The sequence below is a fragment of the Ovis aries genome, chromosome 1 (genome assembly GCF_016772045.2).
Source record: "Ovis aries strain OAR_USU_Benz2616 breed Rambouillet chromosome 1, ARS-UI_Ramb_v3.0, whole genome shotgun sequence".
In the NCBI taxonomy this organism is placed as follows: domain Eukaryota; kingdom Metazoa; phylum Chordata; class Mammalia; order Artiodactyla; family Bovidae; genus Ovis; species Ovis aries.
This window is the reverse complement of record NC_056054.1, coordinates 186,931,150-187,193,429: the sequence shown is the minus strand read 5'-3', so window position 1 is coordinate 187,193,429 and position 262,280 is coordinate 186,931,150. Positions and strand designations below refer to the sequence as shown.

General features: G+C 38.6%; 6 protein-coding genes and 1 pseudogene across 26 annotated transcripts; 4 read left to right on the top strand and 3 right to left on the bottom strand.

Annotated features, from left to right (window-relative positions):
* Positions 1–1,763: 1,763 nt before the first annotated feature.
* Positions 1,764–54,255, bottom strand: EAF2 (ELL associated factor 2). Of its 2 annotated transcripts, XM_012095581.4 has the most exons (7): positions 54,081–54,255; positions 42,587–42,681; positions 34,289–34,425; positions 32,113–32,258; positions 22,550–22,807; positions 21,112–21,235; positions 1,764–2,191 (listed from the first exon to the last, which is right to left on the bottom strand). In XM_012095581.4, exons 1-6 carry the CDS (start codon positions 54,184–54,186, stop codon positions 21,129–21,131), a joined length of 849 nt encoding a protein of 282 aa, XP_011950971.1. In that variant the 5' UTR covers positions 54,187–54,255; the 3' UTR covers positions 1,764–2,191; positions 21,112–21,128. The 2 variants fall into 2 exon arrangements, with proteins under 2 accessions (XP_011950971.1, XP_004003014.1); XM_004002965.5 differs by lacking the exon at positions 21,112–21,235.
* A 148-nt stretch (positions 54,256–54,403) lies between these two features.
* IQCB1 (IQ motif containing B1) lies at positions 54,404–95,166 on the top strand. Of its 10 annotated transcripts, none has more exons than XM_012095481.5 (15): positions 54,404–54,447; positions 54,983–55,064; positions 59,839–59,950; positions 60,171–60,333; positions 62,176–62,305; positions 65,655–65,748; positions 70,941–71,040; positions 75,543–75,721; positions 78,382–78,491; positions 79,092–79,201; positions 82,888–83,030; positions 84,633–84,781; positions 91,832–91,963; positions 93,576–93,732; positions 94,576–95,166. In XM_012095481.5, exons 3-15 carry the CDS (start codon positions 59,851–59,853, stop codon positions 94,803–94,805), a joined length of 1,797 nt encoding a protein of 598 aa, XP_011950871.2. In that variant the 5' UTR covers positions 54,404–54,447; positions 54,983–55,064; positions 59,839–59,850; the 3' UTR covers positions 94,806–95,166. The 10 variants fall into 10 exon arrangements, with proteins under 10 accessions (XP_011950871.2, XP_004003013.2, XP_042088014.1 ...); XM_004002964.6 differs by having other exon boundaries at positions 54,404–54,499; XM_042232080.2 differs by having other exon boundaries at positions 54,404–54,579.
* On the top strand, positions 87,055–87,817 carry LOC105602171 (pirin-like; annotated as a pseudogene).
* An 18,275-nt stretch (positions 95,167–113,441) lies between the features above and the next one.
* On the top strand, positions 113,442–190,459 carry GOLGB1 (golgin B1). Of its 8 annotated transcripts, none has more exons than XM_042232010.1 (22): positions 113,442–113,553; positions 124,820–124,914; positions 126,097–126,249; positions 126,448–126,600; positions 127,704–127,832; positions 130,620–130,739; positions 133,192–133,314; positions 134,426–134,539; positions 136,176–136,578; positions 137,631–137,746; positions 148,800–148,914; positions 151,462–151,535; positions 154,553–159,750; positions 160,605–162,516; positions 170,369–170,547; positions 180,518–180,680; positions 180,867–181,004; positions 184,162–184,305; positions 185,192–185,289; positions 185,733–185,867; positions 188,690–188,795; positions 189,055–190,459. In XM_042232010.1, exons 2-22 carry the CDS (start codon positions 124,822–124,824, stop codon positions 189,187–189,189), a joined length of 9,801 nt encoding a protein of 3,266 aa, XP_042087944.1. In that variant the 5' UTR covers positions 113,442–113,553; positions 124,820–124,821; the 3' UTR covers positions 189,190–190,459. The 8 variants fall into 8 exon arrangements, with proteins under 8 accessions (XP_042087944.1, XP_004003011.3, XP_042087953.1 ...); XM_004002962.5 differs by having other exon boundaries at positions 184,162–184,317; XM_060418508.1 differs by lacking the exon at positions 113,442–113,553 and adding an exon at positions 114,020–114,170 and having other exon boundaries at positions 184,162–184,317.
* Positions 190,460–194,867: 4,408 nt separating this feature from the next.
* Positions 194,868–232,038, top strand: HCLS1 (hematopoietic cell-specific Lyn substrate 1). Its single transcript, XM_004002961.6, has 14 exons — positions 194,868–194,958; positions 197,969–198,052; positions 198,616–198,689; positions 205,440–205,569; positions 207,718–207,828; positions 209,656–209,710; positions 224,690–224,800; positions 225,653–225,708; positions 226,324–226,393; positions 226,985–227,196; positions 227,598–227,702; positions 228,217–228,448; positions 228,549–228,617; positions 228,817–232,038. Exons 2-14 carry the CDS (start codon positions 197,969–197,971, stop codon positions 228,951–228,953), a joined length of 1,446 nt encoding a protein of 481 aa, XP_004003010.1. The 5' UTR covers positions 194,868–194,958; the 3' UTR covers positions 228,954–232,038.
* FBXO40 (F-box protein 40) lies at positions 231,072–251,244 on the bottom strand. 4 transcript variants are annotated; one of them, XM_060418505.1, is made up of 7 exons: positions 251,020–251,244; positions 250,798–250,908; positions 247,108–247,224; positions 246,224–246,282; positions 241,318–241,355; positions 238,380–240,302; positions 231,072–234,369 (listed from the first exon to the last, which is right to left on the bottom strand). In XM_060418505.1, the coding sequence occupies exons 5-7, from the start codon at positions 241,318–241,320 to the stop codon at positions 234,151–234,153; spliced, it is 2,145 nt and encodes a 714-aa protein (XP_060274488.1). In that variant the 5' UTR covers positions 241,321–241,355; positions 246,224–246,282; positions 247,108–247,224; positions 250,798–250,908; positions 251,020–251,244; the 3' UTR covers positions 231,072–234,150. The 4 variants fall into 4 exon arrangements, with proteins under 4 accessions (XP_060274488.1, XP_060274489.1, XP_060274487.1 ...); XM_060418506.1 differs by having other exon boundaries at positions 250,798–251,244; XM_060418504.1 differs by lacking the exon at positions 246,224–246,282 and having other exon boundaries at positions 241,318–246,223.
* Positions 251,245–255,615: 4,371 nt separating this feature from the next.
* Positions 255,616–261,957, bottom strand: ARGFX (arginine-fifty homeobox). Its single transcript, XM_027962705.1, is given in 4 exon segments — positions 255,616–255,792; positions 255,795–256,200; positions 258,557–258,802; positions 261,922–261,957. Coding segments are annotated over 4 exon segments (849 nt in total). The 3' UTR covers positions 255,616–255,631.
* Between the last annotated feature and the right edge of the window lie 323 nt (positions 261,958–262,280).

Here is a 262,280-nt window from a genome sequence, read left to right as displayed (position 1 = left end):
GAGATAACTGAAGCAAAGGAGATATTATCTCATTCCTCTCTAAGCTACTCATTTTTAAATGAGTGGGGTATACAGAATGATATACTATGTATTCAATCCATCAAAATGATCTTTAAGAACATGTTTCATCTATGTAGGAAATAATAAAAGGGGGAAGAAATGAGTTATGGAGTCTAGAATGGCAGTGGCTAGAAGACAAGGAAGGGAAAAGCCCATGAAAATAGAACAAAGGAAAGTCCGAGGACCAGAGTGAGGGCCTCAGGTAGAACAAATAGCACTCCTGGCTAGCCCAATTTACACAGGGCAGGCCTGGGGGGAGGAGAAAACATACAAAAAAAGGAGCCAAAGGGCCGGAGGCCTCCCTTTCTCCTCTCCCACATGCGTGCTCATTCTCTCTCTCTCTCTTGTCCCCTCTCTTCTCTTCATGTCTTTGGGTCGGCATGCCCTCACGCCTCGAGGATGTATTTTCCTGCTATTTTCTAAATAAAATTGAGCTGTAACACAGAGCTGTAATACTGATCTGTCTAAGAGCTATAACATGGTCAGTTCGAGACCTGAGAGCTATAACATGGTCTGTCCAAGACCCAAGATCTATAGCATGGTCTGTCTGAGAGCTGTGACGCGCTGAAAGCTTTAACGTCCGTTGCTTCAAATTATTGTTGAGACGAGACAGAACCGAGGAGAATACACTCGCCTGGTATCTATCAGCTCAGTTCAGTATGTGTGTATATATATATGTATACACACACACATATATGTATATTTATATATACATATATATATATAGCTAGAAAACTTCCTATGGTAAGAGATAATGTTTAATAAAAATTTTTTTCATAATTTCCAAAACTTGGAAGTAACCAAGATTCCTTCAGTAAGTTAGTGGATACATAACATTACATCTACATAATGTAATATTATTTGTACTAAAAAGAGATGAATAAGACATGGAGGAAACTTAGGTGCATACCAAGCCATGAACAAGACATCAAGGAAACTAAGTACGTAGGTGAAAGAACCAATCTGAAAAGGCTGTATAATGTCTGGTTCCAATTATAAGATATTCTGGTAAAGGCAAAACTGAGAGAGTCAAAAGATCACTGATTGACAGGGGTTGGGATATGGAGCAATGAATTGGCAGAGCATAGGATTTTTAGGGCAGTGAAACCACCCTGTATGATACTACAATGGTGGACAAAGGTGATTATACATTTGTTAACACCCATAGAATATACAACACAAAGAGTGAACTCTAATGTAAAATACGGACTTTAGATGATGATGTGTGAATGTAGGTTCATCAATTATTTAAAAAAGGACCAATCTGGTGCAGGATGTTCATAGTAGGGGAGATTATGCATGTGTGGGAAGAGGAAGTATATGAGAAGTCTCTGTACTTTCTGCTCAATTTTACTGTGAAACTAAAACTGTTCTTAAAAATAAAGTTTATTAATTAAATAAAAAACTTGCTGTTCATTAGTGACTCTCAATCTGGTGTTTATTTCCCTCAAATTCAAAAATGTTACAGGTATAAAGATTAATTATTTATCTCATTAACACAACTGCTTATTTTTATCTCAAAAGCAAAATAAAAGGATTAAACAATATCAAAGAGATGATAAGAGAAAATGATAAACTATGTGAGAGATAACAATGTCATTAACAGTTTCATTAAAACAATTACTTAGCTTCATCTTTACCTTCAATTTTAGCTTAATTTTCAACCAAAATTTAAGGAATATCAGAAAGGTTCAGAGACATAATTAAAACCAGGACATTTATTACAAATCAAGTTTTGACATTTCACAATTGAAGACAGGAGTGTGGTAAAACAGAACACTGAACTTGAACTTTAGAACACCTGATCTGCCACTGGTTAACTAACAATACGTGGGCAAGTAACTTAGAGTCTGAGTTTGTTTTCTCATCTGTAAAACCTCATAAGAGTTTTGTTAAGATTAAATAAAACACATGAAAATGCTGGTACCCATAAAAGGTAAAAAATGTAACATCAACTGAAAATTCTGAATCAGATTAAATTTATTATCAAAGTTAGGATACATTTTCCTCAGTCTTAGAAATTTTTATTCCTAAGATTAAATTATCACATCTTGCAAATTTTATACTTATATCTGAATATTTCTTCAGTCATCACTGTCACTTCCTGATTCACTCAACTGCAAATCATTTCCTAAAATAAAAAAAGCAAAACTCTAGTAATTATTTAATATTTTAATGTTTTTTGATAACACAGATATTTTGCCATATATAACCCCAAGGTGATCCTGTTTAGCCAGCATTACATTCTTAAATTATAGAAATAAGCAATCTGATTATTAGTTACATCAGTAGCAACTCTAATTGATAATGCCTGTAAAGAAAAGATAAACCATTAATCTTCAGCACAGTTTTAGTATCACTTGGTATCTATTTTAGTCTTCTTTCACATACCAACATCACCCTTCTTTTATACCACTGACTTAATTACATGAGAAAATGAGAAAATGTAGCTTAGCATAGGGGTCCCCAACGCCCGGGCCAAGAACAGGTTCTGGTCCGTGGCCCATTAAGAGCTGGCCACACAACAGGAGGTGAGTGGCGGGTGAGGAAGTGAGCGAAGCTTTATTTCTGCCGCCACTCCTACCTTCACATTACCTCCTGAGTTCTGCCTCTTGTTACATCAGTGGTGGCAAAATAACTCTAATGTGTTGTGCTTGAATCATCCCAAACCATTCCCCTCACCCTTGCCACTGACTGTGGAAAAGCTGTCTTCCACAAAACTGGTCCCTAGTGTCAAAAAGCTTGGGGACCATTGATTTAGAAGATCAGACTATTTTGAAGAGTGAAAAAGAGCTGTATAATTGTTTGTTTCAAATTCAGTCAGTCATTAAGTAATATATGTTAAGAGTAACTCATCACTGAATCTTTCATAATTCATCCATGTGCTTACAGCATGGAACATATTCCAGTAGGGGAGACAAACAATAAACAAATATATTTTATAATATTTATCCTAAGTAGAGATAAATATTATGTAATTTAGATGGGTATGGGGGGAGGGTGGGAGGTAATATTTTAGACAGAGGAGTTAGGAAAGCCTCCTCAGGGTGGGACATTAGAACAGAGATCCAAATGTAGGCAGAGACGCATGAAAATACATGAGTATGGAGTAAACTGTCCAGGATCAGGAAAAAGCAAATATAAATGCCCCAAGGCGGAAGCATGCTTTTTGTGTTCTCAGACAGCAAGAATACCACTGTGGCTAGACTAGAAAGAATGAGGAAAAAAATGTTAGGAAATAGGTCATAAAGATATCCAGAAGACCACAGTGGGTAGGTCTGGAGAAGGATTGGTAACTCACTCCAGCATTCTTTCTCGGAAATCCCATGGATAGAGGGGTTTGGTGGACTACAGTTCATGGAGTTGCAAAAGAGTTGGACACGACTTAGTGACCTAACAACAAATCGTGTGTAGGTCATGATAGAACCTTTGAATTTTGTTTGAAATATAATGGGAACTCAATTCATTGTAGCTCAGCTGGTAAAAAATCTTCCTGCAATGCAGGAGACCCCGGTTCAATTCCTGGGTCAGGAAGATCTGCTGGAGAAGGGATAAGCTACCCACTTCAGTATTATTGGGTTTCCCTGGTGGCTCAGCTGGTAAAGAATCTGCCTGTGAAGAGGGAGACCTGTGTTTGAGTCCTGAGTTGGGAAGATCCCCTGGAGAAGGAAAAGGATACCCACTGCAGTATTTTGGCCTGGAGAATTCCATGGGCTGTATAGTCCATGGGGTCTCAAAGAGTCAGACACAACTAAGCAACTTTCACTTTCAATTCATTAGAAAATTTTTAAAAGGCAACTGACTTAAACACTGTATATCAGTGAACAGACTATAACGGTGTGGAAGAAATATGCAATCAGGGAGGACAGTTAGTTATGAGAGTATACAGTTTCTCATGTAAGATATTGTCTTTGAGAAAGACAAATACTGTATGATTTCACTTATATGTAGAAACTAAAGAACAAAACAAATGAACAAATATACAGAGAAACAGAGTGACAAGTACTGAAAACAAACAGGTGCGAAAGTGGAGGTGGGTAGAGTGAGGAGACAAATAGGTGAAGGAGATTAAGTTGTATAAACTTTTAGTTATAAAATATATGTTACAAGTATGAAATTCACAGTAGGAAGAATATAGTCAACAACTGTGTTACATCTTTCTATGGTGATGGATGACAACTAGACTTTTCATTGTGATCACATTTAAATGTATAGATTTAACATATATATTTAAAAAATATATTGTAACTCATACAAAAAAAAAAATCAGGTTTGTGGCCACTGAAGGTAGGGGGTGGAGGATGAGGGAATTAGCTAAAAGGCAATCAAAAGGCACAAACTTCCAGCTATAAGATAAATACTAGGGCTGTAATACATAACATGATAAAAATAATTAACACTATTGTGTGTCACAAAAGAAAACTGTTAAGAGAGTAAATCCTAAGAGTTCTCATCACAAAGAAAAAAAGTTTTTTTTCCTATTTCTTTGATGTTTTATCTATATGTGATGATGGATATTCACTAACACTATTGTGGTAATCATTTCAGGATATATGTAGTCAAACAGTTGTACACTTTAAGATTAAACAGTGCTGTATGTCAATTATATCTCAATAAAACTGGGAAAGAAGAAATAATACTGGCTTAGACTCAGGTGATTCAGGCAAAGGTGGTGACCAGTGGTCAGATTTATAATTTTCTCTGAAGATAGAGCTTACAGGCCTATCAACAGTATTAGACTTAGTGCAAGAGAAAGAGAAAAGTAAAGAATGACCCTCAAGTCTTCTGGTCTTACCAACTAGATATATTGTGGTATCATTTACTGAGATGAGAAGCAGCAGATTACAAGACTATGTAAGAAAAATCACAAGTTCAATTTTTAAAATGTACATTTCAAATACCTAGTTAATATTCAAGTATATATGGTATATACAAGTGTATATATAAATCTGAAGCTCAAGGTAGAGGCTAGACCTGAAAACTATCTGGGAGTCATTGATTATAGGGGGTTTATTTGGAGCTATAGGATTGGATAAATCTTTCGGGTAGTAAATTAAAATGGTTAAAAATTTTTTCTATTTTTAAACTACTCCACAATCAACAAAAGCTGATATATTCTGAAATTAATATCCAATTTAATAGAAATAGTTTTTAGGCTCTATATAACTTATTGTAAGACAACTTGGCCCATTGCATGAACTCCAGAACTAATTACATGATTTGATAAAGAAACCTGCTAAAGGTCTCACAGGACCATTTTGTCATTTTCAACGCTCAAGTTTCTACTTATTATACAACTATTGTATGGCATAAGATTGTTTAACTTTATGTGATATCGGTACAATGAGATTCTCAAGTGACAGAAACCCAAATGTCCTGAGTTCCACTTTTCTTAATAGACTTCATTCTACGGAGGTTATAAGCACAGTATTACCAATGCTGTTGGTTGAAATGTTCAGTTATGTAGATATGAGATTAGCCTTTGAATATGAGATGCTTAGTAAAGAAAACAGGTTTCAATTAAAATGGTAATTAAAACTTGGGAAAAAGAGTTTACCCATAGCAAATGCATTCTGACACCTAAACCAATGTTTCTCAATGAGAGCAATACTGCTCCTTTAGTAGATGTTACAGAAATGTATGTGAGAGATTGCTTGTCCCAGTGATTTGCAGATCGCTTTATAGATTGCTAGTGCCATACTGTGGAAGGGGAATTTTGGAAGCTTAAATATCTTGCAATGCAAGGCCCGTCATGTACAATAAACAACTCTTCTATATTCCGCAAAACTTTTGAAAGTCCAGTGGGATATTCATGTACTTGTAAGATCTGGTGGTAATTTTAGGGCCAGGATTAGTTGCATTCTTATACACTAAAAGTATTATTTTGTATAGATTTAAAATTCTCTAAAATTTACAAGGGCTTCTCTGGTGGCTCAGACTGTAAAGAATCTGCCTGCAATGCAGGAGACCAGAGTTCAGTCCCTGGGTCAGGAAGATCCCCTGGAGAAGGGAATGGCAACCCACTCCAGTATTCTGGCCTAGAGAATTCCTAGACAGAGAGCCCTGGTGGGCTATATAGTCCATGCAGTCACAAAGAGTTGGACATGACCGAGTGACTAACACAGACACACAAAATTTACAAGGATGTAACTATCATCCTTGATAGTTAAACTGAAAGAAAACTTTACTTTTTTCAGAATCTTACAAAGATTTTTTTTAATTGGTTTTGAAAACACAGCAATTATCTATGTTGCTCAATGTCTTTGGGTCAGCAATACAGCCCTTCAAAATGTGTCTGTGTATGCAATTCTATGAATATAATGTATATAGTTTTCCACTCCTTATTTTAACAAGTTAAATAAGAAATATTATTAACATATGAGTTGAATATTGTTTTGCTTCTCTTAATCCCACATATAATCATTAAAAGTAAGGGCAAACTTATAGCACTTTGTTACATCTTCTGGCCATGCCTGAACAAAGTAGAATATGTATTACCTTACTATAAATTTTTGTCTTAATATTATATTAATCATTTTCAAAGATGTATGTGTTTAGATGATATCAAACTATTAAATTCATTTCATGTTAGTAAAAGGGACTTAAAATACGTTATGAAAAAGGGTATTGAGTCTGCTAAGGTTGAAATGGGATGACTATTTTAACAGTAAAAAAGGGTTTATTTCCTCTTATTAGGAAACCTACAGTTTGGATAAATTATATCAAGAAAAGAAATTCACTATTTTTTAAAATTCCAATTAGTTATTACTGGTATAACAAAATTGCTGCTGACCTCTCCATATCATTTTTACATCCAAAATATTTCTAAAGTCTTTTATTATTTCTATAGTTTGTTGATTCCTTTGGATTTTCTATGTAGACAATTATGTTATCTACAAATAAGGGTGATTTTATTTCTTGTTTCCAATTCTTACTTTCATTTCTTTTACTTGTTTTATTGTATTTCTCCAGAACCTTCAGTACAACACTGAATAGACACAGGGTGGTCCTAAAATGGCGGAGGAATAGGATGGGGAAACCACTTTCTCCCCCACATATTCATCGAAAGAACATTTGAACGCTGAGCAAATTCCACAAAACAACTTCTGAATGCTGGCAGAGGACATCAGGCACCCAGAAAGGTAGCACATTGTCTTCGATAGGAGGTAGGACAAAATATAAAAGATAAAAAGAGAGACAAAAGAGGTAGGGATGGAGATCCATCTCGGGAAGGGAGTCTTTAAAAAGAGAGGTTTCCAAACACCAGGAAACCCTCTCACAGGCGGGTCTGTGGGGAGTTTTGGAATCTCAGAGGCAACATAACTGGGAGGAAAAATAAATAAATAATTAAACTCCACATATTACGTTGCTAACGGCAGCTGCCAGCAGAGAAGCAGCGCAAACACTCTATCCGCCACTAGTAAGCAGGGGCTGGACAGGGAGGCACAGGCTGCATTGCTTAGGGTAAGGAGGTAAGGATCAGGCCTGAATGCCCTGAGGGCAATCTGAGGGAACTAACTTGAGATAGCAACCCAGACTGTAGGATAGCCAGAGAGAGAAAGAAGAAAAAAAAGAGGGATAGAGAGAAAAAAAAAAACTATCCTGGGAAAAGCCCTAACCTAAGACACCGCCAGGCCTGCTCACAGAACAAAGGACTGAGCAGAGCTAGACGGCGGCGGACTGGCCCATCTCCCGCCGGAGACAGGCAGGCGAGGGTAGCCAGAGCCGGAAGGGGGCAATTGCGACCCCAGAGAGGCATCCTCTACCAAACTGCAAGCAGGCTTCATTGCTAACCAAGACTTCTTGGTATTTTGGACAGTTGACATCCACCAGGAGGGTCGCAGCCAGAGATCAGCTCCCAGAAGAGACACATGGCACACCTGAGAAGGCGCGTCCATTGTACACCCAGAAAACCGAGCGGCTGGGACAGGGGAGGTGATAAGATGCACCCACCACCTGGGGGTGACTGCTCTCACCAAGCACCTGGTCACCTGAGCTGCTCGGACCTTGGAAGGGCACAAAACGCAGGCCCAACCGAGTCTGCACCTTTGTGGAGTACCTGAGAACCTGAACCTGAGTGGCTTAGACCAGGGAAGTGTATGCAACCCAGGGCCTGCCTCAGACAGTTCCTGGCAGAGCAACCTAGAGCCTGAAAACTGTAGACCATGAAAGCACACACGCTGTGAGCAAACCCAGTGCAGCTAAAACACTGCAAGCACTCCCCACACACACCAGTGATACTTGTTTGCAGTGTTCCTCCCTCCCCAAAACAGGACTGAACAAGTGAGCCTAAAAAAGTGACTACCATCGCCCCCTAGTGTCAGGGCAGAAATTAGACACTGAAGAGACTAGCAAACAGAAGCTAAAATAAACAGAGGGAACCGCTTTGGAAGTGACATGTGCAACAGATTAAAACCCTGAAGTTAGCACTAACTACACCAACTAACATAGGAAGGGGCCTGTAGATGTTGAGAAGTATAAGCCAGATCAAGGAACTATCTGAAATGAACTGACCCCACACTGTCTCCAACAGCTCCAGAGAAAGACCTAGATATATTTTCACTACTATCATTTTTTAAATTAAAAAAATTTACATTTTAAGTCCTCTATTACTCCTTTAATTTTCATTTTTATAACCTACTGATGGTGTGATCACTCACCTAGAGCCAGACATCTTGGAATGTGAAGTCAAGTGGGCCTTAGAAAGCATCACTATGAACAAAGCTAGTGGAGGTGATGGAATTCCAGTTGAGCTGTTTCAAATCCTAAAAGATGATGCTGTGAAAGTGATGCACTCAATATGCCAGCAAATTTGGAAAACTCAGCAGTGGCCACAGGACTGGAAAGGTCAGTTTTCATTCATTCCAACCCCAAAGAAAGAAAATGCCAAAGAATGCTCAAACTACCGCACAATTGCACTCATCTCACACTCTAGTAAAGTAATGCGTAAAATTATCCAAGCCAGGCTTCAGCAATACGTGAACCGTGAACTTCCAGATGTTCAATCTGGTTTTAGAAAAGGCAGGAACCAGAGACCAAATTGTCAACATTGGCTGGATTATGGAAAAGGAAGAGAGCTCCAGAAAAACACCTATTTTTGCTTTACTGACTATGCCGAAGCCTTTGACTGCATGGATCACAATAAACTGTGGAAAATTCTGAAAGAGATGGGAATACCAGACCACCTGACCTGCCTCTTGAGAAACCTGTAAGCAGGTCAGGAAGCAACAGTTAGAACTGGACATGGAACAACAGACTGGTTCCAAATAGGAAAAGGAGTACGTCAAGGCTGTATATTGTCACCCTGCTTATTTAACTTTTATGCAAAGTACATCGTGAGAAATGCTGAGCTGGAAGAAGCACAAGCTGGAATCAAGATTGCCGGGAGAAATATGAATAACCTCAGATTTGCAGATGACACCACCCCTATGGCAGAAAGTGAAGAGGAACTAAAAAGCCTCTTGATGAAAGTGAAAGAGGAGAGTCAAAAAGTTGGCTTAAAGCTCAACATTCAGAAAACGAAGATCATGGCATCTGGTCCCATCACTTCATGGGAAGTAGATGGGGAAACAGTGTCAGACTTTATTTTTTGGGGCTCTAAAATCACTGCAGATGGTGACTGCAGGCATGAAATTAAAAGATGCTTACTCCTTGGAAGGAAAGTTATGACCAAGCTAGAGAGCATATTAAAAAGCAGAGACATTACTTTCCCAACAAAGGTCCATCTACTCAAGGCTATAGTTTTTCCAGTGGTCATGTATGGATGTGAGAATTGGACTGTGAAGAAAGCTGAGCCCTGAAGAATTGATGCTTTTGAACTGTGGTGTTGGAAAGGAGAGTCCCTTGGACTGCAAGGAGATCCAACCAGTCCATTCTAAAGGAGATCAGTCCTGGGTATTCTTTGGAAGGAATGATGCTGAAGCTGAAACTCCAATACTTTGGTCACCTCATGCAAAGAGTTGACTCATTGGAAAAGATTCTGATGCTGGGAAGGACTGGGGGCAAGAGGAGAAGGGGACGACAGTGGGTGAAATGGCTGGATGGCATCTCTGACTCGATGGATGTGAGTTTGAGTGAACTCCAGGATCTGGTTTTGGATAGGGAGGCCTGGAGTGCTGTAATTAATAGGGTCGCAAAGAGTCAGACACAACTGAGCGACTGAACTGAACACCTTGTAAAAAAAAAAAAATAGAGACTATTTTAAAGCAAACTTCATATATATATGTTATAATTTTGTGACTTTTTTTAAAATATTGTATTTTTGAGAATCTAACTTCTACTCTAGATTTTTAATCTCTGCTTTTTGGTACTTGTTATCAATTTTGTATCTTTAAGAACCCAATCTTCAGTACCCATTTTTATTTGGGAGTGAGATTACTGGCTTGATTGCTCTCTCCCCCTCTGGACTCTCCTGTTTTTCCATCTGGTCACCTCTATCATCTCCCTCCCCCTACTCTTCTCTACCCAACTCTGTGAATTTCTGTGTGTGTTCTGGGCTGTGGAGAATACTTAGGGAACTGATTACTGGCTGGATCTGTCTCTTCTGATTCCCCCTTTTCTCTTCCTGGCCATCTCTGTGTCCTTCCTCCCTCTTCTCTTCTCTGTGTAACTCTGCGAATATCTCTGAGGGGTCCAGACTCTGGAGAGCCCATAGGGAGTTGATTACTGGCTAGCTTGCTCCCTCCCTTTTGATTCTCCCTCTTCTCCTCCTGGTCACCTCTATCTCCCACCTCCCTCTTCTCTTCTCCATGTAACTCTGAGTGAACCTCTCCAGGTGTCCCTCACTGTGGAGAAACTTTTCATCATTAATCTAGATGTTTCATCACTGGTGCTGTATAGATGGAGAAGGCTTGAGGCCACTGTAAGGATAAGACTGAAAACCAGAGGCAGGAGGCTTAAGTCCAAGACCTGAGAACACCAGAGAACTCTGGACTCCAGGGAACATTAATTGATAAGAGCTCATCAAAAGCCTCCATACCTACATTGAAACCAAATACCACCCAAGAGCCAACAAGTCCCAGAGCAAGACATACCACACAAATTCTCCAGCAACACAGGAACATAGCTCTGAGCTTCAATACAGGCTTCCCAAAGTCACACCAAACCCACTGACATCTCAAAACTCACTACTGGACACTTCATTGCACTCCAGAGAGAAGAAATCCAGTTCCTCCCACCAGAACACAGACACAAGCTTCCCTAACCAGGAAACCTTGACAAGCCACCTGTCCAACCCCACCTACAGTGAGGAATCTCCACAATAAAGAGGAACCACAAACTGCCAGAATATGGAAAGGCCATCCCAAACACAGCAATATAAACAAGATGAAAAGGCAGAGAAATACCCAGCAGGTAAAGGAACAGGATAAATGCCCACAAAACCAAATAAAAGAGGAAGAGAAATCTACTTGATAAAGAATTCTGAATAATGATAGTGAAAATGATCCAAAATCTTGAAAACAAAACAAAGTTACAGATAAACAGCCTGGAGACAAGGAATGAGAAGATGCAAGAAATGTTTAACAAGGACCTAGTAGAAATAAAAGTCAATATATACTGAATAATGCAATAAATGAGATCAAAAACACTCTGGAGGGAACCAACAGTAGAATAATGAAGTCAGAAGATAGGATAAGTGAGGTAGAAGATAGAATGGTAGAAATAAATGAAGCAGAGAGGAAAAAAGAAAAAAGAATTAAAAGAAATGAGGACAACTTCAGAGACCTCTGGAACAATGTTAAATGCCCCAACATTCAAATCATAGGTGCCCCAGAAGAAGAAGACAAAAATAAAGACCATGAGAAAATACTTGAGGAGATAATATTTGAAAACTTCCTTAAAATGGGGAAGGAAATAGTCACCCAAGTCCAAGAAATCCAGAGAGTTCCAAACAGGATAAACCCAAGGCAAAACAGCCCAAGACACATATTAATCAAATTGATAAAGATCAAACACAGTTCAATTCAGTTCAGTTGCTCAGTCCTGTCTGACTCTTTGCGACCCCATGAATCGCAGCACACCAGGCCTCCCTGTCCATCACCATCTCCTGGAGTTCACTCAGACTCAGGTCCATCAAGTCCATGATGCCATCCAGCCATCTCATCCTCTGTCGTCCCCTTCTTCTCCTGCCCTCAATCCCTCCCAGCATCAGAGTCTTTTCCAGTGAGTCCACTCTTTGCATGAGGTGGCCAAAGTACCGGAGCTTCAGCTTTAGCATCATTCCTTCCAAAGAAATCCCAGGGCTGATCTCCTTCAGAATGGACTGGTTGGATCTCCTTGCAGTCCAAGGGACTCTCAAGAGTCTTCTCCAACACCACAGTTCAAAAGCATCAATTCTTCAGTGCTCAGCTTTCTTCACAGTCCAACTCTCACATCCATACATGACCACAGGAAAAACCATAGCCTTGACTAGATGGACCTTTGTCGGCAAAGTAATGTCTCTGCTTTTTAATATGCTATCTAGGTTGGTCATAACTTTTCTTCGAAGGAGTAAGCCTCTTTTAATTTCATGGCTGCAGTCACCATCTGCAGTGATTTTGGAGCCCCCCAAAATAAAGTCTGACACTGTTTCCACAGTTTCCCCATCTATTTCCCATGAAGTGATGGGACCAGATGCCATGATCTTCATTTTCTGAATGTTGAGCTTTAATCCAACTTTTTCGCTCTCCTCTTTCACTTTCATCAAGAGGCTTTTTAGCTCCTCTTCACTTTCTGCCATAAAGGTGGTGTCATCTGCATATCTGAGGTTATTAATATTTCTCCCGGCAATCTTGATTCAAGCTTGCGTTTCTTCTAGTCCAATGTTTCTCACGATGTACTCTGCATATAAGTTAAATAAGCAGAGTGACAATATACAGCCTTGATGTACTCCTTTTTCTATTTGGAACCAGTCTGTTGTTCCATGTCCAGTTCTAACTGTTGCTTCCTGACTGGCATACAGATTTCTCAAGAGGCAGGTTAGGTGGTCTGCTATTCCCATCTCTTTCAGAATTTTCCACAGTTTATTGTGATTCACACAGTCAAAGGCTTTGGCATAGTCAATAAAGCAAAAATACATGTTTTTCTGGAACTCTCTTGCTTTTTCCATGATCTAGCAGATGTTGGCAATTTGATCTCTGGTTCCTCTGCCTTTTCTAAAACCAGCTTGAACATCAGGGAGTTCATGGTTCACATATTGCTGAAGCCTGGCTTGGATAATTTTGAGCATTACTTTACTGGCATGTGAGATGAGTGCAATTGTGCAGTAGTTTGAGCATTCATTGGCATTGCCTTTCTTTGGGACTAGAATGAAAACTGACCTTTTCCAGTCCTGTGACCACTGCTGAGTTTTCCAAATTTGCTGGCATATTGAGTCCATCACTTTCATAGCATCATCGTTCAGGATTTGAAACAGCTCAACTGGAATTCCATCACCTCCACTAGCTTTGTTCGTAGTGATGCTTTCTAAGGCCCACTTGACTTCACATTCCAAGATCAAACACAAAGAACTAATATTAAAAGCAGCAAGGGGAAAACAACAAATAACACACAAGCGGGTTCCCATAAGGATAACAGCTATCTTTCAATAGAAACCCTTCAGGCCAGAAGGGAATGGCAGGACATATTTAAAGTGATGAAAGAGAGAAACCTACAACCCAAATTACTGTACTCAGCAAGAATCTCATTCAGATATGAAGGAGAAATCAAAAGCTTTACAGACAAGCAAAAGCTGTGAGAATTTAGCACCACCAAACCAGATCTCCAACAAATGCTAAAGGATCTTCTCCAGACAGGAAACACAGAAAGGGTATATAAACTCGAACCCAAAACAAAAAAGTAAATGGCAAAGGGATCATACTTATCAATAATTACCTTAAATGTAAATGGGCTGAATGCCCCAACCAAAAGACAAAGACTGGCTGAATGGATACAAAAACAAGACCCCTATATATGTTGTCTACAAGAGACCCACCTCAAAACAAGGGACACATACGGACTGAAAGTGAAGGGCTGGAAAAAGATATTCCATGCAAATAGAGACCAAAGGAAAGCAGGAGTAGCAATACTCAATTCAGATAAAATAGACTTTGAAAAAAAAAGGCTGTGAAAAGAGACAAAGAAGGACACTACATAATGATCAAAGGGTCAATCCAAGAAGAAGATATAACAGTTATAAATATATATACACCCTACATAGGAGCACCGTAATATGTAAGGCAAATGCTAACAAGTATGAAAGGGGAAATTAACAATAACACAATAATAGTGGGAGACTTTAATACCCCACTCAAACCTATGGATAGATCAACTAAACAGAAAATTAACAAGGAAACACAAACTTTAAATGATACAATAGACCAGGTAGACCTAATTGATATCTATAGGACATTTCATCCCAAAACAATGAATTTCACCTTTTTCTCAAGTGAACATGGAACCTTCTCCAGGATAGATCACATCTTGGGCCACAAATCTGGCCTTGGTAAACTCAAAAAAATTGTAATCATTCCAATCATCTTTTCTGACCACAATGCAGTAAGATTAGATGTCAGTTATGAATTGCACTCATCTCACACGCTAGTAAGGTACTGCTCAAAATTCTCCAAGCCAGGCTTCAGCAGTATGTGAACTTCCAGATGTTCAAGCTGGTTTTAGAAAAGGCAGAGGAACCAGAGATCAAATTGCCAACATCCGCTGGATCATGGAAAAAGCAAGAGAATTCCAGAAAAACATCTCTTTCTGCTTTATTGACTATGCCAAAGCCTTTGACTGTGTGGATCACAATAAACTGTGGAAAATTCTGAAAGAGATGGGAATACCAGACCACCTGAACTGCCTCTTGAGAAACCTATATGCAGGTCAGGAAGCAACAGTTAGAACTGGACATGGAACAACAGACTGGTTCCAAATAGGAAAAGGAGTACGTCAAGGCTGTATATTGTCAACCTGCTTATTTAACTTATATGCAGAGTACATTATGAGAAATGCTGGGCTGGATGAAGCACAAGCTGGAATCAAGATTGCCGGGAGAAATATTAATAACCTCAGATATGCAGATGACACCACCTTTATGGCAGAAAGTGAAGAGGAGCTAAAAAGCCTCTTGATGAAAGTGAAAGAGGAGAGTGAAAAAGTTGGCTTAAAGCTCAACATTCAGAAAACGAAGATCATGGCATCTGGTCCCATCACTTCACGGGAAATAGATGGGGAAACAGTGGAAACAGTGTCAGACTTTATTTTTGGGAGCTCCAAAATCACTGCAGATGGTGACTGCAGCCATGAAATTAAAAGAGGCTTACTCCTTCGAAGAAAAGTTATGACCAACCTAGATAGCATATTAAAAAGCAGAGACATTACTTTGCCGACAAAGGTCCATCTAGTCAAGGCTATGGTTTTTCCTGTGGTCATGTATGGATGTGAGAGTTGGACTGTGAAGAAAGCTGAGCACCGAAGAATTGATGCTTTTGAACTGTGGTGTTGGAGAAGACTTTTGAGAGTCCCTTGGACTGCAAGGAGATCCAACCAGTCCATTCTAAAGGAGATCAGTCCTGGGTGTTCTTTGGAAGGAATGATGCTAAAGCTGAAACTCCAGTACTTTGGCCATCTCATGCAAAGAGTTGACTCATTGGAAAAGACTCTGATGCTGGGAGGGATTGGGGGCAGGAGGAAAAGGGGACGACAGAGGATGAGATGGCTGGATGGCATCACCGACTTGATGGACGTGAGTTTGAATGAACTCCGGGAGATGGTAATGGACAGGGAGGCCTGGTGTGCTGTGATTCACGGGGTCACAAAGAGTTGGACATGACTGAGGGACTGAATTGAACTGAACAGAACTGAACAGGAGAAAAACTATTAAAAATTCCAACATATGTAGGTTGAACAACATGCTGCTGAATAACCAACAAAGAAGAAATCAAAAAACAAATCAAAATATGCATAGAAATGAATGAAAATCAAAACACAACAACCCCAAACCTATGGGACACTGTAAAAGCAGTGCTGGGGGAAAGTTCATAGCAATACAGGTTTACCTCAAGAAACAAGAAGAAAGTCAAATAAATAACCTAACTCTACACCTAAATCAACTAGAAAAGGAAGAAATGAAGAACCCCAGGCTTAGTAGAAGGAAAGAAATCTTAAAAATTAGGGCAGAAATAAATGCAAAAGAAACAAAAGAGACCATTGCAAAAATCAACAAAGCTAAAAGCTGGTTCTTTGAGAAGATAAATAAAATTGACAAACCGTTAGCCAGACTCATCAAGAAACAAAGGGAGAAGAATCAAGTCAACAAAATTAGAAATGAAGATGGAGAAATCACAGACAACACAGAAATACAAAGGATCATAAAAGACTACTATCAGCAACTATATGCCAATAAAATGGACAACTTGGAAGAAGTGGACAAATTCTTAGTAAAGTACAACTTTCCAAAACTGAACCAGGAAGAAATAGAAAATCTTAACAGACCCTTCACAAGCACAGAAATTGAAAGTGTAATCAGAAATCTTCCAGCAAACAAAAGCCCAGGACCAGACAGCTTCACAGCTGAATTCTACCAAAAATTTAGAGAAGAGCTAACGCCTATCCTACTCAAACTCTTCCCTGAAAACTGCAGAGGAAGGTAAACTTCCAAACTCATTCTATGAGGCCACCATCACCTAATACCAAAACCACAGAAAGATGCCACAAAAAAAGAAAACTACAGGCCAATAATCACTGAAGAACATAGATGCAAAAATCCTTAACAAAATTCTAGCAAACAGAATCCAATAACATATTAAAAAGATCATATATCATGACCAAGTGGGCTTTATCCAAGGGAGGCAAGGATTCTTCAATATCCACAAATCAATCAACATAATACACCACATTAACAAATTGAAAGATAAAAACCATATGATTATCTCAGTAGATGCAGAGAAAGCCTTTGACAAAATTCAACACCCATTTATGATAAAAAACCCTCCAGAAAGCAGGCATAGAGGGAACATACCTCAAGATAATAAAAGTCATAAATGACAAACCCACAGCAAACATCCTCAATGGTCAAAAATTGAAAGCATTTCCCCTAAAGTCAGAAACAAGACAAGGGTGCCCACTCTCACCACTACTATCAACATAGTTTTGGAAGTTTTGGCCACTGCAATCAGAGCAGAAAAAGAAATAAAATGAATCCAGATTGGAAAAGAAGAAGTAAAACTCTCACTGTTTGCAGATGACATGATTCTCGACATAGAAAACCCTAAAGACTCCACCAGAAAATTACTAGAACTAATCAATGAATGTAGTAAAGGTGCAGGATATAAAATTAACACACAGAAATCCCTTGCATTCCTATACACTAACAATGAGAAAACAAAAAGAGAAATTAAGGGAACAATCCCATTCACCATTGCAACAAAAAGAATAAAATACTTAGGAATATATCTACCTAAAGAAACAAAAGACCTATATATAGAAAACTATTAAACACTGATGAAAGAAATCAAAGAGAATGCAAACATATGGAGAAATATACCATGTTCATGGATTGGAAGACTCAATATAGTGAAAATGAGTATACTACCCAAAGAAATCTATACATTAAATGCAATCCCTATCAAGCTTCCAATGCTATTTTTCACAGAACTAGAACAAATAATTTCACAATTTGTATGGAAATACAAAAAACCTCAAATAGCCAAAACAATCTTGAGAAAGAAGAATGAAACTGGAGGAATCAACCTGCCTGACTTCAGGCTCTACTACAAAGCCACAGTCATCAAGACAGTATGGTACTGGCACAAAGACAGAAATATAGATCAATGGAACAAAATAGAAAGCCCAGAGATAAATCCACGCACCTATGGACATCTTATCTTTGACAAAGGAGGCAAGAATATACAATGGAGAAAAGACAATCTCTTTAACAAGTGGTACTGGGAAAATTGGTTAACCACTTGTAAAAGAATGAAACTAGAACACTTTCTAACACTATACACAAAAATAAACTCAAAATGGATTAAAGATCTAAACGTAAGACCAGAAACTATAAAACTCCTAGAGGAAAACATAGGCAAAACACTCTGACATAAATCACAGCAGGATCCTCTATGACCCACCTCCCAGAGTAATGGAAATAAAAGCAAAAATAGACAAATGGGACCTAATTAAACTTAAAAGCTTTTGCACAATGAAGGAAACTATAAGCAAGGTGAAAATACAGCCTTCAGAATGGGAGAAAATAATAGCAAACAAAGCAACCGACAAAGAATTAATCTCAAAAATATACAAGTAACTCCTTCAGCTGAATTTCAGAAAAATAAACGACCCAATCAAAAAATGGGCCAAACTAAACAGACGTTTCTCCAAAGACATACAGCTGGCTAACAAACACATGAAAAGATGCTCAACATCACTCATTATCAGAGAAATGCAAATCAAAACCACAATGAGGTATCACTTCATGCCAGTCAGAATGGCTGTTATCCAAAAGTCTACAAGCAACAAATGCTGGAGAGGGTGTGGAGAAAAGGCAACCTTCTTACACTGTTAGTGGGAATGCAAACTAGTACAGTGTGGAGATTCCTTGTGGAGATTCCTTAAAGAGGTTCCTCTTACACTGTTGGTGGGAATGCAAACTAGTATAGTGTGGAGAACAGTGTGGAGATTCCTTAAAAAACTGGAAATAGAACTGCCATATGACCCAGCAATCCTACTGCTGGGCATACACACTGAGGAAACCAGAGTTAAAGAGACACGTGTACCCCAATGTTCATCGTAGCACTGTTTATAATAGCCAGGACATGGAAGCAACCTAGATGTCTATTGGGCAGACAAATGAATAAGAACACTGTGGTACATATACACAATGGAATATTACTCAGCCAATAAAAAGAATACATTTGAATAGTTCTAATGAGGTGGATGAAACTGGGGCCTATTATACAGAGTAAAGTAAGCCAGAAAGAAAAAAACACCAATACAGTATATTGACACATATATATGGAATTTAGAAAGATGGTAATGATAACCCTACAGCAAGACAGCAAAAGAGACACAGATGTATAGAACAGTCTTTTGGACTCTGTGGGAGAGGCTGAGGGTGGGATGATTTGGGAGAATGGCATTGAAATATGTATATTATCATATGTGAAATGGATCGGTAGTCCAGGTTCGATGCATGAGACAGGGTGCTTGGGGCTGGTGCACTGGGATGACCCAGAGGGATGGGATGGGGAGGGAGGTAGGAGAGGGGTTCAGGATGGGGAATACATGTACACCCGTGGCAGATTCAGGTCAATGTATGGCAAAACCACTACAATATTGTAAAGTAATTTAGCCTCCAATTAAAATAAATAAATTTATATTAAAAAAAACACTGAATAGACATAATGATATTAGTTCTCCTACCTTCTTCCTGATTTTAATGGAAATGTTTCTGGAGTCTGTATTAGTATAATATTGGCAGTAGTTTTGCTTTTTGTAATGAACTTTTATAATATTAAGGAAATTCCCTTACATTCAATCTTAAGTAAAAGTTTTAAAATTAATAAATATTGGCTTTTGTCATTTTCAAATTTGTTGAAATGATTATATGGTTTTATTCCTATAATCTAGTAATATGGTAAATTATTATTATTAATATTATTTCAGATATTGAACATATATTACACTTCTGTGATGAGCTTTATTGGTTTGTGATTTAGCATGCTTGTTTTAATATCTTACTTAGTAATTTTACATTCCTGTTAAATGAAATTGGTCTATAATGCTTTTTGTCTTGTTTCTGTTCAGTTTTGGTATTGAGATTATCCTAAAATTATAAAAGAATTGAATTGCTTCGCCTAGTATTCTATTCTCTGAAATAGTTTGTCGAAGAATTGTTTGTTCTTTGAAGATTTGTTATAATTCATCTGTTAAATTATCTTCAGTTTTCTAACATCTTGGGGATATGGAGATAGGGTTAAGGAGAAAGAGACATTAATTGTTAATGGTTTCCTCAGATTTTCCACTCCTTTTTGAGTCATATTGGGTAAATTTTATTTTTTTTCCTAGAAAATCATCCATGTGTGTGTTAGTTACTCATTCATGTTCTGCTCTTTGCAACCCCATGGACTGCAGCCTGCCAGGCTCCTCTGTCTATGGAATTCTCCATGCAAGAATACTGGAGTGGGTTGCCATTTCCTCCTCCAGGGGATCTTCCTGACCCAGGGATTGAACCAGGGTCTCATGCATTGTAGGCAGATTCTTTACCATCTGAGTCACCAGAGAAGCCAAAATCATTCGTGTTTATGCCAAATTTACTGAGACAAATTTTTTGTAAAGTTCTCATAATTAAAAAAATAAAATATATAATTTTAACCACTTTTTCATTCCTAATATTGTGTTTTTTTCTTTTTCTTTCTTCATCAGCCTTAGTTAGAAGTTGGTCTTTTTTTAGTTTTCAAAGAAGGTAACTTCTAGCCTTGTGATCTTCTAATGTTTCTTTGTTATCTATTACACTAATTTCAATTCTGATATATAATATTTTCTTTCCCTGCTTTAAGATACTATTGTTCACCTCAAGATGAAACTCTCACTCATTTATTTTCAATTTTTTTATAAAAGAACATTTTGAGACTATAAAGTTCCCTATAAGTACCTTTTAGGTGGCACCCCAAAACTGCTGAGATTTTTTGATATTACTTAATTACAAATATTTTAAAATTTCATTGTAATTTCCTTTTAACATGTAAATCACTAGATACGTGCTCCAAAGTTTCTAAGCATGTATTTTGAACTATTTTTTATTTATTTATATTCTCATTGTCTATAGTCATATGATGATTAATAAAATATGATTTCTTTCAAATGTGTTCATTTGTCCTAGTAGAAATTAATTTCATAAATGTTTTACATTCATATTCTTGAAAGAACACCTGCTTTTTATTTTTATACTGTAATATTCTACATATTTACTATTAGAACAGGCATATTCAGTCTTTCAAGGCAAAAGAAATAAAACAAAAATAAACAAATGGGATATAATCAAACTTAAAGTTTTTGCACAGCAAAGGAAACCATAAACCAAATGAAAAGACAACTTACAGAATGAGAGAAAATATTCACAAATGATGCAACTGACAGGGCTTAATTTCCAATATATTAGTATTTTTAATGTTCCAAACCAAACAACCCAACTGAGAAATGGGCAGATGATCTAGAGGCATTTCTGCAAAGAAGAAATACAAATAGCCAATAGATACATTAAAAGATGCTAAACAAAGCTAATTATTAGAGAAATGCAAATCACCTCACATTAAACAGCCATCATTAAATGGTCTACAAATAAATGCTGGAGAGGGCGTGGAGAAAAAGGGACCCTCCTACACTGCTTGTAAGAATGTAAGCTGGTGCAACCACTGTGGAAACTTGTATGGAGGTTTTTTCAGAAAACTAAAAACAGAATTACAATATGATCCAGCAACCCCACTCCTGGGCACATATCCAGATGAAAACCATAATTCAAAAAGATATATGCACCCCTATGTTCACAGAAAGCATTATTCAAAATTGCCAAGTCATGGAAACAATCTAAATATCCATCAAGAGATCAATGGATAAAGAAGATGTAGTACATGTTTACAATGGAATACTACTCAGTCATGAAAAAGAACAAAATAATGCCATTTGTAGCAACACAGATGCAACTAGAGATTATCATACTAATTGAAATAAGTCAGAATAAAAGAGACAAATACCATACAATATCACTTACATGTGGAATCTAAAAGATGACGTGAATGGACCTATCTATGAAACAGAAACAGGTACTTTGTCAGTGCTAGTATTATGTGATAAGCAAAATAAACAAGATCATAGCCCTCTTGGAGCTTATAAGATAATAAATCAAACAACATATAAATTTCTAAATGACAATTGATATAAAGAAGATACTGCTCTGAAGATCTATAACAAGGGGGATTTGATCTTATCAGAAGAGTCAAGACTTTCTTGATCAAGTGAATCCTGGAATATAATCTAAAGAATAAATTATCTACATGAAAAGAAAGATATATTTCTAGCTGAATAGAGAGTTAGTGTAAGTCCCTGAGGTAGGTAGGTAGGTAGGTAGGACTTCTGTGTCTAGAGCTGAGAGGTGCAGGTGAGAGATGCAAATTTACAAGGTATATGTATACAAGTATTGATTGCAAGAGAAATATAGAACTTATCTGAGGAAAGAGTATAGAATAAAAAGAAAAAAGGACCTAGAATTAAGCTTTGAGAAACTTCAGCTGTAATAACTGAGTAGAAGATTATAAACCAGCAAAGAAAAGACAGAAAAGTATCTTGAAAGAAAGGGGAAAAGCCAGTAAGGCATTATGTCACAGAATCAAAAGAAAATGAATAACTTAATAAGAAGGTAATGGTGATTTCTGTTAAATTAATAAAAAAGAAGCAATTCTATTTAAATTTTAGGTTGTAATCAGTGTGATTCCATTGTGAATTCTTACTTTTCCAATCACTCATGCTTATGTATACTTACTTAAAGTATTCATCAGAAGGCCATTGTTATCATGATGTTTATTCTGACCAGCCACTATTTCAGGAATCCTGCACTGTGGCATGATAGACATGGTGGGATGTTCTGAGATATAGTTCCCTGGATCAGGAGAGGATTTGCACTCTTCATTTTCTGAATCACTGGAACTATCCTCACTGCTTGAAGATGAAGAACTTTTGGAATCTGATGAACTATCACAACTACTCATCTGGTCCATTAGACTAGCTTCTGCTTTCAGTTCTGAAAATTAAACAGAATTTAACAGTTAGGTCAAAATAATGTTAACTATGTATTTAAATATATAGTTAATAAATAATGTTAACTATAAATATTAAATAAACATAATAAAATTTGAATGTGTCAGTTTCTAATGAACTTGATGAGGAATAAATAATGTATACATTCACAGCATTTTATGATTTTATTTAAAAAGCTCCTCTACTAGTACAAAATGAAAAGTAAAACCCCACTTCCTACCCCATCCTCAAATTCTTTTAATCCTACTCTCCAGGAATAATCACTCCTAACAGTTTCTTATCACCATATATGTTTTAAAATTCTGCTTGGAAAATGGCATTTTAGATTTTGACACCCAATTCACCTGTTGTTAGAGCTTGAGTGTGGTCTTTGTTATCACCCAACCAAGAATTATTTTCTGAAGGGGCAGGTTATAAGACGTCCTGACTATGCTATTCCTCCTCTCGTCCTTTCGGAGGTCTCTAACCAGATTACCTTCCTCTTTTCATCTTTCAGAGTTCTCCTTTTGCATTGTTTCCTGGGTGTATAGTTTTACTTTGTGGGAAGAAGCAGAAACAGATTAAGTCTATGTCATCTTGTCCCACAATACATTTTAAAAGACAGAATTTATACAGAGTGTTTTTTACCAAAACAAAATAAAATTTATAATTTATAAATGGAACCTAGATAATCTTCAAATATTTGAGAAGTAAATGCTCTTCTGGAAAACCCATGGATCAAGGAAGAAATAAAAAAGATTTTAGAAAATACTTCTAATTGAAAGAAAATGAAACCACAATTTATCAAAATCTGTGGAGTAAAAATAAAGTACATTTTGGAGAAAATTTTTAAAACATTAAATGATTATGTTGGGGGAAAAAGAGGTTTCAATTAAATGAACTAAGATGTATTTAAGAAGCTAGAGAAAGAAGAGCAAAATTAAACTTAAACAAGCAGAAGGAAAAAAAATTAAGAGCAAAAAAACAAGAAAGAACCAAAAGAGTGAAAAAATGAAATGAAATTGATTGCTTTAGATAAATAATGTTGATAAAACTCAGCTGGGTTTATCAAGAAAAAAAGATACTAAACATGAATTAGAGAAGGAAATGGCAACCTCCTCCAGTATTCTTGGCTGAAAAATCTCATGGACAGTTGGTGACTAAACCACCACCACCAAACATGAATTACTAATATAAGGAGTCAACGAAGTGACAGCACCACGGATCTTACAGCATTAAAAGAATAGGAAGGAATATTGCAAACTACTTCACGCCCATAAACACAGTAAATTAGATGAAATGGATCAATTCCTTGAAAGGCACAAACTACTAAGGTTCACTCAAGAAGAAACAGCCTGAATAGCCCTAAAAATTAGGTTGTAGTTATAATCTTCCCCACACCCTGCACACAAATCTCCAGTGACAGAAGACTTTACCAGTGAATTATACCAGTTATTTAAGGGAGAAATAATACGAGCTTGATGCAAATTCTTCTGTATAATTAAGAAGGAAGGAATACTTTCCAATTCATTCCATACAGCCAGAATTACTGATACAGAAATTCAACAGAGACATTACAAAAACAAACCAAACCAAACACCTAATATCCTTTATGAACCTGGTCACAAAACTTTTAAGCAAAATTTTAGTAAATCAAATTTAATAATATATACCAATGGTTTTCAACCAGCTACGATTTTCTCTCCTAGGAAGAAATCTAGCAATGTTTAAAAACATTTTTGGTTGTCACAATGGGGGGCAAGTGGTGATACCAGCATCTACTGGGTAGAAGCTAGAGAGGCTGCCAAGTACTTTACAATATACAAGTCAGCCCCTGACCAAGAACCATCCAATTCCAAATGCCAATATTGCTGAGGTTGAGAAGTGCTAGTATTAAAAGGACAATATATAATGACTAAGTTGGATTTTCCAAGGAATACAAACTTTTAAAAATCAATCCATATAGTTCACTATGTTAAAAACTGAAAAATAAAAGCCATCGCAAAACAGCAGAATTTTCAACAGTAGTTCTTGACCAAAAAAAGGAAAAAAACTTTCAGCATCATAGAAATAGAAGTTAACCTGATGAAGGATGTCTAGAAAGAACTTACTGCTGAAATCATACATTAATTGTAAAAAACTGAAATCATATGTAACTCTAAAGGACTGAATATTTTCTAGCATCAGAAACAAGAGGTTTTCCACTTTGACCACCTCTAGTCAATGCTGAATTGAAGGTCCTCCTTGGTACAATAAGTTATGAAAAAGAAACAAGAACCAACAGATTGGAAAGGGAGAGGTAAAATTGTCATTATTCACAATAACATGACTGTAAATGTAGAAAATCTTAAGGTACCTTCAAAAAAGGCTCAAGAATGAGTTTAGCAAGGTTAAATATAACAAGGACCATATACAAAAATCAGTTTCATTCCAATCCCAAAGAAAGGCATGCCAAAGAATGTTTAAACTAACACAGAATTGCCCTCATTTCACATGCTAGCAAAGTAATGCTCAAAATTCTCCAAGCTAGGCTTCAACAGTACATGAACCAAGAACTTCCAGATATTCAAGCTGGATTTAGAAGAGGCAGAGGAACCAGAGACCAACCTTCCAACATTTGTTGGATCATAGAAAAAGCAACAGAATTCCAAAAAAATGTCTACTTTTGTTTCACTGACTACGCTAAAGCCTTTGAATGTGTGGATCACGACAAACTGAGGAAGATTCTTCAAGAGGTGAGAATACCAGGCCACTTTACCTGCCACCTAAGAAACCTGTTTGCAGGTCAAGAAGCAACAGTTAGAACTGGAAATAGAACAACAGACTGGTTCCAAATTGGGAAAGGAGTATGTCAAGGCTGTATATTGTCACCCTGCTTATTTAACTTATATGCAGAGTACATCATGCAAAATGCTGAGCTGGATGAAGAAGCAGCTGGCATCAAGACTGCAAGGAGAAATATAAATAACCTCAAATACGCAGATGACACCACCCTCATGGCAGAAAGCAAAGAGGCACTAAAGAGCCTCTTGATGAAAGTGAAACAGAAGAGTGAAAAAGCTGGCTTAAAACTCAACATTAAAAAAACTAAGATCATGGCATCTGGTCCCATCACTTCACAGCAAATAGAGGGGGAAACAATGGAAATAGTGGGAGAGACTTTATTTTGGGGGCTCCAAAATCACTGCAGATGGTGACTGCAGCCATGAAATTAAAAAACAGTGGCTCCTTGGAAGAAAAGCTATGAAAAACCTAGACAGCATATTAAAAAGCAGAGACATCACTTTGCCAACAAAGGTCCATCTAGTCAAAGGTATGATTTTTCCAGGAGTCATGAATGGATGTGAGTGTTGGACCATAAAGAAGGCTGAGTGTTGAAGAATTGATGCTTTTGAACCATGGTGTTGGAGAAGACTCTTGAAAGTCTCTTGGACTGCAAGGAGATCCAACTAGTCCATCCTAAAGGAAATCAATCCTGAATATTCACTGGAAAGACTGGTGCTAAAGCTGAAACTGCAATACTTTGGCCACCTAATGTGAAGAGCCAACTCATTAGAAAAGACCCTGATGCTGGGAAAGATTGAAAGCAGGAGAAGGGGATGACAGAGGATGAGATGGTTGGATGGCATTGCCAACTCAATGGACGTGAGTTTGTGCAAGCTCCAAGAGATGGTAAAACACAGGGAAGCCTAGAGTGCCGTAGTCCATGGGGTCACAGTCAGACATGACTGAGTGACTGCACAACAACAACATAGATAATTTTGACAAAATATTTGAAGGACCTGTATGCTGAAAACCATAAAACATTTGTAAGAGAAATTAAATATATAAATAAATGGAGAGAGACACTGTGAGGAAAAAAAAAACTGTCCATATACACATGGGTCTATTTCTGAACTTTTATTCTAACACATAGATCTATTTGTTTATATTTATGCCAACACCATATTGTCTTGTTCAGTTCAGTTCAGTTCAGTTCAGTCACTCAGTCGTGTCTGACTCTTTGTGACCCCATGAATCACAGCACGCCAGGCCTCCCTGTCCATTACCAACTCCCGGAGTTCACTCAGACTCATGTCCATCGAGTCAGGGATGTCATCCAGCCATCTCATTGTGTCGTCCCCTTCTCCTCTTGCCCCCAATCCCTCCCAGCATCAGAGTCTTTTTCAATGAGTCAACTCTTCGCATGAGGTGGCCAAAGTATTGGAGTTTCAGCATCATTCCTTCCAAAGAACACCCAGGGCTGATCTTTAGAATGGACTGGTTGGATCTCCTTGCAGTCCAAGGGACTCTCAAGAATCTTCTCCAACACCACAGTTCAAAAGCATCAATTCTTCGGTGCTCAGCTTTCTTCACAGTCCAACTCTCACATCCATACATGACCACTGGAAAAACCATAGCCTTGACTAGACGGACCTTTGCTGGCAAAGTAATGTGTCTGCTTTTCAATATGCTATCTAGGTTGGTCATAACTTTTCTTCCAAGGAGTAAGTGTCTTTTAATTTCATGGCTGCAGTCACCATCTGCAGTGATTTTGAAGCCTAGAAAAATAAAGTCTGATACTGTTTCCACTGTTTCCCCATCTATTTGCCATGAAGTGATGGGACCAGATGCCATGATCTTCGTTTTCTGAAAGTTGAGTGTTAAGTCAACTTTTCACTCTCCACTTTCACTTTCATCAAAAGGCTTTTGAGTTCCTCTTCACTTTCTACCATAAGGGTGGTGTCATCTGCATTGTTTTGTTAGCTATATAATAATTTTGAAATCAGAAAGTTTTAGTCTTACATCTTTGTTCTTCTCTTACAAAGTTGTTTTGGGTATTCTAGGACTCTTCCATTTTGCACAAGAATTTTAGAATTAGCTTCTCAATTTCTTACAAAGCTTGTTGAAATTTGTATTGGGATTGCACTGAGTTGTTTGCCATTTCCTTCTCCAGGGAATCTTCCCAATCCAGGGATCAAACCCACGTCTCTACATTGACAGGTGGACTCTTTACCACTGAGCCACTAGGCTCAATAATATATCTATATATTATATGTATACATCATGCATATTATCTAAATATATATTATATATATTATATATACATGTACATACATTATATATTATGTAGATAACAATATGTATATATCTATATGTATATTATACATCTATATATAGATATGTATATATTAATGGAATATTACTTATCTATTAAAAAAAGAATGAAATAATGCCATATGCAGCGATATGGATGGACCTAGTGAATTAAGTTAGAAAGAAAAAGACAAATACCATATTATATCATTACACATGGAATATAAAATATGATACAAATGAGCTTACCTATAAAACAGATACAGACTCAAAGAGAACAGACTTGTTGCCAAGGTAGAGTGTGGGAGAGGGATAGATTGGGAGTTTGGGACTACCAAATGCAAACTATTATATATCATATATATATGTGTAACTGAATTGCTTTGCTGTACACCAGAAACTAACACAACACTGTAAATCAACTATATTTCAATCAAATAAATTTTTAAAAGAGACCCAATGAGATACCACTACACATCTTATTAAAATGAATTCAAGCATTGATATAGATTAGAAAAATGTAAAATCATAGAACCACTTTGGAAAATAATTTGGTAGTTGCTTAAAGAGTTAAATATACACCTACCGTATGATCCAGCTATTTCACTTGTTGTTGTTGCTGTTGTTCAGTCGCCCAGTCGTGTCTGACTCTTTGCAACCCTGTGAACTGCAACACGCCAGGTCTCCCTGCCCCTCACCATCTCCTGAAGTTTGCCCAAGTTCATGCCCATTGCATTGGTGATGCTTACCAGCCACGTCATCCTATGAAGCCCTCTTCTCCTTCCCCTCAATTTTTCCCAGTATCAGGGACTTCTCCAATGAGTCAGCTGTTCCTATCAGATGACCAAAATACTGGAGTTTCAGCTTCAGCATCAGTCCTTCCAATGAGTATTCAGGTCTGATTTCCCTCAAGATTGACTGCTTTGATATCCTTGCAATCCAAGGAGCTCTTAGGAGTCTTCTCTAGCACCATAGTTTGAAGGCATCAATTCTTTGGCCTTCTTTACGGTCCAAATCTCACAACTGTACATGACCACCAGGAAGATTATAGCCTTGACTATACAGACTTTTGTTGGCAGAGTACTGTCTCTGCTTTTCAACATACTGTCTAGGTTTGTCATAGCCTTCCAGCCAAGAAGAAACTGTCCTCTGATTTAATGGCTGCAGTCACCATCCGCAGTGATTTTAGAGCCCAACAAGAGGAAATCTGTTGTGATGCGTCCACCTTTTCCACTTCTATTTGCCATGAAGTAATGGGGCCAGATGCCATGATCTTTTTTTTAATATTTAGTTTTAAGCTGGCTCTGTCACTCTCCTTCTTCACCCTCATCAAGAGGCTCTTTAGTTCCTCTTTGCTTTCTGCCATTAGAGTGGTATCATCTGCATATCTGAAGTTGTTGATGTTTCTCCCACCTATCTTGATTCCAGCTTGTAACTCATCCAGCCCAGATGTTGTGCTCAGTGTATAGGTTAAACAAACAGGTGACAGCAGACAGCCCTGTTGTACTCCCTTCTCAATCTTTAACCAGTCAGTTGCTCCATATGAAGTTGCTCAATCATGTCCGACTATTTGTGACCCCATGGACTGTAGCCTACCAGGCTCCTCTGTCCATGGGATTTCCCAGGCAATAGTACTGGAGCGGATTGCCATTTCCTTCTCCAGGGGATCTTCCCAACCCAGGAACTGAACCCGGGTCTCCCACATTGTAGCCAGATGCTTTACCGTCTGAGCCACCAAGGAAGCCCAGTTGTTTCATACAGGGTTCTAACTGTTGCTTCTTGACCCACATACAGGTTTCTTAGGAGACAGGTAAGATTGTCTGGTATTTCCCATCTCTTTAAGAGCTTTCCATAGTTTATAATGATCCACACAGTCAAAGGCTTTAGCGTAGTCCATGAAACAGAGATAGATGTTTTTCTGGAATCTCCTTGCTTTCTCTATGACCCGGCAAATGTTGACAATTTGATCTCTGGTTCCTCTGCCATTTCTAAACCCAACTTGGACATCTGGAAGTTCTTGGTTCATGTAATTCTGAAGCATAGCATGCAAGACTTTAAGCATGACTTTACTAGCATGGGAGATGAGTGCAACTATCCACTGGTTAGCACATTCTTTAGTACTACCCTTCTTCGGAATTGGAATGAGGACTGACCTTTTCCAGTCCTGTGGCCACTGTGTGGTCTTCCAGATTTACTGACATATTGGATGCAACACCCTGATGGCATCATCCTTTAGGGTTTTAAATAGCTCTACTGGAATTCCATCACACCCACGAGCTTTATTAACAGTAATGCTTCATAAGGTTCACTTGACTTTGCACTCTAGAATGTCTGGCTCTGGGTGATTGACCACACCGTCATAGTAATCCAGTTCTTTAAGATATCTTTTGTACAGTTCCTCATGCATTCTTTCCATCTCTTCTTGATCTCTTCAGTGTCTACTAGCCTTCTACCATTTCTGTCCTTATTGTGCCCATAAAGCCTTCTTGTCTCTCCGTGCAATTCTTTGGAACTCTGTGTTTAGTTGGATGTACCTTTTCCTTTCTCCCTTGCCTTTTGTTTCTCTTCTTTCTTCAGCTATTTGTAAAGATATCCTCAGATAACCACTTTGCCTTCTTGCTTTTCTTTTTCTTTAGAATGGTTTTGTTTGCTGCCTCCTGTACAATATTACAGACCTCTGTCCATAGTTCTTCAGGCATAGTTAACTAGATTGAATCCCTTGAATCTATTCATTACTTCCAGTGCATATTTCACTTCTACATATTTAGTCAAGATAAAACATTTGTCTTTTCAAAGATTAATATGTGATGTTCATAAGAGTTTTATTTGTAAAAACCAAAAACTGGAAACAACTCAAATGTCCATCTTCAAGTTGAGCAGATAAGCAATTGTTGTCTGTCCATAAAGAAGATCCTTTTACTCAGCAGTAAAAAAGGATTGAACTATTTATACATGCTTCAATAATGGATGATTATCAAAATAATTATGCTTAGTGCAAAAATCTAGACATAAAAAAAGAGGACATACTATATGATTCCACTGATATAAATGTCTAAAATAAACAAACTAATGATAGTGACATAAAGCAGATCAGTACTTACCTAGGAATGGATGGGGTGGGGAGGACTGGCAGAGCGGTATTACAAATGACCAGGCAGAAACTTTTTAGAGTGATAAATAAGTTCATTATCGTGGTTGTGGTTGTAACTTCAGGATGTACAAATATCAAAACCTAATAGACTGTAGTTTAAATACCTGAAGATTTTGTATCAGATATACCTCAATAGAGCTGTTAAAACATGTACAAACACATGCACAAGTGATACTACATGGCTTCTGAGCCTGTGTAATTAAAAAGATAAAGATTTCACCTCCACGCTGTCCTTTCTCCTTTCACTCTCTGTCTCTTGACACTTATTTTTAGAACCTAGCCACTAGGTTGTGAGGAAACCTAGGCCACCTGGAAAGGCTACGTGTACTCTAACCATTATGGCAACAAGAGTTCTGAGATTATATTTTCTTACTGTTTGTAAAGTGAACACTAATATATTAGGGATCTAATACTATACTGGGCTTAGAAGGGGGCAAGAGGAAACAGAACATGATATATAAGTTATGAAGGCTAAGTGTAGAAGCAAATAAACTTCGGTGATCAGGATCTTGCTCCTACCACATTTAATTACAATAACACAGACACCCAAACTGCAGCTAGAAAAGAAATAGATATATAAGTTTCCTTACTTTCAAAGGGACTGTGCTTTCCTAGAAACACCTTCCTGCTGAGAAGTGAGCAGCACTTCAGAAGAACTTGCCTGCTGCTTTGGCTTCCTACATCTCCTCACTTCACTATTGGTTTGGCGACATCTTAGACATCTATATATAGTCTGGCTATACATAAAAAAGCTTCAACAGGAAGATGCTGTGAAGACCTGAATTTGAATCATCATAACTGTCAAAGAGGAGAAAACTCCAATTACACGTATTTAAACTTGTTCCTCTGAATAATAAATAATAAATACTTGTTCCTCTGAATAATAAAAATGTAAATTCTGTTATATATAGGCTCATGTACATAAAATTACTAAACTATGTTCTTCCCCTAGAAAAACCCATAATTAAAAACATGCTTTTAGAATTTTATGGTTAGTTTGCTTGTCAATTAAAATGAAAGATTTCACTTAACATTTATTAATAATTTCTTGTAAAGGGACATTACATACACATAGACTTTACCTCTTTCAATATCATCCATCGGAGATGCTGGGGACATCTTGTCTTCGGATGGAGAATGTTTTATCAGATTGGGAGTCCTAGCTGAATTTCGCATTTGTTGCTGCTGCTGTTCTATTCGATACTGAATTTTACTGCTTCCTTCAAACCTGCCATTAAGAATAGCAAAAGGTCAAAACCAGTATGATGATTGCAATATAACAACAATTTCAACTTACAAAGCTGCTAAAACTGACAGCTTGTTCTTTATTCTAGAGCTCTTTAAAATGACATTCAAAGATTAAAGCATTAATTAATTCATTATATAACAAATGTTTATTGAGCCCTGCTATATACATGGCATACACACAGGCTCATTGAAGGATACAAATGTGAACAAAAACAAAACCACTGCTCTAAATTGAAGAGATAAGACATACACAAATGACTGAAATAAAATGAAATTATACATAAGTATACAAGAGATAATATATTCCCTAAATTCTGAAACTTTCATCCTGTTAAAATTAAATCACTCCCACATTTTTCATTTAAAACATTAAGCTGCTAAGTCGCTTCAGTCATGCCTGACTCTGTGCGACCCCATAGACAGCAGCCCACCAGGCTGCTCCGTCCCTGGGATTCTCCAGGCAAGAACACTGGAGTGGGTTGCCATTTCCTTCTCCAATGCAGGAAAGTGAAAAGTGAAAGTGAAGCTGCCCAGTCATGTCTGACCCTCAGTGACCCCATGGACTGCAGCCTTCTAGGCTCCTCCATCCATGGGATTTTCCAGGCAAGAGTATTGGAATGCGGTGCCATTGCCTTCTCCTAAAACATTAAGACATTTTACTAAAGAAGATTCGTATACTCTCCTTTCAATACTTTTAAGAAAAGAGTATGTATAAATAACACAGTTATGCTTGACTTTGCTGCTCCCATTTCCAGTCACCAAATCCTGCTAGTTCTTCCTTCACAAAGTATTTGGGACTTTGCTTTAATCTTCATTCCTACTCTCAAGAATCATGGTTTATGCATTTTTCTGTTTCCCACATGGTTTCATTTAAATTGATTTGCTTGGGATATTTACATTTCAAAACAAGAATGTAAGCATGTCTATCCCTGGTTAAAAAAACTTTAATGCAGTATATAACCACCGCCAATAAGACACTGTACTAATTTCATGGTTAATATCGAAAGCATTAGCTCACCTAACTCTAGCTTCTTCCAGCCTCATTCCCCATTTCTAATATTGGTATACAAGCAAAGAAACAAATTTCTGCTCTATTCAAGCAAGTCTTATTCATAGGTTCCAAATAAGTCAGATAAATTCCTACCTTGTTTATGTCCACATGTTCTCTCTGATAATTAAATCAGTATCTTCTAAACTTTTCTATCAATAAAAATCATCTGAGAGGAGAGGATAATTAAAAAAAAAAAGCTTCCTAGGCTCCTTCCCTGATCAGTTGAATTTGGGAACTCATATGTTTAACAAAACACACAAAGGTAATTCTTATCACCAAATATGTTTGGGTAAAACAGTTCTAAATCTTATCTTCCTTTTAAGGTACATCAATAAGAGCTCCCTTAATGCTCTGGTGAACCATAACTTCTCCCTTCTTTTAATTCCTAGAACAAGTTTTGTCTATACTATTAATATTTTTATGGCTTTTAGAGCACAGCCCTTTATGCTACATGTTAATTATTCTACTGCCTATCCCCCTTCCCCAAAATCTGAGATGGCTATACTCTCTTACTGACTTTTTTAGTGCAATTATATGTTAACCCAATTAAAATGTAGAAGTTTTGAGGTACTATTTGTATTGGAAATTCTCCCTTTTCTTGCTTCACGTTTTCTAGGTGCTTGATAAAATTTTACCAACAATAATGATATTATTTGGAGAGCGCATAATGACTCCTTTCAGTCCAGTTCTACAAACATATCTACAACAGAATAAAGATATAACTACATATAAGAAAACATTTAGAAACAAAAGAAGCTTTTATGTATCATAGGGAGAGATGGTAAAAGCTTCTGGCTAAAGGATCTTCATCAAATTTAAACTTGCAAAAAAATGAAAACATCTTGCACCACATAGAAAAATCCTTATATAATAATGTGACTTAATCCAATAACTTTTTTCATTGACATTTTCTTAGCAATTTATGTGTTGATAAAATATTTATTTCATTAACCACATACCTTGTTTTTTTTACAGTGATGTTGCTGCTGAGTTTTTCTAGACGACATTCCCCAGTATCATGGTTAATAATCAAAATGCATTCTTTTAAGTAAGGTTTCTTTGAACCTTTGAAAACAGTTACTGGTGCAGTTGAACCCTGTTTAAAAAGTTTATTGTTATTAAAATTTTTCATGAAAATTCAGTTGAAAGAGACTGAGATCGTCACTTCTCTGGTACCTAAGCTAGTAAAGAATCCGCCTGCAATGCAGAAGACCTAGGTTTGATCCCTAGGTTGGGAAGATCCCCTGGAAAAGGGAACAGCCCCACTTCAGTATTCTGGCCTGGAGAATTCCATGGACTCTATAGTCCATGGGGTTGCAGAGCCAGACACGACTGAGCGACTTTCACTTGAGATCTTCTGTGTTTCTCAATCTATTTTGTACTTCAAGTCACCTAAGTTAACTACCTAAATTTACTACTCTGGCTTTAAGGACTATAGTAAAAAAACACAGATGAAGAGAGATTGAGATCTCAAAATTGCTGTCATTAGGAAAGAGACTAGAGGAAGTAGTTGCGTTAAGCCAGTAAAGATTTGTTTCATAAATCTTTGTAGATTTGGTCTACAACAGGCAATTGGTATTCAATTCTAATACAGCTAATATACTTTACAATAAGGGGACAAAAGTTCTGAATTATATTTCCTACCCCTCCTCTTCTTCCTTCTTTAATTTGTCAAATCTTAAATCTTATTAAAGGGGTGCTCCCCTATGCAGATTAAGTAAAATGAATGTATCAAGAAACATGTTACATTAAACCAACTGATTAAAAGTGGGCCAAGCAGACATTATATGCTTCATGATGTAATATAAAAGAAAGTACAAGGCACCATCTACAAAGCATTCTTGCCTGAAAACAAAACAAAACAAACAAAACCTTACAAAGAATCTAACTCTCATCAAGCCTTTAAAAATAACTACCAGCTTATAGGAAACATGAGGAGAGAGAAACAAGTTACATAATACCAGACAGAAGTTATTTGAAATCCAGAATGTGGGTATATCCTCTAGGACAATTAATCTGGTTTCTCCAGCAAACTGATGTCATAATAGAGGTCAGGGAATTTTACAGAATAAAAGAGACATAAGAAACATAATATCAGAATGCAATATAGGAATATAAAATAGGTAAACAATAAGGACCTACTCTATAGCAAAGGGAAATATGCTCAATATCTTATAATAACTTATAATGGAAAATAATCTGAAAATATAGATAGATATGTATAATTGAATCACTTTGATATATACTTGAACTAACACAACCTTATAAATTAATGATACCTCAATAAAAAATAAATGAATACATAAATATGCTATATAAGGATTTTACATGGATTCCTAGGGAGAAAAGTTGAAAAAAGACATTTTTGAAAACATCATGAAAACATAAATATGGACCAGGTCTTATAATTAATTTTATGGTAAGTGATGGTTAGCATGGTCCTTAAGTGAAAGTAAAAATATCCTTATCAGTTAAGGATGTATACATAAGCATTTGTGAATATCTGGGATTGCTTTTAAAATATGACAGGAAAAAGAAGTGGTAGGAGACTATATTAAAAACAGCAAAATGGTGATAATTCTTGAAACTCAATAAGTACATAGGAGTTCATTATACTATTCTATTTTCCATAATAAACGGTTAAAGAACCCTGGCTCACTCCTAATAACCCACATTTACCGACATGCTCCTCTTCTATCCTTTGTTCCCACTTTCCTCAACCCTGAAGGAATTTTATGTTTCTCATTCTCTTATTTTATCCCACATATATGTATCCCTAAACAATATATTGTTATAATTGCTTGGTTTTGAACTTTATAGAAGTACATTTAATTTTTACAGCACTAATTATAATAATTTTGTCAAACACGATAGTAATATTAGATCAAGTTAGAACAAGGTGATTTCTAAAACTCTGCAGCCCCACGGACTGTAGCCCACCAGGCTCCTCTGTCTATGGAATTTTCCAGGCAAGAATACTGGAGCAGGTTGCCATTTTCTACTCCAGGGGATCTTCTCCACCCAGGGATTGAACTCCTGCATTGTAGGTGGATTCTTTACCACCAGAGCCACCTGGAAAGCCCCCATAAAAGACTAAAGTGAAGTGCTGCTCAGTCCTGTCAGACTCTTTGGGACCCCATGGACTGTAGCCTGCCAGGCCCCTCTGTCAATGGGATTCTTCAGGGAAGAATACTGGTGTGGGTAGCCATTCCCTTCTGCAGGGGACCTTTCTGACCTAGGAATCAAACCCAGGTCTCCTGCATGAAGGCAGACTCTTTACCATCTGAGCCACCAGAAAGGTTAAAAAGGCATATCATATTTTAAAAGTTAACAATTATTAGAGATTGTACACATGACCACAAGGAGGAGTATGAGATAAATTTTGTAATTGAGGCTGCCAAACAGAAGGGCTAGATTAGAGACATCTGAAAGGTTGGGAGAGAACATGATGAAGCCAAAAGAAAGAGAAATTTTTCCAAGACAAAATGATCTATAGGAAGTTAAGCATCCACAGCATAGAAGAGGACACATCTGGAGTGGCCTATAAGAAAGAGTGAGATGGGGATCACTCAGGAGAAGCCCTGGTAAGGTACAGAGCCAGAAGCATGATCTTAACAAATATACTTGCTTGGCTGGTAAATATATTTTTCAGATGTCTTCACTGAAAATAAGTAAGATACCCCCAAATAGCAACCCAAGGGCTCCATGTTACATTTAAGAGATTCACGTAATATATCCTCCTTAAAAATACTTGTATTCTTACTTAGAAAACATTTTAAAATATAATACTTTATTGTTGCTCTGAGTTTCTGAAGAAGGAATACTGATTAGAATTTTTTTTTATTGCTCCAATTATTTACAGTAACAAGATCTGAACAGATACTCAATGAATGCTCATATGAATAATATGAACATTTTTTATTATAAATAAAAGTTAAACAGGTTGTTCACAATCCCTATGCCTGCCTTCTATACTCTGAACAATTTTTTAAAAAATATTTATTTATTTATTTGGCTGTGTTGGGCCTTAGTTGTGGCATGCAGGTTCAGTTACCCAGTAACATCTGGGATCCTAGATCCCCAGCCAGGGATCAAACCCATGTCCCCTGCATTGCAAGGTAGATTCTCAACCATCAGATCACTAGGAAGACTACAAACAAGTTTTTTAATTAAACTTTTTTACTCACTAAACTGAGCACCACTCTTATTTTAAACTTCAATTTCTGAACTTACTTCAGGTCCCAAGAAAGGGGTATTAAACAACTAAGGTGCCAGGAAACTCCTAAGCATATGAACTCTCTTTGCTTCTGAATCACTGCTGAACACATCCTGCCACCTCATGTTTCCTGCTATAACCCGACTTCAGAATGCAATTATCAGCTCACCTAGATTACTGCTATCCTCCTTCCTTCTTTCCTTCTAGTTTTGTTTTCCATCTGCTGACAGGCAAATCTGAGCACGTTGGATTGTGAATAACAGGAAAGGAAAGGAATCAGTAACGGAGTGGAAGAGCACAATAGTACTCCCAAAGTAACATGAGGGAAAACAAAGAAAAAAAGAAAAAAGATGAGCTGCTTCATAAAACTATTAACAAAAAGAGAAAACAAATTAAAAGTTGGCTTAAAGCTCAACATTCAGAAAACTAAGATCATGGCACCTGGTCCCATCACTTCATGGGAAATAGATGGGGAAACAGTGGAAACAGTGGCTGACTTTATTTTTTTGGCTCCAAAATCACTGTAGATGGTGATTGCAGCCATGAAATTAAAAGACATTTACTCCTTGGAAGGAAAGTTATGACCAACCTAGATAGCATATTCAAAAGCAGAGACATTACTTTGCCAACAAAGGTCCATCTACTCAAGGCTATGGTTTTTCCAGTAGTCATGTATGGATGTGAGAGTTGGACTGTGAAGAAAGCTGAGAGCCGAAGAATTGATGCTTTTGAACTGTGTTGGAGAAGACTCTTGAGAGTCTTGGACTGCAAGGAGATCCAACCAGTCCATTCTGAAGGAGATCAGCCCTGGGATTTCTTTGGAAGGAATGATGCTAAAGCTGAAGCTCCAGTACTTTGGCCACCTCATGCGAAGAGTTGACTCATTGGAAAAGACTGATGCTGGGAGGGGTTGGGGGCAGGAGGAGAGGGGATGACAGAGGATGAGATGGCTGGATGGCATCACAGACTCGATCGACGTGAGTTTGAGTGAACTCCGGGAGTTGGTGATGGACAGGGAGGCCTGGCATGCTGCGATTCATGGGGTTGTAAAGAGTCCGACATGACTAAGCGACTGAACTGAACTGAACTGAACTGAATATATATACATATCCATATGTCTGATGGCTACATGCCTTTGACTCTGTTGGTCAAAGTCCCTTTCAAGATGAATATAGTCTGATTCTTTGCTTTAAGTTTACATAGCTCACTTGGGAAAGCAGCCCACCACATTCTTGGGACTTTAGCTTATTTTAGGACTAGAGCCCTATTTTAATGTCCTATTACAATTATACTTTAAAATGAAGTATATCTTTTATCATTGTATAATAAACCTTAATCAAGTATATCAGCTTTGAACTAAATGTGGATAGAATTATCCTAATAAAAACAGAAAGTGCAAATTAGGTTTAAAACTGAAACACAGAATATTCCACTAATAAAAGGTATACTTTAAAATGTAAGTAAATAAAAGACACTAAGATTCCATGAACATGCAAATAAAAAGAAAGCAAAGGTGGCAAAATTAATATTAAAGAAGGTGGTATTTAAGCTTAAAATCACAAAAACAAGGTAAAAAGATTTATTATACAATGATAAAAGATATACTTCATTTAAAAGTATAATTGTAATAGGACATTAAAATAGGGCTCTAGTCCTACAATAAGCTGAAGTCCCAAGAATGTGGTGAGCTGCTTTCCCAAGTGAGCTATGTAAACTTACAGCAAAAGCAAAGAATCAGACTATATTCATCTTGGAAGGGACTTTGACCAACAGAGTCAAAGGCATGTAGCCATCAGACATATGGAACTCTCACATGTCCAGGGTTTGAGAGCTAGAGTTGTTGAGCAACCATTAGACATACATTCATTGCATAATAGGACATGTAGCTGGAAGTTTCCTGTGGGCTATTTTACTGAAGTCCACAAAAGTACCTCACAAGATAACACTAAACATATCCCAGACTTAGACAGCACCAGTGACAAATCATTAGCAGTCAAGTATCTCTTTTCCTTTCAAAATTCAACATTTTGAAATTTTATAGCAGTCAAACATAGAGCTTTTTGTAAAAATGAGAGACTTGTAAATGCCCAATGCTGACTCCCTTAACTGTTCATTTTTATTCATTTCTTCTATTTGATACTATCAAAGAAAACCTAGAGAAATGAAAATGAGAAAATTCACCCTATCAAAGAAATACCAGAATCTTAAGGTATTCTTAAAAGAATAATAAAAGTTCTATTTTATGGAATGCCTCCAAGCTTCTAGGCATTTTCACCAAGGTGATGAAAATAAGTTGATAAAGAAAATAGGAGAATCTAAATGCCTCAAACTAATAAAGCATTTCTACAAACACCCACAAAATTAAGAAAAGTGAAGAAATGTAAAGCTCCTACCTAATTAAAGTTCTTTAACGAAGGAAGAAAGTAAAAGTGAAAGGGATTCGTGTCCAGCTCTTTGTGACCTCATAGATTATACAGTCCATGGAATTCTCCAGGCCAGAATACAGGAATGGGTAGCCTTTCCCTTCTCCAGGGGATCTTCCCAACCAAGGAACTGAACTGGGGTCTCCTGCATTGCAGGCAGATTCTTTACCAACTGAGCTATCAGGGAAGCCCAATGAAGGAGGAAAATGCCACAAAATTTGAGAATATATTTCTAGTCTTATTCACAATTGTTTACAGACTGTATGCCTTGGAGGAAAAAAAAAAAACAAACAAAACCCTGCTCTTAGCAAACAGTAATTCTAACAATTCTTTTCCATTCCAGCTATGTGAGAGTCACAGTACAGGATAAAATTCTTTCGCATTACACAATAGGCCCTTCTTTATCTGATTCCTAAATATCTTTCCATCTCCCACTATGTACTTATAGGCACCCTTTCTTACCTAGCCATAGTGGCCTATATGTAGTTCTTCCAATGTAACAGACTTTTTTGTTGCTTTGTTGTAGCCCATATCTTTCTTTTCTCTGCCTAAGAAGTCCTTCTCTCTTTATTTCACCTGGGTAATTTCAACTCATCTTTCAAGACAGCATTCCCAATGTCTCCTTTCCCTCTCCAGGCTGAATGATCCCTTCTTTGTACTCCCATAATATTCTGTGTATACCTTTATGATGGTCCTTACATTATGAAACTTTAGTCAATTATCTCCTATCTTTCTCATTAAACGGAAATATTTTTTTAGGACACCTACCACATCTAGTCTACCTCTTTTTTTTTTTTTTTGCTGTGCTGTGGAAAAACCACCTGATGTTTTTCAATAAATTTTCAACAAATTATGTGGGAAAATACACCTGATATTTTTCAATAAATTTTAAATTTAGGTTTTTCTTTAATAAACCTCACAAAGCAAAAAAAAGCCTTAGATTACTGGGTACTTAATTTCCTAACTATTTTAGAGACATCAGAATCTGAATACTTTTTAATAACAGAGTAATGCAAAGCCTTACTTATCTACACTGTTTCACACTGAACTCTATTTTTCATTTCCTTCAGTTTCTAAGGGAGCATATGAGAAAAATAAAATGCCCCCATGAATTTAATTAACATTAGGGAAAACTTCAAAGGCACCAACTGATATAGTCTGACATACAAGTGAGGTCTCAATATATAGTGTTGGCTGATAAAAAGAAAAAGATGGAAGGCTGGATAGAGGATAGAGAGCTTACTGGCTATATCTCTAACCATGACAAGCCATTTCATAATTGTATATAAGAGAATGTGGATGAACTAGCACAAAACCATTCCTATCACAAAAATTAAATAAGACAAAGGAAAAAAAATCTCAGAAAGTCTGGTGTTTTCTATGTTAAACTATAAATTTACAATCTTGGTTTTCTTTGAGAATAGATCAAGTGAGTATAAAAGAAACATTGAATGCTGAGAAATTTCTAACTCAAGGATTGAGAAAACTAGAGCATACAATATAAACAGTATTTGATAACATCTGAAGATTTTTGAAATGGGCAAAACTTTTGGTAAAGGCCCCCTGATCTAGTATCTCTCTTTACCAACCCATTCCCTAATTAAGTTATTGCTAAAATCACTCCTAAAGCACAAATCTAACCATGTTATTTCTCTGCTTAAAGACCTCTGAAAGTTAAGTGTTAGTCGCTCAGTCATGACTAACTCATGCTCAGACTCTTTGCCACCTATGCTCTGTCCATGGAATTTTCCAGGCAAGAATACTGGAGACGGTTGCCATTCCCTTCTTCAGGGGATCTTCCTGATCCAGGAACTAAACCCTTGTCTCCTGTGACTTCTGATTTGCAGGCACAGTCTTTACCCACTGAGCCATCAGGAGAACTCTAAAACCTCTAATGGTTCTCTAATACCTGTGGGATAAACTTCAAATTCTATATTACAACTAAAAGATTCTCTATAATCTGATTCCAATCTACCTTTCCAGTCTCATATCAATCATTTTTCATCATTCTGTAATTTACTACATGCATTCATTTAGTCACAAAATTCTAGTCCTTTCTCCACAGAAACCTTTCACATATTGTTCCTTTTGCCTAGAATATTTTTTCCTCTTGTAACTGGTGAGATTCCACTTGTCCTTTAAGTCTTGGCCCAAATAGCATCTGCTTTGTGAAGCCTTTCAAGATTCTACCAGGCAGAGCATTTACTTATGTTTAACATTCTTAAACAGAATTTTATCAGTGCTCTAATCTATAGCATTAGGTGTTCATGTGCCTGTCTGCTATAACAGATTAGGACTAGGTGGCAGAGGATATGTTATTATTCCTAGTTTGTAGTACAAAATCTGGTTCATAACAGTGATTTAATAAATATGTTTAGATCTCTAATTGTTTCACATCATTTAATAAGATAGTTCTTGAAAATTACAAAGTAAAGTTTAACGTTTCAAGCATTTCCAAGATTGTTTTATTTAAGATAGTTTAAGATTTTTTGCTTTGCTGTATTTATTAATTACTTTAATTGATCATCACTATATTAACTGTGCAATTATTTTCATTTAAATTTAGTAAAAATTCTATTAAAAATCTCTTCAGTTTAAATATTAATATATATACTCACTTCTATATTTGGTAAAGTAATTGTCACCTGTTCACCTTTGCCGACTTCAAGTTCTCCTTCACAAGAAGTGTCAATAGAGGCAGGTTTGAAGTCATCTAAAAATACATACAGATACAGGTTTTTATAAGATGGAATACCTGAATATGTGGATATCAAAAAATGAGCATGTTTCAGAGTGATAAATCATTTTCCAGCAGCCAGTAATTAAAATGGATTAGAAGTGTCTTGATACTAAAAATAAATAGAATACAATCCAGTTTTTCTGTATATATAACTCTGAGAAAAAAAAGAAATAACTACACTCTAAAACAGTATTCCTCAACATCATGATCCCTTAGAATCTGTTTATATCAAGATGATCCAAACTAAGATGTTCCACTGCTAAAAATGAAATAATGTCAGTGTCTTCACAATTTGCTAAAACCAATTGTCAGTAGAACATTTTCAACTTTCAGGTTTTTGTTGTTGTTCAGTCGCCCAGTCATGTCTGACTCTTTGCAACGCCGTGGACTGTAACACGCCAGGTCTCCCTGCCCCTCACCATATCCCAAAGTTTGCCCAAGTTCATGTCCATTGCAATGGTGACGCTTACCAGCCACGTCATCCTCTGAAGCCCTCTTCTCCTTCCCCTCAGTTTTTCCCAGTATCAGGGACTTCTCCAATGAGTTGGCTGTTCATATCAGATGACCAAAATACTGGAGTTTCAGCTTCAGCATCAGTCCTTCCAGTGAGTATTCAGGTCTGATTTCCCTCAAGATTGACTGCTTTGATATCCTTGCAATCCAAGGGGCTCTTAGGAGTCTTCTCTAGCACCATAGTTCGAAGGCATCAATTCTTTGGCCTTCTTTACGGTCCAAATCTCACAACTGTACATGACCACCAGGAAGATCATAGCCTTGACTATACGGACTTTTGTTGGCAGAGTACTGTCTCTGGTTTTCAACATACTGTCTAGGTTTGTCATAGCCTTCCAGCCAAGAAGAAACTGTCCTCTGATTTAATGGATGCAGTCACCATCCACAGTGATTTTAGAGCCCAACAAGAGGAAATCTGTTGCGATACGTCCACCTTTTCCACTTCTATTTGCCATGAAGTAATGGGGCCAGATGCCATGTTCTTACTTTTTTTAATATTTAATTTTAAGCCAGCTCTTTCACTCTCCTCCTTCACCCTCATCAAGAGGCTCTTTAGTTCCTCTTTGCTTTCTGCTATTAGAGTGGTATCATCCACATATCTGGGTTATTGATGTTTCTCCTACCTATCTTAGTTCCAGCTTGTAACTCATCCAGCCTGGCATTTTTCATGATGTGCTCAGTGTATAGGTTAAACAAACAGATTGACAGCAGACAGCCCTGTTGTACTCCCTTCTCAATCTTGAACCAATCAGTTGCTCCATACAGGGTTCTAACTGTTGCTTCTTGACCCGCACACAGGTTTCTAAGGAGACAGGTCAGATGGTCTGGTATTTCCATCTCTTCAAGAGCTTTCCACAGTTTGTTATGTTCAGGTTTTTGTTTCCCCCTAAATTCTTCTTAAACCACCTTGGTCTCCTACTACCGCTTGTCTGCTGTCCTGTGGAAAAGTGAGAGAGTTAGTCGCTCAGTCGTGTCCGACTCTTTGTGATCCATGGACTGTAGCCCACCAGGCTCCTCTGTCCATGGAATTCTCCAGGCAAGAATACTGGAGTGGGTAGCCATCTCCTTCTCCAGGGAATCTTCCCAACCCAGGGAACGAACCCTGGTCTCCAGCACTGCAGGTAGATTCTTTAACTTCTGAGCCAACAGGGAACCAAGGAATTCTGCTATGCTAGCAGAATACGAAATGAATGAAAACGTAGCAAACACATATTCATGGGGAAACTTTAAAGAAAGCTTATTTATTTTAACAGCTTGAGTTTCTCATGGATATATACACCACTAAAAGATGTGTAAATTTAACCAAATCTGCCACTTCATAAGAAATTAAAATAAGCTTTCATTTTGGATTAAAGTATGTCATTAAAATATATCACCTAGATGGAACTTAGGGTGCTGAGATATAAGTATTTCACATACTAAACAAGCTTAGAAACCTCAAAGAACACAAAGAGAAACTCCAACTAGATTAAAGACCTAAACATTAAGACCAAAAACTATGAAACTCTTAGAGGAAAATACAGGCAGAGAACACTTTGACATAAATCACAGCAGATCCTCTATGACCCACCTTCTAGAGTATTGGAAATAAAAACTAGAATAAACACGTGTGACCTAATTAAACTGAAAAGCTTTTGCACAGCAAAGGAAATGATAAAAAAGGTGAAATCCTCAGAATGAGAGAAAATAATAGCAAATGAAACAACTGAGAAAGTATTAATATTCAAAATATACAAGCACCTCATGTAGCTCAAGAACAGAAAAACAAACCACCCAATCAAAAAGTTGAAACAGACATTTTTCCAAAGAAGACATACAGATGGCTAATACACACAATGAAAACATGCTTAATATTGCTTATCAGTAGAGAAGTTCACATCAAAACTACAATGAGGTTATCACTTCACACCAGTCAAAATGGCCATCATCAAAAAATCTAAAAATAATAAATACTGGATAGAGTGTGGAGAAAAGGGAACCCTCCTGCCCTATTTGTGGGAATGTAAATTGATGTAGCCACTATGAAGAACACTATGGAGATTCCTTTAAAAACTAGGAATAGAACTACCACACGACCCAGCAATCCCACTCCTGCACATATACTCTGAGAAAACCATAACTGAAAAAGATATATGTACCCCAATATTCATTGCAGAGAATTTATTGCACCCCACTCCAGTACTCTTGCCTGGAAAATCCCATGGACGAAGGAGCCTGGTGGGCTACAGTCCATGCGGTCGCTAAGAGTTGGACACGACTGAGCGACTTCACTTTCACTTTTCACTTTCATGCATTGGAGAAGGAAATGGCAACCCACTCCAGTGTTCTTGCCTGGAGAATCCCAGGGACGGGGGAGCCTGGTAGGCTGCCATCTGTGGGGTTGCACAGTCGGAGACGACTGAAGCAACTTAGCAGCAGCAGCAATGTTCATTGCAGCACTATTTACAATAGCTAGGACATGGAAGGAACCTAAATGTCCATGGACAGATGAATGGACTGTGATATATTTATATACACACAAGGGAATTTACTTAGCCATAAAAAGGAATGTATTTGAGTCAGTTCTAATGAGGTAGATGAACCTAGACCCTGTTATACAGAGTGAAATAAGTCAAAAAAAGAAAAACAAATATTGTATACTAACACATATGCATGGAATCTAGAAAAATGATGCTGATGAACCTATCTGCACTGTGGCATTAGAGACACAGACATAGAGAACAGACTTGTGGACACAGTGGGGGAAGGAGAGGGTTGGAAAAATTGGGAGAGGAGATGGAAACATATATATTACCATATGTAAAACAGATAGCCAGGGGAATTTGCTGTATGACACAGAGAACTCAAACCTGGTGCTTTGTGACAACCTAGAGGGTTGAGATGGGATGGGAGGTGGGAGAGAAGTTCAAGAGGGAGGAGACATATGTTTACCTATGGCTGGTTCTTGCTGATATATGGCAGAAACTAACACATCATTGTAAAGCAATTATCCTCCAATTAAAAATCAATAAGTTTATAAAACTAAGATATGGAAATCTCTTAAAACCAATTCACATCAGTATACATTAATGTTTGATAATAATTCTGACATAGAATTCCTTCACTGTTGTCAAGTCATCTTCTGATTTTTTCAAAAGAGAAGCTGGTGTTAGGTAAGAAGTTGGGCATGAGCAATGAGGGGTGGCCTATCCAAAAAGGATGCAAGCTGATCTCTAAAACAAAAATTTGGAACAATGGATTAAAGGATTTAAAACAACAGACAAGTTATAGCTCAGTTCCATTCAAGCAGACAGATTTTCTGTTAGACAGACACTCCCAAGACATGGGAGCAGGCTGACCCCAAAGCAGCTGTCTTCCTCATCCCTGTTGGCTTCCCTCTTTTCCTCATCCCTGTTGGCTTCCCTCTTTTCATACTTCCTGTCTCCTCCTTTTGGTTGTGCCCAGTGCAAAACAGGGCTTGTACCCACCACCAGTCAAGGAAAGGAAATACAAACGTGCATACACTCAAGGCCAACTGGCAATTGCAAGTTATATAACAACAGACTCTGTTGTGTATGTCTTCTCATAATTTCATCTGTTATGATCAAATATATGTATGTGTAGAATATTTATGAACACTTAAAGGGCTCCTAGATGCCTAAGGTTACTTGAAGAAGTGCCTGTGGTTAGCCTATATCCACTATGTGCCAAGGGTACATGTGCAGGAGTTGGAATAGTCTCTGTGGTTATTTTTGTAGCATATCTGTGAGCTCTCCTGGGTGTGCCTGGAATGGGGTTTAGTCCCTTGTTCCAAATTTTTGTTGTGATGAGATAAAAACCAAGGAAGAGAAATAAACCAACATGACACTTGTAATCCATATTTTTGTATAAAGGATCTTGATTTTTAGGATTTTCAACTAATTTATGTTAAAACAACATCTGTGGGGGTCAAACAAAACATCTGTAAAGTCAAAATCTGCCAGTAGGCTATAAATCTATAATCTCTATTTTGGTGTTTAAAAACTGATTCTTTTTCTTTATAATATATCATTACTTTCAATCTTCACAACAACATTTTGATTTTAATATTCTCATCCAAATTTTACTGATGGTGAACTCCTCTAAGTAATGAAGCCAGTAAAAGATAACTCAGAAACTCAAGCCACTATTATTCTTGTTCAGTCGTTAAGTTGTGTTCGACTTTTTGTGACCCCATGGACTGTAGCACACCAGGCCCCTTTGTCCCCTGCTATCTCCTAGAACTTGCTCAGATTCATAACCACTGAGTTGGTGATGCTGTGTAATTATCTATCCTCTGTCTCCCCCTTCTCCTTTTGCATTCCATCTTTCTCAGCATCAGGTGGCTGTTTGAATCAAGTTTAAGTATTGGACTTTCACCTTCAGCATCAGTTTTCCAGTGAACATTCAGGGTTTATTTCTTTCAGGATTGACTGGTTTGATCTTCTTGGCAATCCAAGAGAGTCTCAAGAGTCTTCTCCAGCACCACAATTCAAAAGCATCCATTTTTCAGCACTCAGCCTTCCTTATTATCCAACACTCACATCTGTACATGACTACCGGAAAAATCATTGCTTTGACAATATGGACTTTGGGGGCAAAGTTATATCTCTTCTTTTTAATACTCTATCTAGGTTTGGCAGTTTTCCTTCCACAGAGCAAATGTCTTTTAATTTCATGGCTGCAGTCACCATCTGTAGTGATTTGAGAGCCCAAGAAAATAAAATCTGTCAGTTTTCACTTTTTCCTCTTCTATTTGCCATGAAGTGATAGAACCAGTTGCCATGATCTTAATTTTTTTTAAATGTTGAGTCTCAAGCCAGCTTTTACATTCTCCTCTTTTACCCTCATCAACGGACTCTTCAGTTTCTCTTCAGTTTCTTCCATTAGTCTGGCATTTATTCATAAGCTTTTAAGGGCTATGAATCTGGCTGAGTCTGGCATTTTGCATGATGTACTCTGCATATAAGTTAAATAAGCAGGGTGACAATATACAGCCTTGATGTACTCCTTTCTCAATTTAGAACCAATTAGTTGTTCCATGTCTGGTTCTAACTGTTGCTTGTTGACCTGCATACAGGTTTCTCAAGAGAGAGAGAAGGTGGTTTGGTATTCTGATCTCTTTAAGAATTTTCCAGTTTGCTGTGATTCACACAGTCAAAGGCTTTAGCATAATCAAAAAAGCAGAGGTAGATGTTTATCTGAAATTCTCTTGTTTTCTCTATGATCCAACAAATGTTAGCTCTTCTTCCTTTTCTAAATCTAGCTTGTGTATCTGGAAGTTCTCAGTTCACATATTGCTGAAGACTAGATTGATGGATTTTGAGCATATTCTTACTAGTATGTGAAATAAGTGCAGTTGTATGGTAGTTTGAACATTCTTTGGCATTGCCTTTCTTTGGGATTGGGATGAAAACTGACCTTTTCCAGTCCTGTGGCCACTGCTGAGTTTTCCAAATTTCCTGGCATATTGAGTGCAGCACTTTAACAACATCATCATTTAGGATTTGAAATAGCTCAGCTGGAATTCCACCACCTCCACCAGCTTTGTTTGTAGCAATGCTTCCTAAGTCCACTTGACTTCACACTCCAGGATGTCTAGCTCTAGGTGAGTGACCACACCATTCTATATTATACTCTACCCTTCTATATATATGGCTTGTTTGCCTTAGATCCACAGCTCTGAACTTTTGTATATATGTGTGTGTCTGGGGGTTAGAGATAGGAGATGAGCAATAGTCATAAGTCCCTTTGGGAATCTGATGAAAATTATAGACCAGCTATAGATCCTGTTTGCATAAAAATGCATTTATGAAAAAATATATCAAATACTATATAATTTCAAGGGATTCACAAGCCCTTAAAAGACTATGAATAAATGCCTATAATATCTGAGATACATATAACATACAGAAATGTACTCAACACACCTGTAGCTTTGCTTAATGATAAGCTGGAATTTATAACCAATAAGTCTATCAACACTATTCTGAACTACTCTGAATCTACATTTCTAATGATTACTGTTGGAATTAATAAATTCCACTTCTTACTTGTTTACATTAAGAAGTGTTATCTTTTTATTTACCTCACACAATAAATTTCTTTTAAAGTATGCAACTTTTGTGTTTCATGGGGTTAAATAGAGCTCTAAAATTACAGAATTTGTTGAATAATCTCATGTCATCCTTTGCATATGTTTTCTAATGTTTAAGTTGCTATGATTCCAGACTAAGAAGTTTATTTCTTTCAGTTTTTCTTGGTTTGGAAACCCCACTACTAATTTTATCATTTGTTTATTTTCTCTGGATTTCCTTTGCCTGTATTATTTTCTTCAAGTTTACAACACAATTACTTATACCACATTAAGAGTAGAAAAACATTTCCTGTTTTGTTTTCAATACTTTTCTGTTGCTTTTTGACTGTTTTGGCTGTAGCATCACACAATGTCAGTATCTTCACAAACGAGCCCACAATTAGTATCATAAATTTATTTCCTAAGATTTGAACTAATTCAACTAACTCCAAAACACATACCCTTTCCATTATACTAATCAGAAGAACATTACTGTAAATATGATTTTAATCATATGTTCATTAGTGTCCTCTCGAATATTTGCTCACACCAAAGCTTACCACTTTTTTAGGAATGGCTCCACTCGGTGCCTCACAGTCTTCCTGCGGTCACTGTCCATGAGCTCATCATTTTATGACAGCAAAAAATGGTGTCATGTACAAACTTAGGAATTTCAATCTTTATTCACTTATCTGGATATAAATTGCAAAACCAGTGCTAGCCCAAATTCAGCACTTGTTCTAGTGAGTCCTATTACTCAAACTCTTCTACCCAGTGAGGCATCTGCAGTTAAGCATTTGGTTTATCATTTATAGAGCACCCCACATCTTCTCTACCACATGCTGACTATCTTTTGATAGGTTTTACTGCCAAGCCCTGATAAATGCTTTCTGAAAGTCTAAATAAATTACATTTACTGGCACTCCCATACACATTTGAATACAACCTTCAAGAATAACAGTGACTACTATTTATACTCTACCATGTACCAAACACTGTGCTAGGTTGTTTATACTGTCTTATTTAATTCTGAAATTCTGAAATGTAAATGCTATTATTATCATTCTACATTTGAAAAACTGAGACTGAAAACTCAGAGAATGTTCCCAAAGTTATATTATATATATAGGCAGTTCCAGGTTTTTCCAAAACCTAAGTGCATTGAACAGGCATAATTACCCAATTACCTAAAAACAGATACTTTGCCAACAAAGGTCTGTTTAATCAAGGCTATGGTTTTTCCAGTCGTCATGTATGGATGTGAAAGTTGGACTGTGAAGAAAGCTGAGCGCTGAAGCACTGATGCTTTTGAACTGTGGTGTTGGAGAAGACTCTTGAGAGTCCTCTGGACTGCTAGGAGATCCAACCAGTCCATCCTAAAGGAGATCAGTCCTGGGTGTTCATTGGAAAGCCTGATGCTGAAGCTGAAACTCCAATACTTTGGCCACCTCATGCGAAGAGTTGACTCATTGGAAAAGACCCTCGTGCTGGGAGGGATTGGGGGCAGGAGGAGAAGGGGACAACAGAGGATGAGATGGCTGGATGGCATCACCGACTTGATGGACCTGAGTTTGGGTAAACTCCAGGAGCTGGTGATGGACAGGGAGGCCTGGTGTGCTGCGATTCATGGGGTCACAAAGAGTTGGACACGACTGAGCAACTGAACTGACTGACTTTCTTCCAAGTCACAATGATTTGAGTGTTTGTTATAATTAGGCCAACCCAGAAGGAGATTAAGAGGTACAAATCTCCAGTTACATAATAAACAAGTATTGAGCATAAGGAACATGGTCAATAACATTATTATAACTTTGTATGGGGACAGATGGTTACTAGATTTATGATGGTGATCATTTCATAATGTATGCAAATATAAAGTCATTATATAGGACACCTGAAACTAACATATGTCAACTTTGTTTCAATAAAAACTTTTAAAATAAATAAATGGTTTTTATTTATTTAAAAATGCTAATATATAGTCTTAAAAATTCTAATACTTTTAATATGTATTTCACAACCTTAACTGTTAAAATCCCTAGAAGATTATAAAGATATTTACATTTAGGGGATAAATGAAAGCTTTGAGCATTATGTAAAACTGATACTGAAAATATTTTTCAGTATTTTTCACATATCTATCAATTTAAGAATATTTCATAATTTTAATAAAAAATGAGAGAATGCTAAATTTATTGCTCCATTCTATAGATAAGATGAGCTCAGCAATTTAAAGTGAATTTTCTAAATTACATAGTTAACAGAAAAGTTGAAATTAATGTATTATGTGTGTATTTCTGTTCTACTTCATTACTGAGCCTAAACATGAATATATTTTTTAAAAATAGAAACAGTTCTCCATCAATCTCCTTCAGAAAAAATATATCTTTATGCACAGTAGTGATAATTAAAAATAATAAACATTTTTGATTTCTAGAAAGAAAATGCATAATTTTTAAAAAATAAGTCTCATCACTTACTCTGTGTCCTTAATGGGGTATGAATCACATGGGAAGTAAACCAGTCCTCAAGGTTAATGACCGGTTTTATTTTAATACATCTAGAAAGGTTCTGTCTGATTCAACAAAAAAAAAAACTAAGGGCTGAACACCTTTGTAATGTCTTCCACAAGATTAAAAGTATATTCAAACACCTGGGTTTACTGTGGTTACTACCGTTGCTGTTTTGTTTATATTCATTCTTGTAATGGATCATCCAATACTCTGATTCTGAAGACACAATTCCAGCGTTTTGAGAACTTTTATAAACAAAAGACTTTAAGGCATCTGCAAAGCGCTTTTTGAAGTCTATTTCTTTTTCACTTAAATTTGGGTTTTACGCCCTTAAAAAGATATAGCCAAGTGTCAGGAAAATCGAGTCTTCAGCAAATGTGTATAATCTTAAAACACAATTTAAAAAATTAATACTATGATGACTGGAAACCTGAGAAAGAAGAGGAAAGGAGAAGGAAGATATTATTTGAGAGAAAGGTGTGGGGAAACCAGATAAAACTCTACCATACTTTTGGAAAATGGAACTGAAGAAGGAGAGAAACTGCACAGCCAGTACTAGCTGTCTCACTAGATAAAGTGTGGTAAAGAAGGGTCAGTGTTGAGGATCTGTTTGCAAATACTCCTCCATTTATTCTATCAACTGGATATTAATTTTGCTTAATAAAACCCTTTCATAAAATATAAAAATATATCCTTGGAGAGTTAAACCTGTAGGCTCTTGTTATCTTCACTGTGAGTTACCATAATCAGATTGTGTACAACTATGTAAACCTAAGGAGAATGTGAGTTTTAACAAAGCATGAAACACTTCAGAGCAAAAACTATACAGATCTCTAAAACAGTCTTACGACAGAATGACCGAGAAGGGTGGAATGATGAGACACTAACGAAGGGTAAGAGGAAGTGAAAAAAATACCTACTTTAAAATTTTGCCACAGAAAAATAAGAGGTTATGACTCAATGATCTCAAAGTTTCCTTCCCACTCTATAATTCTATGAGGGTTATTATGCAAGAATGAATGTTTTACATATCAAATCATAATATATTATATTTCCTTCCTGGAATCTACACCATCCAACTATTAAAGCAAAAGAGTTCTATTTCCTACCTCAACAACATAAAAGAGGAAAATGTATCAAAACTAGTTCCAGAGGACAAAAAAGCTTTCTAATAAATTAATAGTGCACCCTTCAATACTGTGATCATTAGTATTTGATAGATGACTGAATGAAATCAGGGGTCCAAAAGAGATACAGATATAAGAATGATCAAAAAATCTTTCCCCAGAAATACACTAAGAACCCTCATCAGTCAGAGACACCAAAAGTGAAGACAGGAAAGAATATTTCCCTACCAACCTAAAGGCATTCTCCTTCCCATTTCCCTTTGCTCCCCCCCCACCCCCGCCCCATCCACTTGTCACCTTACTACAGTTCTTCCTTGAGTAACACGCACGCACGGGGCTGAGATTCACAGGTCCACTTACATGCGGAATTTTCCCCCACTAAATAGAGTACCTGTATTTTCATCTTACAGATCTTGAAATTAATGAAGTATGGGAGAAGCATGTGTTCCATTAGAGGTCACATATATGGAATCAAAACACTAAAGTTTCAGTCTGATTCTACCCAACGGCTTCCGCTTCTGGACCTCGGGTGAGTCGTACATCGACTCCCTGGTTTCTGAGGCAGAGGCAGCAATAAGTGGATTTTCCACAGCGCGAGATCGACACCCCTAACCCCTGAGTGGTTCAAGGGTCAACTGTACCTTCCTTTCCACCTCTGAATCGGCCACCAGTCAGCTCTGACTCCATCCATAGTCGCCTCTGCAGACCTACCCCACATAGCGTCCCTTTCTACCTGCTGTCGTGCTTAGTCCCTCAGTCGTGTCCAACTCTTTGCGATCCCATGGACTGTAGTCCGCCAGGCTTCTCTGTCCATGGGGATTTTCCAGGCAAGAATCCTGGAGTGGGTTGCCATTTCCTCCTCCAGGGATCTTCCCAACCTAGGGATGGAACCCAGGTCTCCCGCCACCAGGGAAGCCCTGCTGGTCTCCCTTAAATCACTCCACTCAGAATTACCCACACCTGCGGCTTCCATCTGCCTGCTTCCACCGGCCCCCTAGCACTTTATGGCTAAAGCAGCGGGTCGCACAGGGCACCCCATTCTCTCACAGAATAAGAGGATCTGTTCGAACATGACTTGGAGAGGGTTGTGCTTCTGCACCCCCAAAACCAGAAATCCTCCCTTTCCCCTCAGGCGTCCTCACTCACAGCGCACAGTGTGGAAGGCGCAGCGAGGCTGCTTCTCAAAACTGCCCCCTAACTTGAGAACTCGCTCGCGGCTGTCAATATGCGAAGGTCCAGCTGCTCCATTCATCCTTCTCCTGCGGCTCTGACTTTGCCTCTGCCGCTGGCGCAGACTACCAGTTGCCACCTCAGCCTGTTTGAGCCAGCTGCGCCTGATGCTACCAGTGCAGCCACCACAGACTCCGCCCCGCGCCAGCCGAGCGCCGTCCCACTGGGCGCTGATTGGCTTCCTGGGGAAGGGTGCCCCGCCCCTTGCCCACGAGGCTCCTGGTCCCTGCGCCCGCTTCACGCGTTGCGACGCACGCAGCCCCCGGGAGGCCGAGCTTCTGAGGTACGTCCTGGGAGCCGAGTTCTCTGGTGGAGCGACGCGAGGCGGGAATGAGGTAGCCGGCTTGAAGTGGCGTTTGGGGAAGGAGGCGGCCCCGGGATCCCCAGAGGGCAGGACCACAGGCTTCTGGACCAAGTGACCGGGCTTTTAGGAGCTATTAGAGGGAGAACCGGCCTTTTTGAGGAGATGTGGTGTGGAAACTGAGGAGGGGGAGGGGCGGAGAGTGGGCGCGAGGCCTGATGTCTTGTCTGAGGCCTGGTAGCGCCAAAGCCGGGTCTAGAATCAGAAGTAAAGGAGCCCGTGGCCTCAGAGCGCAGTCTATGGACCTGACTGGAGGCGACGCTGTGGCCTCAGCAGTTGTTATTTGGCCTTTTGTTCCTAAGGAAGTTCCAGGTGGTATTAATACCGGGATGCGGGAGCGGTTTAGGGGAGGTTGTTAAGAAGCGGGGATAAAGATTCAGAGTTAGGAACTGCAGATATTTAGGATCAGTTGCAGCTAGGTTGCATTGGGTTGCCTTCTTATTTCTTTTTTTCACAGAGATCCTTGGCGTTAAGGGCACGGCCTGGAAAAAGAGATACCTAGAAGATCAAGGCCAGAGACCTTTTGCTCTGGCAACAGGGTAATAGCATTAATTATTGAAAAATAATGTCTTTTGTTTTTTTCCGTCTATAAAGTTGATGACTTTAAGGGTAAAGATGACAGATATGCTGTATTAGAGGAGAAGCACCCAAGAGAAAGCTTACAAATGGTTGCCATAACAGCGGTGGCTTTTCAAAGTGATTGAAAACTCCCTTTCTTAACTGCTCCCTTCTCCAAATTGTCATATATTTTTCCAGGCAGGAAGATGAACGTGGCAGCCTCAGCCTATCTGCTTATCTAAATTCTGCTCTTTTAAAGTGTACTAAGACTGTTTCCTGTGGTAGTTAAGCGCTCAGGTTCTGGAGCCAGAATCTTTGGGTTTGAACCCCAGTTTCATACTCCACAGAGTGACTTGTGTGAACCAAAGTTAGGTATGCTTATTAGTAAAATTTTTGGAAAAAAATAATGGTTCTTATAACTTGCACTTTTTCAGAGGATTAAATGAGGTAGTACAAGAAAGCATTTAAAACAATGTCATAAAGTAAAAGCTCTCTGAATGGTTATTGTTTTTGAGATTTGACTGTCATGTAACATTTTAGGGCCATCTTTGGTGGCTGCCTTCTTTTCCAAATTTTAAATTATTCCAAGAGGTAGGAACTATTATTTTGTTTACAGGTTAGAAAGCTTGTTCATGGAAGCCCAGTCTTCTGACTCTGTATGTTTTTCATCCTTATCTATATCATGTATTTGACATTTAACATATTTTATAGAATTAAATATTTTATTTTACATATGTATATGTATGAGTATGTGGACACTTTTCTTTCTTAACCTGAATGTGAGCTGAGAATCTGTCCTGTATAAAATCTTCGTGACCCTTACCTCTGTCATAGAGCCGTGTGCTTGTTTGGTGATGATGATAATGTTTCAGTAATGTTTTACTATGTTAACCAGAGATCAAGAACAGTGTTATAAGTCTGCCTTACTTTAAAAAGGCTTTACAGCAGAAATCTAAAGTTTCCATTGTATAACAAGGGTAAAAGTAGATGTCAAGAAATTGAAGTTTTGGAATACCCCAAATTTGTGTGTTTATTCATTCTTTCAATCTACATAAATATTAAGATATTAAGTACCTACCACCTACCAAGTACTAGTCTATCCTCTGGGAATATAGCAGTGTATCAAGGAGATAAGAAGGCAGCCACCAGGAATGGTATGAGTTTTGCCCTTGTGAAACTTACCTTCTAATGTGAATTTTCTCTAAACATATATTTAAATAAGCTATATTGTACTAGCTAGCCCAGGAAGAAATAGATTAATGAACTAAATAGAATCCAAAAGTATATTGAGGTGACAGGTTGCTTCTCTTGTATCCATTCATGATAAATTACCTCAGGAGTTTATGAAAGCTAGGTGCATTTGTTCTTTTTTCACCAATCTGTAATTTCATCTAACCTTATTATAGCTTCCTATCATATACCATTCAGAAAACTAACTTAATGTTTTGAAGGTTAAGTTGTAAGTAAATGAAGATACAAATAAAACAAAATTGTAAAAAATGTAGAAAAATTTAGGAGATTATATTTTAGCTCTTAGGATAGGAAGGACCTTTGTAAGCATGACACCAAAGGTAGAAGTCATAGAGGGAGAGATTGTTATACTTGACTACATAAAAATTGTAAATCTTTGGTAAAACATAATTAAACTTTAAAAAATAAATGGCCGACAAGGATAAAGTGTTTATGAAAGTGAAAGTGTTAGTCCCTCAGTCCTGTCCAACTCTTTGCGACCCCATGGACTATAACCTGCCAGACTCCTCTGTCCATGGAATTCTCCAGGCAAGAGTACTGGAGTGAGTTGCCATGCCCTTCTCCAGGAGATCTTCCCAACCCAGAGATCACACCCATGTTTCCTGCATTACAGGCAGATTCTTTACCTTTTGAGCTACCCAGGAAGCCAAAATGTGTTTACAACCAATGTAAAAGATAAAGGGTGTCTAATCCATGTATAAAAAGCTTAAAGCTTCTACAAAGGAGTAAGACAAGCTAATAGAAAAATTAAGGGGTATAAATAGAAAATATCTAAAAAAAAAGAAATGACCAGTAAACGTGAAACATGTTGAACCTCCCTAATAATCAAAGAAACATAAATTAAAAGATGATACCATTTTTCACCTAGCGAATTGACAAAAATGCAAAATATAACATTATTTACTATTAATGGCTTAGTAAAATGAGCACCTTTAAACATTGTTGCTGGAAATATAAATTGGAACATCCATTTTAGAGGAAAGTTTATTGTCTAATGAAAAAAATTTTAAAATATGTATCTTGCCATCTACCCATTTGACTTGAAGGGAAAATTCATCCCACAAAGAACTATCATGAGTACATAAGACATGTACTTTGATATTCATTGCCGCATTCCTTATAATGGCATACACTCTGAATGACTTCCAATAGAGGAGATGCTTAAATATATTTTGATGCACTATTATGAAGGAAGCATAGCATAATACAGCTATTGGAAAGAATGAGATTAACTCTGTCCACTTTCTTGGAAAGTTGTATGCCTTATATGTGCCAAGTGTTGTGCTAGGCTTTTTAAAAAAATATTTCCAAAACTTGGTTTTTTTTTTTATAATTAATATTTTACCTAATAAGGAATGCTTTCTGGATGCCTATATTATGACCAAAAATGTGAACTATGGTGCCAGTTATGAAGAGTATTAGCATAAAAAGTGAGTTAGAAATAGGTTTTTGGAAATATGTTTCATGTTTTTTTCTCTTTTATGTGGGAGGGGATATAATGAACATTGATATGGAAATTTAAGTCATATTGATCTGTATTTGAATACTTACTCTACCACATAGAGGAGGGTTGGTGGAACGATGAAAGGTTCTTCTTCAAACTTTACTTTTTTTAAAATCTGTAAAGTGGAGATGATTAAAGGCTCTGTCTCATAGTCCTGTTGTAAGGATTAAATGAGATAATGCTTATGAACGCACTTCACACACTGCTTAATTCAAAGTAAACAATGTTATGTTATATAAATAACATCTATAATTTTTTATGGTTTCTTTGAGCTTTGGATGCCTTAAAACTTTTTTTAAAGAAAAGGTTTAGCAACAAATTAAATTAGGATGTGGATTTTTTTTTTAAGATAATTGATTTTGTTTACTATACTATTTATAAACAAGCTTTGGTTATTTTATAATAAAATTTCTGAATTATGTGTTGGGAATCCCCAAGACCAACTTCAGGTTCAGTGATTTGCTAGGAGGGCTCATAGTTCTCAAGATATAATTATATTCATAGCTATGATTTATTATACTACAAGGACACAAAATAAAGTCAGCAAAGGGAGAAGGCACATGAGGTGAAGTTCAGAGGAAAACAGGTACTCTCTTCCAAGAGAGCCCTATCCCAGTGGAGTCACATAGGATAATGCTTAATTCTTCCTGCAATTAATTGTGATAATGTGTTGAAGTATAGTCTACCAGGGAAGCTCACTAGCAACTTGGTGACCAGAGTATTTATTGGAGGATGGTCATGTAGGTGTCCTCTGCTACCATATACCAGAATTCCAGACTTCAGGAAGGAAAGCAGGTGTTTAACATAAACCACATTGTTTAGGCCCAGTGAACTACACTAATATTAAGAAATTGATGGAAACCTCCTGAAATCCAAGTTCTTAGACACCAGCCAAGAGCCAGCCTTATAAGAAGACCTTTGAAAATGATAGCAGTCTTAGGCCTGTATTGGGCTTCCCAGGTGACTCAGTGCTAAAGAATCTATCTGCCAGTACAGGAGATGCAAGAGATGTGGGTTCAAACCCTGAGTTGTGAAGATCCCTTGGAGCAGGAAATGGTAACCCAATAGCAATTCCGGAATTCTTGCCTGGAAAATTCCATGGACAGAGGAGTCTGGTAGGCTACACACGGGGCCTCAAAAAGTTGGACACAACTAAGCACACAGGCACACAAGCTGTGTGCTACACACACAGGCTTGGATTAGCTCTTTTCTGCACACTTTCTCTTTCATGATAAAAGAAAATGAACTCCTAACCTAGTATTGTTGTGCAGATTAGAGAGAGTGAGTGTGAAACACCAAGCACAGTTTTGGACTCTTAGTGCACAATAAGCAGTACCCACTTTAGCTGTCTAGTCAAGGCTATGGTTTTCCTGTGGTCATGTATGGATGTGAGAGTTGGACTGTGAAGAAAGCTGAGCGCCAAAGAATTGATGCTTTTGAACTGTGGTGTTGGAGAAGACTCTTGAGAGTCCCTTAGACTGCAAGGAGATCCAGCCAGTCCATTCTAAAGGAGATCAGTCCTGGGTGTTCTTTGGAAGGAATGATGCTAAAGCTGAAACTCCAGTACTTTGGCCACCTCATGCAAAAAGTTGACTCATTGGAAAAGACGCTGATGCTGGGAGGGATTGGGGGCAGGAGGAGAAGGGGACGACAGAGGATGAGATGGCTGGATGGCATCGCAGACTTGATAGACATGAGTCTGAGTGAACTCCAGGAGTTGGTGATGGACAGGGAGGCCTGGCGTGCTGCAATTCTTGGGGTCGCAAAGAGTCAGACACGACTGAGTGACTGAACTGAACTGACTGTAGCTGTTACACTAAGGTATAAGAATCTCTAACTTTAGAAATCCAAGTTTCTTCCTATAAGGAAGAAATGAGAGAAATCTAACTTTCACTTTTCAAACCAAGCCCAGCTATTGCCGTTTATGTTTCATATGTTGTTTAGGGGATGACCTAACTAAGGACTGTTGACCTTTATCTTTCTGATTCTGTTAAATATAGGTGGTATGAGAAATGAAGCCAACAGGTACAGACCCGAGAATCTTATCTCTGGCTGCTGAAGTTGCAAAAAGTCCTGAGCAGAATGTCCCTGTTATACTGTTGAAGTTAAAAGGTAAGAAAATTTTTTTTGTGATTGGCTAATTTAAGTAACAAAACAAATTCTATCATATTAGCATTTGTTTTTAATTTGTTCAGTGAAATCTTAACATTGTGATAAAGCAGTGATTTCTTCATTTTTAATGTATTTTTAGTTTTTATTCAACTTACAGAAATACAGATAGCTCTTGCATTTATTGAGCATAAATAAGTTATCTTATTTCCTTTCGCCTTAGAAATAATAAACAACACACCTTTAGGAAGCTCAGAGTTGAAGAAAATCAAACAAGATATATATTGTTATGATCTCATTCAGTATTGCCTCTTGGTCCTCACTCAAGATTGTTCTCGTATCCAGGGTGGTTGGACTACAGTTTCCCAGCTAACACAGATACTAAGGTAAAATGAAGCAATAAGTCAGCTTTTTATTGAGAGATATAGTAGATTCTTATTTTGAAATTTGCTTTCTTTTCTTAAAATCTTGCTAACAAACATTGACAACTGCTTCCATGGTATGTTATGGATGTATATTGTTCCTAACTGTACTTGTGAATATTTCACTGTCTAAAATTTCACTCCATAAGCTCTGCGAAGATGGTGATCTTGTCTCATGCTCACCACTGAATCCCAAGGACCTTACAGACTCTTTATTGACTAAAGAATATTGAAGAAACAAAGAGATTAAGACACTGGTTCTATACTGGAAAAACTTAACAGTAGAGATGGGATGACAATCATGTGGATTTATCATACAAGGCAGAATGAAAGAGGTGCTGAAATGAAAGGCATTTCAGGAGAGATACAGAAACTATTCATTTCACAGTATATTGATTTAGCTATCTCAAATTTATATTTCATTAGTAACCCAAATCATGCCAATAAATTTAGAAGCAGCATATACTGATCTACTGCCACGCTAGAAATTAAGAGAAAAAGAGATCAAAATCTTTATTTTGTGTAGGAGTCTATAAAATAAGCCAGATGTTCTCAGTGTCTAAGCCACTTCCTAATTAGTAACTGAAAATGTGCAGTACTAACTGGATCTTAGTTTTTGAAACTGCTTACTCATAATTAAAGATACATAAAGGCCAGATTCAAGGTATACCATTAGATATACCTTAACAACTGTATATAATATTTTTATACCTTAATTTTCAAGATTATTTCCTGAAGTAAATAAGGCCTTATGTCTTTGTTTTGTTAGATATGTTAGTTCATGGAAATATTGATTGAGCTAGACTCTCAGAAGTAGACTCCGCGTCTTAAGAAATCCACGGTTATGAATGTACAAAAATGTGTTTCATTTATTAACATTTTCAGTAAAAATAGTACTTTTAATTAACTTTAGAAATGAAAGGGAAAAGAGAAACTGATGCATGTGGGTGTAAGTCTCTTGACTTTCAGAACCAATATGCAAAAAAAAGGACCTATTAAGTTTTTAGTATACTCAATATGTAGTAACTGTTACACAAGCCTCAAGCATCAGTACTTACTCATTAGAGTACAAACATAGAGACTATTCTTGGATTGGGGACTTTTTTTGGTATTAGTTTGCAGAAATACTTTATTATTATTGAACCTTTTAAATATACTCATTTCATACCTAGGGGATGACTTTATGTATGGTTTCAAGAGGACCCACCATTTCTCTAAATGACCTTTCATTGTCTGCTGTGGAATGTGTCTGCTAGAGTTTTTGCTGTTTGTCCTTCCGATGTAGGGAGTATGCAAGCAGATATTTTGCAGGTTTTAGGAAAGGAGATCTCTTGGAAAGAATTGGTATAAAATTAGAGTGTTCCATTTCCTAATCTGTCCCTTGTAGACTAATACTACCCTAGCTATTTTTCAGCTGTCTGATGTCTAAAATGTATCAGTTAACATATGTTATTCCTGAGTTAAATTCTCAAAGTATTCTATTGCTTTTAGAGTGTGTGTAGCCCATTCACCAAAAACTTGCCTCTCTCTTTATTGTGAGCCAAGTGTATTTTGTTTCCTGAAGAACTGACAAGTAAATTTTTAGAAAATAGATGTCCTAGCTCTAAATACAGGCAAAATTCACACCACTGTTTACTTATTAACAAAGTTGTTACACTAACTGTCCATTAAAAATTCTTTATTGGCTTGACAACAAAAGAAAGATACTAAAAATTCTCATTAAGACACAGTGTCTAGAAGCCTTAGCATTTGTCTAAAATTTGCAATTGGCACAAACTGAGTCACAAACTTATGCTCTTATTTCAGCCATTGCTGTGTGGGCTTGGAACCAGGAGAAGATGCAGAAGAATTTTACAATGAATTACTTCCATCGGCTGTAGAAAATTTTCTGGTTTTGGGGAGGCGATTACAAACATGTTTCATCAATGCAGCTAAGGTATGTTTGTTTACTTAGGGGTTTGTGTTTGTAGCCAAAACTGTTTAATTCTTGAGATGATATTCCACATTGTTTTTCAGATGTGCAATATTTGGCTGCAAGGACAATTGGAGTGGCTTCCAAAGTGGCTCAGTGGTAAATGATCCACCTGCCAAGCAGGAGATGTGGGTTTAATTCCTGGGTCAGAAAGACCCCCTAGAGAAGGAAATGGCAACACGTTCCATAATTCTTGCTTGAGAAATCCGATGGACAGAGGAGCCTGGTGGACTATATAGTCCATGGAGTTATAAAAGAGTTGGACATGACTTAGTGATTAAACAACAACTAGAGTAATGGATTTAAACATTTTAGCTACAAAAAAACCTTTACAATTGAAAATTTTACAGTGCTGACTGAAGCATATTGTACAACACTATGCTTTTTGAAGTATCTGCTTTACTACTCACTTTTGAGCAACACCCATAGATATTTATTTCCATAGCATAATTTCTGTTTTAATTAATAGTAGAGGAAAGTATTGTTCTCTAAGCTCAAGGCTTTCTTTGTTAACTCCAGTGGTAAAGAAGAATAAAGGTAAACTTTCTATTTGCTCATTCAGATCCTCTCTAGTCAAAATATTTCAGCCAAAACATTTGGATTCGTATCAGTCCAACAAATATTTCTTGAGTGAATTATGCTGAATACTATATGTACTTTTTTTTTGACCCATGGATTGTTTTGAAGTGTGTTGCTTAGTTTCCAGATAGTTGAGGATTTTCTTGATATTTTATTGTTACCGGTTTCTAATTTAATTCTGTTATAGTCAGATAACATACTGTGTCATTTCAGTCCTATGTCTCCTGCATTGGCAGGCAGATTCTTTACCACTGAGCCACCAGGGAAGCCCTGGATCTGATTTCTTTTTCTGGCTGTGCCAAAAACTTAACTCTGGATTCTTACACAAATAACTTGATTTCATTCTGCCTCTGTTTCCTCCTTTGTAAAATGAATTTCCATCTCATGAAGAGCTCAGACCATTATGAAAGCTTTATGTTTTCATCAAAGCATTTTTAATATTCCCCATTTAAAAGCAGTAATAATTAGATTATTTTCATTCATATTGTCCTTCAATACTTTCCATAATACTTTCCTATTTGTTAGGAAACATTATGGTGTTTGTATAGAGATAAAAATTTTTTTAATATATCCATCAAAGGGAGTAAATCAGCTATAAAATAAAAAGAAGGCCCCTTGACCACAGAAGAAATTAAAATTGGTGGATAAAAAGATGATGACAAGACAAAGAGGATTCAGTGCACAGGCCCAGAAGGGCGCAGAAGTAGTGTCCAGAATCCAGGCAGGAAGCTACTGTCTGAGTCCGTGACTCAGGTGCCAGTGGAGCAGGTGCTGGTGTGATAGACAGGCTGGTTGAGCAGGAGGACTGGCTCTCTTTGCCTTCAAGGCCCAGCCTCTGCGCCCATCCAGTTCCTCCTGTAGCACTTGTTTGTTGATGGGTTATCATGGCATCAGCAGCACAGACTAAAACAAAACAGTTTGGACTTTGGTTTTAAAATTAATTAAAATTCTGTTTCTGCTGTCAAAAAAGAATAAGAAAACTGAACTTATCTATTAATTCTATCTACCTAGTTGTTTGTCAGTCATATATATATATTTTAAAATCAGTTGGTATGTTGGTAGTAGAGTACGTAGTGGGACATACATAGGATTTTATGGCCTAAACTGAAAACTTGTTTACATATACATATATACAGGCATACATACATATGTATATATACACACACATACATTCATACATACATATATTCTATTTTTAAGAATAGAAAAGCACCTATGCCAGAATTTTGAAGTGACTTTGGGATAAATTTTGTTAACCAGTCTCAGAGGCCATGAATTTAAGGTTGACATTATCTGATGGACTTTTAAAAGAAAGTACTAATTTTAGGAACCCAGCAGTATCCTTTGAGATTGGTAGCAATGAAGATTATGTGCCCTTTCTTTCAGTGAAACTGGCTAAGGCAGTTTATTGGATAAAGGGATTCTTGATCTAATGTGACACTTCTTTCTTTTTTGATTGTTGTTATATTTGTTAGTACATGTCTGTGTAAGCACCTATCTAGCCCTGCACTAGAATAATAGGAAGAAAATGCTTTCATTATTATAAAGAGTAATCATAGCAATTATATTTTTGCTGTTATTACTTTTATGCCATAGTACATTCAGAACATGGATGAGATTAATGGCCTTTATATTAACTTGGCAGTAAAATTATGTGGCCAGGGAAAGACAGAAGTGTGAATGTATTCTGTTTATTTCCCACTTTGACACATACTGTAATCTAGAATAATTCCTCACTCTACTTTCCAGAAGGAAAGAAGCAGAAAAAAATTGTCATTTATTTATTGGATAAATATTGATTTAACTGTGTGTTTGAACTGCTTTAGACACTGGGTGTATAGTATATAATGGGTGTTTCAGTTCAGTTCAGTCGCTCAGTTCCAACTCTTTGCAACCCCATGAATCGCAGCACACCAGGCCTCCCTGTCCATCACCATCTCCCAGAGTTCACTCAAACTCACGTCCATCGAGTCGGTGATGCCATCCAGCCATCTCATCCTCTGTCGTCCCCTTCTCCTCCTGCCCCCAATCCCTCCCAGCATCAGAGTCTTTTCCAATGAGTCAACTCTTCGTGTGAGGTGGCCAAAGTACTGGAGTTTCAGCTTTAGCATCATTCCTTCCAAAGAACACTCAGGGCTGCTCTCCTTTAGAATGGACTGGTTGGATCTTCTTGCAGTCCAAGGGACTCTGGAGAGCTAAATAACATGGTCTCATGCTCTCATGGAGTCATAGAGTAGAAGCTGCAACTGAAATACACTAAATGCTTTATATACTGACATCTATATGTGCGTATTGCAGTGATGTTCAACCCTGGCTGCATACCCTAGTCACCCACTTAATTGTGTAAAAAGTAGATGTCTAGACTTTTAACTTTGGAGATTCACATTACAATATGTTTGAACTAAAACCTGTACATAGGAATATTTGTAAAACTCCATAGATGATTCTTATGAATGACTGGTATTGAAAAATCCCTAGTGTATCAACTTATAGTTCTTTTGCTTCTTCTATTGTCCCATTTGACCTCTGGATAGCAATCACTTCTGTTATGTATTACTAGCCTTAACCACAGTTTTTTAAATTAAGAAAAAAGCTTCAAGATTATATACCTCATAAATAGCTAAGATAGATCCAAAAACTGGTCCTAAGACTCTCCAGAGAGAAGTCTATCTTTTTATTAATTAAAACAATTACAGTGAAGTCAATTCTTATGTGTGTGTGTGTGTGTGTTAAGGGTGAAGAAAAAGATGCATTACTACACTTTTTTGAAGTTGTGACTGATTCTCTCTTCTGGCTATTGGGAGGCCATGTTCAACTCATCCAAAATGGTAAGAGAAAAGATTTTTAATGTAACTGATAGTCATTGTAGAGTCACCTGCTATCAGTTTGATTTTTTTTTTTTCCTAAAAACTACTCATTAAATACATTTAAATAAAAGCACATTGAAATAACCCCATACACAAAAAGTTAAGGCAAATTTGGATATTCCAGCTTTAAATAGACAACATTAACAATAATATTACATTAAGGGGAATATTGCTAAAATAAAACTTTCTCCTTAGCTTTTTCTATGTAGCAAATTTAAGATAAGGCTTAATAATTTTAACAGTTTATTCCAGGGGAAAAGTTTTTTATGTTTGTTTCAAAGATTACAGTTGTATTTTAGTCTTAGTGTGTCAGAAATCCGTATGTAAAGAGTATAGATATGATTTAATTCACAGCCTAACTATTGAGGTAAGATTAAGCTTCTATATGGTGATATTTTACTAAACGGGAAAGTTACTTTATAGGCTATTTCTATACTTACATTGAAAAATATAAATATATGTTAGTTTTATGTTTCCTTAAGACTAAAAAGTAATTTTTAATAAGTGTGACAGTGTTCCTACGTTCTTGAAAGATTTACTCTAAGAAAAATGTAATGTATAGGAATAATATAGAACATTGATATTTTTAGAAAGTAAAAATTGAGCTGAATATTAATATTTTATTTTTTACTTTCAGAATTATGCATGTACATCATTTACAGAGTCAGCGAGTTCCATAGGATTATTTAAAAACACGCAAACGCAGTCCTTGGCCCTCACACCTCTCTCCATTTCCCATTTTCCAAAGGCAATTACTCTCATGCTGAAATACTTCCTTTAAAAAAAAAGAAACATTATCTGTTCATTTCCCTTTATGAAAAAAATATTATTATAAACTTCTCTACTATAAGAACTATTTTACCAAAATGTAAAGTGCTTAGCTACACTGTGGTGTAATACTAAAAACCTAGTTAAAAGACAGCAGGAGATAGAATACGTGAAAAAAGTTTTAAATATGCCATATTCCTTTTCAAAATAATAGCTGTAACAAAAGTGACAATATTTCTCAGGTCAGTCTGTCAGTTTAAAACACCAATAAAATAGGTGTTAAATAGAATGTCCAGTAAGTTTTTCTCTCAAAAGAACCACTTCCTTGGAGAAATAGCTGACTGTATATAGGTATGAGGTAGAAAATATGCAAGGTAAGCCAGAAGTATCTTGAATACTAGATAGGAAAGAAGCAGTCAAAGTCTGTTAGGATTTTGTGAAAAGGACTCAGGAGCCAGCATAAGAGGTTTCTGCTAGCCAGAAATGGGAAAATTGAAAAGTAATGAGGGTAATAACTACAGTGGATTAAAACACATCAATAGAGTGAGATTATTAACTTTAACCTTTTTACTATGGGAAGTAGAATAGTTTAATTAACCCCTCTGTACTCATCACTGAGATTCAATCATTATTGACATTTCTCTAATCTTTTTATTACTTATTTCCTGCCACAATTAGAAACAGTTACCATTAGAGTCTGCTAGGGAACCAATTCATTTTGAAAAATAGTAATAAATAAAGAGTCCATCATTTATACTGCCTTTTCGTACATATTGATGAGGAAAATTTTTTCTTTATAAACATATTCCAGCTAATAAGTGAAAAGGGTATGATAGAATCATGCTATATTATAACCTTTAGTGAATTAATTATCCATCACTGTCAACATCTCAAAAGGAGAGATATCAGATATGAAGTGCCTCATTGTAATGTCTCATTATAACCTCACATATGACATGTATATAACAAAAATTCAAACATGAATCATTTTGATCCTGGAGCTCCAACTACCAATTTGTAGACGGTCAGAGAAACATTATGCCAGAGGAATGCAGTTAGCAAAAGTAAACTGGGAAGCTCAAAGGACAGTTGACATAACTGAATGTAGTTAGCAGAAGTAAACTGGGAAGTTCAAAGGACAGTTGACAGTTGCAAGGGGCAAAAGGGTAGAGTAGAAACCCATAGGTTAAAAGAAATTTGAAAGATAACTGGTTACATTGTGTGGCTCCTGTTTGGATCTCAGTTCAAATAAACTTCTGAAAATTCACCAAAAAAATGGCAATGGGAGCAGGGACTGGATATTTGATAAAATCAGGGAATCATAATTAGTTAGGTTAGATAATGGCTATATTTTATTTTTTAATAATTCATACATAATATTTTGGGAATATGTATTGAAATATTTCTGGGTAAAATTATTTGATGTCTTGGATTTGCTTTCAGATAAAATGGGAGGCAAGAAGTAGATAGGGTAGGTGAAACAAGACTGGCCATGAGTTGATCATTGTTGAAGTTGAGTGACTAATACATGCAGGGTCATATATACTACTCTTACACATGTTCGAAACTTTAATTTTAAAAAATTGGCAAATATCAGTTTTTGTTGGGAGACCAAATAGTTATCTGACTATACTTGAAAACAATATACTGCTGCTGCTGCTGCTGCTGCTAAGTTGCTTCAGTTGTGTCCAACTCTGTGCGACCCCATAGACAGCAGCCCACCAGGCTCTGCCATCCCTGGGATTCTTCAGGCAAGAACACTGGAGTGGGTTGCCGTTTCCTTCTCTAATGCATGAAAGTGAAAAGTGAAAGTGAAGTTGTTCAGTTGTGTCTGACTCTTCGCGACCCCAAGGACTGTAGCCTACCAGGCTCCTCTGTCCATGGGATTTTCCACGCAAGAGTACTGGAGTGGGTGCCTTGTCCAAAAATAAATCTTATAATAAGATAAATGTTATTAAAGTAGAATAACTTCAACAAATTATTTTATCATATTTTTTCCAAAATAGAGAAAAGATATATAAACACTGCATACTACATGATTTCAGTGAATTCAGAATTAAAGGGTTATTAATAAACATCTTTGCTGCTGCTGCTGCTGCTAAGTCATTTCAATCGTGTCCGACTCTCTGCGACCCCATAGATGGCAGCCCACCAGGCTCCCCCATCCCTGGGATTCTCCAGGCAAGAACACTGGAGTGGGTTGCCATTTCATAACCAATGCATGAAAGTGAAAAGTGAAAGTAAAGTCACTCAGTCGTGCCCGGCTCTTAGCGACTCCGGGGATTGCAGCCTACCAGGCTCCTGGGATTTTCCAGGCAAGAGTGCTAGAGTGGGTTGCCATTGCCTTTTCCAATAAACATCTTTAGGTAGACAAAAATAGAAAAATACACTTATCCCAGCTACAGAGAATTTTTTTGCTATTGAAAAATTAAAAAACCATAAAAATATTTAATAATATCAGGTTTTTGAAGTTGTTAGATTTTTTTAAATGTTATCTAGTGAAATATTGGATTATGTAAACAGAAATGAAGAACAGTAGTTAGTATGTGAAAGAAACCAAATATGTCCCCTCAGGAGACTGATGGAGAAGGAGATGGCAACCCACTCCAGTGTTCTTGCCTGGAGAATCCCAGAGACGGGGGAGCCTGATGGGCTGCCGTCTATGGGGTCGCACAGGGTTGGACACGACTGAAGCGACTTAACAGCCGCAGCAGGAGATTGAAAGAGGAATAAATGTGTAGAAGCTAGGATAGTGTTCACAGAGCTGCCTTTCCAGCATACCTGATCCCACTTTAATTAAAATTCTAGTCAGTTAATGAACAAAGGACTATTAACTGACATTTAATAGGAATCTACACTGTTTCTAGGCAAACTTAGATAGTGTGTTGTCACCCTGCTTATTTAACTTCTAAGCAGAGTACATCATGCAAAATGCTGGGCTGGATGAAGCACAAACTAGAAATCGACTGCTGGGAGAAATATCAATAACCTCATATATGCAGATGACACCACCCTTATGGCAGAAAGCAAAGAGGAACTAATGAACCTCTAGATGAAGGTGAAAGAGGAAAACTGGCTTAAAACTCAACGTTCAGAAAACGAAGATCATGGCACCTGGTCCCATCATTTCAGGGCAAATAGATGGGGAAATAATGGAAACAGTGACAGCCTTTATTTTCTGGGGCTCCAGAATCACTGCAGATGGTGACTGCAGCCATGAAATTAAAAGATGCTTGCCCCTTGGAAGAAAGGCTGTGGCAAACCTAGACAGCATATTAAAAAGCAGAGACATTACTTTGCTGACAAAGGTCCGTCTAGGCAAAGCTATGGTTTTTCCAGTAGTCGTGTACAGATGTGAGAGTTAGACCATAAAAGAAGGCTGAGTGCCAAAGAATTGATTCTTTGGAACTGTGGTGTTAGAGAAGACTCTTGGGAGTCCCTTGGACTGCAAGATCAAACCAGTCAGTCCTGAAAGAAATCAACCCTGAATATTCATCGAAAGGACCAATGCTGAAGCTGAAGCACCAATACTTTGGCTACCTGATGTGAAGAGCCAATTCATTGAAAAAGATCCTGATGCTGGGAAAGACTGAAGGCAGGAGGAGAAGGGGATGACAGAGGACAAGATATTGGATATATCACTAAATTAATGGACTCAAGTTTGAGCAAACTCTAGGAGATAGTGAAGGACAGGGAAGCCTGGTGTGCTTCAGTCCATGGCATCACAAAGAGTCTGACATGACTTAGCAATTGAACATAACAACAACCCTGTTCTAGGACATTTTATAGTAGTCTGTGAGAGAGTTGTTAGTTTTAACTTTACAGGGAAAGAAGTAAGATTTTCTGAGAGGTTAAGTGACTTGCATAAGCATGTAGTGCCAGATCTTCATAACTGGCTGTTCAGAACCTAAAAATTACAAACCAAATACTCTTCTGGGTAGTTAGTGATTTTATTATTATTTAAGAAGGTATTAGCAAATATGATACATTATATAACAGTTAAATTTTTAAGTACATGAGCTGCTGATTATAATCGTCTGAACTATTGCTATTCCTTCATATTCTCTTTTTCACAGAAAATGTGATTGTCTTCACTGAAATCAGTTAGAAAAGGAGACTCGTTTAAGGATATGTTATATTTTATTTTTAATTTAAGGGAAGATAACGATACATTCTTAGCTTAGTATTTATTTGTAACTGTCCATAAAAATGGAATAACTGCCTTATTATGGTTATGGAAAAACCAAGTATAACTTTACTGCAAAGTATATCAAGGCAGGAAGTTTAGCAGAAATGCTTATGCTTTGATCTGGTTTTGAAAATACAAGTAAATCCCAGTTGTATCATCATAGAATCATAATCTTTCTTTTTTTCTCTTTTTTTAGTACTGAAAAGTGATCATTTCTTGCGCTTACTGCAAACTGATAATGTTCAAATAGGATCTACAGTCATGACTTTGCTACAGAACATACTACAGATCAATAGGTGACTTGGCTTTATAAAATACATAGAATTTTTTATTTTTGATGAGAAGCATTATCAGTTTTACTAAAATCAATTGTATATGACATTTAAGAAGGTTTGTTATTACCATTGTATTTTTCAAAGAATATAAAAAGTATAAAATACTGTAAAAGAAAGTTTATTATCGAATTTGTATCTTATTTCAGAACTTAAGATTTTAGCCCTATCTCAGTCTTAGAGAAGAAAAGTTACTGTGATATCTGAAGGAGAATATTGGGATCACGATAATAAATGACTAATCAAATAGCATCACTGACTTAATGGACATGAATCTGAGCAAACTTCAGGAAATAGTGAAGGACAGGGAAGCCTGGCATGCTGCAGTTCATGGGGTTGCAGAGAATCAGACATGACTTAGTGCCTGAACAATCATGTACTTATTTAGCAGACTGCAAGCTCAGTATTTGCCAAGTGCAATGCCGTTCTAGAGTATAAAAGAAGTAAAAGACAATTTTTCCCAGGTTAAAATAGAAAGGCAGAGTAAACACTGTTGAAATCATTGATTTTTTTCAGCTCAATATGGATTTGTTAAGCATCTAGTATATGTGATGCCATCCAACCATCTCATCCTCTGTTGTTCCTTTGTCCTCCCGCCTCCATTCTTTCCCGGCATCAGGGTCTTTTCTGAGTCACTTCTTTTCATCAGGTGGCCAAAGTACTGGAGTTTCAGCTTCAGTATCAGTCCTTCAAATGAATATTCAGACAGATTTCCTTTACAATTGACTGGTTTGATCTCCTTGCAGCCAAAGGACTCTGAAGAGTCTTCTCCAACACCACAGTTCCAAAGCATCAATTCTTTGGCACTCAGCGTTTTTTATAGTCCAACTCTCATAACCATACATGACTACTGGAAAAACCATAGCTTTGAGTTGGCAGACCTTTGTTGGCAAAGTAACGTCTCTGCTTTTTAATATGCCTTCTACGTTTGTCACAGTTTTTTCCCAAGGAACAAACATCTTTTAATTTCATGGCTGCAGTCACCATCTGCAGTGATTCTGGAGCCCCAGAACATAGAGTCTGTCACTGTTTCCATTATTTCCCCATCTATTTGCCCTGAAATGATGGGACCAGGTGCCATGATCTTCATTTTCTGAATGTTGAGTTTTAAGCCAACTTTTTCACTCTCCTCTTTGACTTTATTCAAGAGGCTCTTTAGTTCCTCTTCGCTTTCTGCCATAAGGGTGGTGTCATCTGCATATATGAGGTTATTGATATTTTCCCAGCAATCTTGATTTCAGCCTGTGCTTCATCCAGTCCAGCATTTTGCATGGTGTACTCTGCATAGATGTTAAATAAACAGGGTGACAATATACAGCCTTGACGTACTCCTTTTCCTATTTGGAACCAGTCTGTTGTTCCATGTCCAGTTCTAACTTGCTTCTTGACCTGCATACAGATTTCTCAGGAGGCAGGTCAGATGGTCTGGTATTCCCATCTCTTGAAGAATTTTCCACAGTTAAGAAGTAGATGTTGTTCTGAAACTCTCTTGCTTTTTCTATGATCCAATGGATGTTGACAATTTGATCTCTGGTTCCTCTTCACATACTGAGATGAGTGCAGTTGTGCGGTAGTTTGAGCATTCTTTGGGATTGGAATGAAAACTGACCTTTTCCAGTCCTGTGGCCACTGCTGAGTTTTCCAGATTTGCTGGCATATTGAGTGCAGCACTTTCACAGCATCATCTTTTAGGATTTGAAATAGCTCAACTGGAATTCCATCACCTCCACTAGCATTGTTTGTAGTGATGTTTCCTCAGGCCCACTTGACTTCTCATTCCAGGATGTCTGGGTCTAGGTGGGTGATCACACTATCATGATTATCTGGGTCATGAAGATCTTTTTTGTACAGTTCTTCTGTGTATTCTTGCCACCTCTTCTTAGCCAAAACAGATTCAATATTGGTTTGTCCAACATAGACAGATATGTTCAGCAGGCAGAGAAATAAGAGTGCATGCAAAGATTTGTACACACAAATGTTTATAGCAGCTTTATCTGTAATAGTCAAAGACAAGACAACTCAAATGTCCACTGACAGTGAATAGGACTTGTGGAAGAGATCTGGACTAGAATTATGGACTTACAAGTTATCAGGCTAAAAAGTATAGTTAAAAACATGAGAGAAGAGCTCAGTGAAAAATATGTATTGAGTAAGAAAAGAAATTGGCCCAAAATGGAATCCTAGGGAATAACCTTTTAGGGGTGTACTGGAAAGCCTACAAAGAAAACAGGAAAAAAAAAAAAGGTCAAAAATCTGTAAACAGGGTGGAAGAGGACCAGAAGAACCTTTTTCCACAAAAGCTGAATAGTGGAGAATATCAGTTATAAACGTTCATGGTTACTTTTTCTAACTGGACAAAGGTTTATTTATATTGTTGAGTAAGAGTCTGTTTGCATTGCTCTCAGGTAAGAATCCTTGCCATTATTTGCTTTCTACAAGCCAACATCTACTTTTTTTTTTCTTTTTTTAATTGGTAGAATATTGCTTTACAGTGCAGTGTTGGTTTCTGTCATACAACAACATGAATCAATCATAATTATATATATCCCCTCCCTCCTGAACCTTCTTCCTGTCCCCACAGCTCACTTCTCTAGGTCATCACAGAGTGCCAGGCTGGGGTCCTGTTGTTATATAGCAAATTCCCTGATAGTTGTAAATATGTCAATACTACTTTCTCAGTTCGTCGCACCCTCAACTTGCGTCACTGTGTCCATAAGTCATTCACTACTAAGTTGATCAGTACCATTTTTCTAGATTCCATATATATGCATTAATATATAATACTTGTTTTTCTCTTTCTGACTTCTTTCACTCTGTATATGAGGCTTTAGGTTCATCCACTTCACTACAACTGATTCAAATTAATTCATTTTTATGGCTGAGTAATATTCTAGTGTTTATACATATTCTTTTTTATTACATCTTCTTTTTTAATAATTAAATTTATTTAGTTTTAATTGAGGGATAATTGCTCTACAATATTGTTTTGGTTTCTGCCAAACAGCAACATGAATTAGCCATAGGTATACCTATGTCCCCTCTCTCTTGAACCTCCCTCCCACCTCCTTCCCTATCCCACCCCTCTAGGTTATTATAGAGACCCAGTTTGAGTTCCCTGAGTCACACAGCAAATCCCATTGGATCTCTGTTTTACATATGGTAATTATATATGTTTTGTGTTACTCTCTCCATACATCCCATCCTCTCCTTCCTCCCCACCCCACTGCCCTATGTCTATAAGTCTGTTCTCTTATGTCCTATCTGCATTGCTACCCTGAAAATAGGTTCAACCGCACCATCTTTCTAGATTCCATATGTATGCGTTAATATACGACATTTGTTTTTCTGACCTAGTTCACTTTGTATAATAGGCTCTACGTTCATCCACCTCATTAGAACTGACTCAAATGTGTTCCTTTTTATGGCTGAGTAATATTCCATTGTATATATATACCACAGCTTCCTTCTGTCAGTGGACACCTAGGCTGCTTCCATGTCCTAGCTAGTATAAATACTGCTGCAGTGAACATTGGGGTACATGTGTCTTTTAGAATTGTGATTTTCTCAGGGACTATGCCCAGGAATGGGATTGCTAGGTCATACTGTAGATTTATTCCTAGTTTTTTTAAGGAATCTCCATACTGTTTTCCATAATGGTTGTGTCAGTTTACATTCCCACCAACAGTGCAGGAGGGTTCCCTTTTCTCCACATCCTCTCCAGCATTTATTGTTTGTAGATTTTTTGGTGATAGCCATTCTGACTGGTATGAGGTGATACCTCTTTGTCATTTTGATTTGTATTTCTGTAATAATGAGCAATGTTGAGCATCCTTTTATGCAATATCTACTTTTACAGAATTGCAAAATATATTAATCAGTAATAAATGGATAATCAAAGGAACATACCCCTAGAAAATCATATACTCCTTGGTGGGGTGAGTAAAAGGACACCTAGTAATCCCTTTTGACTGTTTCTAAGTTTCAGATAATTTTTCATGACATCAGTAATGCAGCATAAAGTTGTTGTGTAATGATGGAATACTAAAAGAAAAATTTCCTCCTAAGTACGTGATAATTGATTTTCTATAACATGTTTGTCTTCATCCATCATTAAGCAATGAACCATGTACTTACTGTCTTGTGATTTTCCTTTTATTATTGCTTGAAACTTTTGAACTATCTGTTTACTATTTTGCACATTAATCTTTCTCCAGTAATTGATTGCAGGTTTCTTTGACTACTTTGTATTCACTATTTTACTTAGCATGGTGGCTTACATACAATAAGAATTCAATTAGTTGATGTAATGTGATGTATTGTTGGAACTAAGCTAGCCACTTAAAATATTGGTTAATTTCCTGGATCAGGCCATAGACATTAAGTTGCTGCACCTTTTTTGTTTAACTTGTTGCGATAATGATGCATCATTTAGTAATGGTACATTTTTTATTCTTTTATTCTATTAGCGGTGATTTACTCAGAATAGAAGGGAAAATCCTTCATTCAATTTTAGATGAAGTTGTTTACAAACTTTTATCAACTCCTAGTCCAGTCATAAGAGGTACTGCTACAAAGCTACTACTGTTGATGGCTGAATCCCATCAGGAAATTTTGATTTTACTGAGACTAAGTGCCTGCTATAAAGGTAATACATTCTTTCTTTTCTTGAGATTTTTAAAAAGAACATTTTTATTGATGGTATATGGAAAACAAAATACCTGTGTTGGAAAAAGTCATTAACTAAAGTGTGCAGATAAAAACTCTGTCACAACAGGTAACAATTCAGGGGAAAAACTATATAATCCAGCCATCTTCATATCTCAACAGATGGCATATGATACTTTATTGATGAGGTTACAATAAATAATTTGCTCCCTTCGTCACAAAAGATTGTGTGTTGAATGTGCCATATATGTAATAACATAAGGACCGAAAAGATCAGTGATCTTCCCTAATTTTATTGAGAAAATAGAGCTTTGCTTGAGAGCTTGACAGCCTTTTAATCTTTACATCATTTAATAATTACTCTTTACCTCCTATACTGCCTTTCCTCAAAGACAAAAAAAATCCCCATCACCCCCAAAATCATGTGAATAAAAATTCAGAAACTTGAGAAGGAAAGGGTTCAGTGTATTACCATTACCTTATGATAGCTTTTCTTTAATTGAGCATTTACTCTATGTCAGATACTATTCTGCATATCTTATGTGTATTAGAATATTTAATCTTCATAACAATCCAGTGAGATGTTTGCTATCCTCATTATATAGCAGTGGAAACAAAAGTGTGGAACATGTAGGTGGTTTATCCAAAATCACTGTTTGTTTTTTTTTTCCCAACTGCTAAGCAAAGTTTAATGTGAGTTTTTATTTCTTTGTTAGGCAGTCATGAATTTATTACAGTATATTTTCTTATTCAGTATGGTCAAGAAATAGGTTTCTAGTTCATTAAGTATCTTATACTATATATTAATAATAATAATTTATCTTATATATTGGAGAAGGAAATGGCAACCCACTCCAGTATTCTTGCCTGGAGAATCCCTTGGACAGAGGAGCCTAGCCAGGCTATAGCCCATGGGCTCGCAAAGAGTCAGACAAGACTGAGCAACTAACTATATTGTATATAAAATTTCAAGAATTAGAATACAATGTGATATATTTAATGGACTTCCCAGGTAGTAGTGGTAAAGAATCCGCCTACCAATGCAGGAGACACAAGAGACACAAGTTCAGTCCTTGGTTGGGAACATCCCCTGGAGGAGGGCATGGCAATCCACTCAAGTATTGCTCCCTGGAAAATGCTGTGGACAGAGGAGTCTAGCAGGCTCCAGTCCATAGGGTTGCAAAGAGTCGGTCAGACATGACTGAAGTGACTTAATACACACAGACGTGAGTGACTTAGCTTACTTGAGTCATTACTGTGAACTTTGTGGGAGAGAAGTGCCAGTAATAAAACTCTCTAGATGATACTATGCTAGATACATATTATTTCTGTAATTTTATTTCTTCTGTAGACATGTGAATGCCCAACAGAGTTCATTATAAAGGAATTCTATCTTAATCTATCTCCCTTTCTTTTCTCAACAGTAGAACTTACTTAGTTTCCTCAAGATATTTTACAGTTATTAATACTGCTGAGAACTTGAGTCTTAAAGTAGAAGACATGGAAAGACCCATATATTCCTATGCTGTGCTTAGATACTCAGTTGTGTCCAACTGTTTGCAACCCCCTGGACTGTAGCCCGCCAGGCTCCTCTGTCCATGGGTATTCTCCAGGCAAGAATACTGGAGTGAGTTGCCATTTCCTCCAGGGGATCTTCCCAATCTAGGGATCTCAGGTCTCCTGCATTGCAGGCGAATTCTTTAGCATCTGAGCCCCCAAGGAAGCCCAGTTGTACACCAAGCCCATTCTCTTGCTTATGTGTATTGCACACATACATTATAATAATCATTCCTCCATGCCTTAGAAATGGGCTTCCCTGGTGGCTCAGAGGTTAAAGCATCTGCCTGGAATGCTGGAGACCCGGGTTCGATCCCTGGGTCAGGAAGATCCCCTGGAGAAGGAAATGGCAACCCACTCCAGTACTCTTGCCTAGAGAATCCCATGGAGGGAGGAGCCTGGTAGGCTACAGTCCATGGGGTTGCAGAGTTGGACATGACTGAGCAACTTCACACGACTTCACACACTCACATGCCTTCGAAATAGTACTTATTTTGTAACTTACATTACTACTCAGTTTTAATTTGGGATGGAAGTGCAGTATTTTAATGTTATAACACTTCTATAATAAATGCTCAGAAGCCTATTAATTAACCCCATATCACATACATTGTTGATATTTTTATTTAATAATGACTTCTTTTAATTAATAGTAACTAATAGCCTGTTTCAGTACTTCCACAGGATAGGCATTTACTCAATATATATTCAATATCTTTAAAATGTTCTCATGTAAGGTATTTATGTTGGAACAGGAAAAAAAAAATATATATATATATATAACTCTACCCTTTGACTTACCATAATGATTCCACTCTCCCTGTTTTTTCTAATTAAAGAGATTGACTAAGCAGATTTTGCATCAGATCTCACAAGTGAATACCCCAGAACTCTTAGGACAGTGGAAAATCTTAAAGACCTCTATCTAGAAGTTTTTGAGAAAAGGAAAAAGAAAAATCATGTGATTAATCTTGTTATTTTCATTTGTTTCTAAACTAGACATTTTAACCTCAAATTAATTCTGATAAGATAATAAAATCATATTTTATTATTAATAGCTATGCTTTTGTTATTCCATTTCAGGACTTAGAAGTCTACTAAATAAACAAGAACCTGGGACAGAGTTTAGTCAAGAACTTAGACAGCTCATTGATCTTTTAAGCCCTAAGGCCTATCAGGAAGTAGAAGACCAGGTATTGAATTATAAAAATAATTTGCATGATATTTACTAAAATTTCAGTAAACACTTTAGTTTGAAAATACTGGCTAGTAGTAGTCTCCTGAATCTTGTATTTGCTTTGTCTCCCCCTTCCTTTACTTATTCTCCCCTAAAATCCAGAGCAGCTATAGTTTGATGAGAGAAGTTGTTTTATGGTTTAAATTTTTCACTCTAGAGCCTTTTTTTAAAATCTGTACAGAGTCCTTTGTATCCTTGTATCTTTGAATAAGTGAAGCTAAGCATCAGAAGTGAAGCAAAGATGTTAAAGCATTAAATAAGCAAAATTGTGAAATCCTTGTAATGAGAATGGAAGTGATATTAATCAGGGAGAATTTGAAGCTGACCAGACTGCATCTTGAATACATTTTAGATATTGCCTAACTGAGCCTCCTTTGGGAGATGAGGTTTAATATTCTTAGGCTGTTCCTGTCCTGCGTTTATATAAATGTTGCCTTCTGCTCAACTTATTAAAGATGGAGATTAATACTTGCCCAGGCTGATATTTTAAGAAGTAAAATTCTAAAAACAACTTGCCTAGGGATGTCTTTAAATTAATTCTGGCCTTTAATTTCAGAAACAACATAAAGCAGCTTGCTTGATTCAAGCTTATTGGAAGGGTTTCCAGACTAGAAAGAGATTGAAGAAGCTTCCATCTGCTGTGATTACTTTGCAGAGGAGTTTCAGGTAAAAAATTTGGGTGAGAGGATTGGTGATCTGAGAGGGCTGCTGCAGCTGCTAAATCGCTTCAGTCGTGTCTGACTCTGTGCGACCCCATAGACGGCAGCCCACCAGGCTCCCCCATCCCTGGGATTCTCCAGGCAAGAACACTGGAGTGGGTTGCAATTTCCTTCTCCAATGCATGAAAGTGAAAAGTGAAAGGGAAGTTGCTCAGTCATGTCCAACTCTTCGCGACCCCATGGACTGCAGCCCACCAGGCTCCTCCGTCCATGAGATTTTCCAGGCAAGAGTACTGGAGTAGGGTGCTGTTGCCTTCTCCCTGAGAGGGCTAGATATATCTTATTAGAGTATAGCTGAAAACTTAAAAGAGAAAACTTAAAGAGTTCTTTTTTTTCTTTTTCAATATTCTAGTGTATTTCTTTCATTCTTGCTTCATACATTTGTGAGTGCCAGCACTTCATTAACCTTATACTTTCAAAAGCAGAGGACATAACATAAAACAGGAATCTAATGTAACAAATAAATAATCCTATTCACTTAAGACTTTGTGAGCCAGGTCTACAGAGGGAGCCAATAATGGTCAATATCTCATTAAACCCTTAAAACCAAAAGTTGCCATAATTGTTCAAATGTAATTATGGTAAAAATATGTATGAATATTAAAAAGCTTAAGTATGTTAACCTGATTTTCCTCAGTAAATATTGTCATGGAGAGATTTGGCCATTGACATATGACATAGTTTGTCATTTATCTCTATTTCAAGTAGACTAAAAATGAAATAATGAAGACGTGGCCCAGTTTTTACATGACTACATCTAGATTCTTAGAGGCAATAAAAAGAACATACACACACGCCACCACATAGGAGTTAGCTTCTAGGTCATTGCTGATAAATTGGAGCCATCTCAGAGATGATTTCAAAAACCTAACTTAAAGCTAAATTTTAGTTCACTGAAGTGTCACTTGCATATTCCAGAAGTCAGTGTTTTTTTAAGAAAACTGAAACTATTTTAATAACTGCAGCTGTGTTTCTCAGTTACAAACATGTTTTAAAATAGTGAACTAAAATAGGCTGCATGAAGAATCACCTGTGAGATGGCCCTGCTTTCATTAATGACGTTAGGAGCTAAGTTGTTTGTATCTGTGTTTTCTTTCAGTTGCCTCTAAGAACCTGTGTGGATTAGTGGTAGGTATTGAAGCCACTCTGGCTGTGTCCCTTAATGGACATTCATTTCATTGGTAAAAGTTTCCTTCAGAGAAGACTTAAAAAGTTAACTAATATCATTGGGCATGAATTCCACTGGTAGCAAAAAAGCCACCAAGGGAATTTTTAAACATGTAATTTTTTAAACATGTTTCAAGTGCCTAATATATTCCAGAGCCTATCCTAGGTATTGGGAGAGTTAAACAGACTTGAGTTTGTATCCCTCCTTAGCAACTTATGGGCTGAATGATCTTGGACAAGTTTCCCTACCTCCCTTAGCCTCAAATTTCCCATTTATAAGGTGAGATAATTGTCTGTGTAACTCACAAGATTAAAATAATATAAATTTTTTTAGCATGTTACTGGGCACTGAGAATGTGGTAGGGAGGGAAATGCACATTTTTTGCCATTGAAGATTTACATATCTAATTAGGCAGACAGATCTATTAAATAAATAGTATGCATAAGAGGCAAGTATAATCCATTCAGGCATTGCTCAAAGTTTATTGTGTATCTTACCTGCTGTTTCTTTAAAAATATTATTTATTTCTTTGGTGAAATAAATTTGGGAAATGATGGATATTTTGAGAGTCACAATATATTGTTTACAAGATCCTGAGATGTTCTAGCTTTACCTTTGTAGTGAACTCAGGTAGAATAGTTACCACTCATGAATTCTACCTACTATCATTTTCAGCTGTACATCATCTTACAGTTAAAGGTGCCCCTGTGCCATGGATTCAGACTTTTAATGTTTAGTCTTACAGTAGTTGCCAAATTTGCCTATTTTCCTTTGCAATATTAAAAAATCTCTATTTACAAGTATCCTAGAATTACAGATTTTGTCCACTTAGAAGTGTATCTATGGAATCTAATTAATAGTCCACTGTTTAGAAATTCCATTTCTTTATGTAGCAACACCAGAGTGGTTATAAATATATCCCTTAAAAGGCATTTTCCATGAGGCCAAAATTACTTAAATCTCACATTATAATGAGTTTTTAATTTTTTAATCTCCAGTTCGCTCCAGGCTTGAACACCTTTCCTCTTCTAATAGTTGCAACAGTTTATGCAAATTTCTTTTACTTCCTTTGTAGCTGGGCTTTCTGCAAAGGTTATTTCTGTCTCTTTGTGGTTAGGTCATTATCTCAGAGTAATTTCCCTCTCCCTTGTTATTTTGGGGGAGGGACTACCCACCACTCATAATCATGGACTGAGATTCATCAGAGCTTCAGATTAAACGGGGTATTCTGTTATAGTCACACTCTTTTTAAAGCACTTTTGTGGGGCTTTCTTTTTATTTAATCATTTTTCATGGTCAGAAACTTCATTTTCTGTTAAAATTTCGTTTTCTGCCCTTTTCCTCAGCAAGGTTTTCTGAAGCAGCTAACAGCCGTCTCAGTTACCCTCAGGAAAGCTCACGATTTGCCTACCTCTAATATGGTGCTGGTATTTAAGTTATCTTATTTGTTTTACTTGTAGGGGAAGAAAACAATTTTTTACCTCCATCTATTTTAGGTTCATTGGTTGGGGTCATGAAGACTATACTGACAGAAACAAAAACAGATTAACAAAAGAAAAACAATTTCTTAACTTGTGAAGCACATACAACATGGAAGAAACCTGACATGATGCATAACTTACAAGGGGTGGTTAGAATTTGGGTTTATATAGTTCCTGCTTTCTGAGATGGCCCACACTCTGTCCGTGGAATGTGTTTCTCCCAGGGTTGTTGTAGCCTTTTGAGACAGACCACATTCTGTCTATGTAATATGTGTCTCTAAATAAATCCACTTCTTACCTAAAAAAAAGAAAAGAACTTGGGCTTAATTTTATATATATATATTTTATATATAATATATATATATTATATATATATAAAGAATAATTTATAGAGAAGTGACAGGTGAAAAGAAAAGGGTTTTAGGCTTCTAAGGACAGTGAACTGTGGGAAGGTAAGTATATTGGGGAAAGTAAATATGTTGGGGAACTAACTAATGAAAGATATGTGTTATTTGTGCAGGTCTGTCTTAGCATAACTTTCCATCTTCATGGCCAAAATCTTGGGAGGAAAAGTTTGTGACAGTCATTTCTCAGATGTTTCTGCTTTTAGTCAGTTAAGAGACACTCTGGGAAGACTTCTTTCTATGCTTCATCATTCTCTTTTGCCTCCAGCTCAAAACAGTTTCTATGCCAAAGTGGCATATTCCACTACCTTTCAACTTCCCCTTGAAACTGATCTCAAAGGCATAACTATATCTCTTTGTTTGCCTTAGGAACAGTGATTATAGGCAGCAATCACTCAGATAAATGTTAGTTGAGTTAAATGAACAAAATCCATTAAGTACTTCTTTGAAATATTTATTTAAAAAACTTTTTTGCTCTCTGTATTTATATGATTACTAGCGAGGTTAAGCCTTTTTTGATATACTTCTTGAGTAGATATATGATTATGGAAATTATGTGTACTTAATGTTTCCGTCATAGATCTAAACGAACAAAGATGTTAATGAAGCTAAGTAGACAGAAGGAAGAAGAGGACCACAGATTACAGCTGCAAATTCAAAGGCAGAGAGCCATGAGACTTTCCCGAGAAATACGGCTGAATATGCTTGAAATAGTTCATCCAGGTGTGTGGCATTATCGGTTTATAAGCATAAGATCGATAGGGTAGGTTTGATAAACCAAATTTCCTAGCTACCTGATGAGTTAATTTTTAAATGTGAACCTTTACCCCTGTTTCAACTTTTTCAGGTCTTAATAAATCTCTTCAGTCAAAAAAAATTCTTATTTTTTTCTGATTAGACTTACTAGTTGATGATGAGCAATTTCTCCACTAATTCTTCTTAATTTTCAGATAAATCAGTGAAACATAAAATTTTATGCTTAAAGATAGATGTCTTTGACATAAAGAAAGAACCCCTTGAACTTAAGTAAGGTATTATAATATTGCTACATTGAAACATTCTGCCCTCAGAACTTAACTCATGATTCAGTACAAACCTGGTGACATCTTCTTGCCATCTTTGATACACAAAGCTGAAATTAATATTAAAGTGTAGCCTGGAAAATCTGAGTCATTTCAAGATTCCTTTTTTATTTCTTCCCCTTCCTACTACTTATTCCCAGTATCCCTCAGTAGCCCCTTACTTTTCTTCCTTTCCCTTAAATATAGATCTTTCCCAGGGTTCCTTCTTTACCCTTTTATTCTCATATTGCTCTTCCTGGGGTATCCCATCCATAACTGTAGCTTCAATTACCAAATGAGTGCTTAGCATTCTTAAGTCTTCTCTGCATCCTCACCCTTTTTCCTAAGATCTAGACCAGCCCTACCCAACAGAACTTTCTACAAAATGAAATGTTCTTTGTCTGCACTGTTCAGTACAGTGCCAATGGTTAGAGATAGCTGTTGACTTGAAATGTGGCTAGTGCACTTGAGGGCCTTAAATTTTATTTTATTGTCTTTAAGTAGCCATTTGTGTCTAGTGCTTACTACATTGGACAGCACAGCTCTGTAGCCAGGTGCTTATTGATTAGCTTTGCTTAGATAGCCACAACCATCCCCAAAGCTAGTCATTATCTGTCCCCACGGATTTCCACTTCCTGTATTCCTAATCTCTCAGGTAATTGCACCAGCAGTCTACTCAATGTCCCATCTATGAGACATCCTGGAATTCTTTCCCCTCCCTCCACATGTAGTTCACCACTAAATCCTATGAATTTTGGCACTATCTCTCAAATATATACTTTTTAATTTTTAAAATTAAAATTTTTTTAAATTTTAAATTTAAAAATTAAATTAGTTACTGTGAACCCTAGGATATATGCTGACCAATTGCTAGAAACTAAAAAATTATCTGTAGAACCAAGTGAGTGACTAAAGAGAAATTTAGAACCATATAGAGTAAGTAACGTATATGCACAGTGTGCCCTTTCCTTTTGATGGTACTGAATGACTTTCTATTTACTTATGATTCTTTTTTTCTAAATATTCTTGCTATTGGATTTTTAGTCCTTTCTCGTTCCTAAGACTCAAAATAATTATGTGAGTCTTTTTTCTAAAGATACGTAAACTGAGAAGGCTTTTGGAGCTCTTGTAAAATAATAGAATTGGGAAAATCGTATTGAAAATAATTAAAGGACTACAAGATTGTTACTTTGATTGTCCTGATTCTAGAATTTGAGAAAGCATAGAAGTGAGTATGTTATAATAGTGTCTGTCATCTTTTTAGGTCAGGTGGAAAAACATAATCGGGAAATAGAAGAGAAATCAGCATTGATTATCCAGAAACATTGGAAAGGGTACAGGGAAAGAAAAAATTTTCACCAACAGAGGCCATCTCTTACGGAATATAAAGCGGCTGTCATACTTCAGAGAGCAGTAAGTCTGATGTAGTAAAAAGAGTACTGGATTAGTAGGCAGAGACATGGGTTCAAACTTGACTTTTGCTGTTTACCTGCTGTAAAGTCTTGGTTAAGTCTTTTAACTTAGCTTTTTCTAAGCCTTTGTTTCTTCCTCTGTCAGAACCTCCTTAGGGCCAAAATGACTTAGATATTCAGTCCTTATTACTTTGATAGAACCTTGTGCATCATTTACCAAAATGCAGTGTTGTTATTAGTTTTTTTTTGTTTTTATTTGAACTATGAGCATCTCAAGGTTAAATCACTAAGTCTTATTTATTGTCAACCTCTCGCATGTGCTTGATACATGAATGAATGTCTACCCTGTGTTTTTCACTCAGTTATGTGGATCAGATGACCTAATTTATGGGAAAGTATTTCATCAGTTGTAAAGTCCTCTTTAAGTGCAGCATGTCATATTGGATGTTTTCAATGCATAGATAATATATTAGTTATAATAAGATCATTATAATTCTTGAATTATAGAATGGTATTCTTCAGTGATTTTCCTGGGGTTTATATGGAGCATAGTAATATTTTATAGCACAACTCTGTCTATTTCACTTAATATCTAGTTTTCCTAATATATAGTTATTTACTTACACATGGTTAACGTTCATATTAGGATTTCAGTCATATAGCATTTAGATTTATAATCCCTATTATAAAGTTTTAGGTCAGTTTCAGTTTTTCACAGTCAGAGATTTTGAACAGTCTCTGTTGATTTCTCTGATTAAGCTTTTACAAGTCTTTTTCAAACCATTGAAAAAACAGAGTGGTACTCTATTCTGAGAGAGATAGTCTGCTGCCTTCATTTTTCTCATTCAGGCCAAGTCTGCAACAGATGTTCCTGTTCTGTCACTGAATCACATCCATGCATGCTGTTTACCTTCTGATAAGCAAGGCCATCTAAGGATTAGCCCATAGATACCAGTGTTAGCCCTGGAGGAGGGCATGGCAACCCACTCCAGTATTCTTGCTTGGAGAATCCCCATGGACAGAGGAACCTGGCAGGCTACAGTCCATGGGATCGCAAAGAGTTGGACATGACTGAGCGACTAAGCATAGCACAGCACTAGTGTTAGAGACTGATGGTGAAAGGAGGAGCCTGTAGATCCTTTCTAATACCTTTGCCACATGACCACCTCCTTTTTTTTTCCCCCTGTGCTGCTTGTCATATGGGCTCTTAGTTCCCTGACCAGGGATCAAACCCATTCCCACTGCAGTGGTGCAGTAGAAGTGCAGCGTCTTAACCACTGGACTACCAGGGAAGTCCCAAATTTTTTATTTTGATTACATGTTGAAATGCTAATATTTTACATATAATGAGTTATGCTTATGTAACTCAGTACATGCAAAATACTAATTTAACCTCTTTTTACCTTTTACCCTTTGTAAACCGGCTAATTTCAAATTACACATCCTTACTCATGTAGACAGCTTAGGGTTTTCGGTAGTAGTATAGTATTGGAATTAAATTTGAAGAATTAGCTGCCTTTACCCTTTTAATGCTCCAGGATTTTCTTTTCTTGCTTTTACATCTCTTAAGAAGCTCAAAGGGGGCCCCCAAGAGCATGGGACTACCGGGCATCAATAGGGCCAAGCAGGGTCAGTGCTGGTGGTCAGTTAGCAGAACCCTGCCCTCCTTGGCTGGCTTTAGACTCCCAGGGGAGTCGCTGCGAGAGATGGCCAGAGACGCTTAACTGGTCCTCTGCAGTTTGGTGCAAATGGCAGACAACCTTTCTTTTGCAGAGCACTATGATCTGCTAAGCCTATAAACGTTCTCTTTTTATTCTTCAGCATGGTGTCCTCCAAAGTTACCCTGTTAGTGCTCAGCCAGGAGCAGTCAGAAGGGGTTGAAGCATGGGTATGCAGGAGTATTGGCAGACCTGAGTTTTAAAATCTGGCTCCATTTTTACTGTTTGATGAATTTAAAGGTAGTAGTCCAGGCGGAGAAGGCAATAGCAACCCAGTCCAGTACTCTTGCCTGGAAAATCCCATGGACAGAGGAGCCTGGTGGGCTCCAGTCCATGGTGTCGCGAAGAGTCAGACACAACTGAGTGACTTCACTTTCATTTTTCACTTTCATGCACTGGAGAAGGAAATGGCAACCCACTCCAGTGTTCTTGCCTGGAGAATCCCAGGGACGGGGGAGCCTGGTGGGCTGCCATTTATGGAGTCGCACAGAGTCGGACACAACTGAAGCGACTTAGCAGCAGCAGCAGACCAGGTGGATTTCCTGATCACCCGCACTGAGGTTTTGAAATGATATCTTACCTCCTGGAAGGGGGGTGTAGCATAGCTCAGGAAGACTGCCGTGGACATGTTGGTCAGTTGAACTCAGGAGGCCTGTACTGGATGATCTCAGGCTGGGGCATTGTGCATGAGGAGACGCCTTGCTCAGAGGAGCCAGTCCATGACCTTCAACTGTGGGTTAATTTGAGGAGCTCACAGAAGATAGTGGAGCCTTCGTACCCGGAACTGAAAAGCAGTGAAATCCCTAAACCCAGTAAGGATAGTGTGACCATTGCTGTCATTTCTGAAGAAGCCCTGAGAGTCAAGTCGAAGATTTACATCTACACACCAACCTTATATTTGGACTTCAAATTGGACAAAGGAGCAAAGCATTCCCAGCCTATTCCTAAAGGGTGGACAAGCTCCCTTTGTACCATATCTGGAAATGTGTATACTGTACCTGATAATATGCAACAAAAAACAGAACCTCATCACACAGCTGTGTTAGGGGAAGGTGACAGTGTCCAGGTGGAGAATAAAGATCCTGAGAGAAGCCACTCCATCCTAATTCTTGAGGCGCCATTAAGAGAACCAGTTGTTCAGCATGGAAAAGTGTACTTACCCTTAGAGAATCCAAAATGTGATGCTTTCTTGACTTGAAATTTTTGTAATCTTCTGTTTATTGTCAGTGAGGTGCTACTAATTTTCAAACATAACTTAGACCTTCATGAAAGGACACAGCCTCATATACTGCAGAGATAACAAAACTATGACGAGATTATTTTTATCAAGTCAGTTCAGTCCTTGACATTAGCCAGTGCTATTTAACTGACAACTACAGTGAATCTTTAAAGTTCTTACCACAAGAATTCTGTAACTGTGTATGGCAACAGATGTTAAGTATACCTACTGTGACAGCCGTTTCCGAATATGCACAAATATCAACATTATGTTGGACACCTGAAATATAATATTGTATGTCAATAATATCATACCTCAATTTTAAAAAATAAAGAAGATAAAAAAGAACTAAAACTTCAAAAATGGTTGTGAAAGAACCAAGCCTAAGAATATTTTGAATAAAGAGATTACCATTCCTGATGACAGTTTGCAATGGGTGAAGGAGATATAATTGCATTTGTTTATCTGAAATTTGGTCTTTATAAATCATTCACAATCTTAGTTTAAAAACTTGTTTTACACTCCTTAGGAATCTGATGCTGGGAAAATAACTGTTTGCTGTTTACATATCCTGAGTTTGTTTCAAACTAAGAACTACAGAATGCATACCATTTTAGTGGTAGAAAAAAATATTCTCATCACCCAGAACTTTCTGAATGTCTGCTTCTACTCTTCATTTTTTATGAACACAAATGAATAGATTTCTCAGGCCATTTTTGATTTCAGAAATGTGGAAAATGACTTTGAAAGAGCCAAAACCTGAAAATCAAATATTGGAAATGAGTGACAAGCACAAGGGCAGGTCTGACTGCCTTCTAGAATTTTCGTTTGTGGGATCCACCTATTCATATTCAATGCATCCAATTTCCAAAGCTGACTTTGCCAGTGCTTCTAAAGAATTCCACGCTAAAGTGATAAACATGGTTTTTACAGCAATGAATGTGAGATATTTCCTGGCACCAGCAAATAAACCTAATTATTGGTTCTTTTACAAAAAAGTAACAAAGCTCAGAAAGAAGGTGATGTTTGCTTGTATCTCCTCTCTAGAGCCAGAATGATAGCTAATTCTTGCTACCTGATTATAGAAGAAAAGTACCATGTATACATATCCAATGAAGACCAACTGCAAAAGCACTTAAAAGAACAAGCCATTGGCAGTTGAAAAAAATAAACATTTGGTGATAGATATAATCTCAGAGAGTCCTAAAATAACAAAGAATGAAGAAGAGACAGAGAAAGAGATGTCAAGGTGAACTTTATCTGATCTAAGGGCAAAAATTCCCCTGTTCTGGAAACTTTGAGTTCCCAGCATAGCATCATAAACCTGACTTGGTACTAAAAACAAGAGGTAGAGAGAGGAAGGATAGGAAGTATAAGGAAGAAAAATCAAGAAAAGGGAAGAACAGAAGAAAAGGAGAAAAATCTCTCAATAGAATGAAAACACAGTTGAAGGCTTGAGTACTATAGTAAAAACATAAGGAAAGTTTATATACTAATGTGAAAACCTCCAGCCCCTTTTTACTTCTCAGCTCTCAGTGCTATCACCCAGGCTTAAATCCTATTGAAAGTATTTTCTTGAGGAAATCTGAACAGTCCAAGAGAATAGTTAAACTCATTTTGAGGTCCTCCAATGAAACAGCCCAGTTCAGTAGCCCTAAAAAGAAGTACATAGTAGATTAACCCTACCCTCATGCTCAGCATTTCTAAACAGCTGAAAGTATCACTGGACATCTGAGGAAAGCTAATGCCACACAAACAGAATAATACTACTTGGTGGAAACAGCTATTGCAGGGATAAGAAGACATTTTAAATGTATTATTTTCTCAGAGAGCTAAAAGAAAATAATACATGAAACAAAATCAAGATGCTATATAACAGGGAACAAATATAATAAAATTTGCCAGAAAAAATAATACAAGATATAATAAAAGGGATAGGAAAAAAGGTCTGTGAAATCTGGAGAAAGAGGAAAGAGAACCAGTCTAAGAGGTCACATATCCAAACATGTGAAACAGAGAAGGAAAAAAGGAGAGAAAATAAAATAGTTTGATTTCCCAGAACCAAATACCATGTGGTTTAGTTCAAAAGGACTGACCAACTGTCCATTACAAAGACAGAAATACACTCACATTTATTTCACATTACTGTGAAATACACTGGGAACAAAAGTACTCTTCAACAACATGATTGGAAGCTAAAAGGTATTGGAGTTAGGCTGACACATATTTGAGGGAAAATGACTTCCAATTAGAATTCTGCATCCAACCAAACCATCAGTTAAAAATAAAGATAGACTATAAAGATATATTTATGCATCACAAATCTCTGAAACAAAGGAATAACTCAAGAAAGGAATCCAGAAAACACAAAGGAAAAATGGGATGAGTCACCAAGATGATGGTGAATGGGGATATCAGGATAATAGCTATACACCAAGAATAGAGAACAATTGATCCAGATTGGAGCAGGTCAAAAAGCTCCGGAATGTATATCCAAGAAAATTAATTTGGTAGATTGCCTGATACGTTTTACTGTAAGGACAATTAGGGCAGAAGTTGTTATATATAATCAGTGATAAATACATAGAAAAATAAGGAAAATAACAGAATTATTAATTCCTTGCTTATTTTTCTAATGTATTAAAATATGCAAGGAAGAAAAAAGTAATCATCATATACTATATGATCATAAATAGCCTTTAGGCATAAACACTGAACATGAACATAACTAAAACTATGATTTAATAATATTGAATATTTAGAGATATAGAAAGTATGTGTGAAAGAGAGCTAAGTCCTTACCTTTCATATAAGAAAATCAATAGATAATACCTGTTACTGAAAAAAATCTCAAAAATGTAGATAGAAATAAACATCAGTAGAAAAACCTGAAAGAATTAAAGTTGATGTCTTTGAGCGGAGAGGACAGGATAACTCGGCAGAGAGCTGTAAATTTTAACAGTTCTTCTAAAACTGATACTTTAAACAATAGAGTTACATCAACAAATTTTTGGAAAGCATCAAATTGTAAAATATATTAGGTTGCAGGTCATGTAGTTTTCTTGCAACTCTTCAGCTCTATAGTTGTAGCACAAAAGAAATTGTAGACAGTATGGAAACAAATGAGCATGATTGTGTTTCAATAAACATTTGTAGACACTGAATTTTGAATTTCCTTTAATTTTCATGTCATAAAATAATTCTTTTCCTTTTGAACTTCATAATCATATAAAATGTAAAAGGGCTTGTCTGGTGACTCAGACAGTAAAGAATCTGCCTGCGGTGCAGGTGACCTTGGTTCAATCCCTGGGTCAGAAAGATCTCCTGGAGAAGGGAATAGGTACCCATTCCAATATTCTTGCCTGGAGAATTCCATGGACAGAGGAGCCTGGCAGGCTACAGTCTATGGGATCGCAAAGAATCGGACACAACTGAGCAACTAACACTTGCACTTCACTTTCAAAATGTAAAAAAATCATTCTTCTCCAGCTACTCAAAAACAGATAGCAGCTGGATTTGATCTGTGGGCCATAATTTTCCAACTTTTGCCTTTAATAATGTGAACGTAGAACAAAGAAGAGTGAAAAAAAATGGACAAAATAATGTCTTGTCTCCTAATCTTGCCTGTTATAAGATTTCTTATCAGGAATTCATTCTGAAGAACAAAAGGAAGCACATTTGTTTACCAAACTTTTTCTAATATAGTGTCTCCTTGATCTTTACTATCTTTTGGCTAAGTAGAATTGGGGGTCCCTGTTTTCTGTAGACATAGAACCTGTCTTATGGAGATTGAGTGACTTGCCCAAAATCGAACAGGTTTATAAGGGACTAGAACTTAGACTAGAACCCAGAGCTGGTTCCCTGTTTTTTTCTCTTTTTTGCTTTCTGTAAAAATAATACATGAATATTTCCTTATAAAATATTAAAACACCACAAAAGATTATAATGATAAAGTTATTGTCTTCTGTCACATCTGTCATCTCTCCCTCTATACACACTATAAGTTAACAACTGTTACAGTGTTGTCCTACTATATATTGTTGTAGAAAGAAAATAGTTCTATCAGTCAGGGAAGAAAAATCACAAGTTTTGTTTTTGGTTTTTTTTTCCCCAGACTCTTAAATTCTTAGCAAAATGTCGTAAGAAAAAGAAACAATTTGCTCCTTGGCCTGGACTCAGAGAACTCACTGATGCACGCAGAATTGAACTGAAACAACAAGTGGATGACTATATCAGAAGACATCCAGTGTGTAGGCTTTTGTGTTACATTATTGCAGTGTGTGATACTCACCAACAAATAAGTGTCTCAGTTGTATGTGTACATTTATTGTTGGCATAAGGTAATGCAATGGCTTTATTGTAGCCTTACCATGGCATTACCTTGACTTTACTATGGCTTTGGAGTCTTAATTGTGTGGACCGTAAAGTCAATAGTAAAGGACACTTCACTTCAACTTAGTGGTTTTCCATACTGCATCAGCGAGACTGTTGGTACATCCTTATCAACATTTATTATTTTCACATCCTAATGAACATGAAGTGGTATTGTGATTTGGGTTTATTTACATTCTGTAATAATTAGTGATTTTTAACATCTCTTTTGTGCTTATTGCTTATTTATATATCCTTCTTTGGAGAAATTTCAATTGAAGTCCTTTACCCATTTTTAATCAGGTTTTTTTTTTTTTTAGTGTTGAGTTTTAGGAATTCTCTGTATATTCTGGATATTAATTCCTTATCAGATGTATGATTTGCAAATATTTTCTTCCATTCTGTGGGCTGCCTTTTACTCTATTGATAGTGTCCTTTGATGCACAAAACTTTTTCATTTTGATGAAGTATAATTTGTCTAATTTTTGCGGTTGTCTGTACCTTCACAGTGTCATATTAAAGAAATCATTGCCAAATCTAATATCATAAAGCTTTCCCTCTATCTTTTCTTCTAAGAGTTTTGTAATTTTAGCCCTTATTGTTTAGGGCTTTGATCTCTATTTTTTATTAATGCACTGTGCATGATTCTGATGCATTCTTATATTTAAAAAAGAAGTACTGCTTTAGCCATGCCCTAGTACAACTGTTACTCTGTGGCTGACAAGTAAGATGTTAGTTAGAACAAGGCAGCATCCATGATCCAGGAACTGGAATACCTGAGAAAACTGTAGTGTTAGAAACTTTTATCAGTTTCAGTGTTGAAGTTATGTCATCCTTGTTCTAAATATTAATAATTAGGTCAGTTCCCTTTAAAGTAGCTAACTAGCCAGAAGAATATGATCCTTTGAATGATTCTGTCCCATGTTCTTTGAAATTAGAAGCTATATAATATTATGGCTTAGATAAGTTTGAGAGAAGGAATAGGATAAGAAGTAAGGCAGTTTCTCAGGTGGGGTTCAGAACAAAGGGATTGGTCCTGTTACTCCTCCAGGCCAGTGTCTTTACCAAACCATTTGTAATTTTCACTGTGATTCCTCAATCTTACCTCTTCTCCCAGAATATTACACTATGTGAGGAAGTGAGGTATAGGAGTATATCAAAAAGAATTTTGCCCACTTGCATTTTCAATGAAATCTGCTTTTAAGAAGTTATTTAATGTTTGTTCAAGAGTACAAGATCGGGCTTCCCTGATGGCTCAGTGGTAAAGAATCTGCCTGCCAATGCAGGAGACATGGGTTCAGTCTCTAGTCCAGGAAGATCCCACATGCTTTGGGGCAACTAAGCCCATCCACCATAACTACTGAGTCTGTGCTCTAGAGCCCAGGAGCCAGAACTACTGAACCCACATGCAGCAACTAGTGAAAGTGAAACATACTTTGATATATGTGTCCTTCGTGTGACAATTTTCTTCTGTCGTTTGTTCCCAGGGCTCTCAGATATCAGATGTGACCAGCAGGGAGCTCCATTCCCAAGCACAAGAACGACTGCAACACTACTTCTTGGGCAGGGCTCTAGAAGAGAGATCTCAACAGCACAGGGAGGCACTGATGGCTCAGATCAACACCAACATTGAACAGTTGATGAGTATGTGCTCATTCCATTTTTGTTTCCTAAAAGGAACACCCTATGCAAGATTTTGGTGACAGCCATAATCTTCAGAAGGAAAATAGCATTTAGTGGTCTATTAGCTCATTTCCTATCCTCAGAAATTTCTACTTCTGGATCATATCAGCACACAATGTTTTCAACTGATGCAAATCCCATAACCTTCCTGACTGCTTCCCTCAGCCTTTCTATCATTCATATGTACCAACTCAGACAAAGTTATTAATTTCAAAGATGCTGAGCCCTACTAGCCAGATTCTGTTATATAATAAGAAAAGCTTCTTAAGCCTACTTTAAAAGTAGATAATGACAGTATTTTATGGTGCCATTTTATATTTTTAATGAATCATTTTCACAAAAATTAATTCACCTACTTCTCACAACTGCTGATACATTAAATGAGAGATCTCGTCCATGAAGCCAGTGTTTCAGACAGGTTCTGAAACACTTATTACTTGTGGAGCAGAAGGGGTCAGGATCCTCTGTTTAGTGCCATTTACTTGTAAATTTTGTATTTTTGAATGGATAGGTGACTAGAACTGAGCCTCTCATCTGTAAGAATTCTGCTATTTGTTTTTAAGTTCCTACTCTTTTAAATAAACCATCTAAAAAATATCTACCTCTTTATTCTTTCCCTTTAAACACAGAAGGATGGGCTACATCTTGTGAATAGTCACATGCCAACTACAGCTGGCAACAATAGACTCAGAGTTAGAACCTAGTTTCTGCTGCTATTGCAGAGTTCCAGCTTTGCAGTTTCTAAGTTTCTGTTTGTCTGGTACAGAACTCTTCCACTCACCTGTTTATTTTTTGTTACTACAGAATCACCAAGTCTGAAGGAGGCAGAAGGAAAAGATCCTGAGCTCTTCCTAAGTAGATCCAGGCCTGTGGCAGCCAAAGCCAAGCAGGCCCATCTTACCACCCTGAAACATATACAAGCACCCTGGTGGAAGAAGCTTGGGGAAGAAGCAGGAGATGATATTGATGTCCCAAAGGATGAACTTAATATAGAATTAGGAACTTTATTCATTGGTGGAACCAAACCACCTTAAAGGAGTTACCTGGAGGAATGACATATCTATATTTAAATAGATTATATTGGTTCTACCTCTGACATGCTAGTAGACTAGTGTTATCCTTAACTCATGGCTTTCTAGAGGTTCTTCTCTAAACAAGACTTGATGGATATAGGCAAAGAGTTATTTTCTACCTCAATTTCAATTCTTTTCTTTTTCCACACCTCCATCCTTGGCCACACATACAAATTGGTACGGCTTTTATTATGAAACTAAATTCATCATTGTATTCTGTTATTAATATATATTTGAAATGTGATATTTCTTTTTTTGTTTCTGCTGTTTTCCAACTAAAGGTGTTTTCTCAATAAATATTTTCAACAATTGTTCTGAAAAACTTGTCAGGTTTACTTCAACTTTTCACATTTATTGATTTTTCTGTTAAATAGGCCTCCCAGATAGCGCAGTGGTAAAGAATCTGCCTGCAATATAGGAAACACAGGAGGCACAAGTTCAATCCCTGGGTCAGGAAGATCCCCTGGAGGAGGAAATGGCAACCCACTCCAGTTTTCTTGCCTGGAAAATCCCATGAACAGAGGAGCCTGGAGGGCTGTAGTCCATGGGATCTCAAAGAAGCAGACATGACTTAGCAAACGTGCATGCACTCACAGGAAGTGTGCTCTTGGAATTTATTAAGGTGAGAGAAAGAAATGGTCAATAGAAAAACAACTATTTTCTACCAGTGTTTGAATTCAGCTTCTTTCTTATTTCTAAAAGTAACTACATTTAAAAAGTCCACTTGGGATTCAGTGCCAGAATTCTAATAAAACTGCATTCTTTCTATTAAACTAAGAGAATATAACCTACTATTTCCGTTTTGGTCTTGTCTCCTAGGGGTCTTAGAACTAAAATAATGTTAAATTTCTGCTATGATTCTCAATATCTACACGATTATCAGGTTCTAGCCTAACAATTTTGAATTTCGCTATTATCTGTGTTTTAATACCAAAAGCCACCTCTATTTGTGTTTTGATAATACAAAATTTATGTTAAAATCAATTAAATAATTGGCTCCATAACATAAGGAACCTGGAGTGTGCTTTTTCTATAAATGAGTAGAAATACCAGTATTTCTGGATGGAAAGACAAAATACTATAATGTAAATCCCTCTGAAGTTTAGTAAAATTCTAGTCAAAAATCTAGTGTAATTTTTATTCATAATTTAGAAAATGAATAAAATTCATTTGTGAAAATAAGCAGATGAGAGTTCTGGTTTCACTTAGAATATAAAAAGTTCCATGAGAACGTTTCTTCCATCTTAACAACAAAAAATTGCAAAGTAATCTATGAAAATCGTTTTTCTTGAGCCTATCAGATAGTTGAGGCCTCAAGATAACCAAATAAATCGAGGGGACTCAGTATCTGTGAAATAAACCATTTTATCTTTGAGAGCACAAGAGACAAAAGTGGCTGGAAAAAAATCAACTAAAATTTTAACAGATTCTTAAGGGTGAAGTGTGAGTTGCCTGTCAGAATATCTAGGAACTTTAGAAGTTAGAGCTCTACCAAATATGAGAAAGTTTGGGAGCAGGGCAGGAGACCTGAAAAGATACCTCTGTGGCATAGGCAAACAGGAGATGACAGGCTGCTACTGGGTGACATGCCCAAAGCCTCACCTGCTTTCCGAGACCCTTTTCTTAAAGGTCTTAGGCTGCTGGAGCAGGGGCAGCAAGCCCTCTTAACATCTAAGGCTCAGACGAAATTCCATTGCATTTAAGAAAGGAACAGAAAACCTAGCTGTCGGTGCTGAAGACAGGGGTGATAGGAAATAGTCTACCATGATACAGGTAGAGTCCAGTGTTACTAGGGAAGTATGGAAATAAAAACCCTTGTCTCCTGGGAGGGAGGCAGAAAATGACATTGGGCCCAGAAATCCTACATCTACTCAAAGCAGATGTCTGGTAAGCTAATGAAAAGGAGCAAACTCCTGCTAAAAATGAACCACAGTTATGAAGCAGTTTGACTACCATGGCATAAGAAAGCCCTATCTCCAACCCCAGGGAGAAGAAACTTGGCCTAAAATTTAGGCTGGATCAGGACAAAAGACCACCCAAGTCTCAACAACTAGCCTAGCACCAAGTAATAAGCAGCAGTAGTTAACCACTGGGGTAGGGAAGCATGGAGAGACACCCTTTCCCCGCACTCCCCCACCCCACCCCCTGGCAAAGGCAAACAGGGATGCTTGAAGATGGAGGTAAAGCAGGAACATAGAAAAAACTTCAGCTTTTCAGACCCCACTATAAGCATAAGGTAATAGCTAAAAAATACAGGCACTTGAAGCCTATAGTACATTAGAAATGAAAAGCCAGACCCGGCTAAACTCCTGAATGGCTTAACTCAGCCTCCCTGCAACACTGCAATATAATTAATCTTTTAATTTCCGACTTAATGCTGTCTCACTTTCTGACTTAAAATGCTGCTATGTTTACTATAACAAAACTAGTTCAGTATTACTCAGATAAATGAAAAATAAGATTTTTAAAAGTGATATTAATTATTTGATCATCAACGTTTATCACAATTTAACTTTATTGACTCCTTATTGTAAAATTCAGACTTATATTGAAAACCACTAGGGCATTCAGGTATGACCTAAATCAAATCCCTTACAATTACACAGTGGACGTAACAAATAAATTCAAGGGATTAGATCTGATAGAATGCCTGAAGAACTATGGACAGAGGTTTGTAACATTGTACAGGAAGTGGTGGCCAAAACCATCCCCAAGAAAAAGAAATGCAAGAAGGCAAAATGCTTTTCTGAGGAGGGCTTATAAATAGCTGAGAAGAGAAGTGAAAGGCAAAGGAAAAAGGGAAAGATATACCCAACTGAATAAAGAGTTCCAAAGAATAGCAAGGAGAGATAAGAAAGCCTTAAGTGAACAGTGCAAAGAAATAGAGGAAAACAACAGAATGGGAAAGACTAGAGATCTCTTAAAGAAAATTAAGAGCTACCAAGGGAACACTTCATGCAAAGATGGGCACAATAAAGGACAGAAATGCTAAGCAGAAGAGTGAGAAGAGGTGGCAAGAATACACAGAACTATACAAAAATGGTCTTTTTTTTTTAAAAAAAAAAAAGGTCTTAAAGACCCAGACAACCATGGTGGTGTGGTCACTTGCCTAGAGTTAGACATCCTGGAATGTGAAGTCAAGTGGGCCTTAGTAAGCATTGCTACAAACAAAACTAGTGGAGGTGATGGAATTCCAGCTGAGCTATTTCAAATCCTAAAAGATGATGTTATAAAGTGTTGCACTCAGTATGCCAGCCAATTTGGAAAACTCAGCAATGGCCACAGGGCTAGAAAAGGTCTGTTTTCATTCCAATCGCAAAGGGCAGTGCCGAAGAGTGTTCAGACTACCATACAGTTGTGCTAATTTCACAAATTAGCAAGGTAATGCTCAAAATCCTTCAACCTAGTCTTCAACAGTATGTGAACCAAGAACTTCCAGATGTACCAGCTGGATTTAGAAAAGGCAGAGGAACCAGAGATCAAATTGCCAACATCTGTTCAGTTCAGTTGAGTTGATTTCAGTTGTTCAGTCATGTCCAATTCCTTGTGACCCCACGGACTGCAGCATGCCAGGCTTGCCTGTCCATCACCAAATCCCAGAGCTTACTCAAACACATGTCCATCAAGTCGGTGATGCCATCCAACCATCTCACCCTCTGTCATCCCCTTCTCCTCCTGCCTTCAATCTTTCCCAGCATCAGGGTCTTTTCCATTGAGTCAGTTCTTTGCATCAGGTGGCCAAAGTATTGGAGTCTCAGCTTCAGCATCAGTTCTTCCAATGACTATTCAGGATTGATTTCCTTTAGGATGGACTGGTTGTATCATAGAAAAAGCAAGAGAGTTCCAGAAAAAAAAATCTTCCTTGACCTACTCTAAAGCCTTTGACTGTGTGTGTGGATTACAACAAACTGTGGAAAATTCTTAAAGAGATAGGAATATCAGACCACCTTAACTGCCTCCTAAAAATTTGTATGCAGGTTCAGAAGCAACAATTTAAACCAGACATGGAACAATAGACTGGGTTCAAAATTGGGAAAGAAGTACGTCAAGGCTATATAATGTCACCCTACTTATTTAACTTCTATGCAGAATACATCATGAGAAATGCCGGGCTAGATGAATCAGAAGCTAGAATCAAGATCGAGGGGAGAAATATCAATAGCCTCAGATATGCAGATGATACCACCCAAATGGCAGAAAGCAAAGAGGAACTAAAGAGATTCTTGATGAAGGTAAAAGAAGAGAGTGAAAAAGCCAGCTTAAAACTCAACATTCAAAACCCTAAGATCATGGCATCTAGTCCCATCACTTCATGGCAAATAGATGGGGGAAAAATGGAAACAGTGAGTGGCAGATTTTCTTTTCTTGAGCTCCAAAATCACTGTGGATGGTGACTGCAGCTGTGAAATTAAAACATGTATGCTCCTTGGAAGAAAAGTTATGAGAAACATAAACAGTGTACTAAAAAGCAGAGACATTACTTTGCTGACAAAGGTCTGTATAGACAAAGCTATGGTTTTTCCAATAGTCATATATGGAAGTGAGAATTGGACAATAAAAAAAAGCTGAGCACCAAAGAATTGATGCCTTTGAACTGTGTTGCTGGAGAAGACTTGAGAGTCCCTTGGAGAGCAAGATCAAACCAGTCAATCCTTAAGGAAATCAACCCTGAATAGTCACTGGAATGACTGATGCTGAAGCTCTAATACTTTGGCCACCTGATGCAAAGAGCCTACTCATTAGAAAAGACCCTGATGCTGGGAAAGACTGAGGGCAGGAGAAGAAGGGGTGACAGAGGATGAGATGGTTGAGTGGCATCATTGACTCGATGGACATGAGTTTGAACAAACTTCAGGAGGTGGTGAAGGACAGGGAAGCCTGGTGTGCTGCAGTCTACGGGGTCACAAAGAGTTGGACACGACTGAGCAACTGAATAGCAACAACTTTATTGGATGTCTTGCTCACATCATAGCTCATTTTCTATACAGAATAGAGTACTAGAGTGGGTATAATACAAATAGAGACCCAATACATAACATTTATTTTTATAAACCTATAGAGTGAGTGTCTAGAAATAGAAATTTCTGCTAGTTAATAGAAATTCCATAGAAAAGCTATTCTGCATCCTGTTTTTCATTTTAGGAATATTCATATCTGTTTAAGTCATTTTCAAATTATGACAAAATAGAATCTAAAGGCATGTTTGCTATTATAGTGATTAAATTTTGAAGATTTTATTCACCTTATAAGTGAAAGTTTGTTTGCATTGACCAGCATCTCACTATTTCACCTTCTGGGCCTTGGTAACCAGTCTACTTTCTGAGTTTGACTTTTTTTTTTTTTAGGTTCCACATACAAGTAAAATCATACAGTTTTTCTCTCTCTGGCTTATTTAACTTAGCACAGTATCCTCCAGGTTCATCTTTAGTGTCACAAATGCAGGATTTCCTTCCTTCTTGTGACCAAATAATATCATGTTTATATTTTCTCACATCTTCTTTATCCATTCATCCATTAACACCTAGGTTTATTTCACAACCTGTTGATGATTATGAGTAATGCTGCAATGATGTCTCTGAGATACTGATTTCATTTCCTTCAGATATATACCCCAAACAGGGATTTCTGAGTTACATGGTAGTTCTATTTGGGGAATGGGAGTGCTAAGGAATCTCTATACTATTTTCCATAATGGTTAAATGAATTTACATTCCAACCATGTACAAAGGTTTCCTTTTCTCCATATTTTCTCAACACTTGTTACCTCATTTTCTTTTTTCTCTAATATAAAATCCATCTTAACAGATGTGAGGTGTTATCTCATTGAAGTTTTGATTTGCATTTCCCTGATGGTTATTGATATTGAGCACATTTTCATGTACTTTTTGGCCATTTGTGCCAAGAAGTTATTTAGGCATATAATGCTATCCACTGGAATTAATTCAAACTCCACAAGTTGAGGTCATCCCCAACAAAACTTCCCTCACTTCAGATGCATAAATTCTGGTGTACCCAGGCTGCCCACACTTCTGACCAACTGACCACAAATTTGGGAATTGATGCAAACCTATGAGGTTTGATAATTCACTAGAACAAATCAGAGAACTCAGGAAATATTATACTTTTAAATAGTTTTGCTGTAATGATACAAATAAGATTTAGCCAAGTAAAGAATTTGTTGGGCAAGAGTTTGGAGGATCTCAAACATAGAGCTTCCATGCCCTCTCCCCATGGAATCAGGATGCATTACCCTCTCTCCATAGCACACTGATGTGCTCACCAATCAGGAAGTTCAACTGAGCCTTAATGTTCAGAGTTTTCACTGGAGTTTCATTACATAAGCATAATTAATTGTACTATTGGCCATGTGATTTAAATCAATCTTCAGCCCCTGCCACCTCTCCAATGGTCAGGAAATCAAGCTTATATATGGCTCAAAGCCGTAACACTTTAGTCCCTTTACACCCACCACAAATAATAAACACACTCTTGTCACTTGGGAAATTTCAAGGGTTTAGAAGCCCCATCTCAGGAACTCAAGGCAAAGAACAAATCCTTTCTTATAAAACACCCTCGCATTAACTGTCTGATATAAAGAGAGATGTACCCATATCTGGGCATAAGCAGTATCTACCTTACTCTTTTCTGTTCTATACTGTATGATGTTTAGCCAAAAACTGAGACACACAAAAAAGCTGGGGAAAGAAACCAACTTTAATCAAGAGATAACAAAACGATATTCAGAGATGACTCAGATATTGGAACATACACACAAAAAGATGTTAATAACTGTGATTAATAAAAGAAAAATGTAAAAGTTGACAACATGTATAAAGAAATGGGGAATTTCAGAGACGTAAGTTTAAAAATAGATTAGTGGAAATGCTAGGAAAAGTACAATATCAGAAGTTAAGTTCATTAGCAGTTCTTTGACAAGTTCATTAGCAGACTAGAATTGAATAAAAAATATATGAATTTGTCAATACATTAGTAGAAATGTTCCAAACAGAAACACCAAAAGAAAAGAAAAGATGAGGGGTTGGAGAAGTAGGGAGAATAGAGCCTCCAAGAGCTATGAAACATACTAGCAGTATAACATGCAAGTAACTGGAGTTCCAAAAGTAGAAGAAAGAGAAATTAGGTAGAAGAATGTAAAGGAAAATGGCCAAGGACTTTTGAAAATTAATGAAATGTAGATCCAATAATCCCAGAGATTCTCACCAGGATAAATAACATTTATGTTAAAAATGTAAAAGCACACCTAAATACATGATAGTTACATTGTTTCAAATCAAATATAAATAGAAAATCATGAGAGCAGAGAAAAAAGAAAAATCATATACCAAGGAACAAATAGAGTTTTGCTAGATTTCGCATGAGAAACTATACAGGCCTGAAGACAATGGAAATGACATCTTTAGAATGCTAAAAGAAAAAAATATCAACTCAGAATTCCATATACAGCAATAATATCTACCAGAAAATGAAAATAAAGATTTTTCCAGAAAAACAAAGCTGATCATAAAGGAAAAACTTCAGAAAACGAAGATCATGGCATCTGGTCCCATCACTTCATGGTAAATAGATGGAGAAACAATAGAAATAGTGACAGACTTTATTTTCCTGGGCTCCAAAATCACTGTGGACGGTGACTGCAGCCATGAAATTAAAGATGCTCACTCCTTAGAAGAAAAGTAATGACAAACCTAAACAGCAAATTAAAAAGCAGAGACATTACTTTGCCAACAAAGGTCCATCTAGTCAAAGCTATGGTTTTTCCAGTAGTCATATATAGATGTGAGAACTGGAAAATAAAAAAAGGCTGAACACCAAGGAACTGATGCCTTCAAACTGTGTTGCTGGAGAAGACTTGAGAGTCCCTAGGAGAGCAAGATCAAACCAGTCAATCCTAAAGGAAATCAACCCTAAATATTCACTGGAAGGACTGATACTGAAGTTGAAGCTCCAATACTTTCGCCATCTGATGAGAAGAGCCAACCCATTGGAAAATACCCTGATGCTGGGAAAGATTCAAGGCAGGAGGAGAAGGGGACGACAGAGGATGTGATGGTTGGATGGCATCACTGACTCAATGGACATGAGTTTGAGCAAAGTCCAGGAGATGGTCAAGGACAGGTGTTGCTAACATCAAAACTACTATATTCCTTTTGCTATATCCAATTACATTGATTAATATCCTTCAGGTGCCTAAAAGATAAAGAATATGTAGGCCTGGCAGCAGTCATTGACTCAAATGAAACCCATCACCAATACAATTTTTAGCTTTTTAGAAAAGGCTCTATATCTTTAAGATGCTTTAAGCTTCGTGCCTCTCATGGTTGAGAGGCTGTAAACAATCACAGGTTGTAAAAGTCTCTAACTGTCAGGCAAGTTAGAGAGCCATCAGAGGGGTTTGAGCTGAGACACTCCTTTTATATGCAGGAGACTGTTAACTGGAGCTCTAACTTAACTCTTTCCAGAGAAAGGTGGTTGGGGATAGCCCCCTGTTATGTCAGAAGAGTGAAAAGCACAGTACAATAAAGCAGGCAGACTCTGGTTTTGGGGGTAGATGCTCAGGAAAATCCAGGGGTATCCCTGAGGCCTGATCTCAGCCTTTGCCTTTTGCCAGGCCCCCTTCCTCATGACCTTTGCCACGGGCGGGATTCCCCATGCTGGCTCCCGGCAGACAGGGAAGCCTGACGAGCTGCAGTCCATGGTGTTGCAAAGAGTTGGACACAACTGAGTAACTGAATAAAATCAAAGATTTTTTAGACAGAAGAAACAAGATAGAGATTAGATCTACACAAGGAAAAAAGTGAGGGAAATTGTAAAAATTAAATATAAATTTTTTTATTTTTAATCAATTTAAAAGTTAATTTACTGTCAAAGGTAGAGAATCTTAAAAGCAGCAAAAGAGAAGTGACTTTTCATGTACAAAAGAACCTCAGAAAAATATCAGCAGAATTTTCATCAGAAATTTTACAGGCCAAAAAGCAGTGGGCCAATATATTTAAAGTGCTAAAAGAAAATACCTGTCAATGGAGAATCCTTTATCTGACAAAACTGTAATTCAGGAGTGTGAGAGAAAAGCAGGGGAAGTTGATTATCACTAGACCTGCCCTGCAAGAAATGGTTAAGAGAGTCCTGCAGGGTGAAATGAAAGGACATTAGATAGTCAGAGCTGGTATAAAGAAACAAATATCTCTATGAAGGGATCTGGGTGATTGCAGGCATCTGATTGAAGACAACAGCATCTAAGAAAATAGAAACCTTACCATTTGGATGATTCAGTGTACATACCGTGGAGTCATGGCTGTGGTTTTTCCATAGACTCTTAATCATTTCCTATTTAGGACTGTTGCAAAATAATTCATAAATGTAATGGCAATATGTAAAGTCTCAAAGGATGCCAGAGAAGTTATACATTTAAAATATGACCTAGGGGAGAAAAAAGCTTTTATAGGAATCACTCTCATGGGTCACATTTAATTTTAAAATAAAAAGAACGATGTGGAAACATTAGGCCTGTGCATGTGTGCTCAATCACTTTGTTGTATCCGACTCTTTTGTGACCCCATGGACTGTAGGCCACCAGGCCACTTTGTCCACAGGATTTCCCAGGCGTGAATATTGGAGTGAGAGGCCATTTCCTCCTCCAGGAGATCTTCTCCATCCAGGGATCGAGCCCATGTTTGTTGCATCTCTTGCATCTCCTGCATCGGCAGGCAGATTCTCTACCACTGCACAACCTTGGAATCCCAATATTAGTCCAGTTTGTTTTAAAATGTCTATTTCTGACTTATAAATGTATTTTCTTGAGTTTGAAAATGTTTCAAATAAATGAGGGAGACATGATGTTCTCATAGACCTTATTTCTTCTTTGCCAAAGTGTCAAGGGCATTCATGGCAACATAGCTGTATTTCCATAGCTACTCACTCATATGACTTACAGGGCTTAAAAATTATACTTCAAAACATTGTTTGCTATTTCTTAATAAAATTTTTAACATTCTACTTACTTCAGTTTTTCAATGAGTTTTTTAAACAGAGGTTCTATAGTTTCTTTGTCAGCCAAAGAAAGGAACTGCCTGAAGAGTTGTATTCTGTAGGCAAAAGTTAACTGGCACATACCTAAAGTCTGTAAGACTAAAAATTGTTTGGAGAGTTGTAAATCTGTGTGAAGTCGTTGGATTAATGAGTTTCAAATTATATAACTCAGGCAACATAACTTTTCTTTAAAATTAACGTCAATCTTTTCCCTTTGGGCTTCCGTGGTGGCTCAGATGGTAAAGAATCTGCCTGCAGTGTAGGAGGCCTGGGTTCAATACTGGCTCGGGAAGATGCCCTGGAGATGGAAATGGCAACCCGCTCCAGTATTCTTGACTGGGGAATCCCATGGACCAAGGAGACTGGCAGGCTACAGTCCATGGGTTGCAAAGAGTCAGACATGATTGGGTGAATAACACTTTTCCCTTCAGGAGTCTACAGTATGAAACAACAATTTTCAATGTGTTGCCCATGGACCCCTGTAAGAGGTGGTCCTGAGAGCCCTTCAGTTACCAAAGGGTCAAAACTATTTTCATAATAATACTAAGATGTTATTTGCCTTTTATACTGTGTTGATATTTACACTGATAGTACAGAAGCAATGGTGGTGAAACTGCTGGCACAAATCAAGGCAGAGGCACCTGACTGCTGCAATAACCATTGCATTCTTCATAGCCATGCATTCATAGTATTGGAAACAAAATATGACCTTCACTTAAGAATGTTCTTAATAAAGGAGTAAAAATTAATTTAACTGCAACTTTAATATATTAATATGAATTCACATTTGAATACATATAAATGTTAATTAAAAATAAAATTACATAAACTGACAATTCAGTAAATCATATTTGAAAATATTATATCTATTGTATCTGTATGTAGGAAATACTGTTTTTGTGTGTGCTTTTCATCATTTCTGCACATTTGGTGATGATGTATTAGTAGACTGAACTCAGTCATGGTGGGTTTGCCTACACCACAGAAATCAGTAAATGGTAGCCCTGAAGAAATATTTTCCCCAGATGTTAAACATTTACAAGCACATCACTGGATATAACTGACTCACTGGAAAAGACCCTGATGCTAGGAAAGATTGAAGGCAGGAGGAGAAGGGGATGACAGAAGACAAGATAGTTGGATGGCATCACCGACTCAATGGACATGAGTTTGAGCAAGCTCTGGGGGTTGTTGATGGACAGGGAAGCCTGGCGTGCTGCAGTCCATGAGGTCACAAAGAGTCAGACATGACTGAGCGACTGAACTAAACTGAACTGAAACAAAAGTTCAGTGGTATATGTGATTTTGTGTGTCAATTTGATTGGGCTAAAGTATACCCAGACAGCTGGTAAAACAATATTTCTGAGTGTGTCTGTGAGAGCATTTCTGAAAGAGATTAGCATTTGAATCAATAGGCTGAATAAAGAAAATCTGCCCTCACCAATGTGGGCAGGCATCATCCATCTGCTGAGGGCCCAAACAGAAGAAAAAAGGTGAAAGAAGGGCAAATTCTTATTGTCTCTTTCTGAGCTAGGATGGCAGGCATAGTAGCTTCTGGTTCTCAGGCATTTCAGACTCTGGGACTTAACGCCAGCAGTGTCCAAGTTCTCAAGACTTTGGCATCATACTGGGAGTTATACCATTGACTCCCATAGTATTCAGGCCTTTGGACTGGGACTAAATTATACCTCTGACTTTCCTGGTTCTCCAGTTCGCAGAAGGCAGCTTGTGGGAATTCTCACCCTTTATAACCAATAATTGAGCCAATTTCTATACTCAGTCTTAGTTCAGTCACTCAGTTGTGTCTGACTCTTTGCAACCCCATGAACTGCAGCATGCCAGGCCTCCCTGTCCATCACCAACTCCCAGAGTTTACCCAAACCCATATCCATTGAGTCAGTGATGCCATCCAACCATCTCATCCTCTGTCGTCCCCTTCTCCTCCTGCCTTCAATCCCTCCCAGTATCAGAGTCTTTTCCAATGAGTCAGCTCTTACATCAGGTGACCAAAGTATTGGAGTTTCAGCTTCAACATCAGTCCTTCCAATGAACACCCAGGTCTGATCTCCTTGCAGTCCAAGGGACTCTCAAGAGTCTTCTCCAACATCACAGTTCAAAAGCATCAATTCTTCAGCGCTCAGCTTTCTTTATACTCCACCTCTCACATCCATACATGACCACTGAAAAAACCATAGCCTTGACTAGATGGACCTTTGTTGACAAAGTAATGTCTCTGCTTTTGAATATGCTATCTAGGCTGGTCATAACTTTCCTCCCAAGGAGTAAGCATCTTTTAATTTCATGGCTGCAATCACCATCTGCAGTGACTTTGAAGCCCAGAAAACCAGTCAGCCACTGTTTTCACTGTTTTCCCATCTATTTCCCATGAAGTGATGAGACCGGATGCCATGATCTTAGGTTTCTTAGTGTTGAGCTTTAAGCCAACTTTTTGACTCTCCTCTTTCACTTTCATCAAGAGGCTCTTGAGTTCTTCACTTTCTGCCATAAGGGTGGTGTCATCTGCATATCTGAGGTTAATGATATTTCTCCTGGCAATCTTGATTCCAGCTTGTGCTTCTTCCAGCCTAGTGTTTCTCATGATGTACTCTGCATATAAGTTAAATAAGCAGGGTGACAATATACAGCCTTGACATACTTCTTTTCCTATTTGGAACCAGTCTGTTTTTCCATGTCCAGTTCTAATTTTGCTTCCTGACCTGCATATAGGTTTCTCAAGAAGCAGGTCAGGTGGTCTGGTATTCCCATCTCTTTCAGAATTTTCCACAGTTTACTGTGATCCACACAGTCAAAAGGCGTTGGCATAGTGAATAAAGCAGAAATAGATGTTTTTCTGGAACTCTCTCGCTTTTTCGATGATCCAGCAGATGTTGGAATTTGATCTCCGGTTCCTCTGCCTTTTCTAAAATCAGCTTGAACATTTGGAAGTTCACGGTTCACATATTGCTGAAGCCTGGCTTGGAGAATTTTAAGCATCATTTTATTAGCATGTGAGATGAGTGCATATATAACTATTTATCTGTTAGAAAAGACATAGAGTTTCTCTTTTTCTGGAGAACCCCAATCCTGAGTCCTAACTAATCTTTAAGTATATTAGGCAGTCCTGAAACCTAAAGGTTTAAGCACTCTTGATCTAACATAATCATTGCAGCATTAGTCTTTAGCAGTTGGTCCCTTCCCTAGTCTATTTGAGAATGTAAGGATGTGCTATTCATAGACCCGTCACCAAATCATCCCACCTTGTCTCTTTTCAGGAACCTAATTATACTACTACTACTACTGCTAAATAATAAACATTTATTGTGTGATATATGCCTGACTCTGGTAAGTATTTTATAATCATTATCTCATTTATTCCTTACAACAACCCTACAAGATAGCAACATTTATAATTTTCATTTTATAGATGTGAAAACTGAAGCTGTGAGACATTGACTAATTTGGCCAAGTTTAAAGCCAGGTCTAATCAATTCTAAAATGAACCCCTTATTCATTTCAGTTAATCATTTCTTCACTCAGTCACTCTTTTGGTACTTGAGATTTTTGTAGGTATTTAATTAGTTGTGTGAAAATGTCCCATTTGTTTTACAGAACACTTCTTAAGAGTTGGGATGGTGCTCTATAACTTTTTTAGTCCCTTCACTATTACTGCGATGTGTTTAGTTGCTTAGTAGTGTTTGACTCTTCGTAACCCCCTGGAGTGCAGCCCACCAGGCTTCTCTGTCCGTGGGATTCTCCTGGCAGGAACACTGGATTGGGTAGCCATTCCCTTCTCCAGGGGATCTTCCTGACCCAGTAATTGAACTGGGGTCTCCTGCATTGCACTAGGATTCTTTATCAGCTGAGATACCAAAGCAGCCCATTTTATATATACTATTGCAATACTTAGGTACTTTGAGGTGTTCGATTAATCATTAAAGACTGAGTTCTCAGTACTTGACAAAGTGTCTATTACATCAGAGATTTTAAACTAACATACTAGTGAATACCTATAAGCATCTATGATGTAAAAACTCCTGTGCTAGATGCAGAAGGCAGATACAGTTTCTGCTAATGGAGCTTATGTTCCAAAAGAAGAGATAAACATTTAACAAAGAAATGATTTAATGTGTGATGACTATTATTTTGCAGGAAATAATGTGTACCCGAGAGTCACTTAATCTGGGAGACGGTGAGAAGAAGCCACTCAAAGAAGTGAAATAAAGAATGGACTGAGCAGCTCAAGGAGTAAAAGAAGAGTGTTTCATGGAGAGAGAATGAAAAAATACTATATTTATTCAACCAATGTATTATGAAGGAGGTACTTGGTAATTTTTTGTTGAGTGTGGATTTAGCTAGCACACATGAAAAAGTGGTCTTGCCCTTCATTAGAGACCAAGCAATTTTAAGGGCTTTGACTTTCATGTAATACACTAAAAAAAAAAAAAAAAAAAAAAAGGGCAGAATAGAAAGATTAAGTAAATCAAGTTAAAAAACATGAAAGGAATAAACCGGCTTCATAGAATGCCCATATGGCACGCAGAAGACAAGAGAGTGGAGGCGAGGTCCTAGATGGCTATCTCTAGAATATGCAACCCTCCACACTACACAAGTGTAAAGAAGTCACATAGCTTGATGGGAAAGAGTCTCCCAGGGAGCGGAGACTCAACACGTGTCCCTTCAGGAGTCCTATTAAGGTGTCTTATTCCTGGATCTATAAATTATGCAGCCAAATCTTTCATTCATATTAACCAGTCTTTCCTATGTCTGTCAACTCAATTAAAATGTGTGTAATGAAAGGAAATGAGCTTGGTAATCTTGAAGGCTGCGATGAATAAAGCAGGAGAGCAAGGCTAGGACTGCACTTACTTCAGGAATCAGAAGACAGGCTGTTAACTGCTGGTTATATAAAACCTATTAATAACTTAGTTTTGACTCTTGGTTGAATATACTTTCCTAAACAGCATGCTTAGAACTCTAAAGTAGTAAATGCAGAAAATATCTTAACTGTTAAATAAAGCTTCTAATAAAGATTAAGGAGAGTTCATTGAGCAGGACACACCTAGGACAATTTAAAGATGTATAGGAGGTCTATAGACTTTCTCACAATATCTGCTCTAAATGCAAATTATCAAATTTATTATATCAGTGTTGGTGAAGTGACTTTGTTCATCTTGGTGATGTTCTTAACTAGGAATATTGATGAAGGTAGGCTTTAGTGATACAGTCCTTGAAAGTACCTATGAAGCATATCAGAGATGTCCTTTTGATGTGTAACTTGAGTTCTAGTGGCCTCTTTGTGCCAGTATATTCTCATTAAATACAGTTGTCTCCTGAAGGACTTTTAGAGTACTCTCCAAAAGAGGGGCCTGCCACATTCCCTAAGATACATGATAAGAACATTCTTCAAATTGAAGGGCCAGAAAAGTCTCCATCACATAGCTTGCTTAAAGGCCTGAGATTTATTCTTAGATTCCAGGTGAAAAAATAAACCACATCATTTCCTGACACATGGTTGGTGCTTAGTAAGTATTTGTTGAATCAGTGAAGAATGAGAGGAATTTTCTGAATGATTAAGAATTTTCTCTTTGATTTCAGATTCCTTACGCTCTTGGCTGTAAGTGCCTCATGATAAGAAAGTCACCATTGCTCCTCATACAACTTCTTCATATATTGGAAATGCTCAGTAACAATTCATACAGAAACAGTAGCTGAGTTCCTATGGCATAAATGTTTTTTCTCCTCTACAAAATGCCATGGAGCAGCTCCCAGAAAGACCATGCCTGGGAGACAATTCTTGTCACCTCCCAGGCAAGGTAGCCCGGCCTCTTCAGCTCTCCTCTTCTCCTATGTGCTAGGGCTACTGCTTGGCCCTGCCCCTCTTTGGGCAAAGTTACTGCTTGAGGATGCTCAAAAAGAACTGAAATATAGTATCAAGACAGGAGCATAACTTGGCAAGTATCTGTATCCCTCAGGCATCTCTGATGCCTCTGAGAAGCCTGTACCAGAACATCCACTCTGCACATAAAACCCTCTCAAGAAACACTCTGCCATCCTTGTTCCCCATCCCAAAGTTCATCCAGTAGGAGGTAAGGAGACACCTGCAGCTTCACAGATAGAAGAGGCCTTCAGATCCCAACCTCTTCCATCCTCAAAGATAGAACTATCTATAGGGATTCAGGAAGAGCAAAAACTGGAGCTGAGCTGGGAAATACACATCAAGGGGGCTGCTGTACCTTCCAAGTTTCAAGGAGACAAGAACCTGAAAGAAAAGTCATCAGGCCTGGACTCAGTTTTCCTAAAGTCAGGTTGGTCTCTCCATGGGTCTAGTGCCTAATCAGGAGTGCCAACATTCCCAGGAGGAAAAGTTCAAGAAAGTTCAAAAAAGAACAAAAGTTCCAATTCCTGTAGACAGCCTCCTCTGACATCAGATCTAGGAGTTAATTAACATGAAGGATGACTACCAACGCCAACATGGAGACAAATGGCCTGAAATCTAGCCAACGTCATATTGGCCTCCTTGGGACACCAGAGCAAGACCCAAGTAGTTCACAGAGCAGTGGTCCCTCTGGTTTCATCATAGGTGGGACACCAGTTCCCATCTGCTGTGGCTGCATTCTGCAGGTAGCCCCTAGTCAAGAGATGGGCACCGAAGTATGCACAGGTATCTCTGCACTTCCAGAGGAACACCCCTGCCTCATTACTTCTGAGAACCAGGGGTTTCAGAAGAACAATGTTTTCTTAAACTTTCAGTACTGGATATTTGGTACATTCTGGATCCTTCTGGGATTTTTGCTGATGTAGAGGAATATAGCCTACCTATAAAGATCCAGACGTCTGCAGGCAAGTATACACAGATACTTTCATACAAAATCCAGATCTCATAATTTAGGCTTCTTCGTCCCCTCTGGAATCCTAATCCCTAAGGATTTTATTTGATGACTGTATTTAAATATAACTCACAGAGACCAGATGCTTGAGAGGTCTGCAAATTATCAGGGAGAAATTTCAGCTGTTGATACAGTCAGCTGGGTGCCTTAACCCTGAACAGCTGCAGTTGATAATCAGCAACATTCCCCTGTTCACTGACCTCAAATAAAATCTCTGGGAGAGCCTGCAGAATAAGCCCTGCAAGCCCTGGCTCACGTTGGCCCTGGAAGGGCTGCCCTCTATGTTCCAAGTTTCAAGAAGTACAGGAGAAAAGAAAAGCATGCCTTGTCTCGGTTTTTCTAAAGCTGCAATCCCTTGAACCCACTATACCCCTTCTCTGCTTATTTTTCCCTAGGCATTTTGCCATCTACCATATTAAGGTTGATCCTTGAACAGTGTGGGAATTATGGGTTCAGACCCTCTGCAGTCCTAAACCCCAGAATAAATCACAGTTGGTTCTCCCTATACCTGTTTCTTCTTTACAGGTGGTTTTGTATTCACAGGTTGAACCAACCACAGGCCAAACAGTGCAATATTTATTTTTTTAAAAAAATTAGTGTATAAGTGTATATAGTGTATAAGTCCAACACACACCTGTGTTGTTGAAGGGCCAACTGTTTTTCTCTCTCTTCGCTAAATTATTTTCAAAAGGGCAGGAACTTTTCTTTCTTGACTGCAGCTATATGTACAGGCCCAAGAAAAGTACACAGTAATTACAAGCGATTACAATTTTAGATGGGTAGCAAGCAGAGGCCTTACTGAACCTCAAAGGGTTATGTAAGGATTAGGGTGAGGATGCATACGGTGGGCTCAGTGCCTGGTACACAGTAAGACCCAACAATTCAAATAATACTCATTGTCAAGACAGTGCCTGAAATCACAGTCATTGACTCCTGTTCCAGGAACCGAACCCTCAGCCTCTGCTAAGAGCCAATTTAAGCTCCACTTCTTAAAAGGCATTTCCTAGTATTCACCGTTCTCTCTCTCCCTCACGTCCTTAGAAACACCTCTGATCGTTTCATACAGACGCCAGGTTCTAGCCCGAGTTTCATTAGTAAGTCACTGTCTTTGGGCGAGTCACTTTAACTTGATTCTCATTTTTCATCAGTAAAGGGAAAAGGTCATATTAGACAACCTACTTTCCGGCTGTAATATTTTATGACCCCACGAGCAAAACTCACATCCCCATTCCCTTCTCACGTCTCATTCAACAATCCTCATGGCAGCTGATTCCCGCTGTGCAGTGTCTCTGCAAAAGCCCAAGCCGTAATCTAAGTCAGGCATGGTCAACCTCGTGCAGGAATTAGAAGAAATCAGCCGACCCATCTCACTTTGGAAACACCTGACCCTAAACAGAACGCCCGCCCTCTCGGCATTTCCGGCTCTTCCACAGATTTTCTTCCGGAACACTTGCTCGCGTCTGACTCCGCCCTTGCTCCGCTCTTCAGAGACCATTGGCTGTTTCTTTGAGGAAGCGGAGCGTTTCCCGACATCGATTGGTCTCTTGCATTGTTGATGGGTTAGTTACAAACAAGGCGTGCCTGGTCTCCCTGGTAACGTCCTGCCGACCATCCTGATTGGTCCATATCCTAATCCTATCTTCCGTCCCAACTGCTAGTGGCTGAGTCCCTTGGCGGGGCGCGGCGGTGGTAGGTGTCGCGTTCGGGATTCCTGAGCTGACGTGGCTTAAATTTGGGAGGGGGCAGCTGGAGCCTCCGGCGACAGCCTCTTCCAGGTGAGTGGGGGACATTCCCCAACTCTTCGCCTTCTTGAGTCTTGTAACGGTCACCCCCGCCACAGGCCCCGCGGGGCTGCCGAAGCAGCTACACTCGGTCCTCTCCCCGTCCCGCCTCTCCTGATTCAGCCCAGGATCTGGCCTTTCTATCCGCCTCCCTTCACCTACCAGGCCTAGTTGTAATCGTCCACACGCCGGCTGGCCCCGCCGGATGGCTTCGGGGTCGCGCTATGCGGCCTCTAGACACATATCCACTGTCTGTCCCCTTCCCAGGAAGTTTCTCCTCCGGGAGCGGTGGAGAAAGGCGTTCCGGACAGTCCTCTCCTCACGGCCTTGTTCCCTGAGCGGCCTTCGCAGGCTGACCTGCGTACGCAGCAGCCAGCGTCGGGGAGAACCTGCCGGGGCCCTGCGCTCCGGCCCTAAACAAACTTAGAGTCGGGAAGGGGAGGCGGGACCCAAACAAATCGAAAGTCTTGAGGGCAGAGATCGCAGAAACGTTGGGAATAATAATGCTGAAGAGGGCCTATAGAACGATCCCGCTAATGAGTTGCTGGAGAGATGCAGAGAAGGGGACTAATCGTGCGATCCCATCAACACTAAAATCCCAGGAATCAGAGGTGGGCAGGCTGTAAGAGGAAAGGGAATCCTGAAGAGAGTTGGGGTGTGTGTGTGGGGGGGCGGGGGGGCTTGATCTTGATTTGGTGGTGTGGATTGTGTTTATTCTGCATAAGAGGAGTGACGTGTAGGAGTGTGAAAGGGAGGATGAGCCGCTGGACAACTGAGGAATTTTTGTCCGACTTAAGGAGTTCCAGTTGGTCTGTAGGGAGAAGACAATTTAAGAGGGCCAGAGATATTTAAAAATCACTGGATAAGTACTTTCACTTTTGGAAATAGTTGGAAGTTTTCTGAGCTTTTAAAGAATCTCAATATATACACACTGCTATTTTTTAAAATGGATACCCACCAAGGATCTACTGTATTATAGCACAGGGAACTCTGTTTAATGTTACGTTGCAGCCTGGATGGGAGAGGGGTTTGGGGGAGAATGGATACGTGTATATGTATAGGTAAGTCCCTCTCCCCACACTTGAAACTGTCACGTTATTAATCAGGTATATTCCAATAGAAAATGAAAAGTTAAAAAAAAAAAAAGAATCTCACAGTTCTGAACAAGCTGGCAGTGAAGAGCTCCATACAGATAGTCTGGAGGTGTTTTCAAAAGAATGAAGGAATTAAATTGGGATGGTCAGAATTATTATGAATGGTCAAATCAGGAAATGTTCTTTGGGGAAGTGACAGGATATGATCATGGATTGATACTGGAAAAAACTGAAGAGAATTCAAAAACTTCTTACACTGTTACACAGCTTTTAATTTTTATCCTTTGACCATGAAAGGATCATTTATGCTTTCCTCTTAACTGTGTTAAATTTGTTGGACTATGTCAGTAGTTTCCAAACATTTTTGACTGTTTGCTCTATCAGTAAAACATGTTTGAGCAACCATCCTCTAAATACTGTATACTTAATTATAAATAGTATATTAATAGCACTGTAAATATATTATTTATAAACTATACAAAAACATATTAAAAAGGATGAAAAATTCCTCCTCATTTTCTGGGACACTCCCAACCCAATCTAGAGATTACATAAAGGTGTTTCCTTACTTTTTGCAAAGTGTTTGCATCTCTGAGGACTTCCAGAAGGGGAGAACCCTTTTTCATTTTTTGAGGACCTCCATTCCTCTGGGATGCAGCCTTTCTTAAAATTAATCATCTTTAGGATGCAATTCTTTTTTTTTTTCTTCTGTTTGAATCTTAAAAGTGTCTTTCTTTCCCCTTTGTACTAGTGGATTAATTAAAGAGATGCTGATTTTATTCTTGTTGATAAAAAATAATTCATAAACTTCTCTAGCTTAACAACAATTAGAAATAAGTTATTTGGGACACATCTCCCCACTGATCATTACATACTGGCCTATTGTTAGGAACCACTATTTGAAAGGATGTTAGGATCTGTAATACTCCGTTTTTAATTAAGGTAATATAAAATCAGCAATACGTGCTTTCGGTAAAAGTAAATTCACTACAAAAGGATATCAAAACAAAGATCTCTTTCTTTGCTATATACTGATCCTTTTCCCCATTCTCTACTTCCCAGAAGTATGCACTGTAAATAATTTCTTTATTGTTAAGAAATTTTCTAATCATATTCAAGCACATTTGTATTAAACATCTCTCTCCTTTTCTCTCTCACACAAGTTGAATAATAATGTAACTGTTATCTTACACTATTTTTTTCCTATCTTAATACTAAAAGGCTGTTCTGTTAAAAGCTTTGCCCTGTAGAAATATCAAAATATATTTAGCCTGTCCCTTACTGATGGACATGGAGATTGTTTTCAGTCATTAGCCATCCCAAATACCGCTGTAGTGAATAGCATGTACATATATCCTTTGTGCCCTTGCATGAGCCTATCTGTGGTATAAATAATATGGAATTCTCTGGGGCCCTACCACTCTGAGTCATTTCACTTTACTACTGTTGGGGGAAAAAAAAAAAGTGGTTATGTAACTATAAGTATATATAAGCATATGAGTGCCCTCATGCCTCCAAGCCCTATTTTCAGCCCCAGTGAAGAATGTTGGGTGATGAGTTTGCTCAGAAAATAGATTATCATCTGTTTCTCTACCAGTCAAGAAGCTTTGTCGAGCTATGTGACTGGGAAAATTAGCCTGCCTATGCCTTAGTTTATTCACATTAATACTGGGGATATCCAAAGAACCTCCTTGGAGTTGTTTTAATAATAAAATAAGTAAAATGATGAGGATAAATAATTATAAGTAAAGTGATTAGAGTAATACTTAGTGCATAGTACTGTGTATATAGATTATATTACTACCATTTATTTCTAAATTTCTTGAATGAAAACAGTAGTTTTTTATATCATGAAAAATAGTTTTTCATTTTCTAATTCTAAAATTATATCATAATATTGCATATGATTTTCCCAGCTATATAGCACCATTCCTATTAGTTTCTCAAACTGGTTGAGGATCACTTAGCATTAAGGAAAACTACTGAGGGGCAATTAAACATGCATTGAATAAGTTTGAGGAGTGACCTGGAACTATAACCATTTTCTGTGTTGTTGTTTCAGTGGGAAAATGTGACTAAATTCCGGAGCAAATGGTGTGTATGCATGTAGTCACAGACATATAGTCACTGTCTTCAGTTTATTTTCCCATGCGTTTTGTACTGGATTCTCTGTGGTTAGGGACATACCGTATATTTCTTTTTATATTTTTGTGATTCTTAGCATAATACTCCACACGGAGTGGATATTTTTAAAATTATTATTAGCAGTGAAGACTGAGTAAAGAAGACTCCTTGGATTCTAAATGCCACCTCAACACAAAAGTGTTGAGATCCTGTGGCAGAGTTTGTAGAAGGTGTGGCCAGCACTGACTTTGACAGATTGTTTTATTTGCCTGAATGTTTTATTGAACTACAGCCTTGGCATAAAGCTTTTTATTTTATTCTTTTCCCAGGTTACTATTTGTGATTTTGGTGCTTTATATAATAACAGCAAGAGCGCCGATTGTCCCGTAGTCACAGATATTCCTCAAATGAATTTATTACTATATATTTCCTCCTTTACTAATTTTTATATGTGCATTTACCAATTTCTATCCCGCAGTGAGCCTATCAGAGGCAGAGATCCATCTTTCTTCATTTAACTTAAGCATGGCTACTTGTGGCTCTCTTGCCCTCAAGTCCCCAACCTCTGAGCTGCCTAAAGCACTTAACTGTAGGTGCCCAGGATGGCCTTCATTTTACACTGCTATGAATTCCTTTAATGTCACCAGCTATAGAAATCACTCTTGCATCATAGAGTCATAATACTGGGCATTAGGATGCTCCTTGTTAATCGTATTCATTTTAAGATGTGGAAACTGGCAAGTGACTTACCAGTATAATATAACGTTGTGCTGGAGGCGGGACTGAAAGCTCAGTGCCTGGCTCCCAATTTTTCGCTCTTCCCACTGTGCCATCTACTCAGGACCTCTCAGGGTTGTTGAATCAGTCTTTGAGAAATTCCTTTTACTTTGGCCTGAAGCAATTCTTCCCTGATGCTGATCTTTCCCTTCAGATATAAAAATTTTTAAACAGTTGTGAGTGAACACATTTTCCATTGAATGAGCATTTATCTTATTCAGTAATGCTTATTTAGCTGAGGGATCTTTAAAAAGTTTTAGTTTCTCTGAGTGTCAGTTTTTTCATCTATAAAAGATGAGGATGATGATAATATCTATTTTGCAGATTTAATGATTGGGAAAAAATGTATATAGAGTGTTTGATACAGATGTTCAGTAATTGTTACCATTAATATTATCATTATCCTATGTTCATCTGTATGTATTGTTCATATGCAATAATTCGTAGGATGCTGACCCTTCTAGACATCCAAATCTCATATGTTGTAATGGTGGATTGGGGGCAGTGTTAGCTTTGAGAAATATTCACGATTTAAATTTTATATTTGGAAAATGAAAAAATTCATATTTTCACAGTAGAAAATACATGTCAATCACATTCTGCGTGGCTAATGATGATATGTAAAAGATTTGATCTAGGCATACCATCCTGGGTTTTTTTCAGTTTCTGTTGAAGAACCAAGGCCTTTTCCCCACAGTCTGGGAACTGCACTTTCATGGAGCAGTTCAGCGTATTTCTCTGTCCTCTGCATTTCTTGGAAATTGGCAGCTGGATCCAGAGAGTTTACCAGACTGAGATTCAATCCCTTTGGGAAGTCTATAGGTGGTGGTGTGTTCTTTCATCAAATGGCACATGATGTCTGGTTTTGCTCTTCTTTGAGACTAGCAGCTCTCCATGTTCAATGTCTAGATCCATGAATTCATTAGAGTTGCAAAATATTAGACTAGATACTCCAGTTCTACCATTGTTTTCATTTGTTACCTGGAGTAACTTTATAAGTAGAGATGTGTCCCCTCATCTACTATTTGCTTCCTAAGTGGTCAAGTCCAAATAGAAAAGACAAGAAAATCCTTGTACTTAACCTAGTTTTCACAATTCTTAGTTCAGATGATGACCAGTTTATTATTATGAACTTGTGGATTTTAATATTTTGGTGGATTTAAATATCTTTTGCAATTTAATTCATATTCTTATTAGAAACTCAGTTGTTCCTTTGTCCTGTGGGAACTTCTTCAGTTTGTCTCTTGGGCCCCTTTAACATGACTCTACATTAGTCTTTGATAGTTTCCTTGCTGTTTTGTGTGATAAGATGTTTCAAGCTCATTTTGTGCCATTTCCTGCTTCAGAACTGAAATCAGTCATTTTCTCTAAGAAGCCCTCCTATTTTATTTTTAAAGTTACTTCTGTCTTTCTTTTTTTTTTTAATGGGAAATAGTGTTTTAAGACTCCAGTCTAGGCACTAGAGATATTTATTGCTTTTCAGTTTGTCATTGTTTTTTCAATGGACAGAGCTAGGAAAATATATTTACTAAGGTAAAATACCCTGTAGGTTCATAGTAACACTTTTGCTTGAAATTCAAGATTATTTTTTACTTGGGGATTCTTAATTTTTTTTGTATTATATGTCTGTCTCCTTTTTCCATAATGAGTATATAATAGAATTACTATGCCCATAATTACTTTAAGTCCACAGGAAGCATGTAATAGTCAAGGAATAATAATACTGATAATGATCACCACCAATTTTGATTTTTAAAAATTTTATTGTTTCTTTTACATATGCTATTCATGTTTTCCCCAATTTTTAAAATTGGAGGCCTATATGTTCTCAGAGCATAGAATCATTAAATACTATTCTCTCTCCATCCTGGCCTTAGTTCTGTGAGTAACATATTTAGTGCTTATCATCAGTCCTTATGATGATGTTTCTTAAGTCATTTTGGTTGTCTCAAGCTCTCTCTCTTAACAGATGCCTTAGGAAAGGCTCCTGGGAAATTGTATCATGAATTTTCTTGCAAGTTCATAACATTCTGTCTGTGCTCCTTACATATGCAGGTCATTTTTGCTAAAAATAAAATCTTTAACTCGCCTTTTCTTTCCTTAAATATCTCAAATCTGTAACTCCATTTTTTTTTTCTGACAAAAATATTACTGTTGAAAAGTCTGAGAGTCTTTTTGTTGTTGCTGTTGTTGTTGTTGGCTTATAAGTTACATGATATTTCAGCCTAAATCTCAAAGGATTTTAAAAAATTTTACTAGAATGTCTTGCCGGTCGTTTTGGGTTGATATTCTCAGGTACCTGATGGCTTCTTTCAATATGTTACTTCAAATCTTTAAAAAATTTTTGGAGAAGTGCTCTTGGACTTTGTTTTTGTGTGTGTGTGTTCGGTACCTTTGCGTTGGTTTTCTTTTTCAGGGAATCCTATTATCCTCCTTGCCTACCTTCAGTATGTATCACTTCTCTTGATTCCTTCTTTACTATTTATTTCTTTGAATTTTTAAAGAAACAAGTTATTAGGAATAATTTTAAATTCATCATAGAAAGTATACAAAGATAATTCAGAGTTCACTGTCCCCCTCACGCAGTAGTCTCTAATGTTAACACATTACATTCATAAAAGACATTTGTCAAAACTAGGAAACCAATACCGGTGCACTACTATTAACTAAACTCCATACTTTGGATTTCACTCCTTTCTCCATTGATGTTCATGGCTGCTGACTGATCAGAGTGGTAGTTGCTGAAAGTTAGAATGGTTGTGGCAATTTTTAAAAATAAGGCAGCAGTGAACTTTGCTGTATCGATTAACTCTCCTTTGATGAACAAATTCTCTGTAGCATGCAGTGCTGTTTGATAGCATTTTACACACAGTAGAATTTCTTTGAAAACCCTGCCACTACTTTATCAACTGAGTTTATGTAATACTCTAAATTGTTGTAGTTTCAACAGTCTTCATAGTTTGTTCACTGTAGTAGATTCCATCTCATGAAACCGCTTTCTTTGCTCATCTAGAAGCAGCAACTCCTCATCTGTAAAAGATTTATCTTGAGATTGCAGCGATTCAGTCAGATTTTCAGCCTCTACTTTTAGTTCTATTGATAGTTCTCTTACTATTTCCATCACAGTTGCACTTACTTCTTCCACAAAAATCTTGAGCCCCTTAAAGGTCATCAGTGAAGGTTGGACTTGACTTCTCCCAAACTCATGTTAGTGTTTGTGAAAATGAGACAAGACAAGGAGGTCATTAATCACAGACCAGTGACTAGGGAGGTAAGGCTTACTTTATAAGATTCAGCCTTATAAATTCTTTGGGCCTCAGCTCCCTTCCCTGGAGATAACAGTATTATTTTCTTCATGGTATAGAGAGAACATCTTCCATATGAGTGTTTTAGCTGTTCCTTTTAGAAAGAAAAGGGGAGATCAGCACACTCTACCTGTACCTGCTGTTTTCCAGCTGTCTTTAGCTCAAAAAATAATCCTTATGCCAAGTGGCATATTTTGGAATGAGTGGCACATTCTGCTACCCTTTGGTTCCCCCTTCTTCCTTGGATGACTATGAATCTTGTGGCTTGGATATTTTTTCTATATCCATGTTTACTCTGGAGTTTGTGGGAAACTGTGTCTCATTATTTGTTGCTTGTTTGTTTTGGTAAAGACTGTCTATGGGTTTTTAAAATTTTGTTATCTAGTTGTTTTGTCTATTTTTATATGGGAATTTAGGAAGATCCAAAAGGTATGCTGTCTGCTACTGCCATCTTCTCAGGGTCCCATCAGTTGGTTGTTTTTTTTTTTTTTTTTTTTCCTGCTATTATTCTTAACAGAGTCTGAAAAATCTAAAGATAAAGTGATTATGTTTGGTAAGTTAGGTTCTATTATGACTCTTTGATTAGTATGAATTTCTGTGCCTAATAAAGACTCTTTAGTTATAGTGTTCATTTCTATCAATAATGGTTCCTACAGAAAATTGAATCACTAGAGTTGAAAGTTTAGAATCTGTGTCCTGGTGAGTTTTGTTTGTTTTCTTAACAACTGTATTTATGAGTCTCATAACTTGATGAGTGATTATTATGTTCCTTCAGTTCAGTCACTCAGTTGTGTCTGACTCTTTGCGATCTCATGGACCTCAGCACGCCAGGCCTCCCTGTCCATCGCCAACTCCTGGAATTTACTCAAACTCATGTCCACTGAGTCGGTGATGCCATCCAACTATGTCATCTTCTGTTGTCCACTTCTCCTTCTGCCTTCAATCTTTCCCAGCATCAGGGTCTTTTCAGATGAATCAGTTCTTTGTATCAGGTGGCCAAAGTATTAGAGTTTCAGCTTCAGCATCAGTCCTTCCAATGAATATTCAGAACTGATTTCCTTTAGAATGGACTGGTTGGATCTCCTTGCAGTCCAAGGGACTCTTAAGATTCATCTCCAACACTACAGTTCAAAAGCATCAATTCTTTGGCCCTCAGCTTTTTATAGTCCAACTCTCACATCCATACATGACTACTGGAAAAACCATAGCTTTGACTAGATGGATCTTTGTTGACAGAGTAATATCTCTGCTTTTTAATATGCTGTCTAGGTTGGCTATAGCTTTTCTTCCAGGAAGCAAGTGTCTTTTAATTCCATGGCTGCAGTCACCATCTGCAGTGATTTTGGAGCCCAAGAAAATAAAGTCTCTCACTGTTTGCATTGTTTCCCAATCTATTTGCCATGAAGTGATGGGACCATGATCTTAGTTTTCTCAATGTTGACTTTTAAGCCAACATTTTCACTCTCCTGTTTCACTTTCATCAAGAGGCTCTTTAGTTCTTCTTTGCTTTCTGCCATAAGGGTGGTGTTATCTGCATATCTGACGTTATTGATGTTTCTCCCAGCAGTCTTGATTCCAGCTTGTGCTTTATCCAGCCCCGCATTTTGCATGATGTACTCTGCATAGACGTTAAATAAGCAGGGTGACAATATACAGCCTTGAGGTACTCCTTTCCTGATTTAGAGCCAGTCTGTTGTTCCATGTCCAGTTCTAACTGTTACTTCTTGAACTGCATATAGATTTCTCAGGAGGCAGGTTAGGTCTGGTATTCCCATCTCTAAAAATTTTCCAGTTTGTTGTGATCCACACAAAGGCTTTGGCATAGTCAATAAAGAAGTAGTAGACGTTTTTCTGAAACTCTCTTGTGTTTTCGATGATCCAGCAGATGTTGGCAATTTGATCTCTGGTTCCTCTGCCTTTTCTAAATCCAGCTTGAACATCTGGAAGTTCACAGTTCACATACTGTTGAAGCCTAGCTTGGAGAATTTTGACCATTACTTTGTAGTGTGTGAGATGAGTGCAATTGTGTGGTACTTTGAACATTCTTTGGCATTGCCTTTCTTTGAGATAGGAATGAAAACTGACCTTTTCCAGTCCTGTGGCCACTGCTGAGTTTTCCAAATTTGCTGGCATATTGAGTGCATCACTTTCACAACATCATCTTTGAGGATTTGAAATAGTTCAACTGGAATTCCATCACCTCCACTAGCTTTGTTCGTAGTGATGCTTTCTAAGGCCCACTTGACTTCTCCTTCCAGGATATATGCCTCTAGGTGGGTGATCACACCATCGTGGTTATCAGGGTCATGAAGATCTTTTTTGTATGGTTCTTCGGTGTATGCTTGTCACCTCTTCTTAATGTCTTCTGCTTCTGTTAGGTCCATACCATTTCTGTCCTTTATTGTGCCCATCTTTGCATGAAATTATGTTCCTAAGCACTTGTATATGACTCTTACATTGCCATTTCACTAGTTAGTTATAGATGGCCCTATGTTGCCCTCCTAGGTGTGATTCTCTCCTCCTTTCCTGTTGCACGCATCTTTTCAAGATGCCATATACTGCTTGTCTTAGTAACCTGTTATAGAAACAAAGAGCTCCCCTGGTAGCTCAGCTGGTGAAGAATTGGCCTTCTATGCAGGAGCTCCCAGTTCTATTCCTGGGTTGCGAAGATCCCCTGGAGAAGGGACAGTCTACCCTCTCCACTGTTGTTGGGCTTCCCTGGTGGCTCAGACGGTAAAGAATCTGCCTGCAGTGTGGGAGACCTGGGTTTGATACCTGGGTTTGGAAGATCTCAACCCACTCCAGTATTTCTGTCTGGAGAATCCCCACGGACAGAGGTGCCTGGCAGGCTATAGTCCATGGAGTCACAAAAAATTGGATATGACTGAGCGACTAAACACAGCATAGAAACAAATGTCTTGCCATTTCTTAATTGGGGACCGTGGCTGCCCTAAACACTATTAATACTCTAAGTGAAAGAAAATGATAGCAGTCTAGTTTTATTCAAGTGCCTGCTTTGTGCTATAGCTTTTACATTTCTGTTTCTTCTTGCTAAGGATTTTAAAACCCAAATAATATTTTGTTAGCATAAAATTTACCATAATTGTACATGACAATGCTATGCACGGTCCAGTTTATTTTTATTTTTCCTATCAGAACATTAATATTCTCACTTTAAAGGGCTTTATGGACTGGTGAGTGATACTGATCTAAATGAATGAATGATTAAATGAGGAAGAAAAGAGAAAGAGTATGGGTCGGGGGCTGGTTTTCAGGTTCTGTTTCTTCTTATGTGAGATTTGGTGGCTTGTTATCTTTCAAGGCCTAGTTCATCTATGTTAATGAATTTATAGGCATAGAGTTATTTATAGTTTTCCTTAGGTCAGTAGTAATGTTTCTTTCCTCTTTCATATCTGATGTTAATAATTTGTGTCTTCTCTCTTTTTTTGTTGTCACCCTAACTGAGCTTTGTATATTTTATTCATTTCTTCAAAGAATCAACTTTTGGTTTTATTCATTTTCTCTATTTTTCTGTTTTCAGTTTTATTAATTTCGGCAGGTAAAAAGAAAAACATTTGTTGAACGATGAGGTGTATTTGACAAATTAGAAGTGGACAGTAGTCTGACAGGGGAAAGAATAGTTAGAATTCCATGTTTGCCCATTAAAGATAACCTTTAGGTATATTATTTTGCACTAACAATTATGTATTTGTATTTCATTTAAAAAATATTAGTGATGGTGCTTAAAAATCTCTGTGTAGTTATCACTGAAAAGAACAGTGTTTTACTACACTGTACATACTCAGAAGCCTTTTTAAAGCCATCATCATGCTGTGTAGTCTAATATATATGTGTATATCACCTGCACAGTTTTCTTATTTCACTTCTAGATGATACAGTTACCATCATAGGAGAAACATGTGTCCATTTGACTAATTCTTATGTTTTCTTTTCTTGCAGAAATGCTGAGTCGACTGTCGGGATTAGCAAATGTTGTTTTACATGAATTATCAGGAGATGACACTGATGAGAATATGAGGGCTTCCTTAGAGCCTGTGAGTAGCTCTGTTCTGTTTAAGCTGATGAGATGTATATTCCATGTTCTTCTGATGACAAGGATTTAAGATGAAAGAGAGTGAGCAGCCTCCCTTATGCTAGGTGGAAGAGAAGATTAAGAAAAACATTGAGGCTTTGTAAATGCTCCTTTTCCTGTAAGGTTGTAGCCTGTAAGGCCCAGTAGTGGAAATCAAGTCCTGGATAAGATTAGAAAGAGTGTCTCCATTTGTCCCCCTAGGGCTTGCTTAGTACTAGATTGTTTTAGCTCAGGTATGTTCTCTTATTTCACAGGAAACCTCTGAAACAAGAAATGGAGCAACTCTCTGGTTTCAGACTGTTTGCCATTATAAACTCATCTAGCCCTTCTCTTATAGTTTGTATTGTAGTTTTTGAAGGTCACATAGGAATCAAAGAAAGTCCTTTCACTTTCTGAAAAGACAAGCAGTGTTTCCTGGTGGCTAAGAGAATTTTATTCAACTACTCTCTTAATTTTAAATTTTGGGCTCTTTCATTTAATGTTTATGTGATCTTTGCTTCCCTTTATTTTTCTCTTTGGTAAAATTAGTATGATAAGACCGTAAATGAGATAATGTTTGTAAATGGTTAACATTTGCAAAATAATATGTATTGCAATGGCTCTGATAATAATTATTGGATAATAATAATATTGGGTAATTATTATTGAAAAGATGTCTTTTTAAAATTTAAACCATTTAAAAATTTTTTATTTCCCCTGCCAGTTAAGTATGAGTATGTCTCTGTCCACTCCCACACAGCATTATAGTGTACATAAACTCACTTCACTCCCCCTCCCTACCCACCCTCCTCCTCCACCCTCAGCCATCCTCTACAGCCCCTCCTTTTTTGCAACTCTCATCCATTCCAAACAGCTCTTCTAATAAAACCCAAGCAACATCTCTGGAGGGTTTTCCCCAGCCTAAGGAATTCAGTCCCAGGGAATTATACCACTAGACTGCAAGATTTACATAAGCCAAGCCCCATTCTTGACACCTAAGGCCCCTTCTTTCTTCCAACCCATACTCTGCCCTTGAACCCCCATCTCCTTGGAAAGATTTCTTAAGTAAGGACAAGAGATAAGATGAAGTTGGAATGAAGAAACTCCTGTTGGGAAGTTTATACCTTTTCACTCGTAAATTGGCAACTTTTTGTCTAAATACCAGGAATTACCCCAAGAATCTGACATGGAATTTAATGATAGAACCCAAGAGGATGTTCTGGAGCGCCTGGCTTACGTAGAACAGTTGGTGGTGGAACTAAAAGAAATCATTAGACAGAAGGATGCTGAATTGCAGCAGAAGGATGAAGTTCTACAGGTACCATTGCCCTTTCTTGCCAAGCATTTGATAAAAGACAGACATGAGAGTAGCTTCAGTTTTTCTCTTCACTTAGAGTAATAGAGAATCTGATTTTCCTAATACCGTAAGATGATGCCTACTGAGAATAACTTTTGTTATATACTGGATAAGTGATGAATAAACATTTGTGTATTTACCATCATTGTTCTCTGACAGGAAGAAAGAAAAGCTGCTGATAACAAAATAAAAAAGCTAAAACTTCATGCTAAGGCCAAATTAACTTCTTTGAATAAACACATAGAAGAGATGAAGGCACAAGGAGGGACTGTTCTGTCCACTGAACCTCAGTCAGAGGAGCAACTCTCCAAGGTATAGTAACTGGGTATAATATACACTTCCTCAGGAACAAAAGCCTCTTGTAGCAGATCTTCACTAATCACAAAAATTTATGAAGCTGAAGTAATAATAGCACTAAATGCTGTCCTTTTATTGAGTTCGCAGTCTAACTGGGCTATGGACCAAGCACAGAATAAAAGGCCAACAAAAAACATGGAAGTTAAATATCAGTTGTAACGTACCCTTGCAGAGAATTAAAAAGGCTAGCAAGAAGAAGTAAATATTAAAGTGAGGCATTTAGCTTTTGAATCCTTGGTTAGAAGAGTAAACTAGGTGATCTCTAAATTCTTTAGGCATAACCCTTGGTTTGCTAGTACCCTGGTTTAGTCTTTCCTTCCTGAGTCTAATGCTCAGAAGATATTACTTTTCTTGCATTGATAGATAGCCTTATTTAGCTTCTCAAAGCTGATTTTAGAAGCTTCTCTTATTCTTCTCAGACTGTTATGTGGAAGAAAGTGTAAAATTATTCTGTGTGGTTCCAATAAGCAGAATAGATTCATTTTGGAGGGCAAGGAGTGGTGGTGAATTCAGTTGGGAGGCAGAATCTGGTTCAGTCAAAAGAAGAGCTTTTGGAAAGAAAAAAAAAAGACTGTTGAAAGATTTTAATTCCTCCCCTCTTGCTGTCTCTTTTATGATTTTTTGTCCTTCACTTAGCAGCTGTGTTTTCCTGAATTCTGCCCTCTAGTTCTTTAAGGAAGTGGGATTATGAGTTTTATGTTAAGTTTTAGTCCTGTATGGCACTGACTGATTTTGCCCTCAGACTAAAAACTGTAAACATAGGAAATTTGGTGTCATTTCTCCAAGATATCAGCTCCCTTCTGGTATCCTCCTGCTTCTGGTTGCTTTTCATCATTTTCAGATAGCTATTTGTCTATTCTTGTCCAGTTTATAGTGAGGAAGGATGGGTCTTATAGGAACTTCTTGGCCGTATGCAAACTCGAAAACTCTAAGATTGCTTCTTTGTTAGATCAAGTGTTATTTTTTGCTCCCATTTATTGGATAATACTATAATCAAGGAGCTGTATAGGGCAAATTAGATTCTTTTAAATAAATAACTTTATTCCCTGCGTTTTCAGCATGACAAGAGTTCTACAGAGGAAGAGATAGAAGTAGAAAAGATAAAACATAAACTCCAGGAGAAAGAGGAACTAATTACCAGTTTGCAAGCCCAACTTACCCAGGCACAGGCAAACCAAGCTACACAGGTAGGGGTGTAAGTTACCTCATAATCATTAAGTTAACAAATCACTAAAGCCCAATGGATTATTATACTAAGTAACAACAATAGTCATATAATATTTTTCTATGTCTCTGTCAACTCCTTCCTTCCTTGTTCCCTTCCCTTTTCTTTCCTCTTATCTTTCCTTCTCCACTAAGTCTAGTAATTCTACTAGAGTGTGCATTGGTGTTTATCATCCATAGTTGATATTTGTAGATAGCCAGATATCTTTTTCAATAAATGGTTTCACACATTCTATTTCAGAAGAGTTTTCTTGAATCATATAGCTTGTAGTATTTGGTCTGTTTTCTTCTTTAGGGACTTCTATTACCCATATGTTTCACCTTTGATTACCTTCCATATTTGTTACTGTCTCTTTTTATCTCTTCATTTTCAAAAGTTTCTTCTTTTTTTTTTCTTCTTTAAGGCATTCTATTTTGTGTTTATTTACTTTTGTAAATAAATTGTTTTGTGTTCAAAATAAAGTGTTTTGTGTTTTGTGTTCTTTTCAGGACTCATTTTGATTCAAAAGAATCAAATTTTTCCTGAATTTTGTCACCTCATTTCTGAATTTTTCTAATTCTGATTTTAAAACTGTTCTTGTGTGTCTTATGTAATTTTCTTATTTTTAAAAATACCTTTTGAAATAGATTGCAATTTTTACTTTGAGCTTGCCGATGGTATGCTTTTCTCACCTGCTTGGTTTTCTTTTTTTTTGCTTAATGATAACTTTGGATGGGATTTGACCTTGATCCTTTTATGTTTCTTATTTTTGTGTGAAATTAATTCTCCTAAACTTACTGAAGGAGGCCTGATTGAGGAAAATGTTTTTTATTTAACAGACTTCTCTTTTTTGTTATTTTTGTGTTGTGTTCAAAGATAAGGCAAGTAGATTTCTGAGTTTTCCTGGCCTTCCCCCTGCCCTTTACTCTGATCTATACCAACATTGCTTAATAGTAATATAATGTGAGTCACATGTATAATTTTAAATTTTTTAGCAGCTATATTGTAAAACATAAAGAAGAAACAGGTAAAATTAATTTTAATAATTATTTCATTGAGCCCAGTATATCAAAAATATACTTTTCAGATTAATATAAAAATTATTTTTATGTTAATTTACTTTTTTTTTTCTGCACCAAGTCTGAAATTTAGTTTGTATTTTATATCTCAACTTGGATGCTAAATTTTCATTGGAAATACTTCATCTGTGTTTAGATTTCATAAAATTTCCAGTTGAGAAAATAGAGTCATATGCTCAAATTGTTCCATACATATTTAGAAACTTCCCTGTCACTGAACTGAGGGCCAAACATAATTTTCCTTTAATATTTGCATCCATACTTAGAAACTGGCTAATTATTTAGGATAGTTAATTTGAAAAAAATCAACTTTAAAGCAACATGTGTGAAAATGAAAGCACATGTTCACAAAAGGAATTGTATATGCATATGCATAGCAGCTTTACTTGTGAAACCAAAAGCCAGAAATAACATCTGTCAGCAGGAGACTATTTAAATACACAATGGGATACTACTTAGAAATAAAAGAAATGAGCTATGCATCAGTAATATACCTTTATTTTAAATTTAAAAGTATATCTCTACTTATTTTTGAACTAGAAAAATGATAAAAATAAATATTTATATTTTAATTAAGTATATTATGGTTTAATCATAATTATGATTTACATAGATGTCAACTATTATACTTTCTTCATTAAGTATTCATTCAAGTAAGCACATCACATAGGTGTATAGGAAAAAAGTCATTTAAATTGCATCAATCTATTGACACTGTCTGGATAGCTGATGTGTTTATTGTTAACACTAGGAGCAACATGCACACTTATTACATGCACAGCGGTTCAACAGTATATTGCATGATACAGCAGGTAAAGTGAAATATAATCATATAAAAACATAATTGCATTTAATGGAAAATAATTTATTCTTAAATTAATTAAAATAAACTAATATTAATAATTTAATTTCTCACTTACGTTAGGCATATTTCAAGCCCTTGATAGCCACATGTGGCTAGTCGATAATGAATTGTATAGCACATGTGAAGCCCTTCTTTGTCTTCTATTTCTGTTATCCCTATTCTGTTTAATTTCTATTTCACACCTGGAAGTTTCTTCTTGGTGCAGTTTGTATTTTGGGTGGCAGTCCTAATGAGTTAGTTTTCAAGCTTCAGGTAGGCCAGATTGTTGTAGCCTTTTTGTCCTTTTTACTGTGGACCCCTTTACTCGGCCAGAATCAGAGAAGGGAAAAGCTTTGCCAACTCACGCTGTTGTACTAAGATTGGCCAACTGTGCTTCCCAGTAAGAATGTATTGACCGTTTGGGGGTTTTCCTGTTCTCAAGGCAATCAGATGTTGCTCTGTTGCTGCCTTCCTCCTATTGCACAGACTCTGATACCAGAGTCTTCTGGTGGTTTGTCCCTACCTACGTGTATTTTAGCATTTGTAGTACTGCCTTCCTAATTTTACTGTAAATATTGTCCATGGGTTTTTGTTTTTTTTATTTAGTTGTACTGTCTGTTTCTGTGTGAGGATTCAAAGACATTGAAAAACTGCTGCCCTTGTTTTAGTTTCCCTCTGGCAAGTAATTTTGGTAATTTTTTAAAAAACCACAGTTTATGCAATTCCCTTCAGTGTTAAATGGAAATTAGAAGGATATTGGTAGGTACTTAGGGCAAATGAAAAGGGAGGTCAGAGTTAAGAGTGCCAGTTCTTTTGCTTAAATATTTGTTTCCTTCTATGTCTTCAGTCTTGTTCAACAGAGATGGAAGAATTTTTAGTGATGAAGAAGCAGCTCCAAGAGAAGGAGGAACTCGTTAGCACTTTGCAAACCCAGCTCAGCCAGACACAGGCAGAGCAAGCTGCTCAGGTAGGGTGGGAGGTACCTCAGATTCAGTAGAGTAAAGAATCATGAAAGTTTAAGATTAGGGTGGGAGAGGGAGGGGGAATATGTATACTTATACTTGATTTGTATTTTTGTACAGCAGAAACGGAACAATTTTCTTCCAATTAAAAAAATAAAAACAGAAGCAATTTTCTTCCAATTAAAAAAATTTTTAAAACTTAAATAGAAAAAATAAACAATGTAGCTCATGAGATATATGACAAAATGGAAAAAAAGCTTAATATTATTACATGGCAAATCAATTCAGTCTATTTTAAAAACTTTAGTAGGTGAAAGTATAGTAGCTAGAATGTTACAGTAGAAAGTAGAAGGGTGTGGTAGAAGAAGAAATTAGAAGTATTATTTACCTTGATGAATACACCATAGCTCAATTTATGGCTGTTTCTTAAGGCCCAGAAACTTAGTTTTAACAGTATACAAAGATTCAGTCTTTTAGAAAGGAATGAGCTTATGCTGAGTTCCAAAGAGACTGTTAGATAAACCAAAAGAAATACAAATGACTAAGTCCATTCTTCATAGTAAAATCTATGATGAGAAGTTAAATTATTATCAAAGTATTAGTGCTTATGTAATGAGAAGGTGGTACAAGTTATGAGGTTCAATGTTAAAAGGCATCAGTACGTGACTTTCTTCTTTATAGTTGTTTCTGCTATAACCAGAAATTATTCTGCTATCAGGACCAGTAGTTATTTTCTGCTACTGTTTGAACTGCCATCCTCAATTCTTTCTATTTTTCTGAATTTCCCGTTTGACCACTCACTCTTATATTTTTCCTTTAATAATGCTCAAATGACTCAAGAAACATTTTTTTCCCCTCAAGTGCCTTTGCACAATAAGTGCCTTATCCATTGGGTGTTTGATGTTTATTGATAACTTGTAGTATTAGTGGTACTCTCTGTCTATGGATGACCTACTACTGTGTATAAATTTAATATTGGATATTCTAAGATCTTAAGTTTTGTGTATTAGCTTTTATCATGTCCTTTTTTTGTATACATTATACGATGTAGGATGGGGAAATACAGAATATTTTTACTGAGTGACTTACTACATGGAAAGCCAAGGTGTATGGGTATACACACACACACACACACACACACACACACACACACCATAAATGTATTAACTGATCCATCATAATATAAGCCATTCAGAATGTTCAGAGCAAGCAGCAATACAAAGTATTTTGTGAGATGAAAGAAGTTACTGTGCATATGACACCAAGGAGTCTTACATGGAAGACTCAAGATTTAGGTAAAACAATGATGGATAGATAATATAGTTTCAACAGGGTGGGGAAAGGATATTGTGGGGAATGGTGTGAGCAAAGTCTCAGGAAAAAGAATATGGACATTTATAGGAAAGGATGTGTAGATATGTTTGGCTAATGAAGGACTCCAGTGCCTATACATTTGAAACACAGGATTTCAAATTTATAGTAATATCAAAATCCAGATAATGGCAGAAACCAACAAAATTCTGTAAAGCAATTATCCTTCAATTAAATAAAAGATACAGTAGAGAAAAAAAAACAAACAAAACGTATCATTAAGATTTTTTTTCTTCCTGCCTTAGAAGGAGAGCCAAGTTTGGTTCAAAGTGTCACAAATCAAACAGTCAACAGTGATTGAAGGACCAGTGCAAAATGGGCAAGTGAAGAGCTGGTTGGCATGCTCAGCCACAGATCTTAAGGAAGTAAATAAGCATGTGCACACACAGACACACACACACACACACAAAACCTAAGAACGAAACGAAAACACTGATACTGAGCAACTCACAACCAGTCAGTTTATTTCCATTTCATTCAGTCACAAATGAGGGTGATCTAAAATCCTGCTGTCATTACAGCTGAAAATAGCTGTCTGGAGAGGCAGTGTGGAAATATACCAAGTTCTTTGGTAGAAGCAATTCTCTGAAAATAAGACCTGAAAGAAAAATTTGTATTTCCAGTTGTAGAGAATTTTGAGTAGAAGATAACATTGTTTTGAGGTTTTATAGGGCATGAGAATTTCATTGAAAGTTTTTGACCACAAGTGTGATATTCAGTGAATTGTCTAGGGCTTAACAGGAATCTAACTTTGTATGTTTAATATTCTAACCTTCTTAGATCTTTTAAAAATGTACCTCTTGTATATTTAAACATTGTTTTAACCATGTAAATATAGTTTTTATTCAAAATTTATATTTAAGCTGACTTCTGAATTTAATGGCAGGCTTTCTCTCACATTTTGAAGTTACCATCAGGCCTCGCTCTCTTCCAAAAATCTCATCCTTTGACATTCAAAATTTAATCTGAAATATCTATTGTCTTATCAGTTCTCAGTGTCTGTGTTTGGAGAATAGTCTGTGAGTTTTGTTTGTGTGATAATTCTGGGAGTGTAACTTGTATAGTTTCTCTGGTGTGTGTCTTCAGTTGAGTTCCATGCAGCAGGTGGTCCGAGAGAAAGATGCCCGTTTTGAGACACAGGTTCGTCTTCATGAAGATGAGCTTCTTCAGTTAGTAACCCAGGCAGATGTGGAAACAGAGATGCAACAGGTGTGTTGCTAAAACCTAGTAGAATGTTGTTTTGGTTAACATTTAATTATCACAGCCACTTTTCCATCCTTGCCCACTGCTCTTCACTTGGTGTGGGTTTGCTCATTAACTGCCTTCTTTTTGGTGGTCTTCTCTTCTGTTGCATATTAATTATTTATTTTCCTTTACCTTTTCCCTTACCCCTCTACTCAGACTGTCAATACTCAAAAGCTGAGTTTCATTGGCAAATGTGTGTGGTAGTCAGAAATGGGTTTCTCTTCCGTTTGCTCATTGTAGCTACCTTTGTACATTAGAAACCTGATCCAAAGCTTCAAATCAATGAAGTCAGTTTTAAACTTTAGAAAATTTAAAGAAAAAAAAAAAGGAGTGATTTTGAAACCTTAAAGCCTTTTATTAAATCATTCTTTTTTAAAAAAAAAAAATCATTGAGTAATTTTTGAAAATTGGCTTCATTGTTTTTAAGTTTGTCACCTACTAACTCAAAAGTATTTGTTTCTGTTTAATGTGTAAGGCAGTGTAGTACTCAGAGGCACTCCAGTGGTATTTTTTATGGTCGATCCACTTAACTGATTTTGAGTGAAAACTTCTTCCATGTTCTAGACAATCCTTCAGAGTACATCACTAAATAAAGTTTCAGAATACAGCACTTTTTAAAGTTGATTATTAATATATACATGTATTATTGACTTATTCATTCAACAACTGTTTATCAAGTGCATGTCCTATGCATGAAACTAGAAGAGAAATGGTTCTTGCCTGTAGAGAATGTTCTCTTAGGTGAGTAGGATATATGTGTACCTACATTATTTAGATACAGGATCTTGACTATATAATTTTAAAAGTGGATACGTGTAACAAATATCTAATTATTAAAAAGGCTCCCTAATTTAGGGACTTGCTTGTGTCAGTTTGGTTGTTGTTGATGCTCTGGAGAAGACATTTTGGAGATTCTTTGTTGCTGCTGGTTGAGGAGAATGGCAGTGTCTGACTCTTTAACCTGTCATCCCTAACATCCAAAAATCTTAGGATACAAGTCTACCTCACATTTTGAAAGTAATCAGGTAATGATGCTCATGTGTTAGCACATTGTATCTGAATGTTTCCTTCTCAGAAATTAAGGATGCTGCAGAGGAAACTTGAGGAACATGAAGAAGCCTTGTTGGGCCGCACTCAGGTTGTGGACCTGCTGCAGCAGGAGCTGACCACTGCTGAACAGAGAAACCAGGTACTGCCTTGTGATCTCTGTTGCCTGCCTCAGGAGCATTCATTTCCAATTTAGTTTGCCAGGGAGCAGGCATAAAATCCTATTGGAAGCCTTCAGAGAATTGATGTCATTTATTCATTCTATCAACAAATTCCCTATGCTTAAGTGGTGGTGATACTCAGTTCAGTTCAGTCGCTCAGTCGTGTCCGACTCTTTGCGACTCCATGAATCACAGCACACCAGGCCTCCCTGTCCATCACCATTTCCCGGAGTTCACTCAGACTCACGTCCATCAAGTTGGTGATGCCATCCAGCCATCTCATCCTCTGTTGTCCCCTTCTCCTCCTGCCCCCAATCCCTCCCAGCATCAGTCTTTTCCAGTGAGTCAACTCTTCGCATGAGGTGGCCAAAGTAGTGGAGTTTCAGCTTTAGCATCTCATTCCTTCCAAAGAACACCCAGGGCTGATCTCCTTTAGAATGGACTGGTTGGATCTCCTTGCAGTCCAGGGGACTCTCAGGAGTCTTCTGCAACACCACAGTTCGAAAGCATAAATTCTTTGGCGTTCAGCCTTCTTCACAGTCCAACTCTCACATCCATATATGACCACTGGAAAAACCATAGCCTTGACTAGATGGACCTTCGTTGGCAAAGTAATGTCTCTGCTTTTGAATATGCTATCTGGGTTGGTCATAACTTTCCTTCCAAGGAGTAAGTGTCTTTTAATTTCATGGCTGAAGTCACCATCTGCAGTGATTTTGGAGCCCCCAAAAATAAAGTTTGACACTGTTTCCACTGTGGTGATACTGTGATGAGCAAAATGTATACAGTTCTTTCCCTCATGAAACTTATATTTCAAATCTTTTTGCCCTTTTCCTTTGTGATTTTAGGTCTAGGATCCTAGTTTCTTAAGAATGTGTTATTTTCCTCTGAAAGTCCATATTTTGTGCTTGTTCATCTGGGTCCTGCATGCTGCTGGAGAAAGTAATCTCCTTTCTTCTTTTCAGCTCTCCTTGAGAACGACTGTCTTTCTTGCACAGAAACATGTTCTCATATCTCCAGTCCTAACAAACCCTGACCCCGAGTCCCCTCTCTGGCTGTCATCACACAGTCAGGTTCAAATCCCAGTTGTGCTACTTACTAGATAGGTACTGTAGAAATATTTACATATGTGTGACTTTGTGGTAAATTTCCCTTCTTTTAATACCTTGTAAGTATCTCTTTTGGCCTCTAATGTTTTATATTATACTGATCTGTTGAAGTGTGATGCTCCCATTAAACGCTGAGTTCCTTGACGGCAGGGACTGGATCCATTTATTCATTCATTTATTCAGTATTTATTGAGTACCAGGTACTCAATATAAATAGTATGCCGTATATTATGTTAGATGCTGGAGAACAATGAGGATAAAACAGGCACAGTCCATTCACTTATTGAACTAATTTTGTATTGGGAGACATGTAAGTGAAAAAATAATGACACTGTATATATACACACTATTGTCAAAAGTATCAAGAAGCAAAAAGAGGACCTTTGTGCAATTGGAAGTTTGATCCTGAGTGTCTAGGCCCAGGCTTCACCTAGAAAGGGCTCTTCACTATGCTTATTGAAATGAAAGAATGAATTTATGGTTCATGAGGCTTTTTTTTTTTTCTTAGATTCTCTCTCAGCAATTACAACAAATGGAAGCTGAGCTGAGCACTTTAAGGAACACTATAGAAACAGAAAGACAGGAGTCCAAGGTTTTGATAGAAAAGATGGAACTAGAAGTGGCAGAGAGAAAACTATCTTTCCATAACCTGCAAGAAGAAATGCATCATCTTCTGGAACAGCTTGAACAAGCAGGCCAAGCCCAGGCTGAACTGCAGTCCCGGCACAGTGCTTTGGAACAGAAGCACAATGCAGAAATGGAAGAGAAGACCTCTCACATTTTGAGCCTTCAAAAATCTGAGCAAGAGCTGCACTCTGCCTGTGATGCCCTCAAGGATCAAAATTCAAAACTTCTCCAAGATAAAAATGAACAGGCAGCTCATTCAGCCCAGGTCATTCAGCAGCTGGAAGGTCAGTATCTGAGTGCTTTTGAAGCCCACTTGTGTAGCACCTCAGTAGCTCCTCCTTTAAAATTTCAGATATCTCTTAATGACATCATTTGCCTGTTAAACCAAGGAATCTATAGAAGGATTAAGAAAGATGTCTCTTCTGAACCCTTTGTTGCATTTCTCCCATCTCTAACTGAAGTTACAATCTGACTTAATATTATAATTATCATTATAGTACTAACAACTATTGATAGTGATGTGCAAATTTTAAAGTATTCTATGTGAAGCATGACTGTGGTCTAAAGGGTTCATTAACTGAAATGAGTAGGATTTGGATTAATTTATGAAAAACTCAAGCCAAATCTAGTTGCAAAGGTAGGGAGACTAAATTATATAGAGTCAGCCTTACTTCTAAAGATGGATCTGCATGCTCTTCTTATAGGTGAAAATTTCTTTTTAAATAAAATTTTTATCCTTTTAGGAGATTTAAGGAAAACTTATTTTAAAAATATGTTATTATTAAAGTATTAATAATACATGACTCTGATTTAATTTAATTCTAATAGATTGGCATACAGGAAAGATTTTAGAAAGCATTAAATTGAAGATCTGTGTTGAAGAAAGCTGAACATTAACCAAAAAACTTTGCAGGGCATTATATGGGGACAGTGTGTACCTGAGCATGCTGTTCTCTTAACTGAACCATGCTGATGTTCAAAACTGTGTGATAGAATCTCAGTAGGATTTTTAATGCTTATGTGGAGACTGAAGAAAATAAAAAACATGTAGGACATTTTCAAGGGGGAAAGGAAAAATGACTTTTAAAAAATATACCTAGGCCTGTTTTATTTTGCCTATGAAGGAGGCTTACTGAGCTGTCCTCTGGTCCCTGAGAGTAATTAAACAGTTTATAAAAATGTTGTCACATAAAATATGCTGGTATTGTATTTTAATTAAGAAAATTGAACCAGAATAAACAACATAGCATATGGTCTGCCCCTGGAAGATGATAACTCATTAAGTTTGGGATGTAAGCCAAAGATCATTTCAGTCTACTTATTTTCTTTTCCGTAGATCAACTCCAGCAAAAATCTGAAGAAATTAACCAATTTCTAAATAAGCCACCATTGCTAAAACATGAAACAGCATCTCAGACTTGTTTGCCAGATGTTTCTCATGAGGGCATACAGGTGATTACATGTGTACTTCTTATGAATAAGATCTGTTTGTCTTTGCTGTATGGGTACTTGGGTGTTCTAATAGAATTTAGAAAGTCCAGAAAGCAGTATAAGCCTTCTGTCTTTTCTGCCTGATAAAATCCTTTTTTTTTTTTTTTTTTTTGAGGCAGTTCCATTTGAAAGGAATCCTGAAAAGTGTCTCAAGAATGAATAATGAGGAAAAAATAGATAGTGAACACCATGACCTCAGAAGATTTTCTAATTTTAAAGTCTTAATATGTTGTTTTAGAGATAAGTCATTAATTTTAATCTTATAATCAGTTTTCCCAGTCAGGAGTACAATTTTGCTTTTGGTTGGCTGAGATTTGATCAGGTTTTCAGTATACAATGTAGATCAACCAAACTTAAGTCTATTGTAAAAATCATAATGCTCACATTAATCAGCTAATGTTAAAAAGTTTAATTGCCTAATAATTGGCCAGTATATTCTCTCTGCCTTCTATAAAAATCCCTGGGAAGCTATGTTTTAATTGCCAGAAGCTGCTTATTAAACTTGAATATCAGAACAAGAAAAGTTAGTTTGATGACTTAGGTTAGCTAGTGTCAAGCTGGGATAACTAGATTAATTCATCTCCATTATAAGATTATACCCTTACAAACTGACAGATACATTGGTCAGCAGAGTACCACAGTCCCTGGGCAGTACTTTACACTGACAAAAATGTTTGTTTCCTGGTTTTTGCCGTCTAGGCTTTCCAGTCTCTTCTGTTCTCCCATTCTCACTCAACTCTTTGCTCTTATGTTTTGTTAAGACATTTTTCAGCAACTCTAGAAAATTCAAAGAATTTTATAGTGAACACTTGCATACCTACCACATAGATTTTATCAATATTTACTATATTTGCATTATCATATATCTACCCATTTATTCATCTACCAATTCCATCTGAATTTTTTATGTTTCAGAGTAAGTTGTAGATATCAATATATTTTTCTCTAAATATTTCAGCATGCATACCATTGAGTAGATTTTAATATTTATGTATAGTTCTTTTTCTTTGAAGCATGATTTACAAAGCACAAAATGTACAGGTATTAAATGTGCCATTCATTGAGTTTTATCAAATGCCTTACTCAACTCCCTATCAAGACATATCACCTTACATAGTACCCTTTTGCAGTCAACCCTATTACTCTCCTCCAAACAAACCAGTGTTCTATTTTTTCACCTTAGATTAATTTTCCATGTTTTATAGCCTACTAATGTAATCACATCTGTATTCTTTTGTATAATGCTTCTTTCACTCAGCATATTTTGAGATTATTTATGTTATTGCATATATCATAATTGATTCTTTGCAGAGAAGTATTTCATTTTATGAACATAGCATTTTCTTTTTGCATAATTGTGCTATAATTTCCTTTTGATAGATACTTGGGTTTTTTATGCTTTGGCTGTTATGAATTAAGCTGCTGTGGACATTCTTGTACAAGTATTTGTGTGGACATATGTTTTCACTCATCTTCGTCAAGTGCTAGTTGAGGAAGCTCTAGGCCATAGAGTAAGAATGCATTTAGCTCTATAGGGAAATACTGGATCTTTTGCCAAAGTGATTATAATATTTATGTGTGTGCTCAGTTGTGTCCGACTCTGCGATCCCATGGACTGTAGCCTGCTCAGCTAGGCTCTTCTGTCCATGGGATTTTTCCCAGCAAGAATGCTGGTGTTTGGTGGTTCTTCTTCCAGGGGGTCTTCCCAACCTAGGAATCGAACCATGTCTCCTGCATTGGCAGGTGAATTGTTTACCACTGAGCACCTTCTTGCCTAATATAAATGAGAGTTCCAGTGGCTCTACGTCTTCTCTAAGATTTTATATTGTCAGTTTAAAGATTTTAGTCATTCTAATGGGTATGTATTGGTAGGTTGTTGGAATTTCAATTTGCTTTTCCCTGATGACAAATGACGTTGAACATGTTTTTCTGAAATTCCTGGACATTTGTATTTCTTGTTTTGGTGAAGTATCTTTTCAAGTTATTTCCTCATTTTGAAAGTTGAGATTTTTTACCTATTTCTCAAATTGTAGTAATTCTTTATGCACCCTAAATGCCAATTTATTATCAGGCATATTTGGTGAATATTTTCTCCCATGCTGTGGCTTGCTTCTTACTTGTTGTCTTCATGATGTCCCTTAATTAACAGTCATTTGCAATTTTGATGAAGTCTATTATTTATCTTTTTTTTTTCTGGTTATAATTTTCTATGTCCTGTCTGTGAAATCTCTGCTTAACTGTAAGTTATGAACATACTCTGTTATATTTTCTTCCACAAGCCATATAGTTCTAGCTTTCAGAGTTAAGTCTCTGAACCTCAATAAAGTTTTGTATGTGGTGTAAGATAAAGAATCAAGGTTTTTTTTTTTTCCCTGTATGGATATCCAGTTGTTTCAGTACCATTTCTTAGAAATACTTTCCTTTCTTCATTAGATTGCTTTGGTAACTTTGTTGAAAGCAAATTTATGAGCTTTCTGTTCTATTGATCTGTCATTTCTTATGCCTGTATCACATTGTTTTCATTACTGTAATTTTAAATCAAGTAGTATAAATCCTCTGACTTTGTTCTTCTTTTTAAGATTGCTTTGATTATTCCAGGTTCTTTACATTTCCACAGAAATTGTACAGTCAAGTTTCTCAAATTCTATTTGGGGGGAAAAAAAAAAACTGGATGGGATTTTGAATTCGCATTGTGTTGAATCTATAGATCAGTTTAGGGAGAATTGACATCTTAATACTACTGAACTTTTCAATCCAGGAGTATAGTATCTCTCTTCACTTACTAAGATCTTTATTTTTTTTAATTTAAATTTTATTTTTAATTGTAGAATAATTACAATATTGTGATTGTTTTTGCCATACATCAACATTAATCAGCCATAGATATACATATGTTCCCTTCCTTTTATAGCCCTCTCCCACCTCTCTGCCCTTCCCACCCCTCTAGGTTTTCACAGAACACTGGCTTTGGGTTCCCTGCATCATACAGCAGACTCCCACTGGCTGCTTTACGTATGGTGATGTGTATGTTTCAATGCTGTTCTCTCAAATCATGTCACCCTCTCCTTCCTCCACTGTGTCCAAAAGTCTATTCTAGATGTGTGTGTCTCCTTTGCTGCCCTGCAAGTAGGCTTATCAGTACTGTCCTTCTAGATTCTGTATATTTGCATTAATATACAATATTTGTCTTTTTCTTTGACTTTCTGCACTCTTTATAATAGGCTCTAGGTTCATCCACCCCATTAGAACTGATTCAAACGTGTTCCTTTTTATAGCAGACTAATATTCCATTGTGTATATCTACCACAACTTCCTTATCCATTCATCTGTCTATGGACATCTAGGTTGCTTTCATGTCCTAGCTATTGTAAATAGTACTGCTATGAACATAGGGGTATGTGTCTTTTTTAGTTATGGTTTCCTCAGAATATAGTCTCAGTCATGGAATTGCTGGGTCATCTGCAATGGCATCCCACTCCAGTACTCTTGCCTGGAAAATCCCATGGACAGAGGAGCCTGGTAGGCTGCAGTCCATGGGGTCGCGAAGAGTCAGACATGACTGAGCAGCTTCCCTTTCACTTTTCAGTTTCATGCATTGGAGAAGGAAATGGCAACCCACTCCAGTGTTCTTGCCTGGAGAATCCCAGGGACGGGGGAGCCTGGTGGGCTGCCGTCTGTGGGGTTGCACAGAGTCAGACACGACTGACATGACTTAGCAGCAGCAGCAGCTGGTAGTTTTATTCCTAGTTTTTTAAGGAATCTCCATACTGTTCTCCATAGTGGCTGTATCAATTTGCATTCCCACCAACAATGTAAGTGGGTTCCCTTCTCTCTGCACCCTCTCCAGCATATATTGTTTGTAGACTTTGATGATTGCCATTCTGACCACTGTGAGATGATACTTCATTATGGTTTTGATTTGCATTTCTCTAATAATGTATGCTATTGAGCATCTTTAATGTCTCTCAGCACTGGTTTGGAGGAGTTATGCATGTTTTAGAATTTATTCTGAAATAGTTCATATTTTTTAATGCTTTTGTAGATGGAATTTATTCTCTTTTCATTTCCAATTGTTTGTTGTTTGTATGTTAAGTATGCAATTGAATTTTGCTTATGTGAACTTGATATATATTGTATTAGCTCTGGACTCTGTAGATTCCTTAGGATTTCCTGCATAAACAGTCATGTCATCTGCAAATTAAGACAAGTTTACTCCTTTTTAATCTTTATGGCTTTATTTCTTTTTCATTCAAAGGCTAGGACATTCACAACATTGTTTAATAAAAGTGGTAATATTGGGCCTTCGGCATTTTTCTTGATCTTAGGGGAAAGTATCCCATATCTTACCATCAGCTGTGGTGCTAGCCTTAAGTCTTACATGAATGTTCTTTATCAGATTGATGTTGTTCCCCTCAATTCCTAGTTTGGTAAGAATTGGTATTAGATTTTGCCAAATGCCTTATCTGCACTTACTGAAATGACCACATGGGTTTTCTTTATTCTGTTAATGTGGTATAGTACTTTAATTTTTGAACATTAAACCAACCTTGTATTGTTAGGATAAACCTGACTTGGTCATAAAATATTACACTTTTTATTTATTACTGAATTTGATTTAATACTTTTCTATTTGTATTTATAAAGGGTTTTAGTCATGAAGGTTTTCCTCTGTTTTGTAGTGCTTTGTCAGATTTTGGTATTAGAGTTAATATGGCATCAGAAACACAAGTTGGCAAGTATTCCGTTCTATTTTCTGGGAGTTTTTGTAAAATTGGTATTATTTCTCAAGAGTTTGAGAGAATTCACCATTGAAACCATCTGGGTCTGGAGTTGACAATGAATTTCTTCTGCAGATATGAGACTAATAAGATTTTCTTTTTCATCTCATACCAGTTAGATTTTTCTTTTGTTTTGTCCATTTCATTGAAGATGTCAAATTTTTGTTATCATGTTGGTTGCAATATTCTCTTTTTATCTTTTTAATGCTTGTATACCCTCTGTAGTGATACCCACCTCTACCCCAATCCCTATTACTGTTTTTTTAGATTAAGATATAATTAACATATAACATTGTAGAAATTTAAGGTATCCAACTTGTTGATTTGATACATTTATGTCTTTCAACAGAGTTACCACCATAGCATTAGTGAATACCTCCACCATGATCAGTTCTTTTCTGTGGTGAGAACATTTAAGATCTAGTCTCTTAGCAACTTTGAAATATATAATACATTATTGTTAATTATAATCAGAATGCTGGGCATTAGATCTTCAAAACTTGTTCATCTTCTAACTGCAAATTTCTACTGTTTGATTTGTGCTTCATTTTCTTGATCAGACTAAACTAGAAATTGACTTAAAAAAATATTTTAAAAGAACCAACTTTTAACTTTGTTAATTTTCTTTGTTACTGGTCTGTTTTCACTTTTACTGTTTTTTGATCCTTGGTATTTCTTTCTGTTTATTTGGTTTTACTTTTCTTTTTTTACCTTCTTAAGGTATAACTTTATATCAAACACTTCAGATCTTTTGTCATTTAAACATTTAAAGGATACAGTTCCCTTTTAAGCACATGGTTTGATATGTTGTGTTTTTATCATTCAGTTTTTGAAGCATTTTTGAATTCTCCTTGTGATTTCATCTTTGATCATGGATTATTTAGAAATGTGTTGTTTAATTATCCACATATTTAGTTTTATTTTTAGATATCTCATTGTTATTATTATTGCTTTCTAATTTAATTTCATTATGATCAGATAACATGTTCTATATTATTTCAGTTCTTTGAAATTTGTAGAGACTTGTTTTATGACACAGCATATGGTCTATCTTGGTGAATATAGCTTGTGTGTGTTTGTATGTGTTCCAAGTCACTTCAGTTGTGTCTGACTGTTTGCAATCCCATGGACTGAAGCCTGCCAGGCTCCTCTGTTCATGGAGTGGGTTGCCATTCCCTTCTGGGGATCTTCTCAACCTAAAGATTGATGCTGAGTCTCCTGCATTGCAGGCAGATTCTTTACCATCAGAGCTACCAGGGAAGCTATACAATATAATATTGTATAAACATCACTTAAATCATAGTATTATTTAGGTTATCTAAAACTAGACCAATTTTTTTTAACATTTGACTAAATTTAATATCTGTTCTGAATAAGTTCTTAACAAGTTAAACATAGACAAATGTATCTCAATGTAATAAAGGCCCTATATGACAAGTCCAGAGCTAACAATCAGGTTCAATGGTGAAAGGCTGAAAGATTTTCCTCTTAGATCAGGAACAAGACAAAGGTGCCTACTCTTAGCACTACTCTTCAACATAGTAATTCAACATAGTAATGGAAGTCCTTGGAAGATCTGGAATGGCCAAGGATTCCAGAGGAAGAACAAAGAAGGAGGCATCAAATTCTGGATTTCACAAAGGAGGCATCAAATTCTGGATTTCTTTTCAATTCTGTGTTTCAGAGATTTGGAGAGGGAATGAATGATGGAGATGGCTATTTTCTCTGCAAAGTCTGGAGCCTTCTATGGGGGAAACTATCTGGAGGCTTTTCCAACTCAATTCTGGAGCCAGGAGTAGGATGACTTGAGTTGACTGACAAAGTCACATGCCCTTCTCTTGTGGCTTGGCTGGTATTTTGATTTCTATTTCTTGATTGGAATGATTCTGTTTGTTCAGAAGAAATGGTTATTTCTTCTTCTAAACAGAAGGTTATGAGATTCCTCAAGTTCGAGAGATCGGAAATCCAAAATCAGTTTCACTGGCCAGAAATCACAATGTTGGTTGGGCTGCAAAGGAGGCTTTAGGGAAGAATTAATGTACTTACTCTTTCCAGTGGCTAGAGCTGTATTTCTTACACTCCATGGTTCCTGGTTGTTCTTCCATCTTTAACACCAGAAGTCTAGCATCTCATCTCAGTCATCAGGTTACCTTCCAACCCTCTCATCCTCAGCATATAATATATAGTTAAGTTTTGCTTGTTTACTTCTTCCCATAAGCTTTGCTTTGTCATTAGAGTGTTGAGTTGATTCAGTATAATTACTGATATGAATGATTTGTCTTTCATTTATGCCATCTTGGGGTTTTTTTCCTTCTGTTTTCTATTCCTGTCTTCTATTTGGTAATTTAAAGTTTTTTGAATTTTATTTTTACTTATATATTGACTTACTTTCCTTTTAAATAGCTATATTATAGATATAATTGACATATGATAATCTGCATACTTTTAAAGTATACGACTTAATAAGTGTTGATGTATGCATGAAGCCATCACCACTATTAATAAAATGAACATATTCATCACCCCCAAAGTTTCTCATGATCCCTTTTCATTTTTCTCTCACATCTCCCCCCAATCAAGTAACCACTGATCTTCTTTCTGTCATTATAGTTTGTATTTTTTAGAATTTTAAATAAATTGTATGTGGTTTTTTTTCTTGACTCCTCTCACTTAGCATACTTATTCTGGTATTTATCCTATTGTATGCAGCAAGAGTTCATTCCTTTATATTGTTGAGAATATTGTACATAGCACAGTTTGGTTATCTGTTTACTTGTTGATGGGCAGATTTGGATTATTGACTGTTACAAGTAAAGCTTCTATGGATATTCTTTTACAAATCTTTGTTTGGACCTGTGCTTTCTTTACTCTCAGTAAATACCTAAAAGTGAAGTGTCTGTATCATATGAGAGATTTTAAGACAGACATTGCCAGACAGTTTTCCAAAGTGGTATTACCATTTTCTATTCCTGTCAGCAGTGTATGAGAGTTCTGGGGAAAATCTCACCTGGTAGTTATGTATTATCCTTATGCTTTCTTAGATTCAGTTGTGAAAATTTTGCTTGAAAGTTTTACATCTGTGTTTATGATGAATATTTGTCTGTCTGTGATTTTCTGTAATATCTTTTCCTGGGTTTGCTCTGTGTGTAAACCTGGCCTTTTAGAATGAATTGGGAAGTATTCTTTCCTTTTCACTTCTTTGGAATGATTGTGTATAGACTTGGTATTATATTTTCCTTAAATGCTTAGTGAAAATTCATCAGTGAAGCTGTCTAGTCTTGAAGTTTTCTTTGTTGAAGCATTTGTCTATATAGATTCTGTTTGTTTCGTAACTATTTGGCTATTTAGGTAATCTATTTGTTCTGGAGTGAGCTTTGGTATTTTAATATCTTTTAGAAGATTGGTCCATATAAAGTATCAAATTTATAGACAAAAAGCTATTCATAATAGTCTCTAATTATTCTTTTAACATATATAGAATCTGTAGTGACATTACCTCTTCTATTTCTGATATTGGTAATTTGTGTTTTCTTTCTTATGCAGGTAAGACGGTCCAGAGGTTTATTAATTTTTAGTAATCTCAAAACCAGCCTTAACTTCATTGATTCTGTCTTGTTCTCTGTTTTCTATTTTATTGATTTCTGCTTTGATCTTCCTTATTTCCTTTCTTCTGTTTACTTTAGACTTGATTTCCTCATTTCTTAGCTTCTTAAGGCAAAAGCCAAGGCCATTACTTTGAGACCTTTCTTATTTCTAATATAGGCATTTTGCATTAAAAATTCCCCCCTAAAATCTACTTAAGTAGCATCCCACAAATTTGGTTGTATTTTCATTTTCACTCAGTTAAAGATACTAATTTCTCTTTTAATTTCTTCTTTGCCCACTGGGTTACTTAGTTTCTAAATATTTGGGGGTGATACATCTAGAAGTCTTTCTGTTATTGATTTTTATTTTAATTCTGTTGTGGTCAGAGCACATACTTTATATGACTTGACTCTTAGAATTGATTGAGACTTGTTTTATGGCCCAGAATATTGTTTATTTTGGTTGATGCTGCATATGTACTTGAAAATAGTCTGCTGTTGTTGGCTTGAATGTTTTATAAATGTCGATCATGTGAAATTAGTCAATAATGTTATTCAAGTGTACTATATCTTTGCTGCTTCTCTGCCTGTTTGTTCTCTCAATTATTGAAAGGAGTATTGAAATCTCATAGTTGTGGATTTATTTACAGTTCTATCAGTTTTTGCATCATATATTTTCAAGCTGTGTTATTGGGGGCTTAAACATTTAGGATGTTTATGTCTTCTTGATTATCAAGTGACCCATTGATATTATGAAATGATATTCTTTATCCTTGGTAACATTCTTTGCTGTGAAATGTACTTTTGTCTGATATTAATATAGTTATTCTACTTTTTCGAGTAATATTAGCATGGTGTATCTTTTTTCACTCTTTAGATTATTTTTGTCTTTATATTTAAAGCCTATATGAAGTGTAGAATTTGAATCTACTTCTTATCCAATCTGTCAGTCTCTGCCCTTTACTTGGAGTGTTCAGACCATTTTCTTTAATGTTGCCATTGATACCATTTTAAGTCTCTCACCTTGCTATTTGTTTTCCATTTTTCCAACTTTTTGCCTTTTACTTTTTTACTTTTCCTTCCTTTAAAAAAATTGATTGAATATTTTTTACGATTCTGTTTTTCTCACTTTTCAGCTTATTAGCTATAATTCTTTATTTTGTTATAATAGTGACTGCATTAGGGATTATGCTGCTGTTGCTTCGTCGCTTCAGTCATGTCCAACTCTTTGTGACCCTATAGTCTGTAGCCCTCCAGGCTCCTCTGTCTATGGGATTCTCTAGACAAGAATACTAGAGTGGACTGCTATGACCTCCTCCAGGGGATCTTCCCAACCCAAGGATCGAACCCACATCTCTTATGTCTACCTGCATTGGCAGGCAGGTTCTTTATAACCTGGGAAAGCCATTGGGGATTATAGTTGCATTTTAATCATAGTTAACCTGCATATAATATTGTGCTGCTTCATGTGTAGAATAGTAATCTTATAATTGTATACTTGTATTTCTTCATTCTTGGGACTTAGTTATTATTTAACTTATACATATGTCATAAACAAAAAACACAAAAATATAATATGTTATAAAGAAAAATTTTTATTTTTGTTTAGTCAGTTATCTTTCAGGAGATTCAAATGATAAGAAAAAAAATTTAATTACCATTGCAGTTACCATTTCTGGTGCTTTTCTTTAGGGTAGATCCAGAATTGGCAGTCTCTGTAAAGAGTCAAATGATAAATATTTTAGGCTTTTAGGCCATAACTTTATTTTCAAAAACAGGTAGAAGGCTCTAAACCTTGCCAAACTCTGGTGTAGTTTCATATTTCCATCTTGTGTCATTTTCCTTCTGCCCAAAGGACTTCCTTTAATGTGTGTGTGTACTCTCTTGAGCACACAAGTCTGCTGGTAAGGGGTTCTTATGGCTCTTGCGTGTTTGAAGAAATCTGTCGCTCTGTTTTTAAAAGATATCTAAAAGCTAACTGTAGAATTTTATATTGATAGGTTTTTTTCTTTTGATACTTTAAGGCTATTACTGTACTCTTTTTTCTTGCATTTTGTTCCTTAGTAAGAAATCTACTGTAATCTTTGTCTCTTTTTTTTATTTCCTGATTGCTTTTAGGATTTTATCACTGGTTTTGAACACTTTGGTTATAATGTGCCTTCGCATAGATTTCTTCATGTTTCTCGTGCTTGGAATTTGCCTTTTGAATCTCTGTGTTTATAGTTTGCTTCAGTCTGGAAATTTTTCTACCATTAATTAGTCCAATATTTTTTCTGACCTCTCTCTTCCTTTGAAGACTCCATTTACACACATACTAGATTACTTGAAGTTTTTCCAGAACTCATAATGTGCTTTTAATTTTTTGAATTCTGAAAATTTTCTTTCGTATGCAGTAGACTTGGAAAATCCAGGCTTTGGTCTTAAATTCAAAAGCCAGTGAACTAGAAATTTGTGTGAAAGATTTCATCTTTCTATCTTCAGATGAAAAGCATTGCTTTAAAGATTACCTAGGCAGATAAGTAGATGCTATTTTTAAAGTATTTTTCAAGGCTGGAGAACTTTTAGAACACAAAAATGCCAGAGGCTATCTGGACATTAGGATGAGAGTTTTGCACTGGAGAATCATTAATTTGTTGTCTTTCTACAATTTAGGCAGTCACTGAAGAGAGTATTGCCTTTTTGCAGAAGAGAGTGGTAGAACTAGAGAATGAAAAGGGAGTCTTGCTCCTAAATTCTGTAGAGCTGGAGGAGCTGAAAGCTGAGAATGGTACGTATAAATGAAAACCATAATTCTCTGACCTCTTAACCAACAACTTTTCACTGTATATGTGTAACAGGTAGATTCAATGATAATAAAGATCTTAGCACAGCTAATAGTTATTGAAGTTAGGATTAATACACATTAAACAATTTGAACACAATACCAGTGTTTACATAAGTATAACATTTTGCAGTATGGGCTTTAAATGCTGCAGGAGATCTGTATTATATTCATTTTGGAGTAGGCCAAGGAATCGTCTCAGATGTATGGCTCAAATAGGACCTTACTAAGACAATGACTTTTTAAATAGGTAAAATAGAGAAAGAACTTTTCCAGTAACAAATTTGTGGGAGGAGGTAACAGAGATCAGTAGAAATAAAGATTTAGAGGTAGAAACCATTTTGTTTTTTGCTCATGCTATATACTGCTTAGAACCGTATCCTTTTTCTTAGCCTGGCTAATTCTTGAACTCATCTTTCAGGCCTCAACTAGGGCATTAGCTTTTTAAGAAGTTGGTCCTAATCTCCCAAAGTTGGATTAAATGCATTTTTGTGCTTCTAAAATTCATTTTCAAGGGCAAGGGTCTTTTTTTTTTTCCCATCTTTTGCTTTACCTTTTACCAGGAACTAGAATAGTACCTGGCAAAATGAGTGACTGCTGAATAAAGTTTTGTTGGATTGAACTAAATTTAGCGCTTTATTCTATTGAACTGTGTGTGAACAGTTAGTAAGAATGAAGATATACTTCCTTCCTTTTGTCACCTGCTTCACAAGGACCGTATAGCTTTAGTAACTTGTAGTTAATAATGCTTCACTTATCTAATTTATCCTGGAGTGACTGACTACTGTGCTTTAAGAGTGAGAATGAATACCAAGTAAAGTATATACCATTTCCTAAAGTCTATACCAACATTTCCAACTTAACCATTTTACAGTTCCACTTAGCTATAAACTAAGGTATATAGGGATCATATATCTTTATTAGACTAGTCCTACCATTGCTGATAAAGAATACTGCAAATTCAACTTGTTATTCAACCCACTTAAACCACTTCTCTGAGACCTTATCCATGATGTTTATTTTGCAGTTTTGCAAGCAGTCTCTGTCACTTTTATGTGGCTTATTATGGTTTAGAGGTTACATGAGTTCCATTCTCTTTGCTCTTTACTGCAGGGGTCACTGGCCCTGAGGTTTTCTGTATTAGTTTTCATGTCTGGTTACCCTTGTTTTATGAGTCATGTTCTATTAATATTAAATTCACCTTTTGTTCTTCCATTTCTACCACTGTGCTCCTTCCTCAAATACTTATGAAATGTCTGAACATATTATATACAGTCTTGAATTCATTTGTTTCATGAATGTTCATTTATTCATTCAGCAAATATCTTTCCTGTGTACTGGGGACTACTCTAGTTGCTGAGGATACTGCTCCAAACATATTAGAAGATAAGACAGGCCATAAACATGTATATACATAAGAAAATTTCAGAGAGTGATAAATACTAGGATGAAAATAGAACAGGCTACTGCACATGTGTCTGGGGGAAGGAGAAAGCAGTGTCAGAGTGGTCAGAGTAGGCCTCTTTGATCACTGGTTACCTGAATGATGAAAAGGGGACAGCCACACAAAAGAGACTGAGCAGATCTCATTCCAAGCAGGGAAGAGCAGTGTAAACACCCTGACGTATGAATAAACCTTGATATGTTTTCAGATAGAAGCAAGGCCAGTGTTCTTGGAAGTAGAGTGAGCAAAAGGGGGGCAGTATAGAGTTTGTAGAATAAGTAGGGTCAAATCATGTCAGTCATATTAAAACACTTGGATGTAGTGTAAAAAATGAGCTTTTTTGTTTGTTTCGTATACTTGTCTTAGCTTCTCAGAAAAAGTATAAACTTCTTGGGAGCTTACTAATACTCAATATTTTCATCCTCCAAGGTACTACTACCGTTTTTAGATACCCACATTGTAATAAGACATGGGGGAGAGCTCAGAAGACTGAGTTCTGATCCTAGCCGTATGAACTAGCTGTAGGACATGTCATTTCTTTGTTTCCTCATATGGTCATTGAAAAGATTGGATAGCTCCTTTCCATGCTAAAATTTGATGTCCTTATGAACATATGTGAAAAAATGTAGAAGACATTTTAAGTGCTATATTAATACATGATGTATAATATGAACACAGAAAAGTTATAGATAATTTACATTTATTTCCCTAGAATTCCCAAATTATGCTGCAGAAATAGCTGCTTTTTGTCATGTGCTCTGGCTTTTTTTTCCCCCCCCTTTAAAGCTTTCCACTATTTATTATACTTCACTCAGGTTAATCATTAACACCCACTACCCTTCTATCTTATATCTCATCTTTTCATTATCTTTTGCCACTTCTTTATTTTAATAAAATAAGTTGTTTTATCTCCCCCAAACTAGTCTGTTCTTTCCTCTTGGTTATTTCATGCATCTCAAATAGCCTCACACACAATCATACCTCTGTTTGGTTTTTTTTCAAACACTTCTACATTTACCTTCTAAGGCTATTTATTTTGTGACTTTCAGAAAAACTATCCTCTCAGATTACTCTCCTGGAGTCTCAGAAGAGAACTGGAGAGGTAGACAGAGAAGTCCATGAGGTAAGTGATGCATTCTTAAAATAATGAGAATATGAGCTCGATCAGGGGAGGTGGTTTCAAGCCTAAGCTTTTGTATAGTTTTCTAATGTCGACAGAGAATTACATTACCTAGAAAATGAGATTTAAGAGAGTCGTAATGGTTATTATTTCTCATTTACTCTCATTTGTTTATAAATATTTGGACATTTTATTTGTCCTGAACCAATGCAAGTACAGTAGCATTTATTTGGGATTTGATAGCCTATTTTGCATGCTGGGTTATCATTTATCTCAACTTCTTTGCCCACCTCAGAAAAGTTTTCCGGTAAAGAAATTAGGTAAAAATCTCCAGTCTCTCCCCACCACCCCCTTCTCATTTGGCACAGTTTAACTTAGGATTATATTCAAAAGGCATCCTTAGAGAATGGTGATTTTTATAACCTGAAAATCATTATAAGAAATGTGTGATTGCTCAAAATTCTGCTAATTTAAGATGATTGTTGGCTGTATTGTGTTTAATTGTCCTTCCATTTAGGAAATCCAGTGATAGGGAATTTCCTGGTGGTCCAGTGGTTAGGACTCCATGGTTTCACTGCCAAGGGCCTGGGTTTGATTCTTGAACGGGGAACTGCCACACAAGTCATGTGGCATGGCCAGAAAAAAAAGAAAAGAAGTGAGTGATAGACTCATAAATGGTCTTGAGGAATAATTTAACTTCTTTACAATAGTGTCTGCTTACTTATTGTATTAGAGTTCTCTAGAGAAACAGAATTAATAGGAAGTGAAATATATATAAACAGGGTTTATTTTAAGGAATTGGCTCATGTAATTGTGGAGGCTGACAAATTCAAAATTGCAGGGTAGGCTAGCACACTGGAGACCCAGAGAAGTTGCAGTTTGAATCTGAAGGTAGTCTGCAGGCAGAATTTCTTCTTTTTGGAGGAGGGCCATCTTTTTTTGGTTATGGCCTTTAACCACTTAGGTGAAGCCCATCCACATTATGGAGAGCAGCCTGCTTTACTCAGAGTCTGCTGGTTTAAATCTCAACTATCTAAAAATACCTCAACAGAACATTTGGAGTAATGTTTGACCAATTATCTCAGTATTGTGGGCTAACCACGTTGAGGCATAAAGTTAACTTCCACATTTACATTCAATTACGTTTTCATATGATGTTCTGTTCACAAAATTGTGAAAAGTGGACTAAATTTTGAAAATAATTTTAAGATTATATGGTTACTGACAAATTATGAGAGTTTAGTAGTGAAAAATTAATTTTGTTTAGCCAAGGAGATGCTTAATGTTTTAAGATGCTTAGCAATTAATGTCTAGTGAAAACATAACTCAAAATGGAAGAGCAGATAAGAAATATGGGAATCTATTAAGAAAAACAAAATATCCAGAAGGGAGAACAAACAGGAAACAGCGGAAAAGGAAGGGAAAAAAAGCTCCACAGAAATTGTAAAAGGAAGCGTGACTAAGATAATTCCTTGGGATAAGAGAGAGTGAATAGAAAGGGTCCATAGAAAATGTAAGCACGGTCTAAAGGGGAAGACTAGTACTAGAAGGAAAAGCGAGAGTGGCCAGAAAGAGCAAAGGTTTCCAGTTTCTACTCTCTGATGTATAACATTGACTTTAAAAAAAAAATCAAGCCAAAGTTAATTGAACTCTATAGATAGGATAGGGAGCAGCAGAGAATGAGAGTTGGAAGGGAAGAGAGTGAGTGACGTGGCATGACAGATAGTTAGTAAAGAGGAAATAAGAATACTTAGGATATGAGAGAGACCAGAGAAAGGAGTTAGTTATATTTCCATCTTCTGGCAAAAGTGATGCCCTGACTATATTAGATTTTTCATGTATGTAGGAATGGATAAATAATAATGTGGCATGAAGAAATTATAAAGGAACTTTTCCTCTGCTAAAAAAAATGTCCAGTTTTGGTTTCTAGAAATGTGAGTATAAGTATTGCAGAGAGTGAAGAATTTTAAAAGATTAGAAGTGCTAATGAAAAATGATGAGATAATAACTTTCTGTAGAATAATATATAGTTCTAAAGTAATGATTTCTTTTCTTTTACTCAGTGGCTGAATGTGATACCAAGATAATAGGTAGTATTCATTGAGGACTTACTATGTGCCAGCTTCTGCTAGTGAATGGCAGAGATGTGAACTTTGGCAGCTAGGCTGCAGAGCTTGTGCTCTTGGCCACCACATTGTTTGACAATCCCCTGGTTTGTTTGTTTTTTTCCTTTGTATCAAGTTGGAATTTTTTTGGGGGGAGGGGGGAGAAAAGCTGCTATTGACAAAGATGGATATTTTATTATGTATATGGTCCCCAAACTCATTTAATAAAATACTAGATTTACCATGAAATTCACTGGTTTTGCCCCAGGAAGACAATTATAGAAATAATTTATATGGATTGAACAGCCTAATACAGTAAGCTTTGTAATAGTAACTTGGTTAATATTTTGTCAGATGGGTCTGTAATTTCTTCCCAAGCTCCAACAGAACTCTTCTTTGATTATTTTATCCTGGTACTTTATCTTAATCAACTTGTCTAATAATCTCTTTGTCTGTTAATAGCTATCTTATCTAATACTTCCTATTCCAATAGATAGTTTAGGAAAAGGAATCCTGTAACTTCCTTCTTGGCATGAGATGAAACAAAAATTTACTTCTTGCTTCGCTTTTTATTTGTAAGTAGTTCTTAGGAGAAATAAGCAATTTTAATCTGAAAAAAGTTTCCCAAGCGAGGAATATTTAGAAAATGAGTCCCAGGTTTCCTTAGGTTTTATGCATATGACTTGACTTCAGTGTAGGATTGACAGGATGCCCTCAGGGGTCCAAGTTGGGAAATAAAAACTGATTTTAAAAATATTTAGCAGTTTTGTGGTAGGAACATTTGGATGGAAATGTTTTTGGTTTTGTAAAATGCACAAAATACCAGTTTTTAGTTAGGCTCTTTCCTATAAAACATTTGATTGAGGTGTTTTCTTTCTTTCTTTCTTTCTTTCATTTTTTTTAAAAAAAAAACAGGTGAACATGGTTGATATTACCAGGCTCAACAAAAGCAGTTTTTCTGCTGAGGAAAGTGGACAAGATGCCCTGGAAAACACATTTACTCAGAAGCATAAAGAACTATCTGTTTTATTGCTGGAAATGAAAGAAGCTCAAGAGGAGATTGCATTTCTTAAGATGCAGCTTCAAGGCAAAAGGGCAGAAGGTGACCCTGAGTTCCTTGATCAGAAAGAAATGAAACAGATAGAGAGTGAAGGAATACCTCCAGTTAAAATGACAGTGTTGCTTGAAGATACAGGGCAGCATTTTCCACCGATGCCAGATAAAGAGAATAGTCTCACAACAACTGAGAAAGACGAGCAGATGAGCCCCGAACACCAGCGTAGACCATCTGAGGAAATATCTTTAAATTACACCGGAGTGGAATTAAAATCAGCCAAGCAGGACGATGATGATAAACCCTCTTCTGCTGTCCCAGGTATTTGTCAGTGTCACCAGGATGAATTGGAAAGACTAAAAGGTCAAGTTTTGGAGCTTGAGGTAAACCTTCATAAAGCAGAAGAAATCTATGAGAAAAATTTAGATGAGAAAGCTAAGGAAATAGGCATCCTAACCCAGCTGATTGAAGAGTTTAAGAAAAATGCTGAAAACACCAACAATGCTTTCACTGCTTTGTCTGAAGAAAGAGACCAGCTTCTTGCTCAGGTGAAGGAACTTTGTGTGGTAACGGATCTGAGGGCTCAGGTACAGCAACTAGAAGTGAGCCTTGCAGAAGCAGAAACGCAAAGAAGACTTGACTATGAAAGTCAGACTGCTCATCATGACTTGCTCACTGAACAGATCCACAGCCTCACCATAGAAGCCAAATCTAAAGATGTGAAGATTGAAGTTTTACAGAATGAACTAGATGGTGTGCAGATTCAGTTTTCTGAGCAGAGTACTTTGATCAAAAGCCTGCAGAGCCAGCTGCAGAGGAAGGAAAGTGAAGTGCTTGAGGGGGCAGAACGTGAGAGGGAGGTCTCAAATAAGGTGGAAGAACTTTCACAGGCCCTTTCACAGAAGGAACTTGAAATAGCAAAAATGGATCAACTCTTACTAGAAAAAAAGAAAGATGTGGAAATACTCCAACAGACCATTGAGGAGAAGGATCAGCAAGTGACAGAAATCAGCTTTAGTATGACGGAGAAAATGGTTCAGCTTAATGAAGAGAAATTTTCTCTTGGGGTTGAAATAAAGACTCTTAAAGAACAGCTGAATTTATTATCCAGAGCTGAAGAGACCAAAAAAGAGCAGATGGAAGAAGATAAAGAAATTGTTTCCAGCATTAAACAGAATTTTGATGAGTTGAGCCCAGCAGGGCTAATAAGTAAAGAAGAACTTCAACGTGAATTAGACCTTGTAAAGAAAGAAAGTGAGCAGAGAAAGAGAAAGCTCCAGGCTGCTCTTATTAATAGAAAGGAACTTCTACAGAAAGTCAGTAGATTAGAAGAGGAATTGGCCAAAGTGAAAGATGAACCCAGCAAAGAGATCCTACTCCATGAGAGTGAGAGGAGAGAAGTAGAAGAAGATAAAGAAAGCAAAGAAGACTTAGAAAAATGTGTGACTTCTAAGTGCCAAGAAATAGAAATGTCTTTAAAACAGATAATATCTGAGAAGGAAATGGAACTAGAGCACATTAGGAAGGATTTGGAAGAAAAGGCAGCAATAGAAGAACAGTTACAGGCTGTGGTCAAACAGATGAATCAGAATTTACAGGAGAAGACAAACCAGATAGATCTGCTCCAAGCAGAAGTCATTGAAAACCAAGCAATTATCCAAAAGTTAACCACAGGTAACAAGGATGCAGGTGATGGAGACTCAGCAGCACCTGTAAAAGAAGCAGTGGCCATCAGTCCGCTTGGTGCAGGCAGTGGAGAACACTGGAAACCAGAACTGGAAGGAAAAATAGTGGACCTTGAAAAAGAAAAGGAGCAACTTCAAAAGAAGCTACAGGAAGTATTAACCTCTCGCAAGGTGATTCTAAAAAAGGCACAGGAGAAAGAAAGACATCTTAGGGAGGAGCTAAAGCAACAGAAGGACGACTATAATCGCTTACGAGAACAGTTTGATGAGCAGAGCAAGGAAAATGAGAACATTGGGGACCAACTAAAACAACTGCAGATTCAAGTACAGGAATCTATGGACAGAAAACTCCCAGGCAGTGGCCAGCAGGAACCAGGCTCTCCCACTCAAGGTTTAGAAGAACCTTTATTCAAAGCCACAAAACAGCAGCCTGTTCAATCTGTTTCAGAGTCTGACTTGCACCTAGACTGGCCTTCTCATCTTGGAGATACAAATGCTCTGCAGGGCAATACTGCTATTGCCCAGATTAAGACCCAGCTGAAAGAAATAGAGGCTGAGAAAGAAGAGTTAGAGTTAAAGGTTAACTCTACAATAAATGAGCTGACTAAAAAATCAGAAGAGGTATTTCAGTTACAAGAGCAGATAAATAAACAGGATTTAGAAATCCAGAGTCTGAAGGCAGAGTCCTGTGAAGCTGAAGCCCACGCAGAAACCCTGAGGCAAAAACTGGAAAGCAGTCAACTAGAGATCGCTGGATTAGAGCAGTTAAGAGAATTGAAGCCTGAACTAGATGAACTGCAAAAACTCATAAGCAAAAAGGACGAAGAAGTTAGATACCTTTCTGGACTGCTTAGTGAAAAGGAAACAGCCCTTACTAAAGTACAAACGGAGATAACAGAACAAGAGGATTTAGTAAAGGCACTGCATACACAGCTGGAAATGCAAGCCAAAGAACATGATGAGAAGATAAAGCAGTTCCAGGTGGAGCTTTGCGAACTGAAGCAGAAACCAGAAGAGACCGGAGAAGAAAGTAAAGCAAAACAGCAAATACAGAGGAAACTGCAAGCTGCCCTCATTTCCCGAAAGGAAGCACTAAAAGAAAACAAAGGTCTCCAGGAGGAGCTGTCTTTGGCCAGAGACACCATTGAGCATCTCACTAAGTCTCTGGCAGATGTGGAAAACCAAGTTTCTGCTCAAAATAGAGAAAAAGATGTATTCTTAGGAAAGTTAGCTCTTCTTCAGGAAGAAAGAGACAAACTCATTGCAGAAGTGGACAGATCTTTAATGGAAAATCAAAGTCTCAGTGGTTCTTGTGAAAGTCTGAAATTAGCACTGGAGGGTCTTACTGAAGACAAGGAAAACTTAACGAAGGAAATTGAATCTTTGAAATGTTCCAAGATTGCAGAAAGCACTGAGTGGCAAGAGAAACACCAAGAGTTGCAAAAGGAATATGAAATTCTTCTGCAGTCCTATGAGAATGTTAGTAATGAGGCAGAAAGAATTCAGCATGTAGTGGAAACTGTGAGGCAGGAGAAGCAGGAACTTTATGGCAAGTTAAGAAGCACAGAAGCAAACAAGAAAGAAACAGAAAAGCAGTTACAGGAAGCTGAACAGGAAATGGAGGAGATGAAGGAAAAGATGAGAAAGTTTGCTAAATCTAAACAGCAGAAAATCCTAGAGTTGGAGGAAGAGAATGAACGGCTTAGAGCAGAGGTACATCCTGCAGGAGATACATCTAAAGATAGTATGGAAGCACTTCTTTCCTCCAATTCCAACATGAAGGAGGAGCTGGAAAGGGTCAAAACAGAATATAAAACCCTCTCTAAGGAGTTTGAGGCCTTAAAGGCAGAAAAGGACTCTTTAAGTGAAGAGGTTCAACATTTAAAACATCAGATAGAAGATAATGTATCCAAACAAGCTAGCCTGGAGCCCACTGAGAAGCATGACAACCAGCTGGCTGTCACTGAAGAGGCAACCCCTTCTGCTCCAGGTGAGGCTGAGGAGCAAGACTCCCCAGGTATGAACACAAGGCCTGAAAATTTAGAATCCACTCTATCAGAGAACAGTGCCAAGCCTGACATATGTGAGAATGTCAGCTTACATGATGAAATTAATAACTACCTTCAGCAGATTGATCAGCTCAAAGAAAGAATCACTGAATTAGAGGAAGGCAAGCAGAAAGACCAGGACTTTAGCCAGAATTTAGAAAACGAGAGAGATACTTTACTGAGTCAAATAGCAGCAAAGGATGGTGAACTAAAAATGCTTCAGGAAGAAGTAACCAAAATAAACCTATTAAATCAGCAAACCCAAGAAGAACTTGCCAGAGTTACCAAGTTAAAGGAGACAGCAGAAGAAGAGAAAGATGACTTGGAAGAGAGGCTTATGAATCAATTAGCAGAACTTAATGGAAGCATTGGGAATTATTATCAGGATGTTACAGATGCCCAGATCAAAAATGAGCTACTAGAATCCGAAATGCAGAACCTTAAAAAGTGTGTGAGTGAATTGGAAGAAGAAAAGCAACAGTTAGTCAAGGAGAAAACTAAGGTGGAATCAGAAATACGAAAGGAATATATGGAGAAAATACAAGGTGCTCAGAAAGGACCTGGCAATAAAAGCCACGCGAAGGAACTTCAGGAGCTGCTAAAAGAAAAACAGCAAGAAGTAAAGCAGCTGCAGACGGACTGTATTAGGTACCAAGAGAAAATCAGTGCTCTGGAGAGAACTGTTAAGGCTCTAGAATTTGTTCAGACTGAGTCCCAAAAAGATTTGGAAATAACCAAAGAAAATCTGGCTCAAGCCAATGAACACCGCAAGAAGGCAGAATCGGAATTAGCTAGCTTCAAAGTACTGCTAGATGACACTCAAAGTGAAGCAGCAAGGGTCCTAGCAGACAATCTCAAGTTGAAAAAGGAGCTTCAGTCAAATAAAGAATCCATTAAAAGCCAAATGAAACAAAAGGATGAAGATCTTGAGCGAAGACTGGAGCAAGTAGAGGAGAAACACCTGAAAGAGAAGAAGAATATGCAAGAGAAACTGGATGCTTTGTGTAGAGAAAAGGTCCACTTGGAAGAGACATTTGGAGAGGTTCAGGTCACTTTGAACAAGAAAGACAAGGAAGTTAAGCAACTTCAGGAAAACCTGGATAGTACTGTGGCCCAGCTGGCAGCTTTCACTAAGAGCATGTCTTCCCTCCAGGATGATCGGGACAGGGTGATAGATGAAGCCAAAAAGTGGGAGAGGAAGTTCAGTGATGCTATTCAGACCAAAGAAGAAGAAATTAGACTTAAAGAGGAGAATTGCAGCGTTCTAAAGGATCAGCTTAGGCAGATGTCCATCCATATGGAGGAACTGAAGATCAACATTTCCAGGTAAATGAATAATAACTCTTTTAGCTCTTCCAAAGGAAATTGAAGACAAAGGAAGTCATAAACTATTTCCATTCCCTTTAATATTATGGGACTAATTTTGGTCTAAATTTCCCCCCAGAAGATGTCTTCCCTCTCACTTCTGTCTCACTGTCTCTCTGTTTTTTTGCAAATGACTTTCTGCTACAACTTGTCTTGGCGTGAAAAATTCACATTTAGTTCTATACCCATTTTTCTGTTGAGAGATCTCTTAGACTTCTTCCTTTCTTTTCATTTTCATTTCTACTGTCCTTACCCATCTCTGAATTTTTACCATAGTATAAATTTCTATACTCTCAAATTACTGCCTTAGCCTCTGAAATTATCTCCTCTTTTCTCTTCCCCATATTCCACATCAGTTTATATTGTATATGCCTGCTGGAGTTATTTTCCTCAAACTCCAATTTTGTATCACTTTAGTTCAAGAACTAACAGCGTCCCCACACTATACTCTTTCATTTTTAGTAGAATCCCTCTGCTCAGAGACAGGTTTCCTCATTTGCCTCTCATACCAAGATTATTTCATTCGGGGGCCAGACAACAGCTTATCTAGAACCAAGTACAAAATTGGGGGCACTCTTCAGAGTATCCAAACTCATGTCACTAAATTAACAACAGACTTTGGAGTTTATTTTTATATAAATTCTTAGATGCAATATGCCTTTAATACAGAACATTCGTAGAACTGATACTTCTTTATCAAAAACACCTTCAGTTATCAATGTTTATTCATTTGTAGATCTGAGTACCTGTTGTATTTCTTAGGCATCATGTACTTTTCCATTGAAATCTGTAATTAATGACCTTTTTTTTTCTAGGCTTGAGCATGACAAACAAATGTGGGAATCCAAAGCTCAGACAGAGGTCCAGATTCAGCAGAAGGTCTGTGATACTCTGCAAGGAGAAAACAGAGAACTTTTGTCCCAGCTCGAAGAGACTCAAAATCTATACCGTAGTTCTCAGGATGATTTAGCTAAGTTGGAATCAGAACTGAAGATTCTCAGAGACCAGTCAACTGATTTAAATAACTCTCTAGAAAAATTTAAGGAAAATAAAGAAAATTTGGAAGGGATCATAAAGCAGAAAGAGGCTGATATCCAGAATTGTAAGTTCAGTTATGAGCAGCTGGAGACTGATCTTCAGGCCGCCAGGCAACTGACCAGTAGGCTGCATGAAGAAATAAACATGAAGGAGCAGAAGATTATAAGCCTGCTTTCTGCCAAGGAACAGGCAGTCCAAGTGGCTGTGGCTGAACTGCATCAGCAGCATGATAAAGAAATTAAAGAACTGGAAAATCTGCTGTCCCAGGAGGAAGAGGAGAACACTGTCTTAGAAGAGGAGAACAAAAAAGCTGTTGACAGAACCAATCAGCTTATGGAAGCACTGAAAAACATGAAAAAGGAGAACTTGCAGCAGAAGGCTCAGTTGAATTCCTTCGTTAAATCCATGTCTTCTCTCCAGGATGACCGAGACCGCATAGTCAGTGACTACCAACAGCTGGAAGAACGACATCTCTCTGTGATCTTGGAAAAAGACCAACTCATTCAAGATGCTGCTACTGAGAATAATAAGCTGAAGGAGGAAATCCGAAGCTTGAGAAGTCATATGGATGACCTTAATTCTGAGAATGCCAAGCTCAATGCAGAGCTGATCCAGTATAGAGAAGACCTGAACCAAGTGTTGTCAAAGAAAGACTGTCAGCAAAAGCAGCTCCTTGAAGCTCAGCTTCAGCAGGTCAAGGAGCTGAAAGGTGAATATGCTAAATTAGAAGCAAAGCTCAAGGAGTCTGAGGAAGCAAGGGAGGAGCTGCAGAGGTCCTCTCTTGCCCTCCAGGAGGAGAAACAAGATTTAGCTAAAGAGACTGAGAGCTTGAAAGTCTCTCTATCACAATTAAAGAAACAGTTGACAGCCTTGCAAGAAGAAGGTACTCTAGGAATATTTCAGGCCCAATTAAAAGCCAAAGAAGAAGAGGTACAGAAGTTAAGTACTATCCTTTCTTCCTCTCAGAAGAGAGTTATGGAACTGGAAGAGGAATTGGTTCATGTTCAGAAGGAAGCTGCCAAGAAGGTAGGTGAAATTGAAGACAAACTGAATAAAGAATTAAAGCATCTTCATCATGATGCAGGGATAATGCGCAATGAAACTGAGACAGCAGAAGAGAGGGTGGCGGAGCTAGCGAGAGATCTGGTGGAGATGGAACAGAAGTTACTCGTGGTCACCAAAGAAAATAAAGATCTCACAGCACAAATCCAGTCTTTTGGAAAGTCAATGAGTTCCCTACAAAACAGTAGAGATCAGGCGCATGAGGAACTTGAGGAACTGAAAAGGAAATATGAGGCCAGTCTGAAGGAGCTGGCACAGCTGAGAGAACAGGGCCTCTTAAGCAGGGAGAGAGACATTCTTGTTTCTAAAGCTGCATTTCCAGTGATTTCCACTGAGGATAACAGCTTGCCTCACCTTGAGAAACTTAACCAGCAGCTTCTGTCCAAAGATGAGCAACTGCTTCACTTGTCATCACAACTGGAAGATTCTTACAACCAAGTGCAGTCCTTTTCCAAGGCTATGGCCAGCCTGCAGAATGAGAGAGATCGCCTGTTGAGTGAACTGGAGAAATTACGCAAGTCAGAGGACGGGAGGCAGAGGTCTGCAGCCCCACCTGCAACCAGCCCTGCTGAAGTACAGAGTTTAAAAAAAGCTATGTCATCACTCCAAAATGACCGGGACCGGCTAGTGAGTGTTTAGCGTCTCTTTCCAGTCTTCTGAGAGTTTTTGAAATTTTCTTTAAATTGATTTTCATTTTTACAGAAAATGGTAAAAATTTTTATTCATGTTAACTTGGTGTTCTGGGATGATAAACATTATTTAAATTACTTTAAATCTGCCATTGCTGTTTAAAAAAATCAGATTTCCTTTGCACAGAACTCACCATGGGTCACAAAAGGACTAAGAGATGGAAAGCTATTTTATATATTTTATACATACACACACACACACACACACACACACACACACACACACAGAGATGATTCCAGAATTTGTCGTAGTTTAATTGAATGAAAGTATTGGGATCACTTAAGTGCCTTTTTACACTGATAGTTTAGTAGAGTCTGGTAGAATTAAGGGTAAAGAGGACTCAGCTTATTTTGTACTTTTCTAAAAGCAACCCTAATTTGTCAAAAAAAAAGTTAAATCTAAAAGGGATTAATTTAAATAATTTTACATGACTATTTAGTAAAGCTTTATTTGCAGACTGAATCATTTTCCCACTTCCCTTTATATAGCCAACTTTTTTCTTTTTTAATCTTAGAGAAAGATAAGATCTCCAGTGTTAAATTTTTACTGCTTTTAGGAGGATCCCATAGTTTAATCCAGGTCTTTTTTTTTTTTCCTGAAAACTTGCAAATTATCAAAATTTAGAGGCAAAACTAGAACTGTATGAGCCCAGCCAGCCTATCAGGATTCTACTTTGTGACATTATTCTTTTCACTTTCATGACAGTTTCTTAACTCTGTCTAGGCCATATACTCAAATGGGCAATAAATTGAGCTTCAAAAGTCTAAATTTTCGATCTTTAAATCCAGAATATGAAAATTCTAGTTTTTACGATTGAAAGTGAAAGTGAAGTTGCTCAGTCATGTCCGACTCTCTGCGACCCCATGGACTGTAGCCTACCAGGCTCCTCCATCCGTGGGATTTTCAAGGCAGGAGTACTGGAGTGGGTTGCCATTTTCTTCTCCAGGGGATCTTTCCAACCCTGGGATCAAACCCAGGTCTCCCGCATTGCGGGCAGATGCTTTACCATCTAAGCCACCATTAGCCCAGGGGGAAGAAATCATTTCTCCTAAACTGTAAAGTCTTATGCAGATTTTTTTTTCTTGGTAGGTAATGTGTTCATTCATATTACATTTAATACTGAATATTTATAGACAATCTTTTTTCCCTTTTGTAATCTGAACAAAGCCTCCCTTTTCAGCTACAATTTTGACATTAATACAATTTAGGCATATTTATTTTTATTTTTAAAATTGTTTCAATTTAGCTGACTTTGTTCTAGGAGCTTAACCTTTTGTCATCGTTTTCAGAATGCAAATGCAAAAAGTTTTCTTCAGGACTGTATATACCTCACATATAATTTATAGCAGAGGTCCCCAGCCTCCAGGTGCAGATCGGTATCTCCTGTCAGGTTAGCAGTGGCATGAGATTAGAAAAAAAGTGCACAATAAATGTAATGTGCTTGAATCATCCCCAAACCATCCCCATTCCACCCCGCCCCCTGTCGTGGAAAAGTGTCTTCCATGAAACTGGTCCCTGGTGCCAAAATGTTGGGGACTGCTGGTTTATCCAGGTGTTGATTATCTTCTAGGTCAAAATCTTTTTCCTAAAAGCTGTTAGGATAGATTCTGAATTAGCTATGTTTTATTCAGTGAGTTGCTTTACTATTTTTAGCTTTTGTAAATACTAGGGACTAAACTTTCTATCTCTTAACCCCTGTTCTATTAATACCTTTTTGTCTGCTGGGTATTTACAAGCCAAAGCACTTTTTATTTATTTGTTTTTGTCTTAATATATATATATTTATTGAAGTACAGTTGGCTTACAATGTTTTAGGTGCACAGCAAGGTGATTTATTTATACATATACACATACATTATTTTTGAGATTATTTTTATTGACTATAGTTACATGTGCTATAAAGCCAGCATTTTTAAATTTCCATATAAATCATAGTAATGTTCTTCTGCTTCCTAAGGCTCATAACTGTCTATTATTTTATTTCATTTAATCATCAAAGTCTGTCATTTCTTTTTTAAAAATTTTTGTACAATTCTTAAAGGTTACTTTTGATTTATAATTGTAACAAAATATTGGCTGTATTCCTACATTGAGCCTATCTAGGGTCTATCATTTCTTTATTCATAGTGTGCCTCAAATATTTCTTTTTTCCTTTCCATCATCAACACCTTAGGATAAATTTTTAACACTTTACCCTTAAATGGTTATAATGTTGGTGCCCCCAGTTGTCACCCCTCCATTGCTGAATACATTTTTCTGAAACTACTCTCTTATTACTGCATTGTTCAGTAACCTTTAAAAATTATTCTATCTCTAAAATATTCTTAGGATTCAAACCTCTTGGTTTGGTTTTAAGACCCAATGGTTTGTATCTGCCTGTCTTTGCAATGTCCCCTTTTATTGCTTCCCTACTCTTTGTCTTAAAGTCAGCCATCTGATCTGCTCACCCACAAACTGGTCTACTTACCCACAGTACCATCCTCTGAACAAAAATGTCCTCTCATTTTCCTTTTTTGGGCAATTATTCCTACTCTTTAAAGGTTGCTCCAGAGCTTAGATCCTCTGGTCACATTTCCAGATCACTTGATTGTCTATGACCTTCTGTCTGTACTTCCCTCGTGCTTCTCTTTTCCTTTGTCCCATGTTGTCTTGATGTATATGGGTGTGTGTGTTTGTGTGTGTAAAATTTCTATACCTTTGTATTTTTTTGTTGCACCATTTAAATTTCAAACTCCTGGTAAATGTCATATCTTGTACTTGTTTGTATTTCACATGGTTTTTAGCAGAAGGGTAGTTAATCATGTGGTAGATAATCAACAATTGTGGTGGATATTCTCTATCAGTGTGGTTGTTACTGAAAACACTGTTTTCTCTATTTTGTGAAATTGGAGTGTAGAGAGATTATAGAAACTTTTGAGACTGAGGCTTTTACATCTGCCATGACTGAATCATAAAGCCTAAGCAGGGTTATAAATCACATAAAGGCCTGACAGTCCAACTCAGTGATATTGCATTCAGGCCCTGCCAGTCTGCTGAGGCCCTTCTGCATGGTTACTGAATGTATTATTAACTCCATCGACTCTTCTTTTCCACACATCTTGTTCTCACTCTGTCTCATGAGCATTGAAATTTCTAGTGTCTCAGCCACTGGCTGCATGTATGATAACATTTCAATCACTGTCAGTTTAAATATTCAGCCCAGGCCAGCAAATTGTCACCTTTGCCTAGACTAGGCTTCCTTTCTCTCAAGACCACCTAAGGGAGGAGCTCAGTTTGAAAGGAGCTCCGGTTACTTTGGTCCTCTTCTTTCCATAGTTAAAGGGAAGTTTCCCAAATAAAGTCTGAGGGTCTAAGTGGCAAGGAGTTAATAACCCAGGGGATTCTGCTAGGGCGTAACAGACAACTCTGGAAACATTTTGGAGTTTTCATCACCCAAACTTCCTTAGGACTTTCCCTTAATCAAATGAAGCACTTGGGCAGTTCCTGCCTAAAGGATGGAGTGCAGATCTCTAGAGGTGCCTTTTTGTTTGTATGTGCACTTCAGTCTGAAAATGATTTGAGGCAGCATTTAAAGATATGAGGGGCTTCCCATCTGGCTCAGTGGTAAAGAGTCCACCTGCCAGTTCAAGAGAAGTAGGGGATGTGAGGGACTTCCCCAGTGGCTCAGCGGGTCAAGAATCTGCCCACAATGCAGGAGACATGGGTTTGATCCCTGGGTTGGGAAGATCCTCTGGAGAAGAAAAAACCTGCTCCAGTATTCCGGTTGCAGTACTGGAGTTGCAAAGAGTCTGATACAATTGGGCACAAGCACCTCCCAACCTATGTATTACTTTTATTTTCCTTGTCACCTTTGTTTTTCCTGGAATGAATAACTGTGTTGTTGTTACTGAGTTTTCTTTGTACTTATCAATGTAGTTTAACCCCAGATTTACTGTCATTTATCCATATTTTTATTTTTCTTTTTTTTTTTATTTTTTTACTTTACAACACTGTATTGGTTTTGCCATACATTGACATGAATCCACCACAGGTGTACATGAGTTCCCAACCCTGAACCCCCCCTCCCACCACCCTCCCCATATCATCTCTCTGGGTCATCCCAGTGCACCAGCCCCAAGCATCATGTATCCTGTATCAAACCTAGGCTAGCGATTCGTTTCTTACATGATATTATACATGTTTCAATGCCATTCTCCCAAATCATCCCACCCTCTTCCTCTCCCACAGAGTCCAAAAGTCTGTTCTTTACATCTGTGTCTCTTTTGCTATCTCACATACAGGGTTATCATTACCATCTTTCTAAATTCCATATATATGTGTTAGTATACTGTATTGGTGTTTTTCTTTCTGGCTTACTTCACTCTGTATAATCAGCTCCAGTTTCATCCACCTCATTAGAACTGATTCAAATATATTCTTTTTAATGACTGAGTAATACTCCATTGTGTATATGTACCACAGCTTTCTTATCCATTCGTCTGCTGATGGACATCTAGTTTGCTTCCATGTCCTGGCTGTTATAAACAGTGCTGTGATGTCTCTTTCAATTCTGATTTCCTCGGTGTGTATGCCCAGTAGTGGGATTGCTGGATCATAAATCCAGAAAAATAAATGACCCAATCAAAAAATGGGCCAAAGAACTAAATAGACATTTCTCCAAAGAAGACATACAGATGGCTAACAAACACATGAAAAGATGCTCAACATCACTCATTATCAGAGAAATTCAAATCAAGACCACAATGAGGTACCATTTCACACCAGTCAGAATGGCTGCTATCCAAAAGTCTACAAGCAATAAATGCTAGAGAAGGTGTGGAGAAAAGGGAACCCTCCTACACTGTTGGTGGGAATGCAAACTAGTACAGCCCACTATGGAGCACAGTGTGGAGATTCCACATTTTTCAAGGTGTTTATTTCACTGTATGTTTTGTCTTCAGGAAGAAAATTCTCTTGAAGTCTCTTTTTTGCTCTTATGTGAGTCAGTTGCCCTATATTATTTCTAGGACATAATTTTCTTTCTAGAATATCTCCCTCCTGTTCTCTTCTGTGTTAGATCTCCTGTATCTTATATTCTGTGTTTTCCTTATCTTGGTTTTGTGCCATCATTTTGTTGGAATAAATCAGTAACTCTCCGAGAAAAGATACAGGGGAGGTAAATGTCTAATCATTTCCAATGGTTTGGTGGAACACAGAATTCTAGGCTGAAAATGATTTCTCTTCAAAACTGTGAAGACATTGTTCAATTCCCCTTTAGCTTACATTGTGGTTCAGGAGTCCAGAGATTCTGATTCTTGATCCTTTTTATGTGATCTAGTTCTCTCTCTGTTTATCTAGTTCTATCTCTGTCTTTCTCTGCCTCCCTCATGTCTCTCTCTCTCTCTCTCTCTCTGGAAATACAGTTGGACATTGAACAACATGGCTTTAAAATGCATGGATTCACTTATACATGGGTTTTCTTCAGTAATAAATACTACAGTACTCTAGGATCAGCAGTTGATTGACTCTGGATGTGAAACAGCAGATATAGAAGAACCGCATATACGAGGGGCTGACAATAAAGTACACATGGATTTTCAGCTCACCCTTGTGTTGTTCAATGGTCAACTGTATATAGAATCTTTCAGCCCAGTATGTTCTGATGTTTCACAATAATGTGTTTTTGTGTGAGTCTATTTTTATTCACCATTCTGTCTAGTCCTTTGAATCTAAGAAGTCATGTTCATCAATTTTGAGAAATTCCTTTGAATTCTGTTTTACTACTTTTCCTTGTCCTTTTTCTCTACCGCCTTTCTTCCCCCTGTGAAAATCCTGTTATTTAGGTGTAGGGCCTTCTGGGTTGGTTCTATAATTTTCTTACCTTTTCTATTCTTTTTGTTTTATTTTGGGAAGATTTTTCTCACCTCTGTCTTATCAATCCTGTATTGAAGTTTTCATATTTGTTATCAGGTTCCTGATTTCTAAGGATTTTTTTTGTTGTTGGGGCGGGGGGGTGTCTCACGGATAGATGTTCTTAATTTATCTCTCCAAGCAGATTAGGGGCAGTTTTGTTCTTTGAAATTTTCTCTTGAGTTTTTCTTTATAGTTTTAAAATTTCTGCTGTAATGCTTCTGATTTCCAATATTCTCTTAAATCTTTGAGTACGTGACATGCTTTCTTCTGTTAATCTCTTCTGAATTACTTTTCTTTCAGTTTCTTTTTATCCCTGCCTAATGTTAGCTGTTCTTCAGGAAAGGGTTAATCAGTGGTTTATTCTTCATGTTCAAAGGTAGAGTCTAAAAAATGCTTGTGGATGGGACTTAACAACTGTGAGTTTCAGCTCATGGTTATCTTGCTGAGCTTTTTGAGGGCAGTCCCCATGTTGATATCTTTAGTTCGTCTTGGGTTAGTCAGATTTTCCAAAGAAGACTTCTCCATTTCCTGCATGGATGGTTAAGGCCTCTGTACCAGAACTCTTCAAGCTGAGTATGAGAAAGTCTTCTAATATTCAGAAAGCATACATTCACTTGATCACCCTGGTGCTGGAGCAGTACCTTTACCTTCAACTGTTCCATAGTCCAGAGACACTCCTTCAACCTTCTCTAAAGGATAAAATTCTAGTTGTCTGTCAGAGTAACAAAAAGTGTGAAATTGGGAGTGTTTTTAGGGATGTTGTTGTTCTTAAGCATCTTTCATCTGATCCTCCTTATTTCAGCTATCACCTCCTCGCTACTCCCATCACCATCTTTTCCAAAAAGCACCTGGTGCTGTTAATTCCTAAGCCTTTTGAAGAGTCTGCCAAGTAAGTTCTGTTGGTTCTTGACTTTCCCTACTGCCATCTTAAGACTTGCCATTCCCAGATCTGTTAAGTCAGTTACCATTTATACATCTACTTTTTAGCTTCCAAAATTATTTTCATTGCTACTGACTCCTCTCTTTTTCTTGTTCTTGTGTTTTATGCTTATAAAATATCTTTATTGTAGCTTTAGTGATATTTCCAGATGGGTGAAAGAGATATGTGTTTAGGGCCCTCCTCTTTGCCCTGACATCCTCACATTATTTCTTACTGCCAAGCTTTTAATGAATATTGAGGGTAAAGAGTTAGAAGATATATCTGGAATGTAATAGATAGGCAGGTTTGTTAATTAAAGGCAAGTTCATCATCATCAACACCGCCACTGACTTTCATATGTTAATTTTCTTGTCAAATTCTCATAATCTTTATAAGAGGTACTATAATTATCTTCATTTTATAGGTGAAGGAAATTAAGGCTTAAAGAGTAGGTGAAACATGCCCACTATGTGGGCAGGATCGCTGATTCCAAATTCTGACTGTTCTTAAGCACTGGGCCTGGGCATCACTGCCTTCTTTATAATCAACATCAGCTATGGTAGAATTAAGGTTGATATTCATGAACCAGAGTTTAGAAGCCTAGCCAGGGCACATGGTTAAATAGAAAGCCAGTCTATCTTTATACTTCTTATCTTACCGAGTTACCACCCCCAAGGAGCTGTAAGTCTATTGTCTATCCCATCTCCAGGGTTTAAAATCTAGAATCAGCTTAGGACCTCAGGGCCAGGGGACTGGCATTGAAGTTGCAGTAGTTGTCGCTGCCTTCATGGCCACTCCATGGGGAGATTCCCGCCAGCCTGGCTGCATGTATTTCACTACATTAGGGATTCATGCTGCAATTATGTCAGTGGATTGTTAGGTGTTAGTAGTCTATTGTGATGTTGACTGACTTAGCAGGGAGCTAGCTAAGTGGATGAAATGTGATAAATCACCCTTTTACTTTCCTTTTGGTTAAAGCTGAAGGAGTTGAAGAATCTGCAGCAGCAATATTTACAGATTAACCAAGAAATCACTGAGTTACGTCCACTGAAGGCTCAACTTCAGGAATATCAAGATAAGACAAAAACATTTCAGATTATGCAAGAAGAGCTAAAGCAGGAAAACCTCTCCTGGCAGCATGAGCTGCATCAGCTCAGGTATAGTAATCTCTGCTTTTTAACCCTTTCTGTTGTCGTTCGTTGTTGTTCAGTTGTGGTCATGTCTGACTCTTTGTGACCCCCGACTGTAGCATGCCAGGCTTCTCTGTCCACTATCTCCCAGACTTTGCTCAAACTCATGTCCATTGAGTTGGTAATGCCATCTAACTATCTCATCTTCTGCTGCCCTCTTCTCCTGCCCTCAGTCTGTCCCAGCATTAGGATCTTTTCTAGTGAGTTGGCTCTTCACATCAGGTGGCCGAAGTATTGGAGCTTCAGCTTCAGCATCAGGCCTTCCAGTGAATACTCAGGACTGATTTCCTTTAGGATTGACTGGTTTGATCTCCTTGCAGTCCAAGGGACTCTCAGGAGTCTTCTCCAACACCGCAGTCCAAAAGCATCATTCTTTGGCACTCAGCTTTCTTTATGGTCCAACTCTCACAGGACTACTGGAAAAACCATAGCTTTGACTGTATAGACCTTTGTTGACAAAGTGATGTCTCTGCTTTTGAATACGCTTTCTAGGTTTGTCACAGCTTTCCTTCTAAGGAGTAAGCGTCTTTTAATTTCATTGCTGCTGTCACCATCTACAGTGATTTTGGAGCCCAAGAAAAGAAAATCTGTCACTGTTTCCACTTCTCCCCCTTCTGTTTGCCATGAAATGATGGGACCGATGCCATGATCTTAGTTTTTTGAATGTTGAGCTTTAAGCCAGCTTTTTCGCTCTCCTCTTTCATCCTTATCTAGAGGCTCCTTAGTTCCTCTTCAGTTTCTACCAATAAAGTGGTATCATCAGCATATCTGAGATTGCTGATATTTTCCCCAGCAATCTTGATTCCAGCTTGTGATTCATCCTACAGCCTAGCATTTTAAATGATGTACTCTGCATATAAGTTAAATAAACAGGGTGACAATATATAGTCTTGTGATACTCCTTTCCCAATTTTGAACTAGTCTCTTGTTTCACGTCCAGTTCTGTTGCTTCTTGACCTGCATACAGGTTTTTTAAGAGACAGATAAGGTGGTCTAGTATTTCCATCTTCTTAAGAATTTTCCACAGTTTGTTGTGATCCTTTTAGTTTTTTCTTTTATTGTTATGAAATAATTATAGATTTGTAGAGAGTTGCAAAAAAAAAATAGTACAGAGAGCTTTCATGTACTCTTCATTCAATTTCCTCCAGTGGTAATATCTTACATCAGTATAGTTCGATTTCAAAACCAGGAAATAGTCATTGGTACGATTCAAAGACCTTATGCAGATTTGACCAATTAGACTTTCACTCAAGTATATGTATAGTTCTGTGCAACTTTATGATATATGTGAAGTCATGTAAGCCACCACTGCAACAAGATACACAACTGGCCCATCATCACAGATACGTCCGTGCTATTAGTTTACAGTCACTCTTCCTCTCCCTCCCATCTCCACATCCGTAACTTCTGGCAACCACTCATCTGTTTCTCCATCTTTATAATTTTGTCTCATTCTGAGAATTTTTTAGTATGTAACCTTTTGAAATTAGCTTTACTTAGGTATAATGCCCTTGACATCTGTAACATCTTTGTATGTATCAATACTTCACTCTTTTTATTGATGAACAGTATTTCATGGTATGAATGTACTGCTTTAACCATTCATCCATTGAAGGTCATGTGTTGTTTCTGATTTTTAGTTACTATAAATAAAGCTGCTGTAAACACTTGTGTATAGACTTTCATATGGACAGTAAGTTTTAATTTCTCTGAGATAACTGCCCAGGAGTGTACATGCTAGGTCATATAATAAATATGTTTAGTTTTAAAAGGAGCTACAAAACTATATTCTAGAATGACTGTATTATTTTACAATATATGAGTGATCCAGTTTCAATATCAATGCTGTATCTTCATCAGCATTTGATATTGTAACTGTATTTTAGTTTTTAATAGGTATGTAATGCTGTTCCATTGTGGTTTTAATTTGCATAATGGCTACCGATGTTGAACATTTTTTATGTGCTTATTTGACATCTATATATCCTTTTTGATGAAATATTTGTGTTTTTTCTGTTTTCTAATTGTGTCATTAATTTTTACTGTTGAGTTTTGAGAGCCTTTTTGTTTGTTTTTTATTCCAGATACAAGTGTTTTGTCAGATATGTGACTTGCAAATATTTTCTTCCAGTCTGCAGTTTATTTTTGATTATTTCCATTGAGACGGTCTTTTTAATTTTGATGAAACCAGTTTATTGCTTATCTTTCTCGTTATTCAGATGCAATAATTGTTATTGTTCTATTTTCAGGTTCACTGATATTTTTTTCCTTCATCGCTTCTATTCTGCTCTTGAGTCCATTGAGTTAGCTTTTTATTTTGGATATTTTGAAATTTTTTCATTCTAAAATTTCCGTTTAGGTCTTCTTTATATCTTCTGTTTCTTTGCTGAGGCGCTCTCTGTTTTTATTTATTTCTAGTATGTTAGTTATTATTGAAGCATTTATATGATGACCACTTTAAAATCCTTCTATAATTCTGTATATATGTTTCTAACATCTGTGTCATCTTGGGTCTTGTAATCTGTTAATTTTGTTTTCTCAATCAAATGGCAGTTTCCCTGTTTTTTAGTATGATGAGTGATTTTCAGTTGTTCCTGAACATTTTGGAGTCTTGTAAGTTTTAATGATCAATCTTCTTTAAGTCTTTAGTAGGCTTCCACTAACACCATGCTGAGAGGGAAAGGGGGACACTACCAATTTACTGCTGGAGGAGGGTTTATTATCAATACTTAGTGGGAGAAATGTGGGCTTTCCCAGGTGGCGTGGTGGTAAAGAATCACCTGCTAATGCAGGAGACGCAAGAGACTCGGGTTTAATTTCCAGATCAGGAAGATCTCCTGGAACAGGAAATGGCTACCCACTCCAGTATTCTTTGTTGGAAAATCCCAGGGAAAGAGGAACCTGGTGTGCTACAGTCCATGGGGTCAGAAAGAGTCAGACACGACTGAGCATACATGTACGCAGTGGGAGGAATAAGGAAAAATGCATCTACTCCATCTTGTCTGGATCTAGAAATCTAAGCCCTTTTCTTTTAAAGATGAATAACAATGCTATATGTTCTGTTACTGCTACTACTACTACTAAGTCGCTTCAGTCGTGTCCGACTCTGTGTTACCCCACAGGCGGCAGCCCACCAGGCTCCCCCGTCCCTGGGATTCTCCAGGCAAGAACACTGGAGTGGGTTGCCATTTCCTTCTCCAGTGCATGAAAGTGAAAAGTGAAAGTGAAGTCGCTCAGTCGTGTCTGACTCTTAGCGACCCCATGGACTGCAGCCCACCAGGCTCCTCCGTCCATGGGATTTTCCAGGCAAGAGTACTAGAGTGGGGTGCCATTGCCTTCTCCAATAGGACCTGTCTATTTAGGAACTGATATTTTTGATGGTTCATTTAATTCAGTGTCTCAGATTTGATCCAAAAAGTAAAGGTAAAGAATTAGTGCTTAGCAGTATATAGACAGGTCCTGTTCTTGCAGCCTCATTGTTGGGACTTTGTTACTGTTCAGTAAGATGGTGCAGTGCACCTTAGGAAAACCAAATGCAAAGCTTTCAAGATTTGATACTGAAAGGAGAATCTCTGTGTTAGAAAATGCTGCCGATCAAGCACCACCTGCTTTGTCTTACCTGCTGCTACAGGGCCAGCACAAGCAAGTGAATACAGAGAATATGAGGTGGAGTCTAGAGTCCCGTCCAGCTTACACAGGGGCTACCCTGATGACAGTATAATAAAAATATCAGTATATTAAAAATAATTATTGTAACATCCCTAGGAGAGCTCTTTGGCATTTTTTAAATTAATTTATTAGGCTGCATCAGGTCCTTTGCCTTGTAGCATATGGGATCTTAGTTCCCCAGCCAGGGATCAAACCTGTTTCCTGTGCATTGCAAGATGGATTCTTAACCACTGGACCACCAGGGAAGTCCTGCTAAGAGAGCTCTTAATGTATAAATATGAGAGATTTATTCCTTCACAGATCCTAGATGTTTTACTAATGTGATGTGTCAAAATAAACCTTAAGCAAAGTTTATGGAACAAAACACTTTTTTGAATTGGGTCATTTAAGTTTTATGGAGTGACATTACATCGAAAAAATTTTCATATTCAACGTATTTACAGACTTTCTCATAAGTGAAAATATAACAGACTTACTCTGTGGAGTAGACAAATTTCCCAAATGATACAAGAACACTTCTTTTTTTAATCAACAGATGATTGATGAGAAGGTAAAACTGAATTTTTGCTCTCTGAGAATACAAATTTCTCCTGTTTCTTCATTCTGTAATTGAACCTCCAAAAGGAAGGTGAATAACTCCATTAAACCTCATGCCTGTTTTCCTGCAGGGAATAGCTGCCCCAGCTTATTCCCTGATAATCTCAATTCATCATCAAGATACCATCTTCCTTCAGATGCACATTAAAGCCAAGCACTGAATTTAGGGCCCTCCGAAGGTGATCGGGAGCACAAGGGAGCATCATCTTGATGTCACCCATATTATATCCAAATTGCTGCTGCTGCTGCTAAGTCACTTCAGTCGTGTCCGACTCTGTGCGACCCCATGGATGGCAGCCCACCAGGCTCCACTGTCCCTGGGATTCTCCAGGCAAGAACACTGGAGTGGGTTGCCATTTCCTTCTCCAATGCATGAAAGTGAAAAGTGAAAGTGAAGTTGCTCAGTCATGTCCGACTCTTAGCGACCCCATGGACTACAGCTCACCAGACTCCTCCGTCCATGGGATTTTCCAGGCAAGAGTACTGGAGTGGGGTGCCATTGCCTTCTCCATATCCAAATTACCTAGAACTAAAAGGAATCAGCGAACTAAAATGGACTGGAATGTGAATTTAACTCAGATGACCATTATATCTACTACTGTGGGCAGGAATCCCTTACAAGAAATGGAGTAGCCATCATAGTCAACAAGAGAGTCCGAAATGCAGTACTTGGATGCAGTCTCAAAAACAACAGGATGATCTCTGTTCATTTCCAAGGCAAACCATTCAGCATCACAGTAATCCAAGTTTATTCCCCGACCAGTAATGCTGAAAAAGCTGAAGTTGAATGGTTCTATGAAGACCTACAAGACCTTTTAGAACTAACACCCCCCAAAAATGTCCTTTTCATTATAGGGGACTAGAATGAAAAAATAGGAAGTCAAGAAACACCTGGAGTAATAGGCAAATTTGGCCTTGGAGTACAGAATGAAGCAGGGCAAAGGCTAATAGAGTTTTGCCAAGAGAACACACTGGTGATAGCAAACACCGTCTTCCAACAACACAAGAGAAGACTCTACACATGGGCATTACCAGATGGCCAACACTGAAATCAAATTGATTATATTCTTTGCATCCAAAGATGGAGACCTCTATACAGTCAGCAAAAACAAGAATGGGAGCTGACCGTGGCTCAGATCATGAACTCCTTATTGCCAAATTCAGACTTAAATTGAAGAAAGTAGGGAAAACCACTAAACCATTCAGGTATGACCTAAATCAAATCCCTTGATTATACAGTGTAAGTGACAAATAGATTTAAGGGACTAGATCTGATAGACAGAGTGCCTGATGAACTATGGATGGAGGTTCGTGACATTGCACAGGAGACAAGGATCAAGATCATCCCCAGGAAAAATAAGGCAAAAAACCAAAATGGCTGTCTGAGGAGGCCTTACAAATAGCCGTGAAAAGAAGAGAAGCGAAAAGCAAAGGAGAAAAAGAACGATATAAGCATCTAAATGCAGAGTTCCAAAGAATAGCAAGAAGAGATAAGAAAGCCTTTCTCAGCAATCAATGCAAAAAAATAGAGGGAAACAATAGAATGGGAAAGACTAGAGATCTCTTCAAGAAAATTAGAGATACCAAGGGAACATTTCATGCAAAGATGGGCTCGATAAAGGACAGAATGGAATGGACCTAACAGAAGCAGAAGATATTAAGAAGAGGTGGCAAGAATAGACAGAAGAACTGTACAAAAAAGATCTTCACGACCCATATAATCACTATGGTGTGATCACTCATCTAGAGCCAGACATGCTGGAATGTGAAGTCAAGTGGACCTTAGAAAGCATCACTATGAACAAAGCTAGTGGAGGTGATGGAATTCCAGTGGAGCTATTTCAAATCCTGAAAGATGATACTGTGAAAGTGCTGTACTCAATATGCCAGCAAATTTGGAAAACTTTCAGCAGTGGCCGCAGGACTGGAAAAGGTCAGTTTTCATTCCAATCCCAAAGAAAGGCAATGCCAAAGAATGCTCAAACTACCGCACAATTACACTCATCTCACACGCTAGTAAAGTAATGCTCAAAATTTTCCAAGCCAGATTTCAGTAATACGTGAACCGTGAACTTCCAGATGTTCAATCTGGTTTTAGAAAAGGCAGAGGAACCAGAGATCAAACTGCCAACATCCTCTGGATCATCAAAAAAGCAAGAAAATTCCAGAAAAACATCTATTTCTGCTTTATTCACTATGCCAAAGCTTTTGACTTTGGGATCATAATAAAGTGTGGAAAATTCTGAAAGAGATGGGAATACCAGACCACCTGACCTCCCTCTTGAGAAACCTGTATGCAGATCAGGAAGCAACAGTTAGAACTGGACATGGAACAACAGACTGGTTCCAAATAGGAAAAGGAGTATGTCAAGGCTGTATATTGTCACCCTGCTTATTTAACTTATACGCAAAGTACATCATGAGAAATGCTGGGCTGGAAGAAGCACAAGCTGGAATCAAGATTGCCAGGAGAAATATCAATCACCTCAGATATGCAGATGACACCACCCTTATGGCAGAAAGTGAAGAGGAACTAAAGAGCCTCTTGATGAAAGTGAAAGAGGAGAGTGAAAAAGTTGGCTTAAAGCTCAACATTCAGAAAACGAAGATCGTGGCATCTGGTCCCATCACTTCATGGCAAATAGATTGGGAAACAGTGGAAACAGTGACAGAGTTTATTTTTGGGGGCTCCAAAATCACTGCAGATGGTGACTGCAGCCATGAAATTAAAAGACGCTTACTCCTTGGAAGGAAAGTTATGACCAACCTAGATAGCATATTCAAAAGCAGAGACATTACTTTTCTGACAAAGGTCCATCTAGTCAAGGCTATTGTTTTTTCTGATAGTCATGTATGGATGTGAGAGTTGGACTGTGAAGAAAGCTGAGTGCTGAAGAATTGATGCTTTTGAACTGTGGTGTTGGAGAAGACTCTTGAGAGTCTCTTGGACTGCAAGGAGATCCAACCAGGCCATCCTAAAGGAGCTCAGCCCTGAGTGTTCATTGGAAGGTCTGATGTTGAAGCTGAAACTCCAATACTTTGGCCACCTGATGTGAAGAGCTGACTCATTTGAAACGACCTTGATGCTGGGAAAGATTGAAGGCAGCAGGAGAAGGGGACGACAGAGGATGAGGTGGTTGGCATCACCAACTTAGTGGACATGAGTTTGGGTGGGCTCCAGGAGTTGGTGATGGACAAGGAGGCCTGGCATGCTGTGATTCATGGGGTCACAAAGAGTCAGACATGACTGAGCAACTAAACTGAACTGAACGGAACTGAAAGAATACTGTGTCAAGTTGCTACTGTAAACCAAAGAAGAGGTGCACGGTTCTAAAGGCTTGTTTTTTGCAGCCACTTGTTCCTCTTGAAACTTTGTGACAGAGATTCTGAAAGAAGACTTTCCTAATGAAGTTGACCCTTCAGTTCAGTTCAGTTCAGTCTCTCAGTCATGTCCGACTCTTTGCGACCCCATGAATCGTAGCACGCCAGGCCTCCCTGTCCATCACCAGCTCCCAGAGTTCACTCAGACTCATGTCCATCGAGTCAGTGATGCCATCTCATCCTCTGTCGTCCCCTTCTCCTCCTGCCCCCAATCCCTCCCCAGCATCAGTCTTTTCCAATGAGTCAACTCTTCGCATGAGGTGGCCAAAGTACTGGAGTTTCAGCTTCAGCATTCCCTCCAAAGAAATCCCAGGGAAGAGAAAAAGAGGGAGAAAAAAAAGATTTCTGGTCTATTGATTTTTTTTTCTTCCTTTAGTTTCTCCTTTTTCACTATTCTGTTAGCCTTTCTCTCTTTACCTTCCACATTTAAGCAGTTTTGAAGGAAAGAAAAATTATCAAGTGGCTGTGAGTAAATTATAAGAAGGAAAGGAAGCCATTTTACTTCACCTTTAGAAGGAAGAAGACATGGAGACACAGATTTGATTCACTGACTTTAGGACCAGTATCTTTTTAAAACAGGATCCCTGTCTTGCTCTTGAATTACTTTTGAGAAACGAGCTTTCCAAATATGAAAAAGCTGGAACATCTCATTCAGATTTCTATGGCTCTGGGGTTGTCTAATCAGAAGAGCCTGGATTTATGCAATAACCTTTCTCTTCTACTTTACTGGTTTGCTTATTCTGCTCTGGTTCCTGTGCTCTCTTACTTAAGGGGTAATGAGGTATAGCCCTTTTATGGCTGTTCTCTTAAGTAATCAGACTTGTTCCTTAGCTCCTATTCTCCATTGAGGGTCTCTCCAGACTGTAACTACTTGTCCATCTTTCAAAAAAAAAAAAAAAAAGACTATTTGAAGCTTTGTAAAAGGTCTGTGATCTTTTTTGTGCATTCTCACTCTTATACTCCTCCTTTCTTATTCTCTCTCATTTTTCACAGACAAATATCGGAGAAAGTGTATTAGAGGATTTTCTGTGCCTTTTCCATATAGTGGCCTTGTAATAAAATTTTATTTTAGTTTCTAAGTTTTATTGTTCTGCCTTTTTGAAAAAAAAAATCTGACTGTAATGCAAGTCACCTTTTGACACAGCAGGATTCTTTCTTAATAGGTTTATATCCTTTAGAAAAGAAAGGACCATTTTACCTTGCTTCTAGAGAAAAAGACAGAAAAGTCTGATGTAGTTCAAACAATGCCTTGTATTATTGGGAAAAATAGAGACTAGTCAAAGTGAAGAGATGCTGCACAAATTTGATTACAACCCTTTTTTTTTCAGGCATAGTGTAGCGAGAAGTAGAACTAAAGAATTTGGCACAGAGGCAGTTTTGCTAGTTCTGCAGAAAATTAGCTGGAATCAAATAGAAGCTTCCCTCTTGGTCAAATTCAGGGGATAAATAAATAGCAGCAGTTTATATTTAAATCCTTCCCTCCAGAAACCCTGCCCTCCTCACAGGAAGTCATCAGATGGTTTGCGTAATAGTGGCAGATGGACATGTAGCTTGCAGGAAGCTGATCCTTCCTGGGTAGTGGTTACCTCTGAGATTGGTGTTGGAATTACTCACCTATGTTTGGTACGTGACATATAGTATCTCATTAAATCATCACAATAATTCTAAGGAATAGATCATTTATTCCCATTTCACCAATGAGGCTCAGAGAGGTTAAGTAACTTTTACTCAGGGTCTCATGCCTAGTGTAGAACAGAGCCAGCATTTGAACCCAGCTCCTTCAGACTCTACAATGGCATCCTCATAACCCTGATGTTGTTCTAAGAATTACAGTGGTTTGCCGTTGCTTACAGAGTTAAGTTTTATTCAGTATGGTGTTCAGTGCCCCACAGGGTCTGACTTCTCTCCTCTTCACCTTCATTGCCTGCTCTATCCACTCTCCACACTATGTACTACAACGGTTCCAAAACACTGTGTGTATTCATTCTTGTGCTTTTTGTTCTGTTCTCAACCTGAAATCCTTTTGCATTATGGAAACCTGACTCATTATTCAGGGTTCAGATCAAATACCTGCTTTTCTGTGAAATCTTCCCCAGTCCTGCCAGTTACAGTTCTCTTTTAAGTTCCTCTTCATCCTCTTGCTGCACAATTCTATTTATAACATAAATTTCGCTATGGTTATGTATTCTCAACTACATCTCTACATCCCGTTACATGTTTTGAATACGTACTTATTCATCTTTGTCTCACAAGTACATTTTTGCCTATGCCTATTTCATATTTTCTCTAGGATGGAGAAGAATTCCTGGGAAATGCAAGAGAGGAGAATAAAGGAGCAGTACCTTATAGCTATCGCAGATAAAGATCAGCAGCTCAGCCATCTGCAGAGCCTTGTGAGGGAACTGAGATCTTCCTCACAGACTGAGACCCACAAAGCGCAGTACCAAAGACAGGTGAGTAATTCCAGCACTGATCGCTGCTTGGAGGAAACGTCAGCTTCCTACAAGCTAAGTGCTCATCTGCCACTATTAGGCAAGCCATCTGATGACTTCCTGTGAGGTGGGCAGGGTTTCTGGAGGGAAGGATTTAAGTATGCACAATGTTAGGAGAGAGTTTCACCAGTGTTTATATCCTGGCAGGCATCCCCAGAGACATCAGTTTCCCTCAATGGATCACAAAGCCTAGTTTATGAGACAGAGCATCTTAGGACTCAGCTCAATGACAGCTTGAAAGAAATTCACCAAAAGGAGTTAAGAATTCAGCAACTGAACAGCAAGGTATGTGTTCCCTGCTAGCCTGAAGTTCAATTTCTTGTTTCCATGACTAGAAGCAAGAAGGTAAGTAGAAGCTGTTTAAGTTTAAGCTCTAGCTCTATTAGAAGACAGAAGTTTTACCTTTCTCAGAGCCTGGATCCCTCACCCTAAAGCACCAGACACAGGGCCATTTCTTTTTCCTCACCTTTGCAGAGCCCTTGGGAGTGATTTGGAGAAGCCCATTCAATAAGAATGATAAAAGCCAACTCCTTTAGGAAGGCTTCCTACCCAACATCATCTCCCCATAACTCCTCACAAATCCTCCAGCAAGCTCCTCAGTATTTCTCACTAGTGTGTGGCAGGGAAGAGTCTCAGGAAGGAGGCTTGCATATGTGATTAGACAAAGCGATAGAGGTAAGGGGTTTGCTTTTCATTCTACTCCATTTGTAAACTTCCTTACTGTGTATCTAATGTTGTGGAATTAAAGAAGCCAATTTGCTTTTTCCTGAACCCCAGGCTGGCCACTCTAGACACTCTAGGAAGCATGCTGGAGTAGATGGACCTCTTGCTATGGGAAGAGCTGCTTTGCCATCTGGTCCCTAGAGCAAAGGCCAAGGCAGAAAAAAGAGAATTATTCTCAGTGCCTTCTCATATCTGTCTTCTCCCCTCATCCATTCTTTGGCTTCTCTTCCTTCATCACCTGCTTCCCTTCCCTCACCATCTTATGAATCATTATACTCCTGTTGTCTCTGACTAGTCAGATTATTCTCTGGCAGCACCTCACCTGGTTCTGCCTTCTTCAGAGGAATCCAGCTAGGTAGTTTATGTTAGTGCCAGGAGAAATTTAAGTGATCATTTAGACTGGGATCCAGAAATTAGCTTTGGAGGAGGGCTATCAATATAAATTATACACAAAATGATGTATTTGTGTGTGTAAGTTTCTCATCACAAAAACTCAGGCATTCACCAAGGGATCTGTGATCCAAAAATGGTAAAGATCAATAGGCTGTACACAGATGAGGAAATTAAGGCCCAGAGATATTAAGTAATTTGCCCCAAGTGTTAGCAGCAGGTCAATCTGGGATAAAGATGGTAATGTACATGGAAAACACAGTGCCTGGTTTGTGTAGAAGGCACTCATTAAATGTTGTTAAATTCAACTAACATTGAAGTATCGGAGACTGATAAAACTGTTAACCCTGGCAGAGTTAAAAAAATTTGCATTTAAAATTTGCATTTTTTAAAGTAGGTTCAGTTCAGTTCAGTTCAGTTGCTCAGTCGTGTCCGACACTTTGCGACCCCATGAATCGTAGCACGCCAGGCCTCCCTGTCCATCACCATCTCCCGGAGTTCACTCAGACTCACGACCATCGAGTCAGTGATGCCATCCAGCCATCTCATCCTCTGTCATCCCCCTCTCCTACTGCTCCCAATCCCTCCCAGCATCAGAGTCTTTTCCAATGAGTCAACTGTTCGCATGAGGTGGCCAAAGTATTAGAGTTTCAGCTTCAGCATCATTTCCCTCCAAAGAAATCCCAGGGTTGATCTCCTTCAGAATGGACTGGTTGGATCTCCTTGCAGTCCAAGGGACTCTCAAGAGTCTTCTCCAACACCACAGTTCAAAAGCATCAATTCTTTGGCGCTCAGCTTTCTTCACAGTCCAACTCTCACATCCATACACGACCACTGGAAAAACCATAGCCTTGACTAGACGGACCTTTGTTGGCAAAGTAATGTCTCTGCTTTTCAATATGCTATCTAGGTTGGTCATAACTTTTCTTCCAAGGAGTAAGCGTCTTTTAATTTCATGGCTGCAGTCGCCATCTGCAGTGATTTTGGAGCCCCCAAAAATAAAGTCTGACACTGTTTCCACTGTTTCCCCATCTATTTGCCATGAAGTGATGGGACTAGATGCCATGATCTTCGTTTTCTGAATGTTGAGCTTTAAGCCAACTTTTTCACTCTCCTCTTTCACTCTCATCAAGAGGCTTTTTAGTTCCTCTTTACTTTCTGCCATAAGGGTGGTGTCATCTGCATATCTGAGGTGATTGATATTTCTCCCGGCAATCTTGATTCCAGCTTGTGCTTCTTCCAGTCCAGCGTTTCTCATGATGTACTCTGCATATAAGTTAAATAAGCAGGTTGACAATATACAGCCCTGATGTACTCCTTTTCCTCTTTGGAACCAGTCTGTTGTTCCATGTCCAGTTCTAACTTGCTTAAAGTAGGTTAGTTGGTCACAATGAATTGGTAAACTTACAGACCCTTTGTTGGGGGTGTTTTCTGGGAGTTTTCAGGGGGTGCTATGATGGGGAGACTCCAGATCCTACCCAGTTCCTCTTTGAGCCTACTCAGTTGTTTCCCAAAAGTTCTGCCCTTCATAGCTCTTAACACCTTCTCTTTCTATAAACTAGATCCCATCTCAACCTTGTTATATTTGCTTTCCTGAAGATTAGACTGTGAATCACTCTGGGCATTTGTCTTCTAGGATGGTTCTTGAAACTGCAGTGAATAGCAACTGAAACATTTTTCATGTAAATATTTTAGTGGTGTAAAACACCAAAAGGCACAGAAATCACAAATACAGTCTGGTATATTTTCACGAAGTGAGGACATCTGTATAAGCAGCACCCAGATCAAGAATCAGAACATCTCCAGCCCTAGGGTCGATCATTCACTTATTCACCATTCAGCAAACAAATAACTATTATCTACCGTCTGTGCGCCTAGCCATATGCTTAGTATTGAGGATACACACTGACCCCTCATGGAGTCCATAGCTAACTAGGAGCACTGCTCAGTGGGCTCTAGCGTGGGTAGTGGCAGATGGGCCGTCACCATAGAATGTCTCCTCTCCAAGCCACCACCCTAATTCTTTCCATGGATGCTCAGACTTTGTTTATATCTCTACCTGATGGTGGGGCTTCCCAGGCGGCTCAGTGGTAAAGAGTCTTCCTGCCAGTGCAGGATGCAGGAGATGCCGATTCGATCCCTGGATCAGGAAGATCCCCTGGAGGAGGAAATGGCAACCTGCTCCAGTGTTCTTGCCTGAAAAATCCCATGGACAGGGAGCCTGGTGGACTACAGGGTTGTAAAGAGTCAGATATGACTGAGCATGCACACTGCCTCCTCCTAGTGAAACAGTCCTGTGGGCTAGTGCTTATCATCTCTCCTATTTCAGTTCTCTCAGCTGCTGGAAGAGAAAAATACCCTTTCTATTCAGCTCTGTGACACCAGTCAGAGTCTCCGTGAGAACCAGCAGCACTACAGTGACCTTTTCAATCACTGTGCAGTCCTGGAGAAGCAGATTCAAGAGCTGCAAGCTGTGAGTGAGAAGGTGAGGGGCTGGGGAAAGTGTTGGGAAATTGAGCACAGATGATAAAGCATAAAGCACAGCATCAAAAGGCTGATGTCATCAGGCTGAAGATTAAATAGATGTGATGGAAACAGTGAGGAGAGGAGTGAGGAATAAGGTCCAAGAAAAACTGAAGAGTGAACCGATTAGAAAGAAAAAGATCATCAGTGAGGTTCAGTTCAGTTCAGTCACTCAGTCGTGTCCGACTCTGTGACCCCATGGACTGCAGCACACCAGGCTTCCCTGTTCATCACCAACTCCTGGAGCTTACTCAAACTCATGTCCATTGAGTGAGGTGGTGGGAGAGAAATTAAAAAGTGAGTGGTAAACAGTGATGACAGGCTTTTGGAAGGCTCTTTCCTTCAAGTAATAGGAAAGCTGTAGGAAGATTTGGACCTAAGAAACAAAATTGGCAGAGTTGTTTACACCAGTGGAGAGGAGAGGTTGTTGAAGTCGATGAAGACTGGGAATGAGCGTGGAGGGGAATAGGACATGGCAGGAAGAGGAGAGGGGAGGGGAGGAGAGGCTGAATCAGGCAGGGACCAGAGTGGCTTCTGGAAAGTAGGTGGGTCTCCACTAGAAGAAAGTGGGATTCAGTGACAGGCCTTGAAACTTTTGAGAGGAGATACTCAAGAATGAGAATCTGGAGGAAGATCTAATGAGTTTATGTAGGAGATTAATCTATTAGAGCAGAAGATTCTTACTTCTAAATCTGAACTTGAAGAGAGTGATAACAGAGGTATTCCTCTCCAAGATTTCTCTTTTTTCTCCAATGCCTGAGCAAGTTCTCATTTTGCCTAAGCACAGTTTCTTGAGTGGTTTCATCCCTGAATTACTAAACTTATTCTTTTTCCAGGGGCCACTAAATATAGATGTTGCTCCAGGAGCTCCCCAGGAAAAAAATGGCTGTCACAGGAAAGGAGATGCTGAAGAACTGAGCGAGCCACAGCTAAGGTGGGGGAGCAGCTCTCAACCCTGGAGTGTGCGCTGTGTAGGCAGCACTTGGGCGGTCATCTAGTTAGAATGGGAGTCCATTGTATGGATTTAATGTGTCTTCTTTTCTTACTGGCCTCACAGGATTAATGTGAGGATTATAAAGTAACAATTATAATTACAAATTGTGTGTGAGTAGTTTGTGAAACAGACCCTCCCTACACACACATCTTACTAAGATTATGATGTTCAAATGAGAGATATTGAGAAGTCCCTAAAATCTCTTATGGCATTTCCTGCAGCTTTATTTAATCTTTAGACAGGCATTCTTTTAAAATACTCATTGTGTTTGTACAGCCTTCTATAAATGTCCATGCTTTATAACCTTAGGAAGACTTCAAATCCCTGTATCAGCAACTCTGTCCTGCATCTAGTGATGCTGTGGTTTTCCTTTTGTCCTGAAGCTTTTCTGAAGCCCAGAAGCAGCTCTGCAACACTAAACAGGAGGTGAACGAATTGAGAAAACTGCTGGAAGAAGAACGAGACCAAAGAGTGGCTGCTGAGGCTGCCCTCTCCATGGCCGAGGAGCAGATCAGGCGGTAAAGGACTGAAGGACACAGCCTTTCTTCATTTCTGACCCTTTCTGATTCTCTGTGTGTGTGTGCTTAGTCGCTCAGTCATGTCTGACTCTTTGTAAACCTGTGGACTGTAGCCCACCAGGCTCCTCTGTCCATGGGGATTCTCCAGGCAAGAATACTAGAGTGGATTGCCATGCCCTCCTCCAGGGAATCTTCCCAACCCAGGGATCAGACCCACTTCTTCCACATTGCAGGTGGATTATTTACCATCTGAGCCCCCAGGGAAGCCCAAGAATACTGGAGTGGGTAGCTTATCCCTTCTTTAGGGGATCTTCCCAACCCAGGGGTCGAACTAGGGTCTCCTGCATTGCAGGTGGATTCTCTACAGCTGAGCTACCAGAGAAGCCCTTTTTGATTATACTTGTGTGCATTTCATGGCCAGACTTGGGAATAAATAGGATTTAGTTCTCATCCTGAGATGGGTGCTATAGCAAGAGTAGGCTCAAGACAAACCATGGTAATCCAAGCTCAGCCCATCCACAATTCCCTCTTTGGCCCTGATGCAGAATGGAAATCGAGGCAGCTAATCGAGCGCTGCCTCCCCAGACCTGGCACTGCTGTTGTCCTGTTAGCACCTGACACACAGTCCACAGTGCCTATGAAACTCAGTGGACTTGCCATTTAAAAGCAGCTCACCAATGCTTACAAACCTCTCACCCTTTACTCAGCCTAGCCTACAGACAGTGACAGACTGACCTGCATGGTACCAGACCATGCTGTCTGCATCAAGGCTGCCCCTAAAAAGCTTATCTTATGGAGGAACAGGCACAGAAGGGGTCCTGTGCAGCCATTCAGGCTCTCATGAGGAGAACAGGCAGGGTGGAGCTAGGCTGGGCACATTGAATTTCTCTTTCCAGGCTCACAAATCAGATTAAAGTGTTCTTCACTCCTGAGAAAAGTATGGTCCCTGTAAAGAGAATGCAGGAGTTTTAGGATAATCAACTTCCCTTCATGTGGAGGAAACATCAGGAGTAGATTTCAAGCCTCCCTACACGATTAAGTGCATCCGTCTAGGCAAATGCTTGATCAAGTATGTGCTTGTGTTACTTGCAGCCCCTTGGATACAATTCTCGTGGGTTTTTGTTTGTTTTTTTTTGAAGGATGATTGCTTTACAGAATTTTGCTGTTTTCTGTCAAACGTCAACATGAATCAGCCATAGGTATACATATATCCCCTCCCTTTGAAACTCCCTCCCATCTCCTCCTCATCACACCCCTCTAGGTTGATAGAGAGCCTCTGTTTGAGTTTCCTGAGCCATACAGCAAATTCCTGTTGGCTATCTATTTTATATATGGCAATCTAAGTTTCCATGTTTCTCTCTCCGTACATCTCACCCTCTCCTGCCCTTTCCGCATGTCCATAAGTCTAGTCTCTATGTGTTTCTCCACTGTTGCACTGTAAATAAATTCTTCAGTACCATTTTTCTAGATTCCATATATATGTGTTAGAGTATGGTATTTATCTTTCTCTTTCTGACTCACTTCACTCTGTATAATAGGTTCTAGGTATCTACCTCATTAGAACTAACTCAAATGTATTCCTTTTTATGGCTGAGTAATATTCCATTGTGTATATGTACCACAACTTCCTTATCCATTCATCCGTCAATGGACCTCTAGGTTGCTTCCATGTTCTAGCTGTTATAAATAGTGCTGCAGTGAACAATGGGATACATGTTTCTCTATTAATTTTGGTTTCCTTGGGGTATATGCCTAGGAGTGGGATTGCTGGGTCATATGGTGATTTTATACCTAATTTTTTAAGGATCTCCATACAGTTTTCCATAGTGGCTGTATCAATTTACATTCCCCACTAACAATGCAAGAGCATTCCCTTTTCTCCACACCCTCTCCAGCACTTATTGGTTGTAGACTTTTTGATGAGGGCCATTCTGACTGGTGTGAGATGATACCACATTATAGTTTTGATTTGAATTTCTCTAATAATGAGTGATGTTGAGCATCTTTTCATGTGTTTATTTGCCATCTCTATGTCTTCCTTGGAGAAATGTCTGTTTATGTCTTTTTCCCACTTTTTGATTAGGTTGTTTGTTTTTCTGGTATTGAGTTGTATGAACTGCTTGTATATTTTGGAAATTAATCCTTTGTCAAATGTTTCATTTGCTATTAATTTCTCCCATTCTAAGGGTCAATTCTTGTTTTTAAGAGAAACCATTGAGTGGATAAAAACAGCTTCTTCATTAAATGGAGAAGTTCCAGTATTAAATACATAAGCAAATTAGCAAAAAATGAAACAGAAAGCAATAGAGGCTGCAGTTCAGTTTAATTGTAAAAACCCCACAAAAATCTTTCTTGAATTCTTTTGCCTATTAGATTTTAATAAACAGGGGAAAAGATTAAAAGAGTTTTCTGAGCCAGGTGTGGCGTAGCAGGAAAAAAAAGAGCACGAGGTTTAGAGACACAGCTGAGTTTTGAATTATGGTTTTACATCTTACTGGATGTACCATTGTGGACAAGTACTTTTTCCCTCACTTTGAAGATAATAACACCAACATTAAACCTGAGGATTAAATGTAGGTAAAGCACCTGATCCAGCATCTGATACACAGTAGGCAGTCAATTCTTGGTAATTATTACCATCTCTACTGCTACTGAAAGAAACCTGTCTACCCTTTCACTCCTTGCATGGGGACGGGGCCATGAGAGCTGCAAGTCCCTTACACTGCATCCCATGGCAAGATGTCCAGGGTGATTTCACCTGATCAGCCTCTCATGCCATGAACCAATGCCTCTTTTTTTTTTTTTTTTTTCCCTCAATTCAGGTTGGAGCATGGTGAATGGGACTCTGCCCGGTCTCCTATCATTGGCTCCTGCGGTTCCCAGGAGCAGGCGCTCTTAATAGACCTTACAAGCAGCAGTTGTCGGAGGGTAAGAAGGGAGAAGGGTGAAGAGAGGGCACTGTGCTATCAGACGGGCTGGCTGTGTTGAGGGCAAGGGGTCAAGGAGAAGGAACATGGGCCTGAGACTGGAAGGGTATGGAAGGCTGAAGGAAACTATTGGAATGTACCACGCTACTGGCCCCAAGGAGCTTTCCTCTCAGGATACCTCTTCTCCGCAGTGGTTGGAGAAGGAAACAGGACAGATCTCTCTAGGGTGAAGCTCTCTGACTTCCACGTTTTCTTTTCAGACCCGAAGTGGTGCTGGATGGAAGCGGGTCCTGCGTTCACTCTGTCACTCCCGGACAAGGGTGCCCCTGCTGGCAGCCGTCTACTTTCTGATGGTTCATGTCCTACTTGTTCTATGTCTCACAGGCCATCTATAAGCCTAGTTCTCACCCTTTGGACCACTCGCCCCAGAACTTGGAATTCCCTCACCTCTAACATCAAAACCATCAATTCCAGTGGAACAGTCTTCCCACTTACAGGTCCTCTTCTCCAATTCTCCACAGAAAGTGCCTGTAAAAACAGAGGTGAATATGAGCACAGGTTAGAGCTGTAGGGGCCAGTGATTCTGCTTTCTCCTACTGCCCAGGGCCTGACACTTCTGCAGTGGTTATTGAGCCCAATATTTGTTCAGGTTTTGCAGGGCCTTGATATTTTATGGTCCTGTGAAAGATGCTGAGGAATGTCTTTCAGCCAGGAAGATGGTTCCAATAAACCTAATAACCAGAAGTATCATTCTGATTGATACTTTCTTTCCCTCGTGTACCTTATATTTTCTCCCACTTCAGAGAGGACGTGGACCTGCCATAAATATGGCAGGGGGAATGTTCCAGGGAACATTACCTCGCAGGATATCTAATTAGGTCTCTGGCAAAATAGAGTCAGAGTGGAAGGACTCCCCAGGGGTGTTAGCTGTTGGATCACAGAGGAGGACAGCATCTCCTTCCCTGTCTGTTCAGACATACTTGGAGTGAGACTCATGGTCCTGGACTGTACAGTGAGGATCCCACTGCGTATCCCTCTATCATCACATATGTACTGAGGTATGAAGTGGCCTGTGCCTTTCTTTTCACTGAAAGGCAAGAGGAGCTGGCTATGGACAGTGGAATTCAATACTCATCATTGCTGTGTTATCTGGATAAGCCTCCAGTGTAGGCCCTAAGATAGTACACTGGGAACCCCTAAGATGGTACACTGGGAACCAGCCCTAGGTGAGGCACTGACTCCTAGCCAGGGAGATCGGACTGGTATGACAACCGCTCCTAGCCTCCTGAAGTCCAAAGCTGCTTTGCAGTTGGTGACACTTAACTCCGGCTTCTCCGTGTGTCATCTGCCCTCTGTGGTAACAGGGAGCTGAAGAAAATAGAGGGAGACTATAGAGAAGACAAAATATTTAAATCCAAGCCTGAGAATGACAGCCAGGTTTGAATTCCATTTGTGCCTATTCCCCAGCCCCAACCCTTACCAATTGGTTATTTTCTCCTTTTGCACATGTCCCCTGCCTGCTCTCACTACCCAAAGAGGACAGAGAACTGGTGGACACACTGATCTGCTCTAATCCTTTGTTCTGTGGTGACCAAATCATGGTCACAGCAACCCAGGAACTTTCCTGAACAACTGTAAAATAATAAAATTATTTTCAGAATGAAATATTGTGGTGGTGTGTGAATCTATGTATACACAGGAGGTTACGTATACGTGTTTGCTGAGGGGAGGAAGGAACATAGAGGAAGTAGGGATGGGGTAGCCAGGAGTTAATATAGAGGTAGAGAGCTGTGCATATCCAGGCTTCCTTTTCATTGGCCAGCATCTGGCTGCATGCATCTTTCTAGGCTTAGCTAGATCTCAGGTGGTGAAATGGAGTGAGGAAATGCCATCCTAATACTGAATCAAACAAAGCTGAGCCTTTTGGCATGAGATTCATGCAGGTTTTTGCCTGGGCCTGGAAGAACTACCTGGTGCATATTGAAAATACTTGATCCCTAGGGATCCCTCTGGGTAGGAGTAGAGTAGGGAAGGTAAGTCTCATAGGGGAAAAGCAGGATGGGCATTATTGTTTGTTTATATCAAGTGCAGAAGATCCAATACTTTGGCCAGCTGATGCAAAGAGCTGACTCATTGGAAAAGACCCTGATGCTGGGAAAGATTGAGGGCAAAAGGAGAAGGGGGCAACAGAAGATGAGATGGTTGGATGAAATCACTGACTCAATGGACATGAGCTTGAGCAAACTCTGGGAGAGAGTGAAGAACAAGGAAACCTGGCCCACTGCAGCCCACAGGGTCACAAAGAGCAACTGAACAAAACATCAGGTCAGTGCTTGAGAAAAGCTAACTCACTTTCTCAAGGTACAAATAAGTAAATTTTGAACCACGTCTATCTGACTTTAAAGTCCATGCTTGCTGTGTTTTACTGCCTTATTAGGAGTGAACTTGGGACATTTGCTAAAGAGAGATGGACTTGCTTTTTTTTTTTAATTGTATTGAAGTATAATTCATTTATAATGTGTTAATTTCTACTGTACAGCAAAGTGATTCAGTTATACATGTTTTTCATATTCTTTTCCATTATTATCACTGGATATTAAATATAGTTCTCTGTGCTGTACATTGGAAACTCATCATTTATTCTTTCTTTATATAATAGTTTGCAGTTACTGACCTCAGACTCCCAACCCATCCCTCTCCCATCCACCCCTACCCCTTGGCAACCAGTCTGTTCTCTGTGATTCTGAGTCTGTCTCTCTTTCGTAGGTCAGTTCATTTGTGTCATATTTTAGATTTTACTGTAAGTGATATCATATGGTATTTGTGTTTCTGACTTAGTATGATAATCTCTAGAGCTGTCTATGTTGCTGCAAATGGCATGACTTCATTTCTATGATGGTATTATTCCATTGTATATATGTACCATATCTTCTTTATCCAACATAGGCTTTCTTGTCGTCACTGATTAAATTCTTTGATTTCTCTAAACAACTGTACCTGGAAGGTGTGTCACAATATCTGGTCTGATTGTTTCTATTTTTGATGCAAATTTTGGATTCAAAATGATCTAGAAAAATTTTCTCCCCTTCTACAAATTTACTCTTCCTTATAATAACTTTGGTGCTGCCATAATAAATAGGTTATCAGGTAGGAAAAATAGTTAATCTCCACATTAGGTATAGAATCCTTAGATTGCCCTCCTCTGTATTTTGGACAAACTTCATCCAGGCCCTGTTTGAATCTACTGGGGAGCTCACGACTGAGCAAGTCAGGTCAGAACTCCATGTCAATCAAGATTAGGAGAGGCTTGGTCAGATACGGTAACAAATACTCCCAAATTCTCAGTAGCTAAAACAGCAATGATTTTTTAGGATTCTCTTAGATTCCAAGGCCCTCACACAATGAGTGGGGCTCTACTTGTGTTGTCATTTTTAGTTGGGGACCGTCACTCAGGGACCTAGGCTGCCAGAGGAGCCACTCCAGAGAGTTGCAGGTTGTCTTGTGTTAGTCGGAGGGGAAAAAGCACAACCTAAAAGTTGAGAATTCTGTTATTTGGCAGACAAAACTGAGAACTTAAACCCAGGCCGCAGGCTTCCAGATCTCTGGAACTGCTACAAAGAGGTAACGGAGGAGCCAGGATATATAGGAGTAGTGTAAAGACCCTGCAGGCATTTGAAACTTCAAAAGATTACTGTTAACTAAAGAAAACCAAATTACTGTTTATTAAAGAAAAGCTATGACAAACCTAGACGGTATTAAAAAGCAGAGACATTACTTGCCGACAAAGGTCCATCTAGTCAAAGCTATGGTTTTTCCAGTAGGTATGTATGGATGTGAGCGTTGGACCATAAAGAAGGCTGAACACCAAAGAACTGATGCTTTTGGGCTGTGGTGTTGGAGAAGACTCTTTTTTTTTTACTTTATTTTACTTTACAATACTGAATTGGTTTTGCCATACATTGACATGAATCCACCACGGGTGTACATGAGTTCCCAAACATGAACCCCCCTCCCACCTCCCGCCCCATATCATCTCTCTGGATCATCCCCGTGCACCAGCCCCAAGCATCCTGTATCCTGCATCAAACATAGACTGGCGATTCGTTTCTTACCTGATAGTATACATGTCTCAATGCCATTCTCCCAAATCATCCCACACTCTCCCTCTCCCTCAGAGTCCAAAAGTCCACTCTACACATCTGTGTCTCTTTTGCTGTCTCGCATACAGGGTCATCATTACCATCTTTCTAAATTCCATATATATGTGACTCTTGAGAATCCCTTGGACTGCAAGGAGATCAAACCAGTCAGTCCTAAAGGAAATCAGTTCTGAATATTCATTAGAAAGACTAATGCTGAAGCTGAAGCTCCAATACTTAAGCCACCTGATGCAAAAAACTGACTCACTGGAAAAGACCCTGATTATGGGAAAGATTAAAGGTGGGAGGAGAAGAGGACGATGGAGGATGAGATGGTTGGATGGCATCACGGATTCGATGGACATGAGTTTGGGCAAGCTCTGGGAGATGGTGAAGGATAGGGAAGCCTGGTGTGCTGCAGTCCATGGGGTTGCAAAGAGTAGGACATGACTGAGTGACTGAACAGCAACAAAGAAAACCAGATATCTCAAGTTAATGAATTTTCTATGCATGAGAAGGTTTAAGAGCCTGGGCTCATTGTTATGCATCTTAGCTATCTAGGACTAGTGTCCTGTTCTTTCCCTTCCTGAGTCCCCTCAGGTGTGCCTTTGAGGTGGGTGCAGTGGCTAAGGACTTGGCAGGGGGCAGCTCATTTGTCTCCATCCTGAGTTCCCTTAGGGCTCACCTGTGGCTTGATGTCAAGGAGCATAGCAAAGTTCCTGCTGGTCTTGAAGTCTCCACCAGAAAGTGACGTGTTTTACTTCTTACATTTCGCTGGTCAGAACAGTCAACCAGAGCAAGTCTGCCTTCAAGAGGGAAGGGAAGGGCAGCAAATCTTGTGAACAGTAATATAGAATGCCACAAGGACCTTCCATCATCTCCTACCACCTAGTACTTTCAGATTTCTTCCTGCTGCTTGTGGTTGTTCAGACACTAAGTTGTGTCCAACTCTTTCTGACTCCATGAACTGCAGTATGCCAGGCTTCCCTGTCCTTCACTATATCCCAGAGTTTGCTCAAGTTCATGTCCATTGAGTCCTTGATGCTATCTAACCACCTCATCCTCTTCCACCTCCTTCTTTTGCCTTCAGTCTTTCCCAGTAACAAGGTCTTTTTCAATAAGTTGGCTATTTGCATCAGGTGGCCAGAGTATTGGAGCTACAGCTTCAGCATCAGTCCTTCCAATGAATATTCAGGGTTGATTTCCTTTAGGATTGACTGGTTTGATCTACTTGCAGTCCAAGAGTCTTCTCCAGGACCACAATTTGAAAACATCAATTCTTTGGTGCTCAGCCTTCTTTATGGTCCAAGTCTCACATCCGTGCATGACTGCTGGAAAAACCATAGCTTTGACTTATTGCTTGGGACTAAATCTTTCTGAATTAGCTCTGACTCCTCACCTCCCCCTAAAGAATATCTGAAACTTCCTCCCTCCATGTCTATGTCTTACCTTTCCCCTATGAGTTAACTCCTACATCTATTATATATAATCCCCAGTTTTAAGTACTGTGGGTAATGTAGTGAGTTTCTTTTAAAATCTTACCTTTCAAAATCCACATAAAAATCAATTTTTTTCCATTAATCCTTTCTTGATCCCTTCAGTCCATACCAAGTTCTCTAAATTTCTTTATTATAAACAGATGCAACTGCCCATCATAAATGCTGTTTACAAATGCTATCCTACAGCATTCTTCTATGTGTTTTCTAGTTAAATATTTTGCTTCCCTGACCAGACTATAAATTCTGGTCACTTTTTTTAAGGACTTTTTTTAAGGACCTCTGGAACCCTCAAAGTCTTGCAAAAGAGTAAGCACAGAGCATTTAACCCTTTTTTATTTAAATGCCTAAGCAGAAGGAACTGACTCAAACTTCAGGAAGCAGTTGTGAGGACAGAGTGGCAGGAAATGACAGAAAAGCTGAATACGGAACTGAAATAGCAGCTCAAAGTTTCTTGCTCTGAAGTGGCAGCAGCTAGAAAGGAGTCGAGTGTCTTCGTGAGGAGCTGAGAGAGCAAACGCAGTTGAAGGTGGGTACTCTGGGCAGTGGGAAAACTGGGGAGCACAGGACAAGAGTTGAGAGGATACTACCTGGCTGTTACTCCTTGCTGAGAGGTGAAGTCATTGCTAGTAGGCTTTTAACCTTTTATGGCCAGAAGGCCAGCCTGGTGGTGAGTGGTTGTAGATAATGAGCATGTGAGAATGAAAATAGAAGAAAAATGCTGGGGCCCAGGGAATGGGATTCAGCCGACAACCTGCAATTCTAAGTCCCCTTGCTCCTAAGCACTGAGTTGGGAGGATTGCTAGAGGTGAAGACAATCTCTGCCCTTGGAGAGCTTATGGGTCTAACAGAGAGACAAAACCCACAGGAGACATCGCAACAGATCAGGAAGTAGTTGCTAATGTACACCAGTGCTGAGAACCAAGCGCCAAATGAAGTCACGGTGCTTCGACTAGGGCTGGTTTCTCTGTTTGTAGGATCACAGAATCCCAGAAGGTCAGAAATACAGGGGACTTGATGGAGAAGTGAGGTTAACCTCTCTGTTTTCCACTGGGAAAAACAAAGTTTCAGAGATGTTCAATACTTTACCAAAGTATTGATAATGCCTGGTACCTGGCAAATGTGTTCAGACTCTATCTTAGCTCCCTAACCCATATTCCCACAGGAGCTTAGGAACAGAGCTGGATGATCTGACTCCCAGTCCATGTACTTTACTGAGGCAGCCTCTTAAGTAGATCCTCGATCATGCCTGATATTCACAGCACCAGGCCTCAGCCAGTTACTCTCTAGGCTCCCACCTCTAGATAGTACCTTTGGCTTCCCTATTCCCGGCCAGTAGCTCAAGGGTGCTAAATTGGCTCTGTGTCAGAAACCTTTCTGTTTCAAAAATACATGAGGATGAGAGGCTTATGGGAGAGTCAGGCTGGGGCCTGAGAGGAGCAGCAAGAAAGAGAACAGGACCATCGGTCCTCACTGCTTCCTTATTGCTCATGAATATTTCAGAAACTTCTCTTTTCCAGTTTTCTGTGTGAATTCCTTTTATGGCAGAGCAGCCCCAGAGCCAGGACCATAGGTTTTATCCACCTGCCCCACATCCAGTACCATCACCCCCTCAGGGGAAGGCAGAACTGCTCCTGGCAGTGACTCATCCCTCAGTCCAGCTGACTGGGTTCATACTTCCCCAGTGCCCTCTTTGCATCTCGTTAACCAATCTACCCCCAGATTTCCCTTAGGCTGGCTTCCAAGGGTTTTTTCAAGGAGCTGGAGAAGGATGGAGTTTTCAAGTGAAAAGGAAAATTGGAGAGTCCGAGTGCCTGGCTGGAGAGACTGGAGGGTCCTTGGAGTGATTATAAGAGGGCTCCTTTAAGAGACAGTAAAGGGTGTGGGAGTCTGAGCATGGAAGGGTGGGCCAGCTAGCAAGTGGTACCAAGGTCGAGAAGTCATAGACCAGAGCAGATGAGCATTGTCTGTTGTTTCCCCTTCACACCAAGACCCAGGACCCCACAGATGCAGAGCACCTGTGCAGTTCCTCATGCTGGACTGGCAGGCCAGCAGAGACACTGGGGAGGCTGCTAAGTCGCTTCAGTCATGTCTGACTCTGTGCGACCCCATAGACAGCAGCCACCAGGCTCCCCCATCCCTGGGATTCTCCAGGCAAGAACACTGGAGTGGGTTGCCATTTCCTTCTCCAATGCATGAAAGTGAAAAGTGGAAGTGAAGTCGTTCAGTTGTGTCCGACTCTTAGCGACTCCATGGACTACAGCCCACCAGGCTCCTCCATCCATGGGATATTCCAGGCAAGAGTACTGGAGTGGGGTGCCATTGCCTTCTCCGGGTATGAGTGAAATGAGAATTTGGCACCCCCTCGAATTGGTGTTCTCCAAATATTTCTTAAACACATCTATTTACTTTAATAAAAGTTTAATGATTCTCAATGTTCAGAACAAGGGATTTTATATGCTCCTTTTGAACCAGTTACTGTCCTTAAAAAATAATATATTGTTGTTGTTGTTTAGTTGCTAAGTCATGTCTGACTCTTTGCAACCCCATGGATGGTAGCCCACCAGGCTCCTCTGTCCATGAGATTTCCCAGGCAAAAGTGCTAGAGTGGGTTGCCATTCCCTTCTCCAAAGGATCTTCCTGACCCGAGGATCAAACCCACATTTCCTGCTTGGCATGCAGATTCTTTACCACTGAGCCACCCGGGAAGACCAAAATATGATTAAACTGTTTTTAAAACTTGAACAATGAATGAATGAGTCTCAGCAAATAATGCCTCCCCATGCACTGTTCAGTGTAGGAATTTCAGCTGAGAGCCCCTACTGATATGCAGCTGTTCAGTGGCCAGTCTTAGAGCAGAGTTTAGCAGATTGTAGAGGCTAAGAGTTGGACACGACTGAGCGACTTCACTTTCACTTTTCACTTTCATGCATTGGAGAAGGAAATGGCAACCCACTCCAGTGCTCTTGCCTGGAGAATCCCAGGGACGGGGAAGCCTGGTGGGCTGCCATTTATGGGGTCGCACAGAGTCGGACACAACTGCAGAGACTTAGCAGCAGCAGCAGAGAGGAGTGTAGATGTTCACTTTATCAAGAGCTGGGCTAATATATACCATGACACCTATGAAAGAATCATATGTAGATACCTGAGTGGAATGACTCTGTCACTCCAGGTATGTTCCATATCCCTCATTGATAAATGCTTTAAGCCACTGCCTGGGCTGGCCTCTTGACACAAGCGGGGTGTTTCAGCAGTTTTGACACCCAAGTTATTTAGTGTTACCTACACCCATGACTTCTCTCCAGACTAAAGAACCCAGGCTACATTAGTTCATCTTAAATATATCTGCACTGCCCCCCTCCTCTGAGAAAAAGTACTTTCCTAAAACTTTCATCTGCTTTGCTTCAGATTCTCTTTTTTTCTAAGAAAAAAAAATATATATAAGAAACATTGGGCTACTAATCACTGGTTTCAGTATTCTTGTTTTCCCACCTCTTGATTTTTTTCATCTAATCACTCCCATTTTCTTTCACCCTCAGATGTGGAAGTCTGTAGTAGGACATGATGTATCTGTTTCTGTGGAGACCCAGGGTGATGACTGGGACACAGACCCTGACTTTGTGGTGAGTGTGGAAATAACTTTACTTGGACAAAAAGTGGCAAAGGGCCGGCATGTGGGCTACTCTTTACACTTTGAGGGGGCCGAGAAGAAGTCTGGGACTGGGCTAGAGCCCTAGATGGGGCTGCCGGGTAGGACAGGTGTCTGCAATAAGTGGGGCCTGCATGATAGCCTGTGTTGAGACTAGAAGGAGGCAGGTGCAGATGAGTGATGTGACTGACAGGATTTGGAAGGCAATGCTGAGGAAGCAGATTAATTGGGTCTCTTTGGCCTGTGAGCCAGGATCTGAGCTGGACATGTGTAACTTAGAGGGATTCAGGAGTTGTAGGAGACCGAAAGAAGAAAGTTTGAGGGATGCAGAACAGAAAGGGAGGTTTCAGAGCTCACCGGCTCAATGTTATCATGGGGGTCTGGGTGGATAAGCGTGGAGAGGGGGGTCTGAGTAAAGTCCCTGACTGAAGGAAGCAGCTGATATAGGGCACGTGGGGGGCATGTGTGTCAGCTGTGTGGTCTCTCAGTTTAGCACATCTCTTGCCATCACTTATTGCTGAGTGCTGTCTTCTGTAGAATGACATCTCCGAGAAGGAACAACGTTGGGGAGCCAAGACCATCGAGGGCTCTGGACGCGCAGAGCATATCAAGTAGGTGCCATAAGGACTGGGAGGAGGGAAAGAGGTATGGGAGGAGCCCAGGGAAAACTTGGAGACTCAGGAGAAGGAGAGAGAGAAATTCCTGTCTCCGTGTCTTTGCTTTTTCTTCTTGCTGTCCCCATATGTCCCTCTGTGTATCATTGTGTATTTGTTTCACGTCTCTCCTCTTATCCCCCCAACCCTACTATCTGTTTTTTATTTCCAGCTTCTCTGATATTTCCCCAAGTGGGTCTATAATTTTAACTGTTTCTCTTCCTTCAGTAAGACATGAATTCAGAGAGGGAAGTGCTGACTTCACTAATTTATTATCTGTCTACTCACATATATATAATGTGTGTCTGTATTGTAGGGTGACTTCAAATGGGCCAAGAAGGATTCAGTAAAATGTCAAGGGAAAGAACTCAGAATAAATGTTATTAATATAAATAAGAGGATAATATCAGGCCCCATACTTGGCCAAATGACTTTTAAAATAAAAATTTACATTTGACTACTTGGCAGAAGCAGGAAGTGGTGAATGGTAACATGAAGAAATATGACACTTGGAAAGCCTGTGGATTAAAACTATGTTGGCAGTCTTAAAGATTATAACCTAATAGTTTACCAGAAAAAAAGCAAAATGACAAAAAACTCTGATTCCACAAGAGAGAAGGAAGTTACACACAAATCCAGGGATTTCTGTGGGGTGTAGTATGTATTAGTATTGTGAGATTCTCTCTTTTCCATGGATTATTCAGGGTTTCCTAACTAGGGCTATTTGCCTTGGATAGTGTCAGAATGTCCAGTAGACACAATAAACAGTAGACTAAGAGCAAAATTAAAAAGTAAATAAGTTGGGAAAATTAATCATTTTAAGCTCAACTTTAATGACCCTTCCTCATAAACAACAGTGTTTTTACCTCGTTTTCTTCTAGAAAAAGTGTCAGTGGATGGTCACACTGCACAAAGCATGCTATGAAAATTTGGCACTTGTTTATATAATTTGATAATATTTGGTACTATGCATTGTTGTTTAATTGGACATAAATGATTTATTTCAGGTAACTGTATGAATATCATATTTAAGGAAACTAGGCAATTCTGGAAGCAGTTGGAAAGTGAAAAAAGGGAATTGGGTAGTGCAGGAAGCTTCTCTGGTGCTCCTCTGTAGGCTCATCAAATCCTGCCCAAGTTAAGATGTCTTTCATTTTCTGAGAACAGGTCACTCAGCCCTCGTATCCTGAGAGCTATTAAGATAAGCATACAAACTCTCCTTGTACCCTTCCCCTACCAGTGCCCTTCACATGCAGAGCAGGAGTAGAACATTTTAAAGAGGACCCCTAAACCCCCGCCACAGTCTTATGGAAAGAGCTTGAGTTTGGATATCAGATAGATTTAGATTCAATTTACAGTTCTACCATTAATGGCAATGTGGGTTAGGCATATAACTTCTCTGAAACTCAGCTTATTTATTTATCCAATGAGGATGCAACTAGCTACCCTGCAGATATATGGTTAGAATTCAATGAATTAGCATGTAGCAATGTCTAGTGCAGTACTTAGCACCTCCTGGCCCCTCAATAATGTTATCTCCATTTCCTGTTAGTATAGATTAGTTGAACCAGATTTTCTTCCTAAAAACCTAAAATAAACATGTAAACAGACGACAATCTTCCTTATTCCTAAGTGGCATTTATTTGGACTGCTGTGTTATACAATCCAGTATATTTATTACTCTCACTGGTGACCCCTGGAGTTGTAAAATGTGGTGACCCTGGGTGTTTCGTTATTAGCCTAACTGGATCTATATCTGGTAAAATAAATGGTAGGGACATTTACCCAGAAACCCACTCCTCTCCCATTTACCCAGGCTATTGAGGTGTAAAAGCCCAGTCTCTGCTAGTTCCTAGCCAGGTGATCTTGGACAGGCCACTTCCCTCTCTGATTCTCAATCTTAGCACTGGGATCAAAAAGATCTCTAGAGGACCTTCCAGCAGTAAGTCTATAATACTCTGGGGTTCTTTTTGTCTCATGTGGACTAGAACAACCTTTAAGGTCAGATGGGAATCACCAAGGTCCTTGGAAAGGAAGGGAAGTAGAAGAGAACAGTAGCTGCAGAGCTCAGATGATTCAAAGCAGGAAAAGGAAGTGATTGTGGTTCTCATTAATCTCACTACCATCCCCCATGATCTTTCTTTTTTAGGTCTGTGAAAATAGACCTAAAATAGTTTGAGGAGTGGTTTGGTAATTCGGTAAATAGTTCAAATGACCCTATCCATCCTTCACCTATTGTGTAGAGAAGTCCTGGGCCAGGCAGCTCCAAGCAGTCTGGTGTTTCCAGGACCTGCCTAGTTTTCAAGGGTTCTTGTCTTCTCTCCATCTTCTTCTCACCAACTTTCCTCACTTATGTTCATGCACCTCTTTACGAGGCTGGATATGAATACTGATCTGCTTCTTGTCACTATAGCTTAATTTTTCCTGTCCTAGAATTGCATGTAAATGGAGTAATACATAATGTATTTTTTGTGTCTGTCTTCTTTCACTCAGCATAATATTTTTGAGATCTATTCATGGCCTTGTGTGTATCAGTCTTTTGTTCCTTTTGAAGGTCAGGTAAAAATAAATAAAGCTGTCAAGTAAAACTGTCATGAACATCGGGTCCAAATCTTTTTCTTTACCTATATTTTTACTTCTACCTATAGTAGAATTCCTGAGTCATATAAAAAGTCTGTTTTAGTTTTTTAAGAAACTGCTTTCTGAAAGAAATGTTTTTTCACTCCTACCAATAATGGATGAGTTTTAATTGTTCAACGTCTTTGTCTATACTTAGTATTGTTAGTATTTTTAATCATTTTTGTAAGTGTGTAGTGATTTTAACTTGTATTTTTCTGCTGGTTAATTTTATTGAACATCTTTTCACGTACCATTCATGTATTTTCATATGTCTTCGTTTTGAAGTGTCTATTCAAATCTTTTTCTCATTTTTAAACTGGGTTATTTGTATTCTTTTAAGTTTTAAGAGTTCTTTAAATATTCTAGATAAAAGTCTTTTGTGACATGTATGTTTTATAAATATTTTCTGCCAGACTATAACTTGCCTTTTCACTCTATTAATAGCTTCTTTTAAAGATCAAAATATGTTAATTCTGATGAAGTCTAATTTTATAAAAAATTTTTATGGTCAGTGCCTATGTGTCTAGGGAATTTTTGCCTACCTCAAATTGTGAAGATTTTTTTCCTATGTCTTTTTCTAAAAGCCTTATAGTTTTAGCTTTTACATTTAAGTCTACAATTTACTTCAAATTTGTTTTTGTGTACAGTGTGAGGCAAAGATTGAAGTTCATTTTATTTCCATTTGGAGAGTTCATTATTCCCACATCATTAAAAGACTATTCTTTCTTCATTGATTTACCTAGCATCTTTGACCATATATGTGAAGGTCCATTTCTAAACTATTTTATTGATTTATGTCTGCTCTGACCCATACCATACTGCACTGAATGTTGTAACATTATTGTACTGTACCTTTTATTGTAGCAATGAAATCAGGTAGTCCTTCAACTTTGTGCTCCTTTAAAAAATAACTTTTTATTAACCCAGAACTTTACATTTCCACACACATTTTAGAATTAGCTAGTTGATTCCTACAAAAATACCTGTTGGTATTTTGACTGGAATTGCACTGAATCTATAGACCATCGATTTGGAGATAACTTACATTTTAATGCTGGAAGAGGAAATGGCAACCCACTCCAGTATTTTTGCCTAGAGAATCCCATGGACAGAGGAGCTTGGCGGGCTACAGTCCATGGGGGTCTCAAAAAGTCGGACACAACTGAGCGACTAATATTTTTATTTATTTTTATTACATCTTAATGATCTCAAGTTTTCCAAGCCATGAATATGGGATATGTTTCCATTTACTTAGCTCTTCTTTAATCTTTTCAGAAATGTTTTTCAGTGTTCAGGTCTTACACATATTTAATTAAAGTTATTCTAAAATATTTAGTGTTATTTCATGTGATGGTAAGTAGAATTTATTTTTAACTTTAAATTCTCAAATGTCTGTGGCTAGTATGTAGAAATAAAATTGCTTTTGATTGTAATCTTGTTTGGCACCTTGCTACATTGGCATCTTGCTAAATGTACTGAATAGTTCTAGTAGCAAACTGATGTAGATTCTTTAGAATTTTCTTTGTCTAGGATCATTGTTTGTGAATAAAATTTTATAGTCTGAGTCACTAATTTTTGTACTTTTACTTTTATCATAAAAACCACAAAAAACATTCTGTTCCTTCTCTTAGCTCATCTTTGAGGTCCTGGTTACTATAAACTATATTGCTTTATCAATTCCAAGGCAAGACTTTAAATAGGCTTCTGAGAGTTAATGTGTCAGGTTTCTTAGGTATGCCAATTAGGACATTGAAATATAACTTTTAGTTTCCTCTCTATATCTTGCATCTGATCACTATTTTCATATATTAATTATCTTTGTATTGTCAGAGTCTAACGGTACTTCACACTAAAAAATATTTATAAATATTTAATTAATATTTATTTAATAATGGAATAATACAACACATTTATAGTAGCTTCAGCTATAGTCTAAAGAATTTGGTAAAAAGTTGGTCTTTGCTGGCCCCAACATTTTCATTCAAATTTTATTATCTGTTGTCATGATTCTCTGATTAGCCTCACAGCCAACTATTAGGGGGATATTCCTGAATCTCATTTTCTAATCCCTTTAAAAACTTGTTTCAACTATAAAACAGTTATGATTCATACAACAGTGACTGGATTTATTAAAACTTTGCATATTTTCCCCCATTTGAAAGTAATGTCTAGTCACATTTTCTTCATTCTTCATCTGAAAACTTTGGTTGGGAAATAGATCATTTACCTGTTCTTGGCACCAGTAACTTTTTTGGACACAGGTAGTTCTAAAGTGTTGATGTTGTCAAACTAGCAACACAGGATCTCTGCCTTCCCGGCTGCCAGAAGGTTTAGAGCAGGCACAGGAACAGAGGGTTCTTCCAGCTCTTAGCTTAATTTCATCTGGGTCAAAGCCAATTTTCTAAAATTAACTTTGACTAAAGCTGAGATGGCTTTAAAAAAAGACTTCTGGTGGCCTTACACTACAAGGCCACAAGATGGATCTATTCTTCCATGAAAGAGGAGAATTTTGTCTATGAGATGGCCACTCTAACTGTAACCAATATGTCTGGTTTATATGAGCTAATAAATTTCCAGGAAAATTGCTATCTCAGTTCTCCAAACCTCCATTTCTCGCTGCAGGAAATTAAATTTTTTATTTAGGATTCTCTTGCCCAAGTGTTTCTAAGAATCCCCAGTGGTCATTATATGTGTCTAAGTATCAGTCCTGATTGTCACTTATTGGAGCTGGGGTTGGTGCTGGTGCTGAGCTATCACTTCATATCCTCAGGCCAAACAAATACCCGTAGATGTTCTGTGTACTATGCTGTGCTTATTCGCTTCAGTCATGTCCGACTCTTTGTGACCCTATGGACTGTGGCCCACCAGGTTCCTCTGTCCATGGGATTCTCTAGGCAAGAATACTGGAGTGGGTTGCCATTTCCTTCTCCCGGGGATCTTCCCAACCCAGGGATCAAACTTGCATTTCTTATGTCTCATTCATTGATAGACAAGTTCTTTACCACTAGCACCACCATGGAGAAGGCAATGGCACCCCACTCCAGTACTCTTGCCTGGAAAATCCCATGGACGGAGGAGCCTGGTAGGCTGCAGTCCATGGGGTCGCTAAGGGTCGGACACGACTGAGCAACTTCACTTTCACATTTCACTTTCATTCATTGGAGATGGAAATGGCAACCCACTCCAGTGTTCTTGGCCTGGAGAATCCCAGGGACGGGGGAGCCTGGTGGGCTGCCGTCTGTGGGGTCACACAGAGTCGGACACGACTGAAGTGACTTAGCAGCAGCACCACCACCACCACCATGGTAAAGATGAAAGTGAAGTAAAGGGGAGAATGCCTCCTTTCAGTGTTATGTTCTCTTAAGGATAGAGGTATCCCAGATAAAGGTTATTAATTTTTAGTTCTCTTGGGAATAGGCAGATTTAGGGGCAGTGTGAAGGGCATTCATTTTTAACAAGCAGAGACATAAAATACTTTATGTGTAGATAAATTCCTCAATGATGTATTTTTCCTACTCAATGTCTTTAATGACTTCCTCATGTGCCATTAAAAAGTAATGTGCAATTTACTTAACTATTCCCCAATTTTCTCCACATAAAATGTTTCTTGGTTCTTATTACTAAATACAATGTTCCACTGAATATCATTAGACACTACGCTTTGCCACAGTTAAAGTTATTTCCTCCGGATAGACTTCTAGAATGTGTGGGTAAAGGGTATATGAATCTTTTTGTGCTTCTTGAGGTAGAACACCTAATTGTTAGACAGCAAATCCATTCAGAGAGGAAAATAACTCTTCAATTATTGGCCTCTAACATTTAGAAACATGAGTCTAAATATCAGAAGGTTATTTAGTGAACAAAATGACAGACTAGAGGATAGTATTGGTTTATGAAGAGTTCGTATCAGGGTATATATGCTGGCCACACCAATCCCTTACTCCCAGACCCAGCACAGGTTATTTGGGACTTGTTTGGGACTATTGCTAAAAATGAACATAACACACTGCAAAATTACTATTTTTCTGGCAAGGAGGGTTCATTGACTTCTCTGTGCTAGACAAGTCTCTGTGATGTGTTTGCTTCTAGCATCCACCTGCTGAGGAACAAAGTATCAGAGGAGCATGATATTCTCAAGAAGAAAGAGATGGAGTCAGGGCCCAAAGCATCTCATGGCTATGGAGGTCGGTTTGGAGTGGAAAAAGACCGAATGGACAAGGTGAATTGAAAGGGGATATTTGCTTTAAAAAAAAAAATTAGATAAATTGATTCATTTGTTGATTTTATGGTTAAAACTTACTCAAAAGTAAAACATCCATTTGGTTTTAAAATTGAATGTCCACGGACTTCCCTGGTGATCCAGTGGTTAAGATGCCGAGTTCCCAATGCTGGGGGCCTGAGTTTGATCCCTAGTCAGGGAACTAGATCCCACATGCCACAGCTAAAGATCCTGCATACCATGACTAATACCTGGTACAGACAAATAAAATAAGTATTAAAATAGAATGTTCACATATTATTTGTATCATTTTTCCCCTGATTTCAACACATAATATATAGATGGCAGAAAATGGGAGCCAAGAATTTAGAACTGGCCTAGTGTAGGCTCAGCTACACTGTAATTCCTAGACTGAATAGACACAGAACACACATAGAGAAGGGGAAAACAGGTTTTAAAGTCATTTACTGCTTTAAAATGTATGTGTATTATGTCTTTGCTGCAACTTCTTTTACTGTTTACTGTATATTTAGTGGGTTTTTTTAATACATTCGTTGACTCATTGGAAAAGACTCTGATGCTGGGAGGGATTGGGGGCAGGAGAAGAAGGGAATGACAGAGGAAGAGATGGCTGGATGGCATCACTGACTCAATGGACATGAGTTTGAGTGAACTCCGGGAGTTGGTGATGGACAGGGTGGCCTGGAGTGCTGCAATTCATGGGGTTGCAAAGAGTTGGACACGAACTGAACTGAACTGACACATCACTTATGATTTGCACATAGGTGTGAAAAATATTGATGGGGTTTTGTCTATTAGATGCCCTTGAATATAATATTATCTTTCCTTTATCCACTAGATACTATGAAAGTATGATACAAGAAAGCTTGTATGGTGAATCATATTTTTCCATTGATTTTCCTAACCTCAAAAATAGAGATATATTCCTATAATTTAAAAATGTTTAATCTCCACAGAGAAAAAACAATTCAATGAAAACCTTTAGTCCACCCTCAAGAAGTGTTTTGTTTGGTCATTGTGTAAAATGCAGTCCAGACATTGTATTCTCCTACAGAATTCCTAGGAAAAAGAAATGTAGATAAGCAGTCATTCATTCTTGAATTCAGCAAGCAAAGTTGACCTACTCAGACCCAAAAATACTGCAAAGTGAGCCCCCAGGAGCTCATATAGGGCAGTGCTTCACATCACTCTCTGTATTTATGTCAGCATGGAATTGGAAATGCAGGAGGAAGAGGAAGCTTTCTAATTTCTTCTTAGTTGAGACTCTGTAAGGTATCACTGTTTGGTTTGAATACTGTTGTGGTTTTCCATTTCATTCTCTGGGGGATCTTCCCAACCCAGGGATTTAACCTGGGTCTCCTGCATTGCAGGCAGATTCTTTAGCATCTGAGCCACTAGGGAAGCCCATTTGGTTTGAAGTATTATTCAATTTCAAGGTTATTAAAGCATCCATATCAAAACATTGAAAGGGACATACCTTTCAAAACCAAGTAGAAAATGCTAGGAGGAAGAAGTGGAAGAGGGTGTTTAAAAAATTAAATTTTATGTCATGACTACTCATTGTATTGTCTACCAGCCCCATTTGGTATAGAGTCAGTCACTTAATATCAGGGCTCATGTGGCACTTCAGAACTCTGATGGTCTTACAGGAACAAAGATCCAAAACAAAAGCACCTGGTTGTGTTAGAGAAATATTCAGTCCTGGCTATGGCGTCTTGTCAGTCCCCTTAGGTCTCTCCTCAGTAACTACCCTCATCCCTATTTTGATACACAAAGCCCTTGTTTCACCCTCTTTTGTTTCCGGTTTAAACACCACTTTGTCTATGCAGTCTCTATCCTTCTAGTTCCCAACCCATCTTATGGGAGTTTCCTAAAGGATGGCTTCCTAGTGGTATTAAAGAAGAATCAGGATGTGCAAGGCTCCAGAAAAAGTAACCTTGCTCTCCCATTACATGTTCCTTGGCACTACTGTCAGATTATCAGTATAGTATATATCAGCATAGGTTATCAATATGACCCAGAATGAAATTTCTTATATTATTACATCCTGTCCTATCTCTGCATCATTATATTTTTCCTTTGGTCATTTTTTATCTACTTACTCATTCCCATCTTGATTTTTCTCAGAGTGCCGTGGGCCATGAGTATGTTGCTGAGGTGGAGAAGCACTCTTCTCAGACTGATGCTGCCAGAGGCTTTGGGGGTAAATATGGAGTTGAGAAGGACAGGGCAGACAAGGTAAGTGACAACACTCTCTCCCTGGGCCATCCAACTCAGATCATGTGGGACTTACCAACGATACCTTGAATGTAGCCTGTGCTTCTCCTGTGGAAAGATGGGGCTGTGGTCTCAAGGAGGGTCCATCATGAGAATGGTTCCCACACAACTACATCAGCAAGTTCTTTGGTGCCACTGTTGGAGGCCACATCCTGAGCTGAAAGCTGTTCATTTAAAAGAGATAAGACTCTCAAACTCTGAATAAGGAATCCCTAAGCCATTGGTTTTATCAATCCTGTGTGCATGAAGAGAAAAGTGGAAATTCCGAAGCTCCTCCTTTGGCCTAATAGCAAAGTCTTATAAATATTTATTTATGCCTTTCAGGAAAACAGAAATATCAGCTGAAATATTATTACAATGGTAGCAAATAATCAAGTAAAACAACTAATTAAGGTTACAATACTTTTAGCATGTAAATGTTACTTTTCACAGCATTTAGCACCAACTTGCTACAGTCCAGGTGTTTTTAAGGACATCTTTGTACAAAGAATTCTTTGCACAAAGAGTAGTTTTGTATAAGTACAGATGACTTATACAGATCTGTATAAGTACAGATGACAGAGTGGTCAGGAGAGTAAGACTGATAACTCATTCATGTTCTCGTTTTCATACCTTAGTAGATCAGTTTCTTTGAGCTCATTTTTTATGGTGCAAAATAGTATCTCTGCCCTGCAGCAGCACACAGAAAGGCTATCTTCACTGCTACCTGAGCTTTTAAATTTTTTTTAACTTGCAGTTGTTAATAAGTGGGCCTGAATCCTTAAAGTTAAGTGTTAGAATGTTATTTGAATTGTAGGTAGTTTAAAAAAAAAAAAAAAACAGAAAAATTAAAAACATACTGTAAGGTAAAGGAGAACCATAGAGGATAATGTTTAAAAGCAGTAATGGAAATATGGAGCTTGTAATGTTCTTCTCTAATCAGGGTGGAATTTCCCTTCCATCTTGGCCCCGTTCCTGCCTTTGCCTACTTTTTCATTGTTATTTCTTTCATCTTCTGCCTCACCAGCCACAAACTGAATTCCATTAACAGCCAGTGTGTCTTGTAAATCAAGAAAAAACACATACTAATAGCTTTTAAAATGCAAAATATAGACTTGCTTAGAGACTCATGATTACTAAGCCATATGGGGACACAGCTATGTTAGGTATTCGCCAAGATATCCAGTCCCAAAGCAGCTAGGATCCAGATTCTCCTGGCTGCCTCTTATCCAACAAAATCCACATCTCTGGGTTTGAGCTGCTGTGTAAGAAAAGAGAAGTGTAGTGTAATCAGCCAGTATAGGATGATATCTCTTAACATGTGCACAGTACTTTATAGTTCACAAGGCACTTTTCTAGTTATTGTCTCATTTTAGTTTAGTAAGAGTTAGGAAGAAAAACACTGACTTAATGAGTGAACTACACTCTCTATATCTTTCCCATTTAGTCCTCACAATATCCCAAATATACTGGAATCATTAAGTTGAGTTAGTAAGACAGATATACCTATTTTTATTTCATGTTTGAAGAACCTGAGGTTCAGGAATATTTAAAAAGTTACAAACCTTTAAAAAGGGAGGTGAGGTCAGGATTTGGACCTAGATCTGTGTGCAGAGTCCATGGTCATTGCCCTGTAGCACGCTGCCTTTACACCAGCTGTCAGGGTACTATTTGTTTCTACACTGGACTCCCATACTCAGCTTTGAACCCCTATAACTAACTCCTGGGCTGAGTTAGGTGTTAGGGTATGTGAGGGAAGGGGAAACATTGACTCTGACTCTAACTGATTCTTTCTCCTTTTCTCTGTAGTCAGCAGTTGGTTTTGATTACAAAGGAGAAGTGGAGAAACACACATCTCAGAAAGGCAAGGACCCTGCACTTCAACCTGACTGCTCAGATTTCAGCTCCCAACAACCATCAACTCCCTTTAGTTCCATGACCCAGTTCCCCACTATTTTATTTATTTTGAAATCCAAGCCTGTGCTTGCTTCTTTCTCCTTTATTGCTTTATTGTCCTTTGGCCATGCCATGTGATATGCATGACCTTATTCCTGGACCCAGGATTGAACTGTGACCCCTGTTGTAGAAACATGGAGTCTTACCCACTAGACTGCCAATGAAGTCCCTCCTTCATCACTTGCTACATCATTGGTCAATTTTTTAGTCCCCTTTCCCCTTTAATGAATTAAAAATAAGATATTATACTCCTTCATTTTAAGAAGTTATTCCTGACTATTAATGTGTATCTGTGACTTAAAATTAGTCACTATTTCTTCATGAGTAATACAGGAAACCTAGAATAATTTAATTATATTTCTTCTACATTCTAAAGTCTTTGTAAAAACTGGATAATTGTAATCCAGTATATTGGTTCCATCTGTTTGTTTTTAAACCCCCCAAAATTAATCATTATTATTACTAGGTGAATGCTTATTTAAACTGACCAAGTGTGTTTATCAACTTCCTAGCTTATCATTGTTTATTATAGTTCATGGTTTCCTCCTTGCTTCCTCTATTTCCTTCTTGCGAGAGTACCCTTTGATAATTCTTTCAGTGACAGCTTATGAAAGAACTCTCAGACTTTGTCTGAAAAAAAAATTTATTTTGATCCATTCTTCATTGTTATTTTCCCTTCATCATGTTGAAAATACGATTCCATCATCTCTGGCATTTCTCTTGGGTTTGTCTAATCAACACTCTTTTGTAGGTAATATGTCTCGTCTCTTAAATTTTTATTTTATTTTATTTTCTGGTCTCATGAAAAATTTTCCCTTTGTCTCTGATATCCTGAAATATAATCAGTCTATGTCCAGGTATTAGATCTATTTTTATTATTCTACATGAGACTTACTGCTCCTCTTCAACCTGAGAGATAACTTTCAATATGACATTTTCTCTCTGGGTAGTGCCTCTCCTCTCTTCTCTTTTATTCTTTCTTCAGGAACTCAGGTGTGTATTAGAACTTTTCATTCTCTTCTCTCTCATACATGCTAAAAAAAAAAAAACTTTATATTTTTATATCAGTTTTCGATTTATGACAAAATTGAGAGAAAAGTACATAGATTTCCAATACACTTCTGCCCCTACACATGCATAGCCTCCCCCGTTATCATCATTATTGATCAGGATGGTTTCTTTTTTTTTTAAGTCAAGGATGATTCTAAGTTGATATATCAAAATCACTCAAATTCCATAGTTTACTTTAAGGTTCATTCTTGATGGTGTACATTCTATGAGTTTGGACAAAAGTATAGTGACATATATCTATCATTATATTGTCAATGCAAAGTATTTTCAGTGCCCTAAAAGTCCTCTGTGCTCTGCCTGTTCATTTCCCTCCCTCCTCAGCAACCACTGATACTGTCTCCATAGTTTTGCCTTCTACAGGGTATTATATGGTTGAAATCACATACCATGTAGCATTTCTAGATTGGATTCTTTCACTAAGTAATATGCATTTACGTTTCCTCCATGTCTTTTCATAGTTTGATAGCTAATTTCTTTTTAGTCCTGAATATTATTCCTTTGTTTGGATGGACCACAGTTTTTTTTACCCATTTACCTACTGAAACACATCTTAATTGCTTCCAGGTTTTGGTAATTATGAATAAACCTGCTAAAAACTTCTGTGCACAGGTTTTTGTGTAGATACACATTTTCCACTCTTTAGGATAAATACCAAAAAGTACAAACACTGGATCCTATGACAAGAGTATGTTAATTTTGTAAGAAACTGCCAAACTGTGGACTTAGTAGATACAAGCCTATTCAGATCATCTGTTTCTGTTTGTGAAAGTTTTTGCAGATGCAGTGTTCAAGGAACTGGTCCATTTTATGTAGGTTATCAAATTTGTGGGTATAAAGTTGTTCATAGTATTATTTTATTATTATTTTAGTTTCCTTGGAATCTGTTGTGATGTAGCCTCTTTCATTTCTGGTATGAGTAATTTATGTTCTCTCTTTTTTTCTTAGTTAGCCTGACTAGAGGCTTATCTATATCACTGATCTTTTCAAGTAAGCTTTAGGTTTTCTTGATTTTCTCTATTGGCTTCTAGTTTTTAATTTCACTGATTTTTTTCTCTAATTCTTGTTTCTTTTTTCTGCTTACTTTTGGTTTAATTTGTTCTTCTTTTTCTAGTTTCCTAAGGTGGAAAATTAAATTACTGATTTTCAGAACTTTTTTATTTTCTAATGTATGTATTATTGCCCTGAGCACTGCTTTCACTGAATTCAAAATATTTTGATAAGTAATATTCTTTAAAAAATTTTTTAGTATATTTATTTTAATTGAAGGCTAATAACTTTACAATATTTTGGTGGGTTTTGCCATACAATGACATCAATCAGCCATGGGTGTACATGTGTCCCCCATCCTGAACCCCCTGCCTCCTCCCTCCCCATCCCATCCCTCTGGGTTATCCCAGTGCACCAGCTTTGAGTGCCCTGTTTTGAGGATCAAACTTGCACTGGTGATCTATTTCACATATGGTAATATACATGTTTCAATGCTGTTCTCTCAATTCATCCCACCCTCGCCTTCTCCCAGAGTCCAAAAGTCTGTTCTTTATATCTGTGTCTCTTTTGCTGTCTTGCATATAGGGTCATTGTTACCATCTTTCTAAATTCCATATATATTTGTTAATATGCTGTATTGGTATTTTTCTTTCTGACTTACTCCTCTCTGTATAATAGGCTCCAGCTTCATCCACCTTGTTAGAACTGATTCAAATAAATTCTTGGTAATAGCTGAGTAATACTCCATTGTGTATATGTACCACAGCTTTCTTATCCATTCGTCTGCTGATGGACATCTAGGTTGCTTCCATGTCCTAGCTATTGTAAACACTGCTGCAATGAACATTGGGGTACATGTGTCTCTTTCAATTCTGGTTTCTTCAGTGTGTATGCCCAGTAGTGGGATTGCTGGGTTGTATGGCAGTTCTATTTTCAGTTTTTTAAGGAATCTCCACTGTTTTCCATCATGGCTGTACTAGTTTGCATTCTCACCAACAGCGTAAGAGGGTTCCCTTTTCTCCACACCCTCTCTAGCATCTATTATGTAGACTTTTTGATAGCAGCCATTCTGACCAGCATGAGATGGTACCTCATTTTGGTTTTGATTTGCATTTCTTGATAATGAGCGATGTTGAGCATCTTTTCATGTGTTTGTTAGCCATCTGTATGTCTTCTTTGGAGAAATGTCTGTTTAGTTTTTTGGCCCATTTTTTGATTGGGTTGTTTGTTTTTCTGATATTGAGCTGCATGAACTCTTTCTATATTCTTGAGATTAATTCTTTGTCAGTTGCTTCTTTTGCTATTATTTTCTCCTACTCTGAAGGCTGTCTTTTCACTTTGCTTATAGTTTCCTTCATTGTGCAAAAACTTTTAAGTTTGATTAGGTCCAATTTGTCTATTTTTGCTTTTATTTCCATTACTCTGGGAGGTAGGTCATACAGGATCTTTCTGTGATCTTTCTGACTTTCTGTCAGAGAGTCTTTTGCTTATGTTTCCCTCTAGGAGTTTTACAGTTTCTGGTCTTACATTTAGATCTTTAATCAATTTTGAGTTTATTTTTGGGTATGGTGTTAGAAAGTGTTCTAGTTTCATTCTTTTACAGGTGGTTGACCAGTTTTCCCAGCACCACTTGTTAAAGAGATTGTCTTTTCTCCATTGTATATTTTTGCCTCCTTTGTCAAAAATAAGGTGCTCACAGGTGCATGGATTTATCTCTCGGCTTTCTATTTTGTTCCACTGATCTATATGTTTGTCTTTGTATCAGTATTAATGACTTGTCTTGATGACTGAAGTCAGGCAGGTTGATTCCTCCCGTTCCATTCTTCTTTCTCAAGACTGCTTTGGCTATTCGAGGATTTTTGTATTTCCATACACATTGTGAAATTATTTGTTCTAGTCCTGTGAAAAATACCGCTGGTAGCTTGATAGGGATTGCATTGAATCTATAGATTGCTTTGGGTAGTAAACTTATTTTCACTATATTGATCCTTCCAATCCATGAACATAGTATATTTCTCCATTTGTGTCATCTTTTTTTAATTAGTATTTTATAGTTTTATATATATATATATAGGTCTTTTGTTTCTTTAAGTTAAGTCGCGTCAGTCGTGTCTGACTCTGTGTGACCCCATAGACGGAAGCCCACCAGTCTCCTCTGTCCTTGGGATTCTCCAGGCAAGAACACTGGAGTGGGTTGCCATTTCCTTCTCCAGTGCATGAAAGTGAAAAGTAAAAGTGAAGTCGCTCAGTCGTGTCCAACTCTTAGCGACCCCATGGACTGTAGCCTACAAGGGTCCTCCGTCCATGGGATTTTCCAGGTAAGAGTACTGGAGTGGGGTGCCATTGCCTTAGGTAGATTTATTCCAGGGTATTTTATTCTTTTCATTGCAATGGTGAATGAAATTGTTTCCTTAATTTCTCTTTCTGTTTTCTCATTGTTCGTGAGTGTATAGGAATGCAAGGGATTTCTGTGTATTTTTATATCCTGCAACTTTACTGTATTCATTGACTAGCTCTAGTAATTTTCTGGTGGTGTCTTTAGGGTTTTCTATGTAGACGATCGTGTCCTCTGCAAACAGTGAGAGTTTTACTTCTTCTTTTCCAATCTGGATTCCTTTTATTTCTTTTTCTTCTCTGATTGCTATGGCTAAAATTTTCAAAACTACGTTGAATAGTAGTGGTGAGAGTGGGCACCCTTGTCTTGTTCCTGACTTTAGGGGAAATGCTTTCAATTTTTCACCATTGAGGATAATGTTTGCTGTGGGTTTATCATATATGGCTTTTATTATGTTGAGGTATGTGCTTTCTATGCCTGCTTTCTGGAGGGATTTTATCATAAATGGGTGTTGAATTTTGTCAAAGGCTTTCTCTGCCTCTATTGAGATAATCATATGATTTTTATCCTTCAATCTGTTAATGTAGTATATCACATTGATTGATTTGTGAATGTTGATGAATCCTTGCATCCCTGGGATAAAGCCCACTTGGTCATGATGTATGATCTTCTTAATATGTTGTTGCATTCTGTTTGCTAGAATTTTGTTGAGGATTTTTGCATCTATTTCCATCACCGATATTGGCCTGTAGTTTTCTTTTTTTGTGGCATTTTTGTCTGGTTTTGGCATTAGGGTGATGGTGGCCTCATAGAGTGAGTTTGGAAGTTTATCTTCCTCTGCAATTTTCTGGAAGCGTTTAAGTAGGATAGGTGTTAGCTCTTCTCTAAATTTTTGATAGAATTCGCCTCTGAAGCCATCTGGTCCTGGGCTTTTGTTTGCTGGAAATTTTTTATTATGGTTTCTATTTCTGTGGTGTGATGGGTCTGTTAAGATTTTCTATGTCTTCCTGGTTCAGTTTTGGAAGGTTATACTTTTCTAGGAATTTGTCCATTTCTTCCACATTGTCCATTTTATTGGCATATAGTTGCTGATAGTAGTCTCTTATGATCCTTTGTACTTCTGTGTTGTCTGTTGTGATTTCTCCATTTTCATTTCTGATTTTGTTGATTTGATTCTTCTCCCTTTTTTTCTTGATGAGTCTGGTTTGTCTATTTTATATATCTTCTCAAAGAACCAGCTTTAAGTTTTGTTGATTTTTGCTATAGTCTCCTTTGTTTCTTTTTCATTTATTTCTGCCCTAATTTTTAAGATTTCTTTCCTTCTACTAACCCTTGGGTTCTTCATTTCTTCTTTTTAGTAGCTTTAGGTGTAAGGTTAGGTTATTTATTTGGTTTTTCTCTTGTTTCTTGAGGTAAGCTTGTAATGCTATGAACCTTCCCCTTAGCACTGCTTTTATTGAATCCCATAGGTTTTGGGTTGTCATGTCTTCATTTGTTTCTATGCGTATTTTCTTTTCTTTTTTTATTTCTTCCATGATTTATTGGTTATTCAGAAGCGTGTTATTTAGCCTCCATATGTTTGTGTTTTTAATAGTTTTTTCCTGTAGTTGACATCTAATCTTACTGCATTGTGATCAGAAAAGATGCTTAAAGTTATTTCTTTTTTTTTTTTCTGTGTATATATATATATATATATTTTTTTAGTTTTTTATTTTTAAATTTTAAAATCTTTAATTCTTACATGCATTCCCAAACATGAACCCCCTCCCACCTCCCTCCCCATAACATCTTTCTGGGTCATCCCCATGCACCAGCCCCAAGCATGCTGCATCCTGCGTCAGACATAGACTGGCGATTCAATTCACATGATAGTATACATGTTAGAATGTCATTCTCCCAAATCATCCCACCCTCTCCCTCTCCCTCTGAGTCCAAAAGTCCGTTATACACATCTGTGTCTCTTTCCCTGTCTTGCATACAGGGTCGTCATTGCCATCTTCCTAAATTCCATATATATGTGTTAGTATACTGTATTGGTGTTTTTCTGGCTTACTTCACTCTGTATAATCGGCTCCAGTTTCTTCCATCTCATCAGAACTGATTCAAATGAATTCTTTTTAATGGCTGAGTAATACTCCATTGTGTATATGTACCACAGCTTTCTTATCCATTCATCTGCTGATGGACATCTAGGTTGTTTCCATGTCCTGGCTATTATAAACAGTGCTGCGATGATTGCTGGGTCATAAGGTAGTTCTATTTGCAATTTTTAAGGAATCTCCACACTGTTCTCCATAGTGGCTGTAATCATCAAGACAGTATGGTACTGGCACAAAGACAGACATATAGATCAATGGAACAAAATAGAAAGCCCAGAGATAAATCCACACATATGGACACCTTATCTTTGACAAAGGAGGCAAGAATATACAATGGAGTAAAGACAATCTCTTTAACAAGTGGTGCTGGGAAAACTGGTCAACCACTTGTAAAAGAATGAAACTAGATCACTTTCTAACACCGCACACAAAAATAAACTCAAAATGGATTAAAGATCTAAATGTAAGATCAGAAACTATAAAACTCCTAGAGGAGAACATAGGCAAAACACTCTCAGACATAAATCACAGCAGGATCCTCTATGATCCACCTCCCAGAATTCTGGAAATAAAAGCAAAAATAAACAAATGGGATCTAATTAAAATTAAAAGCTTCTGCACAACAAAGGAAAATATAAGCAAGGTGAAAAGACAGCCTTCTGAATGGGAGAAAATAATAGCAAATGAAGCAACTGACAAACAACTAATCTCAAAAATATACAAGCAACTTATGCAGCTCAACTCCAGAAAATAAACGACCCAATCAAAAAATGGGCCAAAGAACTAAATAGACATTTCTCCAAAGAAGACATACGGATGGCTAACAAACACATGAAAAGATGCTCAACATCACTCATTATTAGAGAAATGCAAATCAAAACCACAATGAGGTACCACTTCACACCAGTCAGAATGGCTGCGATCCAAAAATCTGCAAGCAATAAGTTATTTCAATTTTTAAAAATTTGCTAAGGCTAGATTTATGACCCAGGATGTGATCTATCCTGGAGAATGTTCCATGTGCACTGGAGAAAAAGGTGAAATTCATTGTTTTGGAGTGAAATATCCTATAGATATCAATTAGGTCTAAATGGTCCATTGTATTATTTAAAGTTTGTGTTTCCTTGCTAATTTTCCTTTTTGGTTGATCTATCCATAGGTGTGAGTGGGATATTAAAGTTTCCCACGATTATTGTGTTACTGTTAATTTCCCCTTTCATACTTGCTGGCATTTGTCTTATGTACTGAGGTGCTCCTATGTTGGGGGCATATATATTTATAATTGCTTTATCTTCTTCTTGGATTGATCCTTTATAGTGTCCTTCTTTGTCTCTTTTCATGGCCTTTATTTCAAAGTCTATTTTATCTGATATGAGTATTGCTACTCCTGCTTTCTTTTGGTCTCCATTTGTATGAAATATCTTTTTCCAGACCTTTACTTTCAGTTCATTTGTGTCCCTTGGTTTGAGGTGGGTCTCTTGTAGACAGCATATATAGGGATCTTGTTTTTGTATCCGTTCAGCCAGTCTTTGTCTTTTGGTTGGGGCATTCAACCCATTTACATTTAAGGTAATTATTGATAAGTATGATCCCATTGCCATTTACTTTGTTGTTTTGGGTTCAAGTTTATAAACCTTTTCTGTGTTTCCTGTCTAGAGAAGATCCTTTAGCATTTGTTGAAGAGCTGGTTGGTGGTGCTGAATTCTTTCAGCTTTTGCTTGCCTGTAAAGCTTTTGATTTGTCCTTCATATTTGAGTGAGATCCTTGCTGGGTATAGTAATCTGGGTTGTATGTTTTTCTCTTTCATCACTTTAAGATGTCCTGCCATTCCCTTCTGGCCTGAAGAGTTTCTATTGAAAGATCAGCGGTTATCTTTATGGGGATCCCCTTGTGTGTTATTTGTTGCTTTTCCCTTGCTGCTTTTAATGTTTGCTCATCGTGTTTGATCTTCATTAGTTTGATTAATATGTGTCTTGAGCTATTTTGCCTTGGGTTTATCCTGCTTGGGACTCTCTGGGTTTCTTAGACTTGGGTGGATATTTCCTCCCCCATTTTAGGGAAGTTTTCAACTATTATCTCAAGTATTTTTTCATACGCTTTTTTTTTGGTCTTCTTCTGGGACTCCTATGATTTGAATGTTGGGGTGTTTAACATGGTCCCAGAGGTCTCTGAGATTGTCCTCATTTCTTTTAATTCTTTTTTCTTTTTTCCTCTCTGCTTCACTTATTTCCACCATCCTATCTTCCACCTCACTTATTCTATCTTCTGTCTCACTTATTCTACTGTTGGTTCCCTCCAGAGCACTTTTGATCTCAGTTATTGCATTATTCATTATTGATTGACTCTTCTTTATTTCTTCTAGGTCCTTGTTAAACATTTCTTGCATCTTCTCAATTCTTGTCTCTAATCTATTTATCTGTAACCCCATTTTGTTTTCAAGATTTTGGATCATCTTTACTATCATTAGTCTGAATTCTTTTTCAGATAAACTCCCTATCTCCTCCTCTTTTGTTTGTTTGGTGGTCATTTTTCATGTTCCTTTACCTGCTGAATATTTCTCTGCCTTTTCATTTTGTTTAGATTGCTCTGTTTGGGGGTGCCCTTTCTGTAAGCTAGAAGTTTGTGGTTCCTCTTTATTGTGGAGGTTGCTCCCTGTGGGTGGGGTTGGACTAGTGGCTTGTCAAGATTTCCTGGTTAGGGGAGCTTGCATCTGTGTTCTGGTGGGTGGAGCTGGATTTCTTCTCTCTGGAGTGCAATGAAGTGTCCAGTAGTGAACTTTGGGGTGTCTATGGGTTTGGTATGGCTTTGGACAGCTTTTCTTTTAATGGTCAGTGCTGCAGTCCTGCTTTGCTGGAGAAGTAGCATGATATGTCTTGCTCTGGAACTTGTTGGCTCTTGTGTGGAGCTTGGTTCCAGTGTAGGTATGGAGGCTTTTGGATGAGCTCTTGTCTTTTAATGTTCCCTGGAATCAGGAGTTCTCTGATGTTCTCAAGTTTTGGATTTAAGCCTCCTGCCTCTGGCTTTCAGTCTTATTCTTACAGTAGCTTCAAGACTTCTCCATCCATAAGCACCAATGATAAAACATCTAGGTTAATGGTGAAACAATTCTCCACAGCGAGGGACACCCAGAGAGTTTCACGGAGTTGCATAGGGAAGAGAAGAAGGAGGAGAGAGAGAGGTGACCAGGAGGAGAAGAGGGAGAGTCAAAATGGGAGAGAGCAATCTAGCCAGTAATCAATTCTGTATGTGCTCCCCACAGTTTGGAACACCCAGAGAGATTCACAGAGTTACATAGAGAAGAGAAGAGAGAGGAGGGAGATAGACATGACCAGAAAGAGAAGAGGGAGGAGTCAAAAGGGGAGAGGCAATCTAGCCAGTAATCAGTGCCCTATGTGTTCTCCACAGCCTGGAACACCCAGAGAGATTCACAGAGTTAAGCAGAGAAGAGAAGAGGGAGGGAGGAGATAGAGGTGACCTGGGAGAGAAAAGGGAGGGTCAAAAGGGGAGAGAGCAATCAAGCCAGTAATCACACCCCTAAGTGAAAATGGATACTACTGAAGATTGGATTCTTAAAGGTACAAAATTGATAACAAATACCAAAAAGCAAAGATTAAAAATCTAGAGTAAAGGTTAGACTCTCAAAAATACAATATTAAAAATACAGAACAAAATCAATCACAAAAATTATAAAATATATATATATGAAATTTGCTTTTAAGTAGGGTCTTTTTTTGCAAGGCAATAATAGGTTATAAGGAGAAGGCAATGGCACACTCCAGTATTCTTGCCTGGAAAATCCCATGGACAGAGGAGCCTGGTGGGCTGCAGTCTGTGGGGTCGCTAAGAGTCGGACCCGACTGAGCGACTTCACTTTCACTTTTCACTTTCATGCATTGGAGAAGGAAATGGCAACCCACTCCAGTGTTCTTGCCTGGAGAATCCCAGGGAGGGGGGAGCCTGGTGGGCTGCCATCGATGGGGTCGCACAGAGTCAGACATGAGTGAGGCGACTTAGCAGAAGCAGCAGTAGGTTATAAAAATGAAAAGTAAAGGAGTAATAAAGAACTTAAATTTAAAAAAATTAAAAAGTGATAATAGTAAAAATATATCTAAGAATTTCTCTGGAGCTGTTGTGAGCAGTGTGGGGTCAGTTCAGTTTCATATAGTTTCTTGTTCCAGCTTGTACTTGTTCTCAAGGTCTATAGGCCCCCTCCAATGCTTAATCAGTGTTAACAACAGGGTTTTAATCTGTTGTACCTGTCACTTCTGGAGCAGTTCCCTCTTCTTTGTTTATGTTGGCTTCCTCTGTTTGCAAGTCTCTTTAGTGTCTAATTTCCACCCCAAGACAAGGGGGCGAAGGTGGTCACTTATTTAGGCTCACTTGTTCAGCTGTGTTGTGGGGAGGGAGGAACACTGCAAACAAATATTGCTGGCATGTGTGGGAAGTGCTCACAGTGCTTCCGGCTCTGGGACCACCCTGGGTTTGCCCCAGCTCACAGCAGCGTGTGCTTTCCAGGTCCACACTGCTCAGGCTGCAGGGTGCTTTGTAGGACACTGTCCAAAGCAGGCCCTGGGTTTTGTGCACTTCCCAGGTCTAAGTTGCTTGGGTTCAGGTTCTCGGGTATGCCGCAAGGGCACAGACTCGGTGGAGCATGTGTTTTGTGCCCTTCCCCGGTCCGAGCAGCTCAGGTGACCAGGTGCTTGGCAAGCACAGTGTCCAAGGGGGACCGTACATCTTAATTACATCCCTGGTCCTGGGTGCTCAGCTTCCTGGGTGTGCTGTGAGAGCACTGTCTCAGGTGTGCCCTGTGTCTCCTCTGGGGAGCTGATCTCAGGCTGCGACCCTCCTGGCAGATGTCAATCATCCAGGAAGACATGGTTAGCAACTGGAAGCCTGCTCACAGTTTGGTGGATGATGCTGGTCTTTGGGGCCGAGATTGGAGCAGCCCCTTGCCTTCTGGCTCTGGTTGTCACACAACTGCCTCTCTGCCTCTGGTGGGGGTGGGGAGGGGTCTGTATGCAGCCAGCTATCTCTCCTTTGGTATTTGCTCAATCCTTAGCTCAGTGAGTGGGCCAGGCTGCTAGTTGGAACCTTTTGCAGGAAAGTCCTCTCTCTCTTTTTTTTCCCTCTCTGGCAATCCCACAGTTTGAGTTGCTATCTCACTTTAGCTCCTTCAGATTGCCCTCAGGGTATTCAGGCCCAGACCTTACCCTAAGGACCGATGATGCCACTGGTGCCTCCCTGTCCAGCACCCGCTCGCTGGTGGCAGATGTGAGTGTCTGGGCTACTTCTCTGCTGGCAGGGTTAGGCACCTATGCTGTGGGTTTGTTTTTTTTTTTTTCCTCCCAGTTATGTTGCCCTCTGAGATTCGAAAACTCCCCACAGATTTGCCTGTGAGAGGGTTCCCTACTGTGTGGAAACATCTCCTCCTTCACTACTCCCTGCCCAGGACAGGTCTCCATCCCTAATGCTTTTGTCTCTCTTTTTGCCTTTTATATTTTGTCTTACCTCCTTTTGAAAAGAATGCCTTTCTGGGTGCCTGGTGACCTCCACCAGCATTCAAAAGTTGTTTTGTGGAAGTTGCTCAGCATTCAAATGATCTTTTGATGAATTTGTGGGGGGGAAAGTGGTCTCCCTGCCCTATTCCTCTGCCATCTTTGGACTGCCCCCCTCCACACCCCAAGTTGTGTTCTTGATGTCTTCTAATTTCTGTTCTCTACTTTCATCTCTTTATCTTGCTATGTTGCATTCTGGGTAATTCCCTTGGATCTATGTTAAGTTCTCTAACTCTTCCTTCAGCTGTATTTAACTATTATTCAAGCCATCCACTAATTTTTCAACTTTATTTCATTTATTTTTCATTTGTACTAGTTCCCTTTGATTCTATTGCAAATCTGCTGATTTCTTTTCCTTAATCTCGTATTGCTTTCATTATATTTTCCCCTTCTTTAAGCGCTTTAGTTATTTTTAAAATACTCATTTTATAGTTTCTTTCATATTGTTATACTATTTGCAGCTCTTGGGGATGCCAATTCTTCTGTTCAACTAATCTATTTTCCATCATGGTTATTTATTTCTTTGATAGTTTATAATTTATTAAATTTTGCAAATTTATTTCAGTGGAGAGAAAGGGATATTTGTTTTATGTGCCCTGGATTGAGAATATTTCCCATCAGAGAAATTCTGCCTTTATTTCTGGCTGAGTTCCAGGGTCTTAATAGTAAAGACCATGTTCTCTTTACAATTATTGTTTTCCATTATGAATTTGATTTTGTAAATAGATATAGGTCTAGTCAGTCTTCTGATTTTTTTCTTATTATGGTAATATATGCTTTTCAAGGACATTTTCCATTTTATCTATATTTTCAAATATATTGGTATAAATTCATTCATAGTATTCCCTTATTTTTTTTCAACCTCTGTAAGATCTATAAGTGACCTGTTCACTTTTACTACTGATATTATTAATTGTAGTTTTTCTTTTTAATTATTTTGCTAGAGGTTCTTTAATATTATTTATTATCAATTTCAAAGAAGTATCTTTACTTTGCTCATTTTCTCCATTGTTTACTAGTTTTTAAAATTTTATTGAATTCTGCTTTTCAGTATTTTTTTTCTTTCATTTTAATGTGGGTTTAGTTTGTTCTTTCTTGTTAAGGTAGAAATGTAGAAAATTGATTTTAAACCTTTGCTTACTTCATGGGTACTTAAAACTATATATGTGTGTGTGCTAAGTCACTTCAGTCGTGTCTGACTCTATGCAGTCCTATGGGCCATACCCTGCCAGGCTCCTCTGCCTTCAGGATTCTCCAGGCAAGAACACTGGAGTGGGTTGTCTTGCCCTTCTCCAGGGGATCTTCCCGACCTAGGGATTGAATGTCTCTTACGTCTCCTGCATTGGCAGGCAGGTTCTTTGCCACCAGTACCACCTGGGAAACACCCTGTTTTTGCTACATTCCACAATGTTATATATACTTTAATTTTTTATTCAGTTCAAAATATTCATTTTCTTTTCATTTCTTCTTTGCTCCATGAATCATTTAAAAGTGTAATTGCTCATTTTCCAGATATTTGGAAAATTTTCTTATTTTATTGTTATGAACTTCTAGTTTAATTCTATTATAATTAGAGGATATAATATCTCATATTCCAGTCTTTTGAAATGTACTGAAACTTTTTATGTGAACAAGTATATGGTCTATCTTGGTGGATAGTATATGCGCATAGAAAAACTGTATATCATGAAGTTTGGGTATGCAATATTCTATAGATGCCAATTAGGTCTTGTTGATAATGTGGTTTGGGACTTCTCTAATAGATCCTTTTTGTCTAAATTTTTTATTAATAATGAGAAAAGTGTTAAAAAATTTTTACTATGGTCATAGATTTGTCTCTTTCTCTTTTTGCTTTGTTTCATGAATTTTGATTCTGATAATTTTGATTCATCATATTTAATCCTGATGGACAAATTACCCTTTTATCATTGTGTTAAGTCTCTTATCATGCATTTTGTCTTGAAGTCCACTTTGTCTCATATTCATGTCATCTTTCTGATGCTTACTCTTCCTGTGGTATATATTTTCCTATATCAGTATTCAATTAATTTTTCAGCTTAGAATTTCTGTATAATATAAGTAGTACGAAACTGGGTATTTGTATCTCACACATTCAGGTGCAGGCTTGGAGCTTACAAATCTCATAGGTAAAATCTTCTCCAAATGCTAAAAAACTAGAATTCCTCTTACCATTTCCCTGGACAAGTAGTAGATCTTTTCTAGAATTATTTTATAGAAGTGGGCAGAGCCTTACTTTCTTGCTCCAGCTACCTGTTCTTGTATAGAAACTAGAACCTCAGACCCTACATCCTATCCTGGGAATACCCCAGGCACTAAATTTGTGACTGAAAACAGCTTGGGTTTTCAGTGTCAGCTCATAATTACCATCATATCTACTATTTTGATTCATCTGTTTGTTCCTGGAGCCAGGAATTTGTTTTCTTGTTTTCTTTTGAGATTTACTGTTGTTGTTTTTTTTTTTTTTTAAAGATCATTATACCTTTCTCAAATTACCAAGTGTTTGCATAGAATTAGGGAAAGGCATGTAGTTCACGTGCATCTGTCTTTTTTTCTGGATGTCTCTCCTTACACTCTCTGTATTTTCTCCTTCTTTGAAGACGGGAAAAAAATTGAAATAATCTTCTATATTGGAATGGAAGTGAGGAAAAGAGTAAACATAGTTGAATTAAAACTTACAAAGCCTGGCTTAGAACTCCATTTCCCTTTGGTTCAGGCCCCGCTGTCTTCCCATCATCCTGCCCCCAGCCCTCCTGACTCTTCTTCCAAGCACTTTCCCATGGCCTGAGAGTGGGCTCTCACAACTGCTCCTTCCACCGTAGATTACTCTCGTGGCTTTGGTGGTCGTTATGGGATAGAGGAGGATAAACGGGACAAGGCAGCTCTCGGATATGACTACAAGGGAGAGACAGAGAAACATGAATCCCAGAGAGGTGAGTTGGGGCTGGAGAGGAGGGAGGCCATAGCGTACATGGAGCCCTCCTTCTGCACTTCCTGAAAGTTGACACAGAGGACCCAGAATATGAGGTATGCAGGAAGTGGTAGGGTGAAGAGTCTGCATTACATGTATGGGGGTAGGTGGGGGGAGACCCACCGGGATGGAGAGGAGAGCAGCAAGCTTAGGAGCAGGACACAGGAAGGTGACCAAAGAGAAGGGGTCATTGAGGAATGGGTGAAGATGGACAGGCTGGGTGATGGCAAGAGTGTGATTTGGCTGTGAATCTGAGAGGCCCCTCTGCTTCACAGAGAGAGGCCTTCTTCCCTGGGACACATAGAGGATGGCTGGGGGGCTCACTTTAATTTTTTTTCTATTTTTTAAAATTTAAATTAAAATATTTTTTTACAGTATTGTGTTGGTTTCTGCCATATAACAATGTAAATCAGCCATGATTATCCATACGTTCCCTCCCTCCCCTCCCCTCATCCCAGCCCTCCAGGGTATCACAGAGTGCCTGGGCTGCCTATGCTACACAGCAACTTCTCGCTTTAATTTTTCCTGTGTCTTCCTTTATATTTTCCCCTTTTCTGCCACTTCTCTCTTTTTTGTTCCTCTCTTCGCATGTCTCATATCTCCATTCTCTCCCAGGTGTTTTTCTCCCCCATCCTTTTTCATCTTTTCCCACACATTCCTCTGTCTATCCCCTGACTTACACACTTCCTCATCGATCTCTCTGTTTTCCTCATTCCTGTCTTCTGGTCCTCCTTCCCAATGCTCCTCCCCCCTCTTCCCATACATTTCTAGCATTTAACTCCTCTTGTGACTCTCAGATATTTCCATCCTGCAGATTATGCCAAGGGCTTTGGCGGGCAGTATGGCATCCAGAAGGACCGAGTGGATAAGGTAAAGCACCGGAGCACCAGTGTCTTGGGAAGAGTTCCCTGACATCCATGGAGGGGAGTGAGAGGCAAAGTGGGTAAAAGGATGAGCAAAGCCAGGTGCCCCGCACTGTCCTCCTGCTCTTCCCATTGACTGCCCTCAGCATCTAATGGGTGTGTCTTCGGATGCCTGAGCTTTATCAAGAAGACTGAGGAGGCGGAGAGAGACAGGGAGGCAGACAGACTCCAGGGAAAAGTATTTAAAACTTCACTGATTGCTTGGTATTGATTAGCTCAGTCAATAATCTAGCCCCACTCCATTCGGTCTTCCCCTGCGCCTCTCCATGTACTGCATGTACTTCATGTACTCCTGCGTTCCAGGCAACTGGTCTTAAAAGATGTGAAATTCCAGGAGCACTGAGCTTTTTTAAAGGGACAGCTAGTCCTACAAGCCTAGAACTTTTTTACCCATCTCTCTGATGCAAAACAACAATATTTGAATACCCTGTCTAACTACTACTGAGCATCAGAAGTTTAGGGAGACCTCCTATAGTGGCCCCAATCCCTGATACTGCCTTCTGGGTCATTACCACTCCCTTCCCTCTCCCCACCACTACACATACTATTCTTCTGCCTGCAGAGTGCTGTTGGCTTCAATGAAATGGAGGCCCCAACCACAGCTTACAAGAAGACGACACCCATAGAGGCTGGTGAGTTTTAATTCCCTCTCTCTGTGCTCCTCAATCTCCTCTGCCTTCTCATTCTTTTTTTCTTCCTAGACTACCTACTCCAAGCATTTAACTACCTAGGTTAGCTGAGGTAGACTTGACCCCTACCCTCAAATTCCCAGATTCTCTATCCTAAAAAAAATTAGGTTAGGTGGATATCTGAGTGACACTGGGGAAGAAACTGTACGTAGCGAACACAGGGATGAGGGGAGCCATCTGGGAAGAACACAAAGGGAAAGGAACTTTGGATGGGGGACAGTGGGTAGATGGTAGCCTGAGGGTATATAGATTTAAGAAATGTGCACAAGGAAGGATGCAGGTTAGCGGACCAAGCCTTAAAGGAGTAAGAGCCTGAGATCACATGGTCTGTCTATGTGAAAATCTAGGCTTCAGGGCGACCTTATCCTCCTCTAAGCCCCTTGTTCCTTCATTAATACCTCTTTACCTCCATTTCCATGAGTCCCTTCTTGATTTTCTCTTCTTCTGGATGTTTAACTGACTCTTCTTCTTTCCAGTGCTACCCTCCTACCTCTGACCCAAGACAACCCTAATTTTTCTTGACTGTGTCTGTAGCTTCTAGTGGCGCCCGTGGGCTGAAGGCAAAATTTGAGTCCATGGCAGAGGAAAAGAGGAAGCGGGAGGAAGAGGAGAAGGCACAACAGATGGCCAGGCAGCAACAGGAGAGAAAGGCCTTGGTAAAGATGAGCCATGAGGCTCAGCAACCAGTGGCCACTAGGGAAGAGCCGGCGGCACCAGCCCCATTGCCTAAGAAAATCTCCTCAGAGGTAAGTACTCAGCCCTCCGGGATCCACATCCAGCATTCTTTGCCCGGACAAGAGCCTAGGGGGTCTGTATCCTTAGTAAAAGGGAAGACCCAGAACTCCCCTGTGCTAGCAAAATCTCCAAGTGTTATCCTTGTCTTTGGAAGATTTAAATCTAATTGTGTAATTGAGCTTCATATATACATATGAGAATGCTCAGTGGAAAAAAACCCCAAGATTTACATAGTTCAACACGCAGTGCAGTCAGTTACTGCTGCAAGAACAAGAGGAAGGAGCGTCATTTCAGGTTGGAGCCCATCTTGAGGAATGACAGATGTGAACAGGCAGAGACAGGAAGGGGTGTTCCAGTACAGGAGAGAAGATAAAGTTTCTTGCTCACTGGAGAGATGCTTCATCCTTCACAGGCCTGGCCTCCAGCAGGGAGTTGTCCACCATCAGAGCCTGAGCCTGTGAGAACCAAGAGGGAACAACCAGTACCTGCCCTGCCCTCAAGGCAGGATCCCCCAGAGGTAAGCAGACCGCCCCCCAAAGATCTGCACCTTTCCCATCTCCTCATGTCCTAGTAGGTGGACATGGCCCTGCAGGCTGATCAACCACCCTGGTTTGCCTGGGGCTATCCTGACCTTAGCACTGGAAGTATTATATTCTGGGAAATCACCCAGTCCTGGGCAGACTAGGACAGTCATCCTAGCTGTCATCTTTTCCCCTTTTAGATTTTTCCTTGGTCTTCCAAGGAATCTGTCTTATGTTCCATTTCCTTCTCCTCATACCTTTTACATTCCCCTTCTATTAACATCGTCTGTTGGTAGATGTTTTGAGTGGATGGATGTGGGAAGAGGTTGAAGAAGGAAGAGGGGTGAGAGACTGTTCCCTAGGAGAGGCTGTTAGAAGGAGCCAGGACTGGACATGGAAGTGGAAGCATATGGACGATAGGGTCTTAGCAGTCCTCCACTGGGAGGTTTTGGAGAGTCATCTCTTGGAAAACAGAAGTCACCTTTCTTCAAGTATACTATCTTTTCTCAGGACAATGAGGAGGCCCCAGCTCTGCCCCCCAGGACTCCAGAAGTCTTCCAGCTGCAGGAAGAGCCAGTGTATGAAGCAATGCCTGAGCCTGAGCCTGAGCCCGAACCCGAGCCTGAGAATGACTACGAGGATGTTGCGGAGATAGACAGACATGAGCAGGATGAGGAAGCAGAGGCGGACTATGAGGATGTGCTTGAGCCTGAGGATCCCTCTTTTTCTTCCACTCAGGCTGGTGAGTGGTGGGGCAGAAGAATTCCCCCATTACATGGGAGGACCTGTCTGTGTTCCTTCTCCATGTTGGTAAGACCATGTTCATATTTCTCCCTGTGCAGGATCATCAGGCCACCCAGCCAGGGCTGGAGCTGGGATCTCAGCTGTAGCCCTGTATGATTACCAAGGAGGTAGGTTGGGAGTGCTCTGAGGGGTCTGGTGCCTGGAGCCCCTTGATCCATGAGAGGAGGGTGGATTTGGGGGGTCAGAATAGGGCCCCAGACTTGGCATCAAGGACAGGCCTCTTTCCCTTCCTGAGCTTTAAAGGGGGCACAGGGGTGGAGGGATTTTTGCCTGACCATCCTAATAGTCTGTCAATTTTCTCCCCAGAGGGAAGTGATGAGATTTCCTTTGACCCAGATGATGTCATCACTGACATTGAGATGGTGGACGAGGGCTGGTGGCGGGGACGTTGCCACGGCCACTTTGGACTCTTCCCTGCAAATTATGTCAAGCTCCTCCAGTAACTGTTCCTGTCTCCTTGCTGCACTGTGACTTCGCATGTCCCCAGTGGCTCTGCCTCCAGCTGCTCTCCATTTCTGCTGCAAGTGTCTGACAGGATGTCATGAGTTGCTTGAAGTTCTAGACAGACTTCCCTCTCCCTCTCCATCAGGTTTTGGAGCAGAGGAGGCATGAAGAAGGGGGTCTCCTTCCCCTCAGTGTCTTCTCTATCCTGCATACCCAGGATGATCTCAGGGATGCTTATCTTGTGGTCCTGCCTCCTTCCCCGTGAGTGCCCCCTCTAACCCATACCCCTAACTCTGCTTTCCTTTGTGAGTGCTGAGCTTCCTGGTCTGTTTGCATGGCAAGGTATGTCTATATTTCCTAGTTTTCCTAGATGTATTGTTTTCTCTCTTTCCTTCTCTGCAGAGATATCTCTGACTCTTCTCTCTGATCGGTCCTAAATTGGAAATAAAGTGGGACCATGGTTCACCTCTATTCTTTTTTTTTTTTTTTTACTTTAAATATTGTATTAGTTTTGCCATACATCAACATGAATCTGCCACGGGTGTACACGTGTTCCCAATCCTGAACCCCCCTCCCACCTCCCTCCCCGTATCATCCCTCTGGCTCATCCCAGTACACCAGCCCCAAGCATCCTGTATCCTGCATTGAACCTGGACTGGCGATTCTTTTCTTATATAATATTATACTTGTGATTCTGAGGTAAATAGTACTTTTACGTGGCCCTCAATGCCCCTAACTCTCATTACAGGTAGAGGGAATTTTCCTTCCCTCTTTCGCATATTCAGAAAAATCCTTCCAATCACCGCCCATCACTCTGAACCCTGGTGTCAAGGGCTGTGCCTTTTCCTTAGACTATACTGATAGCCAGTTGAAAAAGAGATGGGCCTGGGGAATGGCAGTTAGGTTGGGAAACAGGGGCCAGGAAGGGTCTACATTAAGCAGTTCAACTTCTACTGGCTTCAGCAGTTGTGAGAGGTCAGCCACCTTCCACCTGGGAGTAATGACATTTCTTTAGTGCATGATGTTGGCTGAGACAGAAGCACAAATTAGGGGAAAGGAGGAGGAAAAGATTGGCCAACAACAAAAGATTAAAACTAAAAGGGAACAATTGGACTTCCCTGGTAGCTCAGCTGGTAAATAAACTACCTGCAATGCAGGAGATCCCGGTTTGATTCCTGGGTCAGGAAGATCCCTTGGAGAAGGGATATGCTACCCACTCCAGTATTCTTGGACTTCCCTGGTGGGTCTGCACTGCGGAGGCCTGGGTTTGATCCTTGGGCTGGGAAGATGCCTTGGAGGAGGGTATGGCAACCCATTCCAGGATTCTTGCCTGGAGAATTCCCATGGACAGAAGAGCCTGGCAGGCTACAGTCCATGGGGTTGCAAAGAGTCAGACATGACTGAGCAACTAAGCACAAAAGGGAACAATGAGATGATAAAAAGGATTTGGAGTCAAAGATAGTGGCCTCTACTAAAGAAAGTCTAGGCTTCCCTGTAGCTGGATGAATGAAATCAATGGCCGTGTAAGAAGGTAGATTGAGTTTCTCTGTGGTACATGAAGTTTCTCTGTGGTACAGGGCTGAGGCTGATAGAAGAGGTGAGGACCTTCGGACAGCCAGTGATAGGCAAAAAACAAGTCATCAAGCAAAGTATGGGGATGAGATCAGGATGCAGTGAGTTTATCTAACCCAAAGCCATTGGGATTGGCAAGGTCCGGAATAGGAGACCCTAGGCAAAACAAAATCAAATCAAACTGAAAGTCAGGATTCGGTATAGGGTTGGTAGAAAATGGCTTTCTTGGTGGCTCAGATGGTGAAGAATCTGAAGTCTGTGCTATAACCAGTATCTAAACTTGGGTTCAGCTTTCAAAGATGGAGAAGACAGTGGGATCAAGGAAGAGCTAGGATTGGTGACTGAGACCCATAGTTGTGGCAAGGCTTCATTAAAATCCTTAGAGTTCACTGGTGAGCTGCCCATGTGCTTAGAGCACTGCAACCCTCAGGCTCATTCCTTGGCTTTTCTTCAAGACACACACTCCTTTGTTGCCACAGTGACCTCTGTGCCAGTGAGACACATCTGTCTCTATGCCTCGCTTGCAAGATTCACCCAGATAGATGTTCAGAGTACAAAACAGCCTTTATTTTTGCCTGTAGAGATATTGGGGTTTCCAGGGTATAGAGGTAAGTCACACTAGATATTTACAATCTCATTCTTTGTTTCAGTTTGATTAGACATCATCACATACTTGGGCAGTGATTTTCTTCCTACATCCAAATTCCACCTTGATTTTCACTTTTTCCTTCATTATAAGACAAAAGCTTCTTTTCCAGGTCCTTAAGGCAATAATCTTTTCTGCCTGGGTTCCACAGACCTTACCCTCCACATACAGCTGATCCCTACTTTGGACTGGATTTCTTGGTGTGATACTCTTCAAGGGCTCTGCCCACAGACACCTCCCCCATCCAGGTTCTTATTCTTGGGTCCACAGTCCCCTTTCACTCTCCTTAGCTGATTCTTAAGCTGAAACCATTTCTAGCTATCTTGCTTTTGTCAGATAATGCTTGCTGTTCATGCTGCTCACTGTAGCTTCATCCCATTAATCAGATCACTGTCTCTCTAAAAGGCTTTCCTTTTTCTTCAATTGCCCTGTCACCATAAAATGTGCTTTTTTGTATAGGCTAGGATACCTGTAGTACTATACTATATACTATACTATACTATACTATATATACTATAGTATATACTATACTATAGGATACCTGTAGTACTCTGATTTCCTGCTACATATATAATTTGATGCCTTATAAAATGTGTTTGATGGTGTTGATCTGCTCAATGTTGCACTTTAGATAGAAACTGGGAAAGTAAAGTGTACCTGGAATGGTGGGGCCCATAGAGAGGTGCGGTCACATTTCTGCCTGCCCTCCTGAACCCTGGGCTGCCCAGACTGTCAAGGAAGAGCCCTCTGCTCCTTTTCTTTCTCTATATTTCTCATCAGGCTCACAGTAGCCCCAGATTTTCATCTGCCTTAGGCTACAGCTCCCCTTGCTTTCTTTTTCTAATAAAATAAAACCCCAGAATGGATTTTCAGAGCTTTCTTTCTTCATATAGGAAGGACTAGATTCCAAAAATGTGGAACTGATCCCTGGAGAACTCTTCCTTTTTTTCCCCCACTTTATTGTTTAGTTGTTGCAATTACTCATTTTCACTGAATAAAACCCTAGCTCACACTCTAGTTATAATTTTTAGAAAATGGCACGTTATATACAAATGTGAAATATAAACCAAACAATAAGGATTAGGAAAAGTAGAGTTACATTACTGACTAGTACCAAGTGGCACATTAAAATGAAAGATGAGGGTACGTCTACTCTGGCACTTGCTCTCATGCCTTCATATCGATTAGACTCTTTTATTGTTGTTGGTTAAATTCTTTGTTCTCTGCTTCTCCACAGTACCCATCTTCCTTATCCCTCTGCCTTTGCTTGCTGATAATTGCTAGGAAAATGGCATCAATTAAGGTGAGAGGGATATAAGCATGGGATAAGCAGTTCAACCATCTTGGCTTCAGCTATGCCTGGAGACCTGATAGGATATATTTTTTGCACATGACCCAGGGACATGAAGCCACATCAAACAAACTTAACTCCATTTGGTTCCCAACTTAAAATGATCTAAATCTATTTGGTAAATAAAGAGCTGCATGAAATCGTGACTGCTATAGATGGTTATGTGAGGTAAGAATTTGCTACACTAAAAAGCTTACCTGACTTACTGCCATTGGTGTGTCATTCATTAGGGCAGTGGTTCTCAACAAGAGTGATTTTGCTCCCAGAGGATATTTCCAGAGACATTTTTGGTTGTTAAAGCAGTAGGGGAGCTACTGGTATTATTGAATAGAGGCCAAAGATGTCACTAAACATCCTCTCACACACAGGACAGTCCCTATGACAAAGAATTATGCAGTCTAAAATGTCCATAGTTCCATGAAACCCAGCTTTGGGGGATGCCAGTTTCTCTTGTGTATTTTCATTTTACTTTTGTTCTCATAAGTTTTGACTATTTGTTACCAAAAATCAGAAGTATCATCCATTTTTCATAGAATGAAGTCATGCCCAGCAAGAGTTAAGAGCAATTACAGGGAATCACTATGTTCAGATGTCTTCCTTCTCAAGATTCCCCATGGTATACTCAGGTGGTGTCTAGGACCTAGTGACTGGTACCACAGGACGTACGGTGGGCCTGACTTTTCCATACGCATGGTCTCCTTGGGCTACCCTGAGCCTTCTGGCATGACACTGAAGTTGGGGTTAGTGTCTTGTGATCATTTCACATAGCCCAGGGTGGTGCTGGCCCATAACTGGGCTCTCCCTAATCCAGACCGAGAATAGAATTTTCAGAGGAAAAGAAGCTTGAATCTTAAGTCACTATTAAAATGTTCAAAAGCAGTCTGTGATTTTTGTCCTAATTTTCTTCATACATATAGTATCTCCTCTGGATTCATCTAGTTTTTCAAGGCAGTCCTTCTATATGTTGCCAAGATTCTACACAATCATCTCATCTGTGACCTCATTTCTGCCTCTTACTGTTTGACTTTAGGTGTCCCTGAGGCTTCTGTGCTTAGCCTAGGTCTCTATTCTGTTGGACTGTCTGGGCTTAGAGACAGTGGGGTAACTAAAAGAAGCCCTGGACTTGGCTCTCAAGACAAGTCCAGCTCCAGAAACTTCAGACTGTGCTTTTTACCCTGGGTGCCCTGGGAGGCATCTCAGTCCCTCTTCCTATACTGCCTCTGCCCCATATCACTGAAAGCGCTCATAAACTGAAAAGTTCTCCACAAAAGCACAGGCCTATGCTGGTTATGGAATTTCATGGCTCTCTCATCTCCTAAGGTCTTGGGCTCATCTTCTAAATGGCCTCAAGTTACCTATTTACTCCACAGACAGATTTATTTTAGAAAAAAAAAAAGTAGAGGGAGGGAGGCTATTAGTTATCAGTATGGTGCTATAGCAATTATACAAGCCACGGCTTAGGAAATTCTTCCACCTTATACAGCTTCTCAAGTTTTGAAGGGCATTGCATGTTTGAAAACACCTAGATAAGAACATTTGCAGTTTACAGAAGAAAGTCCTCAAAATCACACTCTGTCCAACTTCAGTAACTCTGAATAGGAATCCAAGAACGGTGGCTTCTGAGTCTTTAGCGTAAGGTGTGTCTTCCTCGTGGTCTGGCTCTGAAGGTGGTGACTAAGGTCTCTCGGGCCTGTTCGTGGGACTGACACATGCTGGTCAAAAGAATCGGGTCAGTCTTGTGTTCTACAACATTGAAGGGACAGGATTTCAGGTGCTCAGACATGGAGGCAACGTCATTAAACTCCCAGCTCTTGATTTTGGAGAAGAGGCTGCTGAATTGCCAAATCTGTGAAGAGACAGATGCATGAAAGTAAGCCCTGAGTATGATACCCTCAGGTCAGCTTTATTTAAATAGTTTGAAGAAATGCCTTCTGTTCTTCCTGGTCTCAGATTCCAGAAAGTATTTAGTGACTGCAGCAGACATGTGTTAGTCCCTTCTCCAGCATCCAATTCCTAGACCCCCTTCCAACTGATAACCTTCCCAGCCAGCCACATGTTGTGTGAAAATGACTAATAGCAACTAATACCCATCTGCTTATTGCTATATACCCTCACTCTGCCCCCTCCCCAGCAAAGTGATTAGTTCTAGAATAGACATATGATTCAAATCAAGACAACCAGTGCTAATGAGAGTCTACTCCAGAACTTTTGTCTGAGATATCAGGAAGTACATTCTTTTTTCCCTTCTGTGCTTAAATTTGGAAGCTATTGTCTCTCAGAGCTACTAACAGCCCCCATGGACCATGAAGGGAGAGCTGTGTCTTAGAGTGGAGTCACTAGTGAGGAAGTAGAGATAAGAATTGATAGCAAAAAGGTCATTTGGGGGGCATTTTTGAGGAGTTAGATCAAACCACATCTGAAGCTATTACCTTTAGACTTTTTAGTTATGGGCCAATAAATTCCCTTTACAGTTTATGTATAAATTTATGTGTAAAGTTTCTTATGTATAAAGAATACATTTATACATATAAAGAATACCTGTATAAAGAATATTCTTATTTATAAAGAATACATTCAAGTGGTCTTGCCTGGAAAATCCCATGGATGGAGGAGCCTGGCAGGCTATGGTCCATGGGGTTGCAAAAGGTTGGACACGACTGAGCGACTTCACTTTCTTTTCTTTCTATATCTGTGTATTTAAAGTTGGTTTTATATTGCTTAAAAATTAAAGTATGCTAATTAATAAGAGTCTCAATAGAACAGAATCCTTAGGAGAAATCTAAAAGGCTAGTACTCAAACCCCTGCTGACCTTTGGCACTTAGGACGGTGCCAAAGTAACTAGTTTTAAAATCTGGCTATGAAGATAGGCATAACCTGATATTCTTCAACTTTATCACTTCATCATCAGTTTCTTGTCATTGTTCTTATATAAAAAAATGTGACCTAGGATCTTGGAACTATTTCCCTTTTTACTTTAAAAAGGCATTTTAATATGAGTATCCTTTAGCTCCAACAAAACTGTCTTTCTTCCTTTCTACAAGGAAATCAATTTGTCCTAAATGATATTTAAGAGTTGTCAGCAATGACTGAATTGGGAAAATTGTTAGTCAAAAAATAATGAAATTCCTAGTATGTAAATTAAATTTTTTGCATTTGATTTTACAGAGGAAGATACTAGGTAGTTCCAGACTGTACAGTTCCCGAAGGCAGGATCATAGTCTCATTCATGTTTATTCTAACACATGGTCAGTTGGCAGTCAGTTATTTAACACATGGATGCAGGCCTGGATTCATACGGGAGAGTGTGATAATTACTTTTTGAAGAAGACTGCTCAGGGAATAAATAATAGAAAATATGCAAGATGTTTTACACATAACAAATAAAAATAGAAGTAAACATCTCCTAACTCCCCAATGCCAGTTTGCCTACACTGACATACTGGGAAGAAAGTCAACAGTGAGATTTTGGAACTGATGACCTAAATGGGCATCATATATTTGTGATTCACATTACTAATACATGTACCATAAGAAAGGGTGCTAAGGGCACCTTGGATATGACAAATTGGGAGTTTCACTTCTATTTGGTACAAGCTAATAGGACTGGAAAAGGTCAGTTTTCATTCCAATCCCAAAGAAAGGAAATACCAAGAATGCTCAAACTACCGCACAATTGCACTCATCTCATACACTAGTAAAGTAATGCTCAAAATTCTCCAAGCCAGGCTTCAGCAATATGTGAACCGTGAAATTCTTGATGTTCAAGCTGGTTTTAGAAAAGGCAGAGGAACCAGAGATCAAATTGCCAACATCTGCTGGATCATCAAAAAAGCAAGGGAGTTCCAGAAAAACATCTATTTCTGCTTTATTCACTATGCCAAAGCCTTTGACTGTGTGGATCATAATAAACTGTGGAAAATTCTGAAAGAGATGGGAATACAGACCACCTGACCTGCCTCTTGAGAAACCTATATGCAGGTCAGGAAGCAACAGTTAGAACTGGACATGGAACAACAGACTGGTTCCAAATAGGAAAAGGAATACGTCAAGGCTGTATATTGTCACCCTGCTTATTTAACTTATATGCAGAGTACATCATGAGAAATGCTGGGCTGGAAGAAGCACAAGCTGGAATTAATATTGGTGGGAGAAATATCAATCACCTCAGATATGCAGATAACTCCACCCTTATGGCAGAAAGTGAAGAGGAACTAAAAAGCCTCTTGATAAAAGTGAGAGGAGAGTGAAAAAGTTGGCTTAAAGCTCAACATTCAGAAAACAAAGACCATGGCATCTGGTCCCATCACTTCATGGGAAATAGATGGGGAAACAGTAGAAACAGTGTCAGACTTTATTTTGGGGGGCTCCAAAATCACTGCAGATGGTGACTGCAGCCATGAAATTAAAGGATGCTTAATCCTTGGAAGGAAAGTTATGACCAACCTAGATAGCATATTGAAACGCAGAGACATTACTTTGCCGACAAAGGTCCATCTAGTCAAGGCTATGGTTTTTCCAGTAGTCATGTATGGGTGAGAGATTTGGACTATAAAGAAAGCTGAGGGCTGAAGAATTGATGCTTTTGAACTGTGGTGTTGGAAAAGACTCTTGAGAGTCCCTTGGACTGCAAGGAGATCCAACCAGTCCATTCTGAAGGAGATCAGTCCTGGGTGTTCTTTGGAAGGAATGATGCTAAAGCTGAAACTCCAGTACTTTGGCCACCTCATGCGAAGAGTTGACTCATTGGAAAAGACCCTGATGCTGGGAGGGACTGAGGGCAGGAGGAGAAGGGGACGACAGAGGATGAGATGGCTGGATGGCATCACCGACTCAATGGGCATGAGTTTGAGTGAAACCCGGGAGTTGGTGATGGACAAGGAGGCCTGATGTGCTGCGATTCATGGGGTCACAAAGAGTCGGCCACGACTGAGCAACTGAACTGAACTGAATTGAATAGAACTCATGATACAGTTAAGCAAGCCTAGCTTTATCGGGAAAAGGGAATAAAGCTTTTCCAAGGGGAAAGATGCTTTGATGTACACAATATTTTAAAAATTAAATAAGCATTTGAACCAGGGGAAATCAGTGGACCAAATTATTTTAGATCTTCAAAATGAATTCAACAACGGCAAAAATTAGTTGATTGTGGCTGAGTAGAATCTATTGGCATATTGTATCAATTAGAGTCTAGGCAGAAAACAGATGGCACACTCAGACTGGGTAATTTGAAGAGAATTTTTTAAAGGAATGACACATAAATGTGTGAGCAGTGTATAGGAAAACCAGAAGATTTAGGGCAGTTTCCAGGCTAGTAACAATCTTGAGTGTTACTACTCTAGGCCTGAATGGGAAGGAGGAGTTTATTAGAATCCAGAATGGGTAACTGTGTGGAGGAAAACCATCAGATACAGCTGTCTTCAGCGGAGAGACAAGGCCAGTGCAAAGTGTTGAGAAGGGGAAAATGCATGCAAAAAGGAAGCCAGAAGAACACCTGTGTCATCCTCTCCCACCTGCCCATCTCCCATTAGACTAGCCCACCTGGAAGCTGGAGGGCAAGGGAGCAGGTTAAGGTAGTCTGCAGAGATCAGCCTCCTGGGGGACAGATCACGATGGAGAATGGATCATGGAAGCAAACAGCAGATATTCTGAACACATACAGAGATAACATAGACGCTATGATTTGTATTACTATTTTTATGTTTATGGGTCTGTCTCCTCTACTAGGCTGGCTTCCTTGGGCTCACAGACTGTGTCTCATTCCTAGTAACCTAGTACAATACCAGTGCTGGTGCATAGAAGACTCTTAGTAAATAATTGCTGAATGAATGAAGTGAATGACTAGGTGAATTACTTGCCTTTCTGTGAACTCTCCAGGAGGTGCCTCCATGGGAATACCTCTTCTTCTTCCACTGCAGGAGGACCATCCCTCTCTCTTGTAACAAAGTGGCACAGATACTCCTCATCAGCACGGACACCTGGGAGAGCTGGGACAGGCTAATGCTGTCTAGGAACCCAGCAATGTACTGCAGGACTTCCAGGGGCAGGCTGGTTAGAGAATTCTGGTTTTTTCCTTCTCGACCTGAGAAATGGTTGTTCTTCCTTCCCTCACTCAGCTCTGAAGCAACCTCTGGCTTGATGGCAAAGGTCTTGAGCTCCTGACTGTAGATCACTTTTGCCTTTTGCCCTGGGGGACGGAAATGGTTTTGAATAAAGGTACATCCCAAGTAGGCCAAGGGGCATCGGTGTTGGAACCAGCCATTGAGACATGACTGAATATCTGTGTGAACATTCTTGAAATGTAGGGGAAATTCATCCCTCCTGAAGAATTTGTTGCAGGTGAAAGTAAAGGCAGAGCTGCTCTTGTTGTGTCTCCTGGTCACACACTCACTGTGGAGCTCCACGTGGAGCCCATTTGCGTTGCTGTTTGGGTTGGCAGTGGTTAGGAGGTCAGCCAGCACCGTCCCAGAAGAAAACTGTTCTGGCTCAAAACTGTATGTCTGTGTAGCGAAATCCATGAATAGCCCGTCAATGCTCCTGGACTCGGAAATGACATGACCTTTGAGTTCTCTTTCCAAAGCACACAGGAGGGTGGTCTTGATGAGATCTGACTTGGGCAGGTCCTCCACAGTGATCCCTAAATCTGAAGTATCGACGGCCTTGTGCTCACTTGGCCTACAACTCATGGCATCACCTAGGCGAGCCCGCTTCCCACAGTAGCTCACCGGAACTTTGAAAGTGTAAACAGTCTTCACCTCCTGAGCCTCCAGGTTGCCGTAAACAAAGTCTCTCTCTTTGGGTGTACAAGCAGGCATCTGACCAAAGTGAATAAGCATCCTCCCATTGTGCACCAGGTACATATTATAGTCCTTTGCATCCACAGCTGTTTTCAGTCTTTCCAGAACACCATCCTGCCAAGGGGCAAGTCCTGTCTTTTCTATGGCTGTATGAAAGTCCTGCTGCTTCTGGTCTTCCTGTGGCTCTTTTCCTTTGGCAGCTCCCTCCTCTACCATTCTATTGCTGCTCGAAATCTGTTCTTTCTCTGGGCTGTTCCTGCTCTTGCTGTCACTGCTGGCTGACGAGCTTGTTAAAGCTGAGGCCGCATGCTCTTTGCTGAACATATTTTCCCACTTGTCAAACTTGGCCAGGTCCATCCCTTCTTTGGTTTTGGCTAACGCCTCTCGTTCTTCCTGACTTAGCTCTACCACCTCCCCATTCATGGCTGACAGAGAGCAGCCTGTTTCCAAACCAGCATCCTCCCCACCCACCGCTCCACCCATTTCCTCCCAGCTGGCTTCACCATTCACAGGAGGTTCCTCTTCCATGGGTTCTCTAGTTTCTGGGAAAAGCTCTACCATTTTCAGAGACCTAAAAAGGACCTTCTGGTCCTGAAGGGCCAGGGCTGTGTCCAAGCACTCCTCATCGGGGGTCTCTTTCATGATGTTCTCATGAAGCATTGTTTCAGAGTCCACATTTGGCCAGCGGTTCCACTCCATGGAGCAGCACACCACGCTGGCAGGACACACTTGCAGGTGCTTGGCCAGCTTGTGGCGGGACATGAAGAGGGGGCAGCCGTATTCGGAGTTGAGGCATGGAACCTGCTCTAAAGGGCAGAGTAGCTCGTGCTCAGCCTCTTTGCACATGTGGAAGGTAGCACCGCAGGACAGGTGGCAGTTTATCACCGGGCAAGAGACACTGGGCTCCACGGGCATGTGGCAGTCACGGCTGAAGCATCTCTCGCAGTGTCTGTGCTGCCCTGGAGGAGGCCTGCGTGTCCTACCCTAGAGACACCAAAGGCAAGGGGAAGGAGAAAACAAGTGACTGCTGGCAGACAAGCTCTACATGTCTGTGAGGGTTTAAGTTTTATTTATTTCCTGTTTATACACGCTGATTGTAGGAACCTTGGAAAACACAGAAAGTCATAGAGAAGAAAGCTGGAGAAGAAAATGGCAACCCACTCCAGTATTCTTGCCTGGAAAATCCCATGGATAGAGGAGCCTGGTGGGTATAGTCCATGGGGTCACTAAGAGTTGGACATGACTGAGTGACTGAGCAGGCACAGAAAAGAAAGCAAAAACATTCATAATACCACAACCAGAAATAACAACTATCAATACTCTTTATTTTCCAGTAGTTTATTTTATCTATGTACTAGATGTGTTGAAAATAGGGGGAGAAAAACACACACTCATGAAAGTGGGCTACAAAGTTGACAATTGCTATTTTTGAGTTGTGGATTATTGAGGATTTATGCACATTTAATCTCTGAATACAATTTTTCTGCTTTCACTTGCTATTACGTTATGTCTAGGCTGTTTTAGAAATTTTTCTTTGCAAACTTTCTTCATAGCGGCAGTGTAACATTCCAGAACGAGTGTTCTGTCATTCACATGATCAACCACCAGGGGGCATGCTGGGAGGACCCAAGGTGGGTCTGGTTTTGTTCACACCTTCGTCCTCAGCACCTGTCACAGGGCCTGGATCATTGTAAGCACTCAATAATATTTGCAGAATGAAGGAAGCGTTAGCCATTTAGATTACAGCTGGATTTTTTTCTTTTTCATATATAAAGTTTTACCAAAAATCTTTCCTCATCAGTCTTTCTCAGGTCTCTACTTTCCCCTAACTCTGTGTCGGTTTATTCTAGGTTCTGCTCTAGAAGCTCTGGTTCAGCAAAAAGCTGATATATAGCATTAGACCAAAAGGACAAACCCACCAGCAGCTTGGGCTACAGGCTAAATGAGGCCACACCTGGACCTCTGAAAGGTGAAATTCCAGAGAGCACCTGGTACTTACCATAGCTTCCAAATTTCTTCTGGCTTTGAATAAGAACTCTAGGGGAAAATATAAAAATACAAACATGAATGATTCGTGAAAAAGTTATTTTATCTACTTTAACAGGGGCCAAAATGACTTCAAGTACTCTTCCATCACCCTGGGCCCCCCATTTTACAGTCAAATATGCTCTTCTTAGGTGCACTTTTACTTTCTCTTTCTTTCAATACACACATATTTTTTTGCCAAGCCACTTGAAGATAAGTTGCTGACATTATTACACTTTGTCTTACTGGCATATATATGCTTACTTATCTGTAAGTACTTCAGCATGTATTTCCTAAGAATAAGACATTTACTTTTGTGACTACAGTAACATTATCTCACCTAAGAAAATGAAAAACAATTTTCTAATATCATGTAACATGCTATCTATATTCAAATTTTCCCAATTATCCCCAAAATGTCTTCTGTACTTTAAAAAACAATTTTCAGTTCTTGAGCCAGAATGCTGGTAAGGTCGACTTATTACATTTAAGTCTTTTTAGCCTCCTTTAATCTGGAAAACCCTCATTAACTTTTCTTTTTTAGAAAAGACAGCCTTAAATCTCAAGGAAATTGTATGCTAGTTTATTCTTGTATTCATTCTTCCATCCATTTATTCAACAAGCATTTAGTTACCTACTATATATGCCAGTAAGTGAGCTTAAGGGTTACCTAGACTGCTTGTTGGAGAAGGAAATGGCAACCCAGTATTCTTGCCTAGAGAAACCTGTGGACAGAGGAGCCTGGTGGGCTGCTGTCCATAGGGTCGCATAGAGTTGGATACCACTGAAGCAACTTAGCATTCATGCATGCGTTGGAGAAGGAAATGGCAACTCACTCCAGTATTCTTGCCTGGAGAATCCCAGGGACTGGGGAGTCTAGTGGGCTGCCATCTATGGGGTCGCACAGAGTTGGACTCGACTGAAGTGACTTAGCAGCAGCAGCAGCAGCAGCAGACTGCTTGTTAAAGTGGCTTTAAACACTATTGTTCATTATAATCAGCTGTAATGCTTCTTACATATATAGATTTGCACTGTTCAGTAGGGTAGCCACTGGCCACATGTGGCTATTTAAGTTAATCAAAATGAACTAGAATTAATAATTTCGTTCCTCAAGTCATACTACATTTCAAGTGTTCAGTAGCCCCATATGGTTAGTAGCTACTCTATTGGACAACACAGAATAGACTATTTTCATCTTCATAGAAAGCTCTATTGGACAACCCTGCTATGGATGCTGGCTATACCCCTGACCTGAGTGAAGTGAGTGTTCTGAAACTTAACATTCTTAACACATTCCCTATCTGACTCGTGCACTGAAAGTGTGAAAGAGAGATCGTGCCAGAATGCTCTATAATTGCCTGAATCAGGAGGCAGGTGAGAAGCTGCTAGCCAGAACATTGATAGGTTCAGGGCCAAGTAGAAGATAAATCAGCCAGAGAGAGAGAGAGGGAATGCTGAGCAGAGTGGAAGGACTGTGAGGGTTGGGCTGAGAGGGAGCAGAATAGGTTCAGACAAAGATCTTTTGGATGCAGGAGTCCAGCCAGTTCTTTCAACATAAAATTTAACATTCAGGTGGGCTTCCGCCATATTCTAGATCACTCCTGGGTTGGGGGGGTGGGTGGGAATTCCCATTGTGGACCTGTGGGAATTTGTAAATATTAGGTTCAAGCATCTGGAATTTTGGTATTCAATAAGGAACCATTTGGGAATTCCCTGGCGGTTCAGCGGTTAAGACTTTGAACTTCCAGTGTAGGGGGCATGGGTTTGATCCCTGGTTGGGGAACTGAGTTCCCATAGGCTGCATTAATTAAAAACAACCCATCTGGGAACTTTTTAAAAAGGAACCATTTATCATTGTAATTGGGGGTACTAACCAGTAGGAGTGGGAGGATGGAGTGGAAGGACCTGGAGTTAGAAACTACCATGTGGAGAACATGCTGGAGGCTGAGATGGTGAGACAGAAGACAGCAGAAGTGGATGGGACAGACAGGAGACATTACAATGCTACAAGTAACATTTTTGCTTCTGACTTGAGATGGGGGAAGAAGAAAAGCCAAAGATGATGCCAAGAAAGTGAATCAAGAAGAGAGAACATTGGGTGTAATTCTGAGAAAAATGGAGGTCTAAGGAGGAAACTGTCTGGGGAGGAAAGATGGGCCCAGCGAGCACAACACAAGTTGCTTTAGGTCATGACAGACCGTGTGGGTGGGAAGATGAGGGAGTAGAACAGAGAGACACAGACTTGCGAGTTACCCGCTTAAAAGCGAGAGGAAGCCATAACTGGAGACGTGAGCACACAGAATAGGAATCTGAGCCATGAGGTACAAGGCTAAGTGTGACCACTCTAGGGTAAGAAGTAGAGCCAGAGAAGGAACGCCAGAGAGCTAAGAGAGTCGGGACTGTGTTGCCAGATCTAACGGAGAGGGTGAGTGATGGCCTCCGATGCTACCGTGAGGTTAAGAACAGCGATGACAGTGCCGCCGCTCGTGGCAGGTCCGCGAAGAGCTCTTGCCAGAGCATGCGCATTTCAGCTGTGACGTGGGACTCTTGGCCATTCAAAATCTGGCGTTTGTTTGGAGTGGAGGAGAAAGCTATTAAGCATACACTTCAGTGCTGGCAGGGCCTGTGCCCTGCCTGGGAGAACGAGACCATCTGTTTTCTATTCATGACAGACATTCATCAAGAATGGACTATGGATGACTCATGGTCTCCTGTTGGGTTTTAGGTGGGAAAGAAGATTGGAGCAAGGCTATGTGAAAAAAGCTAACAGTACCAGGAATGTCCAACTTCATGTTTGCCAGTCAGATTCTGTGACAAAGTTGAGCCCATTTCCCAGCAAGGGCAGAGCAGCCCTGGCTAGTTCTGTGCACTCCCTGTGTGTAGTGAGAACTCTGCCCTTATCGGCAGACATGTGTCTAGCTGGAGGGACAACGGTAATAAACTCTAAGCTCAATCATTTCTTTAAAGCTGAGGTATAGTTGATTTATAATGTGTTAGTTTCAGGTGTACAGCAAAGTGATACATACATCTAAATCTATTTTTTCATTCATTTCCTTTATTGGTTATTACAAAACATAAGTATAATTCCCTGTGCTATACAGTAGGTCTTTGTTGCCAATGATTTCTTATCCTTCAGCATTATAAAAGGTTCTTAAGAACAGTGGTTTTGAGGCTAGGAACATTTGTAGTGGAGCCTTATTGCTCTCCATCTCTTCAAAGTTATTTGAAACTATCCCTTTAAAAGAAAAGAAAAGCAATGCATGGAGGCAACAAAGATGCTTTTGCTGCTGTTGTTGCTCTATGTTGCTATTTAAAGAGCTTCTGCCAGGCTCTGGAGCTACCCCAGATGAGTGACTTTGAGAGAGGGCATGTGCTCAGCAGAAAGACACTGCGTGGAGACCACTCATTGGAGATGTTTGGCAGTGGAGGAAAGGAGAAAGATAAATATAGCCTAAGGGCATAAGATATCACATCTAAACCTTTTGTTCTATAGCTGGGGAAAAAATACATTCCAAAAACATTCCTACTATGATAAAGGACAATTCAAAATTGTTGATATCCTAATTATTGCCGGAGAAATAGGGTGACCATACACGCTAGTTTGCCTTAGACACTGAGTGAGCCCTGAAAGTCCCAGGTCCCAGGAAACCTCTTAGTCCCAGATAAATTTTGACAACTGATTGATCACCTTAGGTTGGAGCCAACTGGTGTTGCCTCAGCTTAACCAAGTTAGATTTATCATAGGTTGTCTCATGATATGAGATGCCCTTTTCTCCCAATTTCTATTTCAGTGCAGTGACTGGATCCTTATTCTCCATGGGGTTTGTCTAACTTGCCAAGACTGAGTGATCTCTCTGCATTTTGGATATCATACAGGAAGAGAAATAAGATATCAATGCTTAACATGTGTATTTATATAACATCTCATTTAATCCTCACAATAGTCTTGTGAGGTGGGTGTTACCATCTCCAGTTTACTGATAAGGACACTGAGGCACAAAGAAGCTTAAGTCTGTCTGATTTCAAACTCTCCTCTCCACTACATCACAGTGTCCACTGGAGATCCATACAGACCTCTGTGGTCCATCTCTATGATCAGGGGAGAATGTGAGCCCATGGCTATACTGTGTTAGGCGATAGCCTCTTTTCCTTCAGATGGGGTGCAGAAAGGTGTCTACATGTATTATCTTTCCGAATTGTAGAGGAGCTGGATGCTTCACATTAGGAAACACCTTCACCCCAAGGATGATTTTTTTTGGGGGGGGAGGGTCCTCCTCTAGAGCCATCCCATATGGTGCCCTCCTGAACAGAAACAAGATGACCATCCAGGTCCTATGCCTTCACGGTTCAGGGAAATTTTTTAGGGTTAAAAATGTTCACTTCCATTTGGAGTCTGAGATTTAAAATGAAACATCTACCAAATCAAAGCATATAGAACTTCTTCACTGTGAAAAACCTGATGAAGTTCTGTTTATGAAACAGAGTATGGTTACTTGGGTGACATTTTCCCCTTCAGTCTCCATGCCCCTATAGTTACCTTTAAATTATTGCTCCCTGTCAGAAAAGGTAATTCCCTCCTCTTAAAAATGAACTTCAATCAAGTTTGGCCAAAACACTCTCCCCCAAAATATGTTTTAAAGTTCCCCTGTCTAGGGGACACAATGCTATATAATTTATGCTTAAATAGTTGAGAGATCTACACAGAACTAGATTTTACTAATTGTACTGGATGGAGTTTAAATACAATATGAGTAGATAGGGGCTTCCCGCGTAGCTTAGTTGGTAAAGAACCTGCCTGTAATGTGGGGGACCTGGGTTCGATTCTTGGGTCAGGAAGATCCCCTGGAGAAGGAAATGGCAGCCCACTCCAGTATTCTTGCCTGGAGAACAGTAGATAGAAGGACCAAGTGCAGTACATGAGTTCAAGGGATGAATACTTCTTTAAAGAGATAGAGGAGAATTTAGAACCTGACAAAGCAGCAGAAACTATTTGATGCAAGTTTGGTGCTCTGTGGATCACTCAGAAAGGAGTAAATTAATAAGCAAAGGCAAGTCAGCTAGAATAATAGTCCTTAAAATATGGTACCTAGACCAACGGAATCAGAATCACCCAGGAATTGGTTAGAAAAGTACTGTATTGGGCCCCACCAAATCAGAACTACTGAATCAGACCTACCAGCTGATTGTACTGTAAGCTCAAGTTTGAGAGCTATAAGAGCCTGATATTATGCCCCAATCACAAAGAAACTAGTGCCTGGTTACGTGGGAAGGCTTGGGAGAAAGATCTGAAAAGGCAGTTGGCAAATCTACCCATTTCTTTCCATCTCCACCACCACTGCCCAGGTCCAAGCACCGTCATCTCTCATCCAGTCTGGAGCAATAGAATTATAATCTCTCTTACTCCTCCCATTTTGTGCCCCGTAATCTATATTTGTCAGCAAAAAGAGTGATTTTAACAACTTTTAACATTAGATTACTACTTCCCTGCTTAAAATCTTCAGAGGATCCCATCCTATCACAAGAAATAAGGTCCATTGTCCTTATCTTGGCCCACATGGTCCTCCCTGAGTGTCCCTTGCTTGTCTCTTTTACCTCACCTCTCTCCTTTGAGCACTTAGTTCCAGAACTTTTTGCTCATTCTTCTGTAGGAACTTTGTACTTGCTCTTTCTCCCAAGAGAATTCACCGCCTTCTCCTTAATTGCTTGTGGGTTTCTTCTCCCCGTTTAGACTTTACCTTACCTGCTACTTCCACAGAGGTCTTACCTGATACCCCCAATCAGAAGTAAATTAAAGAGGGGACTCCCTGGTGGTCTGGTGGACTCTGCTTTTTCACTGCCGAGGGCACAGGTTCAATCCCTGGTCAGGCTAAGATCACGCAAGCTGTGCGGCACAACCAAAAATTAAAAATAATAAAAATAAATTAATGAACACATGTTCTGCTGGGTAACTTTTTGACAAGTTACTGAATCTCTCTAAAGCTAATGTATTCATCCATAAAATAGGCCTCATCATAACTCATAGGATTGTGTGAGGATCAAACGAGATAGAGTATCGAATGTATCCAGTATACAGGAGTCACTAAACTGTCCTTTCTCTACCGAGCCCACTCTCACGGTCACCACCCCTGTCCAGACCTTATTTCTGCCCATGGCATCACACCCACACCCCTTGGCTGACCTTTCCATTTTCAGTTCTCTCTCATTCCACTGGATCTTACATACCCCGCCAGCTTAACCATTCTCAAGCCCCTATTAAAAAAAAAATCTTTCCTCACTCCTTTATCAATGTGAATCTCCCTGCTGCTGCTGCTAAGTCGCTTCGGTCGTGTCCGACTCTGTGCGACCCCATAGACGGCAGCCCACCAGGCTTCCCCGTCCCTGGGATTCTCCAGGCAAGAACACTGGAGTGGGTTGCCATTTCCTTCTCCAATGCATGAAAGTGAAAAGTGAAAGTGAAGTTGCTCAGTCGTGTCTGACTCTAGCGACCCCATGGACTGCAGCCTACCAGGCTCCTCCGTCCATGGGATTTTCCAGGCAAGAGTACTGGAGTGGGGTGCCATTGCCTTTTTCGGTGAATCCCCCTAATTTCCCACAATTCTGGCCTCTTGTATTCGCCACAAAGGGCTTCCCAGGTGGCGCAAATGGTAAAAAATATGCCTGCTAGTGCAGGAGATGAAGGTTGTAAGAGATGGCAGTTCGACCCCTGGGTCAGGAAGATCCCCTGGAGGAGGGCATGGCAACCCACTCCAGTATTCTTGCCTGGAGAATCCCCATGGACAGAGGAGCCTGGTGGGCTACAATCCATGGGGTCTCAAAGAGACGGACACGACTGAGAGGCTAAGCACGGCACAGCACTGCACACATGCTAATTTGTTTTTTTATTGTTGTTCTGTTTTGTTTTAAAGGGGGAAAAAGAAACATTTTCAGCTTTATTACGTTAATGTGGCCTTAACTGAACGGAAAAGACTCAGTGGACTCCAGTTATGACAGATACTCTGAATGCTGCCAGGATTGTTTGTACAACTTTACAGCACTTGTTCTTCACCCTTGCAGTCATAGAATCAGAAATCTGGATCAGGCAGATAACCAGAAATCCTCTACTCTGGAGTTTTGCAAACGTCAGTGTGCATTGGAATCACCTGAGCAGTCCTTTTAAAATGCAGTTTCTGATCTTGTAGAATGAAGGGTTATGAAAAGGGTCTAGTTTAACCTCTTCATTTTCTACAAGAGAAACGGAAGCCCAGAGAAGGAATGTCTCATTGCCCAGGCCCCCCAGAGTCTCTGACTCTGATCACACGCTTTTATTTCTTCTACTTCACCTTGATGTTTATTAAGAAATTCTGTGGAAACCACAGTACCACACAGAGCTACCTGTGTGACAATGGCCAAGGGCTTGTGGGCAGCTTAGATGATACCAGGGGCAAAGCAGGACAGAGCCTGGAAGAATGAGGAAGAGGTGGTGACCAAGGGTCACTGGCCAGAAGGTCGTGAGAAGGCATACAGCAGGTATATTTAAATCACTGACTCAAACAAAAGAGAATGGGATTAACAGATGATAGTTTTCACATTCTTTACTACAAAGTTAGTAGACAATCAGGGTTGGTGTCACGGAGGTATTTTTAGGCAAGGGGCCCTCCCAGCACCCCTCACATGATGTCAGCGACTAACTATTTTGCTTCCTCATGTGGCTAGCCCTGGCAATAATTATTTATTCCCGAGCTTTAACTTTAGTGGAAGTGACAAGGTCAAGAGTTTAAGAACAGAGATTAACTGTTAAGCTATTAACCAGCCAATTAATTTGTTACCTTAATTATACGTTGTTAATCTGTTTCCCTGCTGTGGAGATATTTAATTTTAGGGAAAGAAAATGTATGAAGTTAAATATTCAAATAATTCCTTTGCCTCTTGAGATTTTAACACAACCAGTTGGCCAAGGAAAATTCCCACATGTGGTCCCATAATCCCGGGCTTTCAGGCTATGATTTCAGCCCTTTCACTATACCCTAAAAACCATCCTCCCCTAAATCACCATTTACAGTTCTCTACCTACACTAGAAATCTATCTTTAAACTTTCTAGTTATTTAATTAGCTAGTTAATTCTCATGACTGGCTCTTGTATTACTAGCGTCAGTATTTTAAATTTCTGTTTTGTATTGGCCAAGAAAATGCAAACTGGCCGGTAGGAGTAGCTGTGAGTCAACTGGTCTGGTTGGTTATTGCTAAGCTAACACACCATTTTGTTAGGACAGTATTCAGTATACACCTTGAAAACTTTGGTGCTCCAGAAACCTTGACAAAATTAAATGAAGTGAGGCAGTTATACACAGTGCATTTGATTGTACCTAGCAAACAGGCATAATTATAACCCAGACACTGATAGCAAAGTTATGGGATGCATCTGGAGGTTACAGAGGCTGGCAGGAAGGAACCAGGCATTAGGGTGTCTGGTGGTAGGTCTCCTTTTCCTGGCATTGGTGGCATTAGCCAGTACACTGCAAAGTTCAGAGTGTGCAGAATCATTTTTGCTGCACAGGCCACTTCCCAGGATGTCCTTGGCTGAACTTTTAACTCTATCACACTAAGCGAGGTCCAGAGGAAAACAGGAAAATAATCACTGCACCCTTCTCCCTGCCAATTTGTTTGTACATGCAACATTATGAAATTATTCCCAAAGCTGAAAATAACCTGTCTACACTTTAAAGTGTTTGATACTTTAAGTATCATTAATCATTTTACTTTTGTCCCTCAGGATGTGCAAATTTCAAGTTTGTGACAATTTTTGTTTTACCTGCCTGTAGAAGTTTTTCAACTTGTGAAATACTTTCACTTCTATTCCACAAATGTATTTGGATTCAAGAGAGCTGGGAAGGAATGAGTCATGTTTAGGAAATACTGTTAAATAAAAACAGGTTTTAAACTCTGCAGGCAGAATTTTTAAAATATATGCAGTAAATACAATTGTGCTAAATTAACCAGTAGTGTCACAGGTGATGAAATTTGAAGTACACGAGAATGACTTGCAATTAACACTGTGAATGTTGGTTGGGGAAAGATCACACATTTGCACTTCAGAAACCAGAAATTCTGGGTCTGGGCCTTTTATCTGTTTTATCACCACTTCCTCTCCCTCCCCTATCTTGAACCCCCATCAATACTGTGTAACCTTAGAGACACCACATAACTACTATGGTTGATTGCAGAAGAAAGAACCTAAGCTGTTAGAAAGCACGTAATCTCCTAGTCTAAGATTTTAGATTCAAAGCAGGAGTTCACATATGAAATGAAAGCAGAGTTTCACTGTCTGAGCCAACCTTTTCTCCCTCATATGTAACTAATTTGTTTTAACAACCCTCTTGCTCAGAGCAAAAAGGTGATGGGCAGCTCAGCCTCTGCGTCCACGTTCACCATTCTAAATTCCCCCTTGATGAGCCTGCCCGCATCTAGAAAGCTTACCTTGCCAGAACAGCCTGAGTCAGCACGTGCTGCACCCGCGTCCCTTGGTTGTGAGCAGGCAGACTGCCGGAGGTGGCTGGGCGCGCATCGGCTGCTGCAGAGGACCGAATTCTGTCGTGGAGGTAGGCAAAGGAGAAAAAACTTCAACAGAAATAGTCCAAGTGCTTCGAAGTTAAAAATAAAACTATATCACAAGGGCCAATGTGACCAGGCTCAGCTTACGATTTTTTTTCTTTCTCCTGTATTTATCAGCGCTCTGTCTCTGCTGGAGAGGCAGTCACAGGGGAAGCCGGAAGGCAAATGGGGTTTTATATCAGTGGGTTTTCTTTCCCTTGAGGAAGGAGGACAATCTTTTTAAGAAGGGTAATTTTCAAGGCCAGAGCAGCCTCTCCGAGTCCTGTGCATAGGGTTGGCAGATCCAGCTGTGCTCCCTGTGGCTGGTGGAGCACTCAGGACAGGCTGCTGCTCTAATTATAACCGTGCTTTGCACTTAAACCTGTCACTGGCTGAGGCAGCAACTTGTGAAAGTGACATGTGGTCCTCTGTTTCTCCTATTTCTTGTCTTGACAAGGAAGTGGCTGTCCTCTCCCAGCCCTCTTCCTTCCCCGGTGGTTGGGAAAGGAAGAGTTTATAATTCAGAAATCAGGCATAGTTTAAGTCCAGTGTGAGAAAACTCTAGAGGTGGTAGGAGGCTTAGCTATTACTTAGTTCAACTCTCTCTTTTTTACAGTTGAGGAGGCAGAGATTTAGAGAAAGTAAATTTTGCCTAGATCTTCTAGCGCTACATTGAACACAAGGGTTGAGTGGTTATCTCGTAACTTGTTTTTTAGATATGTTCATTTGCGTTGTATTCTACCTATAAGTGATATGATGTGGGATTTGCCTTTCTTTTTCTGACTCATTCCACTTAGTATGATAATCTCTAGGTCCATCCTTGTTGCTGCAAATGGCACTGTTTCATTCTTTTACGGCTGAGTAATATTCCATTGTGTATAAAGATATAGATAGATAGTGCTGCTATGAATATTGGAGTGCGTGTATCTTTTCTAATTGGTACTTTTGTTTTTTCTAAATGTGGACCCTAGAGTGGAGTTGGTAGTTCTATTTTTAGTTTTTTAGGGGACCTCCATTTTGTTTTCCACAGTGGCTGCACCGATTTACATTCCCACAGTGTTCAAGGGTTCTCTTTTCTCCATATTCTCTCCAACAAGTTATTTGTAAATTTTTTGATGATGGTCATTCTGACACATGTGCTATCTCATTGTGATTTTGATTTGCATTTTTCTAATAGTTAGCTATGTTGAACATCTTTTCATGTGCCTGTTAGCTGTATGTCTCTTTGGAGAAATGTCTACTCAGGTCTTCTGAACATTTTTTGATTGGGTTGTTATTTTGATACTGAGTTGTTTAAGCTGGTGTATATTTTGGATATTAACACTTTGTTGGTCACATCATTTGCAACTTTTTTCCCATTCCATAGATTGTTGTTTTGTTTTGTGGTTTCTTTTTCTGTGCAAAATTTTTAGGTCACAACTGCTAATTTTTGCTGTTTTTCCCCTTTTGCCTTAGGAGATCAAAGACAATATTGCTATGATTTATGTCAAAGGATGCTTTGCCTATGTTCACTTCTAGGAGTCTTATGGTTTCAAATCTTTCATTTAGGTCTTTAAGGCATTTTGAATCTATTTTTATATATAGTGTGAGGGAATGTTTTAATCTCATTGTTCACATATAGCTGTGCAGTTTTGGTATCAGGCTAATACTGGTCTCACAGAGTGAGTTAGGAAGTATTCTGTTTCCTGGAAGAATTTGTAAAGAATTGTTAATTCTTTAAACATTTAGTAGAACTTAGCAATAATACCACCTGGCCCTAGACTTTTCTTCATGGAAAGTTTTTAATTGCTAACTTAATCTATTTGCTAGTTAAAGCTCTATTCCCAGCATTTATATTTCTTATTGAGTCAAATTTGGTATTTTGGTCTTCCTAAGGATTTGCCCACTTTATCAAGTTATCTAATTTGTTATATAAATTTTTAAAGTTATATAATTGTTCATAATATTCATTTATAAGGGGCTTCCCAGGTGGCAGTGATGGTAAAGAATCTGCCTGCCAATGAAGGAGACATAAGAGACATGGGTTTGATCCCTGAGTCTGACAGATCCCCAGAGGAGAAAATGGCAACCCACTCCAGTATTCTTGCCTGGAGAATCCCATGGACAGAGGAGCCTGGTGAGCTACAGTTCATAAGGGCACAAAAAGTCAGACAAAACTGAAGTGACTTAGCACGCACACACATTCCTTTATGTTTTTTATTTCTGGAAGGTTGGTAGCTACATCCCACCTTTCATTTCAGATTCTAGTAATGTGATTCTTCTTTCTCTCTGACCCCTTCCCTCTCTTCCTCCCCTCTCCCCCTCCTCCTCCCCTTCTTCTCAGTCTAGCTAGCTTTGGTTTCATTGATTTGCTCTATTGCTTTTATATTCTCTATTTCATTTACTTCCACTCTAGCCTTTATTTCTTCCTTATGCTTGCTTTGGATTGACTCTGCTCTTCTTTTGCTAGTTTCTTAAGGTAAAAAATTATTGATTTGAAAGCAAAACTATGGAGATAAGGTTTAGTAGTTGCCAGAGGTTAGGGGAGAGGGAGTGACAAATAGGTGAAGCACGGAGGATTTTTAGGGCGTTGTAGTATCCTATAAGACACTGTAATGGTGGATGCGTAACAATTACATGTTTGTCAAAATCCATATAATGTACAACATCGAGTGTGAACCCTAATGTAAACTATGGACTTTAGACGATAAAGATGTATCAGTGTAGATTCATCAATTATATCAAATGGATCACTCTGGTGTGGGTTGCTGATAGTGGTGGGGAGGTTGTGTGTATCTGGGAGCAGGGGTTATATGTTCCCATATAAGGTACAGAAGTCTTCGTACCTTCTCCTCATTTTTGCTGTGAAATTAAAACTGCTCTAAAAAATAAGACCATTAAAAATCAAAAGTAATTTTAAAAGAATTTAAAAACCTCACAAATTAAGGGCACATGTCTCTCCCCTAGATCTGAAGTCTTGTTCTGCAAGATCCCTGTGATGGCCCAGAATGTGATGGTATCAGGACATTCAAACCTGCTACTCTCACTATCCCTATTAGTGTCCCCCAGTATAGGCTGATCCAGTTATTGTTATTATATGCTACCAAATTATTCACATTATAATTTCTCCCATGCTTAATTAATTACTTAGAAATTCTCTTTTACTTTATAAATGGAGAGAGAGGTCAGAATTTCTAAGTAAATTACTTTTTGATCAGAGAATGCTATTTGTATGTTATTAATTCATTTGAGTTTGTTAAGATTTGATTTATGGTCTAATATTAGTCATTATGTGCTTGAAAAGAATGTGTATTCTCTACCAGTTGAATGAAAAAAATCTACATACTTTCATTAAACCGAACTTATTAACTATATAGTTAAAATCTTTACCTGTACGAAATTTTTATCCACTTATCCTGTGGATAAAATCATCTATTATGATTACGTATTTCAGTTTCCCCAAGAATTTTTATTAATTTTTGATACAACTGATATATTTGAGGAATTTGACAAAAGTACAAATTCATTTGTGTACAAATGACTCATTTGAAAAGACCCGGATGCTGGGAAAGATTGAAGGTGGGAGAAGGGGACGACAGAGGATGAGATGGTTGGACGGCATCACTGACTCAATGGACATGAGCCTGAGTCAACTCCAGGAGTTGGTGATGGACAGGGAGGCCTGGGGTGCAGCAGTACATGCGATCTTAAAGGGTTGGACACGACTAAGCGACTGAACTGACTGACTGATACACATTCAGAATTATTATATTTTTCAGATTAATTGTTCCTTTTATTCTGTTTAATATACTTTTACTTTCAACAAAATGTTTTGCCTTAAAGTTTAATTTAACATACATAGCTATGCCAGCCTCCCTACTATTAAAAAAGGTTGATTTTGAGATCTTATTCTTTATAGGCTTTTATAGCTGTAGATTTCTTTCTAAGTACCAATTATAAGCATCATCCCATAAGTTTTGGTATATTGTGGTTCTGTTTTCATTCATCTTTGCATATGTCCTAATTTTCCTTCTGATTTCTTCTTTATCCATTGGTTATTTAGGAGTGCCTTTTAATATCCATATGTTTGCAAATTTCCTGAATTTCTTCTATTATCGATTTCTAATTTCATCCCATTGTGTTTGGAAAACATGCTTTATATGATTTTAGCCCTGTTAAATTGATTATTTTATGGCTTCAAACGCCTTTTATTCAAGACATCTTCAATGTCCATTATTCAAGTTATTAAGTTTTCAGTACAAAGTTCTTTATTTTCTTAGTTAATTCCTAGACACTTTATATTTTTCATTGAGAGGTTCTCATTTTGTTATGTGTTTCTTTATTATTGGTTTGAGAATCGCTATAATTTTTTTATGCTAACCATGTAGCTAGAAAACTTGCTTAGCTGTCACTTGAAATGTGAGTTTATAAACCTGCTGCCATTAAAAGTGGATGACCCTTAGAGGCTGTTGACCTTTTAAAAAGTCAAAGGTAGTTTTGGGAAGAGGGAATTTTGAAGTCTCATTGGCCATCTGTGGGTCTGGAAAGGGCTCTCCAGCAAGAGTCACAGGGCTGATTGTATAGTACTGAGCTATATTTGAGGGAAACTCCCTAGTTTTTACAATATTTCCATGGACATCAAAGTAACACTGGGCCAAATATTTGGGTTAAAAACAGACAAATGAAAGAGCATGCAAGAAGATCCTTTTTCTATACTGTCTGATATTTATTAGTACTTGGATCAGAGAAACCCAAAGTGCACCATAATGGAGGGGTTCTGGAATTCCAGGCTGTCCTGTGGTCTATAGACTGCAAAGCTCCAGCTTGTCACGCTGAAGCAGGTCTGCCCAGGAAGTAAACCTACAGCTGAATCAGCAAAGACTATAAGAGAACTCTGTTCTAACTGGGCCTTGTCGGTGAGAGATACTGATATAGAGAATAGAAGGAAGAGTTGGTGATGTCATCCTCATCAGGAAAACTGTACAGTTCCATGATTTGGGTGATGTCAAATGCATCAGAGTACAAAGCAGGAACTGAGGCCACTAGCCTCTCCAACTGAGGATCTTGCATTTGGACATCAGTTGTAGGAATCTCCATGATCATAGAGTCCCCTGCCCAGGGGAAAGGGTCTAAGGGCTGAGATGAGAGGGAGTTATAGGAATCTGAAACTTCAAGGAGAAAAGAATGAGGGCTGGTGGATGCTGTGGGCACATCCTTGGCTGGAAGGACCTGGCTTGGTGGCTTTAGTGATTGCTGCTCTTGCTGCTGCTGCTGCTTCTTCATTTTGAACCGCCGGTTCCTGAACCAAATCTGGAGTGGGGAAAGAGAGGAAATTATGGTCTGTTACTGGGGAAGGGGTTTGAGGCTTTTCCTGAGTCAAAAAATTCATATTGTAACTCTCATGTTCTCTCCAAGTCGCTATGATACTGAGTTCTGAGAAAGCAGAGGTAGGTAAGAATGGAGTCAATAGTAACCGTGAGGGATCTGGGCTGGGCCCCGGAAGAAAAAGAAACAAAGGAAGTATTTTTCAGAGCTTGTGCTGGGAGCTCGGAGAAAAGGTCCTGAACTCTAGAAAAGCAAAGGAGAGGTGCAGAATTCGAACTGAAGGATTTTCAAAGACTATTAGAAGGCTTCTACAGTGAGATATTTAGAAGAGATGGCAAGAAGACATAGAAAAACTGTACAAAAAAGATCTTCACGACCCAGATAATCACTATGGTGTGATCACTCACCTAGAGCCAGACATCCTGGAATGTGAAGTCAAGTGGGCCTTAGAAAGCATCACTACAAACAAAGCTAGTAGAGTTGATGGAATTCCAGTTGAGCTATTCCAGATCCTAAAAGATGATGCTATGAAAGTGCTGCACTCAATATGCCAGCAAATTTGGAAAACTCAGCAGTGGCCACAGGACTGGAAAAGGTCAGTTTTCATTCCAATCCCAAAGAAAGGCAATGCCAAAGAATGCTCAAACTACCTCACAATTGCACTCATCTCACACGCTAGTAAAGTAATGCTCAAAATTCTTCAAGCCAGGCTTCAACAGTACATGAACTGTGAAGTTCCAGATGTTCAATCTGGATTTAGAAAAGGCAGAGGAACTGCTAACATCCGATGGATCATCGACAAAGCAAGAGAGTTCCAGAAAAATATCTGTCTGCTTTATTGACTATGCCAAAGTCTTTGACTGTGTGGATCACAATAAATAACCTGTGGAAAATTCTGAAAGAGATGGGAATACCAGACCACCTGACCTGCCTCTTGAGAAACCTATATGCACGTCAGGAAGCAACAGTTAGAACTGGACGTGGAACAACAGACTGGTTCCAAATAGGAAAAGGAATACGTCAAGGCTGTATATTGTCACCCTGCTTATTTAACTTATATGCAGAGTATATCATGAGAAATGCTGGGAGGGATGAAGCACAAGCTGGAATCAAGATTGGCGGGAGAAATTATCAATAACCTCAGATATGCAGATGACACCACCCTTATGGCAGAAATCAAAGAACTAAAGAGCCTCTTGATGAAAGTGAAAGAGGAGAGCGAAAAAGTTGGCTTTTTAAAGCTCAACATTCAGAAAACTAAGATCATGGCATCTGGTCCCATCGCTTCATGGCAAATAGATGGGGAAACAGTCTAAACAGTGTCAGACTTTATTTTTGGGGGCTCCAAAATCACTGCAGATGGTGACTGCAGCCATGAAATTAAAAGACACTTGTTCCTTGGAAGAAAAGTTATGAACAACCTAGACAGCATATTTAAAAGCAGAGACATTACTTTGCCAACAAAGGTCCATCTAGTCAAGGCTATGGTTTTTGCAGTGGTCATGTATGGATGTGAGATTTGGACTATAAAGAAAGCTGAGGGCTGAAGAATTGATGCTTTTGAACTGTGGTGTTGGAGAAGACTCTTGAGAGTCCCTTGGACTGCAAGGAGATCCAACCAGTCCATCCTAAAGGAGATCAGTCCTGGGTGTTCATTGGAAGGACTGATGTTGAAACCGAAACTCCAATACTTTGGCCACCTGATGGGAAGAGCTGACTCATTTGAAAAGACCCTGATGCTGGAAAAGATTGAGGGCAGGAGGAGAAGGGGACAACAGAGGATGAGATGGTTGGATGGCATCACCAACTCAATGGACAATCTGGGAGTTGGTGATGGACAGGGAGGCCTGGCGTGGTTCATGGGGTCACAAAGAGTTGGACGCGACTGAGTGATTGTACTGAACTGAATAGTGAACAATATTGTAACAAAAACTTGGGGGCTCAGCAGACTCAAAGGTTGGAGTTGTTGTCTGTTGGTAATGTTGTGAATAAATGATTGCAGGGTTTTGCTAGAGAAGACCCTAAATGAGAGTGTGTCTGGATGACAGCATTTCTCTCATGTGAATTCTGTCATGCCTCTGGAGTTCCAATTCCAGTGATACCTACATGCATTATCTCTGTAACCCAGCCACTTTGCTCCCAAATCTCAGTTTTCCTCATCTTTTAAACTAGATGATAATAAAGCCAACATGTATTAATACAGCATGCCCAGCTCAGTACTAGCACACAGCAGGGACTCAATAAATGAAGTGTTACTGTTTTACGGAGGGAATTTCCAGGCTGAACAGTAGAATGTTATTTGAATGAGGGTTCAAAGCACATCTCCGATGATCAGACAGACCTTTACTGTTGACTCTGGTAGATTGAGTTTTAAAGCAAGTTCTCTCTGGAGGTTTTTATCTGGAAACATGTTGCAGCTAAACAGAGCCTCCAACTCCTTATACTGTGTGTGGGTGAACGAGGTGCGTTCATGACTCTTCTTCCATTTTGCTGTGGAGCAAGAGATAGAGAGGAGGTGGTCACATAACACAATTCCCTTCCCACTCAAATCTCCCAGGACACCACCGCTGTGAATTTCCTGTGACCTCTCCCCTCAACCAGGCTTGGAATCCAGATTAAGTAAGTTCCTGGGTCTTGACTCTAGGATGCTGAGTCCTGTGAAATTTAGTTTGTTCCTGTTGGGAAATGTTACCTCTTTAACTTTCTCTGTACTCAGTTCTGTCTGTCCTGGCTAACCTCAGGGCAGCAGACAGTGGCCTCCCTTGTCTTCTTTCCCACACTTTGCTTCTTTTAGAAACTGAGAAGGAACCTCATGTTCCCTACAGCTGAATATATAACACATTCTTCAAAATGGTTTCCTCTTTTTATTTATTTATCAGAAACCTAGTCTATCTAATTTGGAAAATGGGATTTTTCTTCTCCAGGCTTTATGAAGCTCTATTCCCTCCTCTGGGAAGAGGTTCATAGAAATGAGATATAACTAAAGATGTGGAGACAATTGAAAAACTATGGAATATTTTTTTTTAATAGCAATGGAGAGAAGGAAATTTTCTAAGAACACATGATTAAGAAAATTTGCTGAAAAAGAGCTGCAGACACTGAATAGACTGATAACAACCACCTCAAAACATAGGTAAGTTATAGAATTCAAGCCAATGCTGTGCTAATTCTCCTGTTATATGCCCATTTCAGTACAAGGAGGAAATCTTCACTCAGGCCTCATTTATGTATTTGAAGTTCCTAACATCAATACTAAAATCAGACAAGAATAAACACTACCAATAAAACTATAAGACTAACTCCGGGAGTTGGTGATGGACAGGGAGGCCTGGCATGCTGAGATTCATGGAGTCGCAGAGTCGGACACGACTGAGTGACTGAACTGAACTGAACACCACTTATGACCATACATGGAAATACCTTTTATAAAATGTATTAATATACATATTAATATACGTACACATATTTGTTGTTGTGTTGTTGTTTAGTCACTAAGTCACGTCTGACTCTTCTGTGACCCCATGGATTGTAGCCCACCGGGCTCCTCTGTCCATGGGATTTCCTAAGCAAGAATGCTGGAGGGGGTTGCCATTTCCTTCCCCAAGGGATCTTCAATCTTTCTGACCCAGAGATGGAAGCTGAGTCTCCTGCATTGGCAGATGGATTTTTTACCACTGAGCCACCATGGAAGCACAGTCATATATATAAATGTACATATGCCTAAACTTATAGTATCTAATTTAATTTTAAAGTTCATATACAAGTATTTTAAATCAAATATAGAAAATATTGAGCTTCCTAGTTGACACTAGTTATAAAGAGTCCACCTTCCAATGCAGGAGATGCAGGAGACCTGGGTTTGGTCCATGGGGTGGAAAGATCATCTGGAGTGGGAAGTGGCAACCCTCTCCAGTATTCTTGCCTGGAAAATTCCATAGACAGAGGAGCCTGGCAGGCCAAAGTCCATGGAACTGCAAAGAGTTGAACATGACTGAACACAGCACAGCATATAAAGTATTAATTTATAAATATTTATTTTTCTACTTACAGTTTACAAAACTATTCAAACTGTTTGCATTTACCTTAAATAGCCATGTCTTCATTGACACTCTGATCCTATTAATTAAATAGTGTAGTTTTACCAGGCACATAGTCTTTACTTTGAAATAAATTTCTTTGTGATACAGCACTTTTGTAATGTGTTTGTAAAATGCTATTACTAGAAATTTCATTTTAAGTTACGAGAAACTTATATAATATTCAGATAACTGTTTTGCCCCAACATTCATCCTGTAGGGTATATCTGATCTCTACAACTTACTAGTTACCATATTTAAAACAAGGAAATGTTTTGTTCATGCATTTGGGTAAGTCGTGTATGGAACTAGTACAATATTGAAGCCATCTTTGTTCCCCAGCCACTTAATTATTCTCTAGAGTTGTTCTGTATACTACTGTAGCCACTACTCAACACAGCTATCAAACACATAAATGTACCTAGCTCTACCAAGGTACTGAATTTTTGATTTTATTGAATTTTAGCTTAAACTTTAAGTGCTGATATTTAATCCAGTTATTGGGAAGCTTTTTAGTATGCTTAGAACAGCTTGCATATGTGACTATACTCTTTCAACTGTAAATTTTATGAATTCTAAATTCAGAGTAAGTATTTCTGATGAAAATTTAGCATTTAGATTGTGATATGCCAATAAGTACAAATTATTCACTGGATTTCAAAGTTTTGATATGAACAAAAGAATGTAACTATCTCATTGGACTACATTTTGTCCGTTTAGCAAAAAGATGTTATGGGTTAAGATGTGAAATCTCATATATATAATATCAGATTTTTAATTATGTATTAAAAATAAAAGTAAAGGCTTTAAATTTATTATCTCTTTGTATATTAAACATAAATATAAAAGTAAATTAAATAAAAAGCTCATAGGAAATAAAATGGAAAAGATTAACCTTTGTGTATATGTTTAACTTTTTACATACTCTTAAATTATTATCAGCTTGCTCTGTGTTTTTTGTAATGTTACCCCTTTTAGTAAGTCTATAACATTTTTTTTTTTTGCCTTAAAGATTTATGCCTATATCCTGAAATCCTTCTGAACACTCATTTCTGTATTTATCAAATGGATCTTGGAGCTGTTGATTGTGGCTCTTCCCAATTATCTGTGCACAAAGATTCAGAAGGAAGATAGCAGGTAATTATCAGGGCTTAAGTCAAGGAGGAAACCACCACCCCCTCCCCAAACATCAATAAGGATACACTGTAAAGTTCAGAACATTCTGAGAAAAGCCATCTGTGAAAAGATGCTTTTAGACCTACAAAAGTTGAAATAATCCATCACCAGCCGATCTGTACTATAGGATATGTTATAGGTCATCCTTCAGACAGAAGGAAAATGTCATCTATCTGAAAGGACTTGTATCTGTAATAGACATCTCAAAATAAGACAACAAATATTCCGATTAAAAATCCTATTATTCTAGTTAATAGATTTGAATGAGCTTTTCAGCAAAGATGTATAAATGGACATGCAGAAGAATGTAGAGAAATTGGAATGTTCATACAACAACTGGAAACTGCAGGTTGGACTGTGAAATGATAGAGTCACTTTGAAAAACTGTCTGGCAGTTTCTTCCTAGGAATCTACCCAAGGGAATAAGAACATTTATCTATGCAAAGATGTATACCCAACTCTTCATAGCAGCATTGTTCATAACTGCCATGTTGGTAACAATCCAAATCTCCTTATTGGATGAATACACTACACAAACTGTGTATTCATCCAATGGAATGCCATTCAGCAATAAAAGTAATGGATCACTGATGCATTTTACAATTTGAATGAACCTCAAAATCACTATGCTAAAGAGATATATATTTGCTGAGACTGAATGATAGACTCATGAAATTATACTATTCTGTTTTCATTTTATTTTTTTTTTTGGCTACACTGCACAACTTGTAGGATTTTGGTTCCCCAACCAGGGATTGAAACCAGGCTGCAGCAGTGAAAGCACCAAAACCTAACCCCTAGACCACCAGGGAA

Bases quoted from the DNA above. Each gene is read 5' to 3' on its own strand.
- EAF2 (XM_012095581.4), bottom strand. From the start codon at position 54,186: ATGAATGGAGCAGCTGGACCTTCGCATATTGACAGCCGCGAGCGAGTT. The intron at 42,682-54,080 runs GTGAGTGAGGAC...ATGTATTTTTAG, and splicing joins CGCCTTCCACACTGTGCGCT to ATGACTTCAAACCTGCCTCT. The intron at 21,236-22,549 runs GTAAGTATACAT...TCTTCTTTGCAG, and splicing joins CCTTCTGATGAATACTTTAA to AAATGCCTCTAGATCATCTG.
- IQCB1 (XM_012095481.5), top strand. From the start codon at position 59,851: ATGAAGCCAACAGGTACAGACCCGAGAATCTTATCTCTGGCTGCTGAA. The intron at 78,492-79,091 runs GTATTGAATTAT...CTTTAATTTCAG, and splicing joins ATCAGGAAGTAGAAGACCAG to AAACAACATAAAGCAGCTTG. The intron at 91,964-93,575 runs GTGTGTAGGCTT...GTTTGTTCCCAG, and splicing joins ACTATATCAGAAGACATCCA to GGCTCTCAGATATCAGATGT.
- GOLGB1 (XM_004002962.5), top strand. From the start codon at position 124,822: ATGCTGAGTCGACTGTCGGGATTAGCAAATGTTGTTTTACATGAATTA. The intron at 148,915-151,461 runs GTACGTATAAAT...TGTGACTTTCAG, and splicing joins GGAGCTGAAAGCTGAGAATG to AAAAACTATCCTCTCAGATT. The intron at 181,005-184,161 runs GTATGTGTTCCC...CTCCTATTTCAG, and splicing joins TTCAGCAACTGAACAGCAAG to TTCTCTCAGCTGCTGGAAGA.
- HCLS1 (XM_004002961.6), top strand. From the start codon at position 197,969: ATGTGGAAGTCTGTAGTAGGACATGATGTATCTGTTTCTGTGGAGACC. The intron at 227,197-227,597 runs GTAAGTACTCAG...CATCCTTCACAG, and splicing joins CTAAGAAAATCTCCTCAGAG to GCCTGGCCTCCAGCAGGGAG. The intron at 228,449-228,548 runs GTGAGTGGTGGG...CTCCCTGTGCAG, and splicing joins TTTTTCTTCCACTCAGGCTG to GATCATCAGGCCACCCAGCC.
- FBXO40 (XM_060418504.1), bottom strand. From the start codon at position 241,383: ATGTTTGTATTTTTATATTTTCCCCTAGAGTTCTTATTCAAAGCCAGA. The intron at 240,303-241,317 runs GTAAGTACCAGG...TGGTGTCTCTAG, and splicing joins GAAGAAATTTGGAAGCTATG to GGTAGGACACGCAGGCCTCC. The intron at 234,370-238,379 runs GCAAGTAATTCA...GTCTCTTCACAG, and splicing joins CCTGGAGAGTTCACAGAAAG to ATTTGGCAATTCAGCAGCCT.